This window comes from Trichosurus vulpecula, chromosome 3, assembly GCF_011100635.1.
Source record: "Trichosurus vulpecula isolate mTriVul1 chromosome 3, mTriVul1.pri, whole genome shotgun sequence".
Taxonomy (NCBI): Eukaryota; Metazoa; Chordata; class Mammalia; order Diprotodontia; family Phalangeridae; genus Trichosurus; species Trichosurus vulpecula.
The window spans coordinates 336,444,609-336,678,991 of NC_050575.1; the positions used below are offsets into that span (position 1 = coordinate 336,444,609).

Genomic DNA, 234,383 nt, shown 5'->3' on the forward strand with positions numbered 1-234,383 from the left:
CCAAAACAGAAAATAGTCCCTCCTTTCCAATCCATCAATGGGAATAATTATTGCCCTTACAAGAAAGGATAATGAGGTAGATAGTGCAGTGGATAGAGCCCCTAATACCTGAAGCCAGGAAGACCTGAGTGCAGGCCGCACCACAAATACTTACTAGTGGTGTGACCCTAGATAAGTCACTTACCTTCTTTCTTCCTCACTTTCCTCAAATGTAAAGGGGGAGCGAGATAATAGCATCCACCTCCCAGGGTTGTGAGGATCTAATGAGATAATGTAAAGTGCTTTGCAAACTTTAAAGCTCTATATAGATGCTATAATCTATTTATTTGCTAATTTATTTATTTCCCATAGAAATCTTTGTAGTATCATGCCATATGTTCTGGTACTTTTTCTTCTCTGATTTTGTATGGAGCTAAGTCAGCCCAAGTCCAGTCAGCAGGCATTTATGGAGTGATTACTATGTTCTAGGCATGTGCTAAGTTCTGGATACAAAAAGAAAATATATAAAAAAATACAAAAAGAAAGACATGCCCTGCAAGGGGCTTACATTCTAATGGGGGAACAACACATAAAAGGAAGCTAGAAAGTCAAGGTTGGGGAGGAAGGTGAAGAGACTTGTTGTGGGGTGTGGGGTGGAGAGGGATGGTAGAGAAAGTCCAGAAGGAGAGTTGGGAGTGCAGCCTGGAGAGGAAGGAGGATATGGGTGACCTTCTGAGAGGAACTAGCCAGAGGGAGAGGCTACCGAGGTGGGGAGTACTTCCAATTTGTAAGTAGTGTAGGGCTGGAGTGAGCTTCCAGGGTAGAGAGTTTTCTGGAGCATTGTAGAGAAAGTCTAGAAGAGACAGGTTTGAAGAAATTAATGAGATTAAACTGCAGGGCTCTAATGGTGGTATATCGCTTGTCGTTTAAATTGGTAAAAAAAAAAATGTATTCAAGAGAAGAGAAAGAATACCCAAAGAAAAGCTGAGGCCATGACATTCATGCACAAGTACTTAACATCCAAAACCGCATTGCATAGGTCATGTGAAGAAGCAGTACCTGGTGCCCTAATTAGAATTGCATTCCAGAGACCAAACATACAGGTTACATGTAGTCCATGGCATCATGTGCTAAGGTTTCATAATAAGTACACATCCCACAATTCTATTAGTGGGCACTGTGACATCCTAGACTATTACTCCGGGGGCATCATAAATCAGCCTGTTTATTGATTGAATAGTCCTTCTACTCCAGTGATACATGGTCTCTTCTGCTCCTTCATTCTTTGTGTTCCATGTAGGTTGGTTTTTACCCTTAAGTCATTGGCCAGGTGCTTTGATTCTGGGTTTGTGGATGACCCAGACTGAATGGTACCATCTCTAGACACATGATCTCTTCTGTCCCAAATGAACCAGTTTCTGTAGGTGGCTTCCATTTCCTTGGGACCTCCACAACCTCTAAATTCATCTCTCATCCCAAATCTGGGCAGAGGTCTCCTCAAGTTGGGACAATCTTGGCAAGTTTCCCCAAACTTCAGCAACACACATTTCCCACTTCATCTGGATGTTGACAGGATCATCCCCATCTGTGCCATCTTCTGGTACCAGCAATCCATCTACAATTAATTGATGCAGAGTCCCTTCTGGGAGCTGCCTTCCTCAATCTTCCTTTGCTCTTGTTCTCTTCATTAGGGAATTCAATTCATTCCTCCGTGGGCAACAAATGGTTGTGATGTTGTCTTTGCGGGGCAGCACCCATTGTCTAGGACTATTTTGTCAATTGGTTGGTTACCCAGTTTTTCATTTACTTGGTACTGGTCTGCTGGTCCTCTGATCCACTGTCTCCTATGTTCTCTGGATACCAAGATCTTATACTAGGACTATCCCTTGCCTAGAGTTCCTGACTCTAATCTCGAGTATATTGTTTCCTGTTTTATATGTGTGTACGTGTCGCATGTAAGTGTGTATTTATGTGTCTGTATGTTTATGTTTGTGTGTGTGTGTTTGTGTCTATGTCTGTGTTCTTTTAGGAGGTGAGGCCTTTTTCAGCCAATCCCTCAACTAATATAGATACTGGCTGTTTGTCTCCATATCCTTCCTATATTCTATTGGCTTTTAAAAAAAATTATATTGATGTTTTTGTTTTTTATATAATTTTATTTCAAAATATGTCTTTTCCTTATCCCTTACCTAGAGAACTCTGCTCTGTAAAAAAGAAAGAAAGAAAGAAAGAAAGAAGGAAAACAAATGAGTCCATCAACTGAGTCTTGTACTATGTCTATTATTCCATACTGGCAGTCCCTGCCCCGCACCCCACCCCCCACTTCTCCAAAGAAGGAAGGTGTACTTTCTCATTTCTCCTCTTTCGCTTATGTGGTTGCAGTCATTGTATATACTATTTTCCTAATTCCACTTACTTCACTTTGCATCAATTCTTGTTTCTCCAGATGTTTCTCTCTGTTCTTTATATTTATCACTTCTTATATTGTAATAGCACTTTTTCATATTAATGTGCCACAATTTGTTTAGCCTTTCCCTGATTGATGGGGCCCATTGAAACTTTTTTTAAAAAATTGTTTAGCTGTCCCACATTCTAAAAATGCTGCAGGATAGACCAGAACAGGTTGTTCTGGCTCTTCCCCAAATTAGTGGCATTATTTCCAGTGGCATTTTATACATACACAGGGAAGGCCATATGTTAACTCTACTGATTCTTTCATTCACATCTCAAGGTCCCCAAAACATTTAATGGTGTCCAGTTAAATCCAGTTTTGAATTTCCTTGAGGATGATATAACATCAAATAAAATAATAGATGTAAGGCTCTTTGCTAAGCATAAACTACCATATAAAGCCTAGTATTATTATTATTATTATTATTATTATCATTAATTATTACAGTGTAGCTCCAGAATTCTTGGTTTCTGCCATGTATAATACCAACTTAAGTAGCTTCTTGCCAATGCAAACTCTAATCAGAATGAATATTGGTAGTCAAGCCATAGACAATCCAACTCAGTCCAGTCTGATCCAATCTAATCCAGCAAATATTTATGAAGTCATTCAAAGGATATTTTTTAAGCACCTGCTATGTGCCATGCACTGTGCTAAGCATTTATGTTCAAGATGCTGTGCTGAACACTGGAAATAACAGACAAAATGAAAACCAATCCTAGCTCTCAAGGAGCTTATGTTGCACTAGGAAGATATAGCATGTAAACAGATAAGCATATATGTAAGAATTTGAGGAGAAAGAGTCCTGAGAACCGTGGAGTTCAGGAAAGGCTTCCTACATAAGATGGCATATGAGTTGTGGTGGTACAGTGACTAGAGCTCTGGATCTAGAGTCAGAAAAACCTGAATTCAGTTCCTACCTCAGATACTGGATAATTGTGTGACCCTGGCCATGGTAATCCCTTAACTTGTCTGCCTTATCTCTTCATCTATAAAATGGAGATAATCATAGCTCCTCCCTCCCAGAGTTACTGTGGATCAGATGAGATAATATTTCTAGAGTACTTTGCAAACGGAAAGGTGCTATATACATGTAAGCTTTTGTGCTGTTGTTGTTTGTTGTTGAATGAAGCTACGAAGTCTAAGGAGCAGAGTTGAGGAGGGTGTATTTCAGACACGGGGTACAGATAGCTTGTGAAAAAGTAAGGGTAGGAGACAGTAGAAGATGAATTTAGGGAATAGCAAATTGGCAAGTTTACCTCGAACCCAATTGTGAAAGCCTTTAGATACTCAGGGGCAATAGTGAAGCTTCCTGAACAGGGGAGCAACATGGTTAGATGTGTTTTAGGAAGATAATTTTGGCAGCTCTGCATAGAATAGATTGGGGAAGTTTTTTGATTCTTTTTTGGGAAGACATGTACCTGCCAGATAAGTGGTCTGTCACCCCTAGGAGGCTGTCTATATTTTTCTTTTTTTTTTTTTCATTGTTTTTAAATGCAATTTATTTATTGAACATATTTGGTTTTCAACATTGATTTTCACAAGAGTTTGAATTACAAATTTTCTCCCCATTTCTGCCCCCCCCCACTCCAAGATGGCTTATATTCTGGTTGCCCTGTTCCCCAGTCAGCCCTCCCCTCTATCACCCCCCTCCCCTCTCATCCCCTTTTCCCTTCCTTTCTTGTAGGGCAAGATAAATTTCTACGCCCCATTGCCTGTGTATCTTATTTTTTAGTTGCATACAAAAACTTTTTTTGTTTTTGAATATCTGATTTTAAAACTTTGAGTTCCAAATTCCCTTCCCTCTTCCCTTCCCACCCACCCTCCCTAAGAAGTTGAGCAATTCAACCTAGGCCACACATGTATTATTATGTATAACCCTTCCACAATACTCATGTTGTGAAAGGCTAACTACATTTTGCTCCTTCCCAACCCATCCCGCTTTATTGAATTTTCTCCCTTGACCCTGTCCCCTTTCCAAAGTGTTTGTTTTGATTACCTCCACCCCCATCTGCCCTCCACTCCATCATCCCCCCCCCCCCCCCGCCTTTTATTTTTTTTTTATCTTCCTCCCTCTTCTTTCCTGTGGGGTAAGATACCCAACTGAGTATGTATGGTATTCCCCCTCAGGCCAAATCTGATGAGAGCAAGGTTCACTCATTCCCCCCTCACCTGCCCTCTCCCCTCCTCCCATAGAACTGCTTCCTCTTGCCACCTTTATGCGAGATAATCCACCCCATTCTATCTCTCCCTATCTCCCTCTCTCAGTATGTTACTCTCTCATCCCTTAATTTCATTTTATTTCTTTTAGCTATCTTCCCTTCATCCTCAACTCACCCTGTGTCTGCTCTCTCTCTTTTACATATATATATATGCACATACATACACATACATACATATACACATAGATACATACATACATACACATTCACTTATATATATACATAAACATATATATATATATGCATATATACATATATATATGCATATTCCCTTCAACTACCCTAATACTGAGGTCTCATGAATCATACTCATCATCTTTCCATGTAGGAATGTAAACAAAACAGTTCAACTTTAGTAAGTCTCTTGCAATTTCCGTTTCTTGATTACCTTTTCATGCTTCTCTTGATTCTTGTGTTTGAAAGTCAAATTTTCTATTCAGTTCTGGTCTTTTCACTGAGAAAGCTTGAAAGTCCTCTATTTTATTGAAACTCCATATTTTGCCTTGGAACATGATACTCAGTTTTGCTGGGTAGGTGATTCTAGGTTTTAATCCTAGCTCCATTGACCTCCGGAATATCCCATTCCAAGCCCTTCGATCTCTTAATGTAGAAGCTGCCAGATCTTGGGTTATTCTGATTGGGTTTCCACAATACTCAAATTGTTTCTTTCTGGCTGCTTGCAGTATTTTCTCCTTGATCTGGGAGCTCTGGAATTTGGCAACAATATTCCTAGGAGATTTCTTTTTGGGATCTATTTGAGGAGGCGATCGATGGATTCTTTCAATTTCTATTTTGCCCTGTGGCTCTAGAATATCAGGGCAGTTCTCCTTGATAATTTCCTGAAAGATGGTATCTAGGCTCTTTTTTTGATCATGGCTTTCAGGTAGTCCAATAATTTTTAAATTATCTCTCCTGGATCTATTTTCCAGGTCAGTGGTTTTTCCAAGGAGATATTTCACATTGTCTTCCATTTTTTCATTCCTCTGGTTCTGTTTTATAATATCCTGATTTCTCATAAAGTCATTAGCTTCCACTTGCTCCAATCTAATTTTTAAAGTAGTATTTTCTTCAGTGGTCTTTTGGACCTCCTTTTCCATTTGGCTAATTCTGCCTTTCAAGGCATTCTTCTCCTCATTGGCTTTTTGGAGCTCTTTAGCCATTTGAGTTAGTCTGTTTTTTAAGGTGTTGTTTTCTTCAGTGTATTTTTCAGTATTTTTTTGGGTCTCCTTTAGCAAGTCATTGACTTGTTTTTCATGGTTTTCTCGCATCCTTCTTATTTCTCTTCCCAATTTTTCCTCTACTTCTCTAACTTGCTTTTCCAAATCCTTTTTGAGTTCTTCTATGGCCTGGGGCCAGTTCATGTTTTTCTTGGAGGCTTTGGTTGTAGGCTCTATGACTTTGTTGTCTTCTTTAGGCTGTATGTTTTGGTCTTCTTTGTCACCAAAGAAAGAATCCAAAGTCTGAGACTGAATCTGGGCGCGTTTTCGCTGCCTGGCCATATTCCCAACCAACTAACTTGACTCTTGAGTTTTTCAGTGGGGTATGACTGCTTGTAGATTACAGAGTTCTATGTTCTACGTTTTGGGGGGGAGGTGCCAGCTCTGTCAGAGCCACACTCCTCCTTCCCCAAGGACCCCCAGTCCAGGCTGGGCTCAGATCTTCGGCAGGCTGTGCACCCCTGCTGTGATCCGCCACTTAATTCCTCCCACCAGGTGGGCCTGGAGCCGGAAGTAACAACAGCTGTAGCTGCCCCACCTCCGCTGCCCCCGGGGCTGGAAGCTGAACCGCGAACTCCTTCCACTCCCGCAGCTTTTCCCACTAACCTTCTCCGCAGTCTTTGGTGTTTGTGGGTCGAGGGGTCTGGTAACTGCCGCAGCTCACATATTCAGGGCGCTAGGGCCCCCTCCGCCCGGCTTCTGGTCTGGATCGTCCACGCCGCTCAGACTGGGCTCTGCTCCACTCCGTTCCCAGCTCCCAGCTCCCAGCTCCCAGCTCCGTGTGGAATAGAGCTCACCCAGAGACCATCCGGGCTGTCCTGGGCTGGAGCCCTGCTTCCCTCTGCTGTTCTGTGGGTTCTGCCGTTCTAGAATTGGTTCAGAGCCATTTTTATAGGTTTTTGGAGGGACTCGGGTACGGAGCTCACTGTAGTCCGTGCTTAACAGCCGCCATGTTTCTGTCTATATTTTTCTTATCACCTTTATTGAGATTAGAAGTCTATGAACACTAGCTCGAAAGTGTGCAATTTAATGGTACATTAGTACCGTAATTACTACACACCAAGCATAAATGAACAAGTATCTCACACACACACATACACACATATACACATACACACACATTCACACATGCGTCAGTCTATCATCTATCTATCTTGTCTATCCATCTATATATCTATACTTGCTACTGCCTTGGGCCAATTAAACTTTTTTGGCACTTGCTCTAGATTTTTCTTTCAGCCCAATGGTTGAAAATCGTCATTGAAGGCTCATGCGTTGTGAAGGCTCAACTATAGTTTTGTACAGTGGTCTGTGGAATAGCTCCGACTTCTGCTACTTCCTCAGCCTTCCCAGGTGCTCATTGGAGAGCTAAGTTTAAATCCCTGAGAATCACACCACTGTTTTTTGGGGAGAAATGGGGGAGGAGGTTATATCAGTTCACATAGACCTTCACTCTGTAGGCTGTACTTTCCATCAGTTGTTCTCAGATAATAAATAGCTGGTGATTTCAGAGAAACCTTGAAAGACTTACATGAACTGATGCAAAGTGAAGTGAGCAGAACCAGGAGAATGTTGTACACAGAAACAGCAAGTTGTACAATGATCAACTATGAATGATTTAGCTATTCTCAGCAGTACAATGATCCAAGACAGTTCCAAAGGACTCATGATGAAAAATGCTATCTCCAGAGAAAGAACTGATGGAGTATGAATACAAATCGAAGCATACTATTTTCACTTTCTTTAATTTTTTCTTGTTTTTTTTTTCCTTCTTTGGGTCTGTGTCTTCTTTCACAACCTAACTAATATGGAAATATGTTTTGCATGAATATATGTGTATAACCTATATCAAGTTGCTTACTGTCTCAAGGAAAGGAAGGATGAGGGAGGGAGAAAAAAAATTGGAATTCAAAATTTTTTTAAATGTTAAAAATTGTCTTTACATGTAATTGAGGGGAAAATAAAATATTATTTAAAGAAAGATAATGAATAACCAGAAAGGATGAGTGCATTGGTACCACATTTGCCCCCACATATGGAATATTCCTTAATGGAAGCCCCAGACTCTCAGCTGCTCTTTCTTGTATGAACAGTTCTGCTCCATGTATATCACAAATCACCTTTCCCCCTTCCATAAGGGTACCTAATATTTCTGATAAATTGGACCTATGAGGGAGGTTATATGCATCCATATTGGTCTTCCCCCTTCTTGGTCATCTTCAGGCAGAGGCTGGACAATGCTGGATAGGCTCAGTGTGGATTCCTTTTGGATAAGATGGCTACTGTGGTCCTTTCCAACTCAAATTCTGTGATTCTGCGATTCTGATTCCTATCAAGTAATTCACATTAAATTAATAATTGGCCTGTGTTGTTATCCCTCTCTGGCTAGTGGCAGCCAATTTAGCATTTGTCAGAACATGTCATTGGATTGTTAGAAGTGAGCTACCAGGTGATAAAATAGATAGAATATTGAGTTGGAATCAGGAAGACTCTAGTTCAAATCCTGTCTCTGATATTTCTTAGCTGTGTGTCTCTGGACAAGTCACCTAATTTCTTTCAGCTTCACTTTCCTCATTTGTAAAATGAGGATAATAATAGCACCTATCTCACAGAGTTGTCCTGGGGCTCAGATAAGATAACATGTAAAGTGCTTTGCAAACCTTAAAGTGCTATATAAATGCTAGCTATTATTATACACGTAGTCTTGAAACTGTTCAGTGATATCCCATCAAAAAGTCAATTTATGAATGGGATGATGAGTCTCACTGTCAGTGAGGTCACTACTGGCAAATATGAGAGGCTTCTAAATAGGCACAAGATAAATGTCTAACTGAAATGGTTCTGGGTGCTTCATTTTAGGAAGGACATTAATAAATTGGAGAGAATTCAAGAGGAATGCCCTCCAGAGGAGGGCACCTAATATGGTGAGTATCCTTAAACTCACATGAAGATCATTTGAAGGAACTGGGAATGTTTAGCTTAGAGATAAGAAAATTAAGGTAGCAGGTAGACATAAAAGGCTTCAAATATTTGAAGGCTATTACTTGAAAGTTGAAATTTGTTCTTTCTGAAACCAGAAAGCAGAACTAGGAGCAATGGATGAAATATTCAAAAAGACATTTTAGCTTAATGTAAGGAAAAGCTTCCTAAAAATTAAAACTATTAAAAAATGGAATGGTCTGCATTAGATAGTGGGTTCCCCCTCATTGCAGATTTTAAAGCAAAGGCTAGATGAAAACTTTGTAGTAGAATGAAAATGGGTTGCACTATGTGGTAGGAGCAACGTCCTAACTTCAACCCCCATGAGAGTTAGGTTAAGTTTTCCTTAAAAGGTAGTGCATCCATTTTCATGATGTAGTTGCCTTAGGGGATAAAAAGCTCTGGCTAACAACACTTCCTGCTCACCTGAGTACAAAACAGCATGAGAAGTTCTCTAATCCTATCTGGTGGAAATGATGGACAATTTAGGCAGAAGAGCTTTACTTAGCAAAATCAACTCAAGGTGTTCAATCCTTTTTGAACATCCTCCCCAATATAGCTAAGTAGATATCCTCTTGTTAATTCTTGAATGACATATGGATGTCATGTTTTGTTCTAATATTGAACTTAAAGGACCAGGGGAGTGGCTTGAGCAAGGTCCATTCCAGAACAATTAGGGTAGTCATACAGGATTGGAACATAAATGAACTTGTTGTAATGCAGGACAGGCAATGCAGAGGCACTTACTAACTGTGTGACCCTGGGCAAGTCACTTAACCCTGTTTGCCTCAGTTTCCTCATCTGTAAAATGAGCTGGAGAAGGAAATGGCAAACCAGTATCTTTGCCAAGAAAACCCTACATGGACATGACTGAAATGACTGAACATCAAGAACAAATGCAGGAAAATGCACACCAAGGCAGATCCCTGGAATTTCAGAATTGTCTAACAGCTGTACTAAAGAAACTGTTTTGAGTTTTATTTGTTTTTTCATTTGGCATTTGTGTGACATTGACTGTGTTGTGATTCTTTGGAATAAGGTACTGGGGGGCTTGAAAGGACAATGTTTAATTCTCCCCAGGATGACTGAGATATTTGTGGAATTGGAGAGAGGAATAGACAAATACACCAACTGTGTTGAGGACAGGCAGGGGTGTTGCATAAGTTTTGCCTAAAATTTTCTACTCTCACTCCTGAGAACTGTGAATTGTAAACTCTAAACTATCTGAAACTTCTAGTGAGGGACCCCTGCAGAGTTCAGGCCCCAGGTGCACTCACTCCTAATGGCAGTAATGTACTGCTTACACATAGCAAATAGAGCACATGTTCTGGCCTAGTGCATGGAGTTAACTGGATTTTTTGCTTTTTGTTTTGCTTTATGTCTTTCCCAGAGTATAGATGGGTGACCTTGAGCCAAATTTTTCTACCTTTGCTGGCAGCCCTGTGAGTTCAAGATATCAGGAACTCCTGGATCCCTCAGTATAAGCTGACTAGCACCAGGAGGAATTTCCTGCATTAAAAAGGATGACCACTGAGAGGATGGAGACCCCAAACCATGACATGATCAGCCAGAATCCTTTTTTTTGGAGTCACCTGATCCATTTCATGTGGTAGTTTGTGTTTCTTTTAATCTCATCAGGCTTCTTGAGTATTGAAGGTTTGGGCTGACCAGTGACAGCCCTAAAATTATGCAAGTGGTAAAACGTCCTATAAGAGATCTGAAGAACCTTACCACCAAGGAGTGGAGTGTGATAGGAGCAGTATCCTAACTCTTGCCTCTATTCAAGCTAGGTCTGTTTTTCTTTAAAAGGTATAGAGACCACTTACAAGATTTGGCTGGCTCAGGGGACTAAAGGCATAGACTGTTGACATCACTTCTAGTCAAGCAGTCATGAGGAACTTCTGGTCTTCTCTGTCCTTGACTCTTAGAAAACACAGACAAGGGCAACTCAATTGAATAAACTTGTTGTTCAGTTGTTTCAGTCGTGTCCAACACTCTGTGACCCCATTTGGGGTGTTCTTGGTAAAGATACTAGAGTAATTGCCATTCCCTTCTCCAGCTCACTTTACAGATGAGGAAACTAAGGCAAACAGGATTAAATGACTTGGCCAGGGTTACACAGCTAGTAAGTGTCTGAGGCCAGATTTGAACTTAGGTGTTTAGGTGTTCCTGACTCCAGGCTTAGTGCTCTATCCCCTGGACCATCTGAGGTGTTCTCAATGACTCACTTTATTGAATATCCCTCTCCTGCTATGACTAAGTATTTTGTTAACTGTTGAATGATTTCTGAGTTTCTCATTTTGTTCCAATATAAAACCTACATAACCAAGGGACTGCTCTGAGTCAGGTCTCAGAACAGACTCAATGGTTGGAAAGGACTAGTTGTCCTTTCCAGCTCTGACATTCGGTGATTCTTTCCATTTAATTAAATTAAGGAAGTAGGGTAGCAGGGGCGATTAGGACAGTGTCCTTGATTCGCTGAACTGGGGCAACTTACGTGCAGCTAAATACGTACTCTGATTCCTTTCTGTGGGCTATATCCCTTGCTGAGGGACACGTGTTCACCTGGGATAATTTAGACACTCCTTATTACTGGTTCCTATGACTATGGATTCGTCAGAGATGATTGATGACGGATCCAGGAAGAACGAGCTAGTTGGTGAGCTATGAGGAGCTGAGGAAAAATGTCTCTTGACTCTTTTGAGACGCATCAAGTCAACAAGCATTTATTATAAGTGCCTACTATGTGCCAGGTACTATGCAAAGAGCTGGGGATACAAAGAAAGGTAAAAGACAGTCCCTTCTTTAAAGGAATTCAGTCTAATGGGGGAGCAAACTTGCAAACAACTAGGTACAAACAAGCCATAGACAGGATAAATTGGAAATAATCAACAGAGACAAGGCTGTAGCATTCAAGGGGGTTCAAGAAAGGCTTCTTGTGGAAGATAGGGTTTTAGCTGAGACTTGAAGCAAGCAGAAAAAAACAGAAGACAGAGAAGAGGAGGGAGAGAATTCCAGATTGGGGGCAGGGGGAGGGAGAGGGCACAGCCAGTGAAAATGTCTGGCATCTGGAGATCAAGTGTCTTATTCAAGGTATAACAAGGATGCTAGTATCCCTGGCTCACAGAGTATGTGGTGGAATAAGGTGTAAGAAGACTGGAAAGATAGGAATGGGTCAGATTATGAAGGACTTTAAAAGTCAAGGAGAAGATTTTCATATTTTGTATTTTAGCTAAACCTTAATTAATCCAACCATAAATCCATGAGAAGTTTTTAAAAAGTTCATACTTTGAATGAGTCCAATTGGATTAATTGATAATTTTATTAAAGAACAGAGAATCTAGTGTTTGAGGGTGAGTCATGCCAGTTGCTTTAAATATTTTAAATACGCAGACAGGTTTGGTGAGATATTACTGTGTAGGTAAGCAAGAACCATTTGATACATGATCTTTTACTTGATTCATCAATTCAGCAACTTTTATGCTTACATTCGAGAGACAAAAAATTTCTGTATAAATTTTGCTCCATTAAAAAGAAATAGATCTCATCCATTCTCACTGTATGTTTCAGTCCTGAACATACAGTACCTAAAACACATACACACGTAAAATGACAATTCTTAGTTTCACTCATGTCATTTATGTGAATGAATTTGGTTCATTTTCTTCATTTCCTAACAAATGGATCAATGCTAGTTTTTAGGACAAACTTTTAGATGTTTCAAGAATAGATTCTGTTTGTGTTTCTCTGAGTTCCATTTTAAGTAAGTTTCCTTTTTCAATCCTTGCCTGAACCTTCGACTTTCTGTAGCATGTTAATGAGCAGGGAAGTCTTCCAAGTGACCCCCTCATGAAGGAATCTTGATTTTCATTCAAGTCCTTATGTTCAGCAAAATACAACTCATTCTGATGCCAGCAATACTTTACAAAACTGGGGTAGATACAGAGAGGACTGTCTTCTAGACAAATAATAAATTTCAAAAATTTGAAAAAGATCTCTCAGCACTGAATGTTATGCTGTTATACTTATTATACTTGGATTTTGTTTAAATTCTTCAGTTCTAACATATCTACTCTTTTAAAAATATTTTACATGATCAAAGTCTTACAGAAGTCAGGTTAGCATTAGTAATATGTCAGGGCAATTGTGAATACTGGATTTATATATTCTCAGAAGAAATAGCAAATGGAAACTTTTTTTTTACAAGGGTGCAATATTAGGACTTTTCTCTGAAAATCACAGAATTTTATTTGGAAAGAACCTTTAAGACAAAGTAGTCCAAGTTCAGAGTACTTTAGAAATCTGAACATATTCAGCTTTGTTAGCTTGCAAAGTTCTACCCTCTTTTATGCCCCTGACAACAGGACCTCAGTCCAACAATCATCAAGTAATTTATTGAGCCCCCTATCACGTGCTAGCACTGTACTAGGCAATCTAAGAAGAATATAAACACAAACTCTGCTCTCAAGTCTTTTACTACTTTTTTGGTGAGAAACAAGACCAACACACATGAAACACTTAGAGTACAATACATGATAGTAGCATAGGGGTGTGGTATTGGGCCCTCAGGGGCCATCTCATGGACCATGAATTAAGCTGCCCTAGCCACTTTCAGGGACACTAACTTACTTCTGAAAGAACTGTTCCTTGGGATGAGAAAGTAAACCCTTTGTAGTCCTTTGGTCCCTCACTACATGAGGTCTAAAAGGGGACAGGGATGGAGGCTTCATCAAAGTTGTACCAGGTAGGACTGGCCACTAATCTGGAAGAAGTGGCCCTTTCAGTTGACCTTAAAAAGGGAATGATTCCACTGTGTCTCTTTTTCCTTTGACTCTCCAGGTGGCATTATGTAACTCTGGGACTTACCATAAGCGTACAACTTAGAGCAGAGGTTCAGTTAGGCATTTGTACGTTAATTATTTCTTTTGTGTAGATAACCATATGGGATGTTCAGGGAGGCCTAGCTCCTCTGCAGTGAGGGCTACCCAGCTCTTTTTCAGCTTCCACCTTCAATGTCCACTTGATTCGTTCAATTCTTATCTGTGGCTCCAAGAAACTGTAGTATGCACAGTGACCACACCTTGATAAAACCATGTTGGCAGACAGGCTAAATCAGGTTGAGGGTAACCAACATGCCTCAAACCTGTAGGTGAGCTAGAAGGGTGTCTACCATAAGCATGTGAAGACTTCCCTGGGCAAATAGGCAGATGTGAATAATTTGTTCCCATGGGCCATGAAGGTGGTGGAAACAGACACTGTAGAGCACTTAGAACTTGGTTAAACATTGAGAGTGCCAAGGTCATCCACTGCATCCTGAGCCATTGCCAATTGTCTTGACTTTTGTTTTGCGATTGACTTTGATGACTCTGGAAGACAGCATGAGGCCGATGACTTTGAGCAGCTCTGCCTCACTTAAATCCAATTTATGCATGGGTCAAAAGATATTCTCTATACCATTTTCCCCACCCCTGCCGTAGGAGTTCAAGGATACCTCCATAGTCCATCTCTATAAAGGAAAAGGAAATAGGATGCCCTGTGACAATCACAGGGAGTAGTCTCTATCTTAGTCATTACTGGCAATATTCTTGCCGGAGTCCTCCTCAATAGGCCGATCCTTAATCTAGGAGATGGTCATCTACCTGAGAGCCAGTTTGGCTTCAGAAAGGGCTGAAGAATGGTCAGTATGATGTTTGGTGCCTGACAACTCCAGGAGAAATGGCAGGAGTGGAACACAGGTCTATCTGTACAAAACATTCTTTGATCTGACAGAGGCCTTTGACACTGTTGGTTGTGAGGGCTTGTGGATGATCATGGCAAAATTTGGTTACCCTAGAGAAGTTCATCAAGTATTGTGTATCAGTTTCATGATTGCATGATTGCATGGGTTCTAAATAATATATGATGGGGAGCAGAGCCAAGATGGCTGCTGGAAAGCAGGGACTCACTTAAGCTGTCCTCCAAATCCCTCCAAACACCTGTAAAAATGGCTCTGAACAAATTCCAGAGCTGCAGAACCCACAAAATAGCAGAGGACAGCAGGTCTCCAGCCCAGGACAGCCTGGATGGTTGCTGGGAAGGGTCTGTTGCACCATGCTGGGAGCAGAGTGCAGCCCAGCATGGGCCACAACAGGACCAACCAGACCGGGAGTCAGGCGGAGCACTGAGCTGTAGCAGTTACCAGCCTTCTCAACTCACAAGCGCCAAAGACAACAGAGCAGATTAGTGGGAAAACTGCTGGATCAGGGTGAGAGCAGACTAGCCCCAGTCCTGGGGGTGGTGGAGGTGGCGCAGCAGCAGCAGCAGCAGGAAGCTCCTGTGGCTGCTTCCAGAGCTCTAGCTGCAGTTGCTTCTGGCCTCATGCCCACCCAGTGGGAGGAAACAAGTGGCAGATCAGAGCGGGAGTGCAGGGAGCACTTTGCTGGTGCAGAGGCAGGGTTCTCTTGCTTTACTCTGCTTGGATCTGGGTCACGGTCCTGGTTGGCAGTTCTTGGGGGAGGAGAAGCACTGGTGTGGCAGAGCTTGCAGTGACGGTGGAGTAGAAGTAGTTCTGAAAACAGCAGCGGGGCCCCTAAAGCTTGGGACAAAGTACTCTCTGCTCTACAAGCAGTCATACCCTGAAAAAAGCTCAAGGGTCAAGTAGTTGGCTGGGAACATGACCAGTCAGCGAAAATAGACTCTGACTCAGACTCAGACTATAGAATCTTTTTTTGGTGACAAAGAAGATCAAAACACATGGCCAGAAAAAGTCAACAAAGTCAAAGAGCCTACATCAAAAGCCTCTAAGAAAAATGTGAATTGGTCTCAGGCCATGGAAGATATCAAAAAGGATTTGGAAAACCAAATAAGAGAAGTAGAGGAAAAATTGGGAAGAGAAATGAGAGTGATGCAAGAAAACCGTGAAAAACAAGATGACTTGCTAAAGGAGACCCCAACCAATACTGAAGAAAATAACACCTTAAAAATTAGACTAACCCAAAAGCAAAAGAGCTCCCAAAAGCCAATGAGGAGAAGAATGCCTTGAAAGGCAGATTTAGCCAAATGGAAAAGGAGGTCCAAAAGACCACTGAAGAAAATACTGCCTTAAAAATTAGATTGGAGCAAGTGGAAGCTAGTGACTTTATGAGAAATCAAGAAATTATAAAACAGAACCAAAGGAATGAAAAAATGGAAGACAATGTGAAATATCTCATTGGAAAAACCAGTGACCTGGAAAATAGATCCAGGAGAGATAATTTAAATTATCTCACATAAAATTGGCAAGAAAAAGCAGTTTTGCTGGAAGGGAAGAGGGGGCAGGTAAGGGGGAATGAGTGAGTCTTGCTGTCATCAGATTTGACTTGAGGAGGGAATAACATACACACTGAATTGGGTATCTCATCCCACAGGAGAGTAGGAGGAAGGAGATGAGAAAGGGGGGATGATAAAAGAGGGGGCAGATCTGGGGAGGAGATAATCAAAAGCAAACACTTTTGAAAAGGGACAGGATCAAGGGAGAAAATTGAATAAAGGGGGACAGGATAGGATGGAGGGGAATATAGTTAGTCTTTCACAACATGACTATTATGGAAGTGTTTGTATAATCATACATGTGTGGCCTATGTTGAATTGCTTGCCTTCCTGGGGTGGGGAGGGAAGAGTGGAGAGAATTTGGAACTCAAAGTTCTGAAAGCGGATGCTCAAAAAAGTTGTTTTTGCATGCAACTGGGAAATAAGACATGCAGGCAATGGGGTATAGAAATCTATCTTGCCCTACAAGTAAGTAAGAGGAAAGGAGATGGAGCAGGGGAGGGGAGTCACACAAGGGAGGGCTAACTGGGGAAATGGGGCAATCAGAATATATGCCATCTTGGAGTGGGAGGAGGGTAGAAATGAGAAAATTCATAACTCAAAATCTTGTGGAAATCAATGTTGAAAACTAAAAATATTAAACAATAATATAAGAATTTAAGAAAAAATTTAAATAAATGGAAATAGACTTAGTAGTGGTATTGCTGGTTTTAAGATAGAATACAAACTTCTCTGTCATTTAATGCCATAATTTAATTAAATGGCCATATTTAATGTAAAAAAATATATCCTAGATTCTTGGACTAGAGGACAATTAGGTGGCTTAGTAAATAGAGTGCTGGACACACTCAATATAAGAATATTTTAATATAATAGTATATATTATAAATATAAGTATATTATAATTAATAAAGTTACATGCATATACCTAAAAATAAATAAATAATGTATGATGCTCTTGCTGTTTCCCAGTAACCAGTGGAGTGAAGCAGGACTGTGTGCTTGCTCCCATGCTTTTTAGCATGATGTTTTTAGTAATGTTGCCGGATGCCTTCAACAAGGAGGAAAATGGTATCAACATCAGCTACCACCCTGATGGTAAATTATTTAACTTGAAAAGGCTACAAACCAAGACTAAAGTAGAAGGAGAGTTGGTGATGATTGTTTGCAGATGATTGTGTGTTCGATGCAGTCTCTGAGGCTAAGACAGTATGGATTGATTCTCTGCCACTTGTGCTAATTTTGGTCTGACAATTAACACCAAGAAAATAGAGGTTCTCCACCAGCCAGCACCACACTTTCCATACATAGAACTAGCCGTTACAACAGATAGAGAAATTTTGAATGCTATGGATAAGTTAAATTACCTTGGCAGTATACCTTTCAGAGATGGCCACATAGATGATAAGGTTGATGTACACATTGCCAGAGCTAGCTCAGTGTTTGGGAAGCTTCAAATGAAAGTGGGAGAGAAGACGTTTTAGGCTGCCTACCAAAATGAAGGTCTATAGGGCTGTTGTGCAGACTTGATTGTTGTATACCTATGAAACCTGGACAGTATACCAATGCCATGCCAGGAAATTGAATTGCTTTCATTTGAGTTATCTTAAGAAGATTCTGAAAATTGCCTGGAAAGATAAGGTACCTGATACTGAAGACTTTTCTCAAGCTGAACTGCCTAGCATTCAAACCCTACTACAGAGAGCACAACTCATAGATTGGCCATGTTGTTTGAATGCCAAATGTATGTTTGCCTAAAAGACTATTTTATGGAAAACTCACACAAGACAGGTGCTCACATGGAGTTCAGAAGAAGTTATAGGACACTCTCAAATTTTTTTTAAAAGAACTTTCGATTCTATTGTGAGACATGGGAGACTGGCACAAGACTGCCCAGCATGGTGTGCCCACATCAAAGATGGTGCTAGGCTCTATGAGTAAAGCAGAACTGCAGTGGCTCAAAAGATGCACAAATTTAGACATCTCTATTCCAAATGTTCATATGGACTATTTGTGTCTGACCTGTGGTAGAGCACATATTGGTCTGATCAGCCACAGTCAGACAAACTGTAAACTGATCCTAACATAGTGATTTCATTTTGGTCTTCTTCAAGTACAGAGGACAACCAACTGTGTAGAGGAAATAAACAGCTGTCTAACTACAGGCATACCTGTGGGTTTGGTTCCAGACACCACAATAAATGGTTGTTTACATTCATTATGTAAAAATGTAAATAGCAATTATTTCTATTTTGGCCAGAAACACTGAGGGTCTTCCCCTTCCAGATCTATTTTTTTAAAAAGATGCCATTTTTTGCCTCATTTCTTATTAAGCCTTAATCATTGAATAGGCTTTGCCTCAGTTAAGCTGAGACCTGTTAAAGACCTTAGCTTGAAAAGGCCAAGGCCCCCCCACCACATGCTGGGCCATCTTCAGTTCTGATCAGTATCTGGCCACTGGACCCAAATGGCTCTGGAGGTGAAAGTGAGGCTGGTGATTTTGCACAGCCCTTCCTCACTTAAATCCAATTCACTTGCATATCATGGCATCACCTTCTTGATGTCACAGTCCTCTTCAAGAATGAAGGACAAACAACAACCACAATAAAGCAATCTTAAGCAATCACCACCCTGTTCAGTCAGCAGCCATCAACTTCAAGGCAAGACCCTCTGCCAGCAAAAAGATTACAACTCACTGAAGGCTCAGATGATAATTAGCATTTTGTAACACAATAAAGTGTTTTTAAAATCAAGGTATGTACATGTTTTTAGACACAATACTAATGCACATTTAATAGATCACAGTATAATATAAACATAACTTTTATATGCCCTGGGCAACCAAACAATTCATGTGGTTGCTGAAGGTTGAGGTGTAATCAAAATTATTCATTTTATATCCTATAATACTCTCTATCTCTAGTTTGGTCATAAATTCTTCCCTTATCCATAGATTTGACAGGTAAACTATTCCACTCTCCCCTAATTTGCTTATGATATCATCCTTTACATCTAAATCATGTACCCATTTTTTTAGCATTAAACTTTTTTTTATTAAGATTTTTTATTTTTAGTTTACAACACCCAGTTCCACATGGTCCTGAGTTCCAGATTTTCTTCCTCCACCTTCTCTCCCTCCTTAAGGTGGCATGGCATCCGATATATATGGTTTGAGATGTAGGTCTATATCTAGTTTCTGCCAAACTGCTTTTCAGTTTCCCCAGAAGTTTTTGTTATTTAACTGTCCCTGAAGTTCTTGTCTCCAAAGGTTGACTCTTTGCTTTTATCAAAAACTAGATTACTATGGTCATTTACTATTGTGTATTGTGTACCTAATCTGTTCCACTGATCCACCACTCTATTTCTTAGCCATTACCAGGTTGTTTTGATGATTAATACTTTACGATGCAGTTTAAAATATGATACCACTAAGCCACCTTCCTTCACATTTTTTCCTTGATTCCCTTGATATTCTTGACTTTTTATTCTTCCAGATGAATGTTGTTATGTTTTCTGGCTCTCTAAAATAATTTTTGGTAGTTTGATTGGTATGGCACTGATTAAGTAAATTAATTTAGGCAGAATTGTCATTTTCATTATATTGGCTCACCCTACCCATGATCAATTAATATTTTTTCCAATTTTTAAAATATTTTCCCCAATTACATGTGAAAACAATTTTTAACGTTATTTTAAAAAATACTGAGTCCCAAATTTTCTCTTTCCCTTCTCTCCCCATCATTGAGGAGGCAAGAAATTTGATATAGGTTATATGTGTACAGTCATGCAAAACATATTTCCATATTATTCATGTTGTGAAAGAAAACAGATTTTTAAAAAAGACAGATAAAGAAAGCAAAAAAAAGTATGCTTTGATTTGTATTCAGACTCCACCAGTTCTTTCTCTGGAGAATAGCATTTTTCATCATAAGCCCTTTGGAACTGTCTTAGGTCATTGTATTGTTGAGAATAGCTAAGGCATTGTAGCAACAATTCGGCTAGCCGCTGTTGTGGAGTGTAAGACCCAATAAGACCAGCAACAAGAGCTGCCAGCACAGGTTCTTTTGATCTGCTTTACTAAGGAAAGCAATGTTAAGGGGTTAACAATCTTACTTTAATCCAACATACAAATATCATTCACTTAGTTCAGGAGGAAAAGCCAGCAGCCTGAGCTTCAGAGCAAATACAAATTACAAACGTACACAATATAAACAGACCAAATCACAATTCATAGTTACCAAGAAAGCATCAACATCTGGATTTACAAGCCAGGGGGCTCTTAAAATGGCTGCCCAGAGTCCCATGCCACTCTTTCAGTGACTGAGAGCCCTCAGGGAGAACGCCAACCTCTGGGTTTATGTATCTTGTTCAGGGACAAAGAGTGTTACAATGTGCAGCTCAAACTCTGGTGTCACAAACATGTCACTCAAACCCATGCAAACCAGGCTTTCCCTTGAGGCAAGGAGGTCATCAAAGACTCCTAATTTAAGAAACAAAGGCCAGACTCATCAAGGGCACTTGATTAAATAAGCACTCCAAAAGAGAAAACAGTAAAAAAAAAGTCCCACCTTAATTAATATTACAGTCATTTATAGTTGATCATCTTACAATCTTGCTGTTACTATGTACAATGTTCTGGTTTTGTTCACTTCGCATCAGTTCATATAAGTCTTTCTAGGTTTTTCTGAAAAACAAAACAAAACAAAACAACTTGTCTCTATATATTTGAGAATTCAGACCTTTATCAGATAAACTTGCTATAAATTTTTTTACCATGATTATTGTGTCTTTCCCACCATCCTGTTTCCCCTTTGTTTCTCATTCTTTCCCCCCCTTCACTCTGTCCGTCTTCAAAAAATGTTTTGTTTCTGAACACCACTCCCCCAATCTGCCCTCCCTTCTATCAGCACCCCCACTCTTCTGTTGTATCCTCCCCCTCCTACTTCCCTGAAGGGTAAGATCGATTTTTATAGCCACCTGAGTGTGTGTGTTATTCCCTCTTTGAGTCAGTTCCAATGAGAAGAAGGTTCAAGCATTATCCTGTGGAGGGCCAGCTCTGAGATAGTCCGTGGTGAGAAAGGTACATGCCAGGTTTTCCTTTAAGCCTGAGCCTGTTCTTCTCTGGGCTGTGTACTCAGGATGTGGGCTCTCCAACTCCCTTTTAGCTGCCCCTGAGAATGTGCAGAACGGCATGTGGAGATCCAGCTATATCCTGTTTAAGCCTCTTAGGCCTCTGCAAGGCAAGGCTATTTGAGGCTAGATCTCTGCAAGGCAAGACCGTCAAAGGATAAGAGGACGTGGCAAGGAACCGCCCTTGCAGCTATTATCCGCATGGGAAAGAACAGTATTGTTTCAATATGGTTAGCATCTATGGAACTAAGTGACAACACGTCCCAGGGCTACATGGGCTATGTGGGCTATGTGGCAGGATGTTACAAGGGAACAAAGTAAAGTAACAAAGCAATGCAACTCTTGGTCCACTTATCTAATTCCATAGAGTATATAAGCTCACTGCCTCGGCTTCATAAACAGAGTTATACTATACTCTCCCGCCTAGCCCATGTCTTTTGCTCTCTCTGGCATCCTTATACCTCAGTGCCACCTCTGCAGGTGGCATTATCCTTCGCCCCTCATCTTCCCTCTGCCACTGTAAAAGCTCTTTCATGTCTCTTTTACATAAGATAATTTATCTCATTCTACCTCTCCCTTCCCCCTTTTCCCAGTGCATATCTCTTTCTCACTCCTTAATTTAATTTTTTTGGATATCATCCCATTGTAGTCAACTCACACCCATGCCCTCTATCTATGTAAACTCCTTCTAACTGTCCTAATAACTCCTTAGGAGTTACAAGTATCATCTTCCCATGTAAGAATGTAAACAGTTTAACCTTATTGCATCCCTTATGTTTGCTTTTTACTGTTTGCCTTTTTACGCTTCTCTTGAATCTTGTGTTTGAAAGTCAAATTTTCTATTCAGCACTGATCTTTTCATCAGGAATCCTTGAAAGTCTTCTATTTCATTAAATGTCTATTTTTTACCCCCAGAAGGATTATACCCAATTTTGCTGGGTAGGTGATTCTTGGTTGTAATCCTAGCTCCTTTGCCTCCAGAAATCATTCCAAGCCCTCCTATCCTTTAATGTAGAAGCTGCTAAGTTTTGTGTAATCCTGACTGTGGCTTCATGATATTTAAATTGTTTTTTTTTCAAGCTACTTGCAATATTTTCTCCTTGACCTAAGAGGTCTGGAATTTGACTATAACATTCCTCTGAGTTTTCATTTCAGGATTTCTTTCAGCAAGTGATGTTGGATTCTTTCAATTTCTACTTTACCTACCTAGGGTATCAGGGCAGTTTTCTTTGATATTTTTTTGAAATATGATGTTTAGGCTCTTCAAAAAATTATTTTGCTTTTTTTTTACTATGGTTTTAAGGTTCCAATAATTCTTAAATTATTTTTCATTGATTGATCTTCCAGGTTAGCTGTTTTTCCAATGAGATAGTTCGCATTTTCTTCTATTTTTCATTCTTTTGATTTTGTTCAATTGCTTCTTGATGTCTCATGGAGTTATTAACTTCCACTTGCCCAATTCTAATTTTTAAGGAATCATTTTCTTCAATGTGCTTTTAAACTTCCTTTTCCATTGGGCAAGTTCTACTTTCTAAGTTCTTTTCTTCAGTGAATTTTTGTGCCTCTTTTTCAATTTGGCCAATTCTGCTTTTTAAGGCATTTTTCTCCTCATTGGCTTTTTGTACCTCTTTTACCATACGTCCTATTCTGTTTTTTAAGGTGTTATTTTCTTCAATATTTTTTGTTCCTTCTTTACCAAACTGTTGACCCTTTTTTCATGATTCTCTTGCATCACTCTCATTTCTTTTCCCAACTTGTCTCTATCTCTCTTATTTGATTTTTAAAATCCCTTTTTGAGCTTCTCCAGGAATTCTTTTTGGGCCTGAGAGCAATTCACATTTTTCTTTGAGGCTTTAGATGTAGCTGTTTTGACTTTGTTGTTTTCTTCTGAGTTTGTGTTTTCCTCTTCCCTGTACCACAGTAACTTTCTATGCTCAGATTCTTTTTTTATTGTTGTTTGATCATTTCCCCAGCCTATTTCTTGCCTTTTAACTTTATGTTAAAGTTGGGCTCTGCTCCAGAGGTGAAAGGGTTACTGTCCCAAACTTCAAGTTTTTCATGCTGCTGTTTTCAGAGCTAGTTCTGGGAATCTATAAGTTTTCAGTTCATCTATGGTGGCATGATCCAAAGAGAGGTGTGGTCACTGCTCTCCTTGCCTGTGTTCTGGTGTATGAATGACTACAAGCATTTTTGTTTGCCCTGGAATATGGTCTAGGGTCCCCACTCTTGCTAGTGCTCCTTCTTGCCCTAGAACTTGACCTGTAACCATGTGTGGGCCATGCAACAGAATCCTACACCCAGTGCCAGCAAAGGGTCCCCTGTAATCTTCTGACCACTTCTCTGACCCCCTTACCATCTGTGGGCTGAGAGCTCTGGAAGCAGCCACTGATTCAGTCACCCCCAAGGCCTTTACTGGGTTGTGGCCTGTGGTCCATTCTCACCCTAATGAGACAGACTTTTCTTGCTGACCTTCTAAGTTGTCTTGGGCTGGAAAATTGTTTCACCCCATCTTTTTGTTGGAGTATTCATTTTGAAGCATTATTTTAAAGTTGTTTGGAGGGGAATTTGGGAGAGCTCAGGCAATTCTCTGCCTTTACTTTGCCATATTGTCTCCAACCCCTCAGTAGTTTTGTAAGACAGTGACGTTTGCCAAATGACTGACTCTTCCTTTCATGAAAGATTTTTCTGTAGCATGTGATGCTTTTGACAACATTTTACCCTCAGTAGAACTTCTTTCAAAATTGGAGTCAATCCTCTCAAACTGCAAATGCTTTATCAACCAAGTTTATGTAATATTTTCCAATATTGTTCTATCTCAGGGAATAGGGAAGCAGGAGGAGAGGGAGAGGGATGGGGGAATGGCTGGTTGGTGGAATAGTCAGAACATACACCACATTTATTGATTAAGCTCAGTCTTATGTGGGTGCAGTTTGTGGTACTCCAAAACAATTACAAAAATAACATCAAAGATAACAGATCACAGATCACCATAATAGACATCATATAATGAAAATTTCAAAATATGGTGAGGATTACCAAAACATGACATGGATACACGATGTGAGCACATGCTGTTGGAAAAATGGCACTGATAGATCTGCTCTATGAAGAGTTGCCACAAACATTTGCAAAAAAACCAAAACCAAAACCAAACCAAACCAAAACAAAAAATCCCAACCCCAAACCCTCCCACAATATCTGTGAAGCGTAATAAAATGAAACTTGTACATTGAACATTGAATACTTTCCCACTCTCCTTTTTGGTGAGACCCCCAAAATAGGCTTGAAGTAATTTGCCCTGGGGTAAAAAAACAAAACAAAACAAAACAAAGGGAGAATATTTAAATATGAAAAGTAAACTGATACATGGGGCTGTGAAGACAGGTTGTGGTGATGGTCATTTATAAAAAGCCAAAAGGTTTTGATAGGGGTGGGGGTGGGGGGGAACCCTGACCCTTTTTAAGGTGGTCAGGCTCCCCTGGGACTGAACCTCATGAGGAATATGTGGGTCCAAGCTGAGAGGTCCCCCCTTTATGGAGGAAAGGGTGAGTAATAAAAGCTAGCATTTATATATATATAAGTATTTATATTTATATTTTATTTTTAATGTTTATTTATAATATAATATATTAATATTCAAATGAATATTAAATTAATAATAAAAATAAACAAAAAATAAATAAATATTTTAATATTTAATATTTATTTTGAATATTTTATATTTAAGTTTTAAAAGTGCTTTAGAAATATTATCTCATCTGATACTCATCACAACCCTGGGAAATAGGTGCTATTATTATGTCCATTTTACAGATGAGAAGACAGAAGCAGTCAAATGTTAATTGACTTGCACAGGGTCACAACAGCTAGTGTCTTGAGGCTCAATGTGAACCTAGGTCTTCCTGACTCCAAGTCCAACACTCTCTTCATTGTGCCACCCTAGCTGTCCCTACCTCTCGTCATCCCCTCCCCCAGCAGCAGTTGGTTAAAGTCTACACTCACACAAGAGGATGCAAACTATGAGTGAGTGCAATAGCCATACAGAGAAGGGAGGAGTTGGAGAACATGTCATGGGGGTAAAGGAACTGGAGCTGGGAAGTTTGAATAAATTTAGAGAAAGGGGAATAAAGAAGGGAACAAGAGGCAGAACTGATCAGAATGGAGGGTTTGCCTTGGGGAGCAGTAATAGAGTAGAATGGGTAGAGTGGGGACTAATTACAGGATGTCCCAGAGTTACATCCAGTTTTTATTAGCACTCTCCACATATTGTTTCCTTTGGCCCTCCCAATTATTCTGAGTGCAACCATTATTATTACTCCCAGGATCATGGAATCTCTGAACTAGGAAGAGCCTGAAATTATCAAATCCAACCTAAATAAATAAATAAGTAAATAAATGAATGAATGAATGAATGAATAAATGAATGAATGAATGAATGAAAAAAAGAATGAATGAACACATACAAAAAAAAAGCCTCAAGAAAAATCTCACCACCTCTAAAGACAATGTTGACAACTCAAATTGTTAGGTCGTTTTCTTACATATTTAGTTGAAATCTACTTTTTTTTTCTCAACTTTTCACTTATTGCTCTGGGTTCTGTCTTCTGTGGTCTTGCAGAATAAGTGTTGTCCCTCTTATACATGAGAGTTTCAAATATGTTTTTAAAAAAAACCCCAAACTGTCATGACCTTCCTAAGACCTCTTCCCAAAGCTAAACTTCAGCTTTCTTAGATGTTCTATCAACTTACTGACTCACACTGAGTTTGCAGTTCAGTAAATCCCCCAGATTTTTTAAAATATGAATTATCTATTCATCTATCCATGCCCCTCTCATCTTGTACTTGTGAAATTCATTTTTTTTTTACTTCCAGTGTAAGATTTTAGCTTTATCCCTATTGTATTTCAGCTTATTAAATTCAGCCCAATGTTCTAGACCAGAGGTGCCAAACTTTCAGCCTGCTGGCTACTTGGAGCCTATGAGTGCAACCTGAACCAGATTAAAATGTAATTGGAAATATTTAACAAAATTAATGCAGCAAGGGCTGGTCCTTGGCATATGGTATGGGAGTGTTGTGTGGTTCAGAGGGAAGCAGAGTAATCATCTCTAGACTCTTCTCCCCCCACCTTTCTCCAAGGAAGACTTTAATTCTGGCCAGGAGGAGAAGCAGGAATTTGGGGCCAGAAGTTTTGGCCATTCTGCTTTCTTCACAGAGAGGGGATACTGGGCTAGAATTATATTTTTCTGCTTCTTTAAATAGTATTAGTCTGGGTGGTAATGTGATTTTCAGGTCCAGGTTAACTTCTGGTCTCTATCTCTTGATTGGGAGAGGGGAAGGGGAGGACGACCTAAGCTTTATATCCCAGACATGACTCTTCCTACTAAAATACCAGTTCCACAATGAACACACATAGTAAGTAGCAAAGAAGCCTATTTATTCAAGTCAATAGCAAAACAGAAATCAGAGAAAGTACACTTAGGAGAATATATACCAGAGAATATAGAGTGAAGGAGTTCTTCCTTTGGGAAGGAGGTAACTCATCTCAACTGAGATGGAGAGAGAGAGAGAGAGAGGGAGAGAGAGAGAGAGAGAGAGAGAGAGAGAGAGAGAGAGAGAGAGAGAGAGAGTCCTAGATCTTATCTCATCAAGGGGAAGTTCCCTGAAATCTCTAGTGTAGTAAGCTAGGGATAGTGACGTGATGGAGACTGCCAGATCCTCTTATGTTGGCTTCTTCCCAGAGTCTTATTTTCTCTTCAGCAACAGGAAGTGGGGTTGGCATCCTCCATCTTCTCTTTCAAAATTGGAAGCTAGAAGCACCTGAAGCAACTGCAGAACCCAGAGACTTCAAGAAATGCCAGAACTTGAAGAGAATGAATCTCTCCTCTCCTATTCTCCTTCCAACTCCTCCCTGTCCTTCATTTATCACCACTGATGAGGAGAGAATCCCACACCAATGGGACATAAATACAACACAATATAGGCAATGTTAATTTGTGGTTTTCTAAGTCAATTTGCTGCAGCTAGGGATTCATTTCCCTTTGTGTTTAACATGACTGCACCATGACTAGTATCACCCTGGATCAGTTGAGGAACTGCAGCTCTGATTCCTATGTTGGGGGTATTACTCTTCCCAACTTTCCTTTATTTGATAATTTTGAGATGGGGAAATTAATGCCCCTTTACCCCATTTCCCTTTGTGGATTCATGGTTGTGTGCTCTTAGGAAGAACCCTTCCGTACTGAAGATCTAAGAGAGAATGGGTGTGATAGAAGAGTTTGTATTTTCTTTTGCATTTTAATTTTATGCTATCAAAGCTATGTGATTACTATACAGTATCTTAAACTATGGGAAGAAGGCAAGAAAGGCAAGAAAACTATAAGAATGAGTACTTGAGTGACAACAAATCAAAAAAGAAGCTTTTAAAGGTTAGTGTTTTATCAGTATTTCACCTCTTAGATTAGTCCAGAACCTAGCAGCAGGGGAAAATGCCACATAATAAGATGGGCTGGGTGCAGGAAAAACCATTCAGGCTGTCCGCCTGCTAGAAGGGTTAATGCCTAGGCATGATAGACACAGAAACCCAGTTTAGGTAGAATGCCACCTGGTGGCCAAATCAGATGTACTCTAAACTAATCCAATTTTCTTGGCTGGGTCTTAATTTTTGTGACACCATATACAGTATGACATATACAGTATATCAAAACTCTAGGTAAATGCCTTACCATCGGTGTTTACTTAACCCATATATAGATGATGTGCTTATTTCCTATGCTTATAGAAAAAGGTCATGTGAAAGGAAACATACCTAAGATACAGAATGGACAATGAATTTATAGCATGAATTTGTAAGGCCTTGAGTCATGGGGAAAACTGAGTGAGACAGAGACTTTCCAGTGACCATAGAACTATATATGTCATCTAGCAATTGGCCAAGACCCAACTTTGTATCTCTTGAAGAATTAGGGTGGGAGATTACTATCCACTATGTAGTGAAAGTGTTACCTTTCAATTTTTTGTGACTTTGATGTTGAAACAATTTCTTTTTTCTTTTGTAAACAGTATTTTATTTTTTCCAATTACATGTAAATATAGTTTTCAACATTCATTTTTTATAAGATTTCAGTTACAATTTTTTTCTCCCTCCCTCCCCTCCCCTCTCCCTAAGATAGTAAGCAATCTGATATTGGTTATATATATGCAATAATGTAAAACATTTTCACATTAGTCATATTGTGAAATAAGAAATAGAACAAAAGGGAAAAACCACACACAAAAGTAGAAATAGTATATTTTGATCTGCATTCAGACTCCATAGTTATTTCTCTGCATGTGGATTGCATTTTCCATCATGAGTTTTTTAGAATTGTCTTAGATCATTGCATTGCTGAGAAGAGCTAAGTCTATCAAAGTTGGTCATCATACAATGTTGCTTGTACTGTGTACAATGTTCTCCTGGTTCTGCTCCTTTCACTCAGCATCAGTTCATCTAAGTCTTTCCAAGTTTTTCTGAAGTCCGCCTGCTCATCATTTCTTATGGAACAGTAGTATTCTGTTACATTCATATACTACAACTTGTTCAGCCATTCCCCAGTTTATGGGCATCCCCTCACTTTCCAATTCTTTGCCACCACAAAAAGAGCTGTTATATCTATTTTTGTACATGTAGGTCCTTTTCCCTTTTTATGATCTCTTTGGCAATGGTATTGCTGGATCAAAGGGTATGCATAGTTTGATTGCCTTCTGGGCATAATGTTGAAAGGATTTCTGATAGCGTTCTACAGATGACTTCCTGATGTGTCTGTTCTCTTGGAAAAAGTGAAGTTGAAAACAGATGATTTTTTAAAAAACAGATGATTTTTTTATATCACCATTGTTTTCCTCAGTAGCCCTCTCCCCACCTCCGCCATTTCAGATAACAAATAGCATTTTTTAAAAACAAAAAAGAGGAAAAAACATCAGCATAACTGATCAATATAGCAAGAAAATCTAAAAAATGTATAACATACAACATTTGTCCATCTCTTACTTTTGCAAAGAGAGTGAGGTGGGAATGTCTTTTCATCTTCTTTTAAGCAATGCTTGTTTTTTTCAAATTTGCTAACATTCTCTTTTTGTATTTGTTCCTTCTGTTTACACTGTATATATTGTTTTTTTGGCTATGCTTATTTCACTCTGCATCAATTCATGCTGATCTTTCTGTGTTTGTATTCATTACATTGACTATGTATAGCACATTATATGTCATTACATTCCTGTGTAAAACCACAATTTGTTTAGCTATTCCCCAGTTGATGAGCATCTATTTTGTTTCCAGTTCTTTGCTATCATAAAAAAGCATCGATATACATATTTTTGTGTCTATGGGAACTTTTTTTTTCTAATTAATGGCCTTCTGAGAGCAGATGCCTAATTATGGAACCTGGGTCAAAGGATGTGGATATTTTAGTAACATGCCACCCAAGAGTTTTAGCAGTCTATCTTTACCTTTTATTCCATTCAATAATCTAAAATGTGGGTGTGTAGTCCTTTGGGTCATGCAAATTTGGAAGGGAGTTAAGATTCTTCATGGGGTAAGGGCTCAACCATTTTGATAAAGTTATGAAATAAGTTGTGCTAATCTTTATATTTTCAACTTTAGACTGAATGAAAGAAGGAATCTGGGTTGATTCTTAAAGGCACTAAGGGTCTGGGAGTAATAGGGACAAAGAGAGATTTGACCAGATCTGTCAGTTTCTACCAGTGAAGTCAGATAGAAAGGGGGCAGAGGCAGCAAGTTCCAAGAGGGTGTGAAAGAGACTAAAGAAACTTGGGACTTAACAGCTTTATCTTGGAGTGCCACCTGGTGGCTGATGTATATATTGCACTCTGAGCACTTACTCAAAAGTATTACCCCTCTTTGCTGTTCAGTCATTTGAGTTGCATCCAACCGTTTGTGACCCCATTTGGGGTTTTCTTGGCAGAGATACTGGAGTGATTTGCCATTTCCTTCTCCAGCTCATTTTACAGATTAGGAAACTGAGGAAAATAGGGTTAATAGGGTCCTATAGCTAGTAAGTGTCTGAGGCCAGATTTGAGCTCAGAAGGATGAGTCTTTCTGACTTCAGGCCTGGCCCTCTACCCATTGTGCCACCTAGCAGCACATGATATTACCCCCTAGACTAGGGGAAATACTTTCTTTGTTGGACTCAAATTTCCCTAGTATGGACAGCTATTTCCAGGGTCTAAAATTGCACAAGGGGAGGAGCCCAAGAGCAATGAGAAACTATCAAAAATGAAATTATTTAAATAGAAAGAGAAATCTAGTAAGATAGAAAAAGCAGAATTTTCTAAAGAGACCAATGTGGATGCCCAGGGAACTTGCTCAATATAAGCCAACAATGTGATATCACAGCCAAAAAAGCTAATATAATCTTAGGCTGTGTTAAGCAAGAAATAGTGTTCAGAACTAGTGACGCCACTAATGAACTTTACCCTGGCCGACCACACTTATTAGGAAGGACATTGACAAGCTGGAGAGCACTCAAAGGAGGGCATCCAGGATGGTGAAGGGTCTCAAAGATAACGCCATATGATGAACGGCTGAATTATCTGGGGATATTCAGCTTGGAAAGGTAGGAGCAATGTTAAGAACTAGCAAAGCTACAGATTTTTACCCAATATGAGAAAAAACTTCCTATCAAAGAATGGGATGCAGTATGTTGGGAAGTTGGTTCTCCTTCACTAAAGGTCCAGATGTCTTTTCCAATTCAGTTTATGAGATACCTTTTCACAACTTTTTTTTTTTTGAGTGGCAGTCCCTTAGAAAAAAATTCTACCTTAATCCCTGTCATAATTAGAGAAATTCCAAAGAAGTTCAGACCTCTGACAGAAGCAGCTTGTCAGCTCAACTAAAATAGCCTTTTAATTTCAGCATTGAGTCTGATCATTTGAAAGTAGGGATTAAATGTGACCCAATTAGTGACTGGAGTACTCCTAGCTTTCAGATTAGGTTGACAGTGTGCATGTAATGTCTTGGTCCTGGCTGCTCAATTCAATTCAATTAACATTTATTAATTGCCTACTGTGTGCCAGGTGCTGGGCTAAAAAGAGGTAAAAAATAGTTCCTATCCTAAAGGAGCTTATAGTCTGATGGGGGAGGAATATGTAAAGAAACAGATACAAAACAAATTATATACAGGATAAACAGGAAATAATTAAAAGAGGGAAAAGACTGGAATCAAAATTAGGTAAGGAAGGCTTCCTGCTTAAATTTCTGTTTTGGTGAAAGGGGGGCTACAGTTACCTAGTTCTTAAGCTGGACTGAAGAGCCTGACATTTTAATAAACTACTTCCTGGTTCTTCAGAACTATCTAAAAAAAGTGGAGGATGAGTATTCTTTCCACTTCAAATTATGTTAGTGTGGCAAAACGAAGTCAGAAAACTTACATCTCAAACCCATCGATGTGCATATCCTCTCTCTATGGTGGAGACCAGTTATTATCTCTGATTTCCATATGTAATTGAAATGCAGAGAAGTGAAATCAGAATCTGGAAATGCCAATTCTTGGCTGTAGGTCAAGTTGTTATAATGCTTCATCCTCACTATGACCCCTAATCCCTTGACCCCTCAGTTCTCTCAGGCCATCTCCTCTGTACTAGCCACTTTCTCCTTTTCTCTCCATCTTGACTTCTTGGTGAACCATCTCCACTCTACACTATCCTCCTCTCTTGAATCCTTTATATCACTGATTGTGCCTAGAAAAGCCTCAGCCTTGGATCACTCCTACCATTTGTCACCTTTGTGCCTACACACACCCTGCTGAACGAAGGTGGAGAAAATGATACCACTTTTGTGGCTGGTCCCACTACAAATTTATCTTACATAACCTCAACTGGACCCTTACTGCCTCTATGCAATGCTAATATCTCCCTTATCAATTGACAATTAGCCACTCTTCCAAATGTGCTCTGTCTCCCCCACTCCCGTTCTCTCAGCTCCGAACCTTGCCTCTTGTTTTACAGAAAATGAGGCTGTTGACAATAAACTCTCTTCTCTTTTTCCCATTTCCTTCTTCTACTACTTTCTCCTGTTTCACATGATGAAGTGGCCTTGCTCTTTACCAAGGCTCAAATGATCGCATTCCATATTGTCTCCTCCAACAGACTGCCACCTCTGTCATTCTTTTCTACTGGCTCATTCTCTACTGTCTTCCCTACCCTGAAAAAAACCCTTATTTGATCCTTTTGTCCCTGCTAACTATCCTATTTCTTTTCTGTAGTTTGTAGCTAAACTTCTTTCTTCAATGGGTGTCTCCACTCTCTCTCATTCTCTTCTTAACCCCTTACAATCAAACTTCTGACCTTATTATTTCACTAAAACTCTCTCTGCCAAATCCAACACCTTTTTCTCAATTCTCATTCTCCTTGACCCCTTTGTAGCTTTTGACAGTGTTGATCGCTCTAACCTTGACATTCTCTTAGGTTTTCAAGATACTAATTCCTCCTGGTTTTCTCCTACCAGACTACTCTTCTGTCTCCTTTGCTGGATCCTTCTCCAGATCATGCCCTCTAATTGCAGGTGTCCCTCGGGGTTCTGTCTTGAGTCCTCTTCTCTTCTCTGATGATCTCATCAGATTTCATGGATTAAATTACCCTTTGCTGATGTTCTCAAATCTCTACCTAGCTTGCCTAAATTTCTCTGCCAACCTCCAGTCTCTCATCTTCAACTGCCTTTCAGACACCTCAAACTGGATGACCAGTAGACATTTTAAACTCTTGTCCAAAACAGAACTCATTATCTTTCCCCTTAAACCCTCTCTCACTGACTTCTACCTTTCATATTGCTATTGAGGGCAACACCATCCTCTCAGTCCCCCGTATTTCCCACTACTCCTCACCCCGCCCCCCCATCTCAGTTGTTGCCAAGACCTATCCATTTAATCTTTGCAAAATCTCTTGAATACGCCCCTTTTCTTCTCTGATGCCACTACTCTAATGCAGGTCGTTACTGCAATAGTCTGCTGATGGGCATATCTGTCTCAAGTCTCTCCCTACTCCACTGCATTCTCCATTTGACCTCTGAAGTGATTTTCCTAAAATGTGGGTCTGATCATGTTACCACCCCCTTACTCAAACTCCAGTGGCTTCCTTGCCTCCAGGAACAAATATAAAATGCTGTTTGGCATTCAACACCTTTCATAACCTAGCCCCCTCCTACTTTCCCTGTCTTCTCACACTGGCTATTCCGTGAACAAGGCGGTTTCAGCTTTTTCTCTGGCTGTCTCCCATGCCTTCTCCCCTCTGACTACTGACCTCCCTGGCTTCAAGTCCCAATTAAAATCCCACCTCTTACAGGAAGCCTTCCCAATCCCCTCATAATTCTGGTGCCTTCCCTCTGTTATTTACCCTGTATATAGCTTGCTTTGTATATATTTGTTTGCATGTTGTGTTCCCCATTTGATCATAAGCAGCTTGAGGATAGGTACAATCTTTTGACTTTTCGTATCCCTAGCACTTAGCACAGTGCCTGGCACATAGTGGGTGCTTAATGTTTATTGAATTCAACTTTTTACATTTTTCTCTGTCCAGTTCAAAGCTTTTTTGGGCTAGATTGTTACTATCAGGTCAACAGTTTTGAGGGATTTAGTGTGGGACAGACACACTTTAAAAAGTTTTAAATAGCCTATTGTGCAACTGATAACAATGACAATGGTTGTAACTATAATAATAGATTCCCAAAGAAATGGAGACAGCAGCAGTCACTGATACCAAGTTTATCGAAAAATTTTTTTTGTTGCTTGCTCTTCATAACTATTGCCAAATGTCTTCTAAGAAGTAGTGAAAGTGTCACCTTGTGGCTTCCTGAAAAGCTAAAATATTTTCCCCCTAATACTGGGGTTTCCAACCTTTTGTGGGAAGAGGATTTAATTTTCATTTCCCCCAAGCCTTGAGATAACCATTGGTTTGTATGTGTGTAGGTATGGCTAGTAACCCACATTGGAATGTTTTCCCGTTATGATTTTAAAGGTTACTGGTTGGAAATCACTACTTTAACAAAATCACAGAGCTAGAAGGGAACTCAAGATCTTCTCCTGGCCTAGCACCTTGCCTTTAGTCAGGATAAGAGCCAAAACATCTCTTTTTAAAGTCAGTCTTTGGCTGGCCTATTCAAATTCAGTTAAAATCTTTAATGACAATTACGATAACACCTCACAACAACTCTGAGGTAGGTAGTACAGTTTTATCATTCTCATTATACAGGTGAGAAAAACGAGCCTCAGAAAGTCGAGGCCTGCCCGCAGTCACACAGGTACTAAGTGGTAGGAAGAGAAGCACAGACACAGTACTTGAGCACTGAAATATTATCTCATGTTACCCTCACAACAAATCTGGAAGGTAGATGCTATTACCGTCCCCATTTTACAGATGAGGCAAGTGAAGCAAACAGGTTATGTGACTTGTTCACATAGCTACTAAGGGAGGCTGGGTTTGAACTCTGGTCTTCTCGTCTCCAAAGTCTAGGGCTTTATCCACTGTATAACCTAGCTGTTTGTACAACCAGGGCTTGAACACATAAGGTGTCTGTCTCCGTATCTAGTGCTTTCACTCACTTCTTGTGAGTTGAAGGTCCCTTCCAGCTCTGAAGTTCTGACTCGATCTGCACTATTCCTTATAGAAGCCCAGATGAACTCATCCCAAGGAAAGAACTGGTCTGAGTCTTCTGGGTTGCTGTTACCATTAGCTTTCTGATCATGTATTTTTTCCATCTCTTTAATCATTTCAGCCCCTCAAGTTCCTTACAATGTATTTTTCATTTTAACAGCAAAGGTCAGCTTTGAGCCAATCTGAATCGAATAGACCCTAAAAAGGACAAAATATGCACTCTGTCATTATAAGAAGTGCTAAAAGGACATGCTCTCCAGGAAATGCCATGATTTCAATTATAATGGCTAGAAATAAATACCTAAATATCACGTAATTTACACTGTAAAAAGGTGGATGTTTTAGTTACTAATCTCACCCATACAAATGGATTCCATCAGCTAAGAGCTGGATTGAGTCAGTGTCCAAATTGAAATTCTTGCTTAACTGTTTGGCTTTTGGACAAGTTAACTTACCCTCTCTGAACCTGTTTCCTTGCAAAATTAGCGGGGTGGGTAACTTGGATCTGAAGTTCCTATTGGCTCTAAATCAATGATCCTGTAGTCTTACTTCAAGCAGGAGACTCAAATATTTACTGAACCATTCAAGCCTCATAATTTTAAGGAAATATTGTTTTAAAATACGGGGACACATTCGTGAATGGTCCTTTGACAAGAACTGATTAAAGTAGGAAAACAAGTTTCCTATCATTGTTATTTCTGACATAGGCATTAAAAGTAAGATGAAGTAAGATGTCTAACAGACATATGACAAGATGTGGAAACAGAAGTAAAGGAATGAAAAATCTCAATCCTGAATTATTTAGCACTGACTACATGACAGGGGCTGATTGCAAATATTTTATTCAGGAATAAAATAATGTTGTGAAAGTGTACTGGCTCTGGAGAAGAGATTGGGTTCAAATCCTGCCTCTGATGTGTCCTACTTTTGTGACAGTATACAAATTATTCCACCTCCCTAGGCCTCAGGGTCTTATCTGTAAAATGAGGAGCCTGGATTAGAAGGTATCTGAAGTCCCTTCTGGCTTTACAGGTATAACCCTGGGATCTCAAATATACAGCTTATAATCATCAAGTACAAGAGTCAGAATAACGTACATACCATTAGATTAAAACAGTAGGAGATACAGCAGAATCCTTGAGAGTGCATGGTTTGAAGGGAAGAACCAATCACACTAATACATACTGGAAAAATAAGCAATAACTGGTCATGTAATAATGACCTATTGCAAATCAGTATTTCTTGAAGACGATAAAAGGAGGTAAAGTTATCTTCAGCTATAGTGTTCGCTTCCCCAACCAGAGTAGGCATCAATAAGACCAGCTTGATTAATCAGTTTAAAAACTTGCCTGTTTAGCAATGGTTATGACACTTGATTTTCTTGGGCAAGATTTATTTTTGAAACCTCTTACCTCAGAGAGAGAAAAAACACTTATTTTTACAAAACTTCTAATTTATAACATGAATGAAATGAGTAAGACAAAACTGTCTGCTTTAAAAGTTTATCAATAACCTCTTATATACACATATATATTCACAAAGTGGTTCAAAGAGTCCCCTTAAACAGTCCTTCTGTCAAGCTCCACTGGCTGAGAACTCTGATGAGGTCATTGGCCATGGAAAGAAGAAATCATGGTGGTTTTTAGTGATCTTCATTCTTCTGGCTTCACTAATCTTTTAACTGGGGACAGAAAGGAGTCCGTTTTCATCAGCTGTGTCTAAAATTTTACAGATTACTGGAGATTCCACCTACAGGACAAAAATAAAGTATTATTTAGTGAACATAGTTTTTAAGACAGAGATGGAAATAATTTGTTTCATTGTTTTGGTTCAAAATTTGGTATTATTCTTTTAATGTTATTAAAACTTTTAAAACACATCATACAAACCTCTAGTTGATTCTCCAATGAACTCTACTCTTAAACAATTAAATAAACAACACAAAAATGTTATTGAGATTGATAGTATATGCAACTTCAATAGTTCTATTTGTTAAAAGGATGAATGTCTAAGGTCAAAACATATTCCAAAACAGTCATGTATCACAATTTGTTCAGACATTCCCCAATTTGCAAACACAATTTGTTTCCATGTTTTGCTTTTCACAGTGCTGCTCTGAATATTTTTGTATCAATAGGACTTTTCTTGTCAATAATCTCCTTTGGCACCACTAGTTCAAAGGTTATAAACAATTCCAGTCTATTCCACTAGCTGTCTGCTGTTTGCAGGTGATTCTGCTCTCTCCTTCCACTTTCACAGGAAAAAACAAGAAAAAAAAGCCTCCTGTCTCTGGTTGTGACTCCCCTGTGTGCTGGCTTCCCTGATTAGACTGTAAGTTCCTTGAGGGCTAAGACTGTTTCTTTTCTTAATATCTGTATTGCCAGCACTTATCACAGTGCCTGGCATATATTAAATACCTAATAAATGCTCATTTACTCGTTCTTTCATTCATAATTTGAAATTGTATTCCAAGATGGCTGAGCACCTTGAGAGCAGGGGACATTTTTGCTTTTCTTTGCATGCCCAGAGTTTAGCACAATGTCTCACGCATACTAAGCACTGATCAAATACTTGCAGACTAGTTGAATTAATCCAAACCCCCACCAACAGTGAATTACTGTGCCTGTTTTCTCATATAACTTTCCACCTTTCACCATATTTGCCAATGGGTTCCAGGTGATGGGTCAGTTCATTTGCATTTCTGTGATTATTAGCGATACTGAACATTGCTGTAGATGATTGTCAATAGTTTGCATTTTTTTTGTGATAACTTTATTCATAGTCTCTGACCATTTGTCTGTTGGAGTATAGCTCTTAATCTTGTAGATTTCTGTCAAATTTCTGTAGATTTTTGGATACTGGACATTGTTAGAAGTGTTTTCAGCAAATGCTTTTGCTATTCAATAATTTATTCTACCTACATTCATTTTATTTGAACAAAAGTATTTTTTTTATAAAATCAAAATAATTTTGTCTTTTATAATACTGTCATGTCCCTTAACTACACAGTCGTAGGAGCTATAAACTTCTATTCTCTTCTAATTTCCTGTTAATTTATCCATACGGATTTACTGAGGTAAACAGAATCAGATAGTAATAGCTAACATTTAGAAAGGATTTTGAGATTTTAAAAATGCTTTACAAATCTCATTTGAGCCTCATAATGCTATGAGGCAGGTGGCAGTAGTATCTCCATTTTACAAATGAGGAAACTGAGGCTGAGAGAAGTTAGTGATTTACCCAGAATCATAGAACTAGCTTGAAAGCTAGGTGTCATCCTTGATTCCTCATTCTCATTCATTATATCCAATCAGTTATAAAGTCCTGTTGTTTCTACTTTTGTAGTATCTCTCACATATGCCCCTGCTCCCTATCTGAAGTCTCTCCCCACTCCAGGTCACCCTCTCTTCAGCTGTCAAACTGATCTTCCTGAAGTTCAGGCCTGATCATATCACTCTCCTCATATTCAGTCAGCTTCAGCAGTTCCCTATTAAAATAAAATCCTTTACTGGCTTTGAAAGTCCTTTGTTATCCGGCTCCTTCCTATCTTTCCAGTCTTATACCTTATTTCCTCCCTTCTCCCTGCCCTCCTTTGAGGTCCACTGATACGGGCCTCCTTGTTGTTCCTGACCTCATATGCAATACTCCACCCCCCAACTCCAAGGGTTTCCACTGGCCTTCCCTCATGCCTGGAGTGTCCACCCTCCTCATTTCCACCTCCTAGTTTCCCTGTATTCCTTTAAATTTCAGCTGAAGTCTAACCTTCTACAAAAATCTTCCCCTAGTCCTTAATCTTGTTGCCTTCCCTCTGAGACTAAACCACCTCCCCCACTCCTATTTTGTCCTGTATATAGCATTTTTGTACACAGTTGTTTGCATGTTGTCTCCTCTATTAGAATGAAAGTTCCTTGAGAGCAGGGACTGTTTTTTTTTGACTTGCTTTGTATTCCTAGCACTTAGCATAATGCCTGGCACATAGCAGGTATTTAACAAATGTTTGTTGACTAACTCCATCTATTGTTATAATCATGTAATTATATTATTAATATTATTTTATGCTAATTGCTTTCCTAATTATTAACCACTATTTGCATTTTTTCTTAAAATGCAATTTGGTTATAATGATTTTTGACCTCTTGTAGTCTCTTTGCTAGTGTCACACACACACACGTTCACTAGTGTGATTACTGGTCTATAGTTCTCTCTTTGCTTTATTCTTCCCAGATTTGGGAATGACGACTCTACAAAGATTATGAGTCTGAGTGCCTTCTTTTTCTATTTTTGAAAATAAGTTATACAGAGGGGCTATTTGTCTGTTTAAAATTATTTGCCAGTAAGAACTGGAAATCAATGGGATACCCATCAGGTGGGGAACAGACGAACAAGTTGTGGTATATGATTGTGATGGAATATTATTGTGCTACAAGAAATGACAAGCAGGATGATTTCAGAAAAACTGGAAAAGACTTACATGAACTGATGCAAAGTGAAGTGAGCAGAATCAGGAGAATGTTATAAATAGTAACAGCAATATGTACGATGAAAAACTATGAATGATTTAGCTATTCTCAGCAATACAATAATCTAAGACAATCCCAAAGGACTCATGATGAAGCATGCTATCCTCCTCTACAGAAAGAACTGATATTGTCTGAATACAGAGAGAAGCATGCTGTCTTTCTTTCTTTTTGAGTCTTCTTGTTCAAAATGATTAATATGGAAATGTTTTACATGATTACACATGTATAACCTATGTTGGATTGCTTACTTTCTCGGGGGGGGGAGGGGAAGGATGGGAGGAGAGAAGGACAGAATTTGTAACTCAAAATTTAATAAAACCCCCAAATGTTAAAAAATTGTTTTAACATGCAAGTGGGGGGAAAATAATATTTTTTTTAAAATTAAATGTTTGCCAGAAGTTATTTGTAAATGATTCTAGATATGGAGTTTTGGGTTTATTCTCCCCCACAGGAGTTCATTGGTTGGGTTACTGCTTGTTTTGCTAGCATGGTTTTGTAGATACTCATCCATTTCACATAAGGGTTTTGTCAGTTTCTTGGAAAAATACTTCCTCTCTGGTGCAAACAGCTACTTTTCATTTTGATAATTTGGGTTTTTCTTCTTTCTCTCTTTTTAAATCAATATAGTAACGGGTTTGTGAGTTTTCTAAGTCTTAAACCCCATTGCTTTATTAGTTTAATTCTATTTATCTTATCTTAAATTTTCAAAATGTCTTTTGTTCCTTTTTTGGAATTACTAAATATTTTTCCTCCTAGTCTTTATTTTTTGTTAGTCCACCTTTTTGTAAACATTCAGTGACATAACTTTTTCCTTCTAATTGAGCTATAGCTAATAAATCTCATGTTGTCTAATAATTTTTATTCTTTTTTTTGTATGTGTTTGACTAAGTCATCATTTAGGATGTCTTTTTAATTTCCACTTAGATTCAGATGTTTTGATTATATTTCCATTACTGACTGCTTTTTAAAGAGTTATAGTCCACCAAAAATATGTTCAATATGTCTGCCTTTCTGCATTTGTTTGAGTTCTATGTCCCAGCAAATGATCAATTTTTGCATGTTATAGATGTTTGTATAACTTCCATGGGAGCCTTAGAAATACTCGTTCTCTAACATCCTCATTCAGATATCTGCACATGTCTTTATCAAATAAGAGTTTTACCAATTCTTTTAAGTCTTATTATTCATTTTTCCTTTAGATTTGTGAAACTCATTAGGGAAACAGGTAGACTGCTGTAATGGTAATGTAAATTTGAAGATTGTTCCCACCCATTAATAGGCCCATGTGACCTGCTTATGTCACAGGAAGCCGAAGTCCTTGCTGTTATGATGCCTTACTGGTTTTGGGATTTGTTCATCCGGTGTCTGAATAAATGTTTTACTTCTTCTCCCTTCTATATGGAGTCTCTTATATTTTGCGATACAGAACTACACAGGCATGTCCATAATTATTGTAGATGTTGTGATTATTGCCTTGCTGATACAACTGCCTAAAGGTTATGTCTTACTGTCTAGGTAATGGGTTTCAAAAATAAATCTTGCCCAAGTAAAAATTCTGAAGAATAAAGATCAGTAAAACAATATGCACTGGATCCACCAAGTTTATGACCTGAGCTGGTTTACCCCTCCTTGGGAAGCTTGGAGGTCTCACTTTGCCATGCCATTCTGCTATAAATCTTTAGGTAATTTTTGGTTCCATCATAAATGACATCCTGATGGGAATATGTTCAGATTTCGGAGGAATAAAACTCTTAACTCTTTGGAGCAGGAAGTAGGGGTACAGATAGCTAAAGGAGACAGAGGCCAGGTCACTGACAAAATGAATATTAAAAACTATGGCAAGATAATAATATGGATAACTGAGATAAAAACAGGATGAAGAAGCTTTAGTTTGGATTACATGTCTCAGTTCACTCTGTCAGGGAAGACCTAGCTTCAGAATGATATATCCTTACTAAAAAAAAGATTGTTAAAAAAATTATACCATGCTCTTTCATTGATCTAATGCCATAGGTAATATTAATAATTAATTAGAATGGTTAAAAAGCCTTTGGAGAAAGTAGCTCCCCTAACATCTTAGAAATAGGTACATATTCCTGCAAGGGGAATCTAGGCAATAACATATGAGGTAAAAATGTAAAATTCAAAAGTAGAAGTAACATATACTACAAATTCTAAACATGCTTTGACAGCAAATAAACTTAGGTATTTACTACTTTGGTTTTCTCATTACGTAGCAATGCCATTGTGCCCCATAAGGTTGTTGAAGGGATAATATAAAATACTAGTCTATTTTTGTTCCTTATTCTCAATAAGGAAAACAAAAATCTCTTGGGAATTCTTAGATGTCAAGAGGATAAATGAGCAAGAAAATGAACTCTCTTTTCCACTACAGGTAGGGGAGAAAAATACTTTTAAGAGTCAGAACGGGAAAGCTTGCCCAGATCTTCTTTCTGGTTTGAAGGAGAACTGTAAAATACAGATATGTGACTGCCTATTGAGTTCACGTTTACAACATCTCTCTCTGACACTGTCACTACTATGGTGCAAGCCCTCAACACCTTACGCCTGGACTATTATAATGGCCTGGTGGTTGGTTTGCCTGCCTCAAGTCTCTTCCCTCTCCAATCCATCCTGCATTTAGCCACTAAAGTGATTTTCCTAAAGCAGAGGTCTGACAATGTCATCCGCCTATTCAATAAACTCCAGTGGGTCCTTACTATCTACAGAATCATACAAAATGCTCGGTTTGGCATTTAAAGCCTTTTATAACCTAGCCCTTACTCCCCAACATATACACTTTGATCCAGTGACACTGGCCTCCTGGATGTTCCATGAACAAGCCACCTATCTTTCAGCTCCTGGCATGTTCTCTGGCTGTCCTACGTCTGGAACGCTCTCCCTCCTTATTCTCCCCTTTTGGCTTCCCTGGCTTCTTTCAAGTCCAAACTAAAATCCCATCTTGTACAGAAAGACTTTCTCAATCCCTCAATTCCAGTGCCTTCCTTTGTTGATTATGTACTATTTAACCTATGTATAGTTTGTTTGTATATATTGTTTTGCTTGTTGTCTCCCTGAAAGTCTGTGAGATCCCAGAGGGCAGGAAATGCTATTTGTCCTCCCCCCTTTTTAATCTTCAAAAGTGAGTGTTTGATAAATGTTTGTGCATGATAAATGTTCACTGATATATTAGAATATCAGCTCCTTGAGAGTTGGGAGTGTCTCCCCATCCCTCACCCCCCCATGTTTCTTTCCAGAGAGACTGAAAGTTAATCTAAAGTAATTTGGGAAAGTACTATGGGATTTGAATATGAGTAGAACTTTTAAAAAGTTGAGATAGTCTGGGGAAAAAACTGGAAGCTAGCTGGTACTGTGTGGGCTTGTAGTTAGGTAACCCTGAATTCCTGTCTCAGAACTAAACAGCTATATGATCTTGGGTAAGTTACTTAACCTCTCTCTCAGCTTCAATCAGTTCATCAATCAACATTTATTAAGTGCCTACTATGTGCCAGCACCATGCTAAGCACTGGGAATAAAAAAAAGACAAAAGACAGTCCCTGCCTTCAAGGAACTTACAATCTAATGGGGGGCAGACAAGATGCAAACAAATATAAAGCAAGCTATGTTCAGGATAAGTAGGAAGTAATTAAGTAGAATTATTAAGTAGAATTAAGAGAGATTGGGGAAGACTTCCAGTAAAAGAAGGAATTTTAGTTAGAACTTAAAGGAAATTAGGGAGTTCAGTAGGCAGAGCAGAGGGTCCAAGGATGGGTAAGTCGGAGAAATCTGTAAAATGAAAAAGCCTCTAAAATCTTTTAAGGCTCTATATCTATGAAAAATTCCTTTTGGACATGAGACTATAGTCTTGGTGCTCCTTGTAGGCAGCCCAAAACTTAATTTAGATTCTAGACTTGACTCAGGACTGAATTCATGACGTTTACTGTACTTACCCCAAGAATGTACTGGCAGGAATGAGGCTCTAACATATATACAGTAACAGCATGAGGCGATTCTGATTCTTTACATCTAAAACGAATAAAAAAAATACTTTAGAGAATTCTACAAACTACGAAGATTTATGTTTGTTTTAAGCAATAAAATAAACCACAAATGGGCTTTAACTTAGAAAAAAATAAAGCAAAGATCTTGTGTAATCTTAAACAGGATTTGTTTTTAGAAGTATATTCTCTATTATGAAAATTTTGTATAGAACATAGTTGATTAAAAATGTATGAAGGATGATTCAAATGTTAAACTTACTTTAGTTTTACAGTGACCTGTCTTGGTTTGTCAGTTAAATCACAAATATCTCCATTCCCATAAAAATGTGATACCATCCTACCAACAGAGAAGAAAACAAGTTGTTATTAACAGAGCAGAAGTTTATTCATTCAGCATGAATAAATAAGGTCAGTTTTGAACTAGTATAAAATTTGGCTTATAAAGTATTTTAAAAGGAAAGAATTGGCTTATAAAGTGAATTTTAAAAGAAAAAATTTAAGGTTTAAGTATATGTTGTAATTTAAATTTACTACAAATAATGTTTGCCAAGTTTAGGTCCTACTCAATGCCCTAATTACAGATAACATACACACTTCAATTGTATATCATAAAATGCTCTAGTAGTAAACTATGTTTTCTCTATTAAGTAAAGTTAGCCATATCCCACTGTTTTGCTTCATGAGTGTACCCTCCCTTTAATATACTCTAGAAAGTACACAGGCTCAGTAACAAATTCCAAATTACTATAATCTAAATTAATAGGTTTTCCTGTATATTTTCGTAACATGTTATGTTCCTCTATAACTTTTAAATAAATTTTTTTATTATTATGGACTTGGCAAACAACAATAAACATTTCCATATACAAAGAGAAGAAGAGGACTATATACAAAATCACACATTTCTATTAGGTAAAACTTTTAAAAAGTATATGGCAGAGTCAACACTTGAGCTTTAGAACTGTCCTGCTTGTTTGCGGCTCCCTCTGAAATTCCTTCCGTTTTTTCCTACACAGTTAAAAAATATTTAATAGATGCTGCTTTGGATATTTTTGGGTAATAGTATCACTATTCCCACCCCCCCTCCCCCATCCTCTCACTGCCTCCTTTGTAACAAGTAGTCAAGTATCTCTGAAAATGTATGTCTCATTGTGCACACCTCTGTCAAGAGGTGGGAAGCATGCATCATCCCCAGTCTTATGGAATTGTGGTTGGCAATTGCATTAATCAAAGTTGTTTTCTTTTGTAACACTAGAGGTAATGTACACATTGTTCCCTTGATTCTGCTCACTTCACTCTGCATCAATTCAGGAAAGCCTTTCCAGGTTTCTCCGAATTTATCCCTTATGTCATTTCTTAGGGCACAATAACGTTCCATTACATTCACATACCATAACTTGTCCAGTCTTTCTCCAAGTTTCCAGTATTTTTTATAACAAAAAGAACAGCTATAAAATATTTTTGTATATAGGGCTCCTTTCCCTTTTTCTTCGATCTTTTTGGGGTATATGTCTAGTAGTGGTATTACTGGGATATAGTTTCGAATTGCTTTTCAGCATGGCTGGGTCAATTTGATAGCTACATCAACAATGCATTAGTGTGCTTTGAACATTTCCCTCCAACAACCGTCACTTTCCTATTTTTGTCAGCTTCACCAACCTGTCGAGGTGAAATACCAAAGCTGTTTGAATGTAGATTTCTCTTACCAGGAACTTGGAGCATGTTTTTTATGTTTGTTGATAGCTTGGTTTTATTTTAAAAACTGCTTCCTCATACCCTGTAATCATTGTTTAATTACTAACTTTCACCCATTCAGTATTATTTCCTTCCTTGCTCCTGTTCATGATGTGACCTTTTACACCTAGGTCATATATACATTTAGAATTTATCTTGGTATATGGTGAAAGGTGCTGGTTTAAATTTAATTTCTGCCAAACGACTCTCTAGTTTTTCCAGCAGGTTTTGTCTGAGAATCATTCTATCAGTAATTATCATGGTCCTGTATGGAATGTACCTAATCTGTTCTACAGATCAGCTTTTCTATTTTTTTTTAAACATAGTCCTGATGATCATACCTTTGTAATCTGAGATCAGTACTGCTTCCATTCCTTCCTTCTCACCGCTTCCCTCCCACTACTTCCTCGGATAGTCTTGATCCTTTGGGTCTCCAGATTGACTTTATTTTTTTTTTCTAGCTCTGTAAGTCAATACTTTCGTAGTATGGTACGGCACTGAAGTTAATTTAGGGATTGTCATAATTATCATTATTGTCACAGTCCAGTCATGTGCAATGAATATAGCTCTAATTGCTTAGGTCTGTCTTTACTTCTCTAGAACGTTTGATAGTTTTATTCATATAGTTCCAGTGGGTCTTGGCACAGACTTCCAAATATTTTATATACTCTGTAGTTACTTTGAATGGAATTTCTCTATCGCCTCCTACTGGGTTTTGCTGGCATACAGAAAGGCTGTATAAAATTCTGTGAGTTTATTTTATATCTATTTAACTGAAGTTATTGCTACAATTAATTTTTAGTTGACTATGTTTCTTTATGCATCATCTTATTATCTGTGAAAAGTTTTGCTTTGATATAGTTAGCATCTCTGGTCTATCAACTAATAGTGGCGATAAAAGACTTTTGCTTTGCTCTCAACAATAGCGGAAAGGCCTCATTTATCTCATTACATATAAACCTGGCTCTTGAGTTTGAACAGATGCTGTTTACCTTATTAAGGAAAGGTCCATTTATTCCTATGCTTCTTAGAAAAACTAATGTTGTCTTGTGTCAAATGCTTTTTTTATTCCCAACCACTGATATAATGTAATTTTAAAGTCAATTTTGTTTTAATATGGTAGATTATACTTCATTTCCCCAGTATTAACCCAACTCTACATTCTTGTTATAAATTAGACCTAGTCAGTGTACACTTTCTTTGGATGTGTTGCTATAGCCTCCTTACTAATTTAAAATTTTGAGGTCAGAATCATTCGAGATACTGGTCTATAGTTTTGTTTCTGTTTTCTCTTTTTCTGATTTAACGATTAAGATCATATTTGTATCAATGAAGGAATATGGTAGTATCCCAACCTATATAATATTGTAATTAGGTTTTTTTTGAATGTTTGATACAAATCACTTTTAAATCCATCTCATCTTATTTTTTCTTTGAGAATTCATTTATGGTTTATTCATTTTTTTAACTGGGTTACTGAAATTCTAGGAATTTAGTATTTTTGTAAATTTTCATCTATCTTATTTGTATTTTTTTTGGCAGTTAATTGGGCAAAATAGTTTCTAATAATTTCCCCTATTTGGTAATTCTTTTTCATATGGTAGTTTAATTTTTCTTTTTAAAATGCAAACTAGTTCTTTTTTTTTAAATCTAACTTCTAGCTTTATTTATCAATTCAATTATTTTTGCTTTCATTTATATTAATCCCTATTGCCTTTCAGAATGTTTTTGTATCTAGTTGACCCCCTTTTTTGAGATTTACTACTTTTCTAGGTTTTTTAAAAAAATCTGAATACCAAAATCACTGCTTTGTCCTTTCTTTTGCTGATGAAAGCATTTTGTGGTATAAATTTCCCCTTAAGGACTGCTTTAGTTGCTTCACCAAAGTTTTATCATTTCACTGTTCTAATTTTCTTTGATGAAATGGTCTAATGTTTCTATGATTTATTCTTTGACCCACCAATTCTTTAGAATTCTTAGTCTTGAAATAATTTTAATATTTTTAAATAGCCCTTCATTGAACATAATTTTACTGTACTGTGAGCCATAAAATATGCTTAAAATTCTGCTTTTCTGCATTTCTTTGTCAGGTTTTTATTCCCTGATATATAGTTTTTGTAAAAATGCCATGAGCTGAGAAATGCTTCTTTTCTATTTTCATTTAGTAATCATCTGAGAGCTATTATATCTAGTTTTTCTAAAATTCCATTGAGGTCCTTAATTTCGTTTTTGTTTATCTTTATGTCAGATCTGTCTAGATGAAAGTATAGATATAGTGATGGTCCTGGAATCAGGAAAATTTGAATTAAAAATCCCCTCCTCAGACACTTACTAGCTGTGTGACCTTGGGCAAATCATTTAACTTGTTTGTCTCAACTTTCTCATCTGTAAAATGGAGATAATAGCACCTACCTCCTAGGGTTGTTATGAGGATCAAATGAAGTAATATTTGTAAAGTGCCTGGCACACTGTTGTTGTTCAGTTGTGACCAACTCTTCATGATCTTGTGAATCATAGCATGCCAGGCCCTTCTGTCCTCCACTATCTCAAAGTCAGTCCAAGCTCATGTTTGCTGCTTCCATGACATCATTTATCCATCTCCTCCTTTGCTGCCCCCTTTTCCTTTTGCCTTCAATCTTTCCCAGAATCAGTCTTTTCCCATGAGTCCTGTCTTCTCATTATGTGGCCACGGTATTTAAGAGTCAGCTTTAGTATTTATCCTGATTAGTAGTCGAGTTAATTTCTGTAAATATTGATCTCCTTGCTGTCTAAGGAACACTCAAAAATCTTCTCCAGCTTTCCTTATAGAGCAACTCTCACTGCCATACATTTCTACTAGAAAAATTATAGCTTTGACTCTATAGACCTTTGTTGGTAATGTGATGTATCTGCTTTTTAGAGCGCTCTCCTGATTTGCCATAGTTTTCCTACCAAGGAGAGTCTTTTAATTTCATGGCAGCAGTCACAAAGCAGGTGCTTAATAAATGCTAGCTATTATTATTGTTTTACAAAGAGTATCCTGAGGTCCTTAACTATTACAATTTTACTGTCCATTTCCCTCTGTAAAGCCATCAACTTTTCCTTTAAATATTTAGATGATATATCATTTGGTGCATATATATTAAGTATTAATTCTGGTTTCATTATCTGTATTGCCTTTAAGCATGTGGTTTCCCTATTAACTCTTTTAATCAAGTCCATATCTACTATTACCTTGTCTAAGATCATGAGTATTACGGATAACAGATTTTGCTGCATCCCCTAATTTTAACTGTGTGACTCTGTTTCAAGTGTGTTATTATAAACATGTTGTTGGAATATGCCTTTTAATCCATTCTGTTATCCTCTTCAGGTTTTAAAAGTGAGCTCACCCCATTCATATTTTTGGTTAGGACTGTTAGTTGTGTATTTCCCCTATCTTACTGCCCTATATATTTTCCTTTGCCCCCAACACCCCTCCCCCTTTACAAAGAAGAGGACTGGGATAGAGGTCTGTGTGCAACATTAATAATCTATGATTGATATGGTCTACTTCTGCTCCATTTCTATTTTCTCTCTACTCTGGGTGGTCTCCTTCTCTGTACCCTTGTTCCATCTACTCTCTTAGATCATCAAAACATAACAAAACCATACACAGGCCTGCCTTTGTATTTAACTCTATCTAAGACCTCTGAAGACTTAGGGTTCTTGTTTCTTCTCCTGTTAGAATGTAAATTTATCCTATAGTGCTTTCCAAATGCTCAAGTGTATTTACCTTTCTATGTTTCTCTTGGCCCCTATGTTTATATTTCAAAGTTTATACTGCACTCAGGTATTCTCACCAGGAATGCTTAGATTCTTCTTTCATTGAAGATCTATTAGAATTATTAGTTCTGCCCAGCAAATTATTCTTGGTAGTATACCTTTATCTTTTTGCCTTTTGGAATATCATATTCCAAGTTCTCATCTCCACTGTGGTAGACTGTCAAATCTTGTGCTATCTGAACTGTGGCTCCTAGGTATTTGAACTTCTTCTTTGTAGCTGTTGATAGTACTTTTTCTTTTCCTCTGAAGCTCTGGATTTTGGCTAAGATGTTCTCAGGATTTTTATTTTTAGGTGCTTTTTCTGGGAAGGAACTCTGGGATTATTTCCATTTTAATTTTGTCCTGTGGTTCTAATATGTCTAGGTAGCTTCCATTCATGATTTCCTGAAATATGGTATTCAGGCTTTCTTAAAAAAAATAGTGATTTTCAGGTAGTCTGATAATTTTTATGTTATCTCCCTGTGACTTGGTTTTCTGGGTCAGTTGTTTTTGATAGTAGATAATGTACATTCTCTTTTGTTTTATCTTGTTTTAGTTCTAATACTTTTTCTTGTCTCACGGAGTCAGTGATTTCTTTTCGATTCATTATAAAGTTCAAGGAGTCTATTATAAAGGTTGTACCTCCTTATCCTACATTGTTTAATCTTCCAATTCTTAGTGCTGATCTCTCACTTCATTGCCATTCCTTTCCTCTTTAGTTCCCATTTCATTCATAATTTTTAGCTCTTGCTTCAACTGCAGGTTTTCTGGTAGATCTCATGGCCAAGCTGTGTTTTTGTTTGAGGCTTTGCTTGGAGAAATTGTGTATTCTCCTCTTCTGGTATTGTTCTTTGGCCAACCTTGGATCCACAGTATTTCTTTAACAATAGTATCTTCTTCTATTTACGCATTTTCTCCAAAATTAGTACTCTAGTACTTCTGAAGAAATGTGGGAGCCTTGCTGGGTTCTTATTTGGGATCTTTTCAATGTTTTTTTCTGGGTACTGAGTGTTGTGTTCTTCAAGGAACTCAGGGGTGTCTTAGGCGAGTGAATGGCAAACTTTCAGAGTCCCAGGGTGTAGTCTGATTGTTGTCTGAGCTTTTCAGGCTCTCAGTCCTTGTCTGGAATCAGATTACAAAGCCACAGTTTCCAAATATTAATGGCTTGCTCCTGGTTTGTGTTCCCATCTTCTTACCCTGAGGTAAACTGCTGTTAGGTTCAGTTTTTCCTTGCTCACCCCAGACTTACAAGTCTGTAAAGGCTTCAATATTCTGTTCTGAGGCTGGGCTTTTCTGGCTGGACATAATTCACAGTGCCTGCAGGCTTCTGGATATCTCTTTATGTAAACCTGGGCTAGAAAAATGCTTATTATCATTTTTTTCCTTAGATTTCTCAATCATGAGCTGTTTTTCTATACCCTTGCTAGAGTATCTGAGAGCTGAGCTGTATACTACTGATCATGCCATCATCTTAGCTGAAACTCCTTTCCTTTCTAATTTTAATTGCATTGCTTTGTCTGTGCAAAAGCTGTTCAATTTTATGTAATAACAACTGTCCATTTTTATATTCTGGGATCCTCTTTATCCTTTTTTTGATCAAGAGCCCTTCCTTTATCTATAGTTGTAAAACCCATCTCTTTCCTTGTTCTTTTAACCTGTTTATGATATGGACTTGTTTATATGCAGGTCATATAACCATTTGGTGCTAATTGAAGCATACTGTGTGAGATGCTGGTCTAAACATAATTTCTGCCAGACTCCTTTCCACTTTTCCCAGTAGTTTTTGTTGAATAGTGAGTCCCTATGCCAGTGGTTGAAGTCTCTGGGTTTATAAAACCCAAACATGCTACTATGTTTATTTGCTTCTGGAAATACGTACCTAATTTGTTCCGTAGATAATTGTCTACTAAAAAGGTATACCAATGGGAGGAAATCCAGAGACCAAAAAGGAGAGCATTGTATATGGGTAGGATGGAGAAAAAAAAGTGATTTTGTCAACTAAAGTATACTACAGGGCACCTTGATGGAAAGAGGGAATGGATGAGGAGTTTTGGAAACAAAACAAGGTGAGAACAGAGGCATCATGATACAATAACAATCTTAAATTATCCAGTCATCTGTTGGAGCTCTGTCTCTGCCATAAGAGGAGTAGTTAATAACTTCTTTATTTACTCTAGTGATAATTTTACCCTTCAAAAGGTAGAGAGTGCAACCAATTTGGATCTGATTCTTACTAATAGGAAGTAAGGAGGAAACAATGGGAAGCAACCACTCAGTTTCTGACAGAGGAGAGGAAATCTTGGCATAGTCTAACTGGCACATAGTAAGTCCTTAAGAAATACTTGTTGGGTTGACTTGACTTTACAAGCACCCTAGATTTTGGGGAAGTTCAGAGGAAAGACAGGTAGGATCCCATGGAATAAAATGCTTCAGGGAAGTCAGCCCAGGAGGAATGAGAGTTGCTCAAGGATGGACTTTTGAAGACTTACAGGGAAACAGTGTCAATAACGGAAAATGGGATTTATCTGAAGAGATTGTTGTGAATGCAAAGGAAACTCAGTAACTTAGATTTTTATAGGTACTGTACATAAGATGGAAGCAAGACCAGGTAACAGAAGATGAATGAATATGCATAGTATGATTCTGTAAAAAAAAAAAAAAAAGTACAAAAATTCACAATGAGCTGAGTTTGATGAAAAAGGTAAGAACAACAAAAAGGGAATTTTAAAAGCTATTATGAAAGAAAAAGGAGAGCCAAAAAAGCCTCCAGCTTCAGCTGGATGAGATGATGGCATTTGACAAATAATTTTCATTTTGTTTCTGAGTTTGTGGAAGAGAATGACTGTTGCATTGGAAATGATGTAATAAAATGGCTAGCAGGGAGCTAATGATCAAGATTAGTAAGAAAATATTGTTAAAGTCAGGCTGCTTACCTAGCCAGATGAATGATATCCTTGGATTCTGAAAGAACTGGCAGATGTAACTACTGAATCAGTGTTTTTTGAAAAAAATCATGGAAAACAGGAGATGTAGCACAAGAATAGAGGAGGGTAAAGTTATGATTTTCAAAAAAATAAAAGTGTGAACTATAGGTCAATGAGAATAACTTTGATTCTTGGGAAAATCCTAGAATGGCTCATAAAAGAGATGACTGAATATCTGGAAAGGGAAGCAATGATTACAAAAAGCAATCATGGTTTCATCCTAAATTAAATTCATATTCTTTTTTGATAGGATTCTAAACTAATATATTAAGGGAATGATATGGACCTAGATTGCCTTGATTTTAGCAAAATTTCTGATAAATATCTCATGCTATTCCTATGGACAAGATGGAAAGATATGGAATAGACAATCAGATAGATTCAGAATGGGTTAGGTGACTAGATTCAAGGAGTAGCTGTTATTGGTTCAATATCAACATGGCAGGAGGTCTCCAATGGAGTACTCCAGAATTCTCTGTTTAGCTCTGTTATATTTAACATTTTTATCAATGACTTGGATAAAGGCATAGATGCTCATTAGATATGCAGATGACACAGAGCTTAGAGGGATAGCTAACCCAATGGGTGACAGATTTAGTATCCAAAAGGACCTTGAAAGGCCTTGAGCCTTTGGGTTAGTATTGGGCTCAATCTAGAAAGAAGAAATTCAAAAGAGATAAAGTCTTATACTTGGGTACAAAAAAAATCTGCTTCACAAGTATAATTTAGGGGAAGGTATGGATAGGCGAGAGTTGTTTTGAAAACTCAATATAATTCTACAGCATGATGAAGCTTCCAAAAAAGCCAATGTCATCTTGAGGTTTATAGCCTGTTACTTTACTCAAGTTACTGTTTCATTTTTTGAGGGGTTAAATCTCTAGGGTTCTCTAAGTAAACCATCATTTCTATAAAAACGATTTTTTTTCTTGTTCCCTCAAATTTTTTTTATGTTATTGACAGAGGTAGCAATTCTAGAACTATATCAAGTAACTGGTGAAAATGGACTTTCTTGCTTTATATCTCATCTTACTAGAAAGGCCTCTAGTGTTTCTCCATTGCAGATAACTGACTCTTGGTTTTAAATTGGTTTTACTTACTGAATTAATGAAGAGCCCATTTATTTTCATAGCATAATGGGGGAAAATGCTAAGTTTGAAAAGCTGAATGATTAAAGGACCTGAGTTTGAATTCTGTCTCTGCAAATACTACCTGTGATCTTCAGCAAGTCATTTAACTTCTCTAGGTGATACAGTGGATAGAATGTTGGGCTTGGAGTCAGTAAGACCTGAGTTCAAATCCAGCCTCAGACACTTACTAGCTGTGTGAACCCAGTCAAGTCACTTAAGCTCTGTTTGCTTCAGTTTCCTCATCTGCAAAATGGGGATAATAATAGTACCTATTTACCAAGGTTGTTGTGAGGATCAAATGAGACAGTAACTGCCAAAAGTTTAGCATAGCACCTGGCACACAATGAGTGAGATATAAATTTTAGTTGTTATCCTTGTTGCGAAGATCCTGTTTCTTATTTTTGTTAATTTATGGAATATCCCTCTAAAATTTTATGAAGTTTACTTACCAGCTCAAGTCAGAATACAACTTACAATTCAAATCACACACTGATATGAAAAACAAAAGAAGCAGAAGGTTTATACCTAATATTTGTAAGACTAAGAAACAAGATTTCTAATCGGCTAGAAAATCCAGCACATTCAGAAAGCAGAGCCTCTCAATATAATCAGCTCCTCAAAGGTTAAACTTAGAGCCTGAGAAGCAAAAGAAAAAATGCAGTCAAAAATCAGATGTTTCCCCATTTTTTCCCAGGACTGAAGACTGACATTTAACTTGCAGCTGGAAAGCAGGGTTACTAGCCAAGTCATTAAGTCTGATAATCAAGAGGGATCATTTAAGGCATATGATACCACTTTTTAAGAGGAAAAGGTACTAAATGTATTGAAACCTCACTATAATAGCATGGAGTTCCTTTGGACCCAGTCCAAAGGAGTGTAGTTACGAAAGCACCAGAGCAGCCACATACCTATTCTATGTCTTGTAGATTCTAATATAATGTAATATCCTAATTGAGAAATTAGAAATCTTGAAGTTGTAAATGAAAACATTCACATTTTCAACATCACCCTCTGATTTTTCTTTGTTCTTTTTCGGACTTTACCTAACTATTTGTGTACCATCGTCTCGGAGATGATAGGCTCTAGCAGTATTCTTCTTTGCCCATTCAATATGCTCTTCTTTGTTCCATGTTCCCACAATTACAGATGTTTTTCCAATTTCCTTATCCTAAAATATGGAAAAATGCTTGTGATCAACTACCTATTAAATACATCTGTTCAGACAGCCATTCCTTAAACCTAACACATCCAAAATTTACCATCTTCACTCTGAATTAGATGCCCCTCTCAAATTATCTTTTCATTAATGGCACCACCATTCTCTTAGTCACCCAGATTACAAAAAGTTCTCTGGTTCCTCTTCTTCCTCCATAACCATCAATACCAACACTTCCTTTGAAACATCTCTAACATCTGTCTCTCCCTCTCCATTTCAATTGCTAAGGAAGAAGCTATAATGTAGTGGGAAAAGGCAATGGCTTAGGACCATTAGGACTCTGTCACTCACTAAATATGTAACTTTGGGGAAATCACTTCACCTACTGGACCAACTGACTTTTGAGAATCAAAAGATAGCTACAATTGATGTAAAGGGCTCAGTACACTATAAAACACTACATAAAAACAAATGATTTCTATCAACCTTGAGAATAGCAACTACCTCTTAAGTGGCCCCTCTCCCTTCCAACTCTCCTGTAGACTCAATCACAGAATTTTAAGAGTTGGAAGGGAACTGAATGGTATTAAGAGGCCCCCTGAACTTGTCTTCTTGAGTTGCCATATTTTCCAGAAACAATGGACCTGGAGTACACAGGAGGTCCTGAACATGTCAAGGACATACTTTGGTTGTTTGTACTCCCAGGGGACTCCTTGTGTGTCCTTGGGAGTCAAATCAGCAAGCAAAAACAAGTGCCAGTCAGTTTACACAGCTCTGAGAAACTCTGTGCAGCTGGGACCCTTGTAGATAAGCAGAGATTCCTATCTTCATGGTCAGGCAGTTCCCAAGGGAAAAGAATATGGCTTTTGCCATTGATTGCTTTTCTCCTTTCCTTTGGAAGGGGATTAATCCTTTCCTCACCTCTACTGCTCTTTTCCTTCTCTTATGCCACTCCTATTTAGGAGGAGACTGATGCTCCTCCTCCTCTCTGTTGCGATTTCATAAATATGCAAGCTTCTGTTTGAACTGCAATCCCCTTGCACCTGTATAGGGGTTCCACATTCATGTTCATTTGTCTTGTAATAAATCCAGCTGCAATGGATGTCTCATGAATTTGTGGTATTTTTTTGATTACAGCAGCCAATAGTACAACTCAGCCCTGAACAAGAAGCCCTCTACCAATATTCTAAAGTGCTTATTCAACATTTGTTTGAAGATCTCAAATGAGGGGGTGCCCATTTATTCCTGAGGCATTCTGGCTACTTCTAACTATTAAGAAACAAAAATATTTATGTTGCCAATCTAATCTTCTTAAGGTACTTAATTTTATCATGCTTTTTTTCTAGGCAAACATCTTCAACAGCTTTCTAATTCCAAAAAAATAAAGTCCAAATTCCTGAGCCTGAAACTCAAGACTCTTGATAACTTGGTCTCAGCCAACTTTTCCGATTTTATCCCCAACTCTTCTTTCAGGTACCAGTCAAACTAGTTTCCATACCATTCACTAAACATGTCATACTTATTTGTAATGTCAACACTTTGCTCATATTGTTTGCCTCACTTTGAATGCCCTGTCCAACAGCCTACTTATCCAAATTCCATCTATCCTTGACTTTTCAGCTCCAGTTTCATCTCCTCTATAATACCATCCCTAATTGATCCAGGCCCCTTTCATATCCCATTCTCTGAACTTTGCTATTATTTATTGTCTATATCACTTTTTGTCACTTAAATATTACACTAAATTGCACTAAATACTGTATTAAATATTGCTTTGTGTTACTTTAGTGCTTGCTGATTTACCGAATAATTCAATAAAAATTACTAGATCGGAGAATGTCTTATTTATCTGGGATGGTTCAAATATGGTTCTCTCTAAAGTTAAGGGGATGAAGGGTAGGTAGCTCTAAAATAAAATTATTCTGAATGTAATGTTAAAAAGAGGGCTGTACATGAAACTGCAGATCTCTATTATGTACAGCTTGCTTTTCTTAGAAAGTATGTGATAAATTCAATCTGTAGCTTTCAAAGCTGTCTTGCTTGTCTATATTTCTTCCTGTTTTTTTTTCTGTTCTCTTCTGCTTTCTTTTTTTTTTAAAAGATGCCTCAATTAGCCTGTGATCTTTTCTTTCTTCCTTCCCCTCCTTCCTTTTTCCTTTCATTCCTACTCTATCCATATCACCCCTTGGCCTCCCACTCCTCTTCATATGGGGAAAAAATGGTTTCTGCTAAATTTCCTTAGACTTTAAGACACCTTGCCTAGGCTGGAAGAATATCCATTCCATATAAAATTTGTTTTGCTATCACCAGAAAAGTATTTTCTCCCCTTACCCACATTTTCCCTTATTAATTAAAAAGTAATCTTTTTATCTTATTAACACCACAAAAGTTCCAAAGAGGTAAATACTATATGACACAAAAAGGTTGGAACATAAAAAGCTGCCACCTAAGGGACCTTGAGTCCAGAAATGTATTTTCCATGAATACTTACGCCCTAGCCCCTTAATCAAATTCCATTGGCTCCGTATTGCCTATAGGATAAAAATATAAACTCTTCTGTTTAACTTTTAAAGCCCTTCAAAATCTAGCCCCAATCTATCTTTCTATCCTCACTACACATTTATTTTGCTTTTTTTACTCTCTGGTTCAGTCAAGTTGGTCTTCTCTCTGTTCTTGCAATTCATAAGCACTTAATAAATTCTCTATCAATCAATATATCTTTCTATCCTGTATTCCCTGGTGTAATATAATACAATTTTTTTTTGAGAAAAGTGATTTTTTTTTGTCATTGTATCCCCAATGCCTTATATAGTACTTGGCACACAGTAGATGCTTAACAAATGCTAATTAATTGAAGAAGGGAAAAGAAGGGAATAATGACAAATTTAAGATTTTATTTTTACTTTTTTCAAATGAGATAATGTATGGAAAAGTAATACCAATTTTAATGTTTATAATATTTATAGTCTAACTATAGTTACTCTTATTGTTACCATGACTTTAATATATAACAGATCTATTTTCAGAGTAACTGGCTTAGTCTGACCAGATTTATTAACTGTGTTCACATATCAGTTTCCTATTTTACCTGTTACTTAATTTTTATAATGCACTACATAAAACACTAATCTTACCATAAAATATATTTCCACGACTTGCATCAAATCTAAACTTTAGGACTTTATCAGGAAATAATACTTTTGATGTCTGACACTTTAATGTTTGCAAAGAGTTTTACAAATATGATGTCTTTTGGGCCTCACAACAACACTTAGAGCTAGCTATAACAGCTAACATTTATACAGCACTTATTATGTGCCAGGCCTTGTGCTAAGTGTCTTACAATTATTATTTCATTTGATCCTCACAACAATCCTGAAAGGTAGGTGCTATTATTATCCGCATTTTAGAGATGAGGAAACTGAGGCAAAAAGAGGTTAAGTGACTGGCTCAGTGTCACACAGTGTCTGAGGCTGGATTTGAATGCAGGTCTTCCTGCCTTCAGGCCTGATGCTCTATGCACTGTGCCACCTAAATGCCCTTGTATGTAATATGGGTATTATCATCCCTATTTTGTTACCAAGCAAACTGAGGCTCTGAGAGGTTAAGTGATATGCCCTTGTTAGGTAGTTAATCAGAAGCAACATTTGAACCCAAGTCCGCCTAGCTCCCAGTCTATCCCTTTATCCATTACAACTCACTGCCCATACATCAGGTTATCTTAGACATTAGACTAACATAAAATTTTCATTCCCATACACAAAATGATTTTTACATGCCCACAGTAATAAATGATCCCAAGACCAAACTTTAAAGTGATTGGCTCAAAATTAATAGCTAGTCCTTCATCTTTCAGACTTTATGGATGATCTAATCAGCTTTTTCTAATGATACCAACTGTTTCATGAAATAAAAATAACTTTAATTTGTCTAGTGGTATAATAACATAAATACTATTACATACCTCATGGTACTGATGAACATGTTTGCCATAGCAAAATTCATATTTCCACCAACCTACACCCTAAGAGATAGTGAAAAAGAAAATGTTAGTGACAGTTTCAGGGGGCTCTCAGTACAAGTGAGAAATACAGTGAAATCAGCTCTACTTACACTGTAGAAAAGATGTTTGACAAAATGTTTTTTTGATTATGACAATGATATAAAGGATGTGAACAAAGATAAGGGAAATATAGTTGGCAATGGAAATATTAGTAATATTAAAACAGAATGCATCTTCCCATTTTTCTCCTCATTTTTTACCACTGTGTCAGCAGGAATACATATAATGCAACCGCTATTTTAATCATCAGGCATAAACTAACTTAGGCAATGAAGTAGCATATCTTAGGAAAATAAGTTAAAAAAGATTAAAATTTTCCACCTTAATGTACTTTCAAAACTAGAAAATATCAGAGCCTAGTAACATTTACTGCATTAGGCATTTAGTTATATTTATTTAGTCCTAGCATCCTACTACACAATCAGAAATCAAATAAATTTCACCATTTAAATTAAGACAAAAAATAAACTGTGATTTGTGTCCACCATGGAAGTTGTTCTAGTTCATATACAATTTTTCAAAGTAATTGATTTCTGTTTAAGATAAGAGTTAATTGACATGAATTGATAAAGCATAACACCTTCAGGTTACATTGTTGTCACTAACCAATTTTAATTGGAAAAATCCTGATTGGATGTTTCCCAGAAAATTTTAAGTTTCCTAAGACAAGCACATCTTTCAATTTTTAATCCTGTCGATGTACAGTTAGCAAGTCCCTAAAAATTAAAACTTTCAATTTAAGAGTTTAATAATTCACTTCTCACCCCATGAAAACAGTAAGAGCCACTAAGAAATTCCTTTATAAGTTGGTCATCAGTCAGTTTGGAGATATGTGTTGTGCCAACAGTGAGTAGTTGATGAGTGCCAAGAGCAACTGGTTTTGACATGGAGGTAAATTTGTCTTCTTTAGTTGAATGTGGTTCTTCCTGAAATTAAGCACATGAATCTTTAAGGGCTCTCCATGTACACTTTAAAAATGTTACACTGATGCCTTATGCTCCCCCTAACTCCCACTAGTGCTGTCACTTCCCAATTATCTCGGCCCCTCAAAGAATCTTCTCTTCAGATAAAGAGGTATGGTTAAACAAAATCAATTACACACTGACCATATCTCAGAATGTATTGCCTATTTCTACACCAGCAATCCACCCCCCACAACCTCCCTCAACAGGGTGATCAGTCCAAGATTTATTAAATTTACAAGAGATCCTTTTAGTTAGCCCTTTGAGATGGATAACAAACAAGCAGAGGACACTGTACAGTGTCAGTAACAGGACAGTTACTGAAACTGTTTAAGCAGTGAGTAGGTTAAAACATTCCAGGTATGAGCAGGATATGTGAATGTTCAACCAAGATGGAGCTGGATAGTAGCCACATATTATTCTTTTTTGTAAATTTTTTTTCATATTTTTTGTTTCTTATATCACCTTTATCCCTCCTTAGCCTCCTCTCAGAAAGTCATCCCTATGACAAATAACATTTTTTGGAGAAGAAAAGAAAATCAGCAAAACTGACTGATCCATTGAAAAAAATCCAAAAATATGTGAAATGTTTAACACTCATGGCCTTCCCAAACCTCCACAAAGGGAGCAGTTCACCCCTTTATTTCTGGAAGAGGAACATCTATATCACTATCAGTCTTACAGAGTCAAGATTAATCACTACATTGATTTAAAATCTCATGTCTTTTAGTATTGCTTTCATATACATATGTATATATATATATATACATATATATATATATACATATATATACATACACATGTATGTAGCCTTATACAAATATTCTTAAAGAAGCATCATGGTACAGTGAGAAAAGGACCGAATTAGAATACTTGGATTCATATCCTGCCTCTGCCATGTACTCCCTGTGTCACCTTAGCTAAATGACCTAACTCTCTGGGTTTCAGCCTCCTTATCAGTAAAAATGAAGGCGTTCGCTTTTAACATCCCTTCAAACTTTAAGTCTGTGATCTCATGGGCTTATTGGCTATTTGTTTCCTTACTCTGCCAATGATAACTGCATCTCTGAAGAATGGTTTAAGAACAGGAGATACAGGCAAAGGAAAATAGAGACAGAAAGAAAAGATCCAAGGGTATAAGAAAACACAGAAATCAAATCATCAAGGTGGTTTGGTTTCAAAAATCTTTTTAGAATCTATTTTCCACTTTCCATCTGCAGCTCTGTTTGGTTTTAATTCCACAATACATGAAGCCTCAGTGCAAGATACTCCCTGGTGGCGATACCCCCACTCCCCAGCTTTTCAGCTTCCTTTTGTGTGTTGTCTTCCCCCCGTAGAGCATAAGTTCCTCGAGGGCAAAGATGGTCTTTTTCTTATTGGTATCCTCAGTGCTTAGCGTAATATGCCTAGCACATAGTAGGCACTTGATAAATGTTTGCTTAAATTGATGAATTTTTATTTTTACTGTCACCAACCCAGTAAGTCTCTCATTACCATTTACTAAGATTATCACAACTGCCTCCCAGTTGGTCTTCTGTACTCAACTTTTTCTTCCCTTAATTCACTATTCATATACCAGATCAATCTTCCTTATATACAGATCTGACTACGTCAATGATTTGTTCAAAACCTTTCAATGCTTTATAGAACATGAACAAGGGTCACAACAGCTCCTTTTGGACAGAAGATAAAATTTCATTCTCAAGGAAAATAAGAGCAGTAAGCTTGTATTTCTATAATATTGTTTTCACTTTCATAAACCCAAATGTCAAGACCATTTTGTAATTGCTAAATGTGTGTGATGTATACCACCAGGCAGCACATTAAAAAAAATCAGAAGCAAACATAAAATATTCTTATTTTTTGCTGAAGGGAAAAAAGGGTAAGAAAAATTAGTGGTGGGAGGTGGAGTGAATTTTAATTATGTAGATTTAAAGCGTGAAGCTCAAACTGAACTTCACCTATTAAAATTTGAAAAAGAAAAGCTATGTATTCACCATGCTTATAAAAATGTCAGTAATTCAAATCAGTTTTAACCATTAATGGAACCTAGAATATAACTCAAGAAATATTCATATTTAGGATATATGAAATGTTGTAAATGGTAGAAAAAATATTTTCAAAGCATTAGACCCCACATTTCCTTGAAAACTTCATTCACTGAAATGGAAACTTTACAATACCAACTAAAATTGTGCTGCTTCTTCCTTGAAAAAATACAAGAAAGTTGGGACTTTGTTCAGCATCTTGAAGTCACCTTTAAGTATAACAGACCATAGGACGCGCACAGGACTAGACGATACCTAATTCAACCTTCAAATTTTACAAAACTCCAGGGGGATGGGTCCAAGGTCACAAAGGCAGAAGTAGTAAAGCTGGAATTCAAACATAGGGCTTTTTCAATCTAAATCTAATACTCTTTCTACCACTCAACACACTGGCTCTAGTACTAAGAATGCTACCAAGAAGATAGGTGAGGATTTCATCTGGAATGGAAACTCCTTTGAGTTTTTTTTTTTGAGGGGGGAAGGCAGGGCAATTGGGGTTAAGTGACTTGCCCATGGTCACACAGCTAGTGTGTCAAATGTCTGAGGCCGAATTTGAACTCCTGACTCCTGACTCCAGTGCCAGTGCTCTACTCACTGCGCCACCTAGCTGCCCCCTGGAATGGAAACTCTTAATATGTTTCAAAGAATCTATACATTATATGATATCATTTTTATCTCCTTCCAGAGTGACATTTTTGGTCACTGGATGAAGAAAGAGTACACATGTTTTCTTTCATAAAGCAGATAAGTATTTTGGTACACTGTAAATGATATTTAAATGTCCATTTAAATGCTTAAAGATTAGGAAGCTTCTTATCAGAAGCTAAAAATGGAAATTTGAAGGTACAGAACTGAATAGAATGTTTACAAAATTCAAAATGCCTCAAAGCTCTGTAGTAGTAAAAGGAAGGTAGAAATGAATGGAATAAAGAGGGGAGTTGAAATAAGGAAAAGAAAAATAAAAAATTAAAATTTCCTATCTAAAGCCAATATAGTTTAGGTCATAAAAGAGAATGAATTATAGAAATCATGTACACAGTAAGACAGTGCTATAAACCGCGGAATAAAATAGCATTAAGTAACATTTTTATACCTCTTTAGCTCTTCTAAAAGGGATCTTCATTACTTCTTGTTGCTGCTCCAACTGTACCAGATTGTGAGGCTTAAGGGGTGATCCTGGGAGTGACTGGCAAAATATGTCATTCACTGGTGAAGATCTGAACCTACTCAAACAGGAACAAGGACATAAGCTACTGTTTACAAAGGGCAGAGCAAATATTTAGGATTGATGGGTGTAACGCTATTAACTCTAAATACATTACCTATATTTAGGATGATTGCACAGCAGAGGTGTCAATATGACAACTTCATATTCACAAGTAGTAACTTCAGCTACTGAAAGAATTTCATGTTTGGCTTCAGGATGACAGATATACATTACAGTACTTGATCTGGGGAGGTTCTGTCTCAAGCTACAAGGGGTGCCATTTCCCATTCCCACAGGATAGTAGGGAGTCATCTGACCTTCAATATTTTTAGTGGGAATCTTAAAAACAAAAGGAAGAAAACCACCACAAAAGACATTTCTTATAAATGTAAAATAGCCACAGACTTTAAGAGTACACAAATGTACAGGTAACTTTTCAAGATCTCTTCCTGTTAATTTTCTTTTTGATTTACGAACCCTTAAGTAGCCAAATATACACATTGCCAAATCAACTTTTATATATTCTAAGAAACTACCTTAGTTGTAATGCTTAACAATTTCAAAATAAATCCATTTTTAAAGCTATACAGTGTTCTTGATTATTTTAACTATTTTCTAAATCCCTGCCTCAACCAAAACCCAAAACATAAGCACAGACTATAAGAAAATGCTTAATGCAGATGAAAATATATACTAAATCTAAGCCACTGTTCATGTTAGGAAAGAACTACAAATTCATTTAGAGTCCTATTTTCATTTTTATAGTCTATATATTTCATGGAAAATTTCTTTTTCTTAATAAGTTATCAAATGTCTTTAGGTCACACAAGCCTACAAAGGTTGAAAATACTTATTTTACTTTTTTTTTTTTAAATTATCCGTTTTTAACTTTAAAAAAAAAATTCAAGCTCCAAATTCTTTCTGTCCCTCCAGTCCCTTCCCAACCCAGAGAAAGCAAGCAATATGATATTGATTATATATGTGGAATCATGTAAAATATATTTCCATATTAGTCAAGTTGAAATAAAATCAAGAAAAATAAAGAAAGTGAACAAATTATACTTCAACTTGTACCCAGAGTTCAGCAGTTTTCTCTCTAGAGGTGGACGACTTTTTTCATCATGATCCTTCAAACTGTTTTGAAACACTGCACTGATCAGAGTAGCAGCTAAGTCTTTCACAGTTGATCATTGTTAGAATATTGCTGTTAATGTGTACAGTGATCTCCTGGGTATGTTCATTTGTGTCAGTTCATATAGGTCTTCCCAGGTTTTTCTGAGATTATCCCTGTCGTCATTAGCTAAAGCAAAATAGTATTCCATCTCCAACATATACCACAACTTATTCAGCCATTCCCCAAATGATGTGGATCCCCTCAATGTCCAATTCTTTGCCACCACAGAAAGAGGTGCTATAAATATTTTTTGTACAGATAGATCCTTTTCTCTCTTTTTTGATCTCTTTGGGATACAGACTTAGTAATAGTATTGCTGGGTTAAAAGGTATACAGTTTTATAGCCCTTTGGGTGTGGTTTCAAACTATTCTCCAAATTGGAAATATTGTCATTTCCTATCTGGCTGGACCAGTTTGCATTCTATCAATAGTTCATCAGTATACATATTTTCCCATATGCCCTACAGCATTTGCATTTCTGATAGGTATGAGATGATACATAAGAATTCTTTTAATTTTAATTTCTCTAATCAGTAGTAATTGAGTGTTTCTTAAAAAAAATATGATTATAAATAGCTTTGATTTCTTCTACTAAAAACTGCCTGTTCATAGTCTTTGACCATTTATCAATTGGGGAATGGCTCTTATTTTTCACAAATTTTACTCACTTCTCTATATATTGAGAAAAGAGGCCTTTATGAGAGAAACTTGCTATAAAATTTTTTAATATTGCTTCACTGTCTATGGTACCTTTTTAGCAAAATATTGTTATCCTGATCATCTTTTTAAATTAGGTCTATTTCTGCTTTTGTTTTGTCCGAGATCATGACTGCTACCCCTAGCTTTTTTACTTCAGCTGAAACATAACAGATTCTGCTCTAGCCCCTCTGCTATCTACTTCCATTTTATGGGTGAGTTCTTTCCCTTCTCCTGTCTCCCAGTGTATCCTCTTTCTAACCCCTTCATTTTTTTTTAGATCATCCCAACACAATTAAGTTACTCTTGTGTCCTCTGTCTATGCAGACTCCTTCTAACTGCTCTAGTAATGATAAAGTTTTTAAGAATTACATGTATCATTTTCTCATACAGGAATATAAGTTTAACCTTATTTAGTCCTTTATGATTTCTCTTTCATGTTTACTTGTGTTTGAATGTCAAATTTTCTTTTCAGTTCTGGTCTTTTCATCAGAAATGTTTGAAAGTTCTCTATTTCATTACATATTCATTTTCCCTCCTTGAAACATTATGCTTAGTTTTGCTGGGTAGGTGATTCTTGCTCATAATCCTAGCTCCTTTGCCTTCTGGAGTATCATATTCCAAACTCTCTGCTCCTTTAATATAGAAGCTGTTAAATCTCGTGTTATCCTCACTGTGGCTCCATGGTACTTTTTTTCTGGCTGCTTGCAATATTTTCTTCTTGACCTGGGAGCTCTTGAATTTGGCTATAATATTCCTGGGAGTTTTCATCTTGGGATCTCTATTAGATAATCCATAGAATCTTTTAATTTCTATTTTGCCCTCTGGATCTAAGCTATCAGGGCAGTTTATGTTGATAATTCCTTGAAATATGATGCCTAGGCTCTTTTTTTGATTATGGCTTTCAGATAGTTTAATAATTTTTAAATTTTCTCTCCTGGATCTATTTTCCAGGTCAGTTTTTTTTTCCTAATGAGACAGTTTGTGTTTTCTTCTACTTTTCCATTTTTTGACTCTTTTATTGTTTATTGATATCTCATGGAGTCATTCATTTCTACTTGCCCAATTCTAATTTTTTTTTGGATTTATTTAATATATTTAGTTTTCAGCATTGATTTTCACAAGAGTTTGAATTACAAATTTTCTCCCCATTTCTACCCTCCCGCCCATTCCAAGGTGGCATATATTCTGGTTGTGCCATTCCCCAGTCAGCCCTCCCATCTGTCACCCCACTCCCCTCCCATCCCCCTTTCCCTTCTTCTCTTGTAGGGCAAGATAAATTTCTATGCCCCATTTCCTGTGTATCTTATTTCCTAGTTGCACGCAAAAACTTTTTTGTTATTGTTTTTGAAAGTCTGTTTTTAAAACTTTGAGTTCCAAATTCTCTCCCCTCTTCCCTCCCCGCCCACCCTCCCTAAGAAGGCAAGCAATTCATCATAGGCCACATGCGTATCGTTATGTAAAACCCTTCCACTATATTCATGTTGTGAAAGATTAACTATGTTTTGCTCCTTCCTAACCTATGCCCCTTTATTGAATTTTCTCCCTTGACCCTGTCCCTTTTCGAAAGTTTGTTTTTGATTACCTCCTCCCCCCATCTGCCCTCCCTTCTATCATCCCCCCTTTTTTATCTTCTTCCTCCTCCTTTCCTGTGGGGTAAGATACCCAATTAAGTGTGTATGGTATTCCCTCCTCAGGTCAAATCCAATGAGAGCAAGATACACTTATTCCTCCTCACCTGCCCCCTCTTCCTTTCCTAGAGAACCGCTTTTTCTTGCCACTTTTATGTGAGATAATTTACCCCATTCTATCTCTCCCTTTCTCCCTCTCTCAATATATTCCTCTCTTATCCCTTAATTTTATTTTATTTTTTTTGATATCATCCCTTCATACTCAACTCACCCTGTGCCCTCTGTGTGTGTGTGTGTGTGTGTGTATATATACACACACATATATATATATATACATACACCTACGTATACACACACACACACACACACACACACATATGCATATTCCTTTCAGCTACTATGATATTGAGGTCTCATGAATCATACAGATCATCTTTCCATGTAGGAATGTAAACAAAACAGTTCAACTTCAGTAAGTCCCTTATGATTTCTCTTTCTTGTTTACCTTTTCATGCTTCTCTTGATGCTTGTGTTTGAAAGTCAAATTTTCTATTCAGCTCTGGTCTTTTCACTGAGAAAGCTTGAAAGTCCTCTATTTTATTGAAAGTCTATATTTTGCCTTGGAGCATGATACTCAGTTTTGCTGGGTAGGTGATTCTTGGTTTTAATCCTAGCTCCACTGACCTCTGGAATACTGTATTCCAAGCCCTTCGGTCCCTTAATGTGGAAGCTGCCAGATCCTTGCATTATCCTGATTGTTTTTCCACAATACTCAAATTGTTTCTTTCTGGCTGCTTGCAGTATTTTCTCCTTGACCTGGGAGCTCTGGAATTTGGTGACAATGTTCCTAGGAGTTTTCTTCTTGGGATCTATTTGAGGAGGTGATCGGTGGATTCTTTCAATTTCTATTTTACCCTCTGGCTCTAGAATATCAGGGCAGTTATCCTTGATAATTTCTTGAAAGATGATATCTAGGCTCTTTTTTTGATCATGGTTTTCAGGTAGTCCAATAATTTTTAAATTATCTCTCCTGGATCTATTTTCCAGGTCAGTGGTTTTTCCAATGAGATATTTTCACACTGTCTTCCACTTTTTCATTCCTTTGGTTCTGTTTTATAATATCTTGATTTCTCATCAAGTCACTAGCTTCCACTTGTTCCAATCTAATTTTTAAGGTAGTATTTTCTTCAGTGGTTTTTTGGACTTCCTTTTCCATTTGGCTAATTCTGCCATTCAAGGCATTCTTTTCCTCATTGGCTTTTTGGAGCTCTTTTGCCATTTGAGTTAGTCTATTTTTTAAAGTATTGTTTTTTTCAATATTTTTTTCAGTATTTTTTTGGGGGTCTCCTTTAGCAAGTCATTGACTTGTTTTTCATGGTTTTCTCACATCATTCTCATGTCTTGTCCCAATTTTTCCTCTACTTCTCTAACTTGCTTTTCCAAATCCTTTTTGAGCTCTTCCATGGCCTGAGACCAGTTCATGTTTTTCTTGGAGGCTTTTGGTGTAGGCTTTTTGACTTTGTTGACTTCTTTAGGCTGTATGTTTTGGTCTTCTTTGTCACCAAAGAAAGATTCCAAAGTCTGAGACTGAATCTGAGTGCATTTCTGCTGCCTGGCCATGTTCCCAGTCAACTTACTTGACCCTTGAGTTTTTCATTGGGGTATGACTGCTTGTACAGCAAAGAGTACTTTGTTCCAAGCTTGAGGGGATGTGCTGTTGATTTCAGAGCTATTTCTATACAGCCAGCTCTGCCACACCAGCACTCCTCCTTCCTCAAGAACCACCAACCCGGACCTGACGCAAATCTTAAGCAGGCTTTGCACTCCTGCTCTGATCTGCCACTTAATTCCTCCCACCACGTGGGCCTGGGGCTGGAAGTAACTGCAGCTGTAGTTCTGTAGCTGCACCTCCCCTGCTGCCCCTGGGGCAGTGGCCAAACCGCTAACTGTCCCCCACAGCTTTTCCCACTAACCTTCTCTGTCGTCTCTGGTGTTTGTGGGTTAAGAAGTCTGGTAACTGCCACAGCTCACTGATTCAGGGCGCTAGGGCCTGTTCCAACCTACTGCTGGTCTGGTTGGTCCTGCCACCACCCACGCCGAGCTCCACTCCCCTCTGCTCTGTGCGAAACTGACCTCATCCAGCGACCATTCAGGCTGTCCTGTGCTAGATCCCTGCTTCCCTCTGCTATTTTGTGAGTTCTGCAGTTCTAGAACTTTTTCAGAGGCATTTTTTTATAGTTTTGTGGAGGGACGTGGTAGGGAGCTCACACAAGTCCCTGCTTTTCAGCTGCCATCTTGGCTCCACCCCCTCCAATTCTAATTTCTAAGGAATTAGTTTCTTAAGTGAGTTTTGTAACTTTTTTTCCATTTGGCTAATTCTGCTTTTAAAAAAGTTCTTTTTCTTCAGTGAACTTTTGAACCTCTTTTTCCAGTTGGCCTATTCTGCTTTTTAAGGATGTCTTTTCTTCTATGAACTTTTGTGCCCCTTTTACCATTTGGCTAATTTTGTTTTTTAAGGTGTTGTTTTCTTCATTTTTTGTGCCTCTTTTATCAAACTGTAATTTCTCTTTTCATCATTTTCTTACATCACTCATTTCTTTTCCCAATTTTCCCTTTACTCTTATCTGTTTTAACATTTCAGCTTGTGTCCAATTAGTATTTTTCTTTGAGGCTTTGCTTATAGCTGTTCTCACAGTGTTGTGTTCTTCTGAGTTGGTCTTCCTTGCCCTTACAGAAACTTTTTATGGTCGAGTTCTTTTTTTGTTGTTTGCTCATTTTTCCAGACTATTTCTTGACTTTGAACTTTATGTTACAGTTGGGCTCTTCTCCCTGTGGGGTGAAGAGGCACTGTCCCAAGCTTCAGGTTTTTCATGCTGCTGTTTTCAGTGCTAGTTCTGGAGATGTGCAAATTTTCGGTGCTTCCAAGGTGATGTCATCTGAGGAACTGTGGTTACTGCTTTCGAGGTCTATGCTCTGGTCTTTACCCAGAAAGGGCTAATTCTCTCCTGAAGCCACAAGTGCTAGAACTCCTCTTAGCCCTTGAACTGTGACCCGGTCCCCTGCTTTCCTGAAGCTGCAAGGGCTAGTGCTTCTCTCTGCCTAGGAACTATGATAAGGACTCCTGCTCCCTTGTAAACAACCATAAGCACTCCTCTCTAACTTGGAACTGCAACCCAGAACTGCATATGGGCAATAACATTGTCAAACTGCCAGGTCTTGTACCCAGGACCAGTAAAGGGTTCCCTGTAATCTCTTTCGGACCAATTTTCTGATTCCCTTGCTGCCTGTGGGCTGAGAGCTCCTGAAGTTTCTACTGCCACTGCCACCTCCAAGACTCACACCCTGATATTGCTGCCATGTGTGCTCCAGATTAGCCCCCACTGCAGTATCACAGACCTCTCCTAACAACCTTCTAAGGTGTCTTAGGCTAGAAAAATATCTTGCCCTAACCTTCTGTTGGCTCCATTGCTCCAAAATTCAATTTGAGGCGTTATTTTAAAGTTGTTTGGAGGAGAATACTGGGAGAGTTTGGCTGGATTGCTGTCTCTACTCCGCCTTCTTGGCTCTATACTCGTATCTCTCCCCCCCGCCCCATATTTATTTTAAAGTATTCAATACTTATGGACCTATTACTTCATTGATTTGGAAGTAAACACTAATAATGCAGACTCCAGCCCATGCATACTTACTCATTTTGTGCAACTGTTGACCAAGTCTTTCCATAAGATTTCCCTAACTTTAAAATGGGGATAAAAATATACTACCTCCCTCACAGACTTATTGTGAGGAGAGTGACCTATGTGATTATTACTGTATTTCCATTTCACATTAAGTGAAATTTTCAGATAACTGAAGCTTGCCTCTTCAAGACAGAAATCTTTCTAAATTTTTGAAATATAATTTTCTGCCTTAAAAAAACAAACTATAATAAAACATAAATCTGATCTTTTCCTTAATAATTTAGGTTTGTCCTATGAACATCAATTATTATTATCCACTATTAAGCCTAGAGGATAGAGGGTCAGTCTTAGAGTTACTAAGATTTGCACGTAGCTCCTGCCTCTGACACATAATAGCTCTACAATCTCATAAGCAAATCACTTCATCTGTTGGTGCCCCTGACATCTCTGCAAAGTCCAGCAGGGTGAGACTAAGGAGTAAAACTGCATTGGAGGAAGGAGTTTTCATACTAGTAGTCTTTCACATTGAAAACATCAGAGATTTAGACCAAACATCTCTCTCCCTTTCCAACAATACATGGAAATCCTGATGGGCTTTTGAGGCCAGGCAGGCTGCCTGTTGCCCTAACTGGCCATGTGATTCTCTTTCTGTATCTATTTTGGGTTCTATTTCTGCACTGGATGGCAGGTTGTCAGTTATCTGCCATTTCTCATCGCTGTCAGCATGCATACCTCTAGCTGCTCATTTTCTTCTGACTTCCTGCTTCTAAGCTGGTTTAACTCAAAAATCTTAGCAGAAGAAATGTTTTCCAAAACAACACTTCTGCTGTAGTAGACCATCTTATCCCATTAATCAACAATATTTCTATTTATGATGTTACTTCAATCCTAATAAACTGCCCAAGTCTTAAAATATTCACACAAACTGTAGGAAAATAATTTGCCTGTGGTCCCAGATTTGAAGGGGGCATTTCCCCACAAGTATTCTTTTTCCAAGCCAGTAATTAGAGGGCTGAAAGGAGAAGATTTAGGGCAAGAAGAAAAACATCATTTTTGGTAAAGTATTTGTAATGGACACCTATATAGCTGAAATACCAGGAACAAACTCATGAATCCCAAGATGGTCATTAAGGCAAGCTGCATGATGTTGGAATGTTTCTTCAAGGCTGGGAATGGGCACTTCAGGCTGATTCATTATAACACAGGTAACTTTGTAGTTACTCTAGATGAGCTATACTTTAAAGGCCTGTCTTATACACAAGAGAAGTCAAGAATGTAACTGATTTGATTCGTAAGGGAATTTTTAGAAAAGACCATATTAATTTCAGTTTTTTGTGACATTCTTTTAACAGTCTCATGGCAGAGTATAGAACACAAAATTAAGAGCAGATTCCCTAAATTCAACTTTAGTAGGCTTGTGTTATAGAATCTTTAAAAATGAGTAAGATTATGCTATTAAATTTAAAGATTTTTTTTTTAAAAAGCAGTAACTTCAATATGAAGACATAAGTCAATGGTTTACCTTATTTTTAGTAACAGTCACAGAAGATATTGCCCTATCTTAAACAATGGTCAGTAAGAGAAATATTGTGTAAATCCAATCTTTAATACAATGGCCTCACTGTCAATGGGTAGTAAGAATGAAACTTGACATTTTTCACTTGCCTCCTTTGAACTTTCTTTGGATTTTTCCTTTTCTTTTTCTTCTTTTTCTATGGAGTAATGTAAGAATGAATGAAGTAAGTGCAGCAACTTATAATGCAGTTATAAATGACACAAAGTTTTCAATTAACTTAGAAACCCAAAATTTGAAATAAATGGGTTCTTCCAAACTTCCTTGAAGGCCTCCATTAAAATATTTCTGAAAGAAAATTTTAATATAGGACATACATATATGAGTTTCACTTTTATTGGCCAACATACAGTAATTTTAAGTTTACTTCCTTGAAAAATTTTGTATTTTAAAAAATATCGTCACATAAGATATCATCTTTTTTATCTTCAAATGGAAAAATGGTCTCTCTTCACTTATTCAGAGCAAGACTAAAATGATCTTTTGCAATATTCTGGGTTTTTTATTTTTCCCTGAATAAAATATTCACTAGGGAACCTGGCCAAGTTACTTCACAAACTGCCTTCACAATATCTGTACATGCGTGTAACACATGCAAATTTTCAAATATACCTTCCTGAGAAAAACAGGTGAAGGAGGAAAAAAAAATCAGTATTTACCAAAACAAAGAATAAAAAAGGAAAAGATTCTTAGAAATAATTTCTAATAATTTGGAGCTTTACTATTTTTATACTTCAGAGTCTCTGAGACCATCCTAGAAATAATTTCTGCTTGAACATGTACTTTTAAGATAAATTCAAGTCTTACAATTAAATGATCATGCAATAACAAACCTGTTTCAGTTAGTGGGTTCTTTTTCATCTTGTTCCCAAGGAAGTACTCCTGAATATTTATTTTCTATATTTGAAGATAAAAAAAGCAAAATTTTTTTGTAGTTACTTAGCTCAACAAGGCATTGTCCTCTATCCTTGAACCCCTTTTGACTATTCACACCCTGCTCTTCTTCAATCCTGGGTCATCCCAACCATCTGATTTCTCTACTCCTACTCTCTAGTCAATGAATGCTGTCATGCGGAAGAGTTAGTATTTATTTTGTTTGGTTCCAGAAGGAAGAACTGGGAGCAATATATTAAAGTTGCTAAAACACATATTAAGACTTGATGTCAGGAAAACATAACAATTAGGGCTGTGCAAAAGTGGAGTGGGCTACATTAGGAAGCAGTGGGTTTCTCCTCATTGGAGTTCTTTAGGCAAAGGCTAGTGTCATTAGGTATGTCATAATAGGGATTCTTTTTCATGTATGTGCTGGACTAGAAGGTCACAAGTTCCTTCTAATTCTTAATTTTGAGAATCTCTGTTAAAGATAGCTTCTCTACACATACTTTTTATCTCATTTCTTTCTGTCTCTTTTGGGACCAATCAATCTTTCCTTTTCTGACTCATCTTTAATCTCTTGCCATATACTACTGATTTTCCTGATGCCCCACAATATCCTTAAGTCTCTTCTACCCTTAAAAATACTTCCTTTGATCATGTCATCTGCTTGAGCTATTGTCCTATCTTTCTCCTATCCACTGCTCAACTCTTAGATATATAATATCTCCATTTTCTCACTACTCATTTAATCCTCAGCATTTTGCAATCTCAACTTTAATCTGGTAACTCCACTGAAACTTCTCTTTCAAATACCACCAATGAGGTCTTAATTGCTATAACTGATGTCCATTTCTCAGTGAGCATCCTCCTTGACCACTGGGCACTATTTAATATTAGTGACTATTCTCTCCCTTCGTTGTACTCTTTGTTATCAGGGCTTAAGTCCCATTCCTGCCGTCCCACGCCCCGCCACACCCCCACCCATGGCTATTTCTCTTTATGGTGTGCACTTTCTTTCCCTTCCCTCCTTAATCTCTTCTCCAAATCTTAGTCTTATACCCCCAACTACCTGCTGGACACCTTTATGGGATATTCCACTGGCATCTCAAACTCAACATGTTCAAAAGAGAACTCATAAATCTTCCTCAATAGAACTACTGCCCTTCCAGGCTGAGTACCTCAAAACCTTAGAAATCCTTGAGTCCTATTTTTCCTTCACTCCCTTTTCCCCTTCCCACCATCCCGCACAATCTTATGTCTCCCATTTTCTAAATCCTGTTGATTCTATCTCCATAAGTCCCACAGTTACTCCCTTTTCTTCCCTCATACTGTGCCTACCTTAACACAGGCAGCTATCTCTACTTCTATACTCACCAATCTATTTCTTAACCAGGCTGCTTTAATAATATTTCTAATATATACATGTTACACTCTGCTTAAAAACCCTGCATGACTCCATACTGCTCATTCTTTTAGAAAACAGGACAAACTCTTTAGCTTGGCATTTAAACCCCTTTTCAATCTAGTTCCAACATAGCCTTCTAGCCCTATTTCACATTACTTCCCTTCAGGTAATCTGCTTTTGAGCCAATAGTGGACTGTTGTTTAGTTATTCTAATTTACCATGTTATATTTTACTCAATGCCTTTCCTAGGATACTCTGTGCCCTTCTCATTTCTGCCTTTCAGAATCCTTTCTTCTTTAGTTTAAATGCCATCTCCTCCTATCTGAAGACTTTTTCCTCATTTAAAAATTTTTTTGAATGGCAGAAAGAGTACTTCCAGGTACATTGTAGAAATGGAGAACGATGTATATGAAACTGTGAACATTATATAGGACCTGTTTTTCTTTTTAAGTATAAATTCAACATGTAACTTTCAAAGCTGTCCTGTTTATCTGTGTTTCCTTCTGCTCTATTCTTATTTTGAGGGCAGTACAGAGGGAACCTTATCCCAAGTCATCCTCTTCTTCCTGTATCCTTGACACTCAAAATGAAAAAAAAAAGAGAACAAAGGCAGAACAAAACTCTTGTAAAAAATATGAACAGGCAAACAAAACAAATTCCCATACTGGCCATAGCTCGGTATATATGTTTCATTCTGTGTCTTAAGTCCATCATCACCTCTCTGTCAAGTTGGTAGCATGTCTTAAAACTGGTCCTTTGGAATCATGGTTAGTTATTTCTTTGATAAGAGTTTTTAAGTCTTAGAAAGCCTTTCTTGATCTCCTAGCAGAAAACGTATTTTCTCTTTCCTCAAATTTTGTTAAACAATCTTTAAAAAAACCTCTCTTTTGTCCCTATTATCCTTATATTATACTTATATATAAATAAGTTCCTTGAGGGCAGGGACTATTTTTAATCTTTGTATTTCTAATACCTAAAATGGTAGAACTTGGGTAGTTACTTAACAAGTATTTCTTATTTATGGATTGCTGACTTTGTTAACATAATTGCTTTAACAATAAAGTATTTAAAATTCTTACTCTCGTTCAATTTGATTTGACATATATTTACCACTGTACCTACTACAGATTTTTGGCATTAGCTGAGACAAGGTTTAGAGAAAGGGATGGTATTGTTTTTACATTCAAGGTACTCATAGCCTAGAATATGGATATGGCACATACAGAGATTATTATAAGATGATAATTGCTTTTGAGAGGTTCAAAATAATGTTCAAATTTCATTATGAAAATGTGACAAGGTTTGATCACGCTTTAAGAAAAACATACCTGACCAGTTTCTTTTTCTTCATGATATTGCCGAATGTGTTTTCCATGACATACTTCATAGGTCCAGTAAGATTCGATCTAAAAAAAAAAACAAAACAACCTGAAGTATTTTTAAATTTCTGAAAACTGAAATCTTTTGAATTTCAATTTGATATTGAAGAATTTATCAGATGGATAACTGATCAGCTGGCAACAGTTTATTTATTTATGAATAGTATTTTATTTTTTCTTATTACATGTAAAGACAAATTTTAACATTCTTTAAAAGAAGTTTGAGTTCCAAATGTTATTTTCAACATTTTTTCATATGACTGTAGATACTTTTGATTTTTTCATCTGAAAACTACCTGTTCATATTCTTTGACCTTTTATCAGTTGAAAAATAACTTGTATTCTTATAAATTTGACTCAGTTCTCTTTACAGTTTGAGGTATGGAAGTGCTATTCTCCCTTTATCCTTACTTCTTTTCATCATTTCCTTTGATATTCTATATCTTTTGTTTTTCCAAATGATTTTTTTAATTGTTATTGAATCTCTGTGAACTATCCTCTTGGTAATTTGATTGGTATAGCAAAGTGCAAAACAATTTTGGTATATTGGCATGGCCTAGCCATGAGCACTGAATATTCCTCTAGCTATATAGATTGTTCTTTTGTTCTTCAAGGAGTGCTTTGTAATTGAATCTATATAAGTATTTTATGTGCTTTGGGAAGTTGACCCCCAGATAGTTTGTGTATTTTGTGGTTATTTGGAGTGGGATTTCTGTTTCTATTACTGTGTTTTGTTATTATTATATAGAAATGCTGTTGATTTTTGATGATTAATTTTGTAGCTTGTGACTTTGCTTAAGTTATTAATTTTCAAATTAGTATCTTTGCTGATTCCCTGGGGGTTGAAAAATGAGGCTTTTATCAGAGACACTTGCTGTAAAAATTGTTTCCCAGCTTTCTGCTTTCCTTCCAATCTTGGTTGCTTTGGTTTTGTCCGTGCAAAAACTTTTTAATATAATCAAAATTATCCATTTTATATCCTATAATGCTCTCTTATCTCCTTTTTGGTCCTAAATTCTTCTCTTCTCCATAGATCTGACAGGTAAACTATTCCTTGCTCTTATAATTTGCTTATGTTATTACCCTTTATGTCTAAATCATGTACCTATTTTGACCTTATCTTGGTATAAAGTGTTAAAATGTTTGTCTATACTTAGTTTTTGCCATACTGTTTTCTAGTTTTCCCAGCAGTTTTTGTCAAATAGTAAGTTCTTGTTCCAGAAGCTGGGGTCTTTGGGTGTATCAAACACTGGATTACTATAATCATTTACTACTGTGTCTTGTGAACCTAATGCATTCCACTGATCCACCAGTCTTATTTCTTAACCCGTCCCAGATAGTTTTGATGATTACTGCTTTAGAAATACAGTTTGAGATCTGGTACGGCTAGGAGGGCAACAGTTTAAATGAATGTTAAGTGACTGTTTCAAAAAAAAATTTGACAAATCTCTCTTGAATTCCATGTAGAGTTTTCCAGTAAAATTTTCTAAAACCATGAATTAATCATTACTGAAGTTTTGAGAGAAAAGAGATTAGCTAGCAGATAGTTTGATTCTTCTGGGATCTGTTACATAGTCACCTAGTTTAGAAATAATTTCTCAGCAATTAAAAATATATCAAAAAGCACTTCTTAGGGAATACTCTACTTCAAGAAGTGAAACAATACATAAGTGTAAATGCAGTTTGAAGATATATACCATATAAAGAAATAAATCAAAGTTTAACTTTGAAATTTACCTATAAACAATTTATAATTTGTTATAACAGAATACCTGAGTGTAGTAGATAGGAATATTTCTAAACTTCAGGTAAAATACACTTAAGTGTGTTTCTGAAAGTTTCAGAATCCCTGGCTTCCTTGAAGTCTCAACTAAAATCCCACTTTCTACAGGAAGCCTTCTCCAATCCCTCTTGGTTATAGTGGCTTCCCTTTTAAAAATTATCTCCTATTTATCCTGTATGTGGCTTGCTTTCTACATATTTGTTTGCATATTATCTACCCCATTAGACTGTAAGCTCCTTGAGGGTGGTCCTTGAAGACTTTTTGTATTCCCAGAACTTAGTAACTAGTACAAAGTGTCCGATTAATAAATGTTTATTGATTGACTGAACTGACATGAGTTAAGCAATTTATTAAATGTCTGGTTATCTAGAACCATAGCTCACTTTCTAACAATACAGTACAACATATATTAAAGTAGGAATAAACAAAGAATTATTTTTGATAACTGGGTGCTGAGTATTTCTTTTCTAACATTATGTAACAAGGTGAAACAGAGAGTGGGTAAATCATAGTAGCATACTATTATACACTATAATTTGGGCATAAGAAATGATGTAAGGTAGTGGTGTTAAATTTGAATTGAAATAGAGTTGCATATTGACTTAGAAAATTACAAATTAACATTATCTATTCTGTATTAAAAAAATTTTTTTTTAAACATTTCCCAATTACATTTTAATCTAGTTTGGCCTCACTAGGGAGTTTTGCCACACCAAGTTTGACACATCTGGTAATAAGGGATATCATCTAAGAAATGTTTCATTGGAATATGATGTTGGTTATTCATATAATGAGAGCAACGGCCAACAGATGGATGACCTGAATCCTACCCTGGTAACCACCTAATGTTAAGACATCTAAAAGAATGCCTCTAGAACACTGAATAGATTTCCTATGAAGGATTTATGGGAGGACAAGATAAGCATCAAACAGGATGGAAGGTGTGGACAGGTTGCAATTTGTACCACTGGAAGTAAAACCCACACTGATGAGATCATGGATCTACTAAAGTCCCGAAATAAAGGTCAAATGAACAGAAAATACATACCCTGTAAGAGCAACTGCTTTGTTTAAAGAGTGGTTCCAATAATTCACCTGGAGTAGGGCCTTTATAGTCCTTTTCTTCTTCCTGCAAGAAATAAGGTTTTACTAATTATAATTTTCTTTGAATATTTTCTATATTAAAGGATAGAAAGAGAGGCGAGAAAGAACATTCTAGGTGTGTGGAGGTGTGTGGGGGGGTATAACAAGCAAAAGCAAAGAAATGAGAAAAAGTTCTTTGTGAGATTTATTAGTGATCTTTAATACAAAAAAATGAAGAAATATGTATTTAAAATTATATCCTGTTTTGGAAACTGTGTTTCAAGTTTTAGTCCCTCAGTTGCTATTTATAATTGAGCATTAATTCTTCCAAGGAAGAACTTTATTGTATGTGTTGCATTACTTTCGATACATTTATCAGAACTTACCTCATCTCCACTTGCTATAAGGGGGAGTATGCATTTATATTTTTCTTTATCTGCAGTTGTCATAATGACATAATTATCCTCTTTATAGAAAACACCAGAAGTAGGCTAGAAATATACAAACACAAGTATATGTTAGTTTAACTTCTTAAGTGTATGAAACAAAACATAATTACAGTTGTAGTTTATTCAAACTGTTCTACTGTTGCAACTGATGTTTGCATATGTGTGTATCTTCTTTACATATTTGTAAGGGAAGTAGTACCCATTACTGACACAATGAAAGGAGGATAACTAAAATACTGGATGCCAGAATTGGAATTTAAAAAGATCTTTTAGGCTGGAATAATGCACTAAGAAAAGCAGTAGAATGAGTCCTGGATTTGGAGTCAGAGGACCTGGATAAATCTCAGCTTTGTATAACTCTAGTAAACCTAGCTGTGTGACTTTGGAGAAGTCACTTAACTTTTCTAGGACATCTGTGTCAACAGGGAATTCCAATTTCACAAAACTGAAGTGAAAACTTGGTTTGTTACAAGAGAAACGAACACGCACTTGGAACCCAAAAAGTTCACAATCCATAAAGAAGTCTGTGTATTTATAACAGCAGGACAAAGGAAGGACCAGAAATCTCTACTTAAAGGGGTGTAGCATGAGAGGAGTATGGTGTAGTAAAGGTAGGAAAAGGACAGAATCCCTCCCATAAGAGAGAAGCAAGGCAATGGCAAAAGCCACATTCTTTTCCCTTGGGAACTGCTAGTCTAGGAAGATAGTATGGTCTGCTTATCTACAAGGATCCCAGCTGCACGGGCAATTTCTTAGCTTAAGTGCAGATTGACTGGTGCTTGTCTTGACTCCCAAGGACACACAGGGAGTTCAGCTTGGAAAGCAAACAACAAATTATGTCAGCTAGGGTGTAGGGGGACTTCTTGCATACTCTGGGTCCAGTATTTCTGGAAAATATGGCAACTGAAAAAGAAAGGTTCAGGGGGACCCCTTAATATCTGAAATAAAAGGTGAGGGTGGGGTGCAGCCTGGATTATATAACTTCCAAGGCCCCTTTCCAATTCTAAATCTATGATCTCAAAAATGGAATTAAACAGGGATAAATATGAATCTCATATATAGCTTCAAATAACAACTATACAAACACAGAATGGGGGGGGAATTAGTGTGATAATACTTCAAATAAAATAAAAATTTAGGAGCTCTCTTTGCTCACTGAAAATGATTTAACGGTGTTGACAATGTGGCCCTGAAGTCAACTTAACCGGTTTTCTTGGGTTGCCATATTTTCCAGCAATATACAGGAGGTTCAAATGATGACGCCCCCCTGAGCTGACATAATATGCAACAGTCAACCCTAACAGAACTCTCTAGCCAGTCTAGCCCAGATTGATAAACTGTGCAGCTGGAACCCTTTCAGATAAGCAGAATATGCTCATTCCATGGTCTGGCAGTTCCCAAGGAGGGTATGTGTGTGTGTGTGTGTGTGTGTGTGTGTGTGTCTGTGAAGAGGGCTGGTGTCCCTCCTGTGTGTGTGTGTGTGTGTGTGTGTGTGTGTGTGTGTGTGTGTGAAGAGGGCAGGTGCCCCTCCTGGTCCCTCTTGTTCCCCCTCCACTATTGCTCCCTTTCTCCTCCCATGTCAGTCCCATTTGGGAGGGGACTGCCTGTCATTCTTCCCATGAGACCTTCTCTTTTCAATGTAACTATTAAATACCCAAGGCTTTGCCTGCATTGTTGGGCTCCTCTGTACTCTGGCTAAGAGGCTTCAACATGCATGTCTTTTGCTATTTCTTATAATAAAAATAAGTTGCTACTTAAGTCTTTAGGAATTGTGACTATTGGTTGACACTGCCATAAAAGCTAATGCAATCTTAGGTTACATTGATAATAGCTGACATTCACATAGCATGTTACTGACTGCAAAACATAATGGAAATATTTCATTTGAGCTTTACTAGTACCATGTGATATTGGTAGGTATTATTATCTCTATTTTTACAGATGAGAAAACTACAACAAAGACAGGTTAAGCAGTTTGCTCTAGATGGGATTTGAATCTAGGTGTTTGTCTCCAAATCCAGGTCTTTAGCCATTCACAAGACTACAATCCTCATTCCAAGAAAAGTTTAGTGTTCAAATCAGGGTAATGATCCACAAATACTATGTGCACTGGTCAGATACTTGAAGTATTAGATTTAATAGCGCAATGAGTACTAGATCTAGAGTAAGCTGACCTGGGATGAAATCCTACTTTTGACACATTAGCTATGAGAACATTTAATCTCTTTGAACCTAAATTTCTTATTTGTAAAGTGGGGATAATATCTGCCCCCTCTGCCTTACAGGATTGTTGTGAAGAAAGTATTTTTTTTTTTGGGGGGGGGAGAATGGGGAGTGATAGTCTCCCTATTTTTTACCCAGGCTGGAAGTACACCAAACTTGATTCCAGCATTGATTGGCCTGGAAGATTTAACCTGCTCCATTTTTCTTACTATGGCTGGTATTAACTCATTATTTGACTAAACTTTTCAAGTCAGTCTCTTGGATGACTATGGTGTAATCGTTGGGATGCCTTCCTATTAAGTAATGAAAATCAATGGAAAAAATTACAGTTCAATTTACGTAATTTGTTTTATGGCTCTACCTTGTTAGGATGTACTTTGTAAAGTGACAGATGGTTGTGAATTGAACACTTCTGTAACATATCAAAGAAAAGAAATTTCTATTTAAATCTCACAAATTATTTTCTTTTACTATCTAATGAATTTCAAAGAGAAATTTATCTTGGCGGGGATCGGGGGGAGGATTGGCTCTTAATTCTTATAAATCTGAATCAGTTCCCTGTATATCTTAGAAATAAGACTTTAATCTGAAAAACTTGCTACTAAGATTCTGTCCCTACCCCCACCCCCATTTCCTGCTTCTCTTTTTAGTTTAACTGTATTGGTAATAAAAAAATATCTATTTTTACCTCCTGTGAATGTCTCTCTATCTCTCTTCTTTGGTCATGAACTCTTCCCCTACCAATAGATCTGACAGGTAATTTCTTCCATGTTGCTCTAATTTGTTTATGATGTCACCTTTTATGTCTGAATCATCACAGACATAAATCATAAAACATAAATCATCTGTAGTTTGTCTTGGTATATGCACTGTGGTATATACAGTGTTAGTCTCTACCTAGTTCCTACTAAACTGCTTTCCAGTTATCTTAACAGTTTTTGTTGAATAGTGAGTTCTTGCCCCAATAACTGGTATCTTTGGGTTTATCAAACACTAGGCTACTGTGCTCATTTGCTTCTGTATGTTGTGTACCTAATCTATTCTACTAATTGTCCTCTCTATTTCTTATCCACTAATCAAACTATTTTGATGACTACTGCTTCACAGAATAGTACTGTTGGTATGGTGGATAGAGTGCCAGGCTGTTGCAACAATTCGGCTAGTAGCTGCTGTGGGGGTAAAAGACCAACACAAACCCAACCACAAGAATGCTGCCAGCACAGGTTCCTTTGATCTGCTTTACTAAGGAAAGCAACGTCAAGGGGTTAACAATCTTACTTTAATCTAACATATACACATAAACTCACTTAGTTCAGGAGGAAAAGCCAGCAACCTGAACTGCAGAGCAATTACAAACACACACAATATAAACAGACCAGATCACAATTCATAGTTACCGAGAAACCATCAATATCTGGGTTGGCGAGCAGGGGAACTCTTAACAACGGTTGGCCCAGAGTCATAAGCCACTCCTCCTGTGGCTCAGAGCCCCCAAGCAAACAGCTCTGTTCTCTCTTTTTATATAGTCTTTAGCCATCATCAAACATCATCTGAGTGACCAGAACTTAGGTGCCTACTATTGGCTCTGGTCTTAGCATCTCCCCTTAGGGCCCTGGGGGCTTCACGCCCACATTGGCTTAGCGCCTAGTAATTAGGGGTTTGGGCCTGGGGCTTTGCACCTAGTAAGGCTCAATCAAAGACAATTAATTTAGCATTCTAAAACAGTAAAAAAAGTCCCACCTTAATTAATATTACACAGGCCTGGAGTCAGGGCCACCTAAGCTCAAATCTGGCCTCAGACACTTACTAACTGTGTGATCCTGGGCAAGTCACTTAATCCTGCTTGTCTCAGTTTCTTCATCTGTAAAATGAGCTGGAGAAGGAAATGGTGAACCACTCAAATAATTTGCCAAGAAAACCCCAAAAAGGGGCCACAAAAGTTGGACATGACTGAAAACAACTAAACAACAACTGGTACCACTAGGCCCCCTTCTCTGCACCTTTTAAAAAAATTTCCCTTGATATTCTTGACCTTCTGCTCTTCAGATCAATTTTATTATTATGTTATATTGGCTTGGCTTACCTATCAGCAATCAATATTTTTCCAATTATTCAGATCTTTTTTTGAGTGTTAAAGAGTTTTGTAACTGAATTCACATAATTCCAATATCTTGGCAGGTAGACTTACAGCTTTATACTATCTGTAGTTATTTTAAATGCAATTTCTCTATTTATCTTTTCCTGCTGGATTGTTGTTGGTAATATACCAACTAAGATGATTTGTGTGTTTACTTTTATATCCTGAAACTCTGTAGAAGTTGTTAACTGTTTCATTTTTAGTTGACTTTCCAGAGTACTTTTTAAGTAAACCATCTGCAAACGGTGACTGTTTCCTCTTTGCTTGTACTTATTCTTTCAATTTTTTTCCCTTATCATTAATACAGCTAGCATTTCTAGCACTATACTGAAGAGTAATGGTGCTAATGGATATTCTTACTTTATCTCTGATTTAGCTGGAAAAGCCTTGAGCTAATTTTTATTACAGATAATGCTGGCTCTTGCTTTAGACAGATACTACTTAGTGTTTTAAGGAAAGCTCCATTTACTCCTATGGTTTCATTTTTTTTTTTAACAGGAATGGGTGCTGTATCTTGTCAAATGTTTTTTCTGCATCTAGTGACATAATCATATGATTTTGGTTGCTTTGTTATCAATGTGGTCAATTATGTTTCTGGTTTTCCCAATACTGAACCAACCCTGCATTTCTGGTATAAATCTAGCCTGGTCATAATGATGGAGTCCTCTATGAGCTGTCCCCAGCCCCAATATTCTAACTGCATTCCCCACTGTCCTAGCTGCTCCCTCCCCATGTCCTAACATGACTCACTGCTCACTAGAACAACAGGTGTGTCCCTAAACTCTTAGTTCCCACAGCAACAGCAGGTGTGTCCATGTGATAGGAACCCAGTCACTGCCTCTACCTAGCTACTGCCCCCCCCCCATATTTGAACAGGTGTGTTCTTGTACTCAAACTACAATCACATATCCATCTTGACCAGACAGAAGCACAACAGATAGCCAACTGGAGGGCAGCCATGACCAGAATGCTTGACCACCCTATGGGCCCACCCTATGATAGCACCTGCACAGTTCCACTGAAGCTAGGACCCCTCCTCCATTACCTAATCCCTTAACAAACTCCTTCTGCTTTTTAATATTAATCACATTCCTGTACTCTATGTAAATTTCTATTATGTAATTTCATCTTTACCCTATAAAAATCCAACTTGCTTTCTCTGAAACTGCTGGTTCTTCTTGGAACTTAGCCTGCTCCATGAGAGGCATCAATCTCAATAAATGCCTATTCTTGGATTAGAGGTGGTCTGACTCTGACTTCTTTGAGATGGTTCCACCAGAACACATCATGAAACCTCAACAATTTTTGGCCCTGGGTGGGCAGAGACTAAACCTCAATAATAGTGCGTAATCTTTGTGATTATACATATTTCCTATCAGGTACAATGCTTTTGGACTTCTTTGGAGCTTTCTATTATGCCTTCCTTCCCCATAAAGTATCACTGGGAAGTCTCATTAACCTGAAAGACTGAATCTGTCTGGCACTCATATCTTATCAGTACCCTTTGCTCCCTTGATCGGACTCTACGACTGGAGGGCAGGGCCATGGGTAACTTCATCCTTCTCCCCCTTTTTAAGCTTTCTTTTGTGTTGTCGTCTCCTATTAGACTCTAAGCTACTTGGGGACAGGGATTATCTTTGTTTTTATTTGTATTTATAAAATATCCCCAGAACTTAGCACAGTGCCTGGCACATAGTAGTTGCTCAATACACTAGTTTATTAACTGGCTGCTGTAGTCTCCTTGCTAATATTTTATTTAAAATTTTTTGCATTAATATCCATTAGAGATATTAGTCTGTAGTTTTCTTTGTTTTGATTCTCCCTGGTTTAAGTATTAAGACTATAATTGTGTCATATGAGGAATTTGGTACGGCCCCTTCTTACCTTTTTCCAAGAGAAAATTAAAGCCAAAAGTTTGGGGGTTGAGAGATATGGTTTAAAGCACAGAAAAAAGCAAGGGAATATTATTATTATTAGATACTTTACAAATGGAGCAAGGTGACACTCATGAAAAGAAGATGAGATTGACTGGAGAAACTTACTGTAAGCAGTGAAGATAAGATAGTTTATTTTCTTCTTCTTTGGTTACTGACCTCTTTTGATAGAATTTCTTTTTTAATAATAATGCAAACTTTAAAAACTCACAATACGGTGGAGATATTTATTGTAAACAATGATAAAATTGTCAAAGGTATCTAGAATCACTTGGTTGAACTATGAATCAGAGATTATTTTAAAAATCAATTAAATTGCTAAAGAAATGATTAAGAGGAATCAATTAAAGATAGATCCCCTCATTGACTAGTACTAGATCTTTTTTCTATATATCTACTTCTCTCTCCTTCCTTTCCAAGAGGTCCAATGTCAGTTATATCCAGGGAGTAAGAACTATTGGGTGCATTGAAAAATGTATTAATTGTTGAATTTCAGAACAAAGAAAAATAGATTTGGAACTGAAAGGGGCCTAGAGTTATCTGGTCCAACTCTATCATTTTATTGATGAGGAAGACCAATGAGATGAAATAACTTGTCCAAGATTAAACAGGTGGTAAATGACAATTTGTCTACAAATCCAGCCTTCTCTGAAAAACCTGAAGAATAGAGCTGGAACTCTGAAGCAAGAATGTGAGACAGAACATGGAGCCCTAGTCCTAGACTTTGCTTACCACTATGTGACCTTGGGGAAGCCATTTCTTTTCTTGTTGGTCTTATGAAAAATGAGGGGGGTCAGACAAAACAATCTCCAATGTTCCTTCTTACTCCAACATTCTATGTAATGAGGAATATTACTTACACATCAAATATCAAAAAGGTAATACTGAAAATAAAGCAAGTATTGACATAGAAATGAGGCACAAATAGACAAAACATTTCTGAATTTACATTAGATGACAGACACAAGACTGATAACACAACTGAATTTTCTCTTGGCAACAACAATCTCCAAATAATCAAGGCTGCAGGAAACCTGAATGGCAATAGAAATGGCTGCAGCATATTTCCAACAGTGATCTCTGTGTATGAAGGGGGGTAATGGAGAGTGCAACAGCTAATTCAACAAACAACTGTTAAGCCTACTCTATGAAAGGCACTGGAACACAAAGATAACAAGAAAAACTGTCCCTGCTCTCAGGAAATGCACGTTTGAAAAAGGAGATGGGCTGGTTATACAGTAAAGTAACAGATCGACAGGATGGTGCTATAATACAATGAAAGAAATTTCAAAAAGGCCTAGATTAAGGCCTTCAGCACATTGGATAGACCCTGTGTGGGAGATCTGTGGGAGAACAGGAACAAGAACTGCACAGGATGAGAAGGTATGGAGGGTGTGTGGGCAATATATACTGATGTAAGGTATGCCTACACTTATGAAATCATGGATGTATTAAAGCACTGGTTCAATACCAGTATGCCTTTATGTGTCACTAACACTGTAACTGATTTTCAAAGTAGAAAAAATTATTCCTCAGCTAACCAAAGTCTACAATGTGGAATGGACAATAGTATGTAAAATATAGTATGAACCAGGAATATACAGTAAAAGCAGGGCCCACCAAAGGACTACATCTTTCATTCCAGGACCAGCATAGCTAAATTTATAGAGGCTAATCCCAGGTTGATCACAGGGTGATAAATGTTCAACCATACAGTTCAAGACTAATGTAGGCCTAGAGAATTTGCAGCCTACTTTGGCGGAGGGAGTCTGTCACAGATTCTTGGAGCGTTGAAGATTTTACCACTGTAATGACACAATCTCTTGCTTTAGATATCTGTAGTATTTGTGAGTGTTTAGAGTTCTTCAGTTGGTTCAACATTGATAGCTTTTAGTCACTCCCTAGGGCTGTGAATGTGGAGTGTTCACAGGATTACAGACTTAGACCTGGAAGGAACCTTACTTAGCACTTATCTAATTCAATGCCTTCATTTACAGATGAGAAAGCGGTGCCTCTGAGAGTTGAAGTGATGATCCAAATTCACAGTGCCAGTTAGAAAAAATGGGACCAGATCATTGAGTTCCTGACCCCTGGTAGAGGATTAAAAAAAAATTAAACTATGCTGTTTCTATACATATTATTTCTCAGGGGCATTACGACTAGAGAGTGAGGGTGGTAGACACCATCCTTGAATTCTTTAAAACAATCCTGCAAGGAGAGATCTCACTCTAGAATTTATAGTGTTTATTTGTAAGAGACAAAATTTCTCTAACTCTGTTGAGGGCATAAGCACCTTCTAGTCACCCAGTTTTACAACACTAGAGTCAATCTAGATTATTTCTTCTTCACTATTCCATATCCAACTAAGTGGCTAATTTTTTCAAGGATTTCTCTACATCTCTCCAACCTGCCCTTTCCTCTCCACTCACAAGGCCAAGCTGCCTTTTCAGGGCCTAAACACCTCTCACCTGGAGTGAGTCTCCTAATTGGACTTCTGACTTTTCTAAACTGCCAAAATCATCTTAACACTCAAGTCTGATCATGTCACTCCCTTGCTCAAGAAACTTCAGTGGTTCTCTTTCACCTCTAGGAAGAACTTCAAACTCCTCAGATGGCCATTAATGCCCTTCAAAATTTAGCTTCAGTCTACCTTTTAGGGGTTACTGAACATTATTCCTTCACGGATACTCTTCATCTTAGACAAAGTGGTCTATCTGCTGTTCTCTTTAATCCAGGACACCACCTCCCACCTCTTTGCCCTTGCCCAGGCTGCACCCCATGCCAGAATGTACTCCTTCCTCATTTCTATCTTAGAATTCCTAGCTTCCTTCAAAACTCAGTTCACATGTCACCTCCTACTTAATGCTGCCTGTCCTCTGTTGATTATCCGCAATTTATCCTGTAGGTCTCCCCAAGTACAAGGTGAGCTTCTTGAGAACAGGGACCTTTTTTTTTGTGTCCCCAGCACTTAGCATAGTGCCTGGTACATAGAAACTTAATAAAAGCTTATTGACTGATTAGTAGAAGCCTGACCCCTCCCCCAAATTATCCCATCCATATCTACTTATTTACATGCTGTATCCCTCGTTTCTCCCCCTCCCCCCCCCCCCCACGATACCTCCTTGAGGGCAGAGATCGCTTTTTATTTTGTCTTTATCTCCAGCAACTAAGTCAGTGCATGGCACGCAGTAGGAGTTTAAAAGAAGCTTGCTGGATAGAAGTGAAAGGAAAACTGCCTTTGAGGGCCCTCGAGAAGGCCCGGGGGTATGTAAAGATGAAGAGAAGAACGGTGGTTGTTTGGAGGAACAGCTATTGGCTACTGTCCAAGAAGGCAGATACGATACACACAGACTCAGATATATGTGCATATATATGAAACGAATATGTGCGTATATATGTCTCATACCAGTGGGCTTTGGGACTCGGGTTACATTCGTACGAGTGTGTATATACATGTATGTACGTATACACCTTCTTCTGTTCTGTTTTTGAGGGCGCTATCTAGGAGTGCTTCCCGGGAGAAGGTGGGAGGGTCGTGGTTGGGCAGCCAAGCCCTGTGCCTTCGGTGGCGGATGTCTACGCACGCCTGTCAAGAGGCCGGGTTAAAAGGCAAAACACTCGCTAGCTTGGGGGAGCGGGGTAGGGACGCTTGGGGGCCACCGTGGGGGGCCGCCGCGGGCACTGACCAGGGAGAATTCGGTGCCAGGCCAGTTGACTCGGAAGGGGATGTCGTCACTGAGTGGAGGGAGCACTCGACCGCCCCCGGACGCCTCCAGGAGCCCGCAGAGGACCAGCAGAACCGGCGCGCCCGGGACCAGCCTCCGTCCGCCTCCGCCTCCTTCTTCCATCCTCCGCCGCCTCTTTCTCCAGCCTCCGCCGCCGCCGCCGCCGTCGCCGTCGCTGCCTCCTTGGCCCATAGAGAGGAGGCGGAGGCGGCGGGACTAGAGATCGCCCAGCGAACGGGAGCCCCAACCGCCGCCACGTCTCCTTCCGGGGAGCCCCCTCGAAACCGCCTCCACCTCTCTCCCTTTCGTGCGGTCGTTTCCGGGACAAACGGCCTATCAACATCCGGGTCCGCCTACGGAGGCCGAGAGGCTGTAATTCTCTCATCCGCCCCCTCATCCCCTGTGCGACCCGCTGCGCCGGGAGGGTAGCGGCACCGGGCGCTGGAAGCACGCACCGACCCTGCCATCTTACACTCAGCCCGCCTGGCCAGGGGCTTGGGACCCTGAGGGTCCGAGATTCCGGCCTGGGAGCCCTAGACTGCAAGGGAGCGTAGCGGCCGCACGTTCGTATTCGCAGCCGGTGAGTCCCGCGGAGTCCCCGGCCGAGCTGCAGGAGCTCTCCCGCCGTAGACCCCGACTTCGCCGCAGCCCTTTTCTTCCCCGCATCGGCTCCAGCCTCCCTTTGACTCTGTTTTATACTCGGGGGGCGGGGGGAAGGTTCGGGAAATTTAAGGGAAGGAGGTTGACCGTCTCCTCAGGGTTCTCGCCTTGAGGGAAAAAAAATCTCTTCCACCTGCGGAGGCTTAATGACTGGTTGTTATTTTCGTCGGGCTCGTACCTTAGGATCGTTTGCTCCCCCTTACCCCGAAGTGGCTCTTCTAGAGCTTCCCCCTGGCCCCTCCTCCTTCTCCCACCCCTTTCACGCCATGACTCTAAAGGCGTAGGCTTTACATTCCCAGCCGTGGCGAAGCGAGTGTCCCACTGGGGCTCAGAAACCCAAATTGCACAGTTTGGCCTAAATATTGTTAGCTGGTGCACTGGAGAGAGCACTGATAGGAAGACCTAAATTCAAATCCAACCTCAGACACTTAATCGCTGTGTGACTTTGGAAAAGTCCCTTACCTGTTGATTATTTCCAATTTATGCTGTATGTAGTTTTTTTGTACATAGTTGTGTTATTGTCAAACCCGTTAGATCTTGAGCTCCTTGAAGGCAGTGATTGATTTTTCTGCTTTTTTTTTTTTGTATTCCATAGTACTTAACGCACCCCCGACATGATATTGTTGTTCAGTTGAGGTTGACTCTTAATGATCTTTTTTGGGGTTTTCTTGGCAAAGATATTGTAGTGGTTTGCCATTTCCTTCGCCAGCTCAATAAGGAAACTGAGACAAACAGGGTTAACAGACTTGCCGAGAGTCACACAGCTTGTCAGAGTCTGGGGCCAGATTTGAACTCATGTCTTTCTGAGTCCTGGCCCGGTGGTCTATCCACTGTGCCACCTACCTGTCCCGGCATATAGCAATCCTGATTAATAAATATTTCTTCACTCGATTGTCTAAATGTATTTCTTCGCAACTTTCACTCTTTCTTACTACTGGACTTTTCGGGGAGAAGCCACACAAGTGTATATGCTCCATTACAACCCTTGAAATATTGAAGGCCACTGTTTTATGTCACTTCGTCCTGTTCTCTCTACTACCATCTTCTCAGTCAATAAGCATTTATTAAGTGCCTACTGTGTGCCAGGAACTGTGTTAAGTGCTGGGAATACAAAAAGTTACAAAAGATGGTCCTGCCCTCAAGGAGCTCACAATCTTTTAGGGGAGACAACAAGCAAACAAATATGTACAAACTATGTACAGGATAACTAGGAAAAAAAATTAAAAGAGGAAAGGCACCAGAATTAAGAGGGTTTAGGGAAGGCTTCTTGTAGAAATGTTTTTGTTTCGTGTGTGTATATCTTGTCTAGATTGTAACTAGCTGGAGTGTTGACACTATATTGGATTTCTTTGGTGATACTTTCTTGCCCCTCTTCTTACCTTTTTCTTCTTTATTATGTTACCACAGCAGTTATTCCAGAAATGGTGTGGTTAACTTGTTAAAACAAGTTAAGATATTCTCTTGACTAATTGGATTATGGGTTTGGTTATTCAAATCCAGTCAATCAGCAAGCATTTATTGAACACTTGTGCCAAGCATTGTGCTAAGCTCCTTGGATAGAAAGGCGAAAACAGTTCCTGATCTCAAGGAGCTCACATTCTGATGAGGGATAATCCTGTAAATAAATAGGTACATACAAAATATCCTAGATGTCCCAAAAGTCTTAGTGCAGTTTTGAGCTTTAGTAGTTTAAAACTGCACTAAGACCTTTAGGAAGCCCTATATAGAAATAGAATAGGTAGAGGGCAGTCTCAGAGGAGAAGGCCTTCAGTAGAAGCTGGAATTTGAGCTAAATCTTGAAGGAAGCTAAGGGGTGGAAGGAAGGAGGGAGAAAATTCCAGGCAAGCCAGGGCCAAGGCACATAGGAGATGGAGAATTGTGCTTGAGGAACATCAATTAAGCCAATGTAGCCAGATGCTAAAAGCACGTAGAAAAGTAAATAAAAAGACTGCATTTCTGTAAGTATCTTACTTTTGCAGTGGCCTGTGCTCTCTCCTATTTGGATGTATATAACATTAGTTATATTACATTATATATAAACCCTTTTGTATTTTTCATGACTCAGAACTTTACGTTAGTTTCAAAAAAGCATTTATTAAGTTTATTATTAACTACCATGAGTTGTCCCAATATCTGGCAGAAATTGGGTATATATAAATATCCAACACAACATATAGACCTTAGCTTAAAAAGGCCAATGTCTCCCACTGCATCCTGGGCCATCTCCAGGCATCCTGATCTATATCTGGCCACTCCAGATAACTCTGGAGGAGAAAGTGTGGACAGTGACTTTGCACAGCCCTTCCCTACTCAAATCCAATTCAATGCAAGTCACATCATCATCCTCCTGATGTCATGGTCTTCTTCAAGAATGAAAGACAAACCACAACCACACAATACAAAGAAATGCAAAAGACTCATGTGCATTGCAAACACTTAAAACAGTAACTCATCAACTTTTTACTTTCCTAGGAGGAGAAAACAACTTGGTGGGCCTGCTGAAGAGATATTTCATTTTTACCTCAGGCCAACTCATAAAGTCTAAATCCTCAGGCCTGACAGTCATGACTTTTTTTTTTTAAATTAAGATTTTTTATTTTTAGTTTACAACACTCAGTTCTGCATGATTCTGAGTTCCAGATTTTCTTCCCCCCCTCTCTTCTCCCTCCCCAAGACTGCATGGAATCCACTATATCTTCTACATATAACTTCACATTAAACTTTATTTACACAATAGTCAAGTTGTAAAGAAGAATTATGACCAATGGAATGAATCATGAGAAAGAAGAAACAAAAAAAACAAAGAGAAAAAAAACCAAAAGAAAAAAAGAAGAGTAAACAGTTTGCCTCAATCTGCATTCAGACTCCATAGTTCTTTGTCTGGGTATAGCTAGCTCTCTCCATCATGAGTCCTTTGGAGTTGTCTTAGAACCTTGTATTGCTGAGAATAGCCAAGTCTATCAAGGTTGGTCATCACAGAATCCATATATGTGTGGTTGTGTATAATGTTCTCCTAGTTCTGCTCCGCTCACTCAGCATTATATTGTGTAGGTTTTTCCAGGTTATTATGAAGTCCATATCTTCCCCATTTCTTATAGCATGATAGTATTCTATTACATTCATATACTACAACTTGTTCAGCCATTCCCCAATTGAAGGGCATCCCCTTGATTTCCAATTCTTTGCTACTACAAAAAGAGCTGCTACAAATATTTTTGTACATATGGGTCCTTTTCTCACTTGTGTGATCTCTTTGGGATACAGCCCCTAGGAGTGGTATGAACAGGCAGTTTTCAGAGGAACAAATTAAAGATATCTATAGGCATATGAAAAAATGCTCGAAATCACCACTGATTAGAGAAATGCAAATCAAAACAACTCTTAGGTACTATATCTCTCCTGTCAGATTGGCTAAAATGACAAAACAGGAAAATGATAAATGCTGGAGAGGATTTGGGAAAATTGGAACACTGTTACATTGCTGGTGGAGTTGTGAACTGATCCAGCCATTCTGGAGAGCAATTTGGAACTATGCCCAAAGGGCTATAAAAATGTTCATACCCTTTGACCCAGCAATACCACTTCTAGGGCTGTATCCCAGTCATGGCTTTCTAATTCCTCCAGCCTATAGGATTATCTCATTGATGGTTGTCTCCTCAGAAAAGCAGCTTACTTGCAAAAAGTACTTCTTGTGGGGTAGCTGGCACCAGCACAGGAACCTGGGGAGTCTTGAACTCTCTAGGGAATTTTCTTCCTTGCTCCTCCAATTTGCTTACGATGTGTATGTTATGTAAGCTATGTATCCTTATATATCCATTTGAAGCTTATTTTGGTATGTTGTGTTGGTTATTTGTGTAAACCTAATTTCTCTTGGATGTCTCTCTGGCTTTCCCAGCAGTTTTTGTCAAAATATTTTTCCCAGCTGTTGGGGTATTTATGCTTCTATGTTCATTTGCTTCCATAGGGGTTATATTTTTTATGTGTTCTCCTCATTGCTTTTTCTGTTTTTTTTAACCACTGCCAAATAGTTTTGATGATTATTGAATTGGAGTATACTTCGAAATCTTTGAGGTTGTTAGGCTCCCCTTTCTTCTCAAATTTTTTTTCATTATTTTCCTTGAAATTTTTGATCTTTCATTTCTGCAAATAAATTTTATTAGTATTTTGATTTGTAGAAATAATTAATTTAAGTAATATTGTCATTGACATAGCCAGTGTCATTAGGTAATATTGTATTGGCATAGCCCACCCATGAGCAATTAGTATTTCTCCAGTTATTTAGGTCTTTTTTTCTGTAGAGTATTTTTTGTTATATTTATATAGTTCCTGTGTGTATCTTGGTAATTAGACTCCCTTATTTTGAATGGAATTTTTCTATCTCTTCCTGATGGGTTTTGTTGGTAACATGGGAAAAGACTGATAACTTATCTGTTTTTATTTTGTATACTGCAGCTTTGTTGGTTATTGTTTCAGTTGATTTTTACTTGTCTCCTAAGGGTTCTCTAGAGAGTCCATCAAAAACCAATAGGTTTTTTTTGCCTTTTCTTATTCCTTTCTTTTTGTTAACTTATTGCTATAGCTACTATTTCTAGAACACTATATAGATGCCTCCATTTTCTGCCCTCTCTCTTCCATCTGGCTTCTAACTTCCAGAAAAACTGCTCTCTCCAAAGTTACCAGTTAATTGTCAAATCCAATGGGTTTTTTTTAATCCTCATTCTCCTTGATCTCTCAGAAGCCTTTGATCACCTTCTCTTCCTTGATGCTCTTTTGTCTCTAGGTTTTTTTAGACTACACTTGTTCGTGATCCTTCCCCTACCTTTCAGACTACTTCTTCTCATTCTCCCTTGCTGGATTCTTGTCCAATCACATCCACTAATCATAGGTATCCCATAGGGTTCTGAGCCCACTTCTTTTCTCCTATGCCAGTTCACTTGGTGATCTTATTAGATCCCACAGATCTATTTGCTGACTTGATTCCATTCTCCATTTAGCCACCAAAGTGATTTTCCTAAAGTACAGGTATGACCATGTTATTTCTCCATCTTCAATGAACCCTAGTGGTTCCCTGCTGCCTCCAGGATAAAATACAAAATCCTCCATTTGGTTTTCAAAGCCTCTCATATCCTAGATGACTCCTACCTTTCCAGTCTTCTTTTACCTCCAGTGCCACCAGCCTCCTTACTGTTCCACAAATAAGAGATTATCTCTTGGCTCTAGGCATTTTTCTCTGGCTATACTTTATACCTGGAATGTTCTTCCTTTTCATCTCCATCTCCTGGTTTTCCTGGCTTCCTTCATTACCCAACTAAAATTGCAGCTTCTATAGAAGACTTTCTCAACCCTTCTTAATTCTAGCACCTGTAGTAGCAATTTAGGTTTGAAGATCTTTCCCACCCATTAAAAGGCCATGTGACTAGCTTACCTCACAGGAAGCCTGGGTCACATGTGGTAGGAGGAGCTTCCTGACAGGAAAAGGAAGTCATGTCACAGGAAATGCAGAGAGAGAGAATGAGAGAGAGAGAGCGTGTGCCCGAGGTCGCTGAGCCACAGTTGTGATAGAGCTGAACAGGCTGACTTAGCTGTACTGTGACTTTGTGTTTGGAGAAGACCCCAGCAGGGGGTGGGAGAGGTTTTGGGAAGGTGAGGCTCCATGTTGTGATATCGTGGATTGAATGTTTTACTGCTGCGATAGGCTGGATAAACGGCTTGTAGGATGTGGTTCTCTGGTGTCTGAATAAATGGTTTACTTCTTCTGCCTTCTATGTGGAGAGCCTCATATCCTTTGCGATACAGAACCACATGGGCATTTTGACAATTATCATCTTCATTGTTATTATTGCCTTATTGATACAGCACCTAATTTCCTTTTAATTTTTTCCTGTTTAGCTTATTTGTACATGTTTGTTTATTTGCTGTCTTTCTCTCTGTCTCTCTGTGTCTCTCTGCATTTCCTGTGACATGACTTCCTTTTCCTGTCAGGAAGCTCCTCCTACCACATGTGACCCAGGCTTCCTGTGAGGTAAGCCGGTCACATGGCCTTTTAATGGGTGGGAAAGATCTTCAAATCTAAATTTCTACTACAGGTTCTAGAATTAGAGATAAAGTTCAATTAAAACTAAATTCAAGATGATGTATTCTCCAGCTCTATTATCTTATTTATAACCGATTTAAACTAGCATGTTGCTTAGTTGGCAATTTCAATAGGCTGTTTGCACCTTAGGGGTAACAGATGATCTCTTCATTGCCAAATCTAATGACCTTTTCCAATTTTCATTCTTCTTTATCTTACTGCAGCTTTCAGCATTGTTATTACCCTCTTTTCCTTGATCCCCTCTTCTCTCTAGGTTTCTATGATACTGCTCTGTCCTGGTTATCCTGCCCATCTCACTGTACCTTCTCAGTTTTTTCTGCTGGATCTTCATCTGGACCATGGCTGCTAAAGGTGAGCATCTCTCAGAGCTCTGTCCTGATCCCTTTTTTCATTTCCTTCTATACTATTTCACCTAGAGATCTCATTAGCTCCCATGGTTTCAGTTGTCATCTCTGTGCTGATGATTCTCAGATCTACTTATCCAGCCTTACTTTCTTTTCTAGCCTCCACACTCGAGTCTCTTTAATGACCTGTTGGACATTTATAGCTAGATGTCCTGTAGAAATCTTAAACTCAGTGTGTCCAAAACTGAACTCATTATTTTTCCCCACCAAACCCTTCTCTGTCTGAACTTCCCTATTACTGTTGAGTGTTTACCACCACCCTTCAGTTCAGCCTTATTTTCATATTTAATCTTACTATTTCCACTGGAGGGAAGGGGAAAGGAAGGAGATACACATTTCTGCTTGCCTTTCCTTTTCTTTTTTACTCTATTATTATGTAGTATAGTATTGTATAGAGCAGCTAGGTGGTACAGTGGACTAGGTCTGGATTCAGGAAGACTTTAGCTCAAATCTGGCCTCAGACACTTACTAGCTGTGTGACCTTGGGCAAGTCATTTAACTCTTCTGTAAAATGAGCTGGAGAAGGACATGACAAACCACTCCAATATCTAAGAAAACCCCAAATGAGTTCACAAAGAGTCGGACATGACTGAACAACACAATATTGTATAGTTTTCGAAGGATTTCCCTACTTGAATATTGAGGTTGTGCTTCATTTCCCTGTATCTACTGTGGTGTGACTAGAAAGGCTTAGGAATGTGTAGATATGGAAAGAGAATTCCAAAATGAAAACAATTTGCAATATTTGCAATCTTATATTAATGGGAATTGTAGTGTCTTGCAGAACTTACTGCTCTGGGAGCTAGGAAACTTGGATTCTACTTCCAGTCTGTACTACCTATGGGACTGCTCAACAAGTCTCTTAACGTTAGTTAATATCATAGATTCAGAGCTGTAAAGGACCTTAAACATTGTCTAGTCCAACATTCTCATTTTATAGATGAGGAAACTGAGGCCCCAGGCTGATATTTTAGATTAGTAACCAGAAGAATTGGGATTAGAACCCAGGTCCAGTTTCCACATCTAGTCCTCATTCTCTTACACCTCTTGCCCCTCATCTTTAAAGTGATTATGCTGTCTTTGTTGTAAAGTGGTTCCTGCCTTGATTTGGGTTAGAACTATGGTATTGCTTTCAATCCAGAGATTGACTAAGTTAATTCCTCATTCAGGTCCTGTGATTTTTATTTATTTACTTCGTAAGGCCAGTTTATTTTTATTTTTGACCTGTCCTTGGAGTCACAAGTCTTGGGTTCAAGTGTGGGACTAAAATATGAGCTTATTTGACCCCAAGCAGGTCAGTTAACCTTTCTGAACCCTAGGCATCTAAGATTAAATTACCCAAAGGAGAAGAACCGAAATGATAGAGGAACTGGGGTAGGGGTAAGTATGTTCCTAGAACGCAGACTGATCAGCCTATTTCACCCTTATCATCTCAGTCAATAAACTTTATTAAACATCTACTAAGAACACTGGGCCTAATCAGAAAGACCAGAGTTCAAATGTGACCTCAAACACTTAACTAGTTGTATGACCCTGAATGAGTCACTTAACTCCTGCCTGCATAAAACTGGAGAAGTAAATGGGAAACCACTCTAGTTATCTGTCACAGGGTCACAAAGAGTAAGACATGACCGAACAGCTGAACACATGTGCCAGGCACAATGCTAAGCTCTTAAGACAATTGTAGTAGCCTCTTAATCAGAAGTAATTTTCCTACAAAAGAGGTCTGATTGTGTTACCTCCTCTACTCTTATGGTGTGCTCTTTTATCCTAGGATCCAGTATCAATTCTTCTGTTTGGTATTTAAATCTCTTCACAACCTGGCCTTGTCCTGCCTTTTCAATTTTATTATACATTATTCCTTCTCAGATGCTCTGTAGCCCTGACAAAATGGCCTTATTCCATCTTTCATCTCTCTGCCTTTGCACTGACTCTTCCCTATGCTTGGAATAAATTCCTTCACTTCTACTTTTTTGGATTCCTGGTTTCCTTTAAGGCAACTCAAACATCACCTTTCGAATGAGGTCTTTCCTGCTTTTACCTCACCTCCAGGCCCCTCCTTCTAGGTACCTTTCTCTCCAGACTTTGTTTTTATCTGTTTTTGTATACATTTCTATTTTGAGTTTTGTCCCCTACTGAAAGGTAAACTCCTTAAGGACAAGGACAGTTTCACTTTTGTCTTTGCAATCCCCAGCACCTACTACTTGGCACATAGTAGGGGCTTAATAAGTGCTTATTGATAAGACTATTACTTTTGGAAGGGTCCTTAGAGATCTAGTTCTCATTTGTAACATGAGCAAACAGATCTAGAGAAATGCAATAACTGGGACTAAGTCATAGGGCTAGTTAATTTTTCAGGGTTAGGACTGGAAAACCTGGGTCTCCTGATTCCTAATTTAGTGTTCTTTCCACTGTCAGTCAGTTACCATTTATTGTTGTTAAGTCACGTCTGACTCTTCGTGATCCCTTTTGGGGTTTTCTTAGCAAAGATGCTGGAATGGTTTGCCATTTCCTTCTCCAGCTCATTTTACAGAGGAGAAACCTGAGGCAAACAGGGTTAAGTGACTTGCTCAGGGTCATCACATGCTAGTGAGTGTCTGAGATCACATTTGAACTCAGGTTTCTTGATTCCAGGCTGGGTGCCCTATCCACTTGGAAACCTAGCTGCCCACAAACATTTAAGTGCAAGTGCCTACTATTGGGTTAGGTGCTGAGGATTCAAACACACAAAAGTAAAGCCTCTGCTTTTAGCTTAAGATCACTCTCCCAACCTACTTCTTTGTTTCTTTGTCACAGATGTCTGGATTCTTTTTTTTAAACCTTGGATTTTATTATTTGTGTAGGGCAGTCAGGTGTTAAAAGTACTTTAAAATATATTTAAGAAGCATTAAAATCATCTTTTAATATACGATTATCTGCTAAAGTACATTTCTGTAAAATCCTTTTTTTATGCAAGGTTAAGGCAGAATCTTATTCTTCCATAAATACTTTGTGTTAGTATGAGGTTAGTAAAGTGAATGATGGTTTACTTAAAAGTGCCTTTTTAAAAATAATGTGATATAGTGGTATAGTAGAAAGCACTGGATTTGAATTGTAACTTTGCTATTTAGTACTTTTGTGACCTTGGTGGGATTATTTAACATTTCTGGGTCTACTTTCTCATTTGATAAGAGAGTTGGATTAGATCTGAGGTTCTTAACTTTTTTTGTGTTGTCTTGAACCCCATTGGACAGCTAGGTGGAGTAGTGGATGGAGCATTGGACTTGGAAATCAGGAAAACTTCATGAGTTCAGATTCAGCCTCAGACACTTGCTAGGTTAAGAACTGCACTAGATCTCTTAAAGGCTACTACTAGTTCTAAATATTTGATCCATGGTATTTCAGAGTTAATGAGTTATGTTCTGTAATAATTACATAGATGCAAAAATAACTGCTATTCAAGAAGATAAAGTACAATACATAGTATTCATAGAATTTTTAGATAAAAAGTTAGCTTAAGCTTAAAGGGACAAATCTTGAAAAATACAGAAGTTAAAAGTTAGGATTGAAGGCTGTGTTTATTACAATATATATGCTACAATCACATGCTAGTATAAGTTTGTGCATTTTTTAACCATGGTTTGTTACAGAATTAATTTTATAAGCATAGATACATGCTGCAGAATTTCAGGTTTCAGTTTGCTTCTCCAGTAATTTCAAAAATTTTCAGATTTCCAGTACTGTACTGACAGGTTAGTAGATGTAGAGATTTATTTTCCCACAATTGATGGCTTAGAGTGAAATATATTTATCCTCCTAAGATATAGCTGTTCCACACTTGTATCAAAGGACAAACTTACCCACAATTTCATGCTTACATATCAGAGAGGGAGAAGATTTGATATTATTAAATTACTTTCTAAGGCTAAAACATAGTCAGGAGTCCTCAGGTTATCTTGTTGCTCTTCCACTTATCAGATTAAAAATTTGTATTTTGTTTAACATTCTCAGAATAGGATGCATAATGATTTCTTTGCCTCTGTGTTTCTAAACCAAGAATAAAATACTAGTGGAAAAAGAGCTACTGTCATATAGCTTAAGATTGGATGTTATTTAAATGTGACTTAGCTTGGGACTTCTAAAAATGCTTCAATACAGATGTATATGTAGTTTTTCCAGTGCCGACTACAAATAGCAAACTACGTTATCCTGAACACACCATTAAGTAAAAGACTATGACATTCAGGAGAAACCATTACCCTGAAGATAGAGTGTTTGTGAAATCAATGATTATCTCTTTATATGCAATTCAGATTCTGTTTTCGTTCAGAAAGTTCCTTTACTAATTTTTCTAAGGAGAAGAGATGCTCATCTGCATCTTCTGGCACAAGATTCCTGATGGAATTTGCAAGTTCAAAAAGATATTCAGTATTTCTTCCACTAGGACCAACTGCATTTAAAATCTGTTCAGCAATGTCTTCCAGAGGAGCTGGACCAAGATAGTTAGGATTATCACATGTTCCAATATATAATAGTACACTAAATGGTTTCAAAGTGTGGTCTTTTGGGTAGAAAATGACTGTTGTTGTCCTGTAGCCTCCTTTCTCTCTGAAATCCAGAGAAGCTTTCACTTCCTCTTCTTTTCCTGCTGGTAGTTGGTATGCAACACCCCATACACAACCCTACAGAAGAATAAAAGTGGGTAAATTCATCTTATGCTTTAAAAGATGTATAAAATATTTATAAAATATGGGGAAATTTTATATCCAGAGAATATTTGAAAATTTTAAATCAGCAGACTGATGAAGTGGCACCTGTTATAACTCTCTTTAGCTATTAGCACAGTGGGGAAATAGTCTATTGGATTTTTTCTTTTCTGCTCTAATCTAGGATTGAAAAAGAGGGTCCAGTCACTCAGCCAGAATAAGTGATAACCAAAGAACAGCTCATGTGTTATTATACTGGTATCCTCAGGATGTCAAAAGGCACCCAGCATGCTAATTGGACTCCATTGGTGAATTTACGGTAGAATGTGGTCAAGTCATACAAGATGGACAGGCATGGGTAGGAAATACCCAAATCAGTGGGATTAGAGTTTCACTGGAGCATTGTATATTTATTCTTAATTTGTATTTAGTGGGGCTGAAATTAAAGTGAATATACACACACACAAAGAATATTTCTCTCCATTATATCACTTCTCAAAATAATAGATTCATATGCAACATGGGAACCAGTCACCATTTTGTAAATTTTTTCTTTTGCCTAAGGTTTCAAGAGTTCTTTCTAGTTTTCAATAAGAGTGCTTACAAGTGAAGGGAATACCTTTAAAAAAAAGCTGTATCTTATTCATCACTTTATTTTAAAATAAAACTTTCTGGCAGCTCTTATCCATTTTAATATAAAGATTAAGGCATAAAAAAACAAAAATTAAAACTAAAGCAATATACTTCTAGCATTGGACTTTTGGTGGACATGGAGGAAAGTTTTTTTTCCATGTCTTATGTTTATTTAAAGAAAAAGGTAAAGCATATGTTAGGTACTTGATTAAGAATGTTGTCACAAAAGTAGAAGCTATTTCATAGCTAGAAACCTAATGGAAAGCCTTTAATCATTAAACTCTGGATTGCTCATTCATCTTTTTGAATCGCTAAGTTGATTTAAATGGTTTACACAAAATTAAATGTAATTTATTAATTGTTTAGTTTGGGGTTTATATCTACAACTACATGTTTTAAGATTTTACCATGTAAAAATATACATCAGGAAAGCATTTCCTAATCTATAACATTTACTTGTTCCTATTATGATGCATGCTGGATGCATTTGCTTTTGCTTGTAGCCACACTTTTCAAAATTAACTCTTTGATATTCTTTTTTGGAAAACTTTGTTAAATTACCTGTTAATCCCCCCAAACTGCTAAGTAATAAATACCTGAGACATTGAGGAATATGAACCACATAAACATATATGGAGTTGGGTACAAAACACTGTCCTTAGTGTTGTTAATTAAATTCATTCAATAAAAGAAAGTAGAATTGCTGGAGAGGTTATTAATGTAATGATTAGATTATCTTTGCAAATGGGGAATGACTTTTAAGATTGCGCTGATTAATTATTAACTAGCACCACGTAGTTATGGTAATAAAAATGAGCTTCCTTTAAACATCAGAAGACTGGCACTCAGTTGACATTCTGTAACTGACAGATTCATGTAAATGCAGAAATCTGTTATCTAGATAAAAAAATCTGTAAAATGATAATGGTAGTTAGTTTGAGCAATTATATGGCATAATAAGTAGAGGGGCCAGCCTCAGAAACAGTAGCATACACACACATCCCTTTCTTTGTATGTGTGTGTGTATGTGTATATATACACACATATACATATGTGAATATACATGTATATTCTAGTTGTGTGACAGGCTGATCTGCATTGTAGAAAGTTCCCCGTACATCATAGGTCTGTCCCTGCCTCCATAAAAAGTCTTTAACTTTGGTTTTGTGACTTAAGTGTTTCCACTTAATTTCAAGGAATGTTGTAAGAACTTTCAAATATAGTTTATTTTTTTTAAATGTGCCTCATCGTGTTTTATTTCATTTTGTTATTTATACCATGTCTGCCACCACACAGCTCTCTGACCCTTGCAAACCTGAAACTAAAAGTAGATGCTCAAAAAGATGTTTTAACATAAAAAAACTGGGAATCCTAGAACTAAGATAGCTGTGCATTTTCCTTCTATTATGCTACCTCCCTTGCAGAACTTCTTTGGTTGTCTGTTTTGATTGTAGTGGGATGCATTTCTTATAATTTCATATAGACATCTTTATATAAAAACTGTACCATACCCCAGGATCTTCAATAAGAGTCACAACTCTTCCAGGCTGGAAAAAAATTTCAAAAATATTAAAAAAAATAAGTACTTAACTGAACAGTAGTATCAACCAATAGCTAAAATGGAATCACCACATACCAAGTTAATACAATCATATTTCAGCAAAGGACTTAATTTTCATATGTTGTAACCTAAAGTGTATTGAATCAGAAAATCTGTTTTGTTTTCCATTTACATTGGATGTATCTTATATGAATTTAAGTTAAAAACAAGAACAAGTTAAAAACCAGAGACTATGCCAAAATTAAAATAAAACATCTGGTCACTTTCTTGTTACATGAGTAAAAATGTAACATTCCTGGGTACCATTCTGTAGGGAGCACCAATAGAACAGAGAGAGCTCCTGCTAGAGAACTAGGTGGCCTGTACTTCTCAGGGGCTATGAGCTAGTCTCTTCATAAGACCTCACAGTTATATATTACAATTTTAAGATTTATAAAGCACTTTACACACATTATCTTATTTGAACCTCACTGTGAGGGAGGTAACTGAAGGTATCATCACCCTCATCTTACAGCTAGTATTTGTCAGAGGCAAGACCTGAATTTCTAAGTCTTCTTTGACCCCAAGCTGGCCTGGCCGTCTTTCCACTACATCATTCTGTTTCTCAAAAATATAACTCAATTTAACATTTAAAAAATAACTGCTTTACATGCTGCTAACTTTCTGTTATGCCACCTTCATCAATAAAAATTCTTATTTTTAATAACCGTACTCAAACGTGGTTTTTTTGATAGATTTACTTGTTTTGGAAATACTTTTAAAAAAAAACCAAACCTCATTACATTATTTACTTCCCAGATGAATTCCCTAAATCATGTTGATGATTTAAAAATCAGCATTAACTTATATTATTTTTCAATACTATATGGGATAGGGTGATACAGAGCCAGTGAGGCAGTAGTGGCTTAGAGTTGGGAAGACCTGAGTTCAAGTGCTACAACTGACATAATGTCAGTGTGACCTAGGCAAATCACTGTAACCTATTAATGTATATGGAACTCTCTAAGACTAGAAAGTCACAGAATTTTGAGAGTGAGAAAGGGACCTCAGAAGCAATCTAATACAGTTCACACATGGAATTGCTACTATAACATACTCAACAAGTAGTTGGCCAATTTCTGCTTAGTGATCTCTAGCGAGAGAGATCCCACTTCCCCTTTAGATGTGTCACTAACTAGAACAGAGGCAGAAGTGAGTGTTCTAAGAACAGCCAAAAAGTCATCCCAGTTTTTAAGACCTTGCTCTCTCTTGGTTCTCCTTCTACCTATTTTCTACTGCTTAGTTTCCCTTGCTTGATCTTCATTCATGTCCCATCCCTACCCACTGGGTGTCCCCTAAGACTTTGTCTTGGGCCCTTTTCTCTTGGAGACATAATACTAAAGGTTCAATTTTCAATCTGTAGATGGCTCCCAGATCCAGCTTATTCTCTTTCAAGCTTTAGTTCTGAATTACTACTTTTCTTTTAGACATCAACAATTGGATTTCCAAAGATACCAAACTCAGCCTTTTGTAAATGGAATTCATTGTTTTCCTTCCCTAAACCAATTCCTTCCTCCCTCAAACCTATTTCTTTTGAGGGCAGGGCTACCATTTTTTTGTCCCCCAGGTTCACAACCTTAAGAATCACCTTCAACTTCTAGATACGACTTCCACATCTCTCATATCCTATTCTCTTCATTCATATCAATCAATAAACACTTATTAAGCCATCTACTATGTGCCAGGCATTGTGCTGAGGATACAAAAAGGAACAAAAAACAGTTCCTGCCTTCCAGAAGCTTACAATCTAATGGTACCTAGCTAGTTCAGGTATTCATCAGCTTTTGCCTGGACTACTGCAACAGCTTCCTAATTGGAATTTTGGCATTCAGTCTTTCTTTTATCGGTTGTATCTTCTACATGGCTGCCAAAGTTATCTTTCTCAAGTTAAAGTCTGGCCATGCCGCTCTGTTGCCTGTGAAATTTAGTGACTCACTGTTACTTCTGGGATAAAATACAAAAACCTCTGGCATTAAAAACCCTTTATAAGAATCGCTCTAGTCTATTTTTTCAAACTTTTTGCACTTTACCTACTTTCACTGTCAAAGCGGTCTGTTTGCTTTTTCATCTCCCACTTCTAGAATCTAGTGCCTCGGGGGGCAGGAATTGATTCATTTTTTAACACAATGCACTGCAGATAGCACTTTGGCTCATAATCTTTTAATAGATTGTTGTTGAGTGAATTTGCATAGGCTGTTGCTTTTGATTAGAATTCACTCCTTCCATTTCTGTCTCTTAAGATCCTTAGATTCTTTCAAGGCTCAACTCAACTGCTTCCTGTGGGCAGCTTCTTTATCCCTCTAGTTGTGAGTACTCTTTCCTTCCCCCAACATTTAAGGTTTAAAAAAAGCTATCTTCACACATCAGGTTGGAAACGTTTCCCCATTGTTCAGATGAGCAGCTTTGGAACCATGCCTAAAGTAGCCCAGTCTAGACCTGGATTAGGCCCAGAGAGGCCTAAACAAGTTAAATGGCCCAAGGTAACTGGTATGTATCAGAGCTGGGAGGAGAATCCAACTCTTGACTCCAAATCAAATGTAATCTTCCAGTACATGTTTAATAATAAGTGATCAAATAAGTCATGCTGAACAGTTTTGAAAGAGGTATAAGGTGAGGACCATAAGATCTGAAGAGAGAAGGTACCTTAAGAATCATCTAGTCCTTTCACTTTACAGTAGAGGAAGCTGCTGGCCATTTAAAAACTGGTCCAAATCTAATTACATTCTGATAGATTCATCACCTGAGGGTTGGCCACTAGGTGACCTACTTTTTCAGTCACTGCAACTCAAGATGATTCATTAAGGTACTCACACCCATGAAATCACATTTAAAGTACTGAAGTATAGAACCAATACTTTTAAAAATAATTTTCCTTTGTCAACTGAAAAGGAGTAATTTCACACTAGGTTAAATTGTCTGGAACCCAGTGGCTTTGCAGAGCCTTTCAAAAGGTCAGTTTTTATTGTTTGACAAAAAAGAGGGACCAGTATTCATAATAGGAATAGAAAAACTAATCAGCAAATAGGTCCTGCACATTAACTTACTTCCTTGTTTTGATTGTGTATAAAAAATGGATAAAAATTTTTTCTACTACTTTGGTTTATCAAAATTTATGCCTAATTTGTAATTTGTCTTCTACAATAATACTTATTGATGCCAACATAAACTTTTATTAATAAAGTATAATAGTGCTAGCTAATATGCTAGTGAAAACCAGTATATCATATGCCATTTACTGTATATGTACATATATAATTTGATAAACTTGTTTTCTTCTAAGATGTTTTTGTTTTTCCTAGGGAAAAGCAATTTAAGGGATCATTTTGAAATTGATTTAAATGTGTAAAACTTAAATGTTAAGTAGTCTTGCATAATCTTAAAAAAATCATTATTTGTCCCCTGAAATTTCTGTTGGTTTATGATATTTGCACCGGCCCCACCATCTAAATACTCATTCCCAATTTTTATCCCCTCCCTTGACATGTCAACCTAAGAGAGTAACATCTGCATTAAGTTTTAGGTGGAGATAGATCTACTTTTGATCAACTTTTTGATGTCTTAATTTTCTGATCCACTTGATATAAAACTGCCTTTTCCACTTTCAAGTCCTACAGCTTAAGATTAGTGTGAAGACCTCGGTTTGACATCCTGTCTCTGACACAATAGCAATTGATCATAAACAAATCAGTAAATTTAGGGGGTAAGAAGTTGGGGACCATTCTCAGGTTGTGAAGGTCAAAAGAGGTAATGTTTGTGAATTCTCTAAACTTTAAAACTCTTTTAAAAAGTGTTAGTTAGCTACTCCTATTATTCTGGGCTAGAGCCTTGGGATTTTTTTTCCCTCCCACTTCAAACCTTGTCCACAAATAAATAAATATCCTTTAAAAAAAAAAACCCAAACCCTTTCTGCTCCTTTTGAGGTCTCATTTATCGGATGGATTTAAAAAACTAAACTCTGGGCAATGGTTCTCCTGTCCCAGTATCTGAAAGGTGAATTAGAAAACAACGATCTTCTCTATCCAGGTTGAAATCCTAGCTCTGACCCTTAAGCTTTATGACTGGATACTAACTGCATCCTTCTGCGACTAAATTTCTAATTTGCAAAATGAGGATGATGACTCTTGCCCTACCTACTTCATGTTTGTGAGGAATGTACTTTGCCAAAAGTAAACAATTAAATTTGAGTAACTGATTTTAAGAAAAGTTTCATCAATCTACGCAGAACATCAATATTTAAAAGAATAAAAGGGATCATCAAATTCAGATGATTGTGTTTTCAAAACTTTATTTTCTTCAGGAATAAAGATGTAAATCCAACGTTTAAGGCAAATTCCAGGCTGGTTTAGATAAGCGATGAATTGTTAATTTTGTGTGTGTTTTATGCGTAAGAATGAATGCCTAATAAAGGAGGATAGTAATAGTTGAGGGGAAGATATAGAAAAGGTAAAGGAAGCAAAACTTCTTTAATTTAGGATTAGTGAGAAAGTAACAGAAAAATACACATTAGTTAATAGTGATTCCATATTTATCATTACCAAGTGCATTGAGCAAACAGCTGTTCAGTAGTGATAACAAAATTGCCTTCCTTTTGATCACTCAGTCAAGTAACTAAGTTGAGTACCATGAAAAGAGTTTGGAAAGGTTAATAATTTGTTATAATATTATATAGATTTGAATCCAATGTAGTGCTGGTGTTAGTGGCAGAAAGTAGAAATTTCCAGGCATTTAATTCCTGGAAAGCAAATTGTAGTCAAAGTCAATTCACCTCTTTCTCCTATTTGGTTTCTTGTGACTTGACCCCCTGAAACCTTGTCTGAAGCACCAATACCCACGTAACTATAAACCTACAAATTCTGCCTCTGCCCGAGCGACTTCAGAAGAGAGCAGTACCCCCAGATGACAGTCAACATTCCCGATTTTCTCCTTAACGCATTTTGGGGAGAGTTGGTGCTAGGGTGGTTGAGGAAGATGGAGACAGGACCGAGTAGAGTAACTTTGTCTAGACGTCCCTTAAGTCTTTAGGGTGGAGGATGGGGGAAGGGCGTGTGCTGTGGTGGTGTCGGGGTCGCTAGGGGAGAGCCTGGGCCGCGAGCGGGAAGGGACAGCAGCGGAGGTGGGGGCTGGTTTCTCACCTTGCCGGGGACCCCGCGGTGGTCGGTGCTGCCCTGCCAGAAGCGCCGGCTGTAGCCTGTGATGGACCCGACCACTTTCTCCTGATAGGGGAAATCCACCTTCCAGATTAGCGAACCATAGCCGAAAACCCACATCCTTCTCCACAGACCCTTCCTGCTCCAGCAGTCAGAGGAGAGGACTCTGAGCCGCAGCTAACCGGCTCTTCTAGCGCCGGCGCGATGGCTGCGCAGCCGCCGAGCACGCAAGGCATTCTGGGAGATCTGTCCTTAAACCTTTCTAAGCGTCTTGCTTCCTGTAAGTTTAGTTTCTCCTTACTTCGAGGCAGACGGCACCTTTTTCTTTCGTAGGACCAGGGTCTCTTCCGTACCTTCTATTTTCTCTTCGTCCTGTTCATCTTGGGTGCCCTCGTGCGCCCGGAACTACCATGCCCACAATGCCTTTCGGGGTGTGGGCTTTTCTCTGCTTCCCCTACACCTCTCTTTGAAGTTGTTGTTTAAGGCCGTGGGGGAGGGACGGATGGAGGTGGGAGGGGGCAGCGCTAGCGCGTGGCTGCAGGCTCCTGGAGGAGATAAGTTGTATATTGCTTCCGAATTTGGATTTCTGCCCAGCCACCACCTCTCCAGAAGGAAAGAGCCAATTAATTTCCTTTTCTGTGTTTCTGTACAGGAGTTTAATTAGGACGCGCAGATTCTCTCCCCCTGCCCCTCTTTATATGGTACTTTAAGTTTTACAAATTGCACTCCACCCCCCATCCCCAGGCCCCTGGTTTAGTGGAAAGAGCTCACGCTTTTGTGTTGAGATGCTTTGGTTCCAACTGAGTTGACACTGTGCTTGTGATTCTGTGAGCCTCATTTTCCTCATTTGTAAAATGGGAGTGATTGAGAATTGCTTTGAGGATCAAATGAGATAATATATGCAAATCCCTTTGTAAACTCTACAATGCTTATATAAATGTTAACCCTATGAGTGCAAATATTTTATTATCTCCATTTTAGAGATGAAGAAATTCCAGAGATCAAGTGATTTCTCTGTGGTTACTATGCTCCTAAATCCCGGAGCTGGAATTTGAGCTTCAGCTTCTTTTCCTCTCCATGTGGTTTTGGTGTTAAAATGTTGCACTTCAAATTCTGGCTGTGTGTCTTTATGAGGAGTGGTCTTTTGGTCCTGATTTCTAGGTGAAAGTGGTCAGACTTTGTTACTAGTTTGTACTAGTACTAGTTTGGGTCCTCAAATATTCTCAGAGAACTTGTATCTACTTTTTTTTCCCTGCATTTTTCTCAGTTACCTGTAAATTTTTTTTTAACATTCTTTTTTTAAGTGTTGAGTTCCAAATTCTTTCTTTCCCTTCCTTCCAGTATTTGTCATTTTCCTTTTCTGTCAAGTTAGCTAATCTGCCAGGTGTGAGACGATTCCTCAGAATTGTTTTAATTCACATTTCTCCAATCAATAGTGATTTAGAACATTTTTTTATATGACTATAGATAGCTTTGATTTCTTCTTCTGAAAACTGCCTGTTCATATCCTTTGACCATTTATTAATAAGGGAATGGCTTGTATTCTTATGAATTTGATTCAGTTCTCAATATTTTTGAGAAATGAGGCCTTTATGAGAGAAACTTGATGTAAAATATTTTTCCCCAGTTTCCTGCTTTCCTTTTCTTCTTGGCTGTATTGGTTTTGTTTTTGTAAAACCTTTTTAATTTAATGTAATAAAAATTATCCATTTCGCTCTCTTATCTCTTGTTTGGTCATAAATTCTTCCCTTACACATAGATCTGACAAGTAAAATTTTCCATATTCCCCTAATTTGCTTATGATATCACCCTTTATGTCTAAATCATGAGCTCATTTTGACCTTATCTTGGTATGTAGTGAAATGCTGTTTTATACCTAGTTTCTGCCATAGTGTTTTCCAGTTTTTCCAGCAGTTTTTGTCAGCTTGAATCTTTGGGTTTGTCAAATGCTAGATTACCGTTGCCGCCTACTACCGTATGTTATATACCTAGTCTATTCCACTGATCCACCACTCTATTTCTTAGCCAGTACCAGATAGTTTTGGTGATTACTACTTTGTAATACAGTTTGAGATCTGTTATTGTTAGGGCATTTCCTTGTTTTTGAGCCAATTCTGATCAGAGTGAGATTCAAGTGCTGCCCACCCACCACCATTTTCCCCTCCACTGTAAAAATTCTTCCTTGTACAACTCTTTTATGTAAGATAATTTTTCCTATTCTTCTTCTCCCCTCTTCTCCCAGTGCATCTCTCTTTCTCACCTATTTTTTTTTAGATCATCCTAACATAATTGAGTTATACCAATGCCCTCTGCCTATGTAGATGACTTCTAACTGCCCTTATGATGATAGACTCAGGAGTTACATGTATCATCTTCCTATATAGAAACGTAAACAGTTTAACTTTATTGAGTTCCTTATTATTTCTCTTTCATGTTTACCTTTTTATGCTTCTCTTGAGTCTTGTGATTGAATGTCAGATTTCCCACTTAGCTCTGGTCTTTTCATTAGCAATGCTTAAAATGCTTTATTTCATTAAATATCATTTTTTTTCCCTGAAGAATTGCACTCAGTTTTACTGGGTAAATGATTATTGGTTGTAATCCTAGCTCCTTTGCCTTCCAGAATATCATATTCTAAGCCCTACATTCCTTTAAGATGGTAGCTGCCAAATTTTGTGTGAGCTTGATTGTGGCTCTATGGTGTTTTTATGGTTTCTTTCTGGCTGCTTGAGGTATTTCCTTCTTGAGCTGGGAGCTCTGCATTTTGGCTGTAATATTCCTGGGAGTTTTCATCTTGGGATCTCTTTCAGATTGTGATTGTTGGATTCTTTCAATTTCTATTTTACCCTCAGGTTCTAGAATATCAGGGCAATATTCTGTTAATAATATCTTGAAATATGATGTCTAGGTTCTTTGTTTGATCATGGCTTTCAGATAGTTCAGTAATTCTTGAATTATCTTTCCTTGATCTGTTTTCCAGGTCACTTGTTTTTCTGATGAGATACTTTATGTTTTCTTGTATTTTCAATACTTTAGACTTTGTTTTATTGTTTCTTGATGTTGTATGGAGGAGTCTTTAGCTTCCACTGCCCACTTCTAATTTTTAAGGAGTTGTTGTCTTCCTTATTTTAAGGAGTTACTTTGTACTTTTTCCATTTCGCTAATTCTTTTTTTTTTTAAGGAGTTATTTTCATCAGTGAAGTTTTGTACCTCTTCCATTTGGCCAATTCTGGTTTTTAAGGTGTTATTTTCTGCAGCATTTGTTTGTGCCTCTTTTACCAAGCTGTTGTCATTTCATAATTTTCTTGCATCACTCTCATCTCTTTCCCTAGTTTTTCCTCTGCTACTCTTACTTAATTTTGAAAACCATTTTTTAAGCTCTTCTAGAAATTCTTATTGGGCTGCTGTCTAATTTGCATTTTTTTCTTTGAGACGTTGTAGCTGTTTTGACATCATTGTCTTCTGAGTTTGTGTCTTACTCTATCTTGTCACTATAGTAGATTTTTATTGTCAGGTTCTTTTGTTTGTTTCCTCACCTTTTCTAGCCTAGTTCTTGACTTTGAACTTTATGTTAAAGTTGGGCTTTCTTCATAGAGTGGGGTATGGGGGAACTGTTCCAAGCTTTAAACTTTTTTGCACTGCTGTTTTCAGAGCTAGTTCTAGGGGTTTGGAAGTTTTCAGTGCTTCCAAGGTGGTCTAATCCAGAGAGAAACTTGGTCACTGTTCTCCTGGTCTGTGCTCTTTTCCTTACCAAGGAAGGATCCCTCTTCCTTAGGGATTACAATTAATACTTTTTCTCAGTGCCTCTGCTCCCATGGGATCGGAAGTAATTCTATTCCTCAGGGTTCTTGCTCCAGTGGGATAGCAAGTGCTGTTTTCTTTCCTGGAACTGTGACCCAGAAATGGATATGGGCCATCTAGCTGCCAAACTTCACCATGTCCCATGTCCAGTGCCAGCATAGGAATCCCCTGTAATCTTTTTCTGACAATTGCCCTATCCCCTTACCACCTCTGGCTTGAGAGCTTCTGAAGCTGCTGCTGCTTCTATCACTAGTCACTGGTGGTGTATCCATGTAGGCTGCCCTCTCCTCCCCTGCCATTAATCCATGTCATAGACCTTTCCTTCTGACCTTCTAAGTTGTCTTGGGCTAGAAGAATGTCTCACTTTGATCTTTTGTTGGCTCTGCTGTTTCAGAATGAGATTTGAAGCATTATTTTCAAGAATGTTGGGAGAGCTTGGCTTTAGTGCTTTCTCTATTCTGCCATATTAGCTCTGCCCAAACACTGTATCTTAATACTACTTATTCTTGGGTTTGATGGACAAAAAAAAAAAAGTGAGATAACAAATATTTATCAAGTGCCTACAATTTTAGGTACTGTGGATACTTTTAGTTGATTGAATGTATTTTACTTTTCTCTCCTCTTTACTTACCTGTTCTCCATGGCATCATGGGTTGCAGAAGATACTTCATTTTTATCATTATTTGCTCTTGGGAAGAACCCAACATTTTTACCTTACGTAATTTTGTTGAATGATTGACTCTTCAGATTTCTGGGGAAAAAAGATCAAATTTCTTAAAAGTGGAATGCCAATTGAAACTAATTTACTTACTATGTAAATTAAAAGAACCTGTCCCACCCCTTCCTATGTTTATGATAGATGCCATATATGTAAGAACAACATCTTGTGATCTCACAAGACCTCATTGATGTTTTTAAAAAATATTCTTATATAGGTGCCCAAGAAATGTTGTGTACTTAACGCTATATTGTAAGAGAAATTATGATAATAAGATTTCATATATTCTGTAGTTTGGGGCTTTTTTTTTTTCTTTTTAAAAAATTGATGCTCTTTTAAAAAAAATGCTGTCAGTTTCTAGTGCCTGTCACCTCACTCTCTGCTCAGAGTAGGATCCTTTCTTGTAACAAAGGAGCCAAACAGATGAGCATATTGACCCTATCTGATAGTCTGTGTATTATTCGGAACTTATAGTTCGTCTCATAGCAGAGTCATGATTGACCATCAATCAGAGCTCTGATGTTTTTGATTGTTGTTTTCCTTTATATTCTTTTCTGGGTCTTCAGTTACTATGACTGAAACTCTTGAAAAAACAGTTGCCGGGCTACATTAAGGTGGGCTTTGCTTCCTGAGTTTATGGATATGGGGGAGGGCCTAGGCTAGAAACAAGACTGGGGGTCTAGGGGAACTCTCATTCCTAGGTGTCTTGTCATTGGCAGTTAGTGCTATTAGAAATGAGAAAGATTGGCTCCTTTCCACAGAGATTCCTCCCTTCAGTATTGGCTAATAGGGCCTGATTTAGAAACAAGTCCAAAGGTTAGGGAAGGGGGTAAGCTGCCCTTATTCCTAGGGATCTTTGGCAAAAGGTCCTCAGTTGTCTCTTTTGAGTGAGAGATGGTGGTGGTGATTTGACTTGCCTTCTGTTTCTTCCTTCAGGGCATCTTGCAGCTTCAGCTAAGTTGACCTCCCTGTTTAGGAGGCAGTGATAGTTGGTTGGGATGGCTGGTCTCTCCTACATAAGAGTTGTTGCCCTGGATGATGACTTCAGGGACTTGGCTAGAAGCAGGATGGATGGTCTGGGGGAAGCTGTCACATCCAGGGCTCTTGGGCTTACTTGCCCATATGCTTTTGGTGTTGGTGTTGGGGAGGAAGGTGGGCCCATTCTCAACAGGGACTACTCCTATCATTGATGGATGTGGGCCTCAGGCTGGAAGCATTGCCAGTGGAACCCAAGGTTTTTGGGTTCAGGGTCCTGGGCTGTTGCCAGTAGGCTGTGACAGTAGTGATCTGACTTGCCTAATACGTGCCACCTACTGTCTCTCCCTCATGGTGTCTTGTTCTACATGGTACTCCCATTTTTTTCCGTCAAGTTCTCCTGATGTGCCTTTTATATTTAGGCCATATGTACATTTGGAACTTATTATAGTGTAAGATGTCAATCCAAACCTAATTTTTTGATAGATTGCATTCCAGAAAACTGGAAAGGTTACTGAGCAGAAACTAGGCATAGACCAGCATCTTACACCCTATACCAAAATGAAGTCTGAATGAATACACGATTTAGATATAAAGGCTGATACTATAAGCATATTAGGAGAACAAGGAATAGTTTACCTAGTCAAATGGGTAATTCTTATCCTCAGTTTGTAGTTTGTGTTTTGGGGGTTTAATCAAACGCTAGGCTTTTATGTTCAATTGCTTTTGACTCGTGTTTATGTGTCTGACTGATCATTTTTTTAAAACTAATATTGAATAGTTTTGATGGCTTCTACTTTGAAATATAGTTTGAAGTCTAGAAGTGGTAGCTCCCCACAGGGGGACCCCCCCTTTCCTACTTTTTTTTTATAATCTCTTTTGACATTATTGATCTCTGGTCCTACAGGTGTATTTGTTACCATTTTTGTTTTATTCTATAAAATAATCCCTTGGTCATTTGTTTTCTGACACTAAATCTGTAAATTGATTTGGGTAATATCATCTTTATTATAATAGTGTGGCCTAAACATGATCAAAGAATACTATTTATTTACTTTAAGTATGCCTTCATTTTTCTTAGGGTTCTTTGCAGTGGTGGTTATGTATGATTTGAGTATGACTTGGTTAACTCTCAGATACTTTGTGTATTTTATAGTTATTTTGAATGGAATTTCTTTTTTTACTTTTTTTTGTTGTCAATGCAAGAAAGGCTAGCAATTTTTGTGAATTCATTCATAACTTGCAACTTTATTGAAGCTATTATTAATTTTTAAAAATTGACTCTCCAGGTTGCTCTAAACCATCATTTGCAGATATAGATAACTTTGCTTTCTCAATTTTTATGCTTATTTTTTCCATTTTTAAATTAGTTCATTTATTTTTAGTTTTCAACATTCACTTCCATAAATTTTAAATTTTTTCCACCTCACTCCCCTTTTCCCTCCCTAAGACAGCATGCAATCTGATATAGGCTCTACATATATATTCTTATTAAACATATTTTCACATTAACCATGTTGTATAGAAGAATTAGAATGAATGGGAGGAACCATAAGAAAGAGGAAACAAAGCAAAACAAAAAAGAGAGCAAATAGTATGCTTTGATCTGCATTCAGACTCCATATTTCTTTCTCTGGGTGTGGATGGAATTTTCTATCATGTGTCTTTTGGAATTGTTTTAGGTCCTTGAATTGCTGAGAAGAGCTAAGTCTATCAAAGTGAGTCATTGCACACTGGCTGTTACTGTGTACAGTGTTCTCCTGGTTCTGCTCACTTCACTCAGCATCAGTTCATATAAGTCTTTCCAGGTTTTTTGGAAGTCTGCCTGTTCATCATTTCTTATAGCATAGTAGTATTCCATCACATTCATATACCACAACTTGTTCAGCCATTCCCCAATTGATGGGCATCCCCTCAATTTCCAGTTCTTGGCAACCACAAAAAGAGCTGTTATAAATATTATACACCCCTAGAAGTGGTGTTGCGGGGTCAAAGGATATGCACATTTTTATAGCCCTTTGGGCAGAGTTCTTTCATTTCTTAATGACTTGTATTCTTATAAATTTGATTCAGTTCTTTATATATTTTAGAAATGAGGCCTTTATCAGAGACACTGGTAAAAATTCTTTCCCAATTTTCTCCTTCCCTCCTAATCTTGGTTGCATTGGCTTTGTTTGTGCAAAAACTTTCCAATTTAATGTAATCAGAATTATCCGTTTTGCATTTCATAATGTTCTTTATCTCTTATTTGGTCTTAAATTCCTCCATGCTCCATAAATCTGACAGGTAAACTATTCCTTGTTCTCCTAATTTGCTTATAGTATCAGCCTTTATATCTAAATTGTGTATCCATTTGGATTTTATTTTGGTATACAGTATAAGATGTTGGTCTACGCCCAGTTTCTGCCATACTATTTTCCACTTTTCCCAGAAATTTTTGTCAGATAGTGATTTCTTATCCAAGAAGCTGGGGTCTTTGGGTTTATCTTTTTCTTGTCTTATTGTTAAAGCTAGCATTTCTGGAACTATATCAAATAATTGTGGTGACAATTTAAATTCTTTATTCTTTATTATATTGGAAAGGCTTCTGTTATTTCTCTGTTACAGATAGATACTATAGGCCATATTATGAAAAAAAATATTTCTACGTTTTTTATTTTTTTTTTGAGTACTGTACTTTATTGTTTTACAATCTTCTAAACAGTTTTGCTTGTATTATCTTACATAATTCTCACAACAACCCATTGAAGTAGGCAAACTAAGTTATACTATTGTAAATTTATTGATGAGAAAGTTGAGACTCAAATGATTTGACCAATCACACAGCTGACAAGGGTCAGAGCCATGATCTAGCTCAGATAGGCTGATTGCTAATCTATGATCCTACACCAGACTTCCTGGAGTTCACTGACAGTTTTGCATAGATTTACAGAGGAGAAACTTATTTGTATTTTGAGACTTTACGGAAAATTTTAAATTTGGTATAATATTTTCATTGTACCTGTTGGGTCTAACCATTCACTTAAAAATAGAACATTTGAATTCTGACCCATTTCTTGAAAAGTCTAGTGCAGGGTTAGGGAGCCTGTAACCTTGAGGCCGCACATGGCTGTCTAGGTCCTTGGGTGTGGCCTTTTGACTGAGTCTAAGTACAGAACAAATCCTTTTATTAAGGGGGTTTGTTCTGTGAAGTTTGGATTCAGTCAAAGGGCTGCACTTGAGTACCTAGAAGACCACATGTGGCCTCAAGGCTGCAGGTTCCCTATCCCTGGTCCAGAGGCTAAGGGGCAGAGAAGTAGTGATTAACTACTACATTCAATAAATGGTATCTTCCTTCTTTATTCTAACTCAGTCCTATTCAGTATCAGTAGATTTCTGTAGATGAGTATCAATGACAGATAAGCTATCTTGGCATAATAGGAACTGAACTTGGAATTAATAGTTTAGCCATCTGATTGACAGGCAGAAAGTAGAATTCTCTGTTGATGAGAACAGGAATGGAAATATTGGGGAGATAGTGATTCCCAGAGAAGAAGAAAACAATGGTTTCTTCTTTGTTGTTAATGATCAAGAATTGCATAGGATGAGAAAGTACATATACTTTATATATCAGCCAAGTAGTCATACTTTATATATCAGCCAAGTAGTCCTACTTTCTGTGCCCAGTACTGGACATTCCGTCTCCTTCCATGCTATTGTCTAGGCTGTCCCCATGTCTGGAATTTTCTCTTGTCTAACCTTTGTCTCTTGGAATCCTAAGCTTTGTAGAACTCTGAGCTAAGGTTCCATCTGCTTCAAAGAGGCCTTTTCTTATTCCCACTGTTTCCATCCTTCTCTGATGTTACTTTGGGTTTACTTTGTGTAGTAAATCTGCAAAGATTTTCATAACATTTTTCTCAAGGGTACTTGAACTCACACTTGAACTCTCATCACAGCCCCAGATCTGTTTATAGAAGAGGTAGGAATATCACTGAAGAGAAAAAAGAGTTGGGAAAAGCATCTTGGTTGATGAAGCATACATAGAGGAGATGTATTTGTATTGAAGGAAATGTCATTGTAAGGGTGCTGAGGGATTGTTTTTTAGGGGAGGGGAGGAAATATGCCAAAGGCATAGAAAACAGTTTGTACAATATTAATTCTAAGAAAAATCAACCATGAGAACATCAACTACTAAATTGCATGCTGGGGCAGCTAGGTAGTGTAGTGAATAGAGCACCAGCCCTGAAGTCAGGAGGACCTGAATTCAAACCTGGCTTCAGATACTTGACACTTACTAGCTGTGTGACCCTGGGTAAGACACTTAACCCCGATTGTCTCACAAATATATGTGTATGTATATATGTATTAATATATACGTACACACATATACACATATACGTACTTTCCCATTTATATAATTTTTTTATGTGGATGACATATATTCATGGATTAAGAACATCCTCCGTGAGGGTATTAGAAGGAAAAAGGCAGTGTTTTGGAAGTGATAATTCCATAGTGGACCACATCTTTACCATTCAAATTGCTGAAGAATATAGAAAATGTAAGATCCCCCTGTACTTTCTGTTGATGATAAAATAGCATTTGATTTAGTAGAACAAAATGCACCTTCAAGACTTTGTTCCAAAAACGTATCTTCCATTTATACTTTAAAAACATTTAAGATTCCTTGAAAGATATAGCAACCCTGTGACCATAAACACTAGACAAAGCATATAATGTGGAGGTGTGTAATTGCTATGATAGAAATCTAGTGTTGAGTTTTTGTCGTACTTGGTGAGGTCTTCCATCTCTGCAGCTGACCTGATGCTAGTTCCATTACACCATTGCAGAGCCTCCTGGAAGAAATCTATAACCATTCAAAAGAGTTTAGCCTGACTTTCCACAAAGGAAAGACTGAGTGAATGAAGAATGCCTGTTGCCTAAATTCTAAAATACAGTTGGATGGACAAGCTTTTATTATTATATTATAGAGCTATATTATTATTATAATATTATTATTGTATTATAGAGCTTGTTAGTTAGTGTATACACACATACATATCTGGAACAGACAATATGAATGGACAGTAAGTTGAGTTCACAATTAGATAGGAAGAAAGCAGTCTTAATTGCCTTCAGGAAATTGCAAAGCTCTTATAATGAACCAATTTTTTTTTTCCCCTATATAAACAAAGGACCGCATTTTTTTTTTCCCTATATAAACAAAGGACCGCATTTTTTTTTCTTTTTTTATTTTAGACTCAAACACCAGAACTCATGTACAGAATAGAGAAAAGAAGAAGATATATATCATAAACTTAAGTACAAAGTAAGAAAAGAAAAAAAAAAGCATGTCATGTGCACAGCAGAACATGAGAGGATTCAAAATATATGGTAATAAATTATCATTTCAAGAAAGCCTGTATCATAAGTACTACACATTATGTTGAGAGCTGTCCATCCATTTTTTGGCTTCCTTGAAAGTTTTCTTTTGTTCTCTGCTGTGCAATTTTTACTTTGTTCTTTTTTCTCCTTCCCCCTTCTCCCTACTGCCAAAGGATATAATCAAGTGCAGATATATTTATATATAGATATATACATGCACATATACCTATGTAGATACATACATATACACACACATACATATGTACATATATAGACATACTTTCCCAGGACCACATTTTTAAAACCAGTATTTTGCTAATATCATTATTTAGGGGTAAGACATGGAAAATAGCAATCTCCAAACAATTGAAAGTGAGCATTACACAGAGGGCAGTGGAGAAGTGTGTGGTGGCTATAAGCAGGCTGCAACATATGAAGAACTTTGAAGAACAGTAGTGAAGGAAAATGTGTAATGGAAAATTCTAGTACATTTCTGCTGTTGATTATTTCCAATTCATACTGTAAACTCCTTGAGAACAAGAACTGTCTCTTACTGGAACTAGAACTATCTTTTGTTTGTATCCCTAGCACTTAGTACAGTACCTGGCACATAGTAGGTGCTTAATGTTTATTGACTGACTGAAAAAGATGATGGCCTGGTCATGTGTTAAGGGCAAGGATTAACCCATTAGTGGACAGCCCAACTGCCCTATTGATATCCTTTTGATCTTAGGAGAAATCAAGGCAGCCTCTACTGCATTGAATGTATCACTTGGGGAGAACTTAAGAGAAAACCTGTACATATTTATTTATTTATCTATATATGCCTGTTGTTTTCTCCCATGAGGGAAAGAAATATTTGATTTTTTTTCTTTGTATTCCCAGTGCCATAGTAAACATTTGTTGAATTGAAAGGCATTACAAAGGTGTATGTGTTGGTTTGGAGTGGGCACATACAGCAATTAAATCACATGTCTACCAAAGTACAGTATTTTAAAATAAGTGTCTTGAGAGATGGAGACATCATGGCAAAGTGGTAAGAAGCAGTTCAGTGAGTTTTCTCTTCAAAAATTTCTCCAAACATCTAGAAAATGTGTTAAGACTGAATCCTGATCGGGGAATCTTAAAAAAATCACTGTGAATCTTTTGTCCAGCCCAGCTCAGCATAGAGACATAAGAGAAATTTTAGGGGTCCTGGGGACAGGTCCAGCTAGTGCCCAGGGAAAGGCTGTGCACCTGAGCAAGAGAAGGTCTGAAATCCATAGTGTAACTTCACTAAACCCATACCAAGGCACTTGAGTGGGGACAAATATGAATTGGCAGCTTTGTTGCCCACTTTCCAGTTCTGGGTCACAGATTCATGATGGATTGAAAAGGAGACTCTTGCAGGGGAGTGGTATTCCTGAGTAAAATGGCCTGGAGCTGTGTATGGAAAAAGGAAGAAGTTTAGAAGCTAGTAATTGCAGTGGTATGGCTCAGACCCCAGGCACAAGGCAATCTCACTTCTAGCATCTACCTGGCTTTCAGAAGAGTAAATAAGGCAGGAATCCCTGAAGGGGGAGCCTAAAATTATGCCACACTCCACCAACAGAGCTTTTCAGCTTCCTGATAGGGGCATGCAGTTTACTTTTGCTCAGACCAAAACCCGGAATGGGAACTTAAAGATCTCAGAACTGGGGAGGTCAGGGGGCAGGGGTCAGTGCAGAAATTAGACTTTGCTCTCGATCTAAATACTTTGGGAGCACTGAAATCTTGCAGGTCTCCAGCTCCAAGAAAGCAGCAAAAGGACCAACCCAATCTTTCTCTTCAGGAGTGTGGTAGAGACTATCGCTAACGTCAGATCTGAAGTGAGGAAGTAAACTGGAAGAATAGGCAAATAAACAAAGAGAACCCCACCATAATAATTTGTTGAGGTGACAGGGATGCTCAAGACATGAACACTGAGAATGACTCAAAAATATTTTCAAGCAGTACCTCAAAGAGAACCAAAGGTCAGGTACAAACAACTAGAATTCCTGGAATAAATGATAGAAGAATTAAAAAAAAAAACAACTAAAAGCAGTTTTATAAATGTAATGAGAGCTATGGAAGAAAGAATTGCTGATAGAATTAATTTGGCACCACATGTATAAAACCTTGTCCAAGCAACAAACTCCTTGAAAATGTGAATGGACTAAGTAGAAGCCAAGGACTCCATGAGGCAATAAAAATATTAAAACAAAGTCAAAAGGCTGAAAAAATAAAATAAAATGTCAAGTATTTCATAGCAAAAACAACTGACCTGCGAAACAGATGAAGGAAAAAAATTAAAGAACCATTGGACTATTTGAATGCCAAAACATTTAAAAAAGCCTAGACGTTATATTTCAAAAAATCATAAAAGAAAATTGCTTAGATTTCCTAGAACCAGAGGGCAAAGTCTAAATAGAAAGCATCCATTAGTTACCTCCTGAAAGAAACCTCCAAATAAAAGCTGTCAGGAATATCATAGACATAATTCAGAGTTTCCAGATCAAAGAAAAAAATACTGCAAGCAGCCACAAAGAAAGAATTCAAGTAGCAAAGAGCCACAGTGAGGCTCACACATGATTTAATATCTATTGCTATAAATGAGTGGAGAACTTGGAAGACAATATTCCAGAAGGCCAAGCATCTGGTTTTATAGCCTAGAATAACTTATCCAGCAAAATTGAGTATAATGCTACAGGAATAAAATAGACTTTTAATTAAATAGAAGATTCCCAAACTTTCCTGACTAAAAAAAAGACCAGAGCTGTGGAGAAATTTTGAAGTTCATCATAGGGGTAAAGACAAACATGAAAAGGTAAACATGAAAAACATGAATGAAAAAATGACAAAAGGACTAAACAAGGATTAACTGCTTGGATTCAAATATGTGGAGATGATACATGTGTCCCCTCTGAACCTTTATCATCATCAGGGTTCATAGAGGAAGTACAATTAGCCAAAGCTTGGGGTGGCTCTGTTGTTCTTGATCTTAAGAAAAGAATGGAAAGAGAGGGAAAGAGGAGTCCACTGAGGAGGAAGGGAAAGGAAGTTTAGGGAAAATTGTCTCATGTAACAAAGGTGCTCAACATCTATACAAACAAGAAGGAGGGGTGGGTGACTGACACTTGAATCTTACTCTCATCTGAACTAGTCAAAAGAAGGAAGAATACCCATACACGGGTGCAGAAATACATTTCATTCAATGAGGATATAGTAGAGAAAAGGGAAAAAGAAAAAGAGAAGGTGAATTAGAGGAAAGGTTTAAGATTAAGGGAAAGATTAGTTCTAAGCAACACAAACTCTAAGTATATAAAAGAATATTTATAGCTCTTTTTGAGGTGGCAAAGGATGGGAATCTGAAGGAGGTAACCACAAATTGGGAAATGAGTGAACAAGTTTGGTATATAAGAAGACTAATGATGAAACATGCTACCCATCTCCTGATATTGAGGATTCAGAGTGCAGAATGAGAAAAAAAATTGTTTTTAGACATAACCAGTGTAGAAATTTGTTTTGTTTGACTGTATGTGTTTGTAATGAGTTTTATTTTTCTTGTGCTCTTGATAGGGGTGGGGTTTGAGGTGGGAGGGAAAGGATAAACTAAAACAAAATATTTTTTAAAAAAACCCCTAAAATGAGTGTCTTAATACAATTCTAATAATCCTTTTATTTTGAAAGGCAGATTCTTAAAAATTGCCTTTAACTTAGGCTGTAGGTACAAGCTCTAATTTAAATATAGGTTATTTTCCACCTCTCTTTTTCTTCTGCTTATAATGTGTGAAATGCTGGACTGGTCCATTGAGCTCAATTAATTTCTAAGTATATTCTTTGTTACCTTTAATGAAACAGACTTGTAGCACAATTGATAACTTGTGAATTCTTTCCCACCCTTTCTATCTTCTAGATCAGTCTAAAGGAATGGATTTTACAGAGGCTTACTCAGATACATGTTCTGCTGTTGGCCTTGCTGCCAGGGAAGGAAATGTAAAAACCCTAAGGAAACTGCTCAAGAAAGGATGTAGTGTTGACGTTGCTGACAACAGAGGATGGATGCCAATTCATGAAGCAGCTTATCACAATTCTGTAGAATGTTTACGGTTGCTAATTCGTTCAGGTAAAGTCAAGTTGAGGTATGGGTAATTTGACTCACTAAGTTGTTACCTGATTTTATAGTTCACTGTCACCTATTGTCAAGAGTATTTTCTTTTTCTTCTATACAAAAAATCACTGAAGGGTTATTTGAAGATTGGTGAGATCCCCTGATTTTCACGCATAAGTAATATTGTGCTGGAGAAAAAGATTCATAAAGTGACATGCACAGATATACCTAACTTACCTTTATTGTCTTAACCAAGTAAAATGCCCAAAAGGAGTCAGATATTTTATTTTATGTTTTAAATAGTCACGTGTTTTACTTATCTCTACCTTTCTAAAACAAGAAGGGCAGTGTCCTATTTGAAACAGGAGGTCTGATTGTGTTTGATATATATATACTATAACCTTTATCTCTTTTCAATTTTCCTTATTTTGGGCAATCTGGTCAATTACTTTGATATTACTGTATTACTACATGTTCTTTTGTTTGGCCCACAAGCTAATAAAATAATTAGACAAATATCCATTATCAATGGAAAGACTAATTGAGTAAGTTAGAAGGCAATAACTTAACTTGGCAATGTGGCAGTTAATCACAACTAAGTTCCTACCAGTTCTATGGAATTCCTTTGTTTTACTTTCCTGTCTTAGGGAGTTGAAATTTATCAGTTTAATCTTTTGCTTCCATGGAGAGGGAAATATTTTTTGGTACTACACTATATAGTCAGTTTTGTTTTTACCAGTTAAGACACATTCTTCTTTTCTTCAAACACTAAGAATTATTCATTAAAAAAATCCAAAACATTTTTGTATGCACAGCAGAACACAAAAAGGATTCTGTATGAAATTATGAATGTTATTTCATAGTGAATATTTCTAAAAAAAAGGATATAATAAATTCTAAATGTTACTTTCAAAACTGACCTGCTTGTCTGTGCTTCCATCTGAACTTCTTTATGTTCTCTTATGTACATTAAAATATTTTTGATGGCTTTTTTTTGGATATCCCTATTGCTAATCCTCTCTCTTGACCTCTTTGGTCAATTAAAAACTGAGAGAAAGAAGAAAAAAAAGCACCTTGTAAACAATAACCAGAGTCAAACAAAACTAACGTACATGGTGACAGTGTCCAGAAATTTATTTCTATGCACCTTGTGTCCATTATCTTTCCATTAGGAGGTAACATGTTTCATTACAAATAGTCTGGAGACATAGTTGGTCATTTCATTCATCAGGTTTCTTAAGTTATTCAAAATTATTTTTCTTTACAGCGTTGCTGTGCCTGTACAAATTGCTCTTCTGCATCGGTTCGTATTATCTGGGATTCTCTGAAATTGTTTGTTTTGTCATTTCTTACAGTGCAACATTTCATTATACTTATATCACAGTTTATTCAGCTGTTCTCCAAATATGTAAGAAGCAATGTAAGGCACCCTCTTAGATTCAGTTCTTTTTTTTTTTTCTCTCCATTTTAATTCCCATTCAGAATCAAGAAATTTTGTTTTATTGGGGACTATTCCCTTTTTGATATTATCTGACCTCTGTCTCTCTGTCTCTTCTCTACGCCTGGTAATTTCCCTGCTGAGTTTGATGTATTTCTACACTAAACTGTTTGTTTGTGTGTGTGTGTATGTTATTCTTTACCCATCCATGCCAGGTATAAGAAATAGCCAAGTTCTTCTTTTCTTCCTCCTTTCTACACTAGTGTATTCCTCTTACCCTTCCTTCTATTTTCACTCTTTAAACCCTCCGAATGGAATAAATATACCCCTAGGACCTTTATTTTTCATATTTAACTCCTTCAGTACTCTCTGAAGACATTAAAGTTCTAAGGGGACACTTGTTTCTTCTCTGTTAGAATATTAGAATAAATCATCCCAGAGCTCCTTCCAGTCGCTCAAATAAATGACCTTATTGGTTTCCTCTGTACTCTTGTGTTTGTATTTTATAATTTCTACTAAGCTCTGATCTTTACTTTAGAATTGCTTGAAGGGCCTCCTTTCTTTTAAAAGGCGTGCTCCCCCCACCCCCAATATTATTCTTGCTTGTAAGCCTGTGTCTTCTGCCTTTTGGAATATTGTGTTATGAGGTCTCTTCTTGTGTGTTATAGAAGTTGCCAGGTCTTATGTTATCCTGACTATGGCTTCTTGGTACTTGAACTCCTTTTTGTATATTTGCAACTTTTTTTTTCCTTTGACATGAATCTCTGGGTTTTGGCTGTAATATTCTGGGACTTTTCCTTTTAAGGTTTCTTTAAGGAGGTTATAAGTGGTTTCTATCTTCACTTTGCTCTCTGGTTCTTATATATCTGGACAGTTTTTATTTGTGACTTCTTGAAATATAATGTTCAGGTTTTTCTTTTATTCATAGTTTTCAGGGAGTTCAGTGATTATTAAATCTTTTCTCTTTATCTTTTTTTTTTGGTCAGTTGTTTATAATATCAGCTATCTTACATTTTTTTTCTACTTTTACCACCTTTTGAATTTATCCTAATATTCCTCACTCCTTCATGTGGTCATTGATTTCTATTTGGGTTTTTCTGGTTTTCAGGGAATCTATTTCTTAAGAGTAAGTTTACTGTTTTCTCTTCTAAGCTATTTTCTTTTAATTTCTTTCATCTAGAACTTTTATTTCTTTTGAAAAAAAATCTTTTTTTTTTTTTTTTAGGTATTCATACAGTCCTTGTGTAAAATTCATTTTTTTTTTCCCTTTGAAAAAAAAACCTTTTTTTTCCTTCTGCTTTACAGCTGTTAAGGAGTTAGATCTGCACTAATTTTTGGCACACTGACAGGCCTGGAGTCAGGAAGACTCCTCTTCCTGAGTTCAAATCTGACCTTAGATGCATACTAGCTGTGTGACCTTGGGCAAGTCACTTAATCCTATTTCTGGTTTCATCTGTAAAATGAACCGAAGAAGGAAATGGCCATCTCTTCTGTATCTTTGCCAAGAAAATTCCAAAAGAGGTCATGAAGAGTGGAACATGGCTGAAAATGACTAAACAACTTTCTATATTAATGGGTGTTTCCTTTGTTTTACTCACCTCTCTAGCTTTAGTTCCTTAATTGAGGCATTGTGCCAGGGCCTCTGCCTCCTGAAGTTCTTTTGGGTAGTGTGATTGGCCCTACTTGGTCTTACCCTGGGCCCCTTGTGATCTTTGAGATCTGGATCTTCAGGGTCCTGCCTGGTGTCTCAGGAACTAGGGTTAGGGAATTTAGAGCTTCTGGCCATGGGGTGTTCTGATTTGAGCGCTGCCATGCCATACTGATCATTGTTGCTTCCCTGGTCTCCCAAGGCCTCCATCCTGGGGTTTTCTGACTCCCCTGGTTTATTCTTAGGGAAACTCTCCAATCCTGTTTCTTTGGGACCCAGAACCCTGGTCAGCTGGGAAATTGGGCATGCCTGTGTTTACACTAGTTTAGCCTGTGGCACACTTTTCTATTGCCCAAGGGTTTCCTGTTGACTTTTTGTGTAATTCTGCGGTGAAAGAAGTCACTTAGTCTACTCTCTCATTTGATTTCTTGATCATTATTTGGTCTGGGGCAAATTTCAGGTTTTTGCTGGATAAAGTAGTCATGTGGTGGTTGGGAAGTCTGTCTACAGTCAGGCAGCTCCCTTGGCTGGAAGTCACCCATTCTTTTATCTTAAAAATATTAAATAAGCTTACTCTTTATATTCCATATTTTGTCCCAAACATGCGTTGTACCTTCTAGCCTGAATGCTTTTGTTTATACTATTCCCTATGATTGTTAAGCCCTGCTTCCTTCTCTTTGTTGGATTTAGTATTTCTATTTTTAAAAAGTTATTTTAAAAAGTTTTGTAATGCATTTTTAAAAAAGTTTTTATTTATTTAGTTTTCAGCATTGATTTTCACAAGAGTTTGAATTACAAATTTCCTCCCCATTTCTACCCTCTCCCCACTCTAAGGTGGCGTATATTCTGGTTGCCCTATTCCCCAGTCAGCCCTCCCTTCTGTCACCCCACTCCCCTCCCATCCCCTTTTCCCTTCCTTTCTTGTAGGGCAAGATAAATTTCTACACCCCATTGCCTGTGTATCTTATTTTCTAGTTGCATGCAAAAACTTTTTTTTTTTTGGTTTTTGAACATTTGTTTTTAAAACTTTGAGCTCCAAATTCTCTCCCCTCTTCCCTTCCCACCCACCCTCCCTAAGAAGTCAAGCAATTCAACATGGGTCACATGCGTATCATTATGTGTAACCCTTCCACAATACTCATGTTGTGAGAGACTAACTATATTTTGCTCCTTCCTAACCTATCCCCCTTTATTGAATTTTCTCTCTTGGCCCTGTCCCCTTTCAAAAGTGTTTGTTTTTGATTACCTCCACCCCCATCTGCTTTCCCTTCTATCATCCCCCCTTTTTTTATCTTCTTCCTCCTTTTTTCCTTTGGGGTAAGATACCCAAATGAGTATTTATGGTATTCCCTCCTCAAGTCAAATTTGATGAGAGCAAGATTCACTCCATTCCCCCTCACCTGCCTTCTCTTCTCTTCCTACAGAACTGCTTTTTCTTGCCACTTTTATGCGAGATAATTTATCCCATTCTATCTCTCCCTATCTCCCTCTCTCAATATATTCCTCTCTCTTCCCTTAATTTGATTTTATTTCTTTTAGATATCTTCCCTTCATCTTCAACTCACCCTGTGCCCGCTCTCTCTCTCTCTCTCTGTCTATATATATATATACACACATACATATATACATACATACACACTCACATATACATATATATGCATAAAGATATATACACACACATGTATATGTGTGTGTGTGTGTGTGTGTGTGTGTGTGTATATATATATATATATATGTATGTATATGTATATATATATATATATATGCGTATTCCCTTCAGCTACCCTAATACTGAGGTCTCATGAATCATACACATCATCTTTCCATGTAGGAATGTAAACAACACAGTTCAACTTTAGTAAGTCCCTTGCAATTTCTTTTTCTTGATTACCTTTTCATGCTTCTCTTGATTCTTGTGTTTGAAAGTCAAATTTTCTATTCAGCTCTGGTCTTTTCACAGAGAAAGCTTGAAAGTCCTCTATTTTATTAAAAGTCCATATTTTGCCTTGGAGCATGATACTCAGTTTTGCTGGGTAGGTGGTTCTTGGTTTTAATCCTAGCTCCATTGACCTCCAGAATATTGTATTCCAAGCCCTTCGATCTCTTAATGTAGAAGCTGCTAGATCTTGTGTTATTCTGATTGTGTTTCCACAATACTCAAATTGTTTCTTTCTGGCTGCTTGCAGTATTTTCTCCTTGATCTGGGAACTCTGGAATTTGGCGACAATATTCCTAGGAGATTTCTTTTTGGGATCTATTTGAGGAGGTGATCGGTGGATTCTTTCAATTTCTATTTTGCCCTGTGGCTCTAGAATATCAGGGCAGTTCTCCTTGATAATTTCTTGAAAGATGATATCTAGGCTCTTTTTTTGATCATGGCTTTCAGGTAGTCCAATAATTTTAAAATTCTCTCTCCTGGATCTATTTTCCAGGTCAGTGGTTTTTCCAATGAGATATTTGACATTGTCTTCCATTTTTTCATTCCTTTGGTTCTGTTTTATAATATCTTGATTTCTCATCAAGTCACTAGCTTCCACTTGCTCCAATCTAATTTTTAAGGTAGTATTTTCTTCAGTGGTTTTTTGGATCTCCTTTTCCATTTGGCTAATTCTGCCTTTCAAGGCATTCTTCTCCTCATTGGCTTTTTGGAGCTCTTTTGCCATTTGAGTTAGTCTATTTTTTAAGGTGTTGTTTTCTTCAGTATATTTTTCAGTATTTTTTTGGGGTCTCCTTTAGCAAGTCATTGACTTGTTTTTCATGGTTTTCTCACATCCTTCTCATTTCTCTTCCCAATTTTTCCTCTACTTCTCTAACTTGCTTTTCCAAATCCTTTTTGAGCTCTTCCATGGCCTGAGACCAGTTCATGTTTTTCTTGGAGGTTTTTGTTGTAGGCTTTTTGACTTAGTTGAATTCTTCTGGCTGTATGTTTTGGTCTTCTTTGTCACCAAAGAAAGATTCCAGAGTCTGAGACTGAATCTGGGTGCGTTTTCGCTGCCTGGCCATATTCCCAGCCAACTAACTTGACCCTTGAGTTTTTCAGCAGGGTATGACTGCTTGTAGAGTTAAGAGTACTGTGTTCCAAGCCTGGGGGGATGCGCCAGCTCTGCCACACCAGCACTCCTCCCTCCCCAAGAACCCCCAACCCGGACTGGACTTAGATCTTCAGCAGGCTCTTCAGTCGTGCTCTGATCCGCTGCTTAATTCCTCCCACCAGGTAGGTCTGGTGCCTGAAGCAACTGCAGCTGTAGTTCTGTAGCTGCCCCACCTTCTCTGCCCCCAGGGCGGTGGCCGAACCAGGAACTCCTTTTAAAACTCTGTCCCCAGCAGCTTTTCCCACTAACCTTCTCTGTTGTCTTTGGTGTTTGTGGGTTGAGAAGTCTGGTAACTGCTGCAGCTCACTGATTCAGGGCTCTAGGGCCCGCTCTGCCCGGCTCCTGGTGTGGTTGGTCCACACTGCCCACTCTGGGCTCTGCTCCGCTCCGCTCCCAGCTCCGTGCGGGATAGACCTCACCCAGAGACCATCTAGGCTGTCCTGGGCTGGAGCCCTGCTTCCCTCTGCTATTTCGTGGGTTTTGCATTTCTAGAATTGGCTCAGAGCCATTTTTGATAGGTTTTTGGAGGGGCTCGGTGGGGAGCTCATGCTAAGTCCCTGCTTTCCAGCTGCCATCTTGGCTCCACCCCCTGTAATGCATTTTTTATACTAGTCACTTCCCCCCATTCACTTTTTTAAAAAAACCCCAAAACATATTAGCAGCTGTACCATCTGATACAATGACTGTAATCAACAAATAATGTAATATTTTAGACTTGTAATTTACCTCAAGAGAAGAAGGGTTTACAGATATAGTTCATGTCATTTTTCACATATATGTATATGTATACACATATGTATATATGTATTTTATATGTGTGCATATATATATGTTTTCTTTTAAAATTTTTTTGTACTGAACTTAAATACTAAGTAAAATGAGTTTCTCTATACAGTGTGAATAGGAGAGGTTTGTAAATGAAATTACAAATGTCTGTTATATAGAGCTTGCTTTTCTTTTTGAGTGTGTAATAAATTCATCATATGACTTTCAAAGCTGTCCTGCTTTTTTGTGATTCCTTCTGGCCTTCCTTTTGTTCTCTTCTCACTTTTAGGGGGACAGGAGGAATCATTATCTTTGTTCCCTTGCTCAATCTACCTTCTTTTTCCTTTGGAAAACAAAGGAAAAAAATTTTGGAACAAATATTCAAAGTCAAGCAAAACAAATTCCTAGGTTGTACATGCTTAAAAATGTATCTTATTCTGCATCTTGAGTCTTTCACCTCTATTAGGAGATAGCATACTTCATCATTGATGTTTTGGAATTACAGTTGGTCATTTTATTGATTGGGGTTCTTTCGTCTTTCAAACTTATTTTTATTTGCACTACTGTTACCATATAAATTATTCCATTGGTTCTGCCCATGTCACTCTTATCAGTGCATTCAAATCTTCCTAGGTGTATCTGAAATCATCTCATTCATAGTTTCTTAAGGCACAATAATATTCCATTAATATTCCATTCATACAGTGTAATTTTTAAAGCCATTCCTCAGTACATTTATCTGAGATTTATATGACTGCAGTCAAGACAGATTTTTAAGGATAAGGCAAGAAGCTGTTAGGGTTAATGGAAAACTGGGAGACTACATCCCAAATGGGAGTTTGCTAATGCACCATACACATAATTTTCTTGGCATTATTGCTGATTGTACAGGTCCTGAGTAAGGTGTCCATTTCATACAGCAAAGCTTCTTTAAGTTGTAGTATTGTGTCTAATGTCAAACAGATTTTTATAGGAATACTAAAAATAGTTCCTTGAACAAAGGTTCTCACATTTACGTTTTGTCACTTGTGGCTGATGTTATAATTGCCTTTTAGGCTTTAATTAGCCATTTAAACGTTCAATTTCTGCACTGTCCTACCTGAAAGTGAACTTTCTCTTAGAATTTCTATAGGCCCTAGAAAGATTCAAAGTACTCTATCATATTCGGCAGTCAGTGTGTTGTCTCATACCTGTTTCTGTATAGGTCATATTCCCCATGTTAGATTTCAAGTTCCTTGAAGAAAGAAATGATTATTTTTCATCTTTGTACCCCCAGCATTTAATAGCAGACTTCTTGCATATAGTGGCCTAATAAATGCTGCTAGGTGGCACAGTGGATAGAGTATGGGACCCAGAACCAAAAAGACCTGAGTTCAAATTTGGCCTCAGACACTTACTAGGTGTATGACCTTGGGCAAATCACTTAACCTCTGTTTGTGTCAGTTCCATCAACTGGAAAGTGGCAATAATAGAATCTACCTCCCAGGGATTTTGTGAGTATCAAATGAGACAATGTTTGCAAAGCACTTAGCACAGTTCCTGGTACATAGTAAGTATTTAATAAATGCTTATTTCCTTTCATTCCTCTAGTCATCTGGCTCTTCGGCCTGCACAAATAGAGGACCTGGAAACCTGAGCTCGTTAGAATAATTTTAGTTCACTGTCTGTAACAACAATGTGGCTAGCAGCTGCTGTAGGAGTGTAAGACCCAACAAGACCAGCAACAAGAGCTGCCAGCACAGGTTCTTCGATCTGCTTTTCTAAGGAAAGCAACTTTAAGGGGTTAACAATCTCACTTTCATCAAACATATATATATCATTCACTTAGTGCAGGGGGAAAAGCCAGCACCCTGACCTTAAGAGCAAATAAAAATAGAAATTACAAACAGAGACAATATGAACAGAGCAAACAACACAAACCAGTATATCCATAGCAATACATAGTTTACCAGGGAAGCATCAACGTCTGGGTTTCTTCAAAGCCGGGGAGCTCCAGCGGCTACCCAGAGTCTCCACACCAACACTCTTCCAGTGAACAAGAACCCCAAATGCCAACCTCTGAATTTATATACCCTGTTCAGGGTCAAAGGGCGTCACAAACACGTGACTCAAACCCATGTAAACTAGGCTTTCCCTTGAGGTAAGCAGGTCATCAGAGACTCCTGATTTAATCAAAGAAACAAAGGCCAGACTGATCAAGGGCACTTGATTAAATAAGTGCTCCAAAAGAGAAAATAGTAAAAACGTCCAACCTTAATTACTGGTACCCATCTTTTCAGTTTTGTGTTAGATCTCAATTCTGTCTTGAGATTTGTGTAGGTTTCTGATAGGGTGGTGGGTCCTGGACCTGCAAAAGTCATGAGACCGTGTCTAAGACAATGCCATGCCCCCTAATGCCCCCACACACCTCAGTGAGAAAATTCTGTCTTTGTTACAGGCACAGAGTTGACCCTGTAATTCCTCAGATAAAAGCTATCAGTGCCCAAAGACTTTTCCCCAGGGTGCCTGCTCAAGGTCCATGCCTTTAGCAACTAAACAAAAAACTCTTTTTTCTCCATGTCTGGTATCAACAAAGTTTTCTCTGCAGACTTCCTGAATTTTTCTATCCACGGATCACTGATGCCTGCTCCCAAATACACTTAGACTCCTTGCATTACCTAATTATTATCCTGAACATTCCTTTCCCTGCCCTTTTTCTATATAGGTTTTAGATTTATACCCATTAAGTTGCAAGTTCCTCAAAGGAATTTTGCTGGCTACTGTTGGCATTACAATAAACCTTGCCACTTGACTTAAGAGAAAGCTTGAGTGTGTGATTTCATTCCAGGCAACTCTGCCTTGGCATTCCTGGGGTCCCAGTACCCCAAACCTCTTCATTTCCACCTATTTCAATTAAAGAATGTCATTTTTGGATTTTTCTGAATCAATTAGAAACTTGACTTTTCTGTATTTTTATTTGTTTGTTTAGCTGGTAGTTAAAATACCTTCTCATATATTATGGAAGTCTGATATAGTGGGGCTTAGAGATTTCATGAAAGGTGAGGCAATTATCACATAATTTTAGAGGACAGAAATAGTTGCAGGGAATTGGGGTACAAGATGGAATTCAGCTGCAGTCACCTTGGGTGCACAAGCACTTTTCTATTTCCATAGCTAAAATGTATTTAGCTTAACATTAACCACTTAAAATTCATTTAGAGACTATATATTGCCTTAGAAATGTTTTTATTTGGCAAATACTATCGCCTAACATAGTATGTTTAAATCATAATACTACAGGGTTATATTGACAAAAATTGTGAAAAGATTGGATGGGTTTTTAAAAAATTTGTTAATCACAAAATTTAATTTTTTGAAAACTGACCTCTGATTTCATTAGTGTTGGAAACTCTAGGTGAGGATTCTCCCTCTACCAATTTGAATCTGGACCTGCCCTGCGCCTTCTACTTTTAGAGTTGGCCAGGCAAGTGACAGCTCTCTATACATTAGATCTCTTTCTCTTAACTACAGTTGTCCTAGGTTAGCTTATTTTATTTAAAAATGTTTATTGGTGCTTTTGATTTTTAACACCACAATCTCTTCTCAGTACTCTCTATCCCCGGGATCTTCCCTTGTAACATAGAAAAAAGTTAATTTGTTATTTGCTACATTCTTTAGTCTATCTTAGCAGGTATTTTAAGTATAATTTTACTCTATTTAAGAAAAAGGGCTTTCATTTTTATACCATAGCCATTTACCCTTAATTCTCATTCATTTTCTTCAAAGTCATGTATGAAACAAAGGAAAAAATACTTTTAAGCCAGACCAGCAGACACAGTGATCCCATTTGACAGTCTGTGATACATTCCACATCTGTAGTCTCTCATTCTTGCTGCAGAGGGAAGGCAGGTTTGTTTTATCATCAGTTATCTGGGACTGAGATTGGTGTTTACTTTTTTTTTTTTTGGAAGCAGTCAGGCTTAAGTGACTTGCCCAGTATCACACAGCTAGTAAGTGTCTGAGGATAGATTTGAACTCAGGTTCTCCTGACTCCATGGCTGGTGTTCTATGCACTGTGCCATCTAGCTGCCCTAGTATTTACTACTGAAAGTGTCATTTTCATATGTATTATTGTAGTCATTGTGTTGAGGGTGAGACGAAGTCCAGGAACCCCAAGGCTTGAGTTCCCAGACAGGGTGGTTGAGGGGGAATACCCCTCAAGGACCCAAATGTTGGAGAGGGTTGGGGTCATCTGGAATGAATTCGTGGACTCAAGCATTCTTTAAGTCAAGGTGCAAAGGTTCATTACACTTTTCAGCAGACAAGAGTTCTTAGGGAACCTGCAATCTTGGAGGGGTGCAGGTAAAATTTATATAGGATATTCGATGGTAAAACAGGTGCCAAATATGTTAATTAGGTATTTCAGGGTGGGATTAGGCAGAGGTTAAGGGGTAGTGAGTTCTTAAAGGAACATGCACTTTTTGTATCTACTGCACAGACATTTTACCCAGAGTTCACTGGGAAATAGCCCAAGGCGGGCTACGTGGAGGTGTGGTTTTAGGCCTGAAACATGACCAAGTCTACTAATGGTCAGGGCTGACTGGGAAATACCCAGGCTTCTTCCATCAGTGTCTTGTTAGACAAGATAAATGTAAGGGAGTATACATATGTCTAGGTCTAGCATGCGTATGATAGGTCAGTGAGTAGTAAATATCTCTGTGACCCAGTACGTGGCCAGTTCAGCACGTACACAGCCAATAAATTCTATAGGTGCAGCTGGCCACTGTGTCAGAAAAAGAGATAAGTGTCTTGCTAGGGCATGGCTGTCCTGTTTTGCTAGAGAGAAACTGCTAGGGACAATGTTTTGAGGCTAGGGAGAGTTGTGATTTTGGAACTGGATGTGATTTTGTAACTGGGGTCCAAATACAGGCACCCAGCACCCCATCAATTGTAGATGCTGTTTTCCTAGTTTTGCTTGCTTTGCTCTATTTCTGTCCATACAAATCTTCCCCATGTATTTTTGAATTCTTTATTTTCTTTATTAAAAATAGATTTTTATTTATATCTGTTCTTTTTATATCACCTACATTTCTCTCTCTATCCTTTTCCTTCCTCTCTTAGAGAGCCATTCCTTATAACCAAGACTTTATTAAAAAATAAAAAGAAGAGAAAAAATTCAATCAACATTTCAGAAAAATATGACAGTATTTTTAATGTTCTACAGCACACTCATGAAATCCTTATTTTATCATTTCTTAAGGCATAATAATATCCTATTACATTCATATTCCACAATTTGTTCAGCTCTTTTCCAGTTGATGGTCATCTACTTTGTTTCCAGTTTTGTCTTTTTAAAAAAAAAATGAGTTTCTAAAAAACCTTTTGGAATTTTGATAAATGTGGCTTTAATACTTTTTTGTCCCCCTGAGGAGTTACTGGATACTTTGTTCCTCATAGTAGTTGAGAATGCATTTTCCCACCCATTTCTTTCTACCATCATCAAAAATGACTATTCTGGAATTATGTAATTTCCTCTATAAATTCCATTATACAGATTCTTCTTACTGTTTCATGTAGAGAAAATACAGGCCTGAAATTTGATGTTCTTTGAAATTTATTGTCTCAAGAAGCTTAAAAATTCTCAGAACCATAGACTGTCACAGCTGGAGGAGACCTTAGAGTTCATCTAGCCCAACCACCCTATTTTAGTATATAAGAAAATGGAGGTCCAAAGGATGAAGTGATTTGCCCAAACTCACATGTTTTCAGTGAGGATTTGAATTCAAATTTGTTATAGTCTTGGAGAATGCTGCTCTTTCTACTACACTTGACTGATATTTTTATCTTTCTCTCCTTCCTGTTTTTTCTGAACCAAACTTTTTGTCCCCTACTTTAATTACTCCTTCACATCTCCTCAATTTTCTTTGTACTATATTGATTTGCACTCATTAGTTTTTAGTTTTTAGAGTGTTAAATCTTTTTTTAAATGTATGTCACGGGAAGCTCCTCAGCTATGTATCTCCTATTTCTTTTGAATCACTTCATAATACCTAATATAGTGCTCAGCATATAATGAATGTTAAGTGTTATGAATATACTCCCATTGTTTAGGAATAAACAATACTTATTGGGAAGCCAGGAATGTTTTAATTATTTTTTACATTTATTCGTTCTGAATAAATGGGTATATCCCCTGAACAGAGTAAGGGGAGTACAAGGATTCAGACGGATGCTAATCCTTTTGTTGATTTCTAATTTGAATCTCCCTCCAGCACGTGTACAAGCCTCTAACCTTTCACAGGACCAGAAGCCTGGTCTCTGCTGGATCACAGCTGATTAGAACTGGTTCTAATCAGTCACCTGACTTACATTCTGCTAAAGCTGAGGGGAGGGGGAGGTACTTTCAACTCTATGGAAACAAAACTTCTTCCACCTTTTCTCACAATTTCCTCCTCTTTTCTTTTATTCAAATTTTTGTTTCCACATCTTTAATATTCCCTTATTCTCTTTCTCATCTGAATTTTTCCCCTTAACCATCACCCCTCTAAGTAAATATGGGAAGGGTTGATCGATGCATTGACAAATCAAGGGGACAGTCCCCTTCATAAATACAGATACAGAGACCCAGAAGAAAACAATAATGTAATTGTCCCTTTAAGATTCAAAAGTCTCTTACCATACAGCTGTCTGGCAGGGAACATCATCAATGAAGTCCTCTGGTCCTTGGTATTTGTTCCAGTCATCTCCAGCATAGCATATTCTTCTTCTTGTCTTCTTGTAGGAACCAGCTTTCTGTCCATTCTCCTACAAAAGTGACCTTAGCACAATTTTAAATTACCATTTCTAATCCTAATAGCCCTGATCATTTTTACAAATTCGAAATTGGAACCCACATCAAAACCCAGTTTCTATATACTCTACGTTAATCCATTGTTAATTTCCTCACTAGGATGATGAGATTTCACTAAGGGATTAATAACAGGCTCCAGTACATAGATAAATACATTAAATAATGAATTTTTAACACAGTACATATGAAATCATACATTTTTATTCATGCCATGTTTCTTTTAAGGCATTTATGAAATAAACCACACGCCATTCTTTTAACATTACTAATTGTAACAAAACTTTAGACAAGCATGATATTAACCAAATAACAAAATAATATTCTCACAAGTCCTTGACCTAGTTGTTTCCATACCATTACCAAGAATTAAAGAACCCTAACTTATGTAGGACCCTATACAGGGCCCCTACAAAGGACCCTAACTTATGCATAAAACTTTTCTTAAACACACAGATAAAATATTAGACAAGACATTGCACATGAGCAATTTAGAATTCGAATTCAGCTTGCTTTCTTATCTCTCTCCACATTCAAAGCTTCTCGGAGTTAGAATAGAGAGAGAGAGAGAGAGAGAATTTTTATTACCCACAAACTTCCAGATCCTTTTTTTCTGGGTCAACCCACTGTTTTCCCAGTTTGCCAGCATTTTTCTGCATGGGCTATGAAGAAAAATGCTAGGAGAAATCCATTCTCCCCAACCTAGGTTAAATATTCTGAGAGCTCTTTTCGCGTTCTCAGGCAAATCTTATTTCTCAACCTAAAACAAACCCAGACATGACAAAGCAGTACTTTAGATCCTGAATCGTTCCTGCCTTGCTCAGGTACCTGACTTACACTGTCTGTGTCCTTTTTAGTTTCACTTTTCCCCTTTACTCATGTTCCTGGGTTCCCAAGGATTCCAGAAAAATACTCCTGGGAAGTTAGAAGTCTGAAGAAGAGAAATTTCCACCTGCAGATACTAGGGCCCACTGGAAGCCAGCGGGGGTGCCTTCTCATTCTCTGGGGTGAAATATTCCTTTTTTTCTGAAGCTATATTTATCCTGATGACAAGGCCCCAAATTATTGTTGTAAATATACTCACGCTGTCTAGGAATAAACAATACTCAGTGGGAAGCCAGGAACATTTTAATTATGTTTTACATTTATTCGTTCCGAATAAATGGGTACATCCCCTGAACAGAGTAAGGGGAGTACAAGGACTCAGATGGACATCAGTCCTTTTATTGATTCCCAATTCAAATCTCCTGCCAGGTTTTTCACTGGCCAGATGCAACTCCCTGACTGCCTAGGTCATGTCTTCCTTACATGGCTCATTTAAGCACGTGTACAAGCCTTTAACCTTTCACCCAAACAGAAGCCTGGTCTTTGCTAGATCACAATTGATTAGAACTGGTTCTAATCAGTCACCTGACTTACATTCTGCTAAAACTGGGGGCAGGGGGAGATATTTTCAACTTTGTGGAAACAAAACTGCTTCCACCATTTTTCGTATTAAACTAAAAAATGCTATTGACTGATTAAACTACTAGCAATAATGGGGAGGGGATCTATATCTGATTTTCAACTGCAATTCCAAATAAACATTCTTTTCTTTGATAAGTGATTTTTTATATTCAGTGTTAGATGTGCTGGAGTTGTTCTTATTGGTAGGGAGATTTAAGAGATTTTAGTACCAAAGCTTTTACCATTGGGAATTTATTTGGTTCTTATAGGTTTTAATTACTTTAAGAGCCCCTTATCAAAATGCATACGATGATTAATGAATAAGATAACACTTTTAAAGACTTACCTTAACAGAGAGAAAGATATTTGAGAGTGATGCCTTTTAGAAATGAGGCTTCAGACTAGGGATAGGAATGCCTGGAGGGTGACCTAAGGTTGTAGGATACAAATCTGGAATGAATTGTAGAGATCATCTAATCATTCCTCCTAACTTCTCTGACCCTCCTAGAGTTCCCAGTTTCTTTTCACTAGATTCCTGAAAAGCAATTAAAATGTTGTTGTTGTATTAGTTCATATTTGACACTTCAAGTTATTGCTTCACTACACTAAAATTTCCTTGGGACACATGAAGTACAGAATATTTCTGCAAAGTGTATATATAATTTGAATATTGATAAGACGGTTATAAATGTAGCTAGAAATGTTATAATTCATACCAGTAATTCTCAAGCATTTTTATACCTGCAGAATCCTTAATTTAAAACAAAATCCAGTAGGAACCCCTCCAATAAAATCTCTCAAAATGATTTACTTTTAAATATATTTACTATGAGTGATACAAACTAAGCTGATGAAAAGAAAACAACAAGAACTGCTGAATATTAAAACTTTATTCAGCTTACTTTCCAAATCACACAAGCACTAGAAGAGTGAACTCCCTTTCATGTTCCATTAAGCTTCACCTTTTCATTTCATACTCAATGTATAGAATGCAACAAAGGATCTAAATAAGAATTAGATCTATTTATCTCAACCAAGAATCTTTCATGGGAGAAGAAGAATACAATATTGGAAACATACTTAGCCTAGGAATAAACAATACTCGTTGGAAAACCAGGAAGGTTTTAATTATATTTTACATTCCTTTGTTCTGAATAAATGGGTACATCCCCTGCACTGAGTATAGGAGGGTACAAGGACTCAGGCAAACGCCAGACCTTTTATTGGCTCCCAATTGAAATCTCCCTCCTGGCTCTCTATTGGCTAGTTGCAATCTCCTGAACTGCCCACGTCATGTGCCCCCTCAAATAGCTCATTAAGCATGCATACAAGCTTCTAATCCCTCACAGATCAGAAGCCTGGTTCTGCTAGATCACAGCTCTGATTAGAACCAGTCACTTCCAGTTTACAATCTGCTACCACTAGCCTGTGGAAACAAAACTCCTCCCACCATTTCTCACATAGAGGATGAGTATCAGGACATGGGAAGTTCACCCTAAGTCAGTACAGAGTTGAAGGAGACCCTTCCCTTGATAGTAGCTCAAAATACAAATCGTATGTGTGTATGTGTATTTTCTGGGTTAGTGAATAGAATACAACATTTGAAATTGGGGCTTCTGGAGAACCTTGAATTTTTGATCATTTACTTATGGGACATGTAATGGGTAGAATATGAAGAAAGGAATGTAGAAAAAAATCAGAATGATGAAGGAGGGTTGAGTTTAGGGGAAAACGTGAAAAGGTAGTACCTGCAAGAGGGGTTTGAAGATTTGAGGCAGCTAAAAGAAGAGCTAATAGTAGGAACCCATTTGTGGCAGCAGAGGAGAAATGAATTATTTTAAAGCAAGATGGGGTTCTTAGCCTTTTCTGTGTCATGGACCTTAGGGGACAGTCTGGTGAATCCTATGGACTCCTTGTGGCAGGTGAAAGATGAATGACTGAGAAAACAAAGGTTCGATCTTCCGAGCATATCAATTTATTAAGCAATGGATGCTGATTGCCCAACAAATCAAGACCTGGCCCCTTCTTCAGCTTAGAGCTATACCCCTGATATAGAGGGAGATAGACTTTTATATGTTAAAAAATAATCAAATAAAGCCAATTAGTTAAAAGGAAATATCACAACATTAGGTAATCTGATTTCTAATTGGATGAAAAATTAGGGACTTTCCAAGTTGGGAGGAGAACAAATAGGTGCAATTCCCTGAATTCAGAAAAGGAGGTATCCCACTCCCTCCAAGTGTCTGTAAATAATCAAAGGAACATGGAAACAATACAGGGCCAGTTTTCAAATAAGACTCATGGGTTGCTTGAGATGTATAATTGTGAGGAAACTCATTTCATCAGTCTTTGGATCTGGCTGAGTTTCTGGTCAGTATAACCTAGGTCCTTGGTTAAGGATATCTAAATAGCAGATAGCGGTGATTCAGCTTCCCAGCCAAGCAGGGGTAGGTTCAAACAATGCAATGAGGTGTTCTCTCAATTCCCATAACTGAGTAAACTTTTTTTCACAAGACAGAATTTAGAGTAGACCCATAATTGAGTAGAAAAGAAACTAAACTAGCACCAGAATTGAGTCACAAAATGGAATCAGTATAGTTCACTCAATTTCCACAATTAACCACTTACTGTCCAAATCCCCTCAATTACCTCATCATTCTCAGAAAAATGTTTTTAAATGTAAAAAGTAAAAAAACACACTACAAAGGAAATTATTTATATTGAAATGCAGTTATTAAGAAAAACAGACCAAAACAAGCTCACAGACCCTGGTTAAGAACTCATGCTGTTGAACAGATAGAGGCAGGTGCTAAAGAATGAAAACTTTAGGAAGTTCTTTTGAACTTAGGTTTCTCAGAAGCTTAGGAGCTTCTGTCTCTGTCTCTATCCTGTCTTTCCAGTTTTCAAAGTATACAAGTATTGCAGGGAGGAGAGGCTTCATAGTTCCTCCTGATAGCCACTTCTTACTTTATGTTCCTAGGTTGTATTGCCAAAATTTAATTTGGGGCTAGAGTAGGGAATCAAATAAGAGGTGGTGTTGGTGCCTTTGTTCCTGTTGATGCACTTAAGCCGGTCCCATGCAACTCAAGTCAATTCTTTGCTTTGTTCAGCCAGCGGCAACTTTGATGAAAGTAACTGTTGGCCCCCTCTGGGATAATTCTCCTGTCTCCCACTTTCACTGGAAGATTGGCTGTCAAGAGGGTGACTGACTACTCACTTCTATTTCTATTCTATTCTAGAGGGAATCATTAGAGATTTTCATTTTCCATTTTTGTCATCCTTGCCAGCCTGATGAATGTAAGGTAGAACTTCAGAGCTACTTTAATTTGCATTTTCAAATTATTAGTGATTTGAAGTATTTTTCATATTGTTGTTAATAATGTAGATTCCTTACTTTGAGAACTGCCTGTTCATTCTCTGACCACTTGGCAATTGTGGAATGGCTCTTATTCTTAAAAATTTGAGTCAGTTATTAATTTATCTTGTAAATGAGATCATCATCAGAGAAATTTGCTGCCAAGATATTTCCCGTTAACTGGTTCTGATTTTAGATGCATTAGTTTTGTTTGTGCAGACCTTTTCAACTTTATGTAATCAAAATTGTTCCTTTTACCCTCTAATCCTCTGCACCTCTTCTTTTCTTAGGAACTTTTTCACATAGAGGAAGGACATTTCTGCCTTGTTCTTCTAATTTGTTTATGATGTGATTTTTTTTTCTGTTTAGGTCACATATCCATTTGGAGCTAATCTTGATGTATGATGTTGGTTTAAATCTGGTTTTTGCCAGACTGCTTTCCAGTTTTTTCAAGAGTTTTTGCCAAATACCAAGTATCCCAGTTCCTAGGGTTTTCAGGTATATTAAACACTAGTCTAATACGTCTGTTTGCTTCTATATGTTATGTACCTAATCTTTTCTATTAATTGACCTCTCTTTAAAATCAGTACCAGATACTTTTAAGTATTACTTCTTTGTAGTATGATTTGATATCTGGTACTGTTAGGCTATTTCCTTTCCATTTTTTTCTTTATTTCCCTTGAGATTCTACACCTTTTGTTTTCCTAGACAACTTAAAATTTTTTCTAATTCTATAAAATAATTTGTTGGGAATTTCATTAGTACAACACTGAATAAGATTTAATTTAGGTATGCTATAAGATTAGGCCTAATGGTCTCAAGACCACTATAACAATCTTCCCTTAAGGAAGGCTGTACCTTATAAAATCTATGCATGGAAACCATTGTTGTAAGATTAGGCATGATGGTCTTGAGGCCATTGTGATGGTTTACCCTTAAGGGAGGTTATAAGCTTACAGAACATACTCATGGAAATATATTCACAGTAGTATTTTTCTAATATTAGTACAGTGGGGTACTCAAGATAATACTTTGTCCATCACCGGCTTTTTTCTCTCTGATATGTAAACCCCTAAAATAATATTTTGTCTGCCACTAGCTTGTTCCCCACCCCCAAATAATATTTTGCCCTGACCCCTGATATGCAAATCAGCCAGCTCCAGGGTGGGGCACCCAAAATTAGAGTATAAGAAGCTGATTGTCAGAAGGGCACTTTGGAGCACACCCTCCCCTCTAGTGGGAGTACAAGGTTCCCACTGGAGCACGCCCTTCCTGCTGAATAGACCTGTGTCTCTGTGCTCCCAAATTTAGTGGTTCTTTTATGAGTCATACTCTTATGTTAGTGTATGTGCCTGAGTTGTATATTGGGTTCTGTTTTCTCTCTGCACTTTCCCCTCCTCCTCATTACTTGCAATAAAACTTTGTGTTAAACTGATTCCCATTGTTTTACATGTTGTTCTTAGCATCTGAACTTCTTAAGGGGTTGTTTTCCCTGACATTTTTGCCTGGTCCATGAGCTTTTCCTTAGATATAAATTGACTACCTGGACAAGGAACTTGTTTATAGCTGCAGCTATGCCGGGGGAACATGGTGCTGTGAGTCCAGTCGTAGAAAGCAGGGATCAATAGAGTATGATGAGTGAAATCTGAAATAACTGAGGAAAAAAAAAGGTTTGAGCTTCTGAGCATATCAGTTTATTAAGTAATGCTTGCCAATTGCATAACAAATCAAGACCAGGAGTCCTCAGCTTGGCATTTGGATGGGGGAGACAGATTTTTATGCATTAAAAGAAAGCAATTAACAGTATATAAACCAGGTTACAAGATTAGTAATCTTATTTCTTTTTGTTATTTATTTAATATTTTTAGTTTTCAGCATTAATTTTCACAAGAATTTGAATTACAGATTTTCTCCCCATTTCCACCCTCCCACCCACTCCAAGATGGCATATGTTCTGGTTGCCCCATTCCCCAGTCATCCCTCCCTTCTGTCATCCCACTCCCCCCCCCCTTTCCCTTTCTTGTAGGGCAAGATAAATTTCTGTGCCCCATTACTTGTATATCTTATTTCCTAGTTGCGTGCAAAAACTTTTTTTTTTGAACATCTGTTTTTAAAACTTCGAGTTCCAAATTCTCTCTCCTCTTCCCTCCGTACCCACCTTCCCTAAGAAGGCAAGCAATTCAACATAGGCCACATGCATATCATTATTTAAAACCCTTCCACAATGCTCAGGTTGTGAAAGACTAACTATATTTTGCTCCTATCTATCCTATCTCCCTTTATTCAATTTTCTCCCTTGACCCTGTCCCTTTTCTAAAGTGTTTGCTTTTGATTACCTCTTCCCCCATCTGCCCTCCCTTCTATCATCCTCCCCTTTTTTTATCTCCTCCCTCCTTCTTTCCTGTGGGGTAAGATGCCCAGTTGAGTGTGTATATTATTCCCTCCTCAGGTCAAATCCAATGAGCGCAAGATTCATTCATGCCTCCTCACCTGCCCCCTCTTCCCTTCCTACAGAACTGCTTTTTCTTGCCACTGTTATGCGAGATAATTTCCCCCATTTTCTCTCCCTTTCTCCCTCTCTCAATATATTCTTCTTTCATCCCTTAATTTGATTTTAGTTTTTTAGACATCATCCTTTCATATTCAACTCACCCTGTGCCCTCTGTCTCTCTATATATGTATATTCCCTTCACCTACCCTAATACTGAGAAAGGTCTCATGAATCATACACATCATCTTTCCAGGTAGGAATGTAAACAAAACAGTTCAACTTTAGTAAGTCCCTTGTGATTTCTCTTTCTTGTTTACCTTTTCATGCTTCTCTTGATTCTTGTGTTTGAAAGTCAAATTTTCTATTCAGCTCTGGTCTTTTCACTGAGAAAGCTTGAAAGTCCTCTATTTTGTTGAAAATCCATATTTTACTTTGGAGCATGATACTTAATTTTGCTGGGTAGGTGATTCTCGGTTTTAAACCTAGCTCCATTGACCTCCAGAATATCATATTGCAAGCCCTTTGATCCCTTAATGTAGAAGCTGCTAGATCTTGTGTTATCCTGATTGTGTTTCCACAATACTCAAATTGTTTCTTTCTGGCTGCTTGCAGTATTTTCTCCTTGATCTGGGAGCTCTGGCATTTGGCGACAATATTCCTAGGAGTTTTCTTTTGGGGATTGTTTTCAGGAGGAGATGGGTGGATTCTTTCAATTTCTAGTTTACCCTCTGGCTCTAGAATATCAGGGCAGTTCTCCTTGATAATTTCTTGAAAGATGATATCTAGGTTCTTTTTTTCATCATGGCTTTCAGGTAGTCCAATAATTTTTAAATTCTCTCTCCTGGATCTGTTTTCCAGGTCAGTGGTTTTTCCAATGAGATATTTGACATTGTCTTCCATTTTTTCATTCCTTTGGTTCTGTTTTATAATATCTTGATTTCTCATCAAGTCACTAGCTTCCACTTGCTCCAGTCTAATTTTTAAGGTAGTATTTTCTTCAGTGGTCTTTTGGACTTCCTTTTCCATTTGGCTAATTCTGCCTTTCAAGGCATTCTTCTCCTCATTGGCTTTTTGGAGCTCTTTTGCCATTTGAGTTAGTCTATTTTTTAAGGTGTTATTTTCTTCAGTATTTTTTTGGGTCTCCTTTAGCAAGTCATTGACTTGTTTTTCATGGTTTTCTCGCATCCTTCTCATTTCTCTTCCCAATTTTTCCTCTACTTCTCTAACTTGCTTTTCCAAATCCTTTTTGAGCTCTTCCATGGCCTGAGACCAGTTCATGTTTTTTTTGGAGGCTTTTGATGTAGGCTCTTTGACTTTGTTGACTTCTTTAGGCTGTATGTTTTGGTCTTCTTTGTCACCAAAGGAAGATTCCAAAGTCTGAGTCTGAGTCTGTTTTCGCTGCCTGGTCATGTTCCCAGCCAACTACTTGACCCTTGAGTTTTTCGTTGAGGTATGACTGCTTCTAGAGTAGAGAGTACTTTGTCCCTAGGTTGAGGGACTGTGCTGTTGTTTTCAGAGTTATTTCTACACAAGCAAGCTTTGCCACACCAGCTCTCCTCCTCCCCCAAGAACCGCCAACCCAGACCGCACTGGGATCTAAGCTGGGTCTGCACTCCTGCTCTGATCTGCCACTTAATTCCTCCCACTGTGGGCCTGGGGCCAGAAGGAACTGCACCTGTAGCTCTGTAAGCAGCCTCAGATCTGCACTACCCCCGCTGCCTCTGGGGCATTGGCCTGAACCAGAAACTCCTTCCACTCTGTCCCAGCAGCTTTTCCCACTGACCTTCTCTGTTGTCTTTGTTGTTTGTGGGTTGAGAAGTCTGGTAACTTCCATGGCTCACTGATTCAGGGCGCTAGGGCCTGTTCCACCCGGCTCCTGTTCTGGTTGGTCCTGGTGGCTCAGGCTGGGCTTTGCTCTGCTTCACTCCCAGCTCCCACTTCCAGCTCCGTGCGATAGACCTTACCCAGCTGCTGTGCAGGTTGTCCTGGGCTGGAGCCTTGCTTCCCTCTGCTATTTCCTGGGTTCTGCAGTTCTAGAATTTGTTCAGTGCTATTTTTATAGGTGTTTGGAGGGACCTGGGGGGGAGCTCACGCAAGTCCCTTCTTTCCAGCCGCCATCTTGGCTTCGCCCTAGTAATCTGATTTCTATTTGGAGGAAAGATTGGGGATTTTCCAAGTTGGGAGGGAGGGAGTGAATAAGTACAATTATCTGAAATCAGGAAAAAAGGTTTCTCACTCTCTCCTAAGAGTCTGCAAATAAGCAAAGTGTGTGAGGTAAGTAAATGAAATGTGAAGACTTCACAGGGAAGATATGTATAAATATATATATATATCTATATCTATACTAAGAAATGTTTAAAAATCAAGAAATAGGGAAGTGGAAAAATTCTGAGGCCATGAGAGTCTGATGACTCAGTCTCTGGGAAAGTTTACCCTGAAACTTTTTGTTCTTTCTTCTGGTTCTGGTTTAAAGATTTGCTCAGTAAGAACAGGGTCATAATGACCTGTTTTTCTCTACTATAAAGAATGGAGAGGGCCTCCCCCTCCCCTATTCCTGTTCTCCTTCATTAGATTTATAGATGTCACCTCAGTTGTAATCATTAACTAAGGGAATGGGAATTGGAGTTTCTGTGCCTCAATTTCCCGGTTCTTTGTCTAGCTTTCGTGCTCAGATTGTAAGCTTTGCCAGTGGCGAGGAGAGTCAGAGGTGGGCGGGAATTCTCTTGTGTTAGATATAATTGTGGGTGCCTAGCCCCTTGTAAAGCGCCTCCCTTGCTGGATTTGTTCTAGTGGGGGATGCCCAGTTCTTGAGAATTGAATAAAATTTTTTTCTGTTCCCACCCTTAGATGGATCCTTATTGACTTTTAATTGGTGAGGGTCTTTTATCCCACGCAAAAGGAACATGGAAACAATAACTGACCAGTATAGGGCCAGTTTCAGATAAAACATTTGGGTTTCTTGAGATGTATAATTGTGAGAAAACTCCTTGCATCAGTCTTTGAATCTGGTTGAGTTATGGGTCAGCGTAACCTAGGTCCTTAGTTAAGAGTCTCTGAGCAGCTGGTAAAGTTCATTCAGCTTTCCAGCCATGCCAGAGGTAGGTTCAAACAGTGCAATAAAGTTTTCTCACAATTCCCATAATTGAATAGAAAACTAACTGAGCTGGTTCCAAAATTGAGTCACAAGATGAAGTCATTGTGGTTCACTCCATTTCCACAATTCTCTCAAGGAGAACCCTTTGTCCTCTCAGAGCAGTCTCCCTTATGCCAGAGAACTGTCACAAAACAAGGTAGTATTGTCCCTTTTTATTATATTGGCTCCTTTTACCCATGAACAATTAACACTCCTTCAGTCATTTAGGTCTGTATGTATTTTCATAAAAGAGCATTTTGTATTTATGTTCATATAATTTTTGTGTGTGTTTTAGGGAATTTATCTTGTCCTGTTGGGTTCTCTTGGTAACATAAAGAAATGCTGATGTTTTATCTGGATTTATTTATATCCTCGACTTTGATAAAATCATTGTTTCATTTATTATTTAGTTGTCTCTCTTGATTTCTTTAAGTAAATAGTCCTGGCTTCTCCAAAACTGTAACTTTGTTTCTTCTTTGCCTGTATGTTTTTGATCAATTTCTTTTTTTTTTTTGTCTCATTGCTATAGCTAGCAAGCATTACATCAAATGGTAGTGCAGATAATGGTAGTCCTTGCTTTACTCATGATCTTATAGTAAATAATCTCTAGTTTATCATTATTACATGTAACATTAGCTCTTTGTTTTAGATAGATATAGCTTACTATATCGAGGAATGGATTGTAGATTCCTTTGTTTTCCTGTGTTGTTTTTTTTTAAACAGAACTGGGTGTTGTAGTTTATTAACAGTTTTTTTCCATATCTATTGATAAAACCATATGATTGTTGTTCTTATTATTAACATAGTCTGTTATGTTTATAGTTTTCCTTATTGAAACAAACTACATTCCTACTACAAATCTGTCCTTGTTATAGCATGCACTCATTTTTATATCTTTCTGGAGATTCTTTGCTAGTATTTAATTTAAAATTTTTGCATTTTTTTCATTAGAAATATTGATCTATTGTTTTCTTTTTCTGCTTCTTTCCTTGACTTAAGTATAAAGCTTATATTTGTGTCGTAGAAGGAATTTGACAGAGTCTCTTCTTTTCCTGTTTTTTAAACTGTTTATTTATTATTAAAATTAATCATTATTTGAATATTTCATGAAATTTGATGATAAGTCTACCAGGTCCTGGGATTTTTTCCTTTGGAATCTTATTTATAACTTGTTCAGTTTTCTTCTTTTTTTTTGAGATTGAGTTATTTAAATTCTCTATATCTTCTTTTGTTAATCTGGATATTTTATATTTTTGTAAATATTTGTCCATCTCATTTATATTGTTAGTTTTACTGCCTTATAATTGGGCAAAATAGTTTCTTGTCATTTTCTTTATCCTTCATTTGTTGTGAATTCTTCTTTTTAGTTTTTGATTCTGGTACTTTGGCAATTAAGAGATCACTGGTACCTTCATATAGAGTAATTTTTGTGGAATGAAGAGGTTGGAAATTGGATTGTAAGGAGTTAAGAAGAGAATGAAAGAGAAAGTGGAGGTGTTGTGGTTTTGCGTGCTGGAACCCCAAAATGTAAGGGTACAGAGTGAGTCTGCCTTGAAATAATTCGACCACTCAAGCCCTCTTTCAGTCAGAGTAGCAAGGTTTTATTATAATACCAGCATGGTGAGCAGATTCCTAGTAAATTTGCAGTTTGGTAAGGGATAAGATTGATACTTACATGCAAGGAAAGACAAGAGGAAGATCTGGATAGGATTAAAGAGTGGCCAGTATCCTGGGGTAGGCCGGGTGCAAGACAGTGAAAGAAGTTAAACGGGCTGGGCTGGGTCAGAGAGCCACTGGGAAAGGACTATTAAAAGGAATATTGAATATCTATGTAGGCTGGGATGGGCCAGGCCAGATACCTCAAGGGAAACACCAGTGTGGGAAAGTTCAGGGGCTTTTAGGGGTCCAGGTCCCATTGCCCCCTTATTGGCATCTATTGTAGATGACCTCAAGGAGTTTAGCTACAAAGGCAGAAGAGATATAGGATGATAGTTGGTGAGGATAGAAGGATCAAGTGAGGATTTTTTGACTATGTGAGAGACATGAGCATATGTGTAAGTAGGAGACATGGGCATATTTGGGGGAGATTGAGGACAGGTGAGTAGGAATGACAGAGAGCACAATCTTTTGGAATAGATGGAATGGAATAGGATCATTTGTGCAGGTAGAGGGATTTGCCTTGGTAAGGAGTAAGATTACCTTTTTGCGTGAGACAAGGGGTGAAGGAGGAGACATTAGTAGAAGGAATGTAAGTAATATGAAATGAGGAAGAAGGGAAAAGAGGGATCTCACAGTGAATAGCCTCTAGTTTTCCTCTACAGTATGAGGTAAGGAAAAGCCATGGAAAGTTTGAGGAGGGATGAAAAGGTATGGAGAGTGGGATAGTGAGTTAATAAGAGGTATTGAAGGTTTGCATAGTAGCAGTGAGGGCCCGGTTGAGATTGTGTTGACATAAATTTGTGGTGGAAGCAGTCAGATAAGTTTCATGATTTTCTCCATCTTTGTTCATTATCATGTGTGCAGAAGCAAATACAGCAGACAGTGGGAGTGATCTATAGCTGAGGCTTGGCAGGGCACAATTGCTGATGTGATAAGGGAGACAAGGACTTAAGAGAAGAATATAGTGTAGAGTTGAACTGGTTCACAAAGGGTCAAGATGAAGAAAAGAAGAGAGAGTGACTACTACAGAGTTGGATGACTTGGGAGAGAACCAAGGAGCTGAGGGATTGGAGATCATGGTGTGGACAGAGTAGGGTTTGGTAAGAGAAGGCAGAGGAAGAGGTGGAAAGCCAACAGATTATGGTCAAATAAGGGGATTTTGGAATTCTTGAACATGGAGGTGGTGGATTTTTGGGTGATGGCAAGGTTAAGTGTACCAAGATGGGGTGGAAGAGTAGGTCATGGGAAGTGAGTAGGTTTAGGAACTGAACAGTTACAGTGTCTGAGGGAGAGTCATTATGTATGTTGAAATCGCCTGGTGTCAGGACAGGAGTTGAGGATGAGAAAAGAAATTATGAGCCAGGTACTAAACTTGTTGAGGATGGAGGGAGAATGACTTGGAAGTCTATAGAGAACAGCTACCAAGATTTTGACTGAGTGGTAGATATAGATAGCATGAATCTCAGAAGAGAGGTTATTGAGTGTTAGAGAGAGGAGGAAATCCTGGAAGTAGAAATGGGGAGCAAGGAGTATTCCAACTCCTCTGCTTCAAACAGTGTGTCAGGGGGAACAAGTGAAGGCGTAACTGTGACTGGAAGGGGTAGCCAGGAAAGCCATGTTATCAGATCTCAGTGTTTTCTAGAAGATGGAAGAGAAAAAGGTTTAAGATGAAAGTAAGTTATTGGAATAGACATTCCAGAGGGCACATTGGAAAGGTTGAGTAGCTTTGATTGAGACTTTGGGATGGGTGGGTTGAGCAGGATAGGAATAAGGAATTAGATGGTAGGTGTGGGAAATAGCATTTGGATGATGACCTATAGAGGTTCAGAATCAATGGGATGTACAAGCTATGACCAGTTGTGAATATGTTAACCACTGAGTGGAAGGTACCACTCTTCTTTCCAGAGGAGGCAGGAGACAAGTGAAGCATGGTATTGAAGGCACATGGTTAGATGGAAGACCCTATTTCATTTCTCCTTTCCCTCAAAGGCTGGTGATTAAGCAGGACATAGTACAGCAAAAGATAGATGTCAAACCTGCATGGCAGGAGTTTGAAGTTTTGGTCCCCACCAACTTTTCTCTTTTTCCTTTGGGGACAGATACAGCAGGAAATAACAGATCTGTTGTCAGAAGGAGGGTTTTCAGAGGGAGTTTCATTCTTCGTTGAGGGTGAATGGAGAGGAATTTGCCTTGTACTGATGCAGATGTTAAGTTGAGCCTAGCCCTTTGCCACTTTTATGAAATTTATCTACATATTAGTTGTGTAATAATGTCCTTGATGAAGATATTAGTAGGAAACTTTTGCAAGCAATATTCTATAATGAATCACATCTTTACCATTTTTTCAATTAACTGAAAGATATGGAGAATATAGTCTCCCACTGTGCTTATTGTTTGTTGATTATTCAAAAGGACTTGATTCAGTAGAGCAGAACACTTCTTTAAAAGCTATCTTCCAATAGGACGTGTCACATCCTTCATTACACCAAAATCATTTTGTATTTTTTGAAAGATAGAACAACAGAGGTAACTCTGTTTAACAACTTCATGATAATAAACATCATGTGAGGCATAAAACAGAAAGATATATCCTTGATAAAAAGTGCTCATCACTGTGATAGAGATTTAGCAAAGGAATCCAAGTTGAAGAAACATTCCCCAGGGGGTGAGGTCCTCAAATTGCTTCCCTTTGAGTTTGATATTTTGCTCTTCGAATCAAGGCTGGGACATTGTAGGGCTTCCTAGAAGACATTCATAACCATTCAAGAGTTTGAAACTTGCCTATTCACATGGATAAGACCAAGTCAGTGAAGAATGTCTGTTGCTTAAATTTTGACATATGATTGGATGGAGAACCTCCAGCACTTGACCATTAATATATTCCTTTGGGACAGATAGTATAAATGTTTATGAAATTGGCCTAGAATTCAACAGGAAGAGAACACTTTGGTTTGCCAATTAATTCTAATACCACATAAATTGTTTGCAAAAATAAAAAAAGAAGATACTCTTCCATTTTCTTTCTATGGTACAAATATAGTCTTAATAACCAAGCCAAGGAGGGACAAAACAGAGAAAGAAAACTACAGATGACTATATTTAATGAATATTGATGCAAAAATTTAAATGACACATTAGCAAGTAGACTAAAACAACATATTAATTAGCTAGTTAGAAAGATTAGAAAGATTTTACATTATGACCAGGTTGAGTTTCTATCAGGAACGAATGGGTGGTTCAATATAAGGAAGACTATATTTTAAACCATGTTAATCATGTGTGTGTGTGTGTGTGTGTGTGTGTGTAAGAGTAAATTATAGTATTAGGATAATTTATGTTGGGAAAAGAAGGATGACAGATGGACAGCATGAGTTCTATGCTGGCACCTTCCCAATGTGAGGAACATTTGAAATTTTCTAGCATTGTTAGGCAGAACTTCTTTGGTGGACTTACTGGAAGACATGGACAAGGGTCACACAGGATGGGTAGGCCTGAGTGGCTCGTAATACACATCATTGGGTACAAATTGATGAAATCAATGATGAAATCATATATCCATGTGGGTATTTTTTTAGTACATAAATATGGAATAAGTAGAGACTTTTAAGTAGTATTTTCTTCTTTCCTCTCTACCCCATGCTTTGACATGATCATCCTGTCCTATCTCTTCTACCTTTCTATTTCCTTTCCCCTGCTCCCTGCCCACCTCCCAAAGAAGGCAGAATTTGGTAATTAAGAGAAAAAGAAAGACTGACTAAATCTTTTTTTCTTTTTTATCGTAGAATCATCAAGTGATTCTGAGAGAATTGAAAGGGAATGAAATAATAACAATGAAAAAGATAAGCAAAATAATAGGGTCTTAATAATGGTGACTTTTATTTATTTATTTTTAAGGAAGAATGAACTGTTTAGATTCTATAGCTAGAGAAAGAATTCCGTTCCAAGTTTTTAGGCCTAGAGATTGCTAGTTCTGTGGTATCTACCATTACTGAGTATCTGTTTGATGATCCACAGTTCTTACTTGTGACCCCTCAAGAACTCTTCCTCCACTCTGCCTGTGATGAGTTCTGTCTTTCGCTAAACCAAAAATTTCTTTGAATGTCCCTTTGCCCAACTGAAGAAATCTTTGCTTTGTTAAGTCAGGGCCACTAGATTTGGTATTTTCCCTTTATAATGATTTTTCTTTTTTCTTTCCAGATCCATCTGAAAGATACATTAAAATGAAGACCTTTGAGGGCTCTTGTGCATTACATCTTTCAGCAAGTAGAGGATTCTTGATGATAACAAAAATCCTTTTAGAAGCTGGGGCAGATGCTAATGAAACTACTTTAGAAGAAACCACTCCACTATTTTTAGGTAATGTAGCCTAACAGAGGCGTAGAAAAAGGAAATGTCTTTTCTACTGCATCTAAGCTTAACTGCTTCTATAATGTCATGTTCTACTTACAGGATGTTTTACTGGCAAATATTTTGGTACCTATTTTTGGTATCTTCTTAGGTTTCTCCTGATTTTCCAGTTCCTGAAAACAGCTACTTTGAATGCCACCTTTAAGTATTTTTTTGAAGTTGGAATACCTATTGTGAATTATAGATACAGTCATTCTTTCTTCTAGCATAGTTTAGTAAGACTAAAGTGCTTAATAAATTCTTATTCATTCATTCAATTATTTATATTTAGTATTTCTTTATATTGAAGTTCTTTGATTACTTCGTTAACTAAACTACATTGGACAGATTTGAAGACAGACGAACTTAATATCTTTAGTATATTAATGAAGTTGTGGTTTAACATTGCTGTCAGAGTATGGTTAACGTACTACTGAAATGCACTGTTGTCTTATTTATGCAGTGCAATATTGTGCTTACCTCTTAAATATTTGAAAAATATTTTTTAGCAATGATGAAATATAGATGCGGAGGCCAGAATGCTTTAATATAGGTAACTCTAAATTGCTTACACTTATGAAAGGAATCAGTGACATAAGTATTCCAAAATACAGATAATTCCAAATTACTTTTACTTATTTCATGATACAGTTTCATTGGCAGCAAATTTAACATGATAATTATGTTTTGCTTAGGTTAGTAAAAAATAATAATTTGTGTTTTTTGAGCACATATTAAATGCTAGCCAGGGAGAGATAACATACTATCTCCACTGAGATAGCATAGCACAGTACAAAGAGCACAGGTCTTGGAGTCAGAGGACTGGAATTCAAATCTTAATTTCACTATTTACAAGCTATGTAACCTTGGGCAAGTTACTTCACTTCATCTGCCTCAGTTTCTTCATTTGTAGAGTACTGATAATAATACTTATATTACCTACTGTATGGGGTTGTTGTAAGGAAAGCATTTCCTAAAGCTTAAAGCTCTTTATAATTGTGAGTGGTAGGTGAGAGATGGAAACTAATTTTTTTTGTTTGTCTAGTAATTTATTTCTTTTATACTTTGAGAATTTGTGATTTCTTAGATGTGGGCCTTTCTTCTGCTGACAGAGATCACAATTCTTTAATGCCTTAGTAGACACTTTCTGTGTGATGACTTGTGGTTGAAAATTAATTACCTTGGAGTAAAACTGGTGATGAGCCTGCTGAACAAAGCTGGGTTAGTTCTCTAACATCAGGCCTGTTCTCAAAGCTTTTCCAACTTAGTCAAGCTGGAGATTATACCCTGCTGACAGCCTTTGAGGACCCAGCATGCTTTGAGGATGCCATGATGAGGCATCAAAATAGGACTTTAGTGGATTATTATTATACTAGTAGGATTATCAAGATGTGGTAATATGTAGATTAGAGAGAGGTAGCTTGGTTCTGAGCATAGTTTTTACTTCTTACTTGACAAGATGTGGTTGAATGAGAACTGAGGTAAGAGTTAAAAAGCCTGGACTCTTGTTCTTGTGCTTCCACAGCAGCAGTGTGGCAGATTTTTAGCAAATCATTTAGCCTTTTTGTGTCCATTTTGATCTCTGTAATGGGCGATAATAATCCTTTCCCCCTTCCATCATGTGGGTAGTCTAAGGAGGAAATAGATGACTTGTATAAAAATGTTTTGGAAATAAAGATGCTCCAAAGTACACATTATTTTCGTTATTAAAGAAAATCTTGGTGTTTCTTCAGGAAATTGATTCTCACCCTCAAGTTATATGCAAAAAACAATTTTGATAAATAGGTGATTCTCACTGAACCCTTTGTGACTTCGTGGAAAAATTCCATGGGAACTGCTCAGCCTACAGCTTTGGCTTTTGATGGATTATTGTGTTCAGTTTTGTTTATTCTAAATCTTTTTCTTTTTTCTGTATGACCTTCAGTTTTAAGAGTAGCAGTAATGTTTTATTTAGTTTAGGGTATTTTGTAAATGGATATCATAGTTTGCTTTTTTCAATATATAATAAATACAACACTAGTCAATCATATTTTACCCCACATGTATATATCCTCTAATATAGCCTTTGGATAGCCTCAAAATACCCCCAAATAACCCCCAAATACCACTGGTTCTCTTTATACTTAGCTATTATGGTATTTTCACAGTTGTTTTTCTATGGAACAATAATGAATTATGGGGTTATTTTTCAAATAGCCTCGAGAGAATATATTTAGCACTTGTATTGTTCAAATTTTTTGTTTTTTTAAAAAATATTATTTATTTAATATTTTTAGTTTTCAGCATTGATTTTCATAAGAGTTTGAATTACAAATTTTCTCCCCATTTCTACCCTGCCCCCCACTCCAAGATGGTGTATATTCTGATTGTCCCATTCCCCAGTCAGCCCTCACTTCTGTCACCCCCTCCCCCTCATCCCCTTTTCCCTTACTTTCTTGTAGGTCAAGATAGATTTCTATGGCCCATTGCCTGTATATCTTATTTCCTAGTTGCATGTAAAAACTTTTTTTTTTTTGAACATCTGCTTTTAAAACTTTGAGTTCTAAATTCTCTCCTCTCTTCCCTCCTCACCCACCCCAAGAAGGCAAGCAATTCGACATAGGCCACAGGTGTATCATTATGCAAAACCCTTCCACAATACGCATGTTGTGAAAGACTAACTATACTTTGCTTCTACCTATCCTATCCCCCTTTATTCAGTTTTCTCCCTTGACCCTGTCCCTTTTCTAAAGTGTTTGCTTTTGATTACCTCTTCCCCCATCTGCCTTCCCTTCTATCGTCCCACCTTTTTTATCTCTTCCCTCCTTCTTTCCTGTGGGGTAAGATACTCAGTTGAGTGTGTATGTTATTCCCTCCTCAGGTCAAATCCGATGAGAGCAAGATTCACTCATTCCCCCTCACCTGCCCCCCTTCCCTCCCGACAGAACTGCCTATTCTTGCCACTGTTATGCGTGATAATTTCCTCCATTTTATCTCTCCCTTTCTCCCTCTCTCAATATATTCTTCTTTCATCCCTTAATTTGATTTTATATTTTTAGATATCATCCCTTCACATTCAACTCACCCTGTGCCCTCTGTCTATATATATGTATATTCCCTTCAGCTACCCTAATACTGAGAAAGGTCTCATGAATCATACACATCATCTTTCCAGGTAGGAATGTAAACAAAACAGTTCAACTTTAGTAAGTCCCTTGTGATTTCTCTTTCTTGTTTACCTTTTCATGCTTCTCTTGATTCTTGTGTTTGAAAGTCAGATTTTCTGTTCAGCTCTGGTCTTTTCACTGAGAAAGCTTGAAAGTCCTCTATTTGATTGAAAGTCCATATTTTACTTTGGAGCATGATAACTCAATTTTGCTGGGTAGGTGATTCTTGATTTTAATCCTAGCTCCATTGACCTCCAGAATATCATATTCCAAGCCCTTCAGTCCCTTAACATAGAAGCTGCTAGATCTTGTGTTATCCTGATTGTGTTTCCACAATACTCAAATTGTTTCTTTCTGGCTGCTTACAGTATTTTCTCCTTGATCTGGGAGCTCTGGAATTTGGCACCAATACTCCTAGGAGTTTTCTTTTTGGGATCTTTTTCAGGAGGAGATGGGTGGATTCTTTCAATTTCTAGTTTACCCTCTGGCTCTAGAATATCAGGGCAGTTCTCCTTGATAATTTCTTGAAAGATGATATCTAGGCTCTTTTTTTCATCATGGCTTTCAGGTAGTCCAGTAATTTTTAAATTCTCTCTCCTGGATCTGTTTTCCAGGTCAGTGGTTTTTCCAATGAGATATTTGACATTGTCTTCCATTTTTTCATTCCTTTGGTTCTGTTTTATAATATCTTGATTTCTCATCAAGTCACTAGCTTCCACTTGTTCCAGTCTGGTTTTTAAGGTAGTATTTTCTTCAGTGGTCTTTTGGACCTCCTTTTCCATTTGGCTAATTCTGCCTTTCAAGGCATTCTTCTCCTCATTGGCTTTTTGGAGCTCTTTTGCCATTTGAGTTAGTCTATTTTTTAAGGTGTTATTTTCTTCAGTATTTTTTGGGTCTCCTTTAGCAAGTCATTGACTTGTTTTTCATGATTTTCTCCCTTCACTCTCATTTCTTTTCCCAATTTTTCCTCTACTTCTCTAACTTGCTTTTCCAAATCCTTTTTGAGCTCTTCCATGGCCTGAGACCAGTTCATATTTTTCTTGGAGGCTTTTGATGTAGGCTCTTTGACTTTGTTGACTTCTTTAGGCTGTATGTTTTGGTCTTCTTTGTCACCAAAGGAAGATTCCAAAGTCTGAGTCTGAGTCTGTTTTTGCTGCCTGGCCATGTTCCCAGCCAACTACTTGACCCTTGAGTTTTTCATTGAGGTATGACTGCTTCTAGAGTAGAGAGTACTTTGTCCCTAGGTTGAGGGACTGTGCTGTTGTTTTCAGAGTTATTTCTACACAGCAAGCTTTGCCACACCAGCTCTCCTCCTCCCCGAAGAACCGCCAACCCAGACCAGGCTCAGATCTAAGCAGGGTCTGCGCTCCTGCTCTGATCCACCATTTAATTCTTCCTGTCAGGTGGGCCTGGGGCAGAAGCAACTGCAGCTGTATTTCTGTAGCTGTACCACCTCTGCTGCCCCTGGAGTGGTGGCCGAACTGTGAACTCCTTTCACTCTGTCTCAGCAGTTTTTCCCACTAACCTTCTCTGTTGTCTTTGTTGTTTGTAGGTTGAGAAGTCTGGTAACTGTCACGGCTCACTGATTCAGCACGCTAGGGCCTGTTCCGCCTGACTCCTGGTCTGATTGGGCCTGGTGCAGCCCACGCTTTGCTCTGCTCCACTGCGCTCCTCTCCCAGCTCCGTGTGCGATAGACCTCACCCAGCGACCATCCTGGCTGTCCTGGGGTAGAGCCCTGCTTCCCTCTGCTATTTTGTGGGTTCTGCAGTTCTAGAATTTGTTCAGAGCCATTTGTTATGGGTATTTGGAGGGTCCTGGGGGAGAGCCGTAGACAAGTCCCTGCTTTCCAGCCACCATCTTGGCTCCGCCCTATTGTTCAATTTTTAACAACCCTCTGACATAGATACTATAGGTATTATGTCTGTTTTATAGATGAGAAAACAGGTGCAGAATTGAAGTGATTTATACTTGGGCATATAGCTAGTTAGTAGAAGTGGGATTCCAAGTTGGGTTTTTTTCTGACACTTAAGTTCAGGCATCACTCTTTTCATTACGTATCATACTGCCTCCCTTCTCTATAATGTTCTGTTTTTCTGCTATATGTATCAATATTTTAATAATAGTTTCTTTTTACCACCAATTAAGTAGCCAGTACATCTTGACTCTAATATCAGAATCTGAAATATGCTGCATGAGGAAATGTTGGTGAAGAAAACAAAGAGGAGAAGAGCCACTGAGCTAGAACAAGCACATAGAAAGTAGATCCATGCTGGAGATTTTGCAATTTTTAGACATTGCAAGATTAATTGTGAAGGTAACTGAAAGAAGAGACAGTAGATTAAGCTTAGAAAATAATCTTAGACCTTATCATTACTTAAAAAAAAAGACTGAGAGAATATCCGTAATTATTTACGTATATACCTTATTTCCCATCTCTTCAGAATTTTGAAAAGAATAATCTATATATACAATTGAAAGCATCCTTGATGAAAATGTAAGAGAGGAGACATGCAGGCTTCCACACATAATATTCTGTAGCAGACTACAAATCTTTACAGTCAAAAGATTACCAAATAATGTAGCATATAGATCCCTCTGTGTTTGTTGTTGGGGAACTATAAAGAAGTATTAGAGTCACTGTATCTAAATGTACTGTAATGGAACTATTCCAGTAATGGATCTCTCATACAGATATCAAATTTATACAGATTATATTTCAAGATGCCTTGAAATATGCAACAACATAAATAAATTTGTTTAGTCACCCAACCTTCTGATAGAATAAAAAGCACTGCATAAAATAGGAACATGTATAGTTACCAAAGGTATTTGCTTCTATTATGGAGGATATTCAATTCATAATCCAGAGGAAAGAAGGATTCTTTATAGGAGATGAGGTCCTCCAGATTTTCTGGTTTGCTAATGAAACTATTGCTGATTGTACAAATCCCTAGAATATTACAAATCCTCCTAAATGAGGTCCATAATCACTCAAATGAGTTTGGTTTAACTACATAGGAAAAAAACGAAGACTACCTAGCTATTATATTAAGACTATGCTATACAATCAGATGTACTACTTGTAAAACTAGTTCATTAACACATATACCTTAGACAGACAGCAAATTGCTAGTGAGCTTGGCTTAGAATTGAACTGGAGGAGAAGTGGTTAAATATTGAGGAAATTGTGCAGTGCTTTTAATGATTGCAAATAAAATGAAATGACCCCAAATGAAATAAAGGCCTCCTCTTTTTAATAATAATCATTCTTCTTGTGATCCTAGATGGTGTGAGTGGCATAACTGACAGACAGCCTGTCTCTTTTGGTATTCACGCAGTCAAGAGAGCTAGAGGAAAGCCTCCAGCATCTTAGGCTGGCCCCCTTTGAAGAAGGATTTATGGGAGAGTGTGGACAAGAGTTGTATAGAATTAACAGAGGTGGATGACTTGTGAGTTGAATTGCTCGGGGGAGTGCCTACAGTGATATCATCACAGATTTACTGAAAAATTGAGGAAACGGTTACCAACCTAGATTATTACATGGATGAAAGGCCTCTGATGCAAGAATCAGAAGATCTTAGTTTCTAAGACTAACTTTAATACTTACTGTGCCCTGAATGAAGGACTGTGGGATTCGAGCTTGAGTTTTTTCTGTCTCTAAGTTCAGCTATCACTCCTTACACTAGCTCCCTTCTCTGTAGTGTTCTGCTTTTCTGCCATATGTAAATATCAATGTTTTTATAATATATCTTTTTTTTTTTTACCACTAATTAGAGTAGTCAGTACATCTTGACTCCAATGTCAGAGTCAATTAGATGAAGTGAGACAATGGCCATCTGGGTGTTCATCTTTATATCACCTCTTCGTCGGGCTTTATGACAACTCTTCAAAGACAATTCTAAGCTAGTAGGAAGACAATTTTTAGCTGTCCCTATGTATATCATTAGAAGTATGTCTGACATATAGGGGTAAGGACTGGACTTGTAATTTCATTTGTATAGGGAACTTCCAGGTGAGGAAACTCCCTCTATCCTTCCCCTGCTCTAGCCAGCCTACTGCTAATGGATTCTCCTTGTTTCTGGGTCTTACCAGGGAATGCTGATTTTCTGAGATCCAACACTGGTTGACTTTTGGTCTCTGCCTTTACTCTGGAACTTCTGAGGAAACCCTATATTCAGCCTGCCTTCTGCCTTTGCTCCTGCATCATCTTGATCCAGGTCTCTTGGCTTGTCTTTCCAGAGTGACCTGAGTCAGCCCCAAATCCTTTGGCTTCTGTTTTCACCACAGGCCTTCTTCACTACTCTAGAGGCTGTTGCCAGACCAGATCTACTTTGAATTGCCAATTCCTGCTTCCCTGTCTGGACTCTTCCAGGGTTGTACTTTGCCTTCTCCTGTGTTTTGTTGGGTGGGCTTTCTGGGTCTCATAAGACTGAACGTCGCCACCTGTCAAAAGGTTGGCATTCAAGGGAGGTCCCAGAACCTCTTTTCCTCAGGGGATATCTTTATAGCCACTGATAGTTTGAACTCATTCTTTAATGGTTAGCGTTCTTCCACCTTGTCATACTTTCCCCATGTCAGTAAGACAGAAACCACTGGCTAATGTAAAAATCACATTCCGTATTCTTGCCCACTCCCTTACTCCTTCCCTCCTGCTGGATGCCTTCGAATTCCCACTCATTTTCTATTCATTCCTTCCATTGTGCTTTCTGGAAAGCCTGTTTCATAGTTAACAAACCTGCTTTTGCTTTTCCTTTTCCTTTTCCTTTCTTACTCCCTCCATCTTCTAGCATTTACTGAAACCTGGCTCTTTCCCGATAATATGGCATCCCTAGTTATGCTTTCCAGCTTCTCTCTCTGGTGGTAGTTGGGGAAATGGAATATGCCTTATTCCTGTTGCCACTTTCACACTCTCCCACCATTTTTCGGTAGCCTCTCCTCCTTGGAGTTTCATTCATTTCACATTTATCAGCCACACAAGATTCTGCTGACTATGATCTACCGACTCCCAGGACATTCTCCTTCCTCCTTCAGTGAGATCAGGGTCTGTCTCACAGTGTTTTTCTCCTTACGCAACTCCTATTCTCATACTGGGAGACTTCAACATGCATATTGATTCATTCTCAGACACTGTAACTTACCATTTACTCAGTCTATTAATTTCCTATGACTTACTCTTCCACCCCCATCACTTGTTAGCATGCTTTCGAGCTTGCCATTACTCTCAAGTGTACCGCTTCCATGTTTATGACTTTTGAAATTTCTCTTACCTGGTCACCATCTATATATTCCTCATCATGGCCAAATTGATTATATGTAATCTTCACTTATCACTTAATGTAGCTGTAATAATCAGATTGACTCTGCTATGGCCTATCTATATAGATTGAATTTCTTGTCTTTTCTTACATAGGAGTAATACTTAAATCTGAGAGTCTGAAGCATTTTCTTTATGCCAAGAGCAAGAAAGCTCCCAAGAATAGATTTTGGCCTTTTTTTTTTCCTGAGCCTTTACACGGTTTGCAGATCAACGAGATTATCCCTGCTCTGTAGAGGCCTGTTTTACAAAGTACTGAATTTAATAGTTACTTTTAAAAATTTAATAGTTAACTTTTAAAAACTTTGTGTTCAGTCATTTCAGTCATATCTGACTCTTCATGACTCCATGTTGGGTTTTCTTGGTAGAGATACTGGAATGGAGTCCTTCTCCAGCTCATTTTATAGATGAGGAAATGGAGGCAGACAGTTAAGTGACTTGCCCAGGGTCACACAGCTAGTAAGTGTCTGAGGCCAGATTTCAACTCAGGTCCTCCTGACTTGAGGTCTTGCACTCTATCCATTGTACCACCTAGATGCCCTACTTTTTCAAAATAGGTGTACTTTTGTTTTTTAATGTATGGCTGGTACACTAGAAGGTAGCTGGTATCAGAGCTGCTTTGTCTAGATGTTTCTCAGAATGTTTGATAGGTGACCAGTTTTTCTAAGTGTCATGCAAGACACTTGTACCCCGGGTCAGTGTCTGGACTTTGTATTTTCATTATATGTTCCCAGTTTTGCCTCCATTGATGATCTCCTTTGATTTATCCCTGGCAATAGCTTCTCATAATGTTACGTGTTAGCAGCAAGAATATACTGGGATGCCCATCTCAATCTCAAGAAGGTTTGCTGTATTCTTGATTATAATTTTTATTAGCCAGTGTAATTTAACCAACTTTTTTTTATGAAAACACATCTTTGAAATTAAAATCTAAGTCAGTGTGAAGATGTAATTAGTCTTAACAAAATAAGAATATTTCTGATTCTTCATAAATGAACTAATAATTTTTGATATATCTTTAGGATAAAATTTACTAAACTTTAATACCATGTTTCAATTTCAAGAAGGTTTGCTGTATTCTTGATTGTAATTTTTATTAACCAGTGGGATAAACATTTTTTAATGAAAACACATTTCCTAAACTGTAATCTAAGTCACTGTAAAGACATGATTAGTCTTAACAAATCCTGAATCTTATTATAATGTCTTCAGTGAGAGCACAATTCCATGGCTGAGAAATACATTTTCCATCCTAATTCATCATAAAAATATTTTAAGTGAGGTTATTTTTATTCTTCATGGAAAAATCATTATAGAAATAGCCTGATTAAAAACTATGATTTGATCAGCTTAGGCCTATTTCCACAGTGGCATGAATGACATGATAGATGCTTCTGGGTCTGTGCAAAACATACTGCCATATAAAATAATTGACTAACCAGTTCAACCAAATATTGTGATAAGAAGAGTACTTGGAGAGTTTTGCTGTTTCTGATTGGTGAGTTCCTCTTCAGAAGCTCCATTTGAGGAACTTCCCAGCCAGCTATGCTCTCTTTAAAACCCAACTCAACACATTACTACTCAGACTCCTCTCGCTCTGCCCCAGTGGCTTTCTTAACGCTGAATTAACTTCTCTCCTCTTGCCCTCATTTCCCAATTCTCTTTTATGTTGTTGTCTGCCCCCTTTAATATATAAGTTCCTTGATGACAAGGCCTATCTTTTTGTTTGAATTTTTATTCCCAGCACTTACTGCAGGGCCTGACACCTAGTAAGCCCTTAATAAATACTTCAGCTAGCTAGCTAGTTATCTGTACATGCAAACATGGCCTTACCAAAAAGGAAAAGGAAAAAAAGGCACAACATTATCACAGAATTAATTAGCAAAAACATGGAAAAAATTTTACTGGTCAAAACGTGACCAGTACAATGTTATTGTAATGGAATTTCATTTCTGGCTCCACCAGATGTCAGTATGACCACAGTTGCTGCAGGAAATTGAAATGGGTGATGCACATTCAGGTATGCTTGCTATATGATTTTTTTTTTCAAAATGCATTTTTAGCAGAGATGAATTGTTGAGTGAAGAGATCTTTTTCGTTTTAAGGTGTTTATATTACATAAAAAGGAAATACACAGAGATTATACATGCAGTAAAAGCATAGAAATGTATAATATACAGACCCATTTGTAGTATATCAGACATAACTGAACTCTGTGATCTCTGTACATTTCAGAAAGTATAGTCCAACTATAAATATCAAGGAGATGGACATCCTGTGGTTAAATTTCATTACAGTCTCAATGACCATGGTATTTCTCAATATAATTACTATCAAAACACGGGCATCAGCAGAAGGCATATTTCTAGTGTATAGATATGATGCTTGGCTCACTGTGGTGTATGTTTGGTACTCAACATAGCTAAAGTATTGCTCTCTGAGTGTATATTCTCTTCAGGCATTTTCCTAAATGACTGCTTTATTAAAGATCTCCCTTTGCTTATTGTATAAAATAATTAGCAGATTTGTTTTCTCTTAATCATTTACTCTTTCATTATGAGCAAATATTTAATATTTAACCAGTAATAATCTTTATTTAGTATTATTGTTTGCATAAATATCATGCATAGAGTCGGTGCAATTTTTTCTTATGTGGACCTAGTTTTGGGTTCATAGTTTTGTGTAATCTTTGTATTATAGTTTTCTATGATATGACAGACATTTGCAATTTGATAAACATTTATCAAGTACCTGTCTCTTTTGTCCCTGGTACTGTGATGAGCACTTGGCATACAAATAAGAAAAAGATAGTCCCTATCCTCAAGAAGCTTACAATCTAATGGAGGAAGATAGTACACAAAAAGAAGCTGGAGAGGAGGGGCAGGGCAGTTGAGGAATGATGATGATGCTGTCAAAAGCAAGCAAAGAAATCGGTAGCAAATGAAGAGATGGCTGGAATTTTGGGCCCTCTATAAAGGGAAGTTATGGGGGATTTGTTTGCTCTGTCCTCCAGCCCTCCAGTCAGAGGGGCAGAAGCAACTCAATGTACTGAGGAGGTATGAGTACCAAAACTGAAGCAGTTTCCATGATGGTGAATTTTCCCTTTGAAATTATGGACAGGACACAATCTTGATTGAATTTGTTTTGGCTAAAAGTTATATTTAATCAAAAGCCTTCTTTGGGACATAGATTTCTTTTTTTTTTCCACAAATACCTTTGTTATTTTGGATTTAGTAACCCCATTTACTTCTTTTCTTGTTTTTCCTTTTTCCTTTCCTCTTGGGAAATGTATCATTTTCAACTCGTTACTCTCCTTCACCCTCCATATCCAATCAGTGGTTGTCTCATCCCTTCTACCTTCCTAACATCCTTTCTACAGTCCTTTTTGTCTTCTTTAACATAGCAACCACTCTGGTGTAAGTCCTTATCACCTTAGGCCTGGGCTATTGCAATAGCCTTCTGGTTGGTCTTTCTGCTTCGAATCTTGCCCCACTCCAGTCCGTTTTCCATTCAGCTGTCAAATTGATCTTCAAGGTGTGACCATATCCTCCCTCCCTATTCAGTAAACTCCAGAGACTCCCTATTACTTCCATGATCAAATATAAAATCCTCTGTTTGATTATTGAAAACCTTTATAACCTTGCCCCTTCCTGCCTTTCCATCTTGTTTCCCATAATTACTCTTTGATCCAATGACACTAGTCTTACTGTTCCTCAAACAAGACACTCCTGTCTTTCAACTTCTGCTTTCCCTCAGAGCTTACCCCCAGTTTATCCTGTATTTATATTGTTTATACATAGTTTTTTTCTTTTTTGCATATCATCTCCCCCAATAGACTGTGAGCACCTTAAGAGCAGGGACTATGTTTTGCCTTTCTTTGTGTCCCCAGACTTAGTTCTTGGTGGCCTCATTTCTTACCTAACCTTAGTCACTGAATGGTCATTGCCTCAGTCAAACTGAGACCTGGGGCAGAACTCAACTTAAAAAGTCCAAGGTCTCCCACTGCATCTGGGTCATCTCCAGTCGTCCTGATCTTTATTTCGCCACTGGACCCAGATGGCTCTGAAGGAGAGAGTGAGGTTGATGACTTTGCACAGGCCTCCCTCACTTAAATCCAATTCAGTTGCAAGTCATGGCATCACCTTCTGGTGTCATTGTCCTCTTTGAGAATGAAGGATAAATAACAACAGTTCTTGGCATAGTAGGCTCTTAATAAATGCTAGTTGACCGACTGACTCACAAAGCCTAGTTCAAAGACTCTATACTTTGTGACTAGATCATTGCAACTACCTTTTATTTGGTCTCCTTGACTTTCTTTTCCCTGTCCAGTCCATTCTTTATGCAGCTTCCAAAGTAAATTTCATTAAGGTCAGGTATGACCATGCCATTCACTCCCCAACTCAATAACTCTAGTAGTAGTATCTTATTTCCTCCAAGATAAAATATAAAATTCTCATTTTGGCATTTAAGACCTGTCACAACCTGACCCCAGCTTAGCACTTCCTGGAGAAACTGGCCTTACTCTTCTTCATACATGAGGTGACATCCCCTATCTTCATTGTTTTGTACTGGCTGTCTTCATGCCTGGAATCCACTACATCCCTTACAATCACAAGTGCGGCTTCTTCCATGAGATCTTTCTTGATCTACACCAGCTGCTCGTTCCCCTTCTCCCCCCTTTATTTTGTACCTATTTAATCTCTTTTGTCTATACATATATATATACACACACACACATATACACATATGTATATGTGTGTGCGTATATGTGTGTGTGTGTGTATGTATTTATATATGTTGAATCCCTTGTCTGAATTGTAAGCTCCTCAACATGCATGCGCTGTTTTATTGTTGCCTTTTTGTTCTTAGCATGTAGCAAAGAATTTAGCAAATAATAGACACTTAATATATTTTATTTATTAATAGTGGAATTTGTAGATTCTGAAAAAACTACCTCCAAAATGCCATAGGACAAATTTTTGAAGTAGTTTCCTAACATGATTATAAGAAAGCTAGAATATTTAGAGGAGTTGGTACAAGCTGACCAGGAGGTGCCTTTGTGAACTTTATTAGTGATAAAGAAATAATGGATAGTGTTTAAATGGTGCTAATATGGAGATCATGAATTGGAAGGAGAGGTGGTTGATGATATCACTTTTTTTGGGAGGAGGTAGCTTTTAACCTTTGATTCAGCAATTATTTATGCTGAAAAACAGCTGTGTTATCCTGCCCAAGAGGTCAAGCACCTTTACTCCACCTTTCTGAGGAAGAGTCAAATAACCAAAAAGCTTGCTGTCATCAGGGACTTTTTCAAGAAAAAAAATTCCAAGGCTTCTGTTGAGGTCAATATGCATTCAGCCTTATTAACACCCCACACTAGTTATAGCTACACAATCAGTGTGTCACAGTGATTTGTGTTTAGAATAATAACCTTGTCATTCAATAAAAGGGCAATTTATGTTCTTCAGTATGCATTAGGAGCATAGAATGGTATTTTTAAAAAATTTTAGAAAAATTTCTGCAAAAACATAGTTTAAAAAGTTTTTTTAAACTACTTAAAATTTTATTCCCCAACTGTATGGAAAACTTTACTAGGTAGAACCCCGAATTCCCTACTTTTGGTTTTACTGTAGTGTTCTGCTCTCCCTTGGTATACGGGAATTGTGGTGAACTGATACAATAGATATTTTGCATGAAAATTAGTAATGTTATAGTTTTTCCAAATCATTTTTGAAGAACAAAGGTTTGATGACATTATGAATACCTCAAATTAAGCTTTTTATAATTTTGAAAAAATGTATAATTCCAAATATATCAAATTTTAGGGGAAAGAGTAAGAGGGAAATTTTTCTTATCCTGACATTTTCTTAGTCTTCACATTGCTAATCTTCTTCAAATTACTAACATTTGTATGTAATTGTTCAATAATATCCAGAAACTTTGAGAAGGCAGGGGCTCTGTCAACATGGCTTTATTTCATAGGATTGTAGGAATCACTCCTAGAAGGGCCTTGGCAGACTATCTAGCTTATCCTATTGATTTTGCTGATTAAGAAACTAAGTCTCAGAGAAGTAAAATAACTTGCCTCAGGTGCCATAACCAAGAATTGAGCCAAGATGATGTAGAACTGGCAGGAATCTTGGCATCTGATGCCCTAATTTTACAGAGGAGGAAATGGAGGCCCAGGGAGGTTAAGTGACTTATTTGGCTGACAGTTTTTACAGGGCTCTGTTGTTATTGTGTTCAGTTGTGTCCTACTCTTTGTGATCTTGGTGAGGATGCTGGAGTGGTTTACCATTTCCTTCTCCAGCTCATTTTACAGATGAGGAAGCTGAGGCCAACAAGATTAAGTGACTTGCCCAAGGTCATGACACACAGTAGTGTCTGAGTCTAGATTTGAACTCAGGTCTTCCTGACTCCAGGCCTGGCACTCTATTCACTGTACTACGTAGCTGCCCTATTTACAACCTTTTACAAGGCTTACAAGGTTTCCATAAATCTGTCCCTTTCATAATTTTTTTTATGGAATAATATTCCATTATGTTCATATTCCACAATGTGTTCAGCCATTTCCCAATTTATGAATACCCACTTGTGTCCAGTTATATACTACAACAACAAAAAATGCTACTACGAATATTTTGGTACAAATGGATTCCTTCCCTCTTTATTTGATCTCTTTGGGGATATATGCCTAGTGGTAGTATTGCTAAGTTAAAGCATATGCATGCATAGTTTAGTGACTTCTTGGGTGTAGTTGCAGTTGCTTTTCAGAATAGCTTTTATCAATTCGCCAACAACTCCATTAGTGCTGTCTGTTCTCCCACAGCCTCTCCAGCAATTATTTTCCTCTTTTGTCATCTTAACCAATCTAATTGGTATGAGGTACAGCCTAAGAAGTGTTTTAATTTACAGTTCTTTATTATTACTAATTTGGATTTTTTTATATTGGTGTTGATGGCTTGCTTTTCTTCTTTTGAGAACTGCCTATTAATTATCTATTCAGGAATGACTCTTGATAGCACATATTTTGACCAATTCCCTATATATCTTGGTTATCAGACAATTATCAGAGAAATTTACTGCAAAGATTTTTTTTGCCCCTGTTAATTGTTTCCCTATTAATTTTAATTGTATTGATTTTATTCATGCAAAACATTTTCAATTTTAGGTAATCAAAATTCTTAGTTTTATCTCCAGTGATCCTCTTTCTCTTGTATTTGGTCAGGAACTCTTCTTCTATCCGTGACTGTGAAAGAGATCTCTTTTGCACTCCTCTAATTTGTTTATGATGTGTCCATTTTGTATCCATTATATTAATTTGTAGCTTATTGTAATATATGGTGTGAAGTGTCACTCTTAATTTAATTTTTGTGAGGCTGATTTTCCCAGTAGTATTTGTTAAATAGTAAGACCTTACCTAATAGTGGGTCTATAGGACAATTTATTACAGTGTTTGATTGCTTCTAGGTTTTGAGTATCTTATCTATTTCATTAAGTAACTTTTCTATTTTCTTGAACTTTTCCGTTTTCTTAAACTTTATTTTCTTAAAGTACCAAATAGCTTGGATGACTACTGCTTTGTAGTATTGCTATATATCTGGTACTCCTAGGTATCCTTCCTGCACCCCTTTGTTTATTTATTTGCTTGTTCATTTGTTCATTCGTTCATTCATTCATTTATTTATTTTCCTGTTAATTTCCTTGAGATTCTTGACCTTTTTCCAATTCTGGAAAGTAACCCTTTGCTAGTTTCCTTGGTATGGCACTGATTCTGTGAATTAACTTAAGTAGCATTATCACTTTTGTTAGTAAGCAGTTAGTAACGTTTAATTATTTAGGTAGGTCTTTATTTCCATAAAGCACTCTTTTTAGTTGAGTATGTATTATTCCTATTTTGTGGTTTAGTATATGGACTCTGAAATATTTTTAAAAATTCTGTAGTTATTTTGAATGGAATTTCTTTTTCTGTATCTTCCCATTCAGTTTTATACTAATATATAGAAAAATTGATGCATTTTGTGTGTTTATATCTTGCTACTTTAATGAATTTAATAATTTTCTCGATTAATTTTAGTTGAATCTCTGGAGTTCTCTGAGTAGATCATATCATCCACAAAGAGTGATGATTTTGTTTCCCCTTTGACTATGCTTATTTTCTGTTTCTCTTGTCTTCTTGTTAAATTAGCATTTCTAGAACTACAAGAAGCAATACTGATGATAATGGGCGCTCTTGCTTTACCTGGACCATATTGGAAAGGTTTTCCATGATTTCTCCATTCAAGTTCTTGCTTTTAGATAGATAAAATTCAGTTTATTTCTGTGCTTTTAAATTTTTTTTTAGTAGAAATGGGCAGTGTATTTTGTTAATTTTTTTCCTGCATGTTTTAATTCAGTCATGGGATTTTGACAATATTGCTTATTGTGTTAATATTTTAAATAATAATAATAATAGCTAGTATTTATGTAGCACTTTAAGGTTCACAAAGTGCTGCACATGTTCATCTCATTTGAATATTGAACTCACACTGCATTCCTGGTATAAGTGCAATATTTTTATAGTATTCAATCTTAATCTGTTACTGTAGTCTCTTTGCTAATATTTTAATTCAGCATTTTTGCATCAATATTAAATAGAACTGTTTGTCTCTAGTTTTCTTTCTCAGTTTTATTTTGCTCTAATTTAAGTGTCAACACCGTATTGTCTCATTAGAGTAGTAAGCATGCATCTCCCTATTTTTGCAATAAATTCATGCAATATTAGTATTATTTGGTCCGTGTTAGTTTTTGTAAAGGTAAAATGCACAGCTAAGATATTTACACACACACACACACACACACATACACATACATATATATGTATTTATACTCATGTGTATATATATACATAAATATACCACATATATGTGTATGTATATTCTCCTTTGTTATCATTTCATAGTCACCAGAGTGCTATCATCTAAGTTTTCTCAAATTCTCTTCAGGTGCTTCTTTCATGTTTATCTTTTTGTTAGACGTTTTTAGGTCTGAAAGAGTCCAAGGGTCCCAACTCTGTTTTACTGTTTCTCTCTGTAGTTTGGTTGACTTCTCTAACAAGTACTTAGATTTTATGTCATTAGGGCATTTCAGAGGTGGGGAACCTGTGGCCTTGAGGTCCTTGGGTGTGGCCTTTTGACTGAGTCCCAAGTTTTCCAAAACAAATCCTTTTATTAAGGGAATTTGTTCTGTGAAGTATGGATTCAGTCATAGGCCTCACTTGAGGACCTAGAGGGCCACATGTGGCCTTGAGGCCACAGATTCCTCACCCCTGCATTAAGTATTGATATTACTTCATTTTCTATGAGGCCTTTGTGCCTCATGCGATAGCATTGCATGATAGATAGCCAGTCTTGAAGACAGGAAGACCTGGGTTCAAGTCCTGCTTCTGACATATAATGACATTCTGACCCTGGGCAAGTCACTTAACTTCTTTGTTTTCTAGGCAACTTGCTAAGACAATAAATTGCAGAGATGTGTCTTTGCCTGGGAGTCATAAGTCTAAATGTTATTCTTTTCTCAGTCTTCATCCATGTTAATGTTCACTAACCATGGGTGTCCTAGGACTTTTCCCCTTTCCTTTCTCTACCATTGCTTCTTAACATGAGGACCATGAACTTTTTTTTATATGTTAATAACTGTCTTTCTTTATTATTAATTTTTTTGTACTCCAATGTATATTATTTGATGCATTTCAAAACATCATTCTGAGAAGGGATCCACACAACTTCCAGATTGCCAAACAGGCCTGTGACACAAAAAAGGGTAAGCATTTCTGCTCTGTACTGTTTTACTTGGGTGCTCTTATTAGCTGCTATGAATTTAGTTATCATCTCTATGCAGATGATTCCCATAGCTATTATCTACCCCTATTTTTTCTCTTGAGTTATAGTCCTGTATCCCCAGTGGTCTTTTGGACCTCATATTGGATGACCTGTAGATGTCTCAACAGAATTCCCTGCAAACCTTCCACTTTTTCCAACTTCCTTTTTACTGTCCAGGGCATTACATAATCATTGACCTAATCATTCAGGTTCACAATATTGGTGTCATCTTTAGCCCCACACTCACCCCATATATCCAATTCAACCTTATCTTTTAAGATGAATCTTGTCATTCTTGTTTTTACCACATATTTCACATGTCCTATCTCTTAACTCAGATAAGCCATTATTCTAATTCAAACTCTCATCACCTCTTACCTGGCCTATTTCAGTAACCTTCTAGTTGGTCTTCCTGTCTCAAGTCTGTCCCTATCCTCTACTCAGCTGCTAAGGTGATTTTTTCCTAAAGCATGGTTCTCACCATGTGAACCCCACTCTATTAGCTGTCAGTCATCTTCAGTAGCAAATATAAAATCCTCTTATTTCAAAATCAAAGACATTCAGAATGTATTATGAAGGTCTTTCAAAGCCCTTCTTCCCTTTATTTTTCCACTTTTCTTTCTTTTTTTTAGATTTATTTTTAGTTTTCAACATTCATTTCCACAAGATTTTGAATTACAAATTTTCTCCCCATCTCTACCCTCCCCCCCACCCCAAGGTGGCATGTATTCTGATTGCACCTTTCTCTCTTCTATCCTCCCTGTCCTCTCTTCTATCACTCCCCTCCCCCCATCCCCTTTCCCCTTACTTTCTTGTAGGGCAAGATAGATTTCTATACCCCATTGCCTGTATATGTTACTTCCCAGCTGCATGAAAAACATTTTTTTAACATTTATTTTTAGAACTTCGAGTTCCAGATTCTCTCCTTTCTTCCCTCCCCACCCATCCTCCTTGAGAAGGCAAGCAATTCAGTATAGGTTATACTTATATCATTATGCAAAACACTTCCATAATAGTCATGTTGTGAGAGACTAACTATATTTCCCTCTGTCCTATCCTGTCCCCCTTTATTCATTTTTATCCTTTGACCCTGTCCCTTTTCAAGTGTTTGCTTTTGACTACCTCCTCCCCCAGTCTTCCCTCCCTTTTATCATCCCCACCTTTTCACCTTTCCCTCTACTTTCCTGTAGGGTAAGATACCCAATGGAGTGTGTATGTTATTCCCTCCTTAAGCCAAATCCGATGAGAGTAAGGTTCACTCATTCCCTTTCACCTACCCCCTCTTCCCTTCCACTACAACAGCTTTTTCTTGCCATTTTTATGGGAGATAATTTACCCCATTCTCTCTCCCTTTCTCCTTCTCCCAATATATTCCTGTCTCACCCCTTAATTTTATTTTTTAGATATCATCCTTTCATATTCAACTTACCCTTTGCCCTCTGTCTGTACATATATGTATGTTCCCTTCAACTACCCTAATACTGAGAAAGATCTCATGAGTTACCAATATCATCTTTCCATGTAGGAATGTAAACAAAACAGTTCAACTTTAGTAAGTCCCTTATGATTTCTCTTTCCTATTTATCTTGTCATGCTTCTCTGGATTCTTGTATTGGAAAGTCAGATTTTCTGTTCAGCTCTGGTTTTTTCATCAAGAATGCTTGAAAGTCCTCTATTTAATTGAAAATCCATATTTTGCCCTGAAGTATTATACTCAGTTTTGCTGGGTTATTTTTCCACTTTTCATCCTTCCTCCCCCCATTCCCTCACCACACACACTGTAGTCTACCAATACCAGCCCCTTTGCTGTTCTGTACACCCTGACACTCCATCTCCTTAGTCTGAGCATTTTCACTGTCTGTCCCCCATGCCTGGAATTTTCTCCCACCTCATCTCTACCTCCAAACTTCCCTGGTTTCTCTGGCTTCCTTCAGGTCCCAAGTAAAATCCTACCTTCTACAGGATATTTTTTTGGATTCCTCTTAATTTTAGTGTCTTCTCTTTCTGTTAATTATCTTAAATTTATTCTGTATCTATGGCTTGCCTGGACAAAGTTGTTTACCTGTTGCCTACCCCATTAGGCTGTGAGCTCTTTGAAAGAAAGGACTGTCTTTTGCTTTTATTTGTATCCCCAGCACTTAGTACAATGCCTAGCACATAGCTGGCACTTAAAAATTAGTTGACTGACTAAAACTTTCTATTTTATACCTCTGTGCTTTTACATAAGAAGTCCCCCATTCTGGAATGCACTACCTTTTCACCTCTGCTTCAGAAAATCCTTGACTTCCTTCAAGGCATAACCCAGGTGCCATCTCCCAAATGAAACCTTTCTTGATCCATCCAGTTATTAGCACGCCCTCATTCTTCAAATTTTGTTGTATGTCTAGTGCTCGCTCTCTCTCTCTCTCTCTCTCTCTCTCTCTCTTTCTATATATATACATATATATATATATATATATATATATATACACACACACACACATATATATGTATATATATACATATATATACACACACATAATATATTACTTCATGCGTGTAAATAAATAGATTGATTGGTAGAAGCAAGGAATACAAAGGTAGAAGTTGGAATGGCTTGCACAGGATACAGCTCTCAGGCCAGTTTGACTAGAAGGAATGGTGCATATGGGAGTACAATATGAAATAAGACTGGAAATAATTGCCTCAATAGCAGGTAGCTTCATTCTTTGTGTAACTAATTGCATAAAACTTCATTAATTCAGACCTCAACAATAAATTCTGATAATGTTGTTATGAGCTTTATTTGTTGAGAAAAGGGTTAGCTAAGCATTTAGCAGTATTAATAATGTTGCAGGGGGAGTATTTAAGGCTTATAAAGGAGCAAATTATTCTCAAATGATTTAGAAGCATACTCTCAGACTGCTATTTTAGTGCCTCATTTTGGCATGGAAATAGTGATCCTCAGTTCTTGACCTATCTGTCTGTCTGTCTGTCTGTCTATCTGTCTATCTGCCAAAGCAACTCATAAAACCTCATAAGACAAGATTACAGCCTGTATCAGTGGAGGAAGTACTCATACCAATGAAATAGATATTTTTATAGAAGTACATATTTACATGCAAATATTTGATATGCTAATTATTTAAAAAGATTATTAGTTAAAGCAAGTCCCATAAGTGACTCTACTAGGTAACATTTTGCCTAGCTCATTGGAAAATAATAAAAGTGTTTCTTTTTATAAAATTCTTTAATTCAGAATTTATCCAAATTATACTAAATCCATTTTCAAGATTATCACATATACTTATTAAGATACATGTGGCTTTGGCATAAAGGGAAGAGAGAAGGAGCAAGAACTAAATGTTAAAGTAAACCTTAGGAAGAAGAAACATTGTGAAGAAAAATTATGTATCTTGTAGATTCTTAGGAAATTGTCGTTGAAGACTATGTCTGTGTTTCATTCTCCTCTTCTTCCCTCCCTTCCTCTGCCTGTTCATCTATCCCAAGCTGGAAATGAAGGGGCCACTCACGGGCCTGATCCTGCTACTGATTGGCACTGGAGCTTTGATCTGGTCCATTTCCAACCTGGGACCAGTCCTATCTAGTGGCATCCTTCTCTTGGGCACTTCCCATATTGGTTCTGGACTTAGTGCAGACACCGGCTCAGCCTAGCCTACTGCAGCTCAAAACTCTTGAGCTTAAGGAATCAGCCTCAGCTTCTCTAATAGCAGAGATTGCAATTGTGCACCACCTTACTCCACTGCATTTTCTTAACCATTGGCAAAAATGGGTCAAATTAACCAGAGTATTTGCATTTTCTGAAACATTCTGATTGGTTGAGGTTTTACTATATTTTATGGATAAAATGTAAAAAATAAACTGTTAGCACATTTTAAATGTGTATAATAAGCAACAGAGATGATGTTGGAACTTTGATTCTTGGACTCCAAAATTAGTACTGTTTTCCCTATTCTGTGTTCTCATTCAAGATCATGCCAACAAATTCTGGAGTGTTGTGTGTGTTGTAGGGTGTGTGTGTGTGTACATAAAATAAATGTAATGCTTTGAGCTAATACTTGATTTTCTGGGGGGAAATGGCTTAAATAATTATAGTTAGTCAGCAAAAAGCCAGAACTCTAACACTGAGTAAATTCCAACATTTCTTATATTAGAACTGCCTGCATGTGTAGCTTAATAGTTAAAGCATGTGTAGTTTTGACAGGAAACTCATTCTTGTGAAAATAAATTGTATTTCATTCACTCATTCATTCATTTTTAACTTTTACCAAGGAATAGTTACTTCAAAAGGTATAATCACAAATATGCAAACTTACTCCTGTAACAACATGGAAGCCCTCTCCTTCCCTGGACTACCTCAGTGTCTGGGAAGAGGAAGAAGATTAGGTTAATAGCTGAGCTTGGGTCCTGTACAGCACAGTCCCAGTTCCAACTCTAAAACCCCATTTGGAATTGAGTCCTAGGCATCCTGGCTTCTTAGGCTTCCATGCTGGGCTGGCTTGATGCACTCCCTACTTGCAATCTTGGCTCCAGTGTCACCATAGCTTGAAGTTCTGATCATGTGGGGATCATGTAGCATATGAAACTGAGGGCAAACAACACAAAACAGAAACGAACACCCCTACCTCCATTTCTCAGAGCCAGGATAAAAGGGAGCAGTTTGTGGTGTCCATGCATATAAGAAGTGCTGAAAAGAGTGCAGCAGAAAGTGGGTGGTGGAAATGAGCACAGCTGCAAAGCAATTGTATTTTATTTAGGCACATGTTCCCCTGTATATTTCTGTAATCTGGTGAGGGTATTTGTGCTGTTAAATGAATTCGTAAATTATCAAAATTGAATCAGTACAGAAATAAGACAAATCATTAGTAATAGCAATAATGAGAAAATATGATGTAAAGAAAATTAAATTGGTTTGTTGGGAGTAGGTGAAGAAGATAAGACTAATAGTGTTATCTTTACCTTAAGTCTTTATGTTATATTTTCAGAGTGATATTTAATAGACTTTATAAGTCTTTTGGCTTCTAAAAATAGCAGTCTACAGAGATTTTTTGTTCATTTTTATCAGTTTGAAGATCTAACATAAATAATGAAGTTGAGATATTAGAAAACAAGTAAAATTTCCACATGGATAAGATAATACTTAGCTTTGTATGCTTCAGACTTATTAGGTGGATAGCTTATTGACTCAGTTGGTAGATGATATTAATTTGTGTTTCTACATGGCAGCCCTCCTTTGGACTTCTCTATTATGTTCCCAGGAACCTAATGAATAGGAACCTATTTATCCAGCAAGATTTTGTTAGCCTTGGTATTCATGCTTCATCAGTACCCTTTGATCTGTGTTCCCTGTTCTTGGAGGGCAGAGTGAAGAACTGCTCTGCAAGCCTCTATTTAAGGAAGGTGCCCAGGCCAGGCATCTCTTCATTTCTCACCCCACTACATTACTTTGGACCTGTCAGTTATACCACTGTGCTGGGTACCTTATCCTCTTCCCATCTTTTCAGCTTCCTTTTGTATGTTGTCTTCCCACATTAGATTATAAGCTCCTTGAAGGCAGAGGCTGTCTTTTTTTTTTTTTAACTTGTATTCACAGTGCTTAGGATAGTGCCTGGAATGTGGTAGACACTTAATGAATGCTTATTGATTGATTAGCTGACTGATATGTTACTTTGTAGGTGAAATTAGGTCATACCTTCTATTTATGTTTAGCTTCTGTTAAGTTCCTTGAGGACTGTAATTCTCTATTTTATTTGTTCTGTATTACTCCAAATTATGTACTCTTTCCAACATACAACATTGCTTCTAATTTCCAGACTAGCTCCAAGCCACTCTAGCCACGAATCCAATTTAAAAAAAAAATTACACAAAGCTGTTTTGTTCCAGATGATGAAATGGAGAGAATATCCTAGTGAATTGAGGTAGATTTGGACCCCCTAAATACTTTAAAAAACTATATTGCTTCTCTGTCATTGATAATTAAATTCTTTGGTCTTTTAAAATTGTTAGCAAGAATGTCCAATATCATATCTGTTCATATTTTTGTTTCACTTCATGATGTATGAAAAATATTCTTAGAGAAGACTTGAATACATCTGGCAATTTAAAGTGGCTGTTATGGTGTTATTGAGGGAAGATATTTTTCCTCTGTGAATGACTTACATACTTTATTTAATAGTTTGTTAATATTTAATAAGGTCATCTTATCTCATGAAAAATAAGCTGTCTTTATACTGTTTTAAATATCATCGTCAACTTAGTAATTATAAAAACCAAGTTCTTTGATTCTGCAATTTTTTTGGTAATTTGAAGGTAAGAATATGTAAAACATTTTTTATTTGGCTATCAAAAATTAGATTGGTTTTATATTGATAAAGTAGGAAGGAGGGAGATGATGTGTGAAGACACTAAGAGATTTAGAGGACTTGAGGGAGGGAAATTATCAGTCATTTTAGTGAAGTAGTAGGTCACATCTTTTGCTGAGGGAAGAGGATAGCAGGTGGTGTTTAGAGGGAAGAGAAAGTTTGGAACAGCTGTTGCGAGAAATGTAAAAATATATAATAGCAAACATATATTGAGTGCCTACTATGTACCAGATACCTTCCTTACTGTGTGTTAGTCATTGTGCTAAGTTGGGGATACAAAGAAGGTAAAAGACAGTGCCTGCTCTTAAGAAATTTGTAGTCTAATAAATTATTGACTGTATTAACCCCCTGTTGACCAGTGATAGTCTATAAAGGATTAATTAGAGGATTGCATACAGTAGTAAGGGCCAGTAGAGGTTAGATATTTTAAATTTGTGGTAGATCCAGTCAGAACAATTTCCTGATTTCCTTCAGCAGTGTTAGGCTTTTCTGTGGTAGGAGAGGAAGAGGTGAATATTAGGAGTTATTCAAAGTTTAGAGTTACCTGAATTGAAATGGTAGAAAGTCAAGAGTATAAAAGATACAAGGGTGTAGGGCAGCTAGGTGGTGCAGTGAGTAGAGCACCGGCCCTGGAGTCAGGAGGACCTGAGTTCAAATGCGGCCTCAGACACTTGACACATGTACTAGCTGTGTGACCTTGGGCAAGTCACTTAACCCCAATTGCCCTGCCAAAAAGCAAAAAAAAAAAAGATACAAGGGTGAAGTAGAAGGTATTATGCCTAGTGCCATAAGATGCCTAAGCCATAAAGTCATGATTGAGTAGATGGAAGATAAAGTCAGAATTGCGTTTTGATAGTCTGGAAAAAATGAGAGACCGAAGGTTGCGATAAGGGTGAAGAACAGATATGGAAGGAATGCAGAAGTAGAAGAAATAGAAGATAAGAGTTTGTGATCACCTCACACCTGTTAGATTGACTAATATGACAGAAAAGGAAAATGGTAAATTCTGGAGAAGATGTGGGAAAATTGGGCACTAGTGCACTGTTGGTGGAATGATGAACTGATCCAACTATTCTGGAGAGCAATTGGAATTATGCCCAAAGGGCAATCAAACTGTGCATACCCTGTGATCCAGCAATGCCACTATTAGTTCTGTATCCCAGAGAGATCATAAAAAATGGAAAAGGACCTACATGTGCAAAAAATTTATGGCAGCCCTTGTTGTGGTAGCAAAATATTGGAAATTGAGGGGATGCCTCTCAGTTGGGAAATGGCTGAACAAGCTGTGGTGTATGAATGTAATGGAATACTATTGTGCAGTAAGAAATGATGAACAGGCAGATTTCAGAAAAACCTGGAAAGACTTTATGAATGTTGCAAAGTGAAATGAGCAGAACCAGGAAAACACGGTACACAGTATCAGCAACATTGAGTGATGATCAGCTATGAATGACTCAGCTCTTTTCAGCAACACAGTGATCCAAAACAAGTACAAAGGACTCATGAAGGAAAAGGCTATCTGTATGCTGATAAAGAACTGGTGTACTCTGGATTCAGATTGAAGTATATATTTTTTTCATTTACTTTCTTTCTCATTCTTTTTCCTTTTGATTGGTTTCTTCTTTCACAACTGTGACTAATATGGAAATTTTTTTTACATGATAGCACATATACAAATTATATCAAATTGCCTGCCATTTTCAGAAGAGAGGAGGGAGGGAAAAAGAATTTGGAACTCAAAACCTTGTAAAAATGAATGCTAAAACTTTTCTTGACATGTAATTGGGAAAAAAATACTATTAAAAAAAGAATATAAGAGTTTGTGATCAAAGAGGGAGATTTTAGAGTTCTAGATCTTGGAGGTAGAGCAGTTTCAAGTGATCATGAAGATTAAGGTATTTATGGGAATCTGAGTTCTGCCTGAGGTAGAGTGGAGACAGAGGTCATGGGAGTTACGTAGGTTAATAAATTGAATCTGCAGAAATTAGGGTCATTGTTGTGAATATAGAAGTCTCTAGTAAAAATGGCAAAGGTTGAGGTGGAGAAGAAGACTATAGGCCAATTGCTGAAGTAATTGAAGAAGATAGAGTGTATCAACAAGCATTTATTGAACACTATGTGCCAGCCACTTTACTGAGGGTACAAAAAGGCAAAAACAGTTCCTTCTGTTGGGGAGCTTACAAAAGGATGGAGATAACACGTAAATAATTAAGTACCTACAAGATATATGTGTATATGCTTGGTTATCTACATATATGTATGTATACAGATATCTATTTATGTAAATAGATATCTCTACCTATCTATCTACCTATCTATCTATCCATCCATCCACCTAGGTAGAAATAGATATTTGGAAAGTAATCTCAGAGGATAAGGAACTAGCAGCTGGGGGACTGAGACTGCTATCCTGCAGAACGTGGTATTTGAGCTGAGTCTTGACAGAAGCCAAAGAAGTTAAGAGGCAATGGTAAGGAGACATTTCATGGGAGATGGAGTGTGATGTTTGAGGAACAGCAAGTAGACCAGTGTTGTTGGATTGTAGTGAAAGAAGACTGGAAATGTAGGAAGGGGCCAGGTTAACGAAGAACTTTAAATGTCGGATAGAGGATATTTGCTCCTGGTGGTAATAGGAAGGTACTGGAGTTTTAGCAGGATAACATGGACAGATCACTATTTTAGACAAAATATTTTGACAGCTGAGAGCAGCATCCTACAGTGGCAGCATCCAGCATGTAGAAAAGATGTAATTCAAAGTTATAATCTTTAAAGGAAGTGAGGCTGTTGAGTGATGGTAGCAGTCTTGAAGTGGCAATGGAAAACAAGATGTGGGTGCATTCCTTCTCTAGGTCCTATGATTCTGGTGGTATAGGAAAATGAATAGCCAGCAGTGGAGAAAGGATGTGCTGTCTTTCAGGGTGAGTGGTTTCAGTTAGAGTATTTTTGTCATCATTGTTAATTCAAGTTATTGCATATTTGGTGGTGGTCAGAACTACTTTGTAAACATCCTGTAGTTCTGCTAATGCTTATCTACTTTAATACAAATTGGAGAAGTTTTACTGTATTTCATTTTACATTTACTGTATTTTCATTTTTTATTTTACTGTATTTTTATGAGTTGCTGTTGTGTAATGAATATGTTTCTTGTAAATGTGATTAATTTTAAAGTAGCCATTGTAGCATTATTCTCTTTATTTTGTAAGCATTCTACCTTTGATAAAATGATCATATTATCAGAACTTTAGTCTTCATGATACGTCATTATTAGCTCTTCTTCCTTAATTATTTACTGTTACATTAAAATGTAACTATTAATATAAAACCTCAAATCAATAAGATATAAACCATTAATTAAACCTAGTTGTTGGAAATGAATAGAAAATGAGGTAAAGAGAATTAGGTTTTAGGGAAAGGAACCAACTTATAGATGCCCTAATCTCCATTTTCTCCTTGATTTTTGAAAAACAGTCATATTGAAAATCACAACTGAAAGATGCACATAGGAGAGGGACTCCACACAAAGAACTTGCTTGGGTCCCTGGGTAGGAGGAAGAAAGGGGAAGTCAGCTTGTTGGCACAGCCCTCTTACCTAACTCTGCCCTGGACGTGGCAGCATATTGGAGAGACCATGAAGGAATTCTTGGATGAGAAGCTACTCATTGGAAGACTTTAAAACCAGATCCATCTAGAGAGAAGAGGAGTTCCCATACAACTCTGAGTTCTTGAACCAAGCAAGAACTGGAGTTGAGGAACATCAAGATATAGAATGTCAGTGTAGAGGAGCAAATGTTGACTTCAGTCTTCATTAGTGTTAGACCTGTACTTGACCCATTTCTTGATGTTCCCAGGAGGAACTTTGAGGGTGGACACAAGGCAAAGATAATGATTTGTGGGACATCTCTAAGATATGTCTGGAGCTGTGTAAGCCCAGAGTTGAAAGAGAAATGTTTTTAGGTCATAAGTTATAATTATAAGACTATGTTTAAATTAAGCTTTATACTTTCCAAAATGCTTTCATATGTCCTCAGAAACTTACTAGCCATGTGACTCTGGGCGAGTCACTTAGCTCAGTTTGCCTCACTTTCCTCATCTGTAAAATGAGCTGGAGAATGAATCAGCAAACCCCTCCAGTATTTTTGCCAAGAATACCCCAATTGAGGTCACGAAGAGGTGGACCCAACTGAAAATGACTAAACAGCAAAAACTTTCCAAAATATTATCTGTGATCCTCCTAAATTGTTGGTGCTAACTCTCTCCTCACATTGTCTTGTGTTTGTGTTTTACATGTTGTATCAGCTAGTAGAATGTAATCTGCTTGAAGGCAGGAACCACTTTTCATTTTGATCCTTGAATCTCTCAATGCCTAGCATGGTGCCTTAAACATAGTAAGTGTTTAATAAATGTAGATTTAATTGGAATGTGCATAGAGATTAAAAGTATATGCTAAGTGAATTTGAATTTAGACCACCAAACTAATGGACGTTATTTAGTCACATAATAATGTATTTGAATTTGGTAGGTGCAAACACAGCATTGAAGTGAAAAACCAGCAAAACAACTGTCTTTAAAATGTATCTTTTTAGTAACAGTGATGTCTTTGCTCTCTTGCAGCTGTTGAAAATGGACATGCAGATGTTGTAAAGCTGTTGCTTCGGCATGGAGCAGATGTTAATGGATCCCATTCTATGTGTGGGTGGAATGCCCTGCACCAAGCAGCTTTTCAGGTAAACTCTCAAGTTATTATTTCATTTCCATGTATATTGTGTGTTTTACTCTTTCAAGATGGCAGTTCTACCCAGTTTTTGCTTTTCATTTGCCTCTGATTTATGATGGTTAAGTTAGTACAGAAAAGGCAGTCTAAATACTAATGATTATTCTGCATAAACCAACTGATAATGTGAATTTTTGGTTTGTAAGGATTATTTCAGCCTTTAAAGTATGGGTAGCATATTTAAGATGTCATCATATAAAATATTTGGAGTGTAAGTCAATTGCAGGTAGTTATTTTTGTTTGAGAAACTTTAGCAATGGGTAGAAAGTATATATTCTGAGGCAGCAAGAAATTTTTGCCTTTCTTTGCTTCATTTCTAAGATACTAATATTGTTTTTATTTATGTTTATTTGCTCTGCTAACTTAAGGTAAAGGATAAATTAACCCATTTGATCACTTAACCCTATAAATTCCATTCATTCTAACAGTGCATATGAATATTTTATAGTCTACATCTAAGTTTCTGTTATGATAGATTGTTTAATTAGAAAGCATATTTTTCCTCCCTGTTTTTTCTCATTTTAATTGTGAATCTATGCTTCAGGAATACACTGAGTTAATAAAATTGCTTCTTAAAAAAGGAGCAAACAAGGAATGCCAGGATGACTTTGGGATTACACCTTTATTTGTTGCAGCCCAATACGGAAAGCTGGAAAGTTTGAATGTACTTGTTTCATCTGGTAAGATTCAGCTACTCTGCCTCTGCATGGTTAAACTCAAGTAATTTAACTTTAGTTCTTCTTCCTAGAGCTGTATGACCATATAAATATAAACTAGATCATAAAATTTTTTGATTGCACATATGAAGCGTAAGAATAATAGCTATTTGATTTATGAGCCCATTTATTAAGAATTTTTTGTTAACATTCTCTAATGCCAAGCTTCTAATTTATCAGAATCTGAGCATCTCAAACTCTTTCTAAAGTAAGATTATTGGTCTGTTGATTGGTGGGCTATCCAAAACATGAGTGTTCCTAGCCTTCTACTGTATGACTATTTTTACATTTTGTTTAATTTTTTTAGAAACTGTTTTGTGTTTTGTGCTTTGGCATATCTATTTTGGATTGTGTGATTGTCTAAAATAATCTTGCTGTTGGTTTCTCTGTGTCTGTCATCAATTGAAACCAATAGGTTTCTTCTGTTTTTTGCTACTTTTGTCCTATATTCTGTTCTTACTTTACAGAAGCAGACCCATAACTTTAATGTGAATGGTGCTTTTTTGCTATGGGACCTTTCCCTCTCTACTCACTGCCTGAGATTTTGTCATTGAAACAAACAAACAAATGACAACAACATTATTCTGCCTTCTAACTTATTCCTGACTCTTCCAGAATTCAGGCTTTTTGGCATTTTTTATTTCCTGTATGAAATTCTTGAAGCCCCATTTACTCTATCTAATTTTGTTGCCCTTATAATCATTATTATATTTTCTTGTTTCTTGATCATGAAGTTCTTGTTTTCTATCTCATTTTGGAATTCATAATTTGTTGCTCCAATTTCCACTCACCTTCAGTTTTTTGACTTGATGTTTGTACTTTGGTTTTTAGCATCTCATAGACAAGTATAAGAAAATAGCTTTCTTACTTTCTCTGACATTTTCATCACTGTAAAAAGGGTTGATGTTACAGGACATGTTATTTAAAGGCATTTTCTTCTATATTTCTTCTATACTAATCCCGTAACTGAGTAGCTCTGGGCTGCCACCAGATGAATAGTGCTACCTAGTAAAGGAGCACAGGCACAGTGTTTAGGGTCACTTCAGGTACACCTATCAGAGAAGAAAAGGGATATATAACAGGATAGACTCATTTATGCAGCATATGTAGTTTATAGGCTCTTAATTTAGATAGGAAGTTAATTGATTATTTCTGCTCAATAAAGCTGAAAATACTCCAGGGACAGCCCTGGTTAAAAGAAACAACAAGTCTTAATACTAATACTACTTTGTCACTAACTGAGAGATTTTGATTTAGGTTCAAAACCTCCTCTGATACTTTTTTTTGTGCATGAGCAAGTCACTTAAGCTTAGGCAGTTTCCTAGGCTAACTCATCTACTAAGGCACTACTAAACCAGGTTGGAGAATTGGTTTTTCATGGTAGTATAAACTGTATTTCAGTAAAAATTGAAAGAGGTGAGGACAGTACCAACAAAAAGAGAAGTTTGGATTAGATGATTTTTAAGGTGCCATGGAACACTCAATACGGTGATTGTATTAATGATATAGTTAGGCTCGTAGGGGAGGAAGGAACAAAAGAATGAATGAATTGGTTGTGAGCATTGCAGAGATAGAAAGTTGGGGGGAGGGACCTATAATGGGGAAATATAGTGAGAGTGGAGAAAGAGCATAGAAACACCAGAGCAAAAACACTATCATGGTGAGGATACTAAAGATATAGTGGGCAAGTGGGGAGTGAGGGGATGATGGATATTTAACATTTCAATGTTCTAGACAATTCCTAAAGGCTGTAAATTGCAGAGAAGGTGCTGATGTGCATTGGCAGGGAGTTTCCTCACTGGAACTCTTGTACACTAATGTAATCATAGATCCAGTCCAATAGAGAAAAAGAAGAAAGTGTGGAAAGGATTAAATTTCCATAAAATACATAATTAATAGTCTAAAATATAGAGATTATGTTTAGCGGTCTTGAGTTTGTTAATTTAATAAATCAAAGTATAACAGCAGAAGGTGAATCCAAACCAACCAGCCCAATGTGATAAACATTTATTAAGTGCACACAGTATATAAAACTAAATGAGTAGCTTTTAAGGGGTGTAAGATATAAATTAAAGAGTCTTTGACCCCAGGGAGCTTATAGTCTCTTAATGGGATACAACATAGGCAGAGATGTGTAAATAAAAATGATGTTTTATAATGATAACCAATTAACAAAGTTCATTGAATTGCCGTCCTGAAAGAGGAAAGGGTTATTGAATAGAATAAAAACAGTTTTGGTTTTCCCTATTGCTTATAGGAATGCATCTAGGGCCAAAAGGTATGTGTAGAATTCAAATTAGCATGAAGACAGCTAACGAGGGAAATTTATACTGTGCATAAAGGTACCACTGACAGGAAACTATTATGGACAAGTCAGGACTTTCCTTGACCCTCACTTTCCTCATTTGTAAGATAGGGATAATAATATCTGTAGTACCTATCTCATAGGTTGTGAGGATCACAAGAATGATATATAAAGAATTTTGCAAAGCTCAAAGTACTATGCTGTAATTAAAGTATCAGTTATTGGGGGGGATGATGGAGGGGAGGGCAGATGGGGGTGGAGGTAGTCAAAAGTAAACACTTTCGAAAGGGGACAGGGTCAAGGGAGAAAATTCAATAAAGGGGGATGGGTTGGGAAAGAGCAAAATATAGTTAGTCTTTCACAACATGAGTATTGTGGAAGGGATATACATAATGATATGAATGTGTCCTATGTTGAATTGCTTGACTTCTTAGGGAGGGTGGGTGGGAAGGGAAGAGGGGAGAGAATTTGGAACTCAAAGTTTTAAAAACAGATGTTCAAAAACAAACAAAAAGGTTTTTGCATGCAACAAGAAAATAAGATACACAGGCAATGGGGCATAAAAATTTATCTTGCCCTACAAGAAAGGAAGCGAAAAGGGGACGGGAGGGGAGTGGGGTGACAGAGGGGAGCGCTGACTGGGGAACAGGGCAACCAGAATATATGCCATCTTGGAGTCGGGGGGAGGGTAGAAATGGGGAGAAAATTTGTAATCCAAACTCTTGTGAAAATCAATGCTGAAAACTAAATATGTTAAATAAATTTAAAAAAAAAAGCTTAAAAAATAACAAAAATAAAATAAAATAAAAAAAATCCAAAAAAAAAAAACAAATAAAAAATGATACCCTCCCCGCCATGGGAAATTAATAAAAAAAAGTATCAGTTATTGTTTTACTATTAAATGATTATATATCAAATGACATGGCAACATAAACTCATAAAGAAAAAGTATACTTATTTGCAAAAAAACTTAGAAAATTAAGAGCAGGGGATTTCAGTATCTTTCAAACAACATGTCACCTTTTCTGTGGAGCCTTCTCTGGTACCCCTTCAGTTGTTAATGTAATTTTCCTCATGAAATTAGCTTCTAATTTAACTGCGCATTTTGTACTGTACTAGTAGACGGTGAGTTTCTTCAGGGCAGAGACTATATCCTTTTCTGTCTTTGTTTCTCCACTGCTTAGCTAGTATCTTGTAGGTAATAGGTACTTAATAAATGTTTGTTGCATTGATAATAATAATAGCTTATGTGTGTAATATCAATTAAGTTGGATGTCTTTGATTGAGTCTTACTAGGTGCTAAACCCCAGGCCCAAACCCCTATCTACTAGGTGCTATTAAACCTTCTCATATCTATCAGGCATACCTTTCTTACTACTGAATCCCTTGAAATTTTGATATCAAAGAAATTTTGGTGTTTTGAGATTCACAGGCATATTGTATCACTAGGAGAATTTTTGTATTAGAAAGATTGGCCTTTGTATTGGAAGCAACTTGTGATAATTAAAAACACTACCAAGTTTCCCAGATGTTCTCCAGCCTTTTTTCTTCCCATTGAATTCTTGAACTAACCCATTGTCCTCCTGCATCGTATGTCCCACAAGTACAAAGGTACTAACTTTGTGGGCTAGCCTCTATTTACCTGTCATAGTCTGGACAGTAAGCATTTTTCATCCATTGTTTTTCCTGGTTTGGGATAATTGTCAATCTCCTCGGTGACCCCATGATATTTAAGGATATGATGAAGTCAGCATAATTTCTTCTGCTAATGAGAATGTTTAGGACATCTCATTATCCCCAAGGAATTCCATTTTCCCTTAGACTTTGCACAGTACATCCTCTTTGATGGTACTGAACACCTCTTGCAAACATATATCTCCATTTTTTTAGTACTAATAATATTTTTGCTTAACATTGATAATCAGTTTCTTTTTACAGAATTATCTCTGTTGTACTTATCAAGTAATCTCACATTTTATCATATGCAGGAGAGATTTCTGTTGCTCTGTTGAGTCAAATACCTTTTTGTTTGTTTGCTTGGGTAATCAACAATCAGTAAACGGTTATGAACATAAAATAAACATTCTCTGTTCTGTGCATCTTTTAGTGTGACAACAAAGATTTAGCTCCTTGCAGGGAATCGTTTGTGAAGCTCTTCTTCTTCATTTTTCATATTTTCCTTTAGGATACTTTGAATTCAAATGTAGATCATTTTAATAAAGATTACAGGTAGGTGGCACAGTGAGTAGAATGCTGGGCCTGGAGTCAGGAAGACCTGAGTTCTAATTCAACCTCAGACACTCACCTGTGACCCTGGGCAAATCACTTACTTTCTGTTTGCCTTAATCCACTGGAGAGGGAAATAGCAAACCATTCCAGTATCCTTGCCAAGAAAACCCCAAATGGGGTCATGAAGAGTTGGACATGATTGAATGACAAGTGATACTGGTTGGCAGTTATTGAAATTTTCTCTCACTTTTTTTTTTGCTGACTTTTCTGTTCTTTTAGTATCTTCTTTTCCCTGAGTAATCTTTTATAGTAATGCCTAAGTGCTTTCAAGATTTTGTTGCCTCCTGCATAGATTTCCTTGTTACTTGGCTTGTTCCAGCTGCTCTTTCCAGTTTCATCTTCTTAAGTGCCATTTCTACTTCTTCAGATATCTCATTAGGGACTGAAGTGTTGGTCTTCGGATATATTTGTTTCTCAAGTATCTTTTTCCCCCATCCTGAATCCCATCCCTCCATTTTTCTGCCCAAGTGATTTTACTAAAGCACAAATCTGAGCGTGTCATCTTCAATCAAAAACTCCCCTGGCCTCCTGTTGCCACTTGTTGCCCTTCACAACCTGGCCTCAATTCTAGCCTAATTATAAATTTCGTCAATCAGCAGATATTTATTAAGCACATACTGTATGCCAGGCACTGGATATAGAGAGACAAAATTATACCCCTTCCTTCAAATAGATAGTCCAGACAAAAACATCCTCTTTCACTCAAACATAGTCCCACCATGGTGGCCTTCCTGCTGTTTCTTATCCATGATCCTGAATCTTCATCTCTTTGCCTTTGCACTGGTTATCTCTCTTGCCTGGAATGTATTTCTACCATTCCTCTGCCCCTTTTAATATTCAACTGGTATTTATCAGCTTCTACATGAAGTCTTTCCTGCTGGCCCCAGCTCCTACTGCCCTCCCTCCCAAAATTATTTTGTATGTATTCTGTACATACTTATTCACATACATGTTATTTCCCCCAATAGGATAGAAATTCACTGAAGCTGGGGATTATTTCATTTTTGTCTTCATATCCTCAGTGATAAGAACAGTGCCTTCCATATAGTAGTGCTTCATGAATAGTTGTTGATTGATCTGGTATTGATGATAATAATAAATAGATGAAGAAATGTTGATAGATTATGCCGTTTTATGTTTATTTGTTGTACTCTTGCCAGTATCATCTATAAATACATGGGAATTATATGGCTCAATTGATATTTCTACCAAGTTTTCTTTGGATTATTTCTCATAATCTTCTGTTATCCTTTTCCATAGAGTTTTATAATGTTATAAAATTCTAAAGTATTGTTGCCCTTGGCTTCATTCAATCTTCTTCCTCTTGACAAGGAAGTCAAGTGTTTTCTAGCTAAGATAATCTCCAAATTTTTTGGTCTCTTCTTTGTAGTGACTATTTTATATTATTATTAGGAAATCTAGTATTACTAGGAAATGATACTAATCATGGTCAGTTCTTTTGCTTTATTCCACTTCCTACCTTTTAACATTGATTGTTCACTTGAATAGGTCAGATTGAAAGAGTCTCACTTCTCATTGTCAGCCTCTAATTTTTTTATACAATTAAAATTATATATTATTAATACCTTTCATGAAATGAAACAAAAAAATACATTTATTAAGGATTCATTATGTACCAGGCATCATACTAAGCACTGGGTATGCAAGTAGACAAAGTAAAAGCTCAGCAATCAGAGCGTTGGTTCCAAGGTGAACTTTATTTTAACCATCTTCTCTCCCCGGCTCCTGCCCCTCATATGATAAAGAAAAACAGCTAAGCTAAAAACGTCCCATCCAATGGCTATGTCCTGGTAGTCCTGTGACTCTTTGTCTTGAGGGAGCGAGTATGCCTGCTCTGTTGCATTTATATTTTTTCATTTCTCAAATCTGTTTTATGTTTTCCAATATATATTTTGTCATCTATCACTTTGTCCACCTTCATTATATGTTGACTTGTTTTGAAGGAGCTTGTTGGGTTATTTTTTAGAATTTTTTTACCTCTTCATTTTTCTATAGTCAGTGTTGGTAAAGCTGCAATGAATGATCTTCATAGTGGCCTCTTAAAAAATATTTTTTCACTGGTTTCTCTTCTTATCATATGTAAGGAAGCCTGGCATAGTGTATAGGTAGAAGGCTAGTCTTAGAAACAGGAAGACCTAGGTTGAGGTCCTGCCTTTCACATATAATATACCAGAGGTGTGTGTGTATGTATGCATGTGTGTATATGTATTGTGTATAAGTGTATGTGTGTATGTGTGTATACACACACATGCTCCAGATAACTCTCTAAGACATGAGTTGCCAGTCTTCATTAGATATGGGAATTTCCATCCTAGGAATTGCCCATACTACTGAAATCATAGGTCTGAAACAGCAATGGCAATAATAGAATTTTGCTGTGTCCTGGCCTATCATTTGCCATTTTTCAAGTGTTGGATTCTTCAAATTAGTAAAGAAATCTGAATCATTTAAGCTTTTCAAAATTTTATTAATATTCTAGTATCTAGTAGATTTTCTGAAGTTATAGACTTCTTTGCTTTTTTTTTTTGGTAAAGGACTCACTTATGCTGTTGTGTGGGAAAAAGAAAAAAAATTGTATTAAGAGTATGGTAAATTTGACTTGGAACCATTCTATAGAAGAAATCAACTTATGGTGTGGCTTATTGTTACCAATTCCGATTGATGTGTTTTCAGATTTTATTTTCATAATTTTTAGCTATAGTTATTCATTGCATCTTTAGTGACATGCTTCAAAATTCTTGTAACCATTTGAGTCTGTCAGTAGCATTGTTATTAGTATTTGATGATATAGTCTTCCCCTCAAAATTGATGATCATTGCTCCCAAATGGTACTTTTTGGTGAAATAATTAGAATAAAATGGATTCTTTAATGAATAAGATTTCTGTTTTAGTGTGCAAATGAAATTTTAGAGTGTTAATCATTTATTTTTAAACTACCATAAAAGCATGGGCAATTTAAGTGATTATCAACAAGTTAGCAAAATATGATGGCACAATAATACCCGTGAGCAAAAACAGCTGTGCCACTTGAAACTTTTTAGTGCCTGCTGCATAAGTATTAATTTAATTTATGTTGGTTGTAATTTTTTGTTATTGTTTGTGTAATGATCACCTATTGTGTATTTTTTTTAATATCAGGTGCTAATGTCAATTGTCAAGCTATGGACAAAGCTACTCCATTATTCATTGCTGCACAAGAGGGCCACACAAATTGTGTGGAGCTTTTACTTTCTAAAGGGGCAGATGCCAATCTTTATTGTAATGAGGACAAATGGCAGTTACCTATTCATGCAGCTGCACAAATGGGTCATATAAGGTAGGTGCTCCAAAAGACTAGTGAAAGTCTCATCATTAAACATTAATAAAGAGTGAACATTTTTTCTAGTAGCAGAAGACAGAAAACAGATTGTTTGACTGAAATGTCATGATTTGTTATCTTTTAACATGACATGATTTACCTTGGATGATCAGCTTATTAGCAATGATTGCCTTGGTTATAGTTAGAAAAGACTTTGGTAGGATATTGCATCCTCTGATCATAGTCAAAGTAGGAAACCTTCTAAGAGTATGACTATGTGTATTAGCATATGTAAATGTTTGTGAAGTAATGGGGGAGTAGTGGTTAGCTTGAAACAAATTAAAGACTTTGGTTTTCTGCAAAATCACATATATTCCAACACTGAATAATTTTGAATTACAGATCTCAAAGACCCTTTGATTTATCATTGCAAGACTGAAAGTCTTTTATAATTAATGTTAGTAATAATTTAAATCCAGTTATACTAAAGCTTTCACTTCACAGTCAGTTTTGTGGATTCCTCTCTCGGGGACTCTCACATACTCCTTCTCCCTGCTTAAAATTTGGTTATATTGGCACCACTGAGCAGTATTGTATAGTAGCCATTGCAAGCAGGAAGGCATATTTGACTGAGTAAAAGAGATTAATATGTTTTTTTTTAAAAAATTAGAAAAGTTAAATAACATTAAACCAATACTATATTTAAATATAAGACTCAAGAGCACACTTAAAAATAATCTCTGATTTGATATATTTCTCATTCATTCTTTTAAAAAATTTTAATTTAATTTTCAGTTCCAAATTCTTTCCTTTCATCCCTTATCCTTTGAGAAGGCAAGAAAAACAAAACCTATTACAAGTATGTATAGTCGTGCAGAACAGATTTCCTAATTAGCCATGTCCAGAAAGGGAAGAAAATTTACTTCAGTCTGCATTCTGAGTCCTATCAGCTTTCTGTCTGGAGGTAGATAGCATGTTTCATCATAAGTCCTTTGCAATTGTGGTTGGTCATTGTGTTGATCAGAATTACTTAGTCTGTCAAGGTTGATTATCTTTACTATATTGTTGTATAAATTGTTTTTCAGGTTCTGCTCCCTTCACATCACATTAGTTTATACCAATCTTCTGTAGCAGCAAACACTGTAGTATACCCAGGATGACTCGCTAGCAGGTTCTTTGATCTGCTTTTAAAAGGAAGCAACTTTAAAGGGGTCAAAAATCTTCTTTAATTACATTCACTAGTTCAGGAGAAAAGTCAACCCCCTGAACATCAGAGAAAATACAAGCAGAGAAATTAAACCAACAGATAGGGCTCTGACTACCTGAACCAAAGCAATATTGCTATACACTTTACATATACCACTAGATCAAGAGAGCCTTTACATCAGAGCAGTCGGGGGAGTCTGAACATATGGCTACTTAGTCTCTGGACCAGGGAATCACAAGATCCTTCTCATAAGCAAACCCCCAAAGCAAAATACCAACTCAGAGTATATATACACTTTTGGCTAATAGGCTTAGAGCCAGAAGGCATCATGACTCAGTGCCTAATTAGCTTTAGTACCAAAAGGTGTGAAAGCCTTCCTACAAGCAAGCCTCCCCTAAGCAAGCTTCTCTTAATGGGCTCCATGTGAGGCCTTTAATGGGCAGAGAAGGTCATATTATCCCATTAACATTATATCTTCCTAGGTTTTTCTGAAACCATTCCCTTCATCAATTCTTTCAGCACAATAGTATTCCAACATATTCATATGTTAAGCCATTCCCTAATTTATGGGTATCTCCTCAGCTTCAAATTCTTTGCCACCACAAAAAGAGTTGCTGTAACTATTTTTGTACAAATGAGGCCTTTTCCTCTTTGGAATATAGACCTAGCAGTATATAGTATAGATCACTCTTTAGGGTATAAACCTAGCAGCACTATTTCTGGGTCAAAGGCTTTTAATAACCTTTTAAATAACATTTTAATAACCCTTAGGTATAGTTCCAAATTGCTTTCCAGTTTGGTTGGGCTAGTTCCAATAGCTGTACTAACAGTACATTAAAAAACCTGTTTTCTTCTAGCTCCCCACCCTCTATCTTTTCCTTTTTCATCAACTTAGTCAGTGTCATACATGAGAGGTAGTATGTCAGAATTTTTTTAATTTGCTTTTCTCTTAGTGATTTAGAACCTTTTTTCTTATGGCTATTGATAGCTTGGATTTCTTCCTCTGAAAGTTGCTTGTTTATATCCTTTAATCATTTATCAGTGAGGAAAGGCTCTTATTTGTATAAATTTGACTGAATCCCCTGTATATTTTTCATTATTATTAATTTATACTTGTTAGTTTATTGTAACATGTCTTATATACAGTTGTTTTTCTAACTCAATTTGAATCTTAAACTAGTATCAGAGCTGTCCTGGCTTTTGTCCTCAACTCTAGTTGAGGCTTAAGAAATAATTTTTCTCTGAGATTTTATCTTTCATATCCTGTTTTTGAGTTAGTTCTCCCACTAAATTTCAAGTTCTGCTGAAAATTTCCTGCTATCCTTCTTTTACATGAAAGAAACAAAGAGAAAACCATATTTGTGTTTTGCCTTTCAGAGGAGGTATCTTACCTTTATAATATCTCAGCTGTTTTTTTTTTTGCTTCCTGCTGTTTAGTGAAATTTTAAAATTTCCATAAACTGTAGGGTTTTTCATTAATAATTGCCTCAGGCATTGGCTTGTTTCTAAACCGTCTCAGAACTTAAGGGGACTATATCTCTTGCACAGGATGGAACAATTTGAATAATAAAAATGAGCAGAAATTTTGAAATGAGAATAAATTGATTTCATTTCATCAATAATTATTTTCCTGTGTTGAAAATAAAAACTACTCCTTAGTAATTATCATCATTTAAAAACATTTATTAATTCAGAAATACAACTTTATTTGGTACCTGTAAGAGTAAAAAGGAATTTTAAACTTAATAATACGTTAGTACTTGGCTATTGTGATATTTTAAGTTATTTCCTAGAACTTTAGATAAAAGATTTGACTCAAAATGTGTTTTTAATTTTTCAACAAGAGATGCTAGTGAAAAAGACTTAAAATACTGCCCTTAAAAGTAAATTATAATTAACGAGATTTGGCTTAAGATATACATATAAACCTTTGTGCAAAATAGATGTATGTATTTTTTGAGTAAATGGATATCTTTCATCACAAAGTAGAACCTTAGACCATTATAGCAGGAAGGGAATCTAAGAGATTATTTGGTAATTTTACAATTAAGGAAACTGAGATAACCAAAGAGTTTTAAGTGATTTTTTTCAATATTACATGACTACTATGTAGCAGTTACTGTGTATAATGAGGGATGAAGGATGATGCTACTGGTAACATATGTTAGAAAAATACCAATTTTCCCCTCTTGTGTTTTAAAATGTTCATAAATTCATGTATTTGCAGAATCTTGGATTTGCTAATACCAATTACTGATAGAATTTGTGACACTGGTCCGGACAAAGTGAGTCCTGTATACTCAGCAGTGTTTGAAGGTCATGAAGATTGCCTAGAAATGTTACTTAAAAATGGCTACAGCCCAGATGCCCAACCAGGTCTAGTCTTTGGATGCAGTTCTCCCATGTGTATGGTCTTCCAAAGGGAGTATGTATATTTGATGCTGTTTTCCTTATTTTTTCATACTGAGTTGTGTTCCAAAGTTATTTTCGTGCTTTCATGATAAAGTTTAATTTTGTTATTAATAACTAAATTGTAAAGTGATCTTTCCATGAAGCATTTATCTCTTTCAAGCTATAAAAATGATAATAGTAGGATAACATTTTCAATTCCTGCTTTAGATTCAGTTGTATTTTTAATATAGCTTCACTATTAAACTTTAAAAAACACTTTTATTATATTAAAATAGCTTTAGGTGCTTTTGGTCTGATTTCCTTGTTCTTTAAGACATTATAGAAATTTAAATAGGATTTTTACCAAGTATTTTCAGAGGCAGTGACCATGTTAGGGGTTTTTTCTCAAAAAGGGTTAATTTTTACAATGTGATTTCATAAATTAGGGAGAAAGCTTTATAATTGCTAAGAATTTTTTTCAACAATAAAAAAGATTTTTATTGAAGCTTCTATATATGCTCTTATACTAGCCATTGCAGTTGAATTTTTTAAAAAATTCTCTTTCACAAAATTTGTTTTGATAGCCTCCCTTAACCTGAAGCACACAAATACATGAAATATTTGACTACATATTAAATATTTAAATATTAAGTATTATTTAAACTAAAGTTTTCATTGGCCTTTGACAAATATTTATCTGTGAAGCTGGCTAATGTTTAATGATAGTATTAAAACCAAAGACTTAGAAGAATGTAAGAAATATCATTCTTGTTTTCACCTATATCTCCTCTGATCTTTGAAAGTAGTACCAAGGGATGGCTCATTATTGAAATATTAACTACCAAATGACTTTTTTTTTTTGGATGGGTGGGGTGGCAGAAGGAGTGACAGCATCATAAGAAGACTACTAAGGCAGCAATTCCCAAACTTTTTAGTTTCAAGATCCCTTTGTACTTGAATGACCTCAAATAGCTCTTGTTTATGTGGTTCTATATATCAGTATTTGCTGTATTAGAAATGAAATTTTTTTATTTATCCATTTTAAAATAATAATAATGAACCCATTATGTCAGTTAGTTCTAACTAGCATTTATTAAAGTGCCTACCATGTGCCAGGCATTGTGCGAAGTGCCAGGGATACAAGAAAGTGAAAAAAACACTGGTCTCTGCTCTCAAGGAGCTTACAGTCTAATGGGGGAAACAGCATGCAAAATACTATATAAAAACAAACTATATACAGGGTAAATTGAGGGTAGTCTCAGAGGGAGGGCACTAAGTTTAAGGAGAACTGGGAAAGGCTTCTTGCAGAAAGTGAGATTTTAGCTGAGACTTGAAGGAAGCCAGGAGATGTGGAGGGAGAAAATCTCAGATGTATAGAGGACATACGAAGTGAAAAATGCCTAGAGTTGGGAGATTAGATGTCATGTGTGAGGGATAGTAAGGAAGCCAGTGTCACTTGATCAGAGTGTGTGAGTGGCTGTAACATATAATAAGAAGACTGGAAAAGTAGGAAGGGGCCAGGTTATAAAGGATTTTAAAGACCAAATAGAGGATTTATATTTGATCTTAGAGGCAATAAGGAGTCACTGGAGTTTATTGAATGGTGGTGAGGATAACATAGTCAGACTTGCTTTTTAAGAAGATATTAACATAAGTAACTTTTTCATGAAGAATAACTTCTTTTTAAAACAAAAAAAAGTGGTGAGAAGAGTTTCAAGTTTTTACATTTTTACACATTTCTTTAATGTCCAGTTTAATGGAAGACAGCTGGATTCTTATATCTGCTTCTACATTCAATCTGTTGTGATATGTTTTTTTGATTGAATTATATGAACAAAATCCTGACCTCACATAGATATGTAGTTAGAAAAATGGAAGAGTATTTTAATCTCCTTTCCAGGTAATTGTAGATATTCTTCTTTGATACGACACCAAAACTTGATAAATAGTTTCTTAAAGGTTAGTTGCAATGTGGACTCTGAAACCATATCATTGAGCTTTTTGTGCTCAGTCATTAAAATCCATTGTTTTGCCCTCTGATTGGATCTTTTACCACACATAACTTTCTAGCATCATGCATTATCATTTGGAAAATAGTGGGTCACTGAGTTATGCAAATCTTCCAAGTGTTGACACATTTCATTTTATAATATAAATAAATCAGATTGATTAATATCATCACTGATCCTAACAGAAAAGTCTTTAATCATTGGGAAACTGTCAAGCTCACAGTGGCAGATTCAAGTTTTCCAAAACTCTAATTTTCTCCCTAAAGCTCAAATTTTATCATTGGTAACAAATACTGTTGGTTGTTTTCTTCAACTCACTTTGTTCATTTTCAAGAAAATGCCTGCCAGATCTCCAAGAATGAATAATTATAGTTTGTCAGTCATTTTTCCAAGTAAACAAGGTGTTCATGAAGAGTGGTCAGTTCAGCTCACAACCCAGACAGTTACCCACATGTTTTCCCTGAGAACCCGCAGACCTTAGGAGGCAGCAGAAGTGCTTTAGGTAAGCTTCCTCTTTTATCATACAGAATATTAAAAATGATGCCCATTCAGGGCTGAGATTGGATTAAATTAATCATCTTTATTACTTCATCAAGGACATTCCACCTGAGAATGTTTCCCTTAAACACTGGCACTTTTTTCTTTTATTCGTTTACTCTATACCACTTGTATAGTTAGGTGCCACTGCCTTGTGATTTGTGTGCCAGCAGTTTTCACATCATCAAGTGCAATTGTGAGCATGATTGTTCCAGGATTAACCGTGAGATTAAAAAATACACACGCACACAAACACTCACACTCAACACTTTGAATATTTCAGCACCACTTGTGTTTGTTGTCAAGCACTCATGTAAAAGAAGATCTTTGATGAATCACTTAGTTCTAATACCTGATGGATGCAAGCAAAACAGTGTGTCCAGCTGTGTCTGTAGATTCATCCATTAGGAAGGCAGACATTCAGTTCTGTAGATGAGATATTAATTCAGTCTTAATGTTTGCAGCTAAATCTTTCATTCTCAGATCATGTAGCCTCTGTAAAACTCCCCTGTTTACTTGTGAGAGAATGAGAGTCAAAAAGGGCAAATAACATCAATGGTATTATTATAAAAATAGTTTTGACTTCATAGAGCTTCCAGAAGGTCTCATGAACCCCAGGGAGCTGCAGAAACTTTGGAGAACTGCTATATACTAAAGTATAGAAAGGCAATTTTCATTTCTGAGATTCAATCCGGTACTTTGCTGTTTTTTAGCTCTGTCACCTGGACAAATAACCCCTCTTTATATTTGTAAAATGATGAGCTAGACTTGGTGACTTAAGGTCCCTTTTAGTTCTGAATCTCTGGTCCTCTGTTAAACAGCACAAGTTCAAGCACAATTCCTTGGGACACCATACTGGAGACCTTTCTTAGCTGATATTAAACCATTATTGACTGCTCATAAAGTCTGACCATACAACCAGGTCTTGACTCTCCCTGGTCACAATTCTATCTCATACTTTTCCGTCTTTTCCAGAAGAATAGCATGAAAAACTTTTCTCAAATATTTGCTAAAATCCAGGTGAACTGTGTTTACAGAATCTCCCATTCCTAATTACCCCATCAAAATTATCCTATCAAAAAAGGACATAAAATTCATCTGAAATGATCTTTTTTTGATGGAGCTATGCTACCTTGTTATGATTTCAACCTCCTTTTCTAGAAATTCATTCATCATCACTTTAACACTATGATCTAGAATTTTATTAGGAAATGACGTTAGGCTCTATAGTTTGCAAACTCTTGTTTTCCCTCTTTTGAAAATCTCCAGTCCTAGGGTACCTCGTTTCATTTTCTGTCATCTTTAGAAGCTCATTAGTCATCATGGCTCAGCAGTCATCTCTCCATTCTTTCATTACCTGAGGATGTCATTCATCTGGAACAGGTGATGTTGAGTCATCAAAGGCAATGGGGTGTTCTCTTATGATCACCTTATTTATAGTGGATATCAACTCTTTATTAATCTTATCTGTTCTTTCTTTTTCAGTCCAAAAATAATTCTCCAAAATTAAGAAGCAATTAGCTCTGCATTCACTCATGTTTTTTTAATCATCTCAAGCAGTACTCTTATCCCTTCTTTGATCCTTTATCTTTTTTTAGTATTGTTTTAAAATGCTTTTTGTTCTCTTTAGCTTTCTTTTTAGTCCCAACTCATTCAAAACTTTTTTTTATGCTGTTTATTCAAGACCATACCATTCTTTTGTTATTCATCTTTAGTTCTTGCTTCAATTTTCTAAATTTTGAGATAGGGCTTGGACTTGTGATTTCAAGGTATAGGGGAGAGGTCAGTCGACAGAGTATGGTCCTGTGTTTTTTATGGTCCCTGAGCTAAAAATGGTTTTTATTTTTTAAAATAAGATTTTATTGCTTTTAAAAATGCAAAACTATAATTAGCTTGTGGGCCATACAAAAACAGGAGTGGGCCAAATAAGTATAGTTTGCTGACTTCTGGTAGGAAACTCCCCAATGAGGAAACTGTCTACCTTCCTTGCCATCTTCCTTGCAACTTATAATCTTAAGAGAGTTGGTCTAGAATACTGAGAAGTTGCGACTGCTTAGGGTCAAATAGCTGTGTGTGTGTGTGTGTGTGTGTTTAAATATAGGTTATTTTTGTGAGGTGTTTTTTTTTTACATCTTTACCATGTCTTTAGGCAGTTTCCCTTTTTTGATTCTCCCACTGGAAGTGATTCTCTTTGTGTCATCAGAATTTCATTTTTGAGAGCTTTCCAACCTTCCTGAGCTGACTTCTCCTATAAAAATCCTTGGGATCCTACCCATCGTTCCTCTGAACTTTCTGAAATGTGTTCTCTCAAATCTAGGTTATATAACTATTCCTAGATTTTTGTTTTCTCTGTCACAGACTCAAATATGGAGTGGTCAACATCCCTCCAAAGTTCCCCTAATTTCAACCGTAGTGTCTCCTTGTTGGTGACAGATCCCAAGTATTCTCTTTTTGTTGGTTCTGACACTTTTTGAAGGATGAAGTTATCATTAAGGCAACTAAATTATTGGCTGTTCTGCTCTTGGCAGAGAGAGCTTCAGAATATGTCTGGATGATTTGGAATTCCCTACTAGTACTGTCTCATGTGTTTGTGCCACCCTTGTGATTTATTTCCAAAACTCTTTATTTCTGCCTCCACTGATCTTCATCCATACTTCTCTATTATAGTTATGCCCTAGAGTTCCTGGATGTTCTTAGAAGAGTGATTCCTTAATATACAATGATTATTTCTTTCCCTACTCTCCACCCTGCCTCACTCTAGCTATCCTGTTCCTTTTTGATAACTTTTGTTTTAGCCAAATTGACCTATGTGATGTTCTCTGGATGTGACATTCTATCTCCTGCATGCATGGCTTTTCACAAGTTTTCACTCCAGTAATGGTGTCCCTTCTCATTTTTGCTTTTTTGCAACTTCTCTCTCACTACAAGGCTGAGCCCAATTGCTATGTCCTCTGAGAGACCATTCCTGGTTCCTCTAGTTGTTAGTTCCTCCTCCCCAACTTAGGTTTGTATATGTTGTATCCACCCAGTAGAATATGAGCTCCTTGAGGGCAGAGGTTATTTTGTTTTTGTCTTTGTATTCCCAGTACTTATTCCATCTCCAATAAGCATGGTGCTTTATGCCTGTTGAATTAAATTGTTGAATATTCCAGGCATGAATCTCAGTGATTTGTATGAGGTAAGATTTGCCTCCTTGAGTTAGAATCTCAATTTTTAATAATAATCGTAATTGCTAGCATTTCTATAATGTCTTCTATGTGCCAGGCACTATACTAAACACTTTACAGATATCTCATTTGATTCTCTAGTTTTCTCCCCTTATTAAACTTATCCATCTAACTTTAAATTTGCCTCAGATTAACATTCTGAAAGACCCCTGAGTATCCTTATGAAATGAGGAGCACCTAAAGCAATGGCCTTAACCTTTTTTTTTTTTTTTTTTTAGTACTTTGGAACTTAAAGAGAAATAGTGTCTTCCCCACTAACATACAGATATGTAGCCAAAGTGGTTAATGTCATTGCAGTCAAACATTAACAGGTGCAATGACATGAAGGCAATTTCTTAAATGAACAAATGAGCAAACTGAATTGGAATTTTTTTTTTTTAAATGAGCCTTCCAACTAGAGTTGGTAAAGAAGGAAGTTGAAACTTTTTCAGAGTTGTTTGACCTTCTGCTAAAGACCATGGCTGAATGTGGCCACAGAGTTGAACTCTGGCAGAGCTTGTCAAATTATTTCATCTATCTTCTCAACCGGTACTGATCAAATTGCCTCCCCCTGCCCCCTCCCCCGCAAAAAACAAAACCCAAACAAACCTAGAAAAGATGGGTTTTATTTTGCCATAGTCTCATGTGATAGATGTGGCCAGTTAATTTTTGTTTTTGGTTCAATTAAACATTTATTAAGTAGCGTATATGTAAGGCATTTTGTAGATGCTGGTAATATAAAGACAAAAATGAGATAGCCCCTGCCTTCAGGATGCCTTCTCCTTTTCTTACTTTTTAACATATATTCAAGTAAATAATTAAAAAGCAGTTTGTACTTTTAATAATTACTGTATTTCACCACATAATTGTCACATCGTATTGTGAGGGTTTTTTTTTCCAGTCCAAAATTGCTTTATAACCTTTCATTGTGTAATTGTCACATGGTGTAATTCTGTTATCATGCAGCTTACAAGGTAAACAGAGCAGCAATGTATTCACCAGTGGTATATGGATATGCACTTATCTCTTGCACGTTGCAAGCTGGGAGCCTAGAATTCTCAGCTCACATGCATTGTTGGTATTCAATTTTAACATATATTCACAAGTATTCCATGCATCCTAATCTTGCACCAAAGACAGGTTAGTAATAAATGATTTTTAAGTAATATCAGCACAGTTTTTAAAAAAAGCCTCACATAATGTTCACACCCCACTTCTGTCAAAACATTTGCCATAAATTGGCTACGATTGGTGGTGAAATATAGTTAATTTTTTTAAAGTGCTACTAATTTTTATACTTTTATTTTTTTTAACTTTCTAACATACATTCAAGTAAGTAAAAAGCAATTTCTACTTTTAAAATATTTTAGTTATTTTTTATAAAAATTCTAATTTTTCTTTCTAAAATCAATTCTTTAAAATTATTTTTTAAAAATTTAACTTTTCTTACTTTCTGATTTATACACTGGTAAAGTTACTGAAAAGCAATTTCAAGAGGTTTGGTGGTTTAAGATCAGATGTCATATGTGATGAGTGGCTAAAAGTTATTCGAGTAATTTTTCATTTAATATAGCTTATTGAGTGACCAGCATTAGGCGTTTCAGCCGCATTTTGGTATATGGCTGGTTAATTGAGTATTTAATTCAGTTCATTTCACAAAGTTTTTATTAAGTACCTACTATGTGCCAGGCACTGCACTAGGTCCCGGGGATTCAATCAAAACAATTTAACATAAAATACTGAACATCATGGAATGGAAAGATCCCACTGTGAGGAATCACAAGGCTCAGGTTCATACATTGGCTCTGCCACATGCGATGATGTCCTTCACCATGCTAGACTTGAGTTTCCTCATCTGTAAAAGTGAAGGGTTTTGACTAGGAGGGGAATAAGCATTTATATAGAATCTAATAAGTGTCAAGCACTATAGTAAATCCTTTACAATTATTGTCTCTTTTGATCTTCACAACAACCCTGAGAAGTAGGTGTTTTTATTATCCCCATTTTACAGTTGGGGGAACTGAGGCAAACAGAGATTAAGGACTTGCCCAGGGTCATACAGCTAGTATGAAGCCAATTTTGAACTCAGGTCTTCCTGACTCCAGGCCCAGCACTCTATCCATAGCACCACCTAGCTGACTAAATGAGTCTAAGGTCCCATCCAGCTCTATGTTTTGTGATCCATCTAAAATGACCAATTTCTCCTTTTTCTCTTTCACCTTTTCAAAAAAACTTTTTTTTAATATTGAATTTTTTTTTTGTTAAATAGGATTTATGTGATTTCTCCCAAAATTCTGTGCTTTCTCTTTGGGAATTGTATCTTGGTCTCCCTGTGAAATGGAAAACGTAGACACACATGGCAACATATGATTCTGAGAGCAAGACCTATTCATTGTTCCTTTTAAAAGCAAAGAAACAAAAATCCAAGACTCTTCTCTTGCCTCATTAGCCACCTTTTAACTTTATTAAGTATCTTGATCCTACTTATTCTCTGAACAGCTTATATTATTTTAGTCTCTTTTAGTGAGTTAATTTTATTCTCTGTATATGTAAAAGAAATACTCTTATATGAACCCCTAGACTCATACTTGTTGTATGTGCTCTGCCTCAGCTTCACAGAATTTGAATGAACTGTTGATGTTCAGAGTGATAACTAACTACCCATTTCTATCTATATTTTGTAAGGGTTGAAGGTGGATGAAATCGATTTTTTAAAATTAAAATTTAGATAATACTTATTTTCCACTCTATGATATGGTGTGGGCAGTTAGTAGTTCATGTTATAAGAAGAAAACAGAACCTATATCTGGAGTCTACATCTGGTGGCCAGACTCTTATTTTTTCTAGAATTGGCTTGCTTTCCTTAGCATCTGCCTATTAAATGCTTGTATTTGTTTTTGTTTTTTTTTTTTTTTATGGAGGAAAAAAAGACTGAGGACAAGCTGATACAACACTATGAGACAGTACAAGAATGATTATATCCTTTTTTTTACAGAAAAACAAAACAAACTGAGAGTTTGGGTGGTTTGCCCATTATTATTAAAGTATTTCATTTAGAGTTAATTGGAAAAGTTAATTCTGTAACTGGCAATCCATCATCAAAGATATAGATTATAACACTGATGTTTCATAGGCCTCCGGTGGTGAGATTTTATTATCCCTGATGAATCACAATATGAATATTTTAGTGTATATGGTCTGTCTGAGAAGCAACGTACCAGAGTAGATAGAGAGCTTGTTTCAGAGTTGAGAAGATCTGGGTCCAAGTCCTGCTTCTTATTCATACTGGTTCTGTAACCCTGACCACTCCCCTTAACTTACGAGTGTCCCAGGCAACTGTCTGAGACCATCAGCTGCAGAGAAGGTGCCAGGCTGCATTGGTAGAGGAAGTTATTGAGCAGGCACTCCCTATACTGATTAAATCACATGTCCAGTTAGAAAATAAGTTGTCTAGTGTTTCTCTTTTGATTGATTTTGCTAATATGAGTATTTCATGAAGTGATCAACTTCCATGACACTTAAATGAAAGATATTTACAGTAGTTCATATAGTTATGTAGTCACTGCTACATTTCTGGTGTTTCAGTAAGTTGAACACGAATATTTGTTCCTATCACAGTTTTTAGAAAGGGTTAGTCTTTTTAACCTTGTCATCAGACTCTTGATCCTAGGTAGGTACTGTACTGGATTTTGAAATAGGCTGCTGGTTTTGCTTTGTTGAAGTGAAAATGCCACTAGGTGGTCATTTAGGTTAAATTTATTTCACTTCAGATAAAAGAGTGTTTTAGGAGGACCAAACATGAAGATACTCTCATCTATCCCCTACTGCAACCCAGCCCTGTTCCTGTCAAGATATCTCTCTGACTATGCTTGTTATATAACTCTTGTTTCTGTGTTCAGACTATTAGATAGTTGTAAATTACTGGAGGCATGAACTGATCTTTTTTGTGAATTGAACGTGTATAAATGCATCTGACGAATAGCCAAAATATGCTATGTCAGGTCTCCTATAGCATATATAAGCTTTCTAGTGAATAAATGACTTGGATTTATCATATAGTTTTGTTCCATATTTATTGGAACATATCTTCAGTGATTGATTGACATATATTGCTTTAGCTCTGGGTAAGATGAGAACCTAGTTAATTGTATTCAGAATGGTTGATTTAGATAGGACAGTTAGCATAGGTATATGATGATGATTATTTAGAAGCCACATCCTACTGCAGAATTATTTAAATGGAAAACTATATGTAATTAAACAATGGCCACGTTATCATTAATTTATACCAAATCTGTTGAATCATAAAGTATTTCCCTTTAATAATTTCTGTGAGAATGATCAATAGTTAATGGTTTGGACAGTGCTATTTAATCTTTTAAATGAGGAAGAGCACAAATTGGAATTTTACTGAAGTAGATATAAAAAATTTACATGGATTAGGTGGCTTTTTGAATATAACCATAGGGATTTAGCTGCTTAAAACACTGATTTAAAAGTTGTATAAATAATTCTTAGAGTTATAATGTTTTATGTGACAGAACTTCAGTATTTTATATTTACTTTATCTATTCCAAGATTTTATGTGTAAGAATTTAATTTTATCAGTCAGCACTGTTTTCTTTTTTTTACAGTATTTGAATAATAAAATTAATTTAAAAATTAAAGCTATAAATTTGTCATTGGTTCCTAGATTCAAAGTTTTTTCTGCTTAGTTTTCCATTTCAAAAACTTCTTAAGTAAAGGAGAGAAGTTGACTCAGGATGTTGGTAAAGGAAAGTGTAGTCTTTCAAATTTCCTAGTACAAGCCAATTGACCTTTAGAGTTTAGAAATTGAATACATTATTCAGTAATTAATGAGAGGATTAAAAAAGAGTAACCTTGTTAAGAAAATGTTTTATATTAAAGGAGGAAAAGCATAATCTTTATTGCAAAAGCTCATATAGTTAGAAGATTTAATTTGTTTTTGTCAATGGTAGTTAGAATCACTTTTTTCCCAAGTGTCATTATTATTCTAATTAGATTATCTTCTTTTGTTATGGTGAAGTTCCGGGCACTTCGGAATGGTGGATATTTTTCTGAAATATGGAGTCCAGCTAAATGAAATGCATTTGGCGTACTGTCTGAAGTATGAGAAGTTTTCGGTATTTCGGTACTTCTTGAGAAAAGGCTGCCCATTGGGAACATGGAACCATTTGTCTGAGTTTATAAAGCATGCAGTTAAAGCACAAGCAAAGTACAAGGAATGGCTGCCATCACTCCTATTAGCAGGATTCGACCCAGTCAATCTACTCTGCAGTTATTGGTAAGGAATAAGCATAAGCAGGAACCTCCCAACCTTTGGGGAGGAACTGCATTTTATTTCCCCAAATCTTCAAGATCAGTTAATGTTGGGGGAATCTGATGAAAAAAAAATAGAGGGGTGGAGTGCAATGAAAGTCCAAGAGCCTCAGTGAAATGACCATGAAATTTGGGGGAATGGGTGGTCTATGGTGGCAGCTTTGGGCCATGGACCCCTTCCTTGGAAATGACTTCAAGAGAGGGCATAATGATTCGGTCTACCATGATTGATCATTTGGAGATCCCGGCCTTACAGTGTCTTATTTTTTGATACTTAATAGGGCATAAAATTCTAATCTCTGAAGTAGTGATCACAAAATATTGTTATAAACATTCATTGTACTATGTAGTTATTCAGGGATTACTAAGGTATTTAAGACTTTTTGTAATTAAGTGACTTTTTGTGCTTTTGTGGTTAAGATTCTTTTCTTCCTGTCAGCTGTCATTTGCCAGTGGGCCTGCTTTTAGCAACACACCTAATTGGCTCTTGTTTAAACAGTTCAGGAATAGCATTCATAAACATCTCTGAGGGCAGTAGTCTCCAGAATATATTCCTTGGTCTAGATAAGGGGTTAGTTATTTGGAGGAGGCAAGCAAATGGGTCTAATCTACTTTAGGACTGTTGAAAGAAGGAAGGAAAATTTTGGGAGAGGCAACCAACTAACCAATTAGTCAGTCAATAAGTATTTATTTTGTACCTTCTTTGTACCAGGTAAGGATTGGGGATAGAAATACAAAAATGTCTGTCCTCAAGGGACTTACATTCTATTGGAGAGAGGCAACATAAACAGAAATAAGTATGCATGAATAAATATGAGGTAATTTTTTTTTGAAGGGAGCACTGAAGGCAGCTTGGGGGATCAGGAAAAGCTTCACATAGGTATTGGCTTAGTGGGGTTTTGAAGGAAATAAGAATTCTGAGAAGTGGAGGTGAGGTGGAAGTGCATTCTAAGCATGGAGGATAACCAGTAAAAATGCTCCAAGGAGGAGGATTCCATCCAAGAGACAGAATATATGTGAAGAATAGCAAAAAGACCAGTTTAGTTGGACCTGAAACTGAGGAGAGGAGTGGGATAATGTATAATAAGGTTGGAAAGGTAGGTTAGAGCCAGGTTGTGAAAGGCTATAAACGTTAAAGAAGACTTGATCATAGAAGCAGTAAAGAACTGTTAGAGTTTATTTAAGCGAGTGACATGGTTAGACTACTTCTTTAGGAAAATGACTTTAGCAGCTTTGTTGAGGATGAATTAGAGGTGGGAGAAACTTGAGCCTGGAGAAGGCTAGCCATATACTTTCAAGCATCAAAGCTAAATAAGGATTCTTTTCATATTTTTGTTTTATTTATGACTAATATTGTAACAGTATTTTGACTACCATTTTTCATTACAAAAGTCCAGAAAATCTTGTAATGATACCTCATCGTGGAATGGATAAGAATCTAGGACAATGTTTGTCTAGGTTTGTATAAAAAAAGACCTGGGGCTTTTAGTTGACTGCAAACCCAATATAAGTATGATGTGACAACTCCTAAAGTTAATATAATTGGGCTTTATTAAGAGGACCATAGCTTCTAGGAATAAGGAAGTGATAGTTTGTCCATACTCTGCTCTAGTCAGACTGCATCTGGGTTGTTGTGCTCAATTCTGAAAACAAAGTTTGAAAGGAACATTGATAAGCTGGAGAGCATCCAGAGGAGGGCAGTCAGGATGATGAAAAGCCTTGAAGGCAAGATATATAAGAATCAGTTGAAAGAACTGGGGGATGTTGAGCCAAGAGAAGAGAAGACATAGAGGACATGACTGCCGTCTTCACTTATTTGAAGATCTGCTAGGTAGAAGAGGGATTAGACCTAAGAGAGTATGGAAAGGAAATTGCAAATAGATTCATTGAAGTTTGATATCAGGAGAAACTTCCTAAAAATTAGAAGCTATCTAAAAGAGGAATGATCTGCCCCAAGGTGTGGATGGTTTTCCCTTCATGGAGATTTTCAAAAAGATACTGGATGACCTCTTGGCAGGAGTGTAATAAATGGAATTCCTTTTGGGTATGGTGTGACCCGGAGAACTTCTGAGCTCCTTTCCAAGTCGTATATTCTTTGATTTCATGATTCTTTGAATAGGTAGAGAAATTATAAAGATCTCAATAAATGCCTTCAAGACATCAGTGCATGATACAGGGCCTGAGGTTTAGACATTAAATCCTTACTTCCATACCCCAGCCTAACAGTTGTGCCTCAAATGCCAGACTTCTTACCCTCAACAGACTTTTGCCTTGCGGATTGTTTTTAGGACAAAAGACTCAGATACTCATTTCATTTTCATATTTGTATTTTCAGTGCTTAACATGGTGCATGGCATATAATAGGCACTTAATAACAAGGATCTTAGGATCATATATCTCAGGTTACAAGGTACTTCAGTGGCCATGCTTATTGGTTGATTAATTTGATAAAAAGATGGGAATCAGTGAGGATGGTGTTGGAAATTATAATCATTGGTGAGGAACATGAGAGACAGAATACTTATTTTTCATGGAAAGTTTCTTTAAGAAAAGATTCAGAAGGTTCTGTACATTGTGAACACCTAGTGACATTACAAAGGAAATGAAATTGCTCATATTTTAGCTAATATTTTAACAGGAAATAACTCATTATTGATTTGTGAGTCATTCCTAAATCAGTTTTCTGTGTACAGTTAGACCGCTAATCTTTTAGCACAATGAACAAAATTAATGCAAAGCTAGAAGAAAGAATACAATGAGAACAAAACATGGCTTTCAAGTAAAACAACTTCAGTCTGTCACATTTAGACAAGTTACTGGTGAAAAATAAGATATTATTTAGTAAGATAGTGGTTAAAAGTACATCAGCATCAGTCACTACACCAGAAGAGCATATAAAGGGCCTAGTCATTAAACTCGACTTATCTGCCAGACTGGGCAGTATGGTGGTAAAGGGCAATGCCAGTTTAAAATATGAGCTTGTCTTAAAGTCTTTTGGAGAGGATGATCAATCAATAAGCATTCATTAAGCTCTTTCTGAGTGTCAGGCATTGTGCTAGGCACTGAGGATACAAATTCAAAGAGTGAAACAGTTCTTACTTCCAAGCAGCTTACATTGTCTGATGGGATGCAACAGATACTGATATTGAGCAGCAGTTCTTTGTTTAAAAAAAGAGAGAGAGAGAAAAGCAGTGGAGGGTAAAACCAGTTTAAAGAAAGCTTGTCTGGAGACTCAACTAAACTTAAGCCATCCTAAGGGACTTTATCTGCATGAATTTTTAAAACAAATTATTCTTACCATCAAGGACAATAGAGCCACCATAATTGAACTCTATTATCATAGTTCTGGACAGGCTTATTGAGAAACTAGAAATGGCATTGAAAATAACAAAGATGAGAAAAGAAGATAGCTAAATGAGACCAAGTATATGCAGAGGAGAACCATGCTGGAAGTGACACATTTGTGAAGTCACTGAAGGATTGATTTTCAGGGTGTCTCAAAAAAGGAGAAGTTTGGGAAAAAGTGGAAAAAAATCTCTAGCCTTAATCTCCCTTTACCCCCATAAAGGCTACCGAAAAAACATTGGTAACTATCCCTGACATATGCCTATTTAATCATCTAGGACAAAATTTTTAAAAGAATAATATACATGCATAAAGGGAATCCTTGATGAGGGTATTAGAAAACCTTTGCCAAGTGATAGTCCACAGTAGAATACATCTTTAGCCTCACACAATTGACTGAAAAGTGTAGAAAATACATAATCCCACTGTGTGTGTTTTATTGGTTATTGACTGTTAAAAAATCCCCACTGTATTTAGTAGAACAAAAAGACACCTTAAAGACTGTCTTTCAATAAGATGTCTCCTGTGTATGAATTGAAAATATACAAGATTCCTTGAAACACATAACAATAGAAAAAACTCTCATTGATGACTCTGGTCTTAACATCAGGCAAAGCATAAAAGAGACCTTCATTTTTGCTAATGGTATTTGCCACTGTCACGTAAAAGATCCAATGTAGATTCAGAATGGAAGAGAGATTTCCTTTAAATGGTGAGGTCCTCCAGATACTTCTGGTTGTAAATAACATCGTGTTCATTGCACTGAGCCCTGGTACATTGCAGTCTAATAAATGAGATTCATAAATCAGGAGAGTTTGGATTAACTATTTATCTAAGAAAAAGCAAGTAGATGAATGCTTACTGTCCAGACTGTGTGTAATATTTTGGATAGACATTAGCTTCTTCCCTATTGCCTAAAAACATGCCCCTGTCTCCCCCATCCTCAAAAAACCCTCACTTGATCTTTCCATCCTGGTTAACTGTTGTCCTATATCTTTTCTGTTCTTTGTGGCTATTGAAGAAGGCTGTTTACCATAGGTACCTCCACTTTCTCTCCTCTCTCTTTCTTAGGCCCTTACAGTCCAGCTCTGACCTTGCCATTCCACTGAAACCACTCTCTCCAAAGTTGCCAGTGGTCTTTTAGTTACCAAATACAATGGATTTTTCTCTATCTTCATTCTCCCTGATATCTGAAGCCTTTGACACTGTTGATCTCCCTCTCCTTCTTGATGCTCTCTTCTTTGTAGGTTTTTGGGATACCTCTTGCCCCAGGTTCTCCTCCTACCTATCTGATTGCTTCTTCTCAGTCTCCTTTGCGGGATCCTTCTCCAGATTATGCCCTCTAACCCTAGGTGACTCATAGGGTTCTATCCTAGGCCTTCTTTTCTCTCTCTGTATTCACTTGGTAATTTCATTAGCTCCATGGACTTAATTGCCATTTCTGTGCTGATGAATGATTCTCAATCTACCTATCCTGCCCTAAACTTTTGTCCTCCAGTCTCACACTTTCAACTACCTTTTAGATATCTCCAAACATATATACAATAGTCATCTTAAACTCAACATGTATAAAACAACTCATTATCTCTCCTCACCTCCCAATTTTCCTATTACTATCAAGGACAACACCATCCTCCCAGGCTCCCAGGCTTACAACTTAGGTTTCCTCCTCCTCTTTTCACTCTTTCTCATCCCTTATATTCAATCTGTCGCCAAAGTCTGTTAATTTCACCTTTGCAACATCTCTTGAATATGCCTCTTTCTCTCCTCTGACAGTGTTACCGCTCTGGTGCTGGCCCTTGTCATCACATGCCTGCGCTATTGAGATAAAATACTGGTGGGTCTGCCTGTGTCAAGTAAATCCCCACCCCAATCCATCTTTCATTCAGCCATCAAAGTAATTTTCCTGAAGTGCAGGTCTGACCATGTCACCTCCCTTCTCAATAAACTACATTGGTTCCCTGTTGCTTCAATAATAAATACAAAATCCTCTGCTTGACATTCAGACCCTTCATAGTCTAGCCACCTTTTCCCTTTCCAATTTCTTACACTTTACTCCTTGCCACATATTCTTCAATTCAGTGACACTGTCTTCCTTGCTGTTCTCTGAAGAGGACACTTCATCTCTTGGATTCGGGAGTTTTCTCTGGCTCTCTCCCATGCCTAGAGTGCTCCCCCTCCTTATCTCTGCCTAGTGGCTTCCCTGGCTTTCTTAAGTCCCAACTAAAATCCTGTTTTCTATGAGAAGCCTTTCCTAACCCCTCTTAATTCTAGTACCTTCCCTCTGTTGATTATTTCCTATTTGTTTTGTATATGGCTTATTTGTACCTATTTGTTAGATTGCTGTCTTCCCCATTGGATTGTGCGTTCCCTGAGGGCAGGTAATATCTTACGCCTCTTTTTGTATCTCAAGTACTTAGTACAGTGCCCAGCACATAGCAGTTGCTTAATAAATGTTTATTGTTTATAGCTGATTAATACCTGTATTCTTATGGCTTTGTTCTATGTCTATAAGACATGGAATGCCAGTCTCTGAAGAATTAAAAATCAGTGGCACCCAGAGGAAAATTGAAAACACATAATCAATGTGAGTAGGCTATAACACATTACCAACAGGGAATTGTTAAGAAGAAGCAGAATAAGGAATGTCATCAAATAAATTGAGTGAAAAAGATGATAGTCATGGAGAAAGCAAGGGATATCTGATAGTTTTTGTGTCCCATTGGTATTCTTGTGATAGCAAGAGAAAGTGAGAAAGATTCTTAGTGGTTTGTGTGGATTCCCTTTGGTAAACTCATGAAAGGAGTCAGACAAGAATCACATAGGATGGGCAGGCATGGATAAGTTTCAATCTTTTATTGGTGGGGGGAATCTCTATATTGATTAGATTTTTGATCTGTCTAGGCATTTAAACATTTTATTTCAGTGTAAATGTACATTATGGGATAAATACATTTTTGTGGGTTAATCTGGGGATGAAACCACTGTGACATCGAGTTTCCAAAGTTGATTTAAAAATGTACTTCTGAATGTCACTGTTCATAAATTAAGGACTTTCCACCATATCTTACCTGGAAAGACTGAAGAGAACAGTTGGCTGTGTTAGCAAGAAGGGAACATTGTAGATTATAAATGTTCTGGTATGGGAATTTCAGAGCCTCATGAATCACAAATGAAAGTACGACCATAATTGTGTTTCTTTCAAGCTAAAACAATGTGTCGTGTACGTTGTAAGGCACTTAATAAATACTTGTTCCTTTGAAGACAAGCCTTGGCTATTCATTTTTTGCACCACAATGATAATGATGATGATGATGATAACTAACATTTATCTAGTGCTTTAAGATTTTCAAGGTGCATTACAAATATTATCTCATTTTATGCTCACAACAGCCCTGGGAGTTAGATGCTGTTATTATTATTATCATCATCATTTTACAGATGAGGAAACAAGCAGAGAACTTAAGTTATTTTGTTCAGGGTCACACAGCTAATGAATATCTGGGGTTGGATTTGAACTCAGGTATTTCTGACTCTAGCTCCCGTGTTCTCTCCATTGTGCCAGCCTGAAGACTGCAAATTTTCATACTGTTTGCGATTTTTGCTTTTCATTGAAAATGCCAAATGCTTAATGAAAATGTAGTTTGTTGATGTTGTGTATCATTTCATTGTGGGTAAGCCCAACATGCTAAATCTTGTTATGATTTACTATATTTGATCAGGTTTACATTCAGAGAGCAGAGAATAACTAAAAGCGAGGCCACTCTAAAAATCCCAATGTATTAAGTAGATTTAAAAAATGTTTGTCATGTAAATTACAAGGGTTTTTTTTTGACATACAGATTATTTGTCTTACAGTTTTTTTTAACATACCTGGAAAAGTAATAACCTGTCAAAATGTAATCTACAAGTTTGATACTTTTTTTTTCAAAGTTGATATATTTTTTTTTGCAATTTTCAATGCAATACTAATTCTCCCCCCTGGAATGTAATGGGAAAATAATAGAAAGTAAATGTCAGATGCACATTTTGTTGATTAACTGTCATTGATTTATGAATGTACAGCTGTTTTCTACAATGTGATGGTCAGTGTGGTTTGGTAGTAATCAATTTTTTTAGTGGCATTATCAACAATAGTACATACACCATTCTGTTAGCTAAAGCTATGCAAACGGATTTACTCCTCTTGTGTGTTGTTCAGATAACTGCAGAAAAATGTTTCTTTGTCCAGTCATAGTCTGCCACGAACTGCAGTGAAATTATTAGAAAAGAAATAAGCAACATTACTAAATAAACTTTGATGTAGCCAGGGAGTTTTGTTTGCCTTTATATGTATTTTATCTTTGCGTTTTCTGATCTGATATGATTTAAATGAGATAGCAGAAGACTACAGAAAATTGAAATGTTTTCCACCATATAAATGCAACACTTGCTTGTTTAGATTTTGCCTTCAGTTCTTTTCTCTGTATATCTGTGTTTTGGGGAATTATCAGTTGTGAGAAATAAGTTTAATAATCCTCTACTTAATGATTTCAAGGGCAACCAATCTTTAAATTGTAGAAATAAATTGTCCTTGAAATGACAAATTTTAGTGGATTTTTAAGTTTGTCTTTATTGCTTTTTACTCTATTTGCCTTTGCTTTTAGTAATAAATTTCCAAAGCAAAGTACAGGTTGAATTATCCAGATTATTTAAGCAGAGTCTTTTTTTTTAACCCCTAATTGTTAAAGGTCACATCATATGTTTTTTCAAACATTTTGGCAGCAAGAAAGAATTTGTGTCAGAAGTGAGAAATCCTATTTAAACGAGTGTTTTTTTCAAAGTTTCATTAAGTTTAGGATATAGCTGGAAACCATTTTTGAACAGCCACTTTCTATCCATAAGCATAATAATTACAGTAATGATTCCATGGGCCCTGGAAGTGTCAGCAGGAACAGGTCCCTTGGGGAGCTTTTCAGTCCAACCTCCGTACCAGCTCCTCTTTTCCTTTCCCCCATACTTACTGGACTTTCACCTTCTATACCCACCCCATGAAGGAAAGAATTCAGAACCCTTCATTGACTCTGGCCCTAGAGCCCTTCCCCATCCCCCATCCTCACCCTTCCAACATGGCAGCTTACACCTTTTGGATGAACAGGGAGTCACCAACTATATTCCTTTTGGTAAGATGGAAGACTACCAAGTTCTACTATCCACTCTCCTGTTATACCCCTCAACATCCTTGGGTATTACCATTTGAACTGCTGATGAAACTTAAGGAACCCAAGACCTTAACTAGAACTTTTCTTATACTAAGCACTGTTTTGATGGGAGATGAATTGAGTGTATACAAATAACCTTCCTATATGTAATTGTGTGTGTGTGTGTGTATGTTTATATATACACACACACATGTGTGTGTATATAGTATATATGTATATTGTATAATATATGTATATTATACATATAATTCCTATATGTAAATGTATATTATATAATATACATATAATATAACCACTACTTTCCACTCAGCAATTTTCCATCGACCCATTAGCTATTTTCTTTCCATAATATATTCGTGTGTGTGTGTGTGTGTGTGTGTCCATCCACAGGAGAACAGGTTAAAGGCCTTTTCTCCTCAGTGTTCTCCTGACCAGAAATGACTGAGGTTGTTGGACTGCCAAATAATAAAGTCATTCTTGTGTTTGGGATGGTTTATTTTATTGTATGGTGGAATTATTGATTGTACAGTTATTTGTTTGGAAAATAATCTCCTTTATTTCTATTTGTTCTTCAGAGAGTGGTTAATGAACAAGCACTTACTATGTGCCAGGCACAAAGACAACAATGAAATGCCCCTGCCAGGAAGGGACTTATTAAATTCTATAGGAGGAACCCATATACATGCAGATGCTTAAGTAAATATAAACTATTTACAAAGTAAATACAAGGAAATTTTTGGTAAAGGAAACACTGACTGCAGGGAGAATCCAGAGAGGCCTCAGGTGGAAAGCTCACTTGAGCTGCGCTTTGAAGTGCAACTTATGGAAGGACAGATAGACAAGAAATGCAATGATGCATGTGAAGATAATCAAGAGAGCCAGTTTCGTTGGGTCAGAGTGTATGAAGGGGAGTAATATAGGATAATCCTTGGAAGGTAGGCTGGAGTCAGATTAGAAGAGACCTTTAAATGGCAAAAAGAGGAGGTGATAGATAACCAATGGAGTTTATCAAACAGGGCACTGATATGGTCAGACTCATGCTTTGGGAATATCACAGGACAGGGAAGGGGCCCTAGGACCAGAGTCAGTCTGGGGCTCTGGGTTCCCTCTCACAGGGTTGGGATGGAAGGTGAAAGTATAGTCAGAAGGTGGATGAATTGGAGAGAGCAAAGCTTTGAGAGTCAGGGAGACCAATTAAGAGGCTATTGCAATAGTCTAGGTGAGAGGTGATGAAAACTCTAGCTAGGGTGGTGGCTGTGTGAGTGTAGAATAGGGGATGAATGTGAGAGATATTGTGGAGGTAGAAATGATAAAATTTGGCATCTTATTAGATTTGTGGGGTGTGAGGGAGTGTAAGGAGTTGAAGATCACTCTGAAGTTGCAAATCTAGATAGTAAAGGCTGGAAGTTCCCTTCAAAGAAATAAGGAAGTTTGGATATTGGTCACATGATTATCTTTCCAGCATTAATATTTTTGGATATAAAGGAGCTACCAAGGCACTTTATTACTGTTGGATTAACTTAAAGAATGCTTCCAGAATGTATCCCTGACTGTATTTTGCGTCAGTAACTGTGCTAATTTCTTTCCATGTAGGATTCACTCAGTTGATGATGACATTCTCAACTTTAGCCTGGAGTTCACTAATTGGAAGCGTCTTCCCCTTGCTATTGAGAAGATCCTCTCTGCTCATGCAGAAAACTCTTCCTGGGTCCCACTGCATCATTTTGGTAAGCCATTTGATTTTTATATTCCCTTTGTCCTGCCTTGCCCTCTGGGCCATGATTTTAAGTTGGAAACATCTCTGTAAGCTATTGTGGCATGAAGACTGGAAAACCAAAAATAAATCAGATGCAAATTAATTTTTTTCACCTGAGAAAAAGCATAGTTTAATTGCCTTAAGCTAAAATCAGAGCTAGCTTCCCAGGTTAAAATAACTAATCTTTGCAGGAAAGTGGGTGTTCAGAACTGATACTTCTATTTAGTGATATCCTCATTTTTGTAGTTTACTCTAATTAAAATATATCCTTAAAAATATCTGGTTAGTAAATGAATTCAAGTGGTGATCTGATGAAATGCAGTTAACTCTAACGTCCTAACTTGAGAGTGAAGACAGTTTTATTCAAATGATATTATTTATATAAAGTGCTTTGTAATCATAAAGTGTTAACTTAATGAGTTACTATCAATCAGCAAGCATTTATTAACTACCTTCTATATGCTAGGCACCTAAGATATAGTGACAGAAGTGAACTAGTTCCCACCCTTGAGGACTTTTGTGTCCTAATAGGCTAGACCACATATACATAAGATATGTGCAAAATAGATACAGGGTAACTTTATTGGGGAGACAATTTTTCTTGAGTGGATTTTTGAATAAAACCAGGAATTCCAGCAGTCAGAGGTTATGAGCGAAAGCATTCCATGTAAGGAGGATAGCCAGTGAAAGGGCATAGAGATAGAAAGTAGAGGGGAGTAATATATAAGACTGGAAAGGTAGAAAGGGGCCAGATTATCAAAAAGCTTTAAGTGGCAAACCTAACAGTTCATACTGTCCCCAAAAGTCTTAGTGAAGTTTTAAATTATTAAGACTTAAAACTATACTAAATTTTGAGGGAGACACTGTATAGATAGGCTAAACTATTAAAATTTAAAAGTGCACTAAGACTTTTAGGACACCCTGTATTTGGTGCTAGAAGTAGTAGGAAACAACTGTAAGTAGTGGGCATCGTATGCCATGCAATTGGCAAAAATGACAAAAAATATCAATGGTCATTGTTGGAGGGGTTGTGGAAAGATAAGCACACTAATCCATTGTTGGTAGAGCTGAGAAATGGTGCTGGTATTTTGGAAAGCAGTTTGGAATTATGAAAACAAAGTGACCATTTGAACAACTCTACTTAGTGGGCATATATATAGCCTAAGGAAGCCATTGATAGGAAAAAAGGCCTCATATTTTCCAAAATATAGCATCACTTTTTGTGAGAGCTAAGAATTGGAAAGAAAATAGATGCCCATCAATTGGGGAATGGCTAAAAAAACCTGTGCTACATGAATGTAATGGGACATCAATATGCTTTAAGAAATGATGTGTGTGATGAATACAGAGAAGCATGGAAAGATCTATATGAACCGGTGCAGAGTAAAGTAAGCAGAGCCAAGAAAACAGTATACATAGTAACTACAACAGTGTAAATGGGAAGTACAATGACACCGCATTCCCGTTCCCCCCCCCACAAAAAAAAAATCAAAAGTATATGTAACAAAGTTATAAATATCAAACAGGATTTGGAATAAAGAGATAAGAGAAAATACCCTCAACTCATCCCTTTGTGCAGATGGGAGGTCCACAGGTGTTACACATTGCATATATTTTCTGATTTTTCTAATGTGTTGATCAGCAGTGCTGGGGTTTTTTTTCTCTCCAAAAATGCTATTTGTAACATAGGGATGGTTCTCTAAGAATCATCTCTAAGAAGGGGAGGGGAAAGGATACACGGGATACTATGGTGATATAAGAAAACAAAAATATCAATAAAGTATATGTGTGACCATGTCACACTCCTGCTCAAAAATAATAAAGAGTAGGGGTTATATAGTCGATGATTTGTATAAAATTATTACACTGCATCATGTCTGTTTTGACTCGCTAGTGCAATAGGATGTCATAGGTATTTCCTATGGAGGCAGGCTGGAACTAATTTAGATTATGTGAGCTACTTGGTACCTCAAAAAAAATAATTAGCAGGCCTCATTTTGCTCTCAATTTGACCCATTTGATGAAGTTAGTCAAAGAAATTAAGAAGGCTCAATAGAGGAAATCTTAGTGTAAGAAAAGCACATCTGAGGGGTGGAGCCAAGATGGCGGCTGGAAAGCAGGGACTAGCATGAACTCCCCACCAAGTCCCTCCAAAAACCTATAAAAAATGGCTCTGAACCAATTCTAGAACTGCAGAACCCACAAAACAGCAGAGGGAAGCAGGGCTCCAGCCCAGGACAGCCTGGATGGTCTCTGGGTGAGGTCTATCCCACATGGAGCTGGGAGCTGGGAGCGGAGCAGAGCAGAGCCCACCATGAGCGGCTTGGACCAACCAGACCAGGAGGCAGGCGGAGCGGGCCCTGGCGCCCTGAATGAGTGAGCTGCGGCAGTTACCAGACTTCTCAACCCAGAAACAACAAAGACAGCGGAGAAGGTTAGTGGGAAAAGCTGTGGGAGTGGAAGGAGTTCGAGGTTCAGCCACCGCCCCCAGGGTAGCGGAGATGGGGCAGCTACAGCTGCTGTTGCTTCCAGCCCCAGGCCCACCTGCTGGGAGGAATTAAGTGGCGGATCAGAGCAGGAGTGTACAGCCTGCTGAAGATCTAAGCCCAGTCTGGGTTGGGGGTTCTTGGGGAAGGAGGAGTGCTGCTGTGGCAGAGCTGGCGCATCCCCCCCAAACGTGGAACATAGTACTCTTTAGTCTACAAGCAGTCGTACCCCACTGAAAAACTCAAGGGTCCAGTTAGTTGGTTGGGAATATGGCCAGGCAGCGAAAACACACCCACATTCAGTCTCAGACTTTAGATTCTTTCTTTGGTGACAGAGAAGACCAAAACATACAGCCTAAAGAAGTCAACAAAGTACAAGAGCCTACACCAAAAGCCTCCAAGAAAAACATGAACTGGTCCCAGGCCATGGAAGAGCTCAAAAAGGATTTGGAAAAGCAAATTAGAGAAGTAGAGGAAAAATTGGGAAGAGAAATGAGAAGGATGCGAGAAAACCATGAAAAACAAGTCAATGACTTGCTAAAGGAGACCCAAAAAAATACTGAAAAATACACTGAAGAAAACAACACCTTAAAAAATAGACTAACTCAAATGGCAAAAGAGCTCCAAAAAGCCAATGAGGAGAAGAATGCCTTGAAAGGCAGAATTAGCCAAATGGAAAAGGAAGTCCAACGGAACACTGAAGAAAATACTACCTTAAAAATTAGATTGGAGCAAGTGGAAGCTAGTGACTTGATGAGAAATCAGGATATTATAAAACAGAACCAAAGGAATGAAAAAATGGAAGACAATGTCAAATATCTCATTGGAAAAACCACTGACCTGGAAAATAGATCCAGGAGAGAGAATTTAAAAATTATTGGACTACCTGAAAGCCATGATGAAAAAAAGAGCCTAGATATCATCTTTCAAGAAATTATCAAGGAGAACTGCCCTGATATTCTAGAGCCACAGGGCAAAATAGAAATTGAAAGAATCCACCGATCGCCTCCTCAAATAGATCCCAAAAAGAAATCTCCTAGGAATATTATCGCCAAATTCCAGAGCTCCCAGATCAAGGAGAAAATACTGCAAGCAGCCAGTAAGAAACAATTTGAGTATTGTGGAAACACAATCAGAATAATCCAAGATCTGGCAGCTTCTACATTAAGAGATTGAAGGTCTTGGAATACGATATTCTGGAGGTCAATGGAGCTAGGATTAAAACCAAGAATCCCCTACCCAGCAAAACTGAGTATCGTGCTTCAAGGCAAAATGTGGATTTTCAATCAAATAGAGGACTTTCAAGCTTTCTCAGTGAAAAGACCAGAACTGAATAGAAAATTTGACTTTCAAACACAAGAATCAAGAGAAGCATGAAAAGGTAAACAAGAAATAGAAATCATAAGGAACTTACTAAAGTTGAACTGTTTTGTTTACATTCCTACATAGAAAGATGATGCTTATGATTCATGATACCTCAATATCGTAGTAGCTGAAGGGAATATGCATATATATATGTTTATGTATACATATATATATATATATATAAGTGAATGTGCATGTATGTATATATGTATGTGTATGTGTATATACATACATATATATATATAATATATATATATATATATATATATAGAGAGAGAGAGAGAGAGAGAGAGAGAGAGAGAGAGAGAGAGGACACAGGGTGAGTTGAAGATGAAGGGAAGATATCTAGAAGAAATAAAATCAAATTAAGGGATGAGAGAGGAATATATTGAGAGAGGGAAATAGGGAGAGATAGAATGGGATGGATTATCTCACATAAAGGTGGCAAGAGGAAGCAGTTCTGTGGGAGGAGGGGAGAGGGCAGGTGAGGGGGGAATGAGTGAATCTTGCTCTCATCCAATTTGGCCTGAGGAGGGAATACCGTACATACTCAATTGGGTATCTTACCCCACAGGAAAGAAGAGGGAAGAAGATAAAAAAAGGGGGGGGGATGGGGGTGGAGGTAATCAAAAGAAACACTTTGGAAAGGGGACAGGGTCAAGGGAGAAAATTCAATAAAGGGGGATGGGTTGGGAAGGAGCAAAATATAGTTAGTCTTTCACAACATGAGTATTGTGGAAGGGTTATACATAATGATACACATTTGGCCTATGTTAAATTGCTTGACTTCTTAGGGAGGGTGGGTGGGAAGGGAAGAAGGGAGAGAATTTGGAACTCAAAGTTTTAAAAACAGATGTTCAAAAACAAAAAAGAAAAAGTTTTTGCATGCAACTAGAAAATAAGATACACAGGCAATGGGACATAGAAATTTATCTTGCCTGGGGCAGCTAGGTGGCCCAGTCAGTAGAGCACCAGCGCTGGAGCCAGGAGGATCTGAGTTCAAATCCGGCCCCAGACACTTGATACATGTACTTGCTGTGTGACCTTGGGCAAGTCACTTAAGCCCAATTGTCCTGGCCCCCCCCCCCCCAAAAAGAAATTTATCTTGCCCTACAAGAAAGGAAGGGAAAAGGGGATGGGAGGAGAGTGGGGTGACAGAAGGGAGGGCTGAGTGGGGAACAGGGCAACCAGAATATACGTCTTCTTGGAGTGGGAGGGAGGGTAGAAATGGGGAGAAAATTTGTAATTCAAACTCTTGTGAAAATCAATGCTGAAAACTAAATATGTTAAATAAATAAATTTTAAAAAAAGACAAAAAAAAGCACATCTGAGCTAGCAATAGTGTCTCAAAAACTCTTGAATCTATTCATTTTAAGTAAACTATGCAGTTTAAGTAAGGGGCACAATAGATGTTGTGTCCCTTTAATTTTTGTAGCTGTTTCTTTCTTTCTTTTTTTTGTGTGTGACATACTTTGTCCTTACATTACAGCCATTTCCCATCTCCACCTCCTGATTGAAACTGCTTTTGTAGTAAAGAAAAACAATTAAGCAAAATTATCAAATATAGAGACTCACATTTTTTAAAGATGTGTACAACATCCTGTCCTGGTAGTTCTTCTCCTCTTCCTTTCTGTCAAGAGGAAGGAGGTATATGTTTCCTTGTGCCTTTGTGGGAATTCCACTGCTTTTTCCATTACTCAGAATTTTTCTTTTTTCTTTTTTTAGTAATCTTTTTCATTTATATTGAGAGACAGTATAGTATAGTGGAGAGAGCCTGGCATTAGCTCTGTCCCCTGATAAGGGCCTCATCTTCTCTGTCCCTTAGTTTCCTCCTTTTAAAATTGGAAAAAATAATATTTCTAATTCTTCTCTCAGAGAGCTGTAAAGAGAATTAGTTTTTTGTTGTTTTTTTAAAAGTAAAACTTAAGTTTCAGTATAAAGATAATTATTACTATCAGGTTGAATGGAGCTATTAGATGTCCAGTGAAGAAAGATAATAATCTGAGATCCCTGTTAGTTTTCAAGTATAGCGGTTTTTTTCCATAATATTGTGGTTCTGACTTGCATGTAATTCTTAACATTGAATGTTTCGTCTGATGATATCAATTATGTACCCACCCCTGTAAAGAACAAAAATCTATTTAGTACAGATAGATGAGGGACAGTGGTTTTGGTAACAAAGGGTCAAAAGAAAGGACATACGCCAAATGGGAAAATTAGTGCAATGTTATCAATTAGGAAAGAAATGGGAAGGTTTACTCTGAAGACCTTAACATATGGCAAGCCTTTCCTGATGAAGGCAAAAAATGGTGCATGAGTGCATTAACTCTGAAGTGGAATAAATCCATTAATACTTTCTTGTTTAATTAGGCGCTTGCTAGAGCTCATGTAGAGTACTAATCATCCTATTGTAAGAAGATTTTTGTTTTGGCTAAGGATTCAAAAGAATTTATCTCAGGCATTTATCTTGATAATATTTTTCTTTTGCTATCTTTGAATTTACTAAAGATTTAACAGGATAGTGTTCCTCAAATTCCAGTTTTTTCTGAATTATCCTCAAATTCAGGGGTATTAATAAGAAAACTATTGTCTTGTTATTAATCTAGCTCTGTAAATTGATTGCTGGAATACATAAGAAATTGTGAATAAAGTGTTTACTTCAGTAGAAATAGTTCCTTCCCCCCAGATGGTGTCAGTGCTACAGGTACAAACAATACTAGTAGGCTACCCATACACTCTAGGTCACTTAGTCTTCTCAGAAGTAAAGCCTTGCCCATCTGGAAACATTTGAGGGAACACATAATCACCTTATTTTTAATGAGTGGTATCAATGGATAGTTGGGTACTATAGATAACCAAAAAGAAATACTGTCTCACTCTGTACCTCTCTCTCACAGGTCCTAAGAATCTCTAGATCTTTCTAGAAACATAGTGTTTTCTCCACCCACTCCCCTCCAATAAGAGACTTGTTCCTTACTCCAAAAAAACAAACTATAGAAGATGCACCTAAATCCTAGGGACACTTCAACTTAATCTTGAATTAGTAGATCAGAAAGTGACTTGAAAGTGTCAGATGATTTTGGACTTAGTTTTATAGGAAACTTAATTTTATAGGTTGTCTCAACCTAAGAAATCAAATCTCTATTTAATAGCTTCCACTCTTAGTGGATTTTAGGTTGCCTTGAAAATATATTTTGCCTTTGTTTCTGCTGAGATATTTGTATTTTAATATAAGGGAAAGCTTGACCCTACCTCAGCCAGTTATAAAGATTTAGCATCCATTGCATTATTTAAACTAGTGACTATACATCTGGAAATACTACTTAACACTAAAACTTTCATAGACATTTTGCGCACACACAATTACGATACATGTGGATTTAAAACTCCCTTAGTACTCAACAGCAAGTTAAGCAAAAATGGCACCGAAGGGCTGGCGGTAATAATCCGCAGATTAAAGACTCCCTCAGTCCAAATGAACATATTTCTGAGCAATTATGGTTCATCAGGTCAGTGATCTGTTAAGGCCTCAGTGGAACCAAAATGGTGCTATTAAAATAGAAATCAATTCTTAAAGTGACTTTGTCCTTTCCATTCCAAATGCCCAAGTCTTTTAAGACCTAAGGTGATTAACTGATTTCAATGTTAAGAAGATATCAAAGAATTAAGATATCACAGCCTCTGGAGAACAGTGCAGTTGAAAGAACATCACTCTAGCCAAGTCTAATACCATGGCACAAATGCAAATCGTGTGAGCCTGAGCTCTCCCATCTGACAAAAGGGTGATGTTTGCAGCTGTTATTTAATTTACAGTAATATTTAAGATTAAAATGGGGTAATTGACTTGAAAGCAATGGAAATAAATGTGCTGTGTCGATTCTACATTAGTAGTTGTTGGAATATGGTTCATGAAGCTTAAGAAGCTATGTATCTTTGTCTTAGATCCAGCTTTCATATACAAATTCAAGTGCAGTTTTTTTTTAATCATTTAACTTTTCTTGTTTTGGATTCTAAAATGTATAGCTCGAAGTGACTGGCAATGTTAAACTCTTCCTTTTCTTGCTCTGTTAATCTTTGCTGTATTTTATAGGGATTTATTTAAAACTTAATGGACTAACAGAAAATGTGTGTTCTTGATTCACATGAAAGTGTGATTTTTTGAAAATTTTTATTAGTTCTTATGAATGTTAACCTTGGTGAACACTTTTTTTGTCTTTGTCTTGGGAATTAAGTTGCTGCCATTAAAAAAATGATTCCTATAGAAGTCATTGAGGACTCTTTTTTTGATTGAAGTTGTCTTTAAAATATGTATATGTAATATATATATAATATACATACACACACACATATATATGTGTGTGTGTGTGTGTGTGTGTGTGTGTGTGTGTGTGTTTATAGACAGTTTTATACTGTTGTGCTTAAATTTAAGAGGATATTTTTGGCAAGTGCTTCATTTTAGGTGCTTGATTTGGTAGACTTGGGAGCTCTCTGCTACGAACAACAACGAGGCATTTTTTTGTTGTTTGCTTTGTCCATTGCTAGACCTAGTAGAATCATTTCCTTAATCCACATTGGTATTGCTAACTTTAGAATTTGAGGCCTTAATTTGTATAGTGGGTACTATTGCATCCTTTTACTTGAATTTTTTTTAACATCTTGATTTTGTTTATTTCTGCAGTCTCTATTCCTTCCCTGACTCACCTCTGCCGCTTGGAAATTCGGTCCATTCTAAAACCAGAACGCCTGCGATCTGATAATTTTATCCGTCAATTACCACTTCCCGCTAGCCTACATCATTATCTGCTCTATGGAGAAGTCTTGAGAATGAATGAAATTCCAGAACTGATACTTACTCAGAATGGAGAGACCATTGAAACTAGTTAATGGCCTATTTATTACTTTGAAGATCAAGAGGAGAGTTGTGAAGTTGCTTCTGGTGATTGGACATTAAAACCAGCTCATGCCTGAGGCTTTTCCTTAGGAAACCATCTATTGTGAAGCACTGTTGTTGCTGCATTGCTGGTTTATGCTCTAAACCTTAGTCATGTTATTTGCTATGATATTCATTTTGTTGAACCATTTCCTCCCTCTTCATTGAAATTTTCAACTGCTTCATCCTTTTAGTGAATTTTGAACCTGGTCTGTGTGACTGCTTCTTAACACTATGTTTTCATCAACTGTTCTGTATTTATCTGGAACTGGAAACATTTAGTGGAATGTATGTAGCCTCAGTGGAGCTATTCACAGAGGATGTTGAGCGTTTTGTATAGATTGTCTATAATGTTGATAAAGGAACAGTCCTTGTTCTTGCTGTATCCTTTTTTCATTTCTTAACCTATATGACTTTTGTGAACAATTGATTTTTCATATGTAACCTCAGGGAAGTATTCTTTTAAAAATTATGGAAATATGTTCATTCTCCCAGTTTCTTTCTTCTTTTTATCCTCTCTTTGTCAAAGATTCAATTTTTAAGTTTACAAGAGCAGAGACAGATCTGGATGCAAGCACATACTCAGTTGAAAAGTCAGGTCTGTATTGATACAAGCCTTTAATTTGATTCTGAATAGTAAGCAAAATACTGAAGGAGTAATTTTCTCCCATCTTTGAATAAGTGGTATCTCTCCCGGGGTTTCTCACTTCAGTATTCAGGTTAGGCCTTATGACCTTTAAAGTCCCTTCTAATTCTGACATTCTGTGATTTATGATTTAGAATTCTGGCCCCATATCAAAGGTTTTAGTTTTGGACCTTTGTAACTGAGTGGCACTTCCTTTAACATTTAGTTACATAAATAAGATTATCAGATGACCAAAAATGAATACACACACACACACACACACACACCCCTGTGCATGCACATACACACATATACCTATGATACATATAAAAATCATTCTAAGTTAATGAGTCACAGAAAAAATTGTTTCCTGGATGTACTGGGTAAGAAGTTGATCAGTAGTCACTGGTCACTAAATAGTGATTCTCTGTGACTGGTTGACCTGTGGTCAGTCAGTATTGGATATCTGTACTTTGACAGATGGACTTTGACTCCAGACTCTACAGCAAAGAGGTTGTGAATGTTCTTTGGTGAGTTCTGTTCTTATCTACCAGGAATAAGCTAAGTCCTTTGTCATTGTGCTGAGATGAAATGGCTTACAGCATAGCAGATAGGTATAAGTCAGCAACGTCCATCTATGCTAGAGCTTGACTTTTGTTCAGCCGAGGTAATGCGGAGGCAAGAGCAAATAATGGTGATATGCTCTTTTTTTATGGCCCAAAGAAATAGCCAAAACTTTGCACTTAAATGAATTGCTGTCACAGTTGCAAGTATTTTCTTACTTTTGCCATTGCTATTGGTGAGGAGGGAAGTTGGAACTACTAGAGATACTTGATCATTTGGGTTCATTTATAGACATGTAACAAAATCTGATTTGTGGTGAGGAAAGTGAAAATGATGGCAAAGAATTGAATTTAAAAAAATGATTCCTAAATCTGGGCCATACCAAGTCTTCACTGTGTCATAGTAATATTCATTTTTCATATCATCTTTGCATATTCTCGAATAATATTTCTATTTTTATTAAATGATCAGGATAGAGACAAATATAGATAGATTTTTTGCTGTGGCTAAATCTGTCTGTGTTTTGTTCATATTATTCACATGACAATAAATCAATCTATGGTTAAACATTCAAGTTTGGCTCTTAATGATTGAATATCAGTATATTGGAAGCTCTTGCCTAAATAACTCAGGGTGGTTCTCTGGTGCTTCTGTCCATGTTGTATCACACTAGGGCTTCAGACTCAGCATTTTAGCTTCCATCCTGGGCTCTGTACTTCTGACAGGTGAGAATTCACTGTATCTATAGTGTCCAGACCCACCATGTTACATTCTGGCCACCTTCCTGCCATGCTGCCCTGCCCTTTGTCCTCTTTCTGCCTCTAGCTCTTGAGATCAATAATCAAGTCCATATTATAATTTCTGGGAAAGATATGTCAATCAGTTTCACTATGACTCCATTCACCAAACCTGTCCAAAATATCCCCTCCCTGGCCACCACTCCCCCATATCTGTTTTCTTCCTCTAGATTGTAAGGTCCTTGAGCCCAACAACTATCTTGCTTATTCTATTGGTATCCACATCATTTAGCACAGTGCTAACACTTTAACAAATTATCTTTTCATTCATTCACTCATCCACTTAACCTTTGAGACAGATAAATGACATAATATTTTACTCACTTGGATAAAAATAACCTTTTTTGTGCAAGTCTATATATTTTTTTATTGTCTCTAAAAACCCGTGTTAAACATGAAGTTGAACTAAACTTAGTTGGACTTAAATAATAGATGAGTGCATTCAGTCAGCCTTAAAAGAAACTATAGTCTTACATATTTGCTTCTTTATGGAAATCATGGTGAGTACAAAGAAAATTGGGAAGGGAGGCTGATTAGAAATTCAATATATTTTGACTTTCTAGTATTTCTTTTTAAGTATAATTTTATTTGAATCTACATTTGGGGAAAAATTCTGAGCAGACATCTAAGGGTTAGGGAAAATGGTAGAAGACAATGGCGGTGGCTAGTTAAGGCCAAAGTTATTTCTGTTGTCTACAAATAAGGGTTTTAGGCCTGATGATTTTTTAAAATTAATTTCAGAACTGCATCCATTATATTGCTTTTGTAAACTCTCATGAAGCCAATTTCAGCACAAGTGATTGGTTATAAAAATCTTTAATGGAGAAAGTCTTGGGCATTTCAAAGGAATATGCCTCCTTCCTAGTATCTGTCCCCTGAGTTTCTAGCACTGGACCATGGTTGCTACAGCTGCTTTTCTTCCCCCAAAATTAACATGAAGATACAAGTCAGTAAGTAAGAGGCTTGGCTGATGTCTCTATATGATCCAAGAATAAATTTCTCCTGCTAAGGTATACTGGAAAGGAAAGGACTGAAGGCAAGGCAAGGAATGCCACATTCTACTTAAGTGTGAGCTCTTGTTTGATTTCTTTGAGCTTACTGCCTCAATACTCAAATACTGTCTCAAGGGAAATGCATTATGAATAATTTGGTGAAATACAGATTAAATTTTAAGTATTAAGGGATATAAAAATATTTCCTATATGTTTAAAATTGATTTACTCTTCTTTCTTGAACAAGTTGGTTCTATTAGGTATAGTCTCCTTATTCTTTCATATTGCACCATTTTTTTGTGCTTTGAGGCTATATTGGTTTTAAGCTTATACAATAATTAGTTTACTCATATAACTGAACAACTGTTAAGCATGAAATAGTCCATCTTAGTCAATATGCCACGGTATAATACTTATTTCCTTTTCAAGTCTGAAAATCCAAGTGAGTTTTAGTAATACATATTTGTAATTTGCTATTGTCTTCTTGGAGCTGCAGAGAAATTCGCCGTTTCCATGCAAGGAAACCTTACTACAAACAAATTAGAGGGAAAGTCAATCAGAATTAATTAAAAATTGAATTATAAAATATTTTTAAAAGAATATACTTCTTGTTCTATTTTCAAGCTTTGAAACGGTCAAAAGTGTCACATGCTGCAGGAGGGTCAGAAAGGATGAATCATTACTCACTTAAAAAATCTTTTCTCTTTGGTTTCAAGATAAATTTTAGCTGAACCTGATGTTAAAAGATTATAAATTCTGAGTAGGCAGAGTAGGAATAATCAAGATTTGTCTCCATTGGTTATTTCTTAATACAGCTCTGTAAAGCATGCAATTCCCACCTTTTAGAGAAAAAAATGAAAATGTCTGATGCGGTTGCATCTTTTTGAGTGTACATATGTCAGTATACTATCAAATTTCTGAATTTCCAGTCTTTTACTTTACCACTGAGTTATTCTGCTATGCCATGTATGGTCTGTATTGTTAATGAAAGAATTTAAAACCCATTTGTGTCAGTGAAGATTGGTGTCTGCAGAATTTTTCTGTCTCTTGGCTTATATTTCATGCATGGCACTAATAGATGAAGTAGAGCAGGTGGTAATTGCCATTGGAGCATTGAGACTTGTGAACAGCATCTGTTTATGTCTCCTTTACCATCTAATGGTTATCATAACCTCCTACTCTCTGCTTTCCTATGTGGACGATAAAAGTCCATCATGAGTCATTAAAAGATGCTAATTTACACACTGCTTCTGACTTGACAGAATAAGTTGAGAAGAAAGTCCATCTAGTGAATGGTTATGACTATCATTTCAAATGAGTGGTAAAAAAAAGAAAGAAAAAAGATCAATTCTGAGGTTAATATGAATATTTGCTTCAAGTAATGTGAGCTAAAGGGATTAATTCCAACTCAAGAGTATTGTTTTAAAGAAAGAGTTAGTTAATAAAGCACATGCATTGGCCTTTTTTTTTTGATACTTTCAAAAACATTGTATTTCTAATTATTTCAGGATATAAAGGATTCAAAACCTTTTTTCTTCCATTTGTAAGGGCAAGCGAAGTGGGACTTTTTACTGTTTTTTCTTTTGGAGTGCTTCTCAGCACTAAGGCAATCAAATGCCTTCAATTGAGTCTTGCCTTTGTTTGTAGGAAGGCCCATATTCTTTTGCTAGTTAGGTCACTAGAGGTGTGAAGCCCTCAGGCCTTGGAAAAGGGTATACATATCCAGAGGATAGCCATGAACTAAGAATCGAGAATTCAGAATCCAGAATTGAGAGCTCTCAGAACTGTGGGAGGAGAGGTTTTGCTTGGGGGGATCATTCATTTGAAGAGTGTTGGTGTGGAGACTCTGGGTAGCCATTAAAGGGCCCCCTGGCTTTGAAAACCCAGATGGTGGTGCTTCTCTCTCGAGTAACTATGTATGTATTGCTACGGTCATTCAGAAGCCCGTCTGTTGATTTGTGTTATTTGCTCTGTTTATATAATTTCTGCCAGTAATTTCTGTTTGTGTTTTCTCTGAAGTTCAGGGTGCTGACTTTCCCCCCTGAACTAAGTGAATGATATATGTATGTTTAGTTAAAGTGAGATTGTAAACCCCTTAAAATTGCTTTCCTTAGAAAAACAGATCAAAGAACGTGTGCTAGCAGCCCTCCAGTGTGCTGGTGTTAGTGGCCTTACATCTCCATAGCAGCTGCAAGCAGCATTGTTGTTACAATTGCACATTTCCATATTACTCAGACTACCTATATAGCCTAATTAAACAAATGGTGAGTTTGTGCATACTCACATATGTTTGTGAGTACACAAGTGTCAGCTAGGTAGCAGTTCTTAGCACAGTGCCTGGGACATAGTAGGCATTTAATGAATGTTTACTGACTATAGGTGACACATTGGCACACTGGGCCTGGAGTCAGGAGGACCTAAATTCAAATTTGGCCTCAGATACTCATTAGCTGTGTGACCCTAGGCAAGTCACTTAACCTCTGTCTATCTCAGTTTTCTCAGCTGTAAAGTGGGGATTTTAATAGCACTCTTTGTTGTTGTTCAGTTGTCTTAGTCCTGTCTGACTCTTCATGACCCCATTTTGGGATTTTCTTGGCAAAGGCATAGTTAGTGTCTGAGGCCATATTCGAACTCAGGATGATATCGTCCTGTTGCCAGGCCTGGCTCTTTATCCACTTTGCCACCTAGCTGCTCATAATAGCACTTATCCCCCAAGATTGTTCCGAGGATCAAATGAGATATTTGTTAAGGGCTTATCACAATGTCTAGCACATAGTGGAAACTTAATAAATGCTTGGTTCCTTCTCTCATGTTTATTTTTTAAAGCAAAACACAGCGACTCTAATGTAGAAGTGACTATGAAATTCAGACATTTCACAATGTAGCTCAGGGTAGGTAAATATATTATCTAGGTTCTGAGGGGCCTGGCATCACTAAAAAATGATATCTGCATTACCGAGCTGAAACAGTGTGTGTGTGTGTGGAACATTTTTCTTAATTTCTCTTAGAACAAGGATTCTTATAGTTTTTAGATCTATGAACTTGTATAGAAATAATTTAAATAATTTTTGCTGACTTTTTTCTTTGTTGGCTTATGTATTTTTTCTGCATTTAAAAACATTATTCCGAGAAGGGGTCCGTCCATTGGTTTCACTAGACCTCCATAGGGTCCTTGTTACAAAGTTAAGGACCTGTTCTAGAACATCTCTTGAGGTCATTGATTCTTATAACCATTTTGAGCTTTCATTCTCACCAGTTTCAGTGCTCTAGATACAAAAGACTCAAGTATGAATTGCATCACAGACTATCAGAATTACCAAGGAGTCTTTTAAAAAGGAGATTTTGCTCTGGGGTAAAGTAATATAAGCACAGTTTTAGTTTAACAAGAGTAACTATAAATATTTTATATGTGATTTATACAAAGTGGAAAGAAACCTTTGAAGAAAGGATTTTCTTATCCAATATTGGCTTTGTAGCAGTTTCATTGGGTTGTTTGGGAACAGAATCAATTCTTCATTTCATGGTTTGCAACAAATGCAAATAATGTTGGTCCTAACAACCCTCTGAAAACATCTGTAGAATATTTATAGATGATTAGTGCCCTTGGCCAGTTCATAGGAGAGGTTTGTGCATTTTGTCTTATTTTTAACTTCCAAAGAATCATTTTAGGTGATATGTGTATCAGTAAGGCAAGATTTATGACCTCGAGGATGACCATGAACATGCCTGAATGGTTTGGAATTGCAAAATATAAGAAATTCTCTAGGTAAAAGGCAGATGAAGTATAACATTTATTTAGATACAAGAGAATCCAATCCCAGGACCAGTAATGCTAATTCAATATAGCAGTGATTATATTCCAAAACCAGTAAGCCCACCTCAGTGTAGCAAAAAGGAAATTATAACACAATATTATGGCAAGGAACCAAGTCATTCTGTAACCTTTCCCCCTGCTAGGGCCTTCCCTTCACAAATCCCAACTGTCTGCTTGCCTGCGTTCTCTCCCCCGCTCAGTTCTCTGGTCTACACAGTTCCCTGGTTTCCACCTTCCACTCTGTTCTGTCAACTCCAAATTCCTGCTCCTACTCCTTGGGCTGAATTCTGATTCCTGTAGCTCTCTGCAGATTCTTCTGCTCTCAGTTCTGGGCTCTCTTTACATATATAAATATACACATATTATATATATATATATATATCCCAGCCAGCATCTGATTGGCTAGAACTCAGGTCTCTGATTGGCTGAATTCATGCTTGACTAGAACTCAGTGCACATACCATTGGCTCTGGTCTTAGCAATTCCCCTTAGGGCCCTGAGGGCTTCATGCCCAAATTGGCTTGGTACCTGGTAAGTAGAGGCTTTTAGGCCTACTTACAAACAAAGATATACTCAAGCTTTCCCACCTAGCCCCACCTAAGGCCTATTGAATGGGTGGGGAAGGTCTTTGATCACATAATACTACAATATGGGATATTTAAGTCCTATTAACTAATTCCTAGCAATCATTATGGATGATGATTTTTCCTCCATACAAAAACTACTTCAGGAGGGGTAAAAGCCTCCAACTCTCTATAAAATGTTTTTAAAATCTAATGAACAATTATTACTGCTCCAGTAATAAAAATATAATGGCTTGTTAGACATCAAAACTATATATCATATACTTTAAGACAATTTATAGGTTGGTGAATGGAAAATTTATAATTATTCCGTTGATCAAGGTGAAAATAAATTCTTGTATTTTCAGTCAAAATGTTTACATTTATTCTTAAATTTTTTAAATTTATAAACACTTGAATAATACTAGATATATCTTATTTTAAAGAAATTATTTTATGGCAATTTAAAAAATATTTCTAACAGAACTGGTTTGGGGAATCTCTAAGATAGTGGTGTCAAACTCAAATAAAAACAGATCCCTGGGCAGAGCCAAGATGGTGCCTGGAAAGCAGGGACTTCTGTGAGCTCCCCACCAAGTCCCTCCAAAAAACTATAAAAAATGGCTCTGAACAAATTCTAGAAATGCAGAACCCACAAAATAGCAGAGGAAAGCAGGGCTGCAGCCCAGGACAGCCTGGATGGTTGCTAGGTGAGGTCTATCGCACACGGAGCTGGGAGCAGAGCCCAGCATGGGCAGCAGCAGGACCAACCAGACCAGGAGCCAGGTGGAACAGGCCCTAGTGCCCTGAATCAGTGAGCTGTGGTAGTTACCAGACTTCTCAACCCACAAACACCAAAGACAACAGAGAAGGTTAGTGGGGAAAAACTGTGGGGAGTGAAAGGAGTTCGAGATTTGGCCACCACCCCGGGGGGCAGTGGGGGTGGTGCAGCTACAGAACTACAGCTGCAGTTGCTGCTGGCCCCAGGCCCACCTGGTGGGAGGAATTAAGTGGTGGATCAGAGCAGGAGTGCAGAACCTGCTTAAGATCTGAGTCAGGTCCTGGTTGGCGGTTCTTGGGGAAGGATGAGTGCTGGTGTGGCAGAGCTGGCTGTATAGAAATAGCTCTGAAAACAACAGCGCATCCCCTCAAGCTTGGAACAAAATACTTTTTACAAGCAGTCATACCCCGATGAAAAACTCAAGGGTCAAGTAGGCTGGGAACATGGCCAGGAAGCGAAAACAGACTCAGATTCAGACTCAGACTTTAGAATCTTTCTTTGGTGACAAAGAAGACCAAAACATACAGCCAGTAGAAATCAACAAAGTCCAAGATCCTACATCAAAAGTCTCCAAGAAAAACATGAACTGGTCTCAGGCCACGGAAGAGGTCAAAAAGGATTTGGAAAAGCAAGTTAGAGAAGTAGAGGAAAAATTGGGAAGAAAAATTAGAATGATGGGAGAAAACCATGAAAAACAAGTCAATGACTTGCTAAAGGAGACTCAAAAAATAATGAAAAAATACTGAAGAAAACAAAACCTCAAAAAATAGACTAACTCAAATGGCAAAAGAGCTCCAAAAAGCCAGAATGCTTTGAAAGGCAGAATTAGCCAAATGGAAAATGAGGTCCAAAAGACCACTGAAGAAAATACTAACTTAAAAATTAGATTGGAGCAAGTGGAAGCTAGTGACTTTATGAGAAATCAAGATATTATAAAACAGAACCAAAGGAATGAAAAAATGGAAGACAATGTGAAATATCTCATTGGAGAAACCACTGACCTGGAAAATAGATCCAGGAGAGAGAATTTAAAAATTATTGGACTACCTGAAAGCCATGATCAAAAAAAGAGCCTAGATATCGTCTTTCAAGAGATTATCAAGGAGAACTGCCCTGATATTCTAGAGCCACAGGGCAAAATAGAAATTGAAAGAATCCATCGATCGCCTCCTCAAATAGATCCCAAAAAGAAATCTCCTAGGAATATTGTCACCAAATTCCAGAGCTCCCAGGTGAAGGAGAAAATACTGCAAGCAGCCAGTAAGAGACAATTTGAGTATTGTGGAAACACAATCAGAATAATCCAAGATCTGGCAGCTTCTACATTAAGAGATTGAAGGTCTTGGAATACGATATTCTGGAGGTCAATGGAGCTAGGATTAAAACCAAGAATCACCTACCCAGCAAAACTGAGTATCATGCTCCAAGGCAAAATATGGATTTTTAATAAAATAGAGGACTTTCAAGCTTTCTCAGTAAAAAGACCAGAGTTGAATAGAAAATTTGACTTTCAAACACAAGAATCAAGAGAAGCATGATAATCAAGAAAAAAAACAAGAAAAAGAAATTGCAAGGGGCTTACTAAAGTTGAACTGTTTTGTTTACATTCCTACATGGAAAGATGATGTGTATGATTCATGAGACCTCAGTATTAGGGTAGCTGAAGGGAATACGCATACATATATGTTTATGTATATATATGGGTGAATGTGTATGTATGTAT

At 37.3% G+C, this 234,383-nt stretch overlaps 3 protein-coding genes across 9 annotated transcripts; 1 reads left to right on the forward strand and 2 right to left on the reverse strand.

The window, feature by feature from the left end:
• Nucleotides 1-34,464: 34,464 nt before the first annotated feature.
• ERLEC1 (endoplasmic reticulum lectin 1) lies at nt 34,465-88,555 on the reverse strand. Its single transcript, XM_036750711.1, has 14 exons — nt 88,202-88,555; nt 78,159-78,263; nt 77,738-77,818; nt 74,856-74,933; nt 72,080-72,143; nt 71,339-71,385; nt 62,608-62,831; nt 62,379-62,508; nt 59,040-59,201; nt 58,177-58,236; nt 54,100-54,224; nt 43,688-43,765; nt 43,378-43,453; nt 34,465-36,656 (listed from the first exon to the last, which is right to left on the reverse strand). The coding sequence occupies exons 1-14, from the start codon at nt 88,430-88,432 to the stop codon at nt 36,585-36,587; spliced, it is 1,533 nt and encodes a 510-aa protein (XP_036606606.1). The 5' UTR covers nt 88,433-88,555; the 3' UTR covers nt 34,465-36,584.
• ASB3 (ankyrin repeat and SOCS box containing 3) lies at nt 88,250-226,287 on the forward strand. Of its 6 annotated transcripts, XM_036750705.1 has the most exons (12): nt 88,622-88,820; nt 95,248-95,345; nt 122,235-122,444; nt 123,697-123,732; nt 152,480-152,638; nt 181,963-182,075; nt 182,667-182,802; nt 190,592-190,769; nt 194,186-194,383; nt 205,149-205,406; nt 215,581-215,714; nt 224,273-226,287. In XM_036750705.1, exons 2-12 carry the CDS (start codon nt 95,333-95,335, stop codon nt 224,476-224,478), a joined length of 1,641 nt encoding a protein of 546 aa, XP_036606600.1. In that variant the 5' UTR covers nt 88,622-88,820; nt 95,248-95,332; the 3' UTR covers nt 224,479-226,287. The 6 variants fall into 6 exon arrangements, with proteins under 6 accessions (XP_036606603.1, XP_036606600.1, XP_036606604.1 ...); XM_036750709.1 differs by lacking the exon at nt 205,149-205,406; XM_036750707.1 differs by lacking the exon at nt 123,697-123,732.
• On the reverse strand, nt 98,937-107,669 carry CHAC2 (ChaC glutathione specific gamma-glutamylcyclotransferase 2). Of its 2 annotated transcripts, XM_036750712.1 has the most exons (3): nt 107,449-107,669; nt 102,228-102,263; nt 98,937-100,059 (listed from the first exon to the last, which is right to left on the reverse strand). In XM_036750712.1, exons 1-3 carry the CDS (start codon nt 107,581-107,583, stop codon nt 99,676-99,678), a joined length of 555 nt encoding a protein of 184 aa, XP_036606607.1. In that variant the 5' UTR covers nt 107,584-107,669; the 3' UTR covers nt 98,937-99,675. The 2 variants fall into 2 exon arrangements, with proteins under 2 accessions (XP_036606607.1, XP_036606608.1); XM_036750713.1 differs by lacking the exon at nt 102,228-102,263 and having other exon boundaries at nt 107,449-107,662.
• Nucleotides 226,288-234,383: the final 8,096 nt, after the last annotated feature.

Bases quoted from the DNA above. Each gene is read 5' to 3' on its own strand.
- ERLEC1 (XM_036750711.1), bottom strand. From the start codon at position 88,432: ATGGGCCAAGGAGGCAGCGACGGCGACGGCGGCGGCGGCGGCGGAGGC. The intron at 62,832-71,338 runs GCAAGTGAAAAA...TTTGTTTTTAAG, and splicing joins CCAAAGAAAGTTCAAAGGAG to ATTCCCACTAAAAATATTGA. The intron at 43,454-43,687 runs GTAAGTTTAACA...TATTCGTTTTAG, and splicing joins CAGGTCACTGTAAAACTAAA to ATGTAAAGAATCAGAATCGC.
- CHAC2 (XM_036750712.1), bottom strand. From the start codon at position 107,583: ATGTGGGTTTTCGGCTATGGTTCGCTAATCTGGAAGGTGGATTTCCCC. The intron at 102,264-107,448 runs GTGAGAAACCAG...ATTTTTTTCCAG, and splicing joins ACCGCGGGGTCCCCGGCAAG to CCTGGAAGAGTTGTGACTCT. The intron at 100,060-102,227 runs GTATGGTACAGT...ATTCTTCTGTAG, and splicing joins CTCTTATTGAAGATCCTGGG to GGTTGTGTATGGGGTGTTGC.
- ASB3 (XM_036750705.1), top strand. The intron at 123,733-152,479 runs GTTCGTATTATC...TTTTCTTTCCAG, and splicing joins CAAATTGCTCTTCTGCATCG to ATCCATCTGAAAGATACATT. The intron at 152,639-181,962 runs GTAATGTAGCCT...GCTCTCTTGCAG, and splicing joins AACCACTCCACTATTTTTAG to CTGTTGAAAATGGACATGCA.